The sequence below is a fragment of the Centropristis striata genome, chromosome 8 (assembly GCF_030273125.1).
Source record: "Centropristis striata isolate RG_2023a ecotype Rhode Island chromosome 8, C.striata_1.0, whole genome shotgun sequence".
Taxonomy (NCBI): Eukaryota; Metazoa; Chordata; class Actinopteri; order Perciformes; family Serranidae; genus Centropristis; species Centropristis striata.
Window position 1 is genome coordinate 3,881,034 of NC_081524.1, and position 288,358 is coordinate 4,169,391.

General features: G+C 36.1%; 14 protein-coding genes across 22 annotated transcripts in view; 4 read left to right on the top strand and 10 right to left on the bottom strand.

The window, feature by feature from the left end:
- Positions 1-1,981: 1,981 nt before the first annotated feature.
- vsig10l (V-set and immunoglobulin domain containing 10 like) lies at positions 1,982-16,403 on the bottom strand. Of its 2 annotated transcripts, none has more exons than XM_059338410.1 (12): positions 16,142-16,403; positions 14,724-15,053; positions 12,491-12,763; positions 11,223-11,483; positions 10,394-10,636; positions 9,457-9,714; positions 8,034-8,126; positions 6,291-6,506; positions 4,951-5,070; positions 2,894-2,934; positions 2,620-2,688; positions 1,982-2,287 (listed from the first exon to the last, which is right to left on the bottom strand). In XM_059338410.1, exons 1-12 carry the CDS (start codon positions 16,212-16,214, stop codon positions 2,213-2,215), a joined length of 2,052 nt encoding a protein of 683 aa, XP_059194393.1. In that variant the 5' UTR covers positions 16,215-16,403; the 3' UTR covers positions 1,982-2,212. The 2 variants fall into 2 exon arrangements, with proteins under 2 accessions (XP_059194393.1, XP_059194392.1); XM_059338409.1 differs by having other exon boundaries at positions 9,457-9,710; positions 10,390-10,636; positions 16,142-16,402.
- Positions 16,404-17,474: 1,071 nt separating this feature from the next.
- etfb (electron transfer flavoprotein subunit beta) lies at positions 17,475-26,729 on the bottom strand. The gene is made up of 7 exons (XM_059338272.1): positions 26,574-26,729; positions 23,241-23,399; positions 22,202-22,360; positions 22,035-22,097; positions 20,092-20,250; positions 19,117-19,331; positions 17,475-18,053 (listed from the first exon to the last, which is right to left on the bottom strand). Exons 1-6 carry the CDS (start codon positions 26,625-26,627, stop codon positions 19,161-19,163), a joined length of 765 nt encoding a protein of 254 aa, XP_059194255.1. The 5' UTR covers positions 26,628-26,729; the 3' UTR covers positions 17,475-18,053; positions 19,117-19,160.
- Positions 26,730-29,148: 2,419 nt separating this feature from the next.
- LOC131977013 (free fatty acid receptor 3-like) lies at positions 29,149-36,675 on the bottom strand. Of its 2 annotated transcripts, XM_059340260.1 has the most exons (4): positions 36,576-36,675; positions 33,657-33,770; positions 32,770-32,864; positions 29,149-30,564 (listed from the first exon to the last, which is right to left on the bottom strand). In XM_059340260.1, the coding sequence occupies exons 1-4, from the start codon at positions 36,579-36,581 to the stop codon at positions 29,637-29,639; spliced, it is 1,143 nt and encodes a 380-aa protein (XP_059196243.1). In that variant the 5' UTR covers positions 36,582-36,675; the 3' UTR covers positions 29,149-29,636. The 2 variants fall into 2 exon arrangements, with proteins under 2 accessions (XP_059196243.1, XP_059196244.1); XM_059340261.1 differs by lacking the exon at positions 33,657-33,770 and having other exon boundaries at positions 29,152-30,564; positions 36,576-36,667.
- On the top strand, positions 36,473-43,187 carry mecr (mitochondrial trans-2-enoyl-CoA reductase). Its single transcript, XM_059340262.1, has 10 exons — positions 36,473-36,791; positions 37,866-37,963; positions 38,769-38,900; positions 38,993-39,136; positions 39,280-39,382; positions 40,567-40,669; positions 40,763-40,836; positions 41,863-41,923; positions 42,013-42,085; positions 42,930-43,187. Exons 1-10 carry the CDS (start codon positions 36,625-36,627, stop codon positions 43,091-43,093), a joined length of 1,119 nt encoding a protein of 372 aa, XP_059196245.1. The 5' UTR covers positions 36,473-36,624; the 3' UTR covers positions 43,094-43,187.
- A 2,426-nt stretch (positions 43,188-45,613) lies between these two features.
- smpdl3b (sphingomyelin phosphodiesterase acid like 3B) lies at positions 45,614-54,130 on the bottom strand. The gene is made up of 8 exons (XM_059339769.1): positions 53,722-54,130; positions 53,400-53,613; positions 52,335-52,432; positions 52,091-52,234; positions 50,848-51,017; positions 49,021-49,201; positions 47,402-47,535; positions 45,614-46,142 (listed from the first exon to the last, which is right to left on the bottom strand). The coding sequence occupies exons 1-8, from the start codon at positions 53,780-53,782 to the stop codon at positions 45,780-45,782; spliced, it is 1,365 nt and encodes a 454-aa protein (XP_059195752.1). The 5' UTR covers positions 53,783-54,130; the 3' UTR covers positions 45,614-45,779.
- Positions 54,131-55,203: 1,073 nt separating this feature from the next.
- Positions 55,204-68,907, top strand: rpa2 (replication protein A2). Its single transcript, XM_059339770.1, has 9 exons — positions 55,204-55,351; positions 55,562-55,656; positions 57,842-57,943; positions 60,057-60,170; positions 61,117-61,191; positions 61,372-61,488; positions 65,873-66,001; positions 67,203-67,297; positions 68,436-68,907. The coding sequence occupies exons 1-9, from the start codon at positions 55,339-55,341 to the stop codon at positions 68,521-68,523; spliced, it is 828 nt and encodes a 275-aa protein (XP_059195753.1). The 5' UTR covers positions 55,204-55,338; the 3' UTR covers positions 68,524-68,907.
- Positions 68,908-70,347: 1,440 nt separating this feature from the next.
- themis2 (thymocyte selection associated family member 2) lies at positions 70,348-82,748 on the bottom strand. The gene is made up of 6 exons (XM_059339633.1): positions 82,297-82,748; positions 81,056-81,196; positions 79,095-79,520; positions 74,373-75,583; positions 72,182-72,299; positions 70,348-71,223 (listed from the first exon to the last, which is right to left on the bottom strand). The coding sequence occupies exons 1-6, from the start codon at positions 82,397-82,399 to the stop codon at positions 71,111-71,113; spliced, it is 2,112 nt and encodes a 703-aa protein (XP_059195616.1). The 5' UTR covers positions 82,400-82,748; the 3' UTR covers positions 70,348-71,110.
- A 14,830-nt stretch (positions 82,749-97,578) lies between these two features.
- lin28aa (lin-28 homolog Aa) lies at positions 97,579-117,057 on the bottom strand. Of its 3 annotated transcripts, none has more exons than XM_059338336.1 (4): positions 116,993-117,057; positions 115,898-116,070; positions 104,811-104,995; positions 97,579-98,416 (listed from the first exon to the last, which is right to left on the bottom strand). In XM_059338336.1, exons 1-4 carry the CDS (start codon positions 117,000-117,002, stop codon positions 98,194-98,196), a joined length of 591 nt encoding a protein of 196 aa, XP_059194319.1. In that variant the 5' UTR covers positions 117,003-117,057; the 3' UTR covers positions 97,579-98,193. The 3 variants fall into 3 exon arrangements, with proteins under 3 accessions (XP_059194319.1, XP_059194318.1, XP_059194320.1); XM_059338335.1 differs by lacking the exon at positions 116,993-117,057 and adding an exon at positions 116,603-116,864; XM_059338337.1 differs by lacking the exon at positions 116,993-117,057 and adding an exon at positions 116,415-116,537.
- Positions 117,058-127,248: 10,191 nt separating this feature from the next.
- Positions 127,249-157,050, top strand: LOC131976614 (glycoprotein endo-alpha-1,2-mannosidase-like protein). Its single transcript, XM_059339721.1, has 4 exons — positions 127,249-128,212; positions 133,786-133,895; positions 154,392-154,468; positions 155,956-157,050. Exons 1-4 carry the CDS (start codon positions 127,699-127,701, stop codon positions 156,590-156,592), a joined length of 1,338 nt encoding a protein of 445 aa, XP_059195704.1. The 5' UTR covers positions 127,249-127,698; the 3' UTR covers positions 156,593-157,050.
- Positions 157,051-161,717: 4,667 nt separating this feature from the next.
- Positions 161,718-169,335, bottom strand: yrdc (yrdC N(6)-threonylcarbamoyltransferase domain containing). Of its 4 annotated transcripts, none has more exons than XM_059339724.1 (6): positions 169,044-169,333; positions 167,054-167,249; positions 166,061-166,190; positions 165,856-165,975; positions 164,845-164,975; positions 161,718-162,347 (listed from the first exon to the last, which is right to left on the bottom strand). In XM_059339724.1, exons 1-6 carry the CDS (start codon positions 169,213-169,215, stop codon positions 162,278-162,280), a joined length of 819 nt encoding a protein of 272 aa, XP_059195707.1. In that variant the 5' UTR covers positions 169,216-169,333; the 3' UTR covers positions 161,718-162,277. The 4 variants fall into 4 exon arrangements, with proteins under 4 accessions (XP_059195707.1, XP_059195708.1, XP_059195705.1 ...); XM_059339725.1 differs by having other exon boundaries at positions 161,724-162,347; positions 166,076-166,190; positions 169,044-169,320; XM_059339722.1 differs by lacking the exon at positions 161,718-162,347 and adding an exon at positions 162,553-163,671 and having other exon boundaries at positions 169,044-169,335.
- Positions 169,336-177,296: 7,961 nt separating this feature from the next.
- On the bottom strand, positions 177,297-206,609 carry mtf1 (metal-regulatory transcription factor 1). Its single transcript, XM_059339720.1, has 11 exons — positions 206,576-206,609; positions 202,103-202,641; positions 192,204-192,442; positions 188,562-188,693; positions 187,300-187,373; positions 186,044-186,177; positions 184,165-184,242; positions 183,225-183,327; positions 182,478-183,139; positions 181,014-181,080; positions 177,297-178,528 (listed from the first exon to the last, which is right to left on the bottom strand). Exons 2-11 carry the CDS (start codon positions 202,574-202,576, stop codon positions 178,017-178,019), a joined length of 2,475 nt encoding a protein of 824 aa, XP_059195703.1. The 5' UTR covers positions 202,577-202,641; positions 206,576-206,609; the 3' UTR covers positions 177,297-178,016.
- Positions 206,610-209,048: 2,439 nt separating this feature from the next.
- Positions 209,049-258,726, bottom strand: inpp5b (inositol polyphosphate-5-phosphatase B). Of its 2 annotated transcripts, XM_059339718.1 has the most exons (23): positions 258,465-258,726; positions 256,283-256,361; positions 255,292-255,389; positions 254,210-254,239; positions 253,990-254,100; positions 248,982-249,131; positions 240,311-240,401; positions 235,532-235,696; positions 228,306-228,407; positions 227,134-227,248; positions 224,305-224,421; positions 222,656-222,843; positions 220,868-220,979; positions 220,655-220,764; positions 219,415-219,550; positions 218,429-218,539; positions 217,434-217,599; positions 216,627-216,862; positions 214,885-214,989; positions 213,962-214,046; positions 212,852-212,979; positions 211,866-211,977; positions 209,049-209,484 (listed from the first exon to the last, which is right to left on the bottom strand). In XM_059339718.1, the coding sequence occupies exons 1-23, from the start codon at positions 258,520-258,522 to the stop codon at positions 209,375-209,377; spliced, it is 2,715 nt and encodes a 904-aa protein (XP_059195701.1). In that variant the 5' UTR covers positions 258,523-258,726; the 3' UTR covers positions 209,049-209,374. The 2 variants fall into 2 exon arrangements, with proteins under 2 accessions (XP_059195701.1, XP_059195702.1); XM_059339719.1 differs by lacking the exons at positions 248,982-249,131; positions 253,990-254,100; positions 254,210-254,239; ... (1 more) ...; positions 256,283-256,361; positions 258,465-258,726 and adding an exon at positions 245,767-246,057.
- Positions 258,727-264,558: 5,832 nt separating this feature from the next.
- On the bottom strand, positions 264,559-273,369 carry LOC131976169 (nuclear pore complex protein DDB_G0274915). Its single transcript, XM_059339089.1, has 8 exons — positions 273,168-273,369; positions 270,570-270,851; positions 270,413-270,444; positions 270,208-270,303; positions 269,771-269,927; positions 269,465-269,556; positions 266,680-266,775; positions 264,559-264,804 (listed from the first exon to the last, which is right to left on the bottom strand). The coding sequence occupies exons 1-8, from the start codon at positions 273,367-273,369 to the stop codon at positions 264,559-264,561; spliced, it is 1,203 nt and encodes a 400-aa protein (XP_059195072.1).
- Positions 273,370-284,620: 11,251 nt separating this feature from the next.
- LOC131976662 (duodenase-1-like) overlaps positions 284,621-288,358 on the top strand; it is a 4,227-nt gene continuing 489 nt past the window's right edge. The window contains exons 1-4 of the mRNA XM_059339793.1: positions 284,621-286,154; positions 286,837-286,981; positions 287,137-287,269; positions 288,138-288,358. The exon at positions 288,138-288,358 is cut by the window's right edge and continues 37 nt beyond it. Of these exons, the coding sequence (XP_059195776.1) occupies positions 286,097-286,154; positions 286,837-286,981; positions 287,137-287,269; positions 288,138-288,358 (557 nt within the window). The 5' untranslated portion in view covers positions 284,621-286,096. The remainder of the gene's footprint in view (positions 286,155-286,836; positions 286,982-287,136; positions 287,270-288,137) is intronic.

The window sequence follows — 288,358 nt, forward strand, 5'->3', positions numbered from 1 at the left end:
AGGAGGGATTTTTTGAGTTATTTGAACTTGAATAAAGATATTTTCAGCCTGCCTGAAACACAAATATTACCAAATATATAATCCCAGGGTAGAACAGTTATTCCCATAGTGGATGCAGCAGCAACAAGAAGTATGTTCTTTACATCATTTAGAAACGTTAAACAGCTGCATGTTATTGGGGCGTTTACTCTGCGTTATCTATCTCTGAAGCAGCAGCATTACTTATGTGGTTAATATTTGCACAATCCACCTCCTGTGAACTCTTCCACTTCCTCATTCATATCAGGTTTTTAACCACAGTGTTCTTTGGTATTTTACAGCACTGCCCAGCTCTAATGTGGTGGATGTTGTGAACTGCACTCACACACACAATTCACCTGCTACTGATATAAAAAAAACCTTGATAAAAAAAGAAGTATTTTAAAAAGCAGCTTGTTGAAGCCGAGGTGTGTACATGTAGAGTGTACTGTTTAGTTGTTTATCCTCTTTGTAGTTATTTTTGCCTGTGTGGTTGTTTTTGCTCCATTTTTTTAAGTAACTTCGTGCCTCTTTGTGTTTTTTTTGCCCCTTTTTCATTTCATCGTCTCTTTGTGTCTCTTTTCCACCATCTTGCATCTCTTTGTTGCAGAAAATGTGAATTATTTTCAATATACTATATGCAAAGTAAAAAAAAAAAGTTGAATTATTGCAGCCTGGAACTTGTCAATAATTAGCAGCAACACTGATTTTGTTGCATTATTATTTTTTGTGCAGTGTCAAATACTCACACTGGTACTGATCAGTGTATAAAATGCTCTCTTTGAAAGCAAACTATAAAAACATATACATTATATTCTATTTTTATAGTGCAGATTTTTTCCCCTACATCTGACCTAATAATTGCTATCAAACACTAACTGATTTTTGAATATTTTAACCCTTTATATGCAGGTTTGTGTCATGATGTCACCATTTTTCTAGAGCTGCTGCAGTCACAGCTGTAAATAATCTGTTTTAGTTCTGAGTTTGTCATGTCTCTCTAGATGGATTCATCTTTGATGAATTTTTTGTTTTTATTGTATTCATGCATATTTTATTTTGTGCGGGCAGTACATTTTACATTTTATTTTTATTTATTTTTATCCCATTTTTTATTTATTTTATCTTATTGCATCTTACTGTTCGATTGTTTACTACATCTCTTTGAATTGTGTTATGTATTTATTGTTTGTGCAGCACTTTAGAAACCTTGTTATTGCTAAAATTGTGCTATATAAATAAAGTGGATTGGATTGGATATGATTCTAGATGATCCATGTTCAGATTTATCTGAAGCAGTTCGTGCTTGTGTGTATGGATTGTGTGTATAAATCTCATGTTTTTTCTCTTTATGCTGAATATGGTCAAAATGAGTCAATCTGGTGGAAAGTAGTAAAAATGATCAATTCCAAGGCCAAAGCCCAGATTGACTCCAAGATTTAATAAAATGCATGAATTATTATTATAATGAATTATGCTTTAACATAAGTGAGATCAGAAATGTAATTTTGAATGTGTTTCAATGTGTCAACCTGAAGAGTAACTATTGTTTGTCCTCAGTGTATTTTAGCCTTACTGCAGGAGCTGAGCTGGAAATAACAAGAGACAATAAAAATACACAATCTGGACTAAATGCATGAAAAATGCATGAACACAGACAAAAATATGAACACATGAAAGATGAAAAGCGCGTAAAATGTGCTCAACCTGCCCTGAGGGTTTAAATACAGGAGAAAAAAACTATTTAAATCAGATTTAGATTTTTCTTTCTTACTTGCCTTTAGGGGAAATATTGCATTCTAATCAGTTTTTTAATCAGTTCTGCTGCAGCTCTGAAATACTAGAAACTCAGAACAGAAGATGAATTAATTTGATCCGTATGTTGATCATAAAGCAGAGAAAATGTTTTCTGAACTTGTGAAATCAAAGTTAAAAGGTAGGAGATATTTAATGCATTTACAGGTAAGACTTGAACTTTGATTTATTAAGAATAAATAAAGTTACAAAATTATGGAGTTGAAATTGCAGATTATACAGGAAAGTGGTGCAAATATCACAAATATTCATCTCCACTGAGATAAACTTCAGATAAAACATCAAGACAAATATAGAAAAATCTCACACATTAAAATAGAACATATAAATTAGACGTGCTATACAACATTTATATACAGATCAAAGCAAACGTTGGTGTTTAGACTCTTGTAGCAACTCTGACGGGCGGCGGAGGATGAAACGTCGGGACAGGCATCGACTTTTCAGAGGGAGTCTGAAAGAAAACAAGACAATTAGTTTATAAGTCGATGAAAAAAACAGTGTTACACCTACATAAAAAAATAAAAATATATATAAATAAAAATATAAAAAAATACATTTAAAAATATAAAAAAATACATTTAAAAAAATAATAATTACATGAAAAATAAAAATATAAAAAATACATGAAATATATAAAAAATAATAATAAAAATATATAAAAAATAAAAATAAAAATATGAAAAATACATAAACTAAAATAAAATACAAAAAATATATACATAAAAAATACAAATACATAAAAAATACATAAAAATACATTGAAATAAAATAAAATAAAACTACCTCATGTAAAGTGTAATCAGGGAGAGACCTCAGCCCTCCTGTCAGCAGGTTATTTGGAGTCGTTGTTGCCTGAGAGAGACAAGAACAAAAACTAAAGCAGCGAGACAGAATAACATGCAGAATCCTAAGATGTGCAACATCTTAATAAATGAAAACATGCTGCATCTGAAGCCTGATATGGAGAGAACGACGTGTATGTTTTGTGCTCCACAAGCGACTCATCGACTGTAACCGTTCAGTAACCTGTAGCCTCGTTGGCCTCAGTGATTCTCACCTTCTCAGTGGCTCTGGGGCCTGGATATCTGGTCTGCCGACCTACAAAACACCAAAGTAAAAGTTATGTCAGTTTGTTAAAAAGCTGAGGCAGACAGCTCCTCCTCAGCTCCTCCCTCCAGACCAACATGAGCAAACATCCTGACACTGAGTGTTCTGTAAAGTATGAGGGGTTTTTTTAATTTATTTTTTTAATACGAATTCGGGGGAGGGGGGTAATATTTAGGGAAAAAAGTTGCAAATTTACAAGACTTGAAGTGGCAAATTTGCAAGAAAAAAAGTCAAAGATTTGAGAAAAAAAGTGGCAAATTTTGACGAATACAAAATATTTTTCTGACTTTTTTTCTCATAAATCTGCTGCTGTTGGCAAATTTGCAATTTTTAATCTGGTAAATCTGCGATTTGCCACTTTAAACTAGTAAATTTGCGACTTTTTTCTCGAAATATTACCCCCCTTCCCCGTGTCCGTATTCTTTTTTAAATTTTATTGATACTTGGCCCTAATACGCCGTCGTAGTAAAGCACTCTTAGATGACACGCTGTGACTGGAGGCTCTATCTAGCTACATAACCATGAACTTGAATCAGCTGCAGCCACGAGCCTTCAGCAGAAGGCTCAACTCTGCAGTAGAGGAATCCTGCAAAGCCGGAGATCTGCAGCTTCAGGCCCCTCATTCTTTCACGACAGCCCCACCTACTATACTATAATATAACAGCAATATCAACAATAATATATGGATATAAATATGGATACATTGTGTTAATATATGGTTATATTATAACTACAAGTATTAACAGATGAAATGCAGTGATGTATGGCTTCAGGCTTTCACCTAAATCACAGAAAGAGATGCACTCTGATCTGCATTAGTAGAAGAGCCAATAGGAGCGTCCGGTTATTGGCTAAAAGTCTCCTGTCATTGGCTGGTAACAGCTCAGAGAAGCTGCAGGATTATTGTTTTCTCTCAGACCAAATAAACCACAATATGCTGAAAAAGTTATCATGGAATTTTCACATAAAAAAACCTGCTACTACTCCTCCAGCTTTAACCCATTGAAGCCTGGAAAGCGGATACGTCGTTTTGTAGTATTTGTATAAGCTCTCAAATACTTTTTGAATTTCATTTCTATCTGCTACAGAGGCTGAAAAATCTATTATTTAGTAGAAGCGTTGACACTTCTGTTGAATTTCCAGAAAATCTTCAGGTTTTAGGGGCTTATTTTAAAATCGCCCAGAGGTTTTACAGGCGTTTCAGGCGTCAGTGGGTTAACCCATAAGAACCCATGGTGACACCCTTGTAACAAACACTTTAGATGGTCTAGAATCTAAGATTAAACCCATTTAACAAGTCTAACCCATTAATAGGGTGTCCTGTATTGCATTTAACTTCTTCTGACCATATTTCCTGTCACAATTTTGATCTATGTTATGGAGATGCAAACAAAAAGGCAAATGGTGATTTGTTTTTTATTTATTATTAATTTGTTCCTTAAAAACAAATCTGAAAATTTGTGATAATTAGTTGTTAAACAGCATTATTAATGTCTCAATTTTGATATGTTGTGGAGATGCAAAGAAAAAGTCAAATTTGTGTTTCTGTAAGCAGAAAATGTCTAGTTTATTCATTTTAAAACAAGAAATATTATGAACACAAATACCATAAACGCCCAATGTAACGTTTATGTCACATCACAGATCTTTGACATTTAGGTGTAGTATTTTTTTTAAAACATCATAAATGTGTTCTATGTGGTCCACTTGGTCTGTGGTATATCCCCCATAATTTTCCTTTAAAGATTACTGGGTCTGGGTTCTTATGGGTTAAAGCACATGTGTCAAACTGATCCAGGAAAGGGCCAAGTGGGTGCAAGTTTTCATTCCAACCAAGCAGGAGCACACATGACTCCACCCATCTAATCACCTGGGCTGTCTTCACTCTGTCTTCATTTGTCCTATCAGGTGTGCTCCTGCTTGGTTGGAACAAAAACCTGCAGCCACTTGGCCCTTTCCTGGATCAGTTTGACACATGTGGGTTAAAGTCTTGACTGTGAAACCTACTTCTGTTCTTGTTCCAGGAGAAGCAGAGGTAGACGGATCCAGCCAGCAGGAGCAGAAACAGCAGGCTGCAGGGGATTCCTGCTGCGATGCCAGCGATGGCCGGTCCACTCAGTCCTCCACCTCAAACCACCAGGAGGAACCAGAACACATGGTTATATTACTGCTGCACCATGTGTGAAATTGGAAGGCAAGGCAAGTTTATTTATATAGCACAATTCAGACACAGGGACATTCAAAGTGCTTTACAGGGGCAAGATTAAAATACATAAAACACATTAGAAGACATTTAAAAGCGAATAAAAAAAAAAAAAGAAAAAAAAGTGAATGAATAAAACATTTAAGAGCGAATGAATAAAAATTACAGGTTAAAATGGAAACAGAAAAGTCTTCAGACTTGATTTAAAAGAGCTGAGAGTTGCAGCAGACCTCAAGTTCTCTGGGAGTTTGTTCCAGAGATTTGGTGCATAAAAACTAAACGCTGCTTCTCCTTGTTTAGTCCTAAATTGCACCATAGGATGAACCAGACTTGTGCAAGTCCACAATTGTCTTCCTGATATCTTGGTTGATTTATTTTGACTTTTAGGTTTTTTAGGGTTTTATTTATTTGCACAGTCAGAATTACATAAAATGACAAAGATAACATATAAAGTAAAGTGCAGGGAGAGGCAGAAAACCCACATGGGCTTATTTAAAGCCTCCACCTAAAATTTCATAGTTATTAGAAAGTAATAAACTGATAATAGAAAAAAAGAAATGTATAACATCAACAAGTTATAATGACAATAACAAAACAATTAAAAACAAAAATAAACATGTTATAAAAGTGTATTTGTGTGTGAACTAGAATTTTAAAACAGCAGTTAAATGAGCTTTCAGACATCTTTTGAAGCATGTTATAGAGATGGAGTCCTTTGCCAGATGGGGAAAGGTATTCCATAATTTGGTCCCTAAATTGAAGAATAAATTGATTTTTGAATATTTTAACCCTTTTTATGCAGGTTTGTGTCATGATGATCAATTCCAAGGCCAAAGCCCAGATTGACTCCAAGATTTAATAAAATGCATGAATTATTATTTATTATAATGAATTATGCTTTAACATAAGTCGGATCAGAAATGTCATTTTGAATGTGTTTCAGTGTCTCAACCTGAAGAGTAACTATTGTTTGTCCTCAGTGTATTTTAGCCTTACTGCAGGAGCTGAGCTGGAAATAACAAGAGACAATAAAAATACACAATCTGGACTAAATTCATGACAAATGCATGAACACAGACAAAAATATTAACACATGAAGGATGAAAAGCGTGTAAAATGAGCTCAACCTGCTGATTTTCCATACCTGGACCAGTTCTGTGGACCTCAGATGGATTTCCTTTCTCCTGAAGAGCTTTGGGGATGATCCGAAACAAGTATTTCAACTTCGGATCGAGATATAAGACGTCTGCACTCCTGGCCGAGCCCGGTCTGACCTGGATGGTACGAAAAACGCTTGACCTGCCGATATTTTTGGTGTCTTCACTCAGGAGGTCTGGTCCTTTCAGCTGGATGTCAAACCCTTTGCAAAGAACATGACGTTGATTTTTTATGATGCTAGAATTAAAGCTGATCACTAATAAAAGCCTTTACAGTCATGGAAGAAATAATTAACCACTTTTTTCTTCAATTTCTTGTTCATTTTTATGCCTGGTACAACTAAAGATACATTTGTTTGGACAAATATAATGATAACAACAAAATTAGCTCATAAGAGTCATAACAGAGCTAACCTATAGGTCATTTTATGATAAAAGCACCAAATTTGGTACATATACAGCTTAATATATTTAGAAAAAGACTGGATATTGGGGCCATTGCATATTTGCATACTGATGACAGTTTTTACCGATTTACGGCACTATAATAATAACATTATAATATAATGAGATGACCAATAACTTTGTAAAAGTCTGAAATAGTGTGAGTGAGTATTTTATTTGGTTCTCAAGGTTATAGGATGTAAATTATGTCCATTATTGCATATGGGTCAATAATGGGAAAGGAATGTTTAACCAACTGATGGTAGCCATTTTTTAAAAAGTTGTTGCCACGGCAACCAGGGTCTGAATTTGTGATGGGCCAATAATAACATAATTATCAACACATCTGCCAAATTTGGTGACTTTACCACAAAATAATCAATCGTTATGATATATTGAGCTATGCCGCCCCAATTTCTAGACCAGGGGTCTCAAACTTGCGGCCCACGGGCCAATTGTGGCCCTCGTGATGATATTTTGTGGCCCCCACCTTGATATGAAAGTTTAATGTGAGTTTTTTTACCGTGTTGTGTGTTGAAGGTCCCTTTATTGCTCCAGCTGGAGCTTTGTTTCACTTGTTTCTATGACGACATTAACAAAAAGAAAGGCAGCTGCTACCAGACCGTTTATTATCTGCCGTGTTGTTGTTACCGGAAGAAGTGGAAATGTTATGTCATTCATTTTGTGTCTTTTTTTTCCTCTTGTTTTGATAATTTTGTGTCTTTTTCTAATATATATATATATATTTTTGGTCATTTTGTGTCTTTTTTTTTGTAATTTTGTGTCTTTTTTGGTCATTTGAGATTGAGAACCCTGATCTAGACATTGTCCATGGTTTTCTAGATAATTACCAAAATCATTATCAATAAAACCATGTTAAATGTTTGTCCAAACAAATGTACCTTTAGTTGCACCAGGCATTAAAATTACCAAAAAATTGACTGTATAGTGGTACCACTCAGCAATGTTACAGGCCTGTTGAATTAGGAACATGATGCTGTTATATTATTTACATACAAACCAAGAGACAAAGAGACAGAATAAATACTGGTATATGCTTTTCACAGTACTTTAGCCCTTAATATATTTTTTCCCAAAACACAGCTCCAACTATCACACATGACGCAGTATTTACACCCCTATCTGCTGCGCTGACTTTCTGTTTTTTCAACACTGGAGTTCTGCTGAGGATTCAAAACAAGAGGCTGGCTGTGTGTGATGTTAGAAGAGATTCTGGTGAGAAATAAATAAATTAATGAACTCAGAGGTTTCTGGAGCTGCTTTACCTGTAACTATAGAGGTGGACGGCACCTCCCAGGTCAACGTGATGATGGTGCCGTTGGGATTCTTGAACAAACTGGAATCTGAGATAGACGGACCTGGAAAAAGAGAGAGACTGTTAGATGAAGAGGAGGGGGAGGGTAGACCAAGACTGGGGAGCTTTGTTTAAAGGGAAAGAGTAATCTCAGGTATTACTTAGCTCTCTGTCTGAGAGCTCTTTGTTTCCTGTTTCTCTGGTTAATGTAAGTGATCCAGATCAGAAGCAGCAGGCAACAGAATCCAACCAAGTATCTAAAACTGAGACAATAATCTCTCTACTGTGCTGAGTGGCTGCAACGAAGACACACAGACCGTAATAAATTATTCTGTAGTCATTTCATTTGACTTAATATATTTGATAAAATGTATTAAATATAAATGCGTCCTTGATTTTGAGGCAGTTGTTTAAGTAACTTTAATAACCTAATCGACTTATTTTGATATTGATATTGAATGGGGGTGTCTGTAAACATGCAAAAATAAAGTGAGTACCTATAATAACACATATATAAGTGAGTAATTACTTTAAAAAAAAATCATCTGTACATTTGCTCTAACATCCACCATCTGACAAAAAAAGTTTTTACTGATTTGTGGCAATATTTAATAACATTATAATATAATGAGTTGACCAATTACTTTGTAAAAGTCTGTAAAAGTGTGAAGCAGTATTTGATTTGGTTCTCAGGGTTATAGGATCTACATTATGTCCATTATTGCACGTGGGCCCAATGGGAAAGGAATGTTTAACCAACTGCTCGCAGCCATTTAAAAAAATGGCTGCCACGGCAACCAGGGTCTGAATTTGTGATATCCATTTTTGTTCCCAATATAATTATCAACACATCTGTGAAAAAATAATGATTGTTATGAATGTTATAGAATTTTTTTCCATAAAAGCCCTTATACACTGATCTTAATGATTGCATATTTTAAGAATTATTTTAAAGGAGAATAAGGGTTCTATTTTGTTTTATTCAAGGAATCTTATTTTGACAGTCTTGTTGTAAAATTCTGTGGTCGACACTGTGCTCTTATTTTGAAAGCTGCATGCGTTTAGCGACATGAAGTTATTCAAAACAGTTAGTCACAGTTTAGTGTGACTAAAACAACTTTAATTGTTAGCTAATGTTAGCTTGTGGCTAACAAACACCATAATGCAGAAGTCTGTTTGGATCTCTGACGGCCCGGACAGTTTGATAGTATGCACCATACGGAGAGATGATGTGGGGTCGGGACTGATACAGACAGTAGCTTGAAATGTGACGTTAGTGCAGCACATGAGAGTCTGGTGGGACAGATTAGAGTAAATAATGGGAAACCCTGGACTCTGATGTGGGGCAGCAGCTAAAAACGATTATAAACAAACCAAAAACAGCAACACTTTACCTCTTAGCTGAATCTCCCTCCTCTGGCTGCCCAGGGGGTTTCGACATGTACAACTGTAGTTCTTGAGGAGAAAGTTGGTGACGTTTGAATCCCGAATCTCAAACTGTGGCGTCGTCCCGCTGCTGAGAGCCTCGCTGCCTTCGAACCAGGACACCACGGCCTGAGGGACGGCCTCGCTCACACACTGCATGGTGACCACGATTTTACCCTCAGTGTCGACTGTAGTTCTCACAGTCGGCAGGAACCTCACTGGACTTCCTGGAGGAGACACGAGTCATGTTGGGACTTGTTGCTACAGTCACTAATGCACACACAAAGTTTTGTTTTTGAAACAACAGATTAGGCGCGTTTCCACTGAGTACTTTCTGAGTACTTTTTGGAAAGCAGCTGATTGTTTTGGCTCCGCCCACTAGTTAGTTCCCCTCGGCTCATCTTTTGTAGCGGCTAACCAAGCGACTTTAGAGTCATTGTTGCTATATTTAGCGACTATTCAGACCTCTCTAGTGACTCTGTTTCAAAAAAGCCACTAGCGACAAATCTTGTGACTTTTTCTGGTGTTATTGGAGACTTTTGGACTCGTTCCTACTCTCCTTAACGAGTAGCAGCCGCCGTCCCAAAGCACTCACAAGCGGCCCAGTCCTCCTGCTGCAGTCTCTCCCAGCTGCAGTCAGCAGAGCAGGAGATGTTAACCCCTCAGTGTCCAGTTTGCACCAGTCTGCAAATGAATCACGCATGCACAAATGCAAGAAATTCCCTCTCAGTAGCGTTTCAGAAACTACCGACCCAAGGCAGGTAGTTTCTGATCCACTAACCCGTGAAGTTGGTCTGATCTTGGATGGATCCTTTCTCCCAAGCCACACCCATAACGGCTCACTAGAGGGAAAAGTACCTCAAGGAAACGTTCCTATTGTTGGCTTGATAATCCTTAAAAACTTACTTGCAGTAACGTTGCACCTGTTCTGTTCGATGGGGTGGTCTGCCATGCATATGACAGTTTTCCCGTCCAGGTTGTTTGAGGAGTTGAAGGTCAGGCTGAAGTTCCCGGCTCCACTGCTGCTGTTACTTAATGCTGGGAAGGTGAGCTGGGCCGGTGGGGTTCCCCCCGACCAGCCACAGCTGTACTGCAGGTCAACGTCATTCACAGACTGCACGGAGCACGTCGGGCTGCCTGATGGCCTCTCTGTCCAAAGAGAAAACTGATCAGTGAACTCAACATTTCATTCACATTTGGGTCCATATTTACTGTTTTATTTTTAAGAAAACCATGTTAAATGTCTAGATATCAGCTCTTAAATTAAACTCTTATAAACTATTTTTGTTGTTATCATTATATTTGTCCAAACAAATGTACCTTTAGTTGTACCAGGCATTAAAATGAACAATAAACTGAAGAAAACAAGGGTGGCCTAATAATTTTTTCCATGACGCTATGTCTTTATATTTTGGGCTCAAAGCTATGAAAAAAGCAGACACCGTGCCATAAAATAATTTTTAAAAATATGAGGTGAAATGTCGAATGGACAAAGTTCTTTCCAAAACAAGAGTAAATCTGAGGTTTGTCTTTTTTGTTTGCAAACAGTCAAAGTCCTGCATAGTGTGCCTTGTTAAAGTAACAATGTGTAAAACTGGCTCCTGTCTTTCCAGGTGTAACCAAGCCATAACATTATTTCAGACATATTGAGGAAAATATAAGACAAATTACTTACAAAATGCTTAATTCTATCATTCACACACCAAAAAAGGTCGAACTCACACTTTCCACTTACCGTAAATGTTTAAAGTGATGCTCTTCTGGCGCTGCTCGTTGGTCAGCTGGTTTGTCAGCCTGCAGGTATAAACGCCTCCTTGACTCGTCTGCACACGTGTCAGATTTAAGACGCTGGAATCAGAAACAGTCTGACCATCAAAGAGCCACTCGGCAGCCGGCCGAGGGAATCCGTCCGCCTGGCAGGAGACGTTCAGGGACGCTCCGGATACGTAGAAAGGCCGAGCTGGACTGGCCTCCAGGACGGGTTCGTCTGGTCCGTCTAGTAACAAACAACAAGGAACAGAGAGGAGAAGTTTAAAGAAAGGTGGAGATACAAACAGAGACAGTCGTAGAAATTAGGGCCGGGACTCGATTAAATAATGAATCTAATTAATTAGAGGCTTTGTAATTAATTAATCGAAATTAATCGCATTTTAATCTCATTTAAATATTTGACCTGAGAACAGTGAGAAGTCATTTTTTTCACATGGATTTTTAGTATACCATTGAATAATGACTGAATACATAAGCTTAAGCAACAAAAATATAGTTTATTTTTGTTCAAGTCCAACAGACCAGTGCAATTTTTGCCATTAAGTGTAGCAATAGCATATTTAGAAATATAGTACATTTCATAAATCCAGGTAGCCTATAGGTAGGTAGACCTTCTGTAAACTTGAATACTTTGGTTTTTAAAGTAAAACACAATACTTTCAAGTACATTCAGAACATTGGAAACCCTGACTATTAGAAAACATCTCTCTGTTGCTTCAGAGGCCATAACAGACTTTGTTGATTTACCAACAGCTGGTTTAAAAAAAATCAAATTAATTTCAGCCCAACTTCAGTCCACGCTAGCTAGCACACTAGCCGCTAGCTGCTAGCTGCTATATGTTTAGCATTGAGGTGATACTTGAGGCTGGATGTGCTATGGTGATATGTGAATTCCTTGTTGCCTAGCAACACAACCATGCTCTTATGGCGCTTCCATCCGTTGGTTTTTAATAACTAAATGTCCCATCATCCACGGGGCCAACCAAAGGTCTCATCAGCTTCTTCCTTCATGTTCACTGTGGTTTGTTGTTGTCTGAACTCATCAACGCTAGTTGGTGCTCCAGTATAATCGGTCCGCCTGAAACTCATCCAGTGAGAAACGTTCCGCGGTGCAAAAATAAGTGCGATTAAAATGCGTCAATTTTTTTAACGCGTTCATTTTTGTGTAATTAATTAATCTAAATTAACGCGTTAAAGTCCCGGCCCCAGTAGAAAGACATTTATTGATCTTACACAGCACGTTGACGTCGATGTGAGTGGCGACGCTGCTGATGGGGTTCCTCAGGGTCACCGTGTAGCGTCCCGTGTCGCTGCGGTTCGGCTGGAGGACCACGAGGCGCTCCGTCTGCACAGAGTAGTGAGAGTTGGAGTTTATCTCAACGTCGTTGAAGAACCACGTCTTCTGCTCGACCGTTCCTTGATCCATGCTGTACTGCAGGGTGAACGGGTCAGGTCCCTCTTTGGCGAGATCCGGCTGTAGGGTCAGAACGACGTTCTGGATGTTTTCTGTTAAAAGACAAAAGGTAAAGAGAAGGTGAAACAGGTGGAGGAAGTACTCAGCAAGCAGGTAATGATCCCAGTAGGGTTGTCACGATACTAAAATTTTCAACTCGATACCGATACTCAGGAAAATATTCGATACTCGATACCATTTTCGATACCACAAGGATAAAAACAAAGACCCCAAAATTTAACAGAAATATTTTTATTAAACAAGAAAAATGCAACATGTAAAAATGAACAGAACCACAGGTTACATATTTATAATAAAAAACAGTTGTGCAAAAAGAAACTGCAACTATGATAACAAGCTTCAGATACTCGATACTTTTGAAAATGAGTATTGTATCCGGATACAACGTTTTAGTATCGATACTTTTTTGAGTATCGATCCTTTTGACAACCCTAGTTCCCAGCAGTGTTGCAGTACTCGAGACCGATCTAGAGACCTTTTTTTTTTTTTTTTGTCATTTACTTTTTATTGGTTTTTGATTTTACATGTAAATGAACAAACAGTCAACATGAAGACCTATAGATGAATACAGAAAATATCAAGGGAAAAGTAAAAGCGTAAAAAAGGGGATTGGAATAATAATAATAATAATAAAAATAATAATAACAGCACATTTTTTAAACTCATCTAAAAACCTATTTTTATTCCTTGGCTTTCAACCACACATGAGACTCTGCTCTTGTTTTAGTGTTTTATGGTTTGTTTTAATTTATTGTTTTTTTAATCATTTTTACAGTATGCTTCAGGACATCTGGGGGTTTTTTTCCCAGTGATTTCGTGCATGCGTGATTTATTTGCAGACTGGTGCAAACTGGACACTGAGAGGTTAACATCTCCTGCTCTGACTGCAGCTGGGAGAGACTGCTGCAGGAGGACTGGGCCGCTTGTGAGTGCTTTGGGACGATGCTAATCATTAAGAAGAGTAGGAACGAAAGTCGCTTAATTGGCAATATTCAAACCCCGTTGGTTAGACGCTACAAAAGTACCTGTATGGGAACAGAGGCAGAGTGGGACTAACTAGTGGGTGGAGCCAAAACACTCAGTTGCTTTCTAAAAAGTACTCAGAAAGTAATCAATGGAAACACTCCTTTTTGTTAACACAGACAGCAGGAACTTAGATCAGGAACTTGGGATTGTTTCCCCCAGTTTGCCCAAAACACTAACTTCATCCAGTCTAGAAACACGATTCAGACAAACATTGTTCAAACTCACACTATTATCAGTATTTTCAGGTAACGTTTTCATTCAGCAACATAAACAGAAAGAAAAAAGGAGCTACACAATATGTGTAGAAGGATCAACTGTGACTAAAGTTCAGGTTTATACACTGTAAAAAAAACAACTGTTGTTTTTATGGTAAAAAACTGGCAGCTGTGGTTGCCAGAACTTTACCGTAATAAATATGGTGCAACTTTTTGTAATATTACGGTAAAATGATATTATCACCATTGATTTCCCGTTTAAGATTGCCATTTTATTCCATATTTTATCATAATAAATAAAACGCTGTTCTGCCATATAATTGACAAGAAAATACTTTATAAATGCCGCATGAATTAAAGATTTTACCATTAAATATTACAGTATATTTCTGTTAGAGATATGGTGTTTAGTACATTTAACAGTGAGAAAAAATATTTTTACAAAAATTAAATGCAAAAATGATGGCTTGTAAATATATATTACAGTATATTTTTGCTACAGTCACGGTGCCAGTGTATTTTACAGTGGTAGTAATGTATTAAAAAAAATAAAAATGTAAAAAATACTATTTTGGCTGATAAATACATTTACGGTGTTTCATTGTTACTGAAACTGAATTAACCCATTTATCATTTTACGGTCTTTTACTGTCATGGTTTAGCAGTTTTTCACCATAAAATCCACAGACATTTTTTACAGTGTAGAGTCAAGCTGAACCCAAACTTAGTTAGAAGAAATCAGAGCACTTACCAAATACGTTCAGAGTGAAGGTAGTTGAGGATTTTCCCAGTCCAGATTTGGTCATTTCTACGGTGTATCTACTGGAATAGTTAAGTGGCACATTAACAAAAGTAAGAGATCCACCCGACTCGATCCTCAGAACCTCCCTGGTGTTTTGTGCTACGACTGGGGGAATATCAGAGCCAATAGTCCAGGTGACGACAGGTAAATCTCCCATGGACCAGGTGACTACCGGGTCAGAGGCTCCACTGAAGGTCACGGCCAGAGTCACGTTACTGCCAGAGAAAACGTTCACCAGAGTGGGACCAGCAGGAGAAACCAGCAGCTCACTGGACGCACCTGCAGAGAGGTAAGGAACCAGTTTACAGAGGAAAAAAACTTCTTGTAATTCACTAAATAAATCAGTTTACAGAGGACAAATTCTTATTTTAATTCACTAAAATCAATCAGTTTACAGAGGACAAATTCTTGTTTTAATTCAAATAATAAATCCGTTTACAGAGCAAAAAAATCTTCTTTTAATTCACTAAATAAATCAGTTTACAGAGAAATAAATAACTTATTTTAATTCAAATAATAAATCAGTTTAAAGAGGACAAATTCTTCTTTTAATTCACTAAATAAATCCGTTTACAGAGGACAAATTCTTCTTTTAATTCACTAAATAAATCAGTTTACAGAGGACAAATTCTTCTTTTAATTCACTAAATAAATCAGTTTACAGAGGAAAAAAATATTTTATTTCACTAAATAAATCAGTTTACAGAGGAAAAAATATTTTATTTCACTAAATAAATCAGTTTACAGAGGACAAATTCTTCTTTTAACTCACTAAATCACAGTTTATGCAATGAACCGTAGTAATATTAATTTATATACAGTTATGAAATAAATTATTTGACCATTTTTTTCTTCAATTTCTCATTCTCAACTTTTTTTACAGCCCATTCTCCTAAAAAACAAGAGGTACTTGTACTTTACTGGAGTATTTCCATCTTATGTAACTTTATACTTCTACTCTACTACATTTTTAGACAAATGTTGCATTTTTTACTCCACCACATTTAGCTGACAGAAAATATATGATAAATTTAAAGTAATTGGACTTTTTTTTCATTTAAACGGTATATTAAGTGATTAAAATGACCCTGTCTTTACATTAAATTACAACACTGCTTAAATAAAAGCATCAATACAGATAATGTAATCATATATTTAGAATATATAAAACAATCTGAGTGGGTTCATTCTGCATAACGAGTACTTTTACTTTTGATACTTTAAGTACATTTTGATACTTTTACTTCAGTAAGTTTTGAATGCAGGACTTTTCACAGTAATATTCCATTAGTAAGAGATCTGAATACTTTTTCCACCACTGGCAACAAGCAAAGCAATCAAGAACCAAGAATTTAGTTTTTACTTACCTTGGAATGTAGAACTCAGTGAAACGGCCAGAAAAACTGAAATGAATCTTCCAAATTCATCCGGAGACGTCATTTTATAAATCAGGTCGACAGCCGAGCAGCTCACGGACTCACCCGAACATTTATTATTAAAAAAGAGCTGATTTTAAGTTAAAATCCCAGCACATCAAATAAAGAAGCGAAGAAAAGTCCTTGTGGCTGAAGCCTCTGTCTGTGCGTGCGCGCGCCCGTGTGTGTGTGTGTGTGTGAGCTGTCCGCAGGGCGCGTGAGCGGCTCACCTGTTGCGAGTCAAAGCCTGATGATGCAGGTGAGGCCACGCCCCCTCATCCAATTTCACACAGCGGTGCAGATTTTATTCCAGTTTGTGAGGAAGGCAAATTATTTCAGTTTAAAGTGTTCTCTCCTTTATATGAGGCGCAGGATGATGATGATTAATGTCTATATGGTGCTTTATGATTTAAAAAAATATATATTTAATTACCTATTATCTATGTCAGGGGTGGGCAATTAATTTTAATTAACCACGAAGGTTGCGGGGTCCGGAGCAAAACTTTGAACTAAATTCTGCTCAATATTAATTCAATCGCTTTATAAAATACAGTAATTTATCTGGCTTTGAGCTACTACTTTTCAGAATTCATGTTATGATAAGACTGTTAATGTGGAGTAAATCAAATATAGCACTAAAAAGTAGTAAATACTCACATCACTGTAACACTTTTCCATTTATTTTAAACACAACTGTAAATGACCTTTAGCAAGGTTCCTATTGGTGTTTTCGTATTATATAGCTTTTTTTCATGTTTGCAATTTTTTCTAGGTATTTTACAATGTTGCGATGCTTTTATTTTGAAAAGGCGCCGTCCAGTGTGAAACGGGTGCTTTTATTTTGAAAGGTAGTGACTGGAAATAACAGGTGGAACCGTAAAATGAAGAAAAAAACGGTAAATAATGACGAGTGCGTCGTAATTGATATAAAGTTGATATAAAGTATCAAAAGGCTTCTATAGTGGTGGCTGACAGGAAACAAGGTTTGTTAAAGTGTATTATCTTCTACTTCAACTTGCATTTTTCTTTTTTTTTTTTTAAATGATGCATGTGATTATAACTGTTATTCTGCACAAAATACATGTTTGAGTTTTTCACACTTCTAGCCATGATTGTGCTGATTCCATAGAGCTTCAGGACTTAAATACTACAGTGAAATACAAGGGTGCAGTGGTTAAAAAAACAAAACAAAACAAAAAAAACCCCACCTGAAATGGCTTGTGGTCCAGAAGGTTAATGCCACATTCAAACCAAAGGAAATGCCAAAAGAACAGTCCCAGGTGTGTTTAGATATGAAAAAGACTGGCTTCTTTATTGTCATGGTAATGTTCTGTACAATCAAAGAGAACTGAGGCGCTTACGGTAAAAGTCAGGTTGATCATTTCCTCGTCTCACTGAGAGACACTGTCCCAGCAGCTACAACCACAAACCACACAAACTACACAAACCACACAAACCACCAGCAGACACGCCACTCATCTCCGTATTTACATATAGGATTTACAAAAAAACGGCACCTCTTAACGTAAGATTTAAAGAGCAGAAGTCCAGAAGTGGCTGTTGGTGAGATGCATCGTACCCGTAGTTTGTACAGTAATACAGGAATAATAGTGATAGGAGCCTCTGGGTTTGGATTGTTGCATAAAAGCTGCTTGACTGAAGTCAGATTAGCAGCCTGTGATACAGAACAGGAGTTAAAATGGACATTAAAGGAGGACAGTGTCTCTCAGCTCCTCCTCCTCCTCCTCCTCCTCCTCTTCCTCCTCTCCTGGGAGTCACAGTCTCAACAGAAGGATCAGACCGGGGCATTAACTCGTCCTCTGGGTTGGTTTATCTCTTCAGTCCAGTTATTCATTAGAGAATCCTGCAAGGAGACAAGAGAACAGAGAGAGATGTGTCATTAAAGACAATTAAAGAAATTAAAATCTCCTCTCTAGGTTATTATTATTATTATTATTAGTGGTTATTTGTTGTTTTTTTTGGTCATTTTTTGTCTTTTGTCCCACTATTCAGATTTATTAGCAAGTTTAAAAAAAAAAAAAAAAACAGTAGAGAGTGTCTGTCATTCTTTTTGTGAACAACTTTTTTTTATTGTTTTTAAAGACAGAACAAGTACAGCAGTCTGATAAAATTAAAAGGTACATTACAATCAGATTGAAAATAATAGTGATAATAATAATAATGAAATAAATAGAAGAAAAAAAAGAAAAATAGGAAAAATTTAAATTAAAAATAAAAAGGGACCAGGCGACGACCCCCCACCCCCCCAACTTGGATCTCTATAAAACACTTACAGGACATGAGAGACCATGTTCACGTAATGCAAATAAAAATATTAATTACAGCAATTCCTTGATCTTATCTGCCATTGTTTGCCATGCTAGAATAGTATCAGCTCCAGCACCGTGCATTCTTGCCACTGAAAGCTCCATATTTATTATGTCAATGCATGTGTTAATCCAATGGGGTTTGGTAACTGTATGTGGAGGTTTCCAGCGTAAAGCCAGCATCTTTTTGGCAGCAGTGATGCCCGTCAGGAGAATACGTCTTTTCCAGCATGTCAATTGTAATGAGGTGGTATCATTCAGGAGTAGCACAATATGAGAACATGGTACAGTGACTTCCAGTACATTAGATAAAGTAGAACAAACCTCACCCCAATAAAGCTTCACATCCTTGCATTCCCAGTATATATGTATATATGAGCCTATAAGTCCTAGCTAAATAAATGTATGCTTCCTCCTCTGGAGCCCTGCCATGAATTTAATGGAAGTTTTTACTTTTTGGGGGAAAATTCATGACATGAACTGTGTACAAGTTCTGTATTCAAGGAATGAACCTCAGTTAATATAATCTAGTTTCTAGGCCACACTCTACATTGGTAGATAATAATAATAATAATAATAATGTATTGTAGTGATACTCACCGTTCTGCCAGGTCCTGTGCTCCCTCCTCTTGCTCCTCAAGCCTCTAAACCCTCCCCGCCTCCTTCAGTTTGGCCACCAGGTCCTCCACCGTCTCCACCTTCACCCCCGCCTGTCTCTGTGGGGGCTCGTCCACTCTCAGCACCTCCAGCCGTGACGTCACGTCCACGCCGAGGTCTGCAGGCTTCACGTTGGCGATCTTCTTCTTCTTGGCTTTCTGAGAACAGGAGGAGGACACGTTACAGATTCTGTGAAGCCTTGTAGAACCTGATAATGTAATAAAAATCTGCACTTGAGTCCATTGAAAACGTAATAAAACCTGATAATGTAATAAATTCCCGATAATGCAATAAATTCCCGATAATGTAATTAAAATCTGCACTTGAGTCCATTGAAAACGTAATAAAACCTGATAATGTAATAACTTCCCGATAATGTAATAAAGTGCATTTCCCAATAATGTAATACACTTTTTACCAATAATGTAATAAAGTATAACACCAAGCACCTTTAGATTTCAAGAAGCTGTTGAATGCATTCGGTTGTCATGGATACCTCGATACCTCGTTTGTGAAAAACGGATGAACGGGTCAAAAGTTAATAAACATTCAACTTTGACCTGTTGGTGGCGCTAGAGCTCTTGAGCTAGAGTTGATACACAGTATCACCACTTGAACCCAAGTAATGGGTGGTCTGCTGTTAAATTATTACAATATTGGGGAATTATTACATTATCAGGACTTGGGAAATGAAGGCTAACCTGATAATGTAATAACCTCCATTAATGTTATACTTTATTACATTATTGGTTAAAACTGTATTACATTATTGGGAAATGCACTTTATTATATTATCGGGAAGTTATTACATTATCAGGTTTTATTACATTTTCAATGGACTCAAGTGCAGATTTTTATTACATTATCAGGTTCTCCAAGCCTCTTTAGTGTTTTTTAACTCATTTCTCTGCCTCCTACCATGATGTTGGGCAGCGTGGCGTATCTGGGCGTGTTGAGTCGGAGGTCGGCGGTGATCACAGCCGGCATGTTGATCTTCACCGTCTCCAGGCCGCCGTCGATCTCTCTCACCACTGTAACCTTGTCCTCTTCCAGTGAAACCTCTGAGGCAAAGGTTCCCTGTGAGATGAACACACAGAACGTACACATTCATAAAAAAAATAAAATACACAGACAAAAAGAACTTCTGTCAAAATGGTACATCTGGAAACATTTCTGTACATCTTTACTATTTCTATCCTTGAAATGTAAAGAGGGAATAAAAATGCTGTGAGGTTAGTTGAGTTCATGGCACAGTCAGCTAATGTGCCCCACCTGCTGTTTGGACTTTGTAACTGCACTTATAATAAAAAATAAAAAAAATCACAATAAAATCACAAAAATTAAAGCACTCCTCTAGGGTAATATTTCAAGAAAAAAGTTGCAAATTTACTTGATGGCAAATACAAAACACTATTTTTTTCCTAATAAATCTGCAGATTTTTTTCTTGAAAATTTACCACTTTAAATCTTGTAAATTTGCAACTAGTTTACGTTAAATATTACCCCTTTTATTTTTTTTTCTCCTTGTGTTTTTCATCTCATTGTTTCCCTTTATTTAATTGTATTTCTTTATTTTTTTTTCTCTAATTTTCTCTATTATTTGCCGTCTATTAATGTACTGTTTTTTGATGTTTGTTGTTGTTTTTGGTTATTCTGAGGATTAGTGACAGTGAAGTGTATATCAAGTGCTGTGTTTGTGTATTCATGCTTCTCACCAATAAAAAAAATTGCATTGCAACAACTGCAATGTAGATAAAAACAAGACCACAGTGAGGAAAACTCCACAGAAGAAAAAAAATCCCTGCAACTGCTTGGGGTTAACTTTAACCAGTGCAGGTTAAAAGTGTTTTAAGATTTAACTTTTGACTACCAAAGGTCAGGCAGTCAGTAACAGCTGTAATAAAAAGTGAGACATTATAATCTGTGCCGGAGCTCAGTGTTCATACTGAGCTCTGCAAAAAGTCAACAAAGAGCTCCATCTAGTGGCCAGACAGAGAAACTACAGCTCAACCACCCAGCAGCCTTCAACCTGCTGCTCTGATCTGTTCAGATCACTGCAGCTCCGACCGGCTCAAACATGTTTCCACTGACTCTGATAAGGCAGACTGGACAGCAGGGGTCTCAAACTCGCAGCCCGTGGGCCAATTGTGGCCCTCGTGATGATATTTTGTGGCCCCCACCTTGATATGAAAGTTTAATGTGAGTTTTATATGAATGGCACTTTACCGTGTTGTGTGTGGAAGGTCCCTTTAATTACTTTTTTTGGTAATTTTGTGTCTTTTTTTGGTCATTGTGTGTCTTTTTAAAATAATTTTGTGTCTTTTTAAATAATTGTATGACTTTTTTAAAAATAATTGTGTCTTTTTTGGTCATTTTGTTTCTTCTTTAAGTAATTTAGGTTTTTTTTCTGTAATTTTGTGTCTTTTTTAAAATAATTTGCATCTTTATTTAATAATTGTGTCTTTTTTAAAATAATTTTGTGTCTTTATTTAATAATTTTGTGTGTTTAAATAATTTTGTGTCTTTTTTGGTCATTTTGTTTCTTCTTTAAGTAATTTTGTGTCTTTTTTTGGTCATTTTGTGTCTTTTTTTTTTTTGTAAATTTGAGTCTTTTTTTGTAATTTTGTGTCTTATTTTGTAATTTTGTGTCTTATTTTGGTCATCTAGTGTCTTTTTTAAGTAATTTTGATACTGCCTCCAGCGGCCCCCAGGTAATTGGAGTTTGAGAGCCCTGCTGTACAGGGACGGACGGAATTTACAGTGGTCATTTAAGATTCAGACAACTTTAAAACCACAACAAGCTGTTCTTAACTTGAGCCAGTTTGTCTAGTTGCTGGTAGGAATAAAAGCAGCTGACTGACCTGAGGCCAGTCCAGCAGAGCTGCAGTCATCTGGCCCGTCTGGTTACAGTCGTCATCGATGGCCTGAAGAGAAAAACAATCTTTAAATAAAAGGTAACAGAAGGACCAACGACTTCATCACAGCAGGAGACAGAGAGAGGGAATAAATCAGGATTTTCTTCTTTGACCTGTTTGCCGAGGATGACGAGCTGAGCTTCCTCCTTCTTGGCCAGAGCAGCCATGATCTTAGAGACCTGCAGCGGTCCCAGGGACTCGTAGTCCTTCCCGGTAACTTCCACGTGGATACCGCGGTCTGCTCCCATGGCGAGGGCCGTACGGATCGTCTCCTAGTCAGGGAGAAACACGTGTTAAAGAACATATTTTGAGGCGGGATTGGGTTGCTACTCCCTCATTAATGTGTGCTACAAACCCTAAAAGGATTTAAACCACACTGGGAGGCTGTCATTCATATATCACATGTATCTCCTTATTAACAATAACTACTATTACAATTCCCACTAATAAATCAGTGTATAATACTTCCTTTTTCATGTTGGCTCCCGTCTGAAGATCGCCCTGATTAGTTAAAGTTTGACTAATACTCTGGAGCTGAACTCCTGCTTATTTTCAGAGGGTAAAATACACAAGATTCCACATAACATTTCCAATTCTTGTTTTAGTGTTTTATGGTTTGCTTTTATTTATTGTTTTTTTTTTAATTGTTTTTTATTTGTTTGTATTTTAGTGTGTATTCCTGTTTTATTTATTTTATTGTTTCTTGTTTGCTTGTTTATGTACAGCACTTTGTTGCGGCTGTGGTCGTTTTTAAAGTGCTTTACGAATAAAGTTGAGTCGGCTCGGCCTGCAATCTGGTTTGATGATGTGAAGTGACAATATTTACATTATTTAAACGTTTTTTCTATCTACAACTCAGGGAAACGACCATAAAATAAGCAAAGTGGTTTTAATCCAATTGCACTGCTTCATTATGCAAGATATGATAAGTGATTTTCAAGTATTATCCTTCAATTGTTTATCATTTATTGGTGTTTGTGACATTATATCAATGTGTAATAACAGCATGATTCCAGCCAGAATATTACTGAAGATAAAGCTGAAAGCAGAAACCTATAAACCTGTGAAAGCTCCAGAGAGAAAGTAATCTGCTCCAGCAGCATCTGTCTGCAGGACGCTGGTTAACGAGGTCTCTGGAGCCAGGTAACCCACCTGAGCTTGTTGAGGCCCACAGCTGACAGCCACCACCTCCTTAATCAGCTTCTTCTCCTTCAGCTTGACCGCCTCCTCCACCGCGATCTCACAGAACGGGTTCATGGAGTGCTTCACGCCGTCCGTCACCACGCTGGTCTTATCTGGCTTCACACGGATCTGAGGAGGACAGAAGACAGAATGAGGACAGGGAGCCGGAGACAAACAGTCAGATGGTCTGGAGTCTAGAGAGGACAGAAGACATACAGGCAGGATCACACAACAATGAGCCAGCATGGTGTCTGAAGGTGAAAAGTAGGGTGCACTGATCGATCGGCACAGATTTCCTTAATTTTGCAGGATCCTGCGGGATTGATAGATCTTCTCTTCCTCCACAAAGGTCTGGAAGTGCGTCTGCACATACAGTACAGGCCAAAAGTTTGGACACACCTTCTCATTCAATGCGTTTTTCTTTATTTTCATGACTATTTACATTGTAGATTCTCACTGAAGGCATCAAAACTATGAATGAACACATATGGAATTATGTACTTAACAAAAAAAGTGTGAAATAACTGAAAACATGTCTTGTATTTTAGATTCCTCAAAGTAACCACCCTTTGCTTACTAGAATATAAGACATGTTTTAAGTTATTTCACACTTTTTTTGTTAAGTACATAATTCCACATGTGTTCATTAATAGTTTTGATGAATTTACAATGTCAATAGTCATGAAAATAAAGGAAACGCATTGAATGAGAAGGTGTGTCCAAACTTTTGGCCTGTACTGTACGCGTCCTTCTGCATGACTGTGTTGTATGTATGTTGTACTATAAGGAAACCAAAAACTCTGGACTCTTTATTTATGGTTGCAGTTCTTTTGTTAGTTTGTCCTGTAAATTGTTGCTATTTATTTTAAGTTCAATATTTTATTAACTACCTCAGACATTGTGATTTCCTTTATTTGTTAAAGAAAAATACTGCTGTGTGATTGGTTTTTTTATCGGAATCGGCAGGTAAATTGCAATTGGTGCACCACTAGTGAAAAGGCAATAAAAAAAAACACAGGAACATGTTAAAACAGGAGGCCTGTAGTTGGTCTTCATTTTTGGGCCAGCTCTCATCTCCTGTTTTATTGCTCTGCTCTGCTTCAATAATGGAAAATAACAGAGAAGAACTTTGCCCTGAGGGGAACAAACAAACATGTGATGTGGAAAAAAAAAGGTTGGGTGTTAAGAAGCAAACTCTTCTGTGCTGTTATACACTATATGGATAAAGAAATGTGGACACAAACAAAGAACATCAAAAACATTGATCTGCTGCTTCATCTGGGAATATTTTACACAAGATTTGGGAACCACACAAGAGGGAACTGATCCAGTTCAGCCAGGACCAACAGGATGCTGGTCCCTAATAAACCTGGTTTAACTTTACATGCAATACAAGTTTCCATTTGCAAAATACTTAGTTTAAAACAGTTATTTTTGCAACAATGGAGCCAGATCATGATGTGAGACCTAAAGCTGAGAGCATTAATACTCAATAATTCATAACAGGGAATGACTCAATATCACAAATGATACGCTGGTTTCAGACGACTTGATCTGACTTAACAGCATTTATAAAGCAAAAAAAGTGTATTTCCAAGCAACAGGAAATTTAAAAAATAGCAACTTTTCCTGACTTATTATGTTTATATAAGCTGGCTGATAATGCTGAGAGTTAAAGCACGTCAGAGGAGTTTAATGGTCAGAGAGCAGAGACGCCACAGATCCTGCTGAGAGCAGCTGGAGCAGGACGAGTCCTGCTAATACAGCTGGAGCAGGACGAGTCCTGCTAATGCAGCTGGAGCAGGACGAGTCCTGCTAATACAGCTGGAGCAGGACTAGTCCTGCTAATACAGCTGGAGCAGGACTAGTCCTGCTAATACAGCTGGAGCAGGACTAGTCCTGCTAAAACATGAAACCAGTAGATGGATCCTGCACAGCTGGAGAGCTGCAGGTTCAGGCCCCTCATTCATTATAGACACAACACACCTTTTTGGAGGATAAACAAGAGCATTTCTCCACAAAATATGGCTGAAATTCACACGGTGAGTCAAGGTGAATTGAGGTGTAAATTTGAACGCAAAAAAAATTAATTATAGTGTCTTAGATTGCTCAGTAAACTTAATGTTAGATATGCGAAAGTAGACCATTTTGTTGAAGAATAACCTTCCCTTTCAACTAGGGCTGGGCAATATGGTCCTAAAAAAAATCACAATATTTCAGGGTTATTTTGTGATAACAATATTCTTGATGATATTACAAAATGCTGAAAAATATGTAGAAATTATGATTTTTTTTTAGTGTGTTTTGTATTTGTCATCTAGTTAATTTGCAACTTTTTTCTCGAAATATTACCCCCATCCCCCGGATCCATATTTTTTTATTTTATTTTAGTTGTTCATACTTGGCCCTAGATTATTACTAATTTTTGTGATTTTATTGTGATTTTTTATTTTCTTATTTTTTATTTTAAGTGCAGTTACAAAGACCAAACAGCAGGTGTGGTATATTAGCTGTCTGAGGCATGAACTCAACTAACCTCACACCATTTTTATTCCCTCTTTTTATTTCAGGATACAGTCATGGAAATAAATATTAGACCACCCTTGTTTTCTCCTTGGAGAAGAGTTTAATTCAAGAGCTGATATCTAGACATTTTCCATGGTTTTCTTGATGATAACCAAAATCATTATGAAGAAAACCATGGAAAATGTCTAGATATCAGCTCTTAAATTAAACTCGTATCAGCTATTGTTGTTAGTTTTTTGTTTTATATTATATTTGTCCAAACAAATGTACCTTTAGTTGTACCAGGCATTAAAATGAATGAGAAATGGAAGAAAACAAGGGTGATTTAATATTTTTTTCCCCCAATACTGTACATGAAACAGCTGCAATGGATAGTTTTAAGCTTCTCACTAAAGAACATTGAGACTGACACTGTTATTGGAAAGCCAAAAAAGCTTATTTAAAAAACCTGCCAATTGCTCAGCTGGACATTAGGTTACATAACTAGAAAACATCAGCCTTAAATGACAGCTGTCCAGGTAAATGAACCAGCAGACATACATTGCATAATACTAAAAAAATAATATAAATGATTCAACATGCTCTGTACCCTATAAAGTGACTAATTTAGCTGTAGAGTGACAGGTTAGTGTGTAAAACATGTGCAAAGTTAGTTTCCAGCTCTGGCTCCAGCTGGTGTCAGCAGGCTAATGTTAACTAGCAGAACATAGAAAGTCAAGTGAGTGAACACAGGGAAAAAGGCTTTAAAACGTGGTAATAACAGTTAAATAATATTACCTTAACGGCGTAGTCAATGACACGCTTCACTCCGACGAGGACTCGACCAGACATTGTTGCTGAAAGGTTTAATTGTGCAGCAGCAGACAGCTAAAGAGACACAGTCACCGCGGTGAACCTTCACCCAAGGAGGAGAGGCCGGACTTATTTTAGCGTGACACCAGAAGGCGGGCGCTGAGGGGACCGCCTCCCGTTCCAGCCAATAGGAAGCAAACATGCGTAGACGCTCTTTACACTGATTGGCTGAAACGCGTTTAAAGCCGTTGTTAAATTCAACAGATAATAAAGTCGGCGGTTTCGGTAGCTTTTAGTGAGATAATGACGACTACGACTTATTTAGGAATATTTCGGCAAGTGTTTTGAATTTCTTTAAGTGTACACTCATTTTTTAAATTGCTCAAACTGACAGAATTACGTAAAATCACCTGTGAGCGGTGCTCCGGATATGTGCGCCGTGAAACAAAGCCGAAGAGGAAACGTTCCGCTTTATGTGTGGCAAAGGTCACGGCCAACAGCAGAGTGAGAGTTAATATATATATATATATATATATATATATAAATTATTATTTTAATACTATTGTTATTATTTTCATTTTCTATTTATTTAGTTTTGTATTATTTAGATGTTTCTCAAATATTATTAATGTAATGTTTACCCTGCTACTTCTGTGACTGCACTACTCTACTGCTGTATATGTTCTATAAATGAATGTGAAATAAAAGTTATATATATTTAAAAAAAAGACAAATATGAGCTAACCATTTGGAATACTCAGTGGTGGAGAAAAGTATTCTCAATATAAAAGTATGGCTCAATATTGTCATATGAAAACTTCATGACAAAGCACAGCTTTCCCTTTAAGGAATACAATGCTGTTACTAAAGTCATCCCTTCAGGATTGATCCAGCTAATTAAAAGACATGTATGTTTTCATGAAGTAAATATTTCATATATTCAATCTCTCTCTGAATGGAATTGGATTTCAAGATAAAAGATTTTAATAATAAATATATTGGTCAAGTAAAAACAAACTTATTTCAAGATGAAAGTTTTGTTGGAACTCACATTTGGAAGACATAAATTGAAAATAAAAGGCTTTTACCCATAGACTGTAATGTATATGATATTTTCCTAAAATAATTTATTAAATTTATGATACAAAGTTCTTTCTGTTTCCTGCTGCCTACATCATGAACACCAAAAAGCACATTACTCCACTCCAAAGACAAGACTGTCATCACTTTGATCAAATCTATAACTTCTGTCCAGAAGGTGGCGGTGCATCACAGCTTCAGGCTCAGACTCACACAGAGAGCAGTTAACACAAAAATCTTTCTTAAATTTTATAATAAATACGGTGCAACTTTTTGTAATATTATGGTAAAATTATATTAGCACTGTTAATTTCCCGTTTAACCCTTGTGCACCCCTTCAGAAAATGTTAATGTATTACCATAGGTGCAAAAAATGTTCACCTCTTAAAAAGTGCTATAAAAATATATAATATATATATTTTTTACCAACTTCAGTCCTGTTCGTAACTATAAAATTTACATGTGTTTCTTAAATAATTTTAACCCTTTAATGCCCTTTTAGAAATGTAAATCCACATGTTTTAAATTATAAAAACACAAAATATGAAATATTTTCCATATACTAAGTGCAAACTGGAATTTTTTGGGGGGGATTACTAGACCCTTGGATACATCAACAATTAACAACAACATTGATTTAAATGCATTATTAATTTTTGAGCACTGTGAGTTTATAAAAAAAATACCCCACCTTTTATCCTTGGTGCAAAAAATGTTCACTTCTTAAAAAGAGCTATTAAGATATAATATATATATATATTTTTTTTTCACTTTCAATGGATCAAATCTCTTGACCAACTTCAGTCCTGATTAATATAAAATTTACATGTATTTCTTAAATAATTTAACCCTTTAATGCCCTTTTAGGAATGTTAACCCACATGTTTTAAATGGTAAAAACACAAAATATGAAACAATTTGCGCCTGTGTGTGTCAGTGAGTTCAGTCAGTGGAGCTAGAGCTGCAGATAATTTTCACATGTACTTTACCTGAATACTTGCTGCATTTGGCACTTGGCCTCTTTTGCCAGTAGCGGGCCCTTGAAGAGGCGCAAGCAATGCACATTTTGCACACGACAGCAAAAGGTCTGGACCCAGCAGTCTGGACCCAGTGGTGTGGACCCAGTGGTGTGGACCCAGTGGTCTGGACCCAATGGTCTGGACCCAGCGGTGTGGACCCAGTGGTGTGGACCCAGTGGTCTGGAGCCAGCGGTCCGGACCAGTGGTCTGGACCCAGTGGTGTGGACCCAGTGGTGTGGACTCAGTGGTCTGGACCCAGTGGTGTGGACCCAGTGGTGTGGACCCAGTGGTGTGGACTCAGTGGTCTGGACCCAGTGGTGTGGACCCAGTGGTGTGGACCCAGCGGTCTGGACCCAGTGGTCTGGACCCAGTGGTGTGGATCCAGTGGTGTGGACCCAGTGGTGTGGACCCAGCGGTCTGGACCCAGTGGTCTGAACCCAGTGGTGTGGACCCAGTGGTCTGGACCCAGTGGTCTGGACCAGCGGTCTGGACCCAGTGGTGTAGACCCACATTTATTTACACCAAAGAACTTTTTTTCTTTACTATACAATAGTTTTGTTATTGTGTCATTATCTTATGCTAGACGATTCTGTGCATATCAGAGTTGTCTGCTCACGTTAAAGTAAACAGGAGATAATATTGTCAAGGCTGCAAAGAATATCAATACCCACACAGAAATTAAGAATTTACTGTAAATTTTGCATATGCATCAAACATATCTTGTGGTTTTGTCATGAAAGTATCTACAATTGTTTGGTTTGGAAAGCAGCTCAGTCCCTTTGAGCAGGATATATATAATGATATTTTGTTACCCAGTGGCCTGCAAAACTGAGCCCAACCAAATTAAACTGTCAAGGCAATCTGTACACATTCTGATATAATGTCCATAACATACAGTCGTATAATAACATTGAAGACATAATTGCACATATTGTATTGAAAGCACATGTTACACTCCAGTGTCAGAGCTTGTGGCTGGCCTTTGTAATGCTGAAACAGTGATCACATGCGTCCTGAAAACTGACTTTTTACTAGTGCAGCGGAAAGCAGAGGAGGAAAAGTAGAAGATGATGGGATCAATACAGGTGTTGAAGGTGCTGAGCAGCAAGGTGTAGTACCTCCATTTTGGGCTCTTACCTTGGATATAACCCATCACATGAGAGAAGTTGTATGGAAACACACAAATGAGGAAGACAGCCAGAGTCCCCATGGCCATGCCGATGGCCTTCTGCTTCTGCATGCGGGATATCCTGGGGCGGCTGTACAGGATCAGAATGCAGCGCAAGTAGCAGTAAACACAAATTAGAAGAGGTATGAGGCAAAGCACGATGAAAAACTCCAAACGTAATGGGAGGAGGATCTGCAACTGCTTGTCAGTAAAGTTCTCGTAGCAGACGTTGGAGTCATTGCTGGACAGGGACGGGTGGTGTTGGGTGATGAAAGTAATGCTGCAGTGTGCTGCTGAGATCAGCCATATTACAGCACTGACAATGATCGCGTACACGGGTTTGAGCAGCTGATGGTAGGTGACGGGGTAAGCTACACCAATGTAGCGCACCACACTGACTGCCATCAGCAGCAAGGAGCTGGTGTAGATTGTGGAGAAGAAGGTGAAGGAGGTGATGGAGCACATGAAGCCGGGTAAATGCCATTCCATGCCTGAAGCTGCCTCGTGCATCTTGAGAGGAAGAACGATCAAGAAGAGCAGGTCGGAGACGGTCAGGTTGAGGAGCAGGATGTCTGTTGGAAGTGGCTTGGAGTGGATCTTAACGCTGAAGGCGTAGAGAGACAGCAGGTTGGCTGGCAGGCCGATGAGGAAGGCAATGATGTAAACTGAGAGAATGACCTCGCTCTTCACTGGTGGCTCCATTATGGCCCTAAACCAAAGGAAGTAAACAAACACCAGTCAAAATGTGAAAACTAAGAGAGACGGTTGTCTAAAGGAGGTTGTTAAAATAATAATTTTCAAATTATTATTTAGCATATTATTGATGCTCAGAAAGCCTTTTCCAAAGAGAACTGATGCCATTATCTATGCTCTCTTCAATACCAACAGATTCCTTTAACAAAACCAGTAATTTTACCTTGCAGAACATAGAACTTGCTGATTGACCATTGCCTCAATCGGTTAGTTTGGCTGTGTTCTTGCATAACTTTGATGTTATAAAGAGTTTTAAAGGTCTGGTGACTGTGCTGACGTGGTTTTACTAGACCTCAGTGCAACATTTGACACAGTAGATCATAACATCCTACTTGACCATCTCCAGTTTGGAGTGGGTGTTAGTGCCACTGCCCTAATCTGGATCACATCCTCATGCAGCAATGGATGTTTCTCTGTTAACACGGCCAACCTTTCTCCCCTTAAGCTCAGCTCTCCTGTGGGGTACCACAGAGTTCTATCCTAGGTCCCATTCTGTTCTCCATTGACATGCTTCTCCTTGGTCAAAACATCCAAAGGTACAACATCTCCTTCCACTGCTATGCAGATGATACTCAGCTCTATCTCTCCCAGAAACCTAATGACCAACGCAACCTAAATCATCTTATGGATTGCCTTAAGGACATTAAATGGTGGATGGCACAAAACTTCTTACAGCTGAATGAAAGGAAGTTGTAGGTTCTCTTGTTTTGCCCCCCTAACTCCACTAAATCCATCTCCAACAGCTGAGGAAATACTCTTGTCAAACCCCATGTCAAAGATCTTGGTGTGATTTTCAATTCCTCTTTTACAAATTTGACAGACATGTAAATGCACATGTTGAAGTCTGTGGAATAGTATCTCTCTCTCCATCAGATCTGCCCCCTCTATTGAAACGTTCAAGTCCAGGCTAAAAACTCTTTTATTCATTAGTGTTTCCTGATGTTTCCAAAATGACCAAAAAAAGACACAAAATGACCAAAAAAGACACAGAATTACCAAAAAAGACACAAAATTATTTAAAAAGACACAAAATTATTTTAAAAAGACACAAAATGACACAAAAAAGACACAAAATTACCAAAAAAAGACACAATTATATTAAAAAAAAACACAGAATTACCGAAAAAGACAAAAAAATATTTTAAAAAGACACAAAATCATTAAAAGACACACAATTATTAAAAAAAGACACAAAATTATTTTTAAGAAAGACACACAATTACCAAAAAAGGACACAAAATTACCAAAAAAAAGTAATTAAAGGGACCTTGCACACATAACACGGTAAAGAGCCATTCATATAAGACTCACATTAAACTTTCATATCAAGGTGGGGGCCACAAAATATCGTCACGAGGGCCGCAATTAGCCTGCGGGCCATGAGTTTGAGACCCATGGTGTAGGTGATAGTCACTAGATTTTGACTTAATTATCAAAATTGCTGAGGGTCAGCAATTGTTTAATCTATTGTATTGCTGTTTAAATCAAATCAGCAGCTTCCTCTCAGGTGCCTTGTGGATCCTTTGAAAATGGTGACAATAAGAAGGTCTATTCATAACTCTGATTACAGAATAATTTTAAAACAAACAAACAAATAAACAAACAAACCATTGTCAACCCTAAAGCTCAAATTCCAGACACTGAATGTGGAATTTCAATTACAAAGTTGACCTGCAATGTTTGATTAGATAAATAAGCATATTTACTTACCTTAAAGTAGAACTTTTCAAAATGTTAACGCTTTAAAAAATAATTAAAATGAAAGCTCCGTGCTGTTTACCCTGCCAACCTTTTCAACCTGTGAGTTTCAAGATGAGCTGATATTTAGGTGTTATAAGCAGGAAACAGTGAGTCATATTGATGCGTTCCATGTTCAGGTCCAACCTCTCATTTGCTGCTGGTATAAGAGGACCAAATAACTAAGTTATTTGTAAAAGGGAACTAAAATCTTTGACATTTTTACGAGTTTAAAAATGTACAGCTCAGTTTCTGTTTATTTTTAAACCAGAGTGCAAACCACTAATTCACTGTCAATGAGCAACACATGAACCTTTTTTACGCTCTTCTTCCCAGCCTAGGGGATAAGGTTTTTAATCGTTGTGATAAAGCGACTGAGTTTATTGTATATTGTTTTTTCACAACACAAAGTAAAGCTTCTTACTTTATGATAGCCATACTCATGGTGCCGAGCCTCTGTTTTACGTCGTAGATGCTGATTCCCTGTGGATCCGGGCAGCCTCGTATCAAACTCAGCACCTTGTGACATTAAAAAGGTCGTTTTAAAACAGGCACACAGCATCAAACTGCAAATACAAAACACATCCTTCAATGCTAGAAACTTCTCTTTGTGAGTCCATTACTTGTTTTATTTTATTATTATTATTATTTTTAATGTTACTTGAATTTCTTTTCTTTTCTTTTCTTTTTTTATGTTACTTGTATTTCTTTTTTTAATTTCTTATATTTATTTATTTTCAATGTTACTTGTATTTCTTTTTCAATTAATTATTATTTTTTTTAATGTTACTTGTATTTCTTTTTATTTATTATTATTATTATTATTTTATTTTATTATTTTTTTTTCCATTACTTGTTTTTCTGAGAAAGCCATTGTCATGTCATTCATAGTTATAATAAGGAGTGGCAGAAAGCTTGGGACGGTTAAATATACGTCATCAATACATAATAATGGAGCCAACCGTTCTAAAAGTAGCGTATTATAACATTTATATCATGGGTCTACACACAGTAAGTGTTTAAAGATGTGGGTGCCAACTCATGATCATCTAGATGAACATATTTGGTCATAGTTTTTTGGGGTGTGAATAACCAACAGTGAAGCAGAACTCCTTCAGGTTAATAATACATTAGAGAAGTGAAAGAAGTGATCAGAGAACCTGAGTTGAACAGGGAACCAGTAATGTGACCTTCATGGTATTGGGTTTTTATTTATCATGCATTTCTTTTTACTTCAGAAACATTGATGCTTCTTTTAAAGTGATTGATATTAATGACAACAGCAGAACCCTGTTGACTCCAGTCCCTGACCTCAGTGTCGACCCACTGCTTCACATCCATTGGAGCTCCCGTCATGTCGTCCACCTTGTACTGGATGTTGGTCATGGACTTGTCTGTGCTCCTGATGATTCCCACAATAGTAACCTGGGACACAATATAAACAGTAGGATCATTTTAAAGCACTGCATTCAAAATCCAAGCAGTTTTTAAAACCTTGAATAAGGGCTGTTTCCACTACAGCCCAATACCAGAATGAGGCGGGTCTCACACGCCGAAACGGCCCTAATCTGAATACGAGCCGTCCGGAGCGGACTTTTTTCGTCCCTTTAGAAGAGCAGGGTCTTTTTTCTCCCCTGCTAAAAGCCTGGTTACTGATTGGATAGAACGCTAAGCAGGATGTAACGTAGTACTCTACACGACAACAACACGCGACATTTGTAAAAGCCGGTGAAGCAGTGTTGCCAACTTAGCGACTTTGTTGCTAAATTTAGCGACTTTTCAGACCCCCTTAGTGACTATTTTTCAAGAAAGCGTCTGGAGACAAATCCAGCGTGATTAAACTGGTGATATTTGTGGCTGTTTGTGGAGTTAAATTAGACTTTATTATATTGTTGGGTGCTGCTTTTTGTTCCTGAGTGGATTATTGCACAATATAATGGTACTGGAGGGCTGCACAATTAACCAAATTTTAATCGCGATCACGATTTTGGCCGCCACGATTAGAATACATTTTGTTTGTTGCTATATTTAGTGACTTTTCAGATCCCCTTAGTGACTATTTTTCAAAAAAGTGACTGGCGACAAATCCAGCGACTTTTTCTGGTGTTATTGGAGACTTTTGGAGACTCCTTCTTACTCTTCTTAACGAGCTGCGAGGAACGGGTCAAAAGTGAATAAACATTCAACTTTGACCTGTTGGTGGCGCTAGAGCTCTTGAGCTAGAGTTGATACACAGTATCACCACTTAAACCCAAGTAATGGGTGGTCTGCTGTTAAATTATTACAATATTGGGGAATTATTACATTATCAGGACTTGGGAAATGAAGGCTAACCTGATAATGTAATAACCTCCCATTAATGTTATACTTTATTACATTATTGGTAAAAAGTGTATTACATTATTGGAAAATGCATTTTATTACATTATCGGGAAGTTATTACATTATCAGGTTCTACAAGCCTCTCCATCACACAGTAGAAAGACGAGTCGAAGGGACAGATATAAAAAATATTTCCTGTCACATGCCATCACACTGTACAATAACTAAAAGTCTGGTCAGAACATACAGTCACAATGCACTTATGTGTTTTTTATGCACACTGTTCATTGCACCTTATTTGTTTCATGGCACCTATATTTTTATACTGTGTATTTATATTTAATTCTGCACTACAATCAATACTCCTTCTTTAGACATTTTCATTTTTATTGCATTTTATTGCTTGAATATGCCTAGGTGGTTCTTTTTATTTACTTCTTTTTACTCCTCTTCACCCCTTCCGCCCATTTAACCACAATGGGACTAAGATCTTTTAGCTGCTCTGCCTCTTGACTCTGGAACAAACTCCCTCAGTACATCTGCTCTCTAACACTACCAACCTTCAAGTCACATCTCAAAATGCACCTGTTTACACTGGCTAATATATTCATCATTTTATTAATGTTGCCAATTTTTGTCTGTGCTGTTTTAGTGTTGTTTATTATTACTGTCATTGTTGTTTTTATTATTGTTCTTATTTGTAATTGTTTTATTGCTGTATATTATTACTGCCATTGCTGTTTTTATTATTATTGTTTTATTTTTTATTGTTTATTGTAAGGCGACCTTGAGCGTCCTGAAAAGCGCCTATAAATAAAATGCATTATTATTATTATTTAATTGTGTAGTTATTGGCTCTGTGTGTAATGCTGCTGCTACACTGTAATTTCCCAGCTTCGGATAAATAAAGTCTGTCTGTCTGTCTGTCTGTCTATCTATGTAAATGTTTTGTTGACTCAAAAACAAATAAACAGGATGTGTATGAGAACCTTCTGCCACAGTGTTGCATTACAGGAACTGAAATGTAAAAAGAAAACCATCAATTTCTCTTTTTTCTGCCTGGTAACCCCCTAAAACCCAAAGGTACTTTATACCAGCTATTCTCAACCTTGGGGTCGGGACCCCAATTGGGGTCGCGAGATGATTTCTGGGGGTCGCCAAATCATTTTGGAAGTCAGCTCTGTCTCCACTGTGTTAAAGTGTTCATGTGTTAATGTGTTTTAGACTTTTTGGTCACTTAATGATTTTTTTTGGTAATTTTGTGGGGTTTTTTTTGTCATTTTGTATCTTTTTTTTAATCATTTTGTGTCTTTTTTCTGTCATTTTGTGTTTTTTTTGGTCAATTTGTGGTCAATTTGTGTCTTTTTTGGTCATTTTGTTTCCTTTTTTTTGGTCATTTTGTGTCTTTTTTTGGTATTTTTTTTCTTTTTTGGGTTATTTTGTTTCTTTTTTTGGTCATTTTGTGTCTTTTTTGGTCATTTTGTTTCCTTTTTTTGGTCATTTTGGGACTTTTTTTTGGTATTTTTTTCTTTTTTGGGTTATTTTGTTTCTTTTTTGGTCATTTTGTGTCTTTTTTTGATCATTTTGTGTCTTTTGTGGTCATTTTGTGTCTTTTTTTGGTCATTTTGTTCCCTTTTTCTGGCCATTTTGTTTCTTTTTTGGGTGATCTGAACTGTGCGTGTGAGATTGTGTTCAGTGAGTCGGGGTCGCGGACAACATGCATGTTAAATTGGGGGTCGCGACTCAAAAAGGTTGAGAACTACTGCTTTATCCAGTCTAATGGTGCTATCTGATGTTTGTCCACTAGAGGCGCTGTTCTCTGTTTATATTCCCAATGACAACCTGTCCAACATGGCCTCACAGGGACAGGAGACCTAGCAAAACTCACAGCTCACATGACAGATATACCTGCATAGTGGGGTCATTTTTATAGTTTATAGTGAGCTCCTGGATCGCGATGTGGCCGTTATTTACCACGGTGTGTTTAAGGAGCCGGGCAGGCTGCAGGAGCAGCGTCTCTGCTGCTGGTTTAACATCTCTCTTCAGCCACTCAGCTCCACTTTCTGCTCCAACATGCAGGGCTCTTCTCTACAGGAAACACGGAGACCCCTCCCGCGTCCTCCAGTAAGACCACCTGACTTAATAACCATTAAATACATTATTTAAACAAAATATCTACAGTTGTTGTGGAGCTAAAGAGGGTCTCTAACGGTCGTAACGGCTGGTAGCAACGGCAACACGTGACTGCTCGCTGTTCTAGTAGTTTCTCTTCTAACACGGAAAAAATACTGATTGAAAACACGTGTGATAAAACATAAATCTCTCCTTTCTGTGTCGCTTGTCCAAGTTTTCTACTGTGATGTCTTCTTCGCCTTATTGTGGTGTGAAATGAAGCTGTACCGGGCTCATTACTGCTTCCTGGGGGCAAGAGAGGGCAACAACCATAGCAACCACCATAGCAACAACCATAATTTCTTCTTCTTCTTCTTCTTCTTCTTCTTCTTCTTCTTCTTCTTATTTCTTCTTCTTCTTCTTCTTCTTCTTCTTCTTCTTCTTCTTATTTCTTCTTCTTCTTCTTCTTCTTCTTCTTCTTCTTCTTCTTCTTCTTTTTTTTTTTTTTTTTTTTTCAGTAACAATTAATTATTTTATTTTTTAAAAAGCCACTACTTTGGCTTTGGCAAACAAGTTTTTTATTTTATTTTATTATTATTATTTTTTTTTTATTATAACTTTGTTTCACAAACATCAAAAATATACAATTCATTACAAAAGAATTTCACATGTATAATCTACGCCGGGGGGAAGGGCTTACAATAATATATTTAATAGTTCACAAATATCAACTGTTTTGATAGCTTTTTGGTTATTGGACAATTTAATAGAGGCGATGTACTGCCTGAGCTCATGGTGAAAGGCAACAAAAGATGGTTTTCTTCTAGCAAATTTGCATTTATGAATATGAAATTTCGCCATCAGTATGATCAGGTTTATAATAAATATTTCGATGAGTTTTCTTCTTCTTCTTCTTCTTCTTCTTCTTCTTCTTCTTCTTCTTTGGTGTTTATTGGCAGTTAGCATCATTTCCGTTGCATTTACCGCCATCTGCTGGACTTAACTTATTTCATACTTTCCTTCTATTTTATATCATAACAATCAAAACCATCTGGTGTTAAAAGGTTTTCTGTTTTTGGTTGCCAGGTTGGAGGATGTAGACCTCCCCCCCGTGGGTGCAAAGGATGTCCTGGTTAAGATGCTGGCAGCTCCAATCAACCCATCTGACATCAACATGATTCAAGGTGCTTTTTTGGTGTGTTTTTTTTCTGATACCTCTGATACCCATTGAGTTAAAACTAAAAATGATTGTCTGTTTTATCTTGTGACAAAGTTTTAGATTTCAATTTTGCTTTATTTCAGAGAAATAATGATATAAAAACCACAAAATCCAACTCAAAACCAAGCAGTAATTATAATTATACATAAATAATTGTATAATTACTTGGATATATATATATATATATATATATATATATATACTAATTTAAACATAAAAATAATGGGAATTATAAGTTTATTTGAAAGGTAAATTATTATCTAGATAGTGATGAAGTAAAAAAGTGAGATAAAAGTATATTAAGACTAAAATGTAATATTACTTTATAATATTAAGTCTAAAATATGCAAATCTTTGAATAGAGTTGTTAAACACTTTTAAATACACTGATAACAAAATCAATTTGAAAATGTTTATTCACTGAAAACAAAATATAAAAGCTGAAAGAAGACGACAACACTGTAGTTACTGCACTGCTTTCACATTATTATTAGAACCTTTTACAGCAATGCAGTAACTACGTTTTTGGGGTTAAAGATCAAATAAATCACCATGATTTTTGAGCATAAAAATTACATCATCAATACATGTAGAAATAAGTGTCATATCAGTTATCTACCTATAAAACATTTGGCTGGCCAGTTAAAACACTTTAAAAAACTTTAAAGCAGTTTTTCTCAGATTTACCCTTGCATAGTTACTGCAGTTAGACTTTGTAGGGCAGTATAAAGATCAGTTTATCCGATGGTTTTTCTGTTTTTTTCCATCAGGTACTTATGCTATCTTGCCTGACCTCCCAGCTGTTGGGGGCAATGAGGGCGTAGCGCAGGTGGTAGAGGTGGGTTGCCAGGTGAAATCCCTCAAAACTGGAGACTGGGTCATTCCAAAAGATGCTGGTCTCGGTAAATAACAGCCTGCATTACTAGAAGGACTCCACAGGGTCACATTATATCACTCAACATGTTTTAAAGAGTTCTGTGTCTTGTGTGAGCAGGGACGTGGAGGACGGAGGCGGTGTTAGCGGAGGATGATGTCATCTCGCTGCCCAGTGACCTCCCCCTGCTGTCTGCTGCCACCCTGGGAGTCAACCCCTGCACCGCCTTCAGGATGCTGTCTGACTTTGAAGATCTCAAGCCAGGTAATCACTTCCACACACAGAGCCGTTAGCCGTGTTTCCTTTAGGGGGAAAAGTGTCCACCGGGAAAGTCTCAGGCCACGCCCTCTCTAAAGTCTCAGGCCACGCCCTCATAATGCAACAGTTTTAATCTGCTGTCCTTGCAGGTGATTCTGTGATCCAAAACGCAGCCAACAGTGGAGTCGGGCAGGCCGTAATACAGATTGCTGCTGCAAGGGGAATAAACACCATCAACGTCATCAGAGACAGGTGAACTCAAGTATTTTAAGTCTGTTCAGGAGACTCCATTTTTTAGTCCAAGTCATTCAGTGCGTTTATATGCACAGTTTAATCGAGCTATGCTTAAAAATTGATTTTGGCGTCTAATAGGACTTCTGTCCTTGTCCCAGTTTACATGCAACTGAGAAAACTGAATAACTGACGGGAACGTGTCCTCCTCCTCAACACTGGGTGGTGATATGCGTCGTTTCAGCAGGTTAATATGGCGCCCTTTCTGTTGACCTCAGTTAGACACTTTGTGACGTCGCTACTGACCGGCTAATGTGCGACCGGATAATGCGACCGGCTAATACGACCGGGTAATACGACTGGCTAACGGGACCGGCTAATGTGACCGGCTAATGTAACCCGCTCATGTGCGACTGGCTAACGCGACTGGCTAACGTGACTGGCTAATGTAACCCGCTCATGTGCGACTGGCTAACGCGACTGGCTAATGTGACTGGCTAATGTAACCCGCTCATGTGCGACTGGCTAACGCGACTGGCTAATGTGACCGGCTAGTGCGACCGGCTAATTTGACTGGCTCATGTGTGACCGGCTAACGTGACCGGCTAATGAGACTGGCTAATACGACTGGCTAACACGACCGGCTAACACGACCGGCTAATGTGACCGGCTCATGTGCGACCGGCTAACGTGACCGGCTAATGCGATCGCCTAATGGGACCAGCTAACGTGACCGGCTAACGCGACCAACTAATGTGCGACCGGCTAACGTGACGGCTAACGCGACCAACTAATGTGCGACTGGCTAACGTGACCGGCTAACGCGACCAGCTAATGTGCGACTGGCTAACGTGACCGGCTAACACGACTGGCTAATGTAACCGGCTCTCTTGGATGTTTTTGTTCCGGGGTCATACACCAGCGTGGGGGTGGAGCATGTAGAATGTGCACATGCGTTGTCTTTTCATACATGCCGGCGAAAATCATATTCTAATCACATTATCTGGGCTCCTAATCAGAGTTGGAGAACAGCACTTATAGTCAGATTAAGGCAATAATTCGTTTTTTTCAAGTGTCATGTAAACGTACTGATTGGCTCAGATCAGTCCACCTGACTGTGAGATAGTGGAAAGGTTTTTTTTTTTGTGTGTGGTAAAAAATTTACAACTGTAATGAAGTTTTTCATTGTTTCTTCCTTGTCAAAGGCCAGAGTTCAGCCAGCTCAGTGATAGGCTGAAGGCCATGGGAGCTACTCATGTGATCAAAGAGGAGGCACTGAGGCGGCCGGAGATGAAGGAACTGTTCAAGGTCTGAGGCTCCGCTAAAAAGATAGGATCATGTGTCTTTAGGTGTGGTGAATAAACACACTCTGAATATGTGTTTTCTTTCTCTTTTATAAAGACCTGTCCAAAGGCTAAACTGGCTCTGAATGGAGTCGGAGGCAAGAGTGCAACAGAACTGCTGCGTCATCTACAGTGAGGATGCTGAATCATCTCTGTTAATATAGTCTGATCTATCATTATCATCATACAGCAGGGGTCTCAAACTCAAATTACCTGGGGGCCGCTGGAGGCAGTATCAAAATGACCAAAAAAAGACACAAAATTACTAAAAAAGTCAAAAAATTACCAAAAAAAACTCCTAATTACTTAAAAAAGACACAAAATGACAGGAAAAAAAAACAAATTACTTAAAAAAGACACAAAAAAAGACACAAAATGACTGAAAAATACATTAAATTACTTAAAAAAGACACAAAATGACCAAAAAAGACACAAAAAGACCAAAAAAGACACAAAAAGACCAAAAAGACAGAATTACCAAAAAAGACACCAAAATTACAAAAAAAGACAAAAAAATGACCAAAAAAGACACAAAATTACCAAGGAAGACACAAAATGACAGAAAAAAATAAATTACTTAAAAAAGAAACAAAATGACCAAAAAAGACACAAAAAGACAAAAAAAGACACAAAAAGACCAAAAAGACAGAATTACCAAAAAAGACACCAAAATTACAAAAAAAGACAAAAAAATGACCAAAAAAGACACAAAATTACCAAGGAAGACAGAAAATGACAGAAAAAAATAAATTACTTAAAAAAGAAACAAAATGACCAAAAAAGACACAAAATTATTTTAAAAAGACACAAAATGACCCCAAAAAGAAACAAAATGACCAAAAAAAGGCAGAATTACCAAAAAGACACAAGTATTTAAAAAATAGACACTAATTGACCAAAAAAGACACAAAATTACAAAAAAAAGACACAAAATTATTTTAAAAAAGACAAAATTACCAAAAAAAGTAATTAAAGGGACCTTCCACACACAACACGGTAAAGTGCCATTCATATAAAACTCACATTAAACTTTCATATCAAGGTGGGGGCCACTAAATATCGCCACAAGGGCCGCAATTGGCCCTCTGGCCGCCAGTTTGAGACCCATGTCTTACACTAAAGAGAAAATCTGATGATAATTCCCATCATGTATTCCAGGTTTGGAGGATCTATGGTGACGTATGGAGGGATGGCCAAACAGCCAGTTACCGTCCCTGTGGTGAGATGAAAGCTTCTAGATTTAACATCACATTTACACCTACAGACACCTTTCTCTTTAGGTGCTAAAACTAAACTTGTTCTCTCCAGAGTGCTCTTATTTTTAAGGATGTGAAGGTTCGGGGATTTTGGGTCACACAGTGGAAGAGAGATCACTCCAACGGTGAGTGACGTTGTAATCTCCTCTTCTTTTAAATACAGGTTTCGTACAGGTGCAGGAAATCCTTGAAAACACTTAATGCCATGCAAGGTTATTATAGTTAACTATAACTAACTGAAACTGTATTGTGTTGTTCCAAAACTAACTAAAATTATAGTGAAAATGCCCTTTGTTTTCATCTTTGTCAACTTGTTTCATGTGTTTCCAGTGATTCTATTTCTGCTGTGTATTCCTGTTTTGTGGGCTTCCAGGAGAGGCCCGAGTGAAATTACCGTAATGACACCATGTTGGCTGTAAAGAGCAACTTCTCAGCTTTCAGAAAACATTGGAAATTTTCCGATAGCGTAATCCATTCAGTTATTAGGGCGCAACACTCAGTAAACTTTGGATGTTCAATAAGCCGAAGGGAAAAAAAGGGAAAATGTATTATGACCTCTTTGAATCTCGCACCACATAGCCCATTCCATATAAACTAAAACTAACACTAAAACTAATAAAAACTAAACTAAAACTAAGCATTTTCATAAAATAAAAACGGAACTAAAACTAACAAACTCACTCTAAAAACTAATTAAAACTAACTGAATTTAAAAACAAAAATTCACAACGAAATAAAAACTAAAACTAATGAAAACTCCAAAACTATTATAACCTTGGTGCCATGTTTTGCCAAGAATTGAAAATCACATTACTTCCATAATCTTTGTGTCAGAACAGTTTTACAGGAATGTATATAAACATGTAATTAACCACAACTTTGGTTAAAAAAAAAGGTGCCAAAGGTGCTTAAATGCACCTGTAGAATCATTAAAAAGTGCTTGAATGTGACTTTTACCTTTCCCCTTAGATGAGAAGAGGTTCAGGGCCATGCTGGACGAACTGTGCCGCCTCATCCAGCAGGGACAGCTGACGGCTCCGGCCTGCTCCCAGGTCGGTCTCCATGACTACAGCAGAGCTCTGGAGGCAGCCATGCAGCCTTTCACCTCCGCTAAACAGCTGCTCATCATGTGAACGGACTCAAACCAGCACTACAGTCTCATCCCAGGACATCGTTGTGGATTTGTCAATCAAATGCAATGCTCAATAAATGTTCCTTAACACCAGGCTCAAAGTCTAATAGTTATGACTGTTTGAGGTGCCCTAAGTTTACTGACAGTCATTAAAAAGTCATTTAATCTTGATATAGTGATACGGGATAACAGGAAGTATTATAGATATGCAGCTTTATCTCATGTGTTTAGTTACAGGTTGTATTATTTGCAAGTTATATGGGCATAATTGATGTTAATCATCAGATTTACTGTTGCGATAATGCATTGATTCATGTTGCTGGAAAACCATTCAATTATTAACCCAAAAGCTCCAAATAATCCAGACTTGTTGACTCCATCCAGACTAGAAAACAAAGCAGCGTGGAGCCCTACTGTAAATTTACCTCTAAAGTTCTGGCTGTAAACTCCATGAGGCCAGTTTCAGTTTGATGATGATATACCAAGTAAAACTGGAGACAAGCTCAAATAGATTTAGTATCAAATGATAGAACTGGATGGAACCCTCTTATATGTTAGATTTGACACCTTTGGTCACATTTGCAACATTTACAATTCTTTATTGGGCATGATAGTGTTTTGAAAGTAAAAATAAAGATTCAAAATCACATTTTATGTTGGACTAAAGGACTAAAAAAGACACAAAATGACCAAAAAAAGACACAAAATTACAAAAAAAGACAAAATGACTTAAAAAGACACAAAGACACAAAATTACTAAAAAAAGACACAACATGACTGAAAAGACATAAAATTACAAAAAAAGACACAAAATGATAAAAAAAAAAAAGAAACAAAATGACTAAAAAAGACATAAAATGACTAAAAAAAGACACAAAATGATTAAAAAAAGACACAAAATGACTAAAAAAAAGACATACAATGACTAAAAAGACACAAAATGACCAAAAAAAGACACGAAAAGACATGAAAAGGATTTAAATGGACTAAATAGCCCTATAAGACTCCATAGAGTTAAACAGCTCTTTTAGCCATTCCTGGTTTTATTAAATAGATACAACAGAGTTTGACAGAAAATCTTGAGGGAAAGAAAAAGTCTGGATTGAATCACAGTTGAATGATATGTACTTTAGCCTCATGAGCCACATAATAAATACACCATAGTTTTTTTTCTACTGACTGGAAATGAAGCATTCAACATGCGACAATAAAACAAGGTCAGCAGGCTTCACCACAGATTACTGAAGCCAAAGGTTGTTTTTTTTCCTGCTGAAGTACGTCTAGTACCTGACTCACCTCCATTATTATAGGAGTTAAACATGAAAACACATCCAATGATCAAGGTTATAACGAGACTTTTACCTGGTAAAATAAAGAATATATATAAGAAAAGATAATGGCTAAAATCTAATCAACAGTGCACACATGAATAGTTCTTAACTGGTTTACTGATTGCTCATATTGCCTTTGCTCTGTTGCCTTTTTACGTTCCTTATTGAAAATTGCTTTTACTTCTTTGACTTCTTTTTTCCCATTGTCGCTGTTTTTTTTTCTTATCTTTGTCTGGTCCTTACTTTGTCCATTCTTGTAATTTTAATTGCCCTATCTTTTCAAAAACTGCCTATGGACAAGTGTTTGGACTTGTGCTAAAACACTTAACCCTTTATGGGGTGAAGAACTATATTTGGTAACTTCAGTGGATATAAACTGGGTCCCCATGTCTCTCTGTTTGGTCGTAGAACCACATGGATTTCTTCCAGCTAATCAGCAAAGATCAGGCTACGTCACAGACAGAGACACCATGTCATTTGATTATATTTCGCTAAAAAAGTTGCAAATTTACTAGATTAAAGTAGCAAATCTACAACAAAAAAAGTAGCAGATTTAAGAGATTTAAACTGGCAAATCTGTGCAAAAAAAGTTGCAGATTTACGAGAAAAAAGTGAAAAATAAAACAACTTTTTCCCCGCAGATTCACCACTTTAAATCTCGTAAATCTGCATATTTTTTTTCCTTGTGGATTTGTCACTTTAATCTCGTAAACTTTTTTCTCAAAATATTACCCCCCTCCCCCGGGTCCGTATATGTTTTTTTGTAATACACATTCTAGCAGTATGTAATATCCTCCAATATTCTCTAGGGTTGAAATTTGGAATTTGCAAGTATTTCAACGAGTGCCCTATTAAGGGTTAAAGTGGTGAATCCAGGAGAAAAAAGTTGCTTTTTCCCCCCACTTTTTTCTCATAAATCTGCAACTTTTTCTGCGCAGATTTGCCACCTTAAATCTTTTAAATCTGCAACTTTTTTTCTTGTAGATTTGCCACTTTAATCTAGTAAATTTGCAACAAAAAAGTCGCAGATTTATGAGGAAAAAGTGGGAAAAAAGCAACTTTTTTTTCTGCCAGATTCACCACTTTTTTGTACTTTTTTCATAAATCTGCGCATTTTTTTTCTCGTAGATTTGCCACTTTAATCTCGTAAACTTTTTTCTCAAAATATTATTTTCTTATGCTGTTTTTTTATACACATTCTGGCTGTATGTAATATCCTCCAATATTCTCTCGGGTTGAAATCTGGAATTTGCAAGTATTTCGATGAGTGCCCTATTAAGGGTTAAACAATGCATCTGGTCTGTCCAATGTAATTGCTATGTCCACATCAAATAAACACTAAATAAAATAAAATCATTACCGATTGGCCAACAGCAGACTGGCAGCCACAGACAGAAGCGGTAGCATCCCGCCGTAAACGGCAGCCGCCCCTTCTCTCTCCAGACAGCGTTCATACCTGTCAAAGTCTACCTCTCTGGCTGCACACACGTGGTCGGCACGGCAACCTCTGTCACACTCTGACAGGTCGTAGCTGACCGAGTTGAACTCGTAGTACTTCTGCAGGTAGCAGCGGTCTGTGGCGATGCGCTGCAGGGCCTGGTGCATGGAGGCCGGGGAGGCGTCTGCTACCCTGAAGCTCTCTGTGAGCCGGTACTCTTTCTCCCAGAGTCCCTGGACTGCATTAGCGTACGTCAGGTTCATATAGTAGGTCACCACATCCTGTGAGTGTTCAAACGAGTGGTTAAAGAAACAGAAGCTGGAACAGGTGTTCTTGTGGTGGCTGAGTGCTGCAGCTTAGAGCAGCTCCTAAACATATTTAACCCTCTGGAGTCCCCGAAAGCGCCGGAGCATGACTTCTTCTCTCCATCTCTTTGTATTGTGTTACATCTCTTTGTATTGTGTTATGTATTTATTGTTTGTGCAGCACTTTGGAAACCTTGTGTCTGCTAAAATTGTGCTATATAAATAAAGGGGATTGGATTGGATTGGATTCTTCATGAGGTAAAAATGAAGCAGCATGGAGTCCTGCTGTCAGCTGAACTCTAAAGTTTTGGTTTTTCTACAAGTTTCCATGTCCAATTTAGTGCGTCAAGTCTTTTTCAGCAAAGGTAAAAAACACCTCGACTAAGTGTAGTAACATGATTTTACTTTTTTTGCTGAGATTTTTCTGATTTTGCAGGGTGTGTTTCATCATTTTTAATGCAATCTTTTGTGATTACTGGGGGTTTTTTTGTGTGATTTTGGGCTATTTTTTTTTTTTTTTGGTGTGTTTTCTGTAATTTTTTTATTTTTTTGTGTGTTTCTTGTGGTTTTTATGTGTGTGTTCTGTGGATTTTTTTGTTTAAAAAATTGTGTTTTTGTAGGTTTTTTATTTATGTTTTTTTGTAATTTTATGCGAATTTTTTTTTTTTTTTTACGTGTTTTTTGTAATTTTTTTGTGTGTGTTTTTTGTGTTTCAAAATGTTGATCTTTTTCAGCAAAGGTAAAAAAAAAAGACCTTGACTAGTGTAGTAACATGATTTTACTTTTTTTGCTGAGATTTTTCTGATTTTGCAGGGTGTGTTTCATCATTTTTAATGCAATCTTTTGTGTTTATTGGGGTTTTTTTTGTTTGATTTTGGGCTTTTTTTTTTGGTGTGTTTTCTGTAATTTTTTAAAAAATGTTTGTGTTTCTTGTGGTTTTTATGTGTGTGTTCTGTGGATTTTTTTGTCTAATTTTTTTGTGTGTGTTTTTTGTGTTTCAAAATGTTGATCCAGTAAGTCAAAATGACAAAATAATAATGAGGTTGAGCTGAAAAAGATGATACCAACATGGCATGGTGATCATTATTTAAGTTGCATATACAGGCAGAATGAAAAAGAGTCAAAAACCAACAAAATAGCTCCAAACTCCAAAGGGTTAATGCAAAGGAAGCTGACAATTTCGGACCAAAATCTCTTGGACTTCAGAGGTTTAAAAGAAAATGACACAGACTTACTTTGACCAGGAGTGTTTGAGTGTCGTACTCAAAAAGTCTGATCCCAGGGTTGTTGGCTCCATCCACCACTCCAGGGAGAGTGGTTTTCCACGGTGTGACACCTGGACTCAGGAACATGGTACCAATAGGAGAACCTGTAGAAGAAGAGGGCCGTGACCTCAGATTACTACGATATTATGTGCTGTAGTGGAATTAATTCCTCTCTTGAGTTAGAAAATGAATCAAAGAGCACGTCGAAGTTGCTTTTTGTGTCCTTTATTATCACACTGCAAAAAAGGTGCGTCTAAAAACAAGATAAAAACTAATGAAATAAAATAGGCCAATATTTTTCCTGAAATAAATCTATTTGTATGAGGAAAGAATAACGAACATTACAAAAGAACTAAATATAAAGATTTTTTTTAAAACTATATCGATATATGCGATAGGGTCTAATTCCATATTACATTTAAAAATATATCGACATATCTTTCATATAGATATATCGCCCAGCCCAAGTCGACATTTCTGGTTTAGATACCTCGAAAAGTTCTTAAATTTGACTCTTTAAAAGCTGCACAAAGAGACTCCCTGTGCATCAAGGTCCTAGCCGGGCTAACGCGCCACTAAATCACAAATGAGATCTAGTCTGGAAACCAGCCGTTCATTTTCTCCCTAGAGGAGGTGTGGTTTACGATCCTCCAGAGCCGTTTATTGGGCGCTTAGAATGTCTATCTAAAGCGTCTGTAGGTAGCTCTTAGCCAATCAGATCAGTTATACCAGATGACGGATGTAGAGCGACAGAAATTGATGTTCACATCATAGATATATATAGAAACAACATTTCTTATATACATATATCTATTGTTTACATAGCCAGACTAGCCCATCTCTACTTTGAGACTAAAATACTCAATTCTGCTTCTGCAACGTTTTCTGCAGCATGTTCTGACTCTGGCTGCTCCGTAGTTTCAGCTCACAGTCTACCGGCAGTGTGTGTGTGTGTGTGTGTGCTGCTTGCTGCTTTGCTTCTCCAGTTCTCGCTTTCAGCAAGATTATTTATTTTCAACCTTATTCCCCCTCATGTCATTCAGCCACATACATCCACTGATTTTATGGTCAATAGACGAGCTGCTGTGGGTCTCTGGGTGGCTCACCAGATCACCATGGTTACAGCAGTGAGCAGTAGCGGGGCTAGTTGGTAGATTAGGCTTTGGACAAATCCTGTTGGAAGCATTAAGGCTAAAACATCCTTTTTCGTGGTGAAACAGGAGTGTAAAGTCAAACGTTCTTCTTTTAAAATAAACTTTGGCTCTAAACTATCTAGAACACTGTCTACAGCTAGATCCAAAGAGAGCTTCACGTCTGCTGCAGCCATGTTGGATCCGTAAGAAAACTACAAAACTACAAGCTTCCGTCCGCCGTCCCTCCCCGTTCTGTGATTGGATCCCTAAAACAGGGCTAAGAAACGGCTGTAGTTTCTCCAGACTGTTTGCAGGTTCGAAATGAAATCGAGTGCGCAAGGCAGTCTGGGTATACCCAGGCTATCAAGGTCCACGAATTACAGAGTAAAAAATAAATGCAACACCAAGCAAACATCCCAGTGTAAACAAAGGAGAAAAACTAGTGTTGGACCTCACCCTCTGAGCTGTAGAACATCCTGAAGCTGTCGGTGTGATGATGACCAAAGAACTGTCCCAGTATGACTGAATGATGCTTCTGTATTAAATGTAAGTAGAGACTGTTGAACTCAGGCATGAACCACGGCTTTCCTCGCTTCTTCTCAAAGAAACCAGGAGGAACGTGGCCAATGATGTAAACCTGGAAGAGAAACCAATGTCCAGTTGGCCAAAATCATCTCTGAGTTCTACTATTTTTAATTAATTCATCTTTTTGCAAGACAAAAACTCAGATTAGAAGAATAGTGTCTGCACTGTAAATAATTTACTGTGATTTTTACAGTAATTTATTGGCAGCAATTAACAAGTAAGTTACTGTTATTATTATTATTATTATTATTAACAGTAGAACTACTGTATTTTTATTTACAATACTGTTTTTAATACTGTAAAACAAAAAATAAAAACACTGATTTTAGTTTTTTTTACAGTACTGGTTTCTTTACTGTAAAATGAAACAAACACTGATTTTTTAGTTGTGTTTACAGGACTGATTTGTTTACTGTAAGAATAAAAAAAAACAGTATTTTTAATGATACTGTTTATGGCAATTTGGCACAGTAAACAACGCTGTTAATTTGATTATAATTTCATCATTACTTTTTATAGAAATAACTAGTAATTGCAAGTAATTACTCTATACACTAAAGAAAATTATATTAATACATTTACTGTTTTACAATTGATTCCATACTGTGTTTTGTATTAAAAACTTTAAGTTAATTATTTAAACAGCATTTGTATAGGACTGATTCTGATCAAAATGATGATAAAAATGGAAAAATTCAGTAGTCTACTTTACTTTTCATACTTTCTACTGTGTTTTCTTCGACAGTAATGTTTTCACTACTGTAATTTTGTCACAAGGACCGATTTTTATTGTAAATTATACAGCACTATACTGTAAAACTCAAACACAGTGATGAATAAAACAGTAGATTTCACAGTGATTATTTACAGTGTGGTTGTAAGTTGATCTCTTTTTCATGCATCAATAATCCGTGCAGGGGATGTAAATTAAATGTATTCTTCCTGTTTACTGGTCACCAAACTTAAAAAGAGGAATAAGGTGTTTATTATTATTCACTGAAGCGTTCTTTGAGCTCTAACCTGCACTGCAAAAAAAAGGTGTGTCTAAAAACCAGATAAAAACAGTAAATCTGAGGGAAATGATCTTGCTGCATGGACAGATAATTTACCTTGACAAGATTTCTTAAATTAAGATTATTAAATCTAGAAATAAGCATGTTGAATGCTTAAAATAAGAAATTAACTCTTAAAACAAGATACATTAAAGCTGCCAGCAGCGATGAACTGGCCCGAGCAGAGTGACCTGATGATTATTAGTTTCTTACCAGGATAACAAAAACTTTTTGTGTGTTTTTTTTGTCTTTTTGTGTCTTTTTTGTTTGGTAAATTTTTGTCTTTTTATGTCTTTTTTTGTGATTTTAAGTCTTTTGTGTCTTTTTTTTTGTCATTTTGTGTCTTTTTACATCTTCACAAAATGACCAAGAAAGACAAAAAATGTGCAAAAGAGATAAATTAAAGCGATGAACTGCAAATTATTTGTTTCATGTTTTAAGAGTTAATTTCTCATTTTAAGCGTTCAACATGCTTATTTATAGATTTAATAATCTTAATTTTCTCCTCAAGTTAAATTATCTGTCCATGCAGCAAGATCATTTCCCTCAGATTTACTGTTTTTATCTGGTTTTTAGACCTTTTTTGTAGTGTGTGATTCAACCATTTAACCCCTGTTGTAAGGCACAGAAAGACAAAATAATGTACCTTTTCTTTGTCTATAGCAGCCTGTGTCAGAACCCGATCCATCCAGATGAACTGTCCCGCTGGGTCGATGGTGTTGCGGGTCAGCTTGTTCTGGTCGTAGTAGAGGTTGGTGTTGAGGACCAGCATCCTGAAACCTGCTCGGTTCAGCAGCTTCTCTGTGTAAAATCCACCTATATAAAGAGAAGAGCAGCAGTTATTTACATGATTTATTGATTCTTATGGGAAAGTAATTGTGTTAACCCTTTGATGCACAACATATTGACCCCCTTTTAATGCACAACAACATTCATTTCCTTCATGTTATTTAATGCTGCTGTGTGTTTCTGTGCTCTATCTTTTGATATCAACTTATTTTATGATTGAATATTCCAAGTTTTCTTTAAATATCTTGTTTTTAATAACAACAGCAGCAGATCATTATTTCCATTTTGCCTCTCATACTTTATGAAGAAAAACAGTTTTTGTGTTATTACAAAGCTAACTACTTGGCTAAGTAGCTTGCTAAGTATCAAGCTAAGTAGCTTGCTAAGTATTAAGCTAAGTAGCTTGCTAAGCTAACTACTTAGCCAAGAAGTAAGCTAAGTAGTTAGCTTAGCAAGCTACTTGGCCAAGAAGTTAGCTAAGTATTTAGCTAAGCAAGCTACTTAGCAAGCTACTTAGCCAAGAAGTTAGCTGAGTATTTAGCTAAGCAAGCTACTTAGCAAGCTACTTAGCCAAGAAGTTAGCTAAGTAGTTAGCTTAGCAAGCTACTTAGCTTAATACTTAGCCAAGAAGTAAGCTAAGTAGTTAGCTTAGCAAGCTACTTAGCTTAATACTTAGCCAAGAAGTAAGCTAAGTAGTTAGCTAAGCAAGCTACTTAGCCAAATACTTAGCCAAGAAGTTAGCTAAGTAGTTAGCTTAGCAAGCTACTTAGCTAAATACTTAGCCAAGAAGTTAGCTAAGTAGTTAGCTTAGCAAGCTACTTGGCTAAAAAATTGATATGGTTAATTTTTGACCCATGTTGTGCATTAGAAGAGTAGTGACACAAAAAGGGATTTTATTAAAAATGAATAAAGGAAAACATAAAATTAGGATGTATGAAGGTTAAAAACAAACTAATTGAGGAAAACCTGGAATACTGAATGATGAAAATAAATTATTACAAAGATATAGAACATAAAAACTCTGTCAGGTCACTTTAGACCCATGTTGTGCATCAAAGGGTTAAAGGATCTAAAAAAGTATAACAGGAGGCTCTGTAAACCTTTTTTAAATGTTTTCTGTGATTCTGGATCCAACCAGTCCTGCCACATTTCTGCTGTTCGCTCATAGATGTAGTTTGGGCCTGCAGGCAGCTGGCTCTTAGGGTGATAGTCGTGGTTGCCCAGGGCAGAGTACACTTTAGTGTCTGAGGAGGGTTTAATCAATAATATCAGTCAGACGGTGAATGTAGATATGCAATATGTTTCCCCTTGGATCCATGTGACGTCTCTTTACCTCACACTTACTTGGAAACACCTGGTTAATAATGTGGGTTAGGTTGCTGATGATGTTGACCACTTTTTCTTCTCCCAGATCCTCATTTGGTACATGTGGCGTGTCATCTCTAAAAACACAACAACAACTGCGGTAAATGTGATGATTTTTGTTCCCACAGCTGAAGAAACTTTATTAAAGTAGGCCAAAGGTTACGAATGCATTTTACAATGGAGACCTATGGCAATATTCTGTCAGTGGGTCAATATTTCCAAGATTTTTCCCTCATATTTTGTAAAAAAAAAAGACGTATAAACATGAGGGTTTTTTTCTCTTGACTGAATTGGGACTCAACAGGCCAGCATAAATAAAATATAAAAAAATTAACAATCTACCTGACGTGCACTGCAAAAAAAGGGTCGTCTAAAAACTAGATAAAAGCACTAAATCTGAGGGAATGTAGTGTCTTTTTTGGGTCATTTAGTGTCTTAATAATTGTGCGTCTTTTTTGGTAATTCTGTGAATTTTTTTGGTCATTTTATGTCTTTTTTAAAATAATTTTGTGTCTTGTTTTGGTAATTTTGTGTCTTTTTTAATAATGTGTCTTTTTTTGGTAATTTTGTGTCTTTTTGGGTCATTTTGTGTCTTTTTTAAATAATGTTGTGTCTTTTTTAAATAATTTTGTGTCTTTTTAATAATGTTTCTTTTTTGGTAATTCTGTGTCTTTTGGGTGATTTTGTGTCTTTAAAAAGAATAATTTAATAAGTTATCTTGCTGCGTGGACAGATAATTTAACTTGGCAAGATTTCTTAAATTAAGATTATTAAATCTAGAAATAAGATTAAAATAAGAAATTAACTCTTACACAAGATAAATTAAAGCTGCAAGCAGCGATGAACTGGCCCGAGCAGAGTGACCCGATGATTATTTGTTTCTTACCAAGATATATAAAATAAAAAAAACGTATCTCTTATCTCGTTTTATGAGTTAATTCAAGTGAAATTATCTGTCCATGCAGCAAGATCATTTCCCTCAGATTTAGTGTTTTTATCTGGTTTTTAGACTAAACACCTTTTATGCAGTGTGCGTATACATACCCTGTCCATACGATGAAGTCCGGGTCTGGTAGTATTTCCTTCATGGCATACACAGATGAGTTTATAAGGAGCCATGGTGAGTCACAAGCATAGTCCCCAAACTTCCCCGCATTGGCTGCAGGTCGTCTGCCACTTGATGCGCACACAAGTTCAGGATTATCTGTCAGTTTGTATGAAGGGTCCCAGTGCAAGTCCGTGATGTGCCAGAAGTTCCCTGGATAAAAAAAAACCCGATGCGTAATTACGCATGAACTTGCCTTTAGCACTAGGAGATTTCCAAGATTAATTTAAATGCTGTGTACAATATAAACAGGCTTCTTACCCGACAGCGCGATAACCAGCTTGAAAAGCAGACAAGATAGCAGAAGTCTTACTGTGGACATGTTCAAGTCTTTGAAGAAGGCAAACGTCCGACAAAACTCAAGTGGCGGTGTAAGAGGTAAGTCTATAAAGGGCAAAGCGAGATAAGATAGAGCTGCTCATGACGCGTCTTTGTCCTGAAGGTGGTCCATTACTGATTCAGCTGCATGTTGGCTCTGCATATTCAACTCCCTCTGTTGATATTATTACTATTTTCAATAAAATAATGATTGTCAACCTTCCTCTGAGGCTACACCTGTTGTATAATAAAGACATTCAAACATCAATTGTGCATTTTCTCTTAATTAAAAAGAGTACACTTTAGTAACAACTGATATTATCATATTTTTTGGCAGCAGGCCCAGAACACACCTACTGTAGTATATACACCAGCAGATATGAGGCAAAAACAATTAATTCAGAGTTTGAAACATTGTGGTAACTTTACAATGTCTGTAGACTATGAATTTGTTGTGCCATGCAAGGGCAGCAAATACTCCTATCCGGGTACTTCAATGCTGAATCACTCCTTATAAACTATTTTTAATGTGGGCTAAAGATAAAATCAGCTGCCCTGCTTAGTTCTGCCCTCTGTTGCATGTACATTTAACTTTATTTATTTTTATTAAAAGTAGGCTAGAGACCTTTATATTTGGGTTCACTGCACAAATGTTGTGTTTCTATTTTCTTAAACCTGTGTGCTATTGTTACAATTTTTCGTAACATTGTAAATGTAATATTTATTTCAAAATTTTATTTTGAAGGCAGCAAGTCTTTGAGTTGCGTATGCTGCTTTCAGGTGATGCTCGTATTTTCCGAAGTGCAGGTTGTAATCCATTATGCTGTTAACTGTAGTTTGATTTCCTTGAAATTGTAAAAAGTAAATACCTTTGATATTACAGTTTATTTTCTACAAAAAGATGTTAATCAAGCAGAGGGGGAAAATGGCATATTTGTTAAGCATCTTAGAATTGATATATACATATTTAACGTTTGAACAGACTATGCGAATTAATATAAATATATATATATTTGAAATAGAAAAGTATACTGTTTAGTAGCCTCACTTTGATGGATATTAAGTTGAGGTTCATAGACTGTGCACAGCAGTTGCCACAAATGCAGCGATAAGGCACATAGGACCGCACAAATTTACAAAAGGGCTTGAAGGCAGCACAGACTGGCTTGTTGATTCTTGCTATTATTACCCTAATACTTGTCTTACAGGCATTCCTTTCTCGAAGGCTCAGTACCGTACCAACAAGCAATACGCACACATTTCGTATACATAGCCGCTAAAGATATAGTTACGGTACGAATGGTGACATTGAGCTGTCACGAAAAAAAACGGTATTTGTGCACATCCAGGGCAGAACAAGTGCCTGACAAGCTTAGATCAGGGGTGAAGAAACCATTAACTAGCTGTTAGGTTTCGCGGGACTTCTGCTACACGCATGCGCTGTGTATTGAGTTTTTCGCGGGACGACACAGGGAAGTCTTAAGCACTGCTGTCACTGCGCCACAGTGTTCATAACATTTAATATTTCATTTTAATTATCTTTAATAACAAGGAACCAACATGTGGAACCAGGGTGAGTTTAACGTCCTCACTGTTGTGTTCATGAAGTCACAGTCAGCTGTGTTTGTTGACGTTGTGTGTCTGCAGCTAACGTTAGCAACACTACTAAGTTGCCTCTTTGTTGTTGACGTTAACGTCAGTTGGTATAAACACGTGTTTTTAAACGGGAACAATAAATGGCTCCTTATGTTTAGCTCTCTCTGCCTTTTTGTTGCTTTTTCAGGAGGATACACTGATTCAAGCATGGGTGGAGGTTACACTCAGTCTCCAGGAGGATTTGCATCACCTGCTGCATCTCAGGGAGGAGAAAAGAAAGGAGTTAGTACCCAAGTCTCCATTTATCAGTCTGTATATTACACTGGAAACTCCAAACGGACGTAAAGCAATAATATTGTACTGAACATCAATCAAAATACACTTAAAATGTGTGTAAAAATGCACTTTTTAAAAATGTATTCATATGAAACAGCAATACATTGCACAGTTACAAATAAGAAAAAATTAGTTACAGAAAAATAAACAATGTAAAAAAAAAATAAATAAAAAAAAAAATAGAGTAATTAAATGGAAAAGAATGAAGCAAAAACAAATAAATAAATAATAATAAAATATTGTACTGAACAGCAATCAAAATACACTTAAAATGTGTGTAAAAATGCACTTTTTAAAAATGTATTTATATGAAACAGCAATACAGTGCACAGTTACAAATAAGAAGAAATGAGCTACAGAAAAATAAACAATGTAAAAAAAAAATATAAAAAAATTAAAAGAAAATAGAAGAGTAATTAAATGGAAAAGAATGAAGCAAAAACAAATAAATAAATAATAATAAAATAATATTGTACTGAACATCAATCAAAATACACTTAAAATGTGTGTAAAAATGCACTTTTTAAAAATGTATTTATATGAAACAGCAATACATTGCACAGTTACAAATAAGAAATGAGTTACAGAAAAATAAACAATGTAAAAAAAATATAAATAAATAAAAAAAAATAGAAGAGTAATTAAATGGAAAAGAATGAAGCAAAAACAAATAAATAAATAATAATAAAATAATATTGTACTGAACATCAATCAAAATACACTTAAAATGTGTGTAAAAATGCACTTTTTAAAAATGTATTTATATGAAACAGCAATACATTGCACAGTTACAAATAAGAAGAAATGAGTTGCAGAAAAATAAACAATGTAAACAAATAAATATAAATAAAAAAAAATAATAGAAGAGTAATTAAATGGAAAAGAATGAAGCAAAAACAAATAAATAAATAATAATAAAATAATATTGTACTGAACAGCAATCAAAATACACTTAAAATGTGTGTAAAAATGCACTTTTTAAAAATGTATTTATATGAAATAGCAATACATTGCACAGTTACAAATAGGAAGAAATGAGTTACAGAAAAATAAACAATGTAAACAAAATATAAATAAATTAAAAAAAAAAATAGAAGAGTAATTAAATGGAAAAGAATGAAGCAAAAACAAATAAATAAATAAATAATAAAATAATGTACTGAACATCAATCAAAATACACTTAAAATGTGTGTAAAAATGCACTTTTTAAAAATGTATTTATATGAAACAGCAATACATTGCACAGTTACAAATAGGAAGAAATGAGTTACAGAAAAATTAACAATGTAAAAAAAATATAAATAAAAAAAAATAGAGTAATTAAATGGAAAAGAATGAAATAAAAACAAATAAATAAATAATAATAAAATAATATTGTACTGAACATCAATCAAAATACACTTAAAATGTGTGTAAAAATGCACTTTTTAAAAATGTATTTATATGACACAGCAATACATTGCACAGTTACAAATAAGAAAAAATGAGTTACAGAAAAATAAACAATGTAAAAAAAAAATAAATTAAAAAAAAAAATAGAAGAGTAATTAAATGGAAAAGAATGAAGCAAAAACAAATAAATAAATAATAATAAAATAATATTGTACTGAACAGCAATCAAAATACACTTAAAATGTGTGTAAAAATGCACTTTTTAAAAATGTATTTATATGAAACAACAATACATTGCACAGTTACAAATAATAAGAAATGAGTTACAGAAAAATAAACAATGTAAAAAAATATAAATAAAAAAAAAAAAAATAGAAGAGTAATTAAATGGAAAAGAATGAAGCAAAAACAAATAAATAAATAATAATAAAATAATATTGTACTGAACAGCAATCAAAATACACTTTAAAAATGCACTTCAATATTTTTTTTTAAAACTTAAATTTGATTTCAATTTTTACAGCTTGAACAGACATGAGTTAGTTACTTTGTGTGCTTCTGTACATATTTCCTCCCATCCATCTTGCTCTCACTTTAATATTTTAATCAAGAAATATATCATCATATCATAAACCCTCTTTCCCATTTACACATGTATATGTTCCTGTATTGTCCTGATGGAAACCCTGACTGTCAGTTGGATTGTGAGTCAACCTCTTTATGTTTATGTTTTTACAGAGGACCCGTGCCAACCAGATCATCCCCTGCACAGTGTCCCAGCTGATGTCTGCCTCCCAGGCTGACGAGGCCTTCAGAGTAGGAGATGTGGAAGTGGCCCAGGTAAGAACATGAAAATAACTCTGGGTGTTGTAGTCAGAAATAGTTAAAGGTGCCTTTCACATTTCCCAGTCTAAACCCCAAATATACACTACCGGTCAAAAGTTTTAGAACACACCAACTTTTCCAGAATTTAATTGAAAATTATGCAGTTTAATGTCTCAGTACTCTGAAATTAATGCACATTTGCAACATTTAAAATGATAGCATGATAGTGTTTTAAAAGTAAAAAAAAGATTCAAAATCACATTTTATGTTGGACTAAAGGACTAAAAAAAGACACAAAATGACCAAAAAAAGACACAAAATGACAAAAAAAGACAAAATGACAAAAAAAGACACAAAATGACTAAAAAAAGACACAAAATGTCCAAAAAAAGACACAAAATGACTTACAAAGACATGAAAAGAATTAAAAAATGGACAAAATAGCCCAAGACTCCATGGAGTTAAGTTGTTAACCCATTTCTTGTTCCCTGAAAAAGGCCTACTTGTATAATTCTGAAATGTACATTATTTTTCAGTTTTGGTTAAGCTTACCTTTTTTTATTTACCTCTGGCAGTTCACCACTTACCTTTGTACCCTTTCAAACTGTTCATTTGACTTGAACTGCTTGAATTTCAATAAAAAACTGGAAAAATTGGGGTGTTCGAAAACTTTTGACCAGTAGTGTATATACATGAGGCGAATCACAATTTGAAACCTAAAGCTAGCAAATGTATGCACAATACATCTTTGTTTGGCAAATCCTTTAATAATTAATCCAGTGTTGAAATTGTTGACCATGAGGCTAAACTCATAAATTGATGAATCATTGACTCAAGCAACAGAAAAATAATCTGCAACTGTTCTCAAACTGAATTCCAAACATTCACACGTACTAGTTCCTCAAATGTGATGATTAAGTGATTTGTTTTTGTCAGATAGTAACATAAGATGAGCAATTTCAACGCATTTTGCATTCTGGGAAATATAATGGAAATTATTTTATATTTTGTAACATTTCATAGAGAACAATGGTTAACCAAGAAAATAATCTTCCAAGAAATCCATAATAGAATAATCAAGTTGTCAGGTTAGATCTCTGTTGTCAAAGAATCAACTAGTTTTCAGTACTAAAATGGACTTTATCTGTAAGACCATTTTGTTTATTTTTGTTGTTTTACACAGAATGATCAATGTTTGAGAATTCAGCAGCTGAAAGCAGCATGGCTAATGATGCACAGCATCTCCACTGATCATAAACATAGTGATTGTAAACAAACTGGCATCGCTAACTGTGCACAGTGTCCGGTGCTTGTTGTAAACAAACAGAGATCGCTAAGTGAACACCTCCTGCAGCAGCAGCACATACACACTGTACTACTACAGAGCTAACTGTTAGTCTGTTAGCACATACACACTGTACTGCTACAGAGCTAACTATGAGCCTGTTAGCACATACACACTGTACTGCTACAGAGCTAACTGTTAGTCTGTTAGCACATACACACTGTACTGCTACAGAGCTAACTGTTAGTCTGTTAGCACATACACACTGTACTGCTACAGAGCTAACTATGAGCCTGTTAGCACATACACACTGTACTGCTACAGAGCTAACGTTAGCCTGTTAGCACATACACACTGTACTGCTACAGAGCTAACTGTTAGCCTGTTAACACATACACACTGTACTGCTACAGAGCTAACTGTTAGCCTGTTAGCACATACACACTGTACTGCTACAGAGTTAACTGTTAGCCTGTTAACACATACACACTGTACTGCTACAGAGCTAACTGTTAGCCTGTTAGCACATACACACTGTACTGCTACAGAGCTAACTGTTAGCCTGTTAGCACATACACACTGTACTGCTACAGAGCTAACTGTTAGCCTGTTAGCAATTTGCAGACCAGGCGCTAAGGGGTGAACATCCCCTCCTTAAAAAAAGTCCCGACAAAAGTCCGCTCCAGACGGCTCGTGTTCAGATTAGGGGCGTTTCGGCGAGTGAGACCCTCCTCATTCTGGTATTGGGCTGTAGTGGAAACAGCCCTTATTAAAGGTTTTAAAAACTGCTTGGTTTTTGAATACGTGCTTTAAAATGACTCTACTGTTTATGTTGTGTCCCAGGTTACTATTGTGGGAATCATCAGGAGCACAGACAAGTCCATGACCAACATCCAGTACAAGGTGGACGACATGACGGGAGCTCCAATGGATGTGAAGCAGTGGGTCGACACTGAGGTCAGGGACTGGAGTCAACAGGCTTCTGCTGTTGGCATTAATATTAGTCACTTTTAAAGAAGCATGATAAATAGAAACCCAATACCATGAAGGTCACATTAGTGGTGATGATTCACGAGTGCATTATTTCCTTTACGTTACTTCTGGTGAAAACTTCTTTCACTTCTCTAATGTATTATTAACCTGAAGGAGTTCTGCTTCACTGTTGGTTATTCACACCCCAAAAAACTATGACCAAATATGTTCATCAGGGTCTTGTTTTTTTTCCCCTGCACTACGATATAGATCATGGGTCTTAAACTCACGGCCCGCGGGCCAATTACGGCCCTCGTGGCGATATTTTGTGGCCCCCACCTTGGTCATTTTGTGTCTTTTTTGGTCATTTTTACATCTATTTTGGTCAATTTGTGTCTATTTTGATAATTTTGTTTTTCTTTTTTGGTCATTTTGTGTCTTTTATTGTCATTTTAACATCAATTTTTGGTCATTTTGTGTCATTTTTTGGTCATTTTTACATCTATTTTTGGTCATTTTGTGTCATTTTTTGGTCATTTTTTACATCTATTCTTCTTCTTCTTCAAACATTCTTGATAATAACCAGTGTTATGTGTCTGTCCAACCTGGCTGCAACCACAGAACCAGCTCTGTAGACCAGAACCAGCTCTGTAGACCAGAACCAGCTCTGTAGACCGGAACCAGCTCTTTAGACCAGAACCAGCTCTGTAGACCAGAACCAGCTCTTTAGACCGGAACCAGCTCTGTAGACCAGAACCAGCTCTGTAGACCAGAACCAGCTCTTTAGACCAGTCTGCCTCCCCAGTTCAAAACATGAATATTGTCTTGTCCTTTCTTGTTCAGAAGCTTCAGTAGCATATTTCTGTTTGAAAACGTTAGACAGAAGTCTACAAATGAAGTCCCTCAGCACCACTGTTGTTTGTTTGTGCAGGACCCCGGAGTGGACAGCGCCGTCCTGCCTCCAGGGACGTACGTCAAAGTCTCTGGCAACCTGCGCTCCTTCCAGGTGAGTCCTCCTTCCTCACATCACAGCACACAGAGACTAATGGGAACTAGATCTCTCGTGAGGCCAAATGACTCTTGACATTTAAACACTTGGTAGGTTTGAACACATTTTCTCAGTAATTGTTCTCCGTAGTTCCTCTCTGACTTTTTTGTGTGTGAATTTTTTGTCTTCCTGTCTCAGAACCACAGATCAGTGGTGGCGTTCAGTGTCCGTCCCCTGGAGGACATGAATGAGATCACCTCCCACATGCTGGAGGTGGTCCAGGCTCACATGGCGCTCAGCAAACCCAACACCATGGTGAGAGAGAGACCTCAGACATGTTTGTTTGTTTGTTTGTTTCAGGGTGCTTTCACACCAACAGCAGTTGGTGCGCACTAAACAGTCCATTCGGACCAAAAGCTCTTAGTTCGGTTCGTTTTCGTCGGTGTGAAAGCATCAACCGCACTCGGGTCGCACTAAACCAAGTGGACCGAGAGAGACCTCCAAAAAGAGGAGGTCTCTCTCGGTCCGCTTGATTCCGCACCAAATGCCAACCTCTGGTGTAGGGGCGTGCCATATCGTATCGTTCACGATAATATCGGTATATTTTTTTTATTTTTTTTCCACTTTGGTTTTTATTAATTTTTCATCCAACAACACACAAAAACATAACTTCACAATACACAAACATAACATCCACATAAGAAAACAAAAAAAACAAAAACAAATTAAAGTCCTGTTGGGAATCACATTCCTCCTTGGTCACTCGTTAGTTTTCTGTCTCGTCCTCTGTATCTAATGATCTTTCACCAGTCTTTGTCGCTGTTCCAGGTCCTGAAATATGTCCATTTCAGCCATTTGTCCTCCAACTGCGTTTCCTGCAGTCTTAAGCGATGTGTCAGTTTTTCCATTATATAGATTTCCTCTATTATCTCTATCCATTGTTCCCGATTCGGTATATTTTTTTTTATGGTTAAAAAAATGCATATCATGATATTGGCAACATTCCTTCTTCTTGATGTGGTGGCGTAAGGTTGAGAGTCTGTCATCAGTCAGTCAAACCCCGCCCACCTCTCCGTCCTGCAAACACACTGCTGCATTATGCCGTTCGTTAGCCACGAGCTAACATTGGCTAACACTTAAAGTTGTTTTAATCACAAAAAGCTACTTACTCTCTGTCGCTAAACACATGCAGCTTTCAAAATAAGAGCACAGTGTGTTAACAGAATCCACCACAGAACTTAGAAGAAGACTTTCAAAATAAGATGCCTTAAATAAAACATACAAGAACCTTTATTCTCCTTTACAAAATGTCATTAAAATACGCCCCCGAAACCCCTAAATGGTTATTTTTATCATTTGCTCATACTCAACAGTCAAGAGTAATTTTTTTTTGTATTTGGCAACTGTTGAGATTTGCACTTCACACTACATTTTACATTTTTATTTATTTATACAGACTAAATCTTTATCTTTTTAAGTATTTCGTGATATCGTCAAGAATATCTTTATCGCAAAATAGCCTGAAATATCGTGATATTCTGTTAGGGCCATATCGCCCACCCCTACTCTGGTGCGGTCCCTCTGGTGAGAACGTGAACCAGGACCACCTCAGGTCGAAACAAACTATTCAAAATGCATCAATGCTTAATTTGCGTGCTGCGTGTATATTCCCCTACATTCATTCAGCAGCAGTGCAAATGGTGTGTGACCTACCAACACATGGATAATTTGAGTATTCAAATTAATTATTGAATCTGTAATATACATGTTTCATTCGGTACACACTGATAACAATATCACCCACTGTGTTCAATAACTGCAGAATCTCACCATGTCTCAAACCAAGCTCAAAGTAGAATTTAATTCAATCTTCCTAACGAGCCATAGCCTATTCAGAAATGGGTAATGTTGACGATATATAAAAAGCAAGGACCAGCGAAACGTCTCGCTCCATTGTGAAAGTTGAAATTACCGCTAATTTCCACCGGAAGATGACGAAACGTCATTCAGACCAACGTGGTTCGTTTGCATGTGTGAAGGCGGACCACACACAGTCTGGATGCTACAATGGAACAATTCACTGCCTGGTGCCGACCAAATAATCCAACTAGTGGTGTGAAAAATGAGGAAGTTGTTTAAACTATTTCATTTTATCTTGCATAAAGATGTTAAATAATGCCTCGTTTTAGTTAGTATTGAGGAAATCGGGTAATGTAAAGCTGAAAAGCTGCACCGTCTTTAAACTGTTGTTGGACAACTATTGTCTGAGGAAAGTATACTGCAGTGTTTCCCCTTTATAACATTATATTATAGCGCCAGATCACAACATAGGTCATTTAAGGTAACTTTTCCTATATATCTTTATATATACAGTACAGGCCAAAAGTTTGGAAGCAAGATCAAATTTGTACAAAAAAAATCATCATTGGTATACTTTGCAACAAAATAAACATGATTATTATATAAAGAGTCGCATATATAAAAGACACAAAATGACTGAAAAAACACAAAATTACTTTAAAAAGACACAAAATGACAAAAAAGACAAAAATAATTCACAGAATTACCAAAAAACACACAAAATTATTAAAAAGACACACAATTATTTTTTTAAAAAGAAAATGACACCAAAAATACACAAAATTACTAAAAATTACACTTTTTTTAAAAGACACAAAATTACAAAAGAAGACACAAAATTACTAAAAAAGACACAAAATTACAAAAAAGACACAGAATTAACAAAAAAGACACAAAACTACTAAAAAAGACACAAAATTACAAAAAAATACACAAAATTACTTAAAAAAGACACAAAACTACTAAAAAAGACACAAAATTACAAAAAAAAGACACATTAAAAAAATACACAAAATTACCAAAAAAGTAATTAAAGGGAACTTCCACACACAACACGGTAAAGTGCCATTCATATAAGTCACTTATTAGAACACATTTTACTATAATTATCAGGTCTTTGGGTTTTTATTGCTTAGACTTTGTGTTTCCTTCTTTCCTTAATGTATAAATCTGAACTCTTGTTTCTTTTGTCAGAGATATGAACACAGTTGAGATTTATTGGGATTTTTGTCTCCAAACTCTCAAAAGACAAAGAGCTAAAGTGAATAATGCAAACTGTGATTTGTTTTTTTTAAACTTTTGCATTGAAGTTGTGTCTCTTCCAAATCTTCTCAACCCTAAAACTTCTTTTCTTTTGTTAACATTTCTTCAGCAATGGTCTGCTAACATCAATGTTTACCTAAAGGTTAATTGAGGAAAATGGTTCAATTCAATGAAAGTAAAAAGTCTGATCATGCAGTAAACACATCCAACAATCCAAAGAATCCATACTGGTTCTTAAGAAGGCCATTGTGAACAGAAAAGGGTTAGGGTTAAGAAAATTTAAGTTGCTTCCAAACTTTTGGCCTGAAGTGTATTCCTTTTTTTTTTTTTAAAGCAGGGCTAAGAATCGGCCATGGACACCATGCCGACTTGAAGTTCGAAATGAAATCGAGCGTGCAAGGCAGCATGGGTCTACCCAGGCTAGCACTTTACTTAAAAAAATGTACACAATCCCCTTATTTTATAAGGGTTGTCCTTGACTGAAAAAACTGATTAACTTGATTAACACTCATACAATTTTCAGTTCACAACAGTCTTGGAAATAAGTACCGTATTTTCCGCACTATAAGCCGCACTGGACTATAAGCCGCACTGGACTATAAGCTGCAGGTGTTTTAATGTTTAATTACCATATGTAAGGGTTGGTGCACAGAGGGGATTGTGGGGAAAGAGACGGCTGCTTGAGGAAGCTTCTTTTACAGCCAGATTGACTGTCTTTAACTTAAAAGCTGCATCATATGCATTTCTACGTTTGTTTTCCATAATGACGGTTTGTGCATGAAAACTTCCTTTGCACAAACTATCTCGCTCTCGTAATGTCGGTCTGTCTCTCGTACCACTCTCGGTTTCACTTTTACTTTTGTGCGCTACCTGTTTCACTCTTTTCCGGCGCCCTGCCAGATTGGCTCGGGGTCCTTCGTCTGCCGCTGATTACGGCACGGCGACTCCGACGAACTAAGTAGCTTTCGACACAAATACACACAGACAAGTGAAAAATAGCTTAAAAGTATCTGAAGGACCCCGAGCCGATCTGGTACGTACACCTGCCTCCAGCTTCTCCTGCTGGAGCCCGCCGCTCCTGGCGGACCGCTCATAGAGCCCATAGAGTTAAAGTTGGTGGACTGTAACCTGTAACATCCATAGATTTAGGAGGTAACCTAGTGGCCGTTAGCTGTAAAAATCCATAGATTAGCCGCACCGTTATATAAGCCACAGAATCGAAAAATCGGGAAAAAGCCGCAGCTTATAGTCCGAAAATTGCGGTAACTTGATTAACACTCATACAATTTTGAGTTCACAACAGTTCACAACAGTCTTGGTAATAAGTAATTCAACATGACACAAAAAAGCCTATAAATATTGAATCGAAAGACTCAAGCGACTGATTAAGCATTCACTGCGTTATCATACATCCTGATCAGCTATGAGGCAGCAGCCCTGCATGTTATTATGTAACACTTGTTTTTCTCATACAGGAGTCAGATGAGGTAAATCCCCATTTCTATGTAACTATGTTCCTTTTATCTATCATGAATTACGTCAACACAGTTTGTTTTTCTTCCTGTTTCTCTTTAAGTCTGGTGCTGGAGGAGGAATGAGCAGCAACATCACGTCAATGTCCAAACCAGGTCTGACCAACACAGGAGGGAGCTACGCAGGAGCCATGGACATGGCCAACAATGGGTTGAGTGGAAACCAGAATCAGGTAAAAAAAACTAAATGATGTAGTAATATTTAAATCAGGGGTCTCAAACTCAAAATACCTGAAAAAAATGACTGAAAAAACACAAAATTACATTACAAAGATACAAAATGACCAAAAAAATTCACAGAATTGCCAAAAAAGACACAATTATTAAAAAAAGACACAAAATTATTTTAAAAAGACAAAATGAACCAATAGACACAGAATTACCAAAAAAGACACAACATTATTTAAAGTCACAAAATGATAAAAAAAGACACAAAATTACTAAAAAGAGACCCCTGATTTAAATGTTCTAATACACTACTTTTAGAACGGTTGGCTCCATTATTATGTTAATAATAAATATGAACATTGGACTTTTTAGTTAATTCTATTTGAACCGTCCCAAGTTTTCTGCCGCTCCTTATTATAACTATGAATGACATGACAATGGCTTTCTCAGAAAAACAAGTAATGGAAAAAAATATAAAATAATAATAAAATAAAAAATAATTAAAAAAAAAAAATAATAATAACGAAGAAAAAAAGAAATACAAGTAAAATTAAAAAAAAGAAATTAAAAAAAGAAATATTAAAAAAGGAAATACAAGTAACATCAAAAAATAAATAAAATAAATAAAAAAAGAAATACAAGTAACATTAAAAAAATAAATTAATTAAAAAAAGAAATACAAGTAACATTAAAAAAAATAATAATAAAAAGAAATACAAGTAATATTAAAAAAAATAAAAAAAATAAATACAACTAACATTAAAAAAAGAAATAAATTAAAAAAAGAAATACAAGTAACATTAAAAAAATAATAAAAGAAATTTAAAAAAAGAAATACAAGTAACATTAAAAAAAGAAATGAATTAAAAAAAGAAATACAAGTAACATTAAAAAAATAATAATAAAAAAGAAATACAAGTAACATTAAAAAAGAAATTAAAAAAAGAAATCCAAGTAACATTAAAAAAAATAATAAAAGAAATTTAAAAAAAGAAATACAACTAACATTAAAAAAAGAAATACAAGTAACATTAAAAAAATAATGATAATAAAGAAATACAAGTAACATTAAAAAAATAATAATAAAAAATAAAAAAAAACAAGTAATGGACTCACAAAGAGAAGTTTCTAGCATTGAAGGTTGTATTTTGTATTTGCAGTTTGATGCTGTGTGCCTGTTTTTAAAACAACCTTTTTAATCTCAAGGTGCTGAGTTTGATACGAGGCTGCCCGGATCCACAGGGAATCAGCATCTACGACGTAAAACAGAGGCTCGGCACCATGAGTATGGCTATCATAAAGTAAGAAGCTTTACTTTGTGTTGTGAAAATACAATTTACAGTAAACTCAGTCACTTTATCACAACGATTAAAAACCTTATCCCCTCGGCTGGGAAGAAGAGCGTAAAAAAGGTTCATATGTTGCTCATTGACAGTAAATTAGTGGTTTGCATTCTGGTTTAAAAATAAACTCATAAAATTGTCAAAGATTTTAGTTCCCTTTCACAAATAACTCTTAGTCATGTTCCTTCAAATAAACTAGCGTCACCATGTACATGGTAAGGCTGCACTGGATGGTTTTATCTGTTAAAACATATTGTGTTTGTGATTGTGACAAGTTGTTAAAGGAACTTGGCACCAGACATGTTTTCAGAATCACTTCCCTTCAGATAAAGATCTTGTCGCCCCACTTTTTTTATTCAAATTTAAAAAAGGTGAACTGGCTTTAAAATGATCAGTGAGGCCTGTAGTCAAATGTTTTATTTTTCCTTAAACAACAGTTAATTCCTCGTGAGTATATTATTTTAATTTGACATTGTTTTGTTTATTTTCTTGTCTTTGTATGTGCTTTTATGTACATGAACTGCATGAATGACCAAGATCATGACAGTCCTTTTTTTTTTTTTTTTAAAGTATTCTAAAGTTTATGTGCAGTTATAATAATAAGCCGCCATCCAAAACTACAGCCTCTAAGCACTAAATTCTGTTTTTGTTTCCTCAGGCATTGTCTTGTTTTTCTTGCTTAGTTAAAAACCCTGAAATATTTAATTTATTTTAATGACTCTCCAGTGTCTCCCTGTTTTGACAAAAAAAAAGGAATTTGTCTGCAATTTAATTCACATTGTTGTAGTGTTTCTTACGTTCTCCAATTGTAAAAATATGTATCCTATAGACAAGATCAATTAAAGCTGCAAGCAGCGATAAAACTATCTTGTTTTAAGAGTTTATTTCTCATTTATGCGTTCAACATGCTTATTTCTAGATTGCAGCAAGATCATTTCCCTCAGATTTAGTGTTTTTATCTTGTTTTTAGACACCGTTTTTTGCAGTTAAGACGGTTAAATCAATCATCTTGCACTGTTTAAGTTGAAAACTTTTATTTGCATTGCTCCAAACAAGCTTCAAAACATTTAATTCACATTTCTCTTTGCTCTAACAGGCAGGCTGTGGATTTCCTAAGCAACGAAGGCCACATATTCTCCACCATCGACGAAGATCACTACAAATCAACAGACAGCGATAATTAAGACTCCTCCATCTTTCTGCCACCAGTTATTTGAGTTTCACCTGATAGAAGTTATTATCAGGTTTTATAACTCAAAGTCATCCTGTAAATCCTTCTGTCTTTAATAGACTGTGATGTCTCTGTGGTCGGCGTTGTTTGAAGAACACATGGTTTAAAGCGAAACCTTTTTTGGTTTACTGTATCCCTGAGGTTGCTTCTGCTATTTTGCAACTCCCGAAGGTGTTGCTGTCGAGGTGGCCGTTGTTAAAGCAGTTAAATACTGTTGTTCTATATTTCCCACTTCCATGGCAAAGAATTGTGTAATTTTAAAGTTTGTAATACAAGCACTCAATTTATTTTTTTTGTCTCTGTTGCCACAATTAAAATATTCTACAAAGTACAGTTATTATGTTTCATTGTTTACACATCCATTATTTTTCCACGGTGGATCCTTTCACCTCTTCACATTCTGTATCATTGAACCTTTAATTTAAGACAATATAATGTAGTTAATTACATTTCATTAGAACAAAATAAAAGTCCACACAAATGAATCCACAGTGTGTTTATAATTGAAACAATGTTTTTTTTTTTTACTTTAAAAGAAAGGAGATGGTACAGAAATTAAACTCCTATATTATTTCTTTTAAACTGAGCCGTTTCAGTGAAATACACATGACAATAAAACAGGATTTGATACGGTGAAAGTCAACTCTCAGATCATCAGTTTGTCGTGACAGCTGGCAGAACTTCTGCTATTGCAATGGCATTATGTGACCATGTGAAGCTGCACAGTTGCTGTTTATGGTTAAGACTAACCAGCAAAAACTAGTTTGAGCTCTTTCTGTTTACAGTTTGCATGTATATACATATACATTAAATGCCTGTACAATAAAATATAAACCATTACTACTACTGTGAAGCTTATAAATATACATTTTTGAGACAAGTTATTGATTAAACTGGTGATTTTTGGGGCTGTTTGTGGAGTTATATTAGACTGTAATATATTGTTGGGTGCTGCTGTTTTGTTCCTGAGTGGATTATCTGCAGCAACTGCTTAGTATTGCACAATATAATGGTATTAGAGGGCTGCACAATTAATCGAATTTTAATCGTGATCACGATTTTGTTTGTTGCTATATTTAGCGACTTTTCAGACCCCCTAAGCGACTATTTTTCAAAAAAGCGACTGGCGAGAAATCGAGCGACTTTTTCTGGTGTTATTGGAGACTCATTCTTACTGTTCCTAACGAGCCGTGGAGGCCGGCGGCTCTTCTTAACGAGCCGCGGGGGCCAGCGACTCTTCTTAAGGAGCAACGGGGACCGGCGGCTCTTCTTAAGGAGCGGCGGGGGCCAGCGGCTCTTCTTAACGAGCCGCGGGGGCCAGCGGCTCTTCTTAAGGAGCGGCGGGGACCGGCGGCTCGTTAAGAAGAGAAAGAACTAGTTGAAGCGGCACAGTCCTCCTGCAGCAGTCTCTACCAGCTGCAGAGCCGAAAGGGGATGTTAACCCCTTAGCGTCCAGTCTGCAAATTGCTAACAGTTAGCTCTGTAGCAGTACAGTGTGTATGTGCTAACAGGCTAACAGTTAGCTCTGTAGCAGTACAGTGTGTATGTGCTAACAGGCTAACAGTTAGCTCTGTAGCAGTACAGTGTGTATGTGCTGCTGCTGCAGGAGGTGTTCACTTAGCGATCTCTGTTTGTTTACAACAAGCACCAGACACTAAAAACTAAAAACTGTTCCTATTGTTTGTTTGTTTAAAAGTAGTGCAATAAAAATACAGATGTTTCCCCTAACATGATGAATAATCATGATTAATATTCGTGATTACAATACTGATCAAAATAATCGTGATTATCATTTTGGTCATAATCGTGCAGCCCTATGGTATTGTCTACAAAAAAACTAGCTACAGCCCCAAAACGATCACACAGTCTCAATGGTTTTCATACAAGTTTGAACAACAATCACAAAGGTAGGCTACTGTATCATATCTCAGCAAATACTATAACAATAATAAGTACCACAAGGCTAGTATTATTCAACAGTTTGAGTGTGGTATACCATATGTGACACAGTTACAGACACTTTCAACCTTGAAGAGGGTGAAAGTATAAATTAAGGACTGATAAAATTAAAGTTTGCTGACCACATATGTAGCACGGGTTTTACAGAAATGATATGAGAATAAATAGTTTCTAAATGAAACTGCTGACAACAATGTAAGGTCGGTGGGTTAGTAGGAACAAGGTCAGGATTACTGGAAAGTGACATTTCTGTTGAGTTTTCAAATTATTTTTTAAAAAGCTTTTTGTACCACAAGATGAGTGCCATATAGTCCTATTATTTTTGAGAAAAGGTAGACATCTCCATGCCTGATATCCCCAAAACCAGGCCACTCACATCAAAAACACAGTGTGATAAATAGCACTATGTAAGAAACAAATATTAGATTTTGGGGAGTTCTGTCAGCTGCTAACACAGATCTTTTCAGTATGACAGTATGAGAGGAATAACATGTCTTTTGAACAATAAGGAACCAAAATATGAAACTGAAAATGAGCATAATATCCCCTAAGGTTGTTGCCACTGCCAGTTTGTGATATTTTTAGTAATACATGACATTCTCTTGCGCCAGCTTCACCGCCGATAAGAAACTTTCATCCATCTCTTCATAGTCATGCTCACTGTCCTCATCTGCATCAACTTCAGGCAGCAGCACTGGGGAAGGAGAAGGAAAGCTGCAGTTTATTATCAGTTATATTCTTTATTTGCAAATATTTCATCATTTTCTAACTTCCAGCAAATCGGATGAAAATACTTCTTTTTTTGTGTGATTGAAACGGCTGATATGGGCAAAGTACCGGCGCCACAGAGCTCTAATTTTATGTCCATATTAAGAACCTTTCAATGACTCACAATGTATCACTTCCTCTTTTTTATGAACATATACCCTGAACATGTAGTTTATTCTGAGCCAAAGAGAATCAATCGGCACGTGAAAATGTCTCTAAAAAAATTGGCTGCTTTTTTAGTAACTTTTGTCACAAACTACAGTGTCTCGCTGTTCTAATAAGTAACTTCTTACAAATTTGAACTTTAAAACTATGATAACCAATAACCCTGCCTTTCACTGTAACTGTTTTTAATGTTTTTGCATGTTTTGTCTGTACTCTTTTATGTTTTCTCTGTACTCTGTTTTATGTTTCCTCTGTACTCTGTTTTATGTTTTCTCTGTTTTGTGTTTTCTGTTTTGTGTTTTCTCTGTTTTGTGTTTTCTGTTTTGTGTTTTCTCTGTTTTATGTTTTCTCTGTTTTGTGTTTTCTCTGTACTCTGTTTTGTGTTTTCTCTGTACTCTCGACATCGTTGTTAATGAGGGGTTGCCCTCAATGATTCCTCGAGAAATAAATAAAGGATAAATGAAAATGAAATGAACTACAAACTTGTGACCATATATCCATATATTTGTATATATATGTATTCATGGTTTAAATATTTACATCTTCAGCTTGAACAAATGGGCTTCAGACAGAGAGGGCAGGTTGGAGATAATTGTAGGTTTTAGCATTAGAAATATTATTATTATTATTATTATTATTATTAATAATAATAATAATAATAATAAACACTTCACGTATGATTGAAAACTATGTGAAATAATATGCAGAAAGAGCTTCACCTTTTTTCTTCGGCTCCTCCATTTTCACATAGGTGTTTGGCAGAGCCTTGGCTGCTGTCTTTTCCTCACATGACAGTTTTCGGGGTACGATGGGCGGAGGCTGATCATCTAAGATACCCTGCAAAATAAGAGGAAGTTAGAAACACTCAGCTCGTCATTGCTTCATGCATGGCTTCTTTACCGCAGCGAAAAGTGGAAGCATCATGTCTCTGCACAGTGATGATTGTGACAAGTTTAGGATTTTCTTATGTGAAAGTTCCACTGTGGTGTGTGTTACTTAGTAACTTGAGACGGTTAACAAGAAAGCATGATGTAAATAACAGCTCAACCACTGATTATTTGAAATAGCTCTTGTTCTCTTGAAACACATGCGGCGGCTAGTTAAGAAGAGTAAGAACGAGTCAAATCAGCACAATCCTCCTGCAGCAGTCTTTCCCAGCTGCAGAGCTGGAGGGGATTTTCTTGTGTGAAAGTATCACTGTGGTGTATTTTTACTTAGTAACTTGAGACGGTTAACAAGAAAGCATTATGTAAATAACCACTAATTATTTGAAATAGCTCTTGTTCTCTTGTAACACATGCGGCAGCTCATTAAGAAGAGTAAGAACGAGTCGAAGCGGCACCATCCTCCTGCAGCAGTCTTTCTCAGCTGCAGAGCCGGTGGGGATGTTAACCCCTTAGCGTCCAGTCTGCAAATTGCTAATAGGCTAACAGTTAGCTCTGTAGCAGTACAGTGTGTTCTCTTGTAACACATGTGGCGGCTTGTTAAGAAGAGTAAGAACGAGTCGAAGTGGCACCGTCCTCCTGCAGCAGTCTCTCCCAGCTGCAGAGCCGGAGGGGATGTTAACCCCTTAGCGTCCAGTCTGCAAATTGCAAATAGGCTAACAGTTAGCTCTGTAGCAGTACAGTGTGTTCTCTTGTAACACATGTGGCGGCTCATTAAGAAGAGTAAGAACGAGTCGAAGCGGCACCGTCCTCCTGCAGCAGTCTTTCCCAGCTACAGAGCCGGAGGGGATGTTAACCACTAAATATTTGAAATAGCTCTTGTTCTCTTGGAACACATGCGGCGGCTCATTAAGAAGAGTAAGAACGAGTCGAAGCGGCGCAGTCCTCCTGCAGCAGTCTCTCCCAGCTGCAGGGCCGAAGGGGATGTTAACCCCTTAGTGTCCAGTCTGCAAATTGCAAATAGGCTAACAGTTAGCTCTGTAGCAGTACAGTGTGTTCTCTTGTAACACATGCGGCGGCTCGTTAAGTAGAGTAAGAACGAGTCGAAGCGGCACTGTCCTCCTGCAGCAGTCTTTCCCAGCTACAGAGCCAGAGGGGATTTTCTTGTGCGAAAGTATCACTGTGGTGTGTGTTTCTTAGTAACTTGAGACAGTAACAAGAAAGCATGATGTAAATAACAGCTTAATCCTCTGGGGTCTATGATTTGTTTGATGTTCCGAGGTCGTGTAAAACCAAAGAAATGATCGTTTTAATTTGATAGTATAAAATTATTTATTCAAGTGTAAAAGTAGGATGGGACGAGGCAGGCAGTGCATTTGGCAAAAATGGAAAAAAGGGGTCTAATCATCCAACACTGTTCCTATAAATAAACATGTTTTTATGGTAATTTTTTGTGTATAGTTTTATTATATTTGAATTTTACCTTTATATGTTAATATTTGCAACCTATGTTTTACATTTTTCAGGTCTTAAACAGTTCATTGAGTATATTTGTGGTTTATATTGTCTTAAATAGTATAATTTTATTTCAGATTTCATGATTTTTGTGTATTTTTGGGCTCAATATGTTAATACAGTGGGTTAACCCTCTGGAGTCCACAAAAACGCCGGCGCACAACTTCTTCATGGCGTCAAAAAAAGACACAAAAAAAGACACAAAATGACAAAAAAGACACAAAATGACAAAAAAAAAGACACAACAGACACAAAAATGACCAAAAAAGACACAAAATGACACAAAATGACTAGAAAAAAGACACAACAACAGACACAAAATGACCAAAAAAGACCAAAAATGAAACATTTATGAATTAATATTAATGAAAAGGATTCAAAAATGGACAAAAAAGTGAATACCAAATACCAAACATGGGTATAGTAAATATTATGTGGTATATAAAGAACAAATAGGCTCAGACCCCAGAGGGTTAACAGGCCATACACATGTATGAAAGGCCATACTTACAGGCGGTGGTGGGGGAGCTGGGGGCCTTCTCTTGCTGTTTATCGTCAGATCAGAGAACTCTTTGGTCGGCACGCTTTTGTTCGCTCCGTGTTTGGGTTTGTCTCCCTTGGGCGGTTTCTTCTGTGACTTTTTGGACGGCTTTGAAAACGACATATTTTTCTTCGGCGGTCGAGGTGGAGGAGCTGCGTCCGAGTTCCCCTGTTTGCGAAATTCGTAAAAGAAGGTGTCCGTCACCTCGGCAACCCTTTGGACGCGGCACTTGGGTGGCTGGTGGCGGGGCCACGGCAGGGGGTCTTTGCTTAACGACACGGACATGGGAAGCCACTTGGCCGGGATCTCGAAGCAGTGGTCCGGGCTGTGCAGAAAGCTGGCCTGGATGGTGGGCTCCACCATGGCCCCCTCTATCCTGAGAGACTGGACCCCGAGTAGTGGATCCGTCTCCAGTTCGGGATCTTTGCTAACCGCTTTTACGTCCAGCGGCAAACTAAACTCCTTCCCCAAATCCCTGAGTTTGTACTTTTTGTTGTCACTGATCACCTCCACAAAGTGGCCCTGCATGTACAGAGGCAGTAAAATCTCCTCTTTCACTTCCTCCTGCTTCACTTCCTCATCGTCGTCATCATCATCGTCCCCACTGTCTGGCTCTTGGAGACGTTGACACAAAAGTGCCTCTACAGACTCCTTCCGTCCCGTGCTGCTTTCACAGGGCAGCTCCATTGTTTGGCAGCGAACCACCTCCAGCTGTTCCCCGACGCCGAGGGCCGGCAGCCCCTCCTCCTCAACGTCCTCACAGTTCCTGGTCACGCTGACTTTCAGACCCGGAGCCTGGATGGAGGCGACGTGCAGCTCGTACACCGAGTTAAACTCCCTCGGCCTCCTCCGGAACCGTCCCCCGTATTGCTGAGATACCAGGAAGTACTGCTTCGCTTTTCGGCATTTCAGGCTGGTTAATAAAACCATTGGTAAGGTTTCTCTCTTGTGGAAAATCAGCTGGCGGCCCTGGTTGAGTTGTGGCAGCCAGCTGCACTTGAACAGAGAGTTTTTCCCCGGGCCGTCCAGGACCTCCACTACTGTAGGGAAGCAGTCGTCTGGCTGGGAAAACACCTCCGGCAGGCTGAGCGGGGTGACGAAATTCACTTCCTTAGACGTCTCGGTGACATCGATCACATCCACCTCTAAGCTGGAGGGAAACTTCAACACGTTCGTCCTCACTGTGCAAAAAATTAGATAAACAGTGTTGGAAAATGTAGGTTTTACAGAGACACTTGATGAAACTAAATGAACTGAAACAGAAAAAGTACAGTCATGAGTGATGAGAGACATTTTCAGAATGTGATATATTTTCTGTTACTTTTAATCCAGGATAAGAAAAACTTTTTGTGTGTTTTTTTTGTCTTTTTGTGTCTTTTTTGTGATTTTACGTCTTTTGTGTCTTTTTTTGTCTTTTTTGTCTTTTTGTGTCTTTTTTGGTCATTTTGTGTCTTTTTACATCTTCTTTTGGTCACAAAATGACCCAAAAAGACAAAAAATGTACAAAAGAGATGAATTAAAGCATCAATCACATCCACCTCTAAGCTGGAGGGAAACTTCAACACGCTGCCCTCACTGTGCAGAAAAATGAGATAAACAGTGTTGGAAAATGTAGGTTTTAAAGAGAGACTTGATGAAACTAAATGAACTGAAACAGAAAAAGTACAGTCATGAGTGATGAGAGACATATTCAGAATGTGATATATTTTCTGTTCCTTTTAATCATAAGTCCTCTGCTTTACTAAGAGACCCCAGTATGACCTCCTGATCATGTAACAGCCGGTTTAACCCTCTAGAGTCCATTAAACCACCTGCACATGACTTCTTCATGACGTGAAGACATAAAAATGAAGCAACATTGAGTTTCTCCATCAGCTTCTCTCTAAAGTTCTGGCTCGAAACTCCACGGCAGATTTTTTTTAATGATATTCGGCCAAGTAAAACCAGAGATAATGTCAAATATATTTAGTATAAAATACAGAACAAGATATTATCCTCATTTTACCTCTTATATGTAATAATTGCAACCTGTGTTCATATTTGCAACATTTAACATTCTGTGTTTTGACACATCATTTTCAAGATCAGATTTTATGTTTTCCTTTGTTTCTTTTGGGTTAAAAATTTTGATCAAGTAAGTCAAAGTTAAAAAGTAATTATCAGGACATATAGGAGAGGTTGAGCTGAAAAAACAGATACCAACATGGCATGGTGAAGATTTTTAACAGATTTTTTTAACAGACATAATAGCCCAAGATTTCAGAGGGTTAAACCAGAAATAATGTGTTGTAGGGATCTGGGATTTGTCAGATATTTAAGGCATGTGGGAGTAGAATATAAACAGTATAAGTTTGTATCCTTTTAAGGTTAAAAGTAGACCTAGCAGCGTGCACATGCACAGAAAACATGCCCTATGTGTTGAAAATGTGGGTTGTTACAATTCTGGTTTACAGAATTCATTAAAACTGCCCTGACACAGACAGAAGAAGAGAGAGAAGTCAGGGCTTTATTGAAGACGGACATCTTTTTTCGGCAGCCCTTAAGATTGACAAAATGCTCTCCTCCGCTGTACCTAGACAGCGTAATTTGATGTCTGATAATAAAGGAAACTAAAAGCCAGTTTAAAACTATGATAACCAATAACTCTGCCTTGCACTGTAACTGTTTTTAATGTTTGTGCATGTTTTCTCTGTACTGTTTTGTGTTTTCTCTGTTTTGTGTTTTCTCTGTACTCTGTTTTGTGTTTTCTCTGTACTCTGTTTTGTATTTTCTCTGTTTTGTGTTTTCTCTGTTTTGTGTTTTCTCTGTTTTGTGTTTTCTCTATATTCTGTTTTGTGTTTTCTCTGTTTTGTGTTTTCTCTGTTTTGTGTTTTCTCTGTACTGTGTTTTGTGTTTTCTCTGTACTGTGTTTTCTCTGTACTCTGTTTTGTGTTTTCTCTGTACTCTGTTTTGTGTTTTCTCTGTTTTGTGTTTTCTCTGTACTCTGTTTTGTGTTTTCTCTGTACTCTGTTTTGTATTTTCTCTGTACTCTGTTTTGTGTTTTCTCTGTACTCTGTTTTGTATTTTCTCTGTACTCTGTTTTGTATTTTCTCTGTACTCTGTTTTGTGTTTTCTCTGTACTCTGTTTTGTATTTTCTCTGTTTTGTGTTTTCTCAGTACTCTGTTTTGTGTTTTCTCTGTTTTGTGTTTTCTCTGTACTCTGTTTTGTGTTTTCTCAGTACTCTGTTTTGTGTTTTCTCAGTACTCTGTTTTGTGTTTTCTCTGTTTTGTGTTTTCTCTGTTTTGTGTTTTCTCTGTACTCTGTTTAGTGTTTTCTCTGTTTTGTGTTTTCTCTGTACTCTGTTTAGTGTTTTCTCTGTACTCTGTTTTCTCTATACTCTGTTTTGTGTTTTCTCTGTACTCTGTTTTGCGTTTTCTCTGTTTTGTGTTTTCTCTGTACTCTCGACATCATTGTAAAAGAGGGGTTGCCCTCAATGATTCCTCCAGAAATAAATAAAGGATAAATGGAAAATCGAAATGAAAAAGGAACATCGACACACTCTTTGATTCATTTTCTCACTCAAGACAGGTAGTAATTCCACTACAAGAACCTTTACTAGAAGAAAAAGCACGACTAGTAAAATTATCAATACAATGCAAAGCCTGCATTCACTATCTTACTTAAAGTTGGAGTCTATTCTAACGGGGAACACTTCAGTGAATTTCTCCTCACAGCAGCTGTTTCTGTGTGCACTGAACCCACAGTGACTCTGTAAATAGCTAATCGGACTGAGACACACAACACTATTGGCTTGTAATTTCTGCATTTCCTCCTCCTGTGGTAATACACAGGAGGAGGAAATGCAGAAACAGCCAGAGGGAGATTAAATCTAACAGATGAAAATGTTTGAACAAGCACTGATATGACAGGTAGATTTGTTCTGGTGATGAGTTCAAATATCACGTCAATATCGCTCCCTGTGAGTGTGATGTAATACTTATACTGCAGACGCATTGCTGCTTATTTTATCAACATTTTATTACCTATATTACCTATAACAATGCATCATATTTAATAAGCTTAGGATTGTTTTTAGAGCTGCAACAATTATTCGATTAATCGAAGAATAATCGTACACTTTTGTGTCTTTTTTTGTGTCTTTTTACATCTTCTTTTGGTCACAAAATGACCAAAAAAGACAAAAAATTTACAAAAAAGATAAATTAAAGCAGCAAGCAGCGATGAACTGGCCCGAGGAGAGTGACCTGACAATTATTTGTTTCTTATCAAGATAAATAAAAACCTTTAGATGTAGAAATGTAAGATAATTCATCTTGTTTAAAGAGTTAATTTCTTATTAGGCTTTTCTGTCTTTTTTGGTCATTTTGTGTCTTTTTTAAGTAATTTAGTTTTTTTCTGTCATTTTGTGTCTTTTTTAAGCGTTCAACATGCTTATTTCTAGATTTAACAATCTTAATTTAAGAAATCTTCATCCATTCTCGTCAGCCGGGTCACGGGGGCAGCAGGATAATCTCCCCAGAAATCAAGACAAGAAATCTTGTCAAGTGAAATTATCCGTCCATGCACTAGGATCATTATTTCCCTTGTAATTTTTGCAGTGCAGACAAAAAAATTTGAAAATAATAACAAGCATTATCAATGTAAAACACAAATAAGTCCAGATAAAAATGTAAAAGTGGGTTATATCTCACAGTTCATGATGGCTTTGACCTCGTACACCGGACTGAGGACCAGGGTCCGGTCACTCTTGGTGGTGTTGACGAAGCGAAACTTGCGGGTGCGGAGGCCGGGCGAGGACATGATCTCCTGCAGGGTGAAGCGCTCCTCACTCCCACACTCCCTGAACTGCCCATGGGAGGATATGGGGATGCAGACTTCTGCAGAGGCTTCCTGTTGTCCCTGAACGTGGCAGCGCACCTGGTCCTCTTTACCCTCGTGATGCTCGATGGAGAGCACCGTCAGAGTTTTGCCGGTTCCCAGGGTTAAGTCTCCAATAGTCATCTTGGAGAGGCAGGTGAAGGTGAAGGGGAGGCAGGACTCCAGGCCCACGGGCCTCAGGCTCACCATCTCCTCCATTGAGCTGTAGGGCATCTCCTCTGGGACCACCTGGAACAGACCTGAGCAGCAGCAACAAGAGTCAGGAGGCAGCTATGAAACATGAACGGATGCACTGTAAAAAAGGTCTAAAACCAGATAAAAACACTAAATCTGAGGGAAATGATCTTGCTGCATGGACAGATAATTTACCTTGACAAGATTTCTTAAATTAAGATTATTAAATCTAGAAATAAGCATGTTGAACGCTTAAAATAAGATAAATTATCTAACACTTCTAAATATAAAGTTTTTCTTATCTTGATAAGAAACTAATAATTGCCAGGTCACTCTGCTCGGGCCAGTTCATCGCTGCTTGCTGCTTTAATTTATCTCTTTCGTACATTTTTTGTCTTTTTTGGCAATTTTGTGACCAAAAGAAGATGTAAAAAGACACAAAATGACAAAAAAAAGACAAAAAAAGACACAAAAAGACCAAAAAGGACACAAAAGACGTAAAAAATTTAAAAAAGACACAAAAAGACAAAAAATTACCAAACAAAAAAGACACAAAAATACCAAAAAAGACAAAACACGTAAATTTTAAAAAAGACACAAAAAGAAAAAAAAAAGACACAAAAATTGCAAAAACGGAACAAGAAAGGCACAAAAAAGACACAAAAGACGTAAAATCACAAAAAAGACACAAAAAAGACACAAAAGACAAAAAATTACCAAACAAAAAAGAAACACCAAAAAAAGACACAAAAAGTTTTTTTAATCCTGGTAATAAACTAATAATCATCAGGTCACTCTGCTCGGGCCAGTTCATCGCTGCTGGCAGCTTTAATTCATCTCTTTTGAACCAAAAGAAGATGTGAAAAGACACAAAATTACCAAAAAAAGACACAAAAGACATAAAATCACTAAAAAGACATAAAAAGACAAAAAATTACCAAACAAAAAAGACACAAAAAGACAAGAAAAACCCACCACTGTCATTTTGTGTCTTTTTAAAGTAATTTTGTTGTGTTTTTTTGGTCATTTTGATACTGCCTCCAGTAATTTCAGTTAGAGACCCCTGCTGTAGATTGAACCCAGAGACGCTGTAAACTGCACATTTCTTGACGTATTGTAATAAAATAAAGTTAAACTGAGAACTCAGACGTCTCCTGATCATCATCCCCCATCAAACGATCGGTGCAGAGAAATAGGTGAGTCAGATCATTTAATTTGAAAGGTTTCCTCAATACTATTTCCCAACAGTTCCAATATGAATATTGTCTATAGTTCAGACAAACCTGTGTGGCTGATTGAATTTTGTGTCTTTTTTTTGGTAATTTTGCGTCTTTTTTTTTAGTAATTTTGTCTTTTATTTATTTATTTATTTACAAATTTTGTGTCTTTCTTTAGTAATTTTGTGTATTTCTCTGGTCATTTTGTGTCTTTTTAAAGTAATTTCATTTTTTTCTGTCATTTTGTGTCTATTTTTCCCCGCATCAAACAATCGGTGCAGAGAAATAGGTGAGTCAGATCATTTAATTTGAACGGTTTCCTCAATACTATTTCCCATCAGTTTGCATATAAATCTTCTATAAGTCTACAGTTAAAGACAAACCTGTGTGGCTGATCGGCAGCTCAAACGCCTCATTGTTGCTGATGTCTTCACAGCAAACTGACAGGAGATCAAGGCCAGTCACCTTTATTAGATCCCCGGTAGAAAAGCACACTTCACTGCCAGAGATCTCATATATAGAGCCTGAAATAAAGAGTGAGACATTTAGCACAAAATAAGGAACTAAATAACAACAAAACAACAATGCTGACTGAACTAGAAAACAAAGCAGCGTGGAGCCCTACTGTAAATTTACCTCTAAAGTTCTGGCTGTAAACTCCATGAGGCCAGTTTCAGTTTGATGATGATATACCAAGTAAAACTGGAGACAAGCTCAAATAGATTTAGTATCAAATGATAGAACTGGATGGAACCCTCTTATATGTTAGATTTGACACCTTTGTTCACATTTGCAACATTTAAAATTCTTTATTGAGCATGATAGTGTTTTGAAAGTTAAAAAAAGGATTCAAAATCACATTTCATGTTGGAGTAAAGGACTAAAAAAGACACAAAATGACCAAAAAGAGACACAAAATGACTAAAAAAGACACAAAAAGACCAAAAAAAGACACAAAATGACTTAAAAAAGAAATAAAAAGACACAAAATTACCAAAAAAAGACACAAAATGACAAAATAACTAAAAAAGACACAAAATGACAGAAAAAACTAAATTGCTTAAAAAAGACACAAAAAGACCAAAGAAATACACACAATTACTAAAAACAGACACAAAATTATTAGAAAAAGAGACAAAATTACCAAAAACAAATACACAAAATGACTAAAAAAAGACACAATTTGACCAAAAAAGACACAAAATGAGACAACAAAATGACCAAAAAACCCCACAGAAGACACAAAATGACCAAAAAAGACACAAAATGACGAAAAAAAGACACCAAAAAGACACAAATGACTTACAAAGACACAAAAAGACATGAAAAGGATTCAAAAATGGACACAATCGCCCTATAAGACTCCATAGAGTTAATATGAAATATTTCTCATTGCCAATCCTGAACAATAAAAACCTTTGCTCACCATCTAATCATATCTGATTTGGGGTTGGGAAAAGAAGGAAACATGTTTTATATGTTGATATAAATGCAAAAGACACAACAAAAGGTTCCAATATGTCGTGATCTAATCTCTTCAGATAACCTCTATAATCTCTTCATCATTGTCTCAGTCTGCCCTCAGAGTTTCACTTCATGATGAATAAAACAACACGTTGCCTACCTTGGAAATAAACTCCAGAGCAAACTTGTAGAATTCTTGGCAACGAAGAGTTGTCCAACGAAGCAATTAATTGTTGAAGTGGCAAAGCAGTCATGCCTGCCATCACTGCTGCTGCCTCAGTGTGCTGCGATCAAAAGTGAAGGCAGACGGCAAATGACTAGCAAAGCATAAAAGGAAGCTGCTTTCTCAGTCTGAAAAACCACAAAATGAATGAGGAAGTTACAGGCGTTGTTTGCACAATGCCTGCATTCGAAGACGATTATTAGATGTGACTCCTGCCATGTTCCACTGTAAAGTTGTGAAAAGAGATACGATTCTGTAATTTAGTTAATCGCTATCAATAGACAAATATATCACAACACTCTAGGGTGTATACAGTACTTTTATGAGGAAATGTGTCAAAATGTAGATGTGTGTGTGTGTGTGTGTGTGTGTGTTTGTGTGTTTGTGTGCGTGCGTGGGAACTGCAGTTATTGCAATGTGCACATCCAATCCAATCCACTTTATTTTTATTGCAAAATTTTAGCAAACACAAGGTTTCCAAAGTGCTGCACAAACAATAAATAGATAACACAGTACAAAGAGATGTAGAAAACAATAGAACAGTAAAATGCAATAAGATAAAATAGATTAAAAATAGGATAGAAATAAATAAAAGAAAAGAAAAATAGGATAAAAATAAATAAAATAAATTAAAAATAGGATAAAAATAAATAAAATAAAATGTAAAATGTACTGCCTGCACAAAATAAAATATGCATGTATACAAATAAAAACAAAAAAATCATAAAATCGTAAAAAAAAATGGCACTTTACTTTATTAAAAAAAGACACAAAATTATTAATCCAATCCAATCCAATCCAATCCACTTTATTTATATAGCAAAATTTTAGCAAACACAAGGTTTCCAAAGTGCTGCAGAAACAATAAATAGATAACACAATACAAAGAGATGTGGTAAACAATAGATCAGTAAAATGCAATAAGATAAAATAGATTAAAAATAGGATGAAAATAAATAAAATTAATTAAAAATAGGATAAAAATAAATTAAATAAATTAAAAATAGGATAAAAATAAATAAAATCAAATGTAAAATGTACTGCCTGCACAAAAGAAAATATGCATGTATACAAATAAAAACAAAAAAATCATAAAATCGTAAAAAAAAATGGCACTTTACTTTATTAAAAAAAGACACAAAATTATTAATCCAATCCAATCCAATCCACTTTATTTATATAGCAATATTTTAGCAAACACAAGGTTTCCAAAGTGCTGCACAAACAATAAATAGATAACACAATACAAAGAGATGTAGTAAACAATAGAACAGTAAAATGCAATGACATAAAATAGATTAAAAATAGGATAAAAATAAATAAAATAAATTAAAAATAGGATAAAAATAAATAAAATAAAATGTAAAATGTACTGCCTGCACAAAAGAAAATATGCATGTATACAAATAAAAACAAAAAAAATCTTAAGATCATAAAAAAATGGCACTTTATTTTATTAAAAAAGACACACAATTATTAAAAAAAAAAGACATACAATTATTAATCCAATCCACTTAATTTATATAGCATAATTTTAGCAAACACAAGGTTTCCAAAGTGCTGCACAAACAATAAATAGATAACACAAGACAAAGAGATGTAGAAAACAATAGAACAGTAAAATGCAATGAGATAAAATAAATAAAAATAGGATAAAAATAAATAAAATGTAAAATGTACTGACTGCACAAAATAAAATATGCATGTATACAAATAAAAACAAAAAATCATAAAATCGTAAAATCAACACTCTACTAATAGTCCATGGGCCAAAGGCCAAAATTTGACTTTTTGGTACCACTCAAGGTGGCAAAATCTAGTAATGTTTTTTGAATATGTACATATGTATATATAGATGATATTTTGGTATGATAGCCCATCCAAAGTGGTAGCTTTATGACAGTTATCAGCACATAAAGTTATACACCCCCTGCAATAAATAGGCCTCTAAACGCAGGGGGCATGTCCTGTTTTGTGCTCATTTTAAGATCTTTACTCATATGTTATGAGGGCATGTTTGGTATCATTGTAAAGTGTACAATGCTAGCTTTCATTTAGACCTAGTTTTGGGCCTATCTAAAAAAATATAAAGGTCACAGGTCAAAGGTCAAACTGTGAAGAGCTGTATCTACGTTAAAGTTGATCCCCAAAACTAAAAGTATTTCATTTAAATGAGGAAACCTTTCCTCCCTCTCTCTCTCTCTCTCTCCCCAGAGCTGCTGAAGCCTTTGGACCACAGCTTGTCATCTCTTATCTTGTTTCGATCTTATGTGGAAACAAAGGGATCATATTTGTTTATGTAAATATACCTGTTATTTCCCCAACATGCTCTCATGCCACCTTGAGTGGTACCAAAAAGTCAAATTTTGGCTTTTGGCCCATGGCCCATGTGGAAACAAAGGGATCATATTTGTTTATGTAAATATACCTGTTTTTTCCCCGAACATGCTCTCATGCCACCTTGAGTGGTACCAAAAGTCAAATTTTGGCCTTTGGCCCATGGACTAATTAATCTTTATGTGTCATATTATCAGCAAGTATACCCAAAATAAAAAAAGAGCTGTATCTACGTTAAAATTGATCCCCAAAACTAAAAGTATTTCATTTAAATGAGGAAACCTTTCCTCCCTCCCTCTCTCTCTCTCTCTCTCTCTCTCTCTCTCTCTCCCCAGAGCTGTGAAGCCTTTGGACCACAGCTTGTCATCTCTTATCTTGTTTTGATCTTATGTGGAAACAAAGGGATCATATTTGTTTATGTAAATATACCTGTTTTTTCCCCAACATGCCCTCATGCCACCTTGAGTGGTACCAAAAAGTCATAACATATGAGTAAAGATCTTAAAATGAGCACAAAACAGGACATGCCCCCTGCGTTTAGAGGCCTATTTATTGCAGGGGGTGTATAACTTTATGTGCTGATAACTGTCATAAAGCTACCGCTTTGGATGGGCTATCATACCAAAATATCATCTATGGACATGTACCTTTTCAAAAAACATTACTAGATTTTGCCACCTTGAGTGGTACCAAAATCTGGTCTGGCCCATGGACTATAAGTGTTAAAAGCCAACGAGAAGAGGTGGGTTCATAATTCCTAAGTGATCATGTACTCCACTCTCAAATGGCCAAAATTAATTATCTATGAAGATTATTTCATGCAGATTGTTGGTCTGGCCTAACATAAAGTTTTCTTACGTTGTAACAACTGTGTAAATAGATTAAACTGGGTCTGAAAAGAACAAAACTGATGCTAAAGCACTATAACAATAATAGCTGGTAGTTAACAGGAAGGAAGGACATGTTTAAGTCTACTGATGCATTAAAAGGTTCCCTAATCATATCACATACTTCATGCAGGGTTATGACCCGTGTTAACTCAACTATGGCAGACACATACACTGCAAAAAAGCCAAGTTGTATTTTTTGGCCTAAAACAGTGATTTAATTTGGTAAAACTTGGAAATATAAATTACTGACATTTAGGGCAATAATGTAAGTTAGCACAACAAAGGAAGCCAGTTGTCTGCTCAAAAACAAGTTGGTGAGTTGTTGTTACTTATATCTTTAAGTTGGGGTTCAAAACAAGGGACAATAGTTCTGATAACTCTTATTTCTTTGTTGGGAAATTCGGTCATTAGCGAAAGCTAGCGGCTAACTGATGCTAGCGGCTAACTGATGCTAGCGGCGCTGCTTGTTACAGCTACAAGAGTAGCCATTAGCGTATCAATGCTAACTCAAAATTGTGGTCGCAACATTAGCTGACATTTCATAGCGGCGTTACAATCGTGCCAGAGAAATTCAGAGTTGAGCAAACTCAAAAACAAAACTTAAAATATTTAGTTTAATTCTCCAACTTAAAATTTTATCGAAGTTTGTTGCCTTGAAATTTTGAGTCCACCCAACTTTTCTTTTGTTGCAGTGTGGTAGACAACATGCAGCCTTGCTTCCTTTTGCTATTCTGTAGAAGAAAGCAAGCATCCTCCCACCTACGTGAGCTGACGAGGCAGCCCCTCACAGGATCTGACTAAACCACAGCACTTTCCTAATCTAACTCTCTCAAACATCAGTCTGGTCCGTTTGTTCAGGGGTTTTCCCCCCTTTTCCATGGTCCACTAACAGACTATAAATCTGTTGCTTTCTTAAAATGATCTATTAGGAAAAGGGATTTGAGAAGTGACTTAAATTCCACTAAAAAAGGGGGAAATAAGGGTTGAGAACCTAAGAATCTTTGCTTGTGGATAAAGAATTTCCCCAGTAAAATAAAAAATAAAAAATCAACCACATGAATTAGAGACTTATCCTTACTATTGTCATAGTAACATATTACATCCTTAAGAGAAATATTATGTGAGACCATGGGGGAATGGAAAATGTAACAATTTAAATCAGACCGACATTTATTTGTAGATTCACATTGAAATAAAAGATGGATAAATGTTTCATCAGTGAAGGAGCAGGAGCTATTAACACCCATGTATCTGGATATTATAGAGTTTACTGGATAGATTGTATGTAACATTTTATAATGAATTTATTTTACCTTTTTAGAAATACAAAATTAATGACGTAAAAGCTATTTTTTTTTCCCAATTTATGTCTTCTAAATGTGAGTTCCAATAAAACTTTCCACTTGGAATAATTTTTGTTTTTACTTTGCAAAATTTGACAATTATATATTCATTTTTACATTTTTTTAAATCATGAAATTCATTTTATTTGAGATAATGTCAGTGGAATATAACTAAGTACATTTACTCAAGTACTGAACTTAAGTACAATTTTGAGGTACTTGCACTTTTCTTGAGTATTTTCATTTTATGTCACTTTATACTTCTACTCCACTATATTTTGAGGCAAATATTGAACTTTTTACTCCAATACATTTAGCTGACAACTTGAGTTACTTTTCGGGTCAAGATTTAACATGAAAAACATGATAAAAATTGAATATGATTAGACATTTGTTTTTGTTAATGATACCTCATAACAGTATGTTAGGTAGTTAAAATGAGACCTGTCTTTACAAAATGAAAATGCTGCTTACATAAATACATCAATACAAAAATGTAATAATATATTATATAAAACTATTTGGGGAGATGCATTCTGCACAACAAGTACTTTTATTTTTGATATTTGAAGTCATGGGCGAGGCGAGCCCATGTTTAGGGGTGCTTCAGAACCCATAAAAAAGTCCTCAAGCACCCCTAAAACTTGGGGTAAGAAATTTTATTATTCTAAAAATGTTGTTCGTCTTTGAAAAGCTTAAATAACGTCAAAAACAAATTCCGTAGCTTGTGGTTTAAATGTATATGTTGAGGATGAAAATGAAAACACCCCCGCTCAGCAAATGGTATCTTCCTCTCCTCTGCGCCTGGCTGCCCCACAGATATACGTTTACATGCTGCATCTAGCTACACACACACACACACACACACACACACACACACACACACAGTTAATTCCGTTAGCCCGGTTAGCTTCGTTAGCGCCATTAGCTATTAGCTCCGTTTGTTAAACAAAAGGAGGAGTGCGACAAATTTAACTGTTTAGCTGTGAAGTGCGACGGTACTTGTGTCTCTGTTGTTAAAGTTTATCGTTACTTTAGAAGCTCGTTTTAACTGTCACGTAGGAGTCACGTAAAGTTGACGTCACGCGCGTCTTTTTCTGGTCCGTCGTCATGGAAACATGACTCCCTGTACACTAAACCAGCAGTTCTCAACCTTTTTGAGTCGCGACCCCCAATTTAACGTGCATGTTGTCCGCGACCCCCACTCACTGAACACAATCTCACACGCACAGTTCAGATCACCCAAAAAAGAAACCAAAATGACCAAAAAAAGGAAACAAAATGACCAAAAAAGACACAAATTGACCACAAAATGATCAAAAAAGACATAAATTGACCAAAAAAGACACAAAATGACCCAAAAAAGAAACAAAATGACCAAAAAAAGACACAAAATGACCCAAAAAAGACACAAAATGACCCAAAAAAGAAACAAAATGACAAAAAAGACACAAAATGACCAAAAAAGAAATAAAATGACCAAAAAAGTCACAAATTGACCACAAAATGATAAAAAAAGACACAAATTGACCACAAAATGATCAAAAAAGACACAAAATGACCAAAAAGGACACAAAATGACCCAAAAAAGAAACAAAATGACAAAAAAAAGACACAAAATGACCCAAAAAAGAAACAAAATGACCAAAAAGACACAAAATGACAAAAAAAGACACAAAATGACAAAAAAAGAAATAAAATTACCAAAAAAGTCACAAATTGACCACAAAATGATCAAAAAAGACAGAAATTGACCACAAAATGACCCAAAAAAGAAACAAAATGACCAAAAAAAGACACAAAATGACAAAAAAAGACACAAAATGACAAAAAAAGAAATAAAATGACCCAAAAAGTCACAAATTGACCACAAAATTATATTTTTAAAAAAGACACAAAAAAAGACATTAAGTGACCAAAAAGACTACAACACATTAACACATGAACACTTTAACACAGTGGAGACAGAGCTGACTTCCAAAATGATTTGGTGACCCCCAGAAATCATCTCAAGACCCTAATTGGGTTGAGAATAGCTGCACTAAACCAGTGGGGGGCTACGTGAAGGCACTCCAGGGGGTAGGTGAGATTTTAAAATATACATTTTAAAAGTAGCATCCATGCAAAAATCCTTTAAAAACAATTATGTAATAAATATTTTAGGAAAATATAAGTATATGTTCATAAAATTAATTTTATATTCAGTAGGCTATTCAATTTCACTGTCCTAAAAACCCAGAGTGTCCCCCATACCAGGATGGTTCGACCCAACCTGGCATCACCTGTCAATCACCTGAAAACTCAAAGATGGAGTCCTGGTTGAAGCGTATCAGCTACAGTTTTAAATGGTTATACACTACCGGTCAAAAGTTTTAGAACACCCCAATTTTTCCAGTTTTTTATTGAAATTCAAGAAGTTTCATTGAAGTTCAAGTCAAATGAACAGCTTGAAAGGGTACAAAGGTAAGTGGTGAACTGCCAGAGGTAAATAAAAAAAGGTAAGCTTAACCAAAACTGAAAAATAATGTACATTTCAGAATTATACAAGTAGGCCTTTTTCAGGGAACAAGAAATGGGTTGACAACTTAACTCTATGGAGTCTTGGGCTATTTTGTCCATTTTTGAATTCTTTTCATGTCTTTGTAAGTCATTTTGTGTCTTTTTTGGTAATTTTGTGTCTTTTTTTTTGTCATTTTGTGTCTTTTGGTGTCTTTTTTTGGTCATTTTGTGTCTTTTTTTAGTCTTTTAGTCCAACATAAAATGTGATTTTCAATCTTTTTTTTACTTTCAAAACACTATCATGTTCAATAAAGAATTGTAAATGTTGCAAATGTGCATTCATTTCAGAGTACACTGAGACATTAAACTGCATCATTTTCAATTAAATTCTGGAAAAGTTGGTGTGTTCTAAAACTTTTGACCAGTAGTGTATGTTTACTGTTTTTAATACATTAGTTTGAATCACTATATTTTAGTGATGAGAAATATTTGCAATAAATTTAGTCATGAATTATTAACATGTAGGCAATGGTCTGCTTAAAACAAAAATACATTATAGATAAATCATGAAACCACAAATATTGGAAAATATTTTGAGTACAGAAAATCCATTTGGCTGTTATAACCTTTTTATGGATGAGTATGTTTACTTTTGCTACTATGGATCACATTCACTCACTTCAGTAAGATTTTGAATGTAACATTTCAAGTTGTAGTGTTACTTGTTTACCATTTTTGCAAGAAGGAAGCAGGAAAAGAGGAGGCAAAAAGACACATGAATATTGACATATTTACTAGGAAATGGAGCAGATCTTTACATATAGAAACATAATCACAGTAATACTTTGAAAAGCCTACATGCTGCTCATCACTGACAAACTAGCCATTAAATCGAGATAAGATGGATCAAGATAAATGTAGTTTCATGGCAGTACACATTGATACATTCATCAGTAATAAATGCACATTTTTTGAGGGAAATAGCTCGAGCCATTTAGATACAACACCACAAGTTAAATGGCTGATGGTCACAAACAAAATGCACCATGAAAAGCACACATAATGTAAACTGGTACAGATTTGGTTCGGTTTGCTTCAAATGTTGCCCTGAGCACAAATCGTCTTACAAGTCCTTCGATTTTCAAGGTACACTACAGGCCAGAAGTTTGGAAACAAGATCAAATTTGTCCAAAAAAGATCATAGTCTCATCGCTTAACTTTGCAACAAAATAAACGTGATTATGATATAAAGACTCACTTATTAGAACACATTTTTATTGCTTTATGTATCCTTCTTTCCTTAATGTATAAATCTGAACTCTTGTTTCTTTACTCAGCTGCTTCATTCTAGCAATTTCTGTGGTAGTTTGTATGAATACAGTTGAGATTTATTGGGATTTTTGTATCCAAACTCTTAAAAGCCAAAGAGCTAAAGTGAATAATGCAAACTGTGATTTGTTTTTAACTTTTGCACTGAAGTTGTGACTCTTCCAAATCGTCTCAACCCTAAAACTAAGCCCTTCTTTTCTTTTCTTAGCATTTATTCAGCAGGAAAATGGTTCAATTTAATAAAGATAAAGTCTGATTATGTAGTAAACACATCCAGAAACCCAAAGAATCCGTACTGGTTTTTAAGAAAGACATTGTGAACAGAAAATTTAAGTTGCTTCCAAACTTTTGCCTGTAGTGTAAATATCTGACCCAACAATCAAATCACAGTAAGACACCACTGAGGGGTCAAACAAGGTTTGTTGCAATCAGAATGTCTTTCATGGACGTTTCGTTTCCAAATGATCCTTTGAAAACATCACCAGGTACATCAGAAAATTGCAAACATTACAATACATCACTTTCATTCAACCTTTTATCTAAATAGTGGGTGTAAGAATCCAATTAACCCTTTATCAAGCAAAGAACTATATTTGGTAACTTCTGGTAATATTTCGAGAAAAAAGTTGCAAATTTACTAGATTAAAGTGGCAAACCTACAAGAAAAAAAGTCGCAAATTTAAGAGATTTAAAGTGGCAAATCTGCGCGGAAAAAGTTGCAGATTTACGAGAAAAAAGTGAGGAAAAAAGCAACTTTTTTCTACCAGATTCACCACTTTAAATCCCATAAATCTGCGCATTTTTTCTCGTGGATTTGCCACTTTAATCTCGTAAATTTTTTTCTCAAAATATTATTTTCGTATGTTTTTTTTTTTTTACACATTCTGGCAGTATGTAATATCCTCCAATATTCTCTGGGGTTGAAATTTGGAATTCGCAAGTATTTCAATGAGTGCCCTATTAAGGGTTAAAGTGGTGAATCTGGGAGAAAAAAGTTGTTTTTTTCCCACTTTTTTCTCGTAAATCTGCAACTTTTTTGCCGCTTTTTGTGGCCGATTTGCCACTTTAATCTAGTAAAGTTGCAACTTTTTTCTCAAAATTTTACCAGAAGTTACCAAATATAGTTCTTTGCCTGATAAAGAATTAAGAGTTTGACAGATGAATTATGAAGTCGATTTGTAACAAAAAGTGTCCCTTTTTTAAACGTAGATAATAACAGAAAGTGTTCAAGTTTTAGAGGAGTTATACTGGCACTGCAATCATAAGTGGTAAATAAAAAATACACAGAAAATTAAAAAAACCCGTCCGTTTAATTAATCAGAGCACTTAACTGTAACAATCTTTCTGTCCTTTACATATCCTGAGTGGAATTATCAACACATTTTGTTATTTTTTTGTCACTTTAAACACCATAAAACAGTAGAGTATGAGACAATATTTGACACATTCTTTTTGTCTGAAGCATTGATAGTCTGAAACATCAAGAATAAGAATCGGCCATGTGTTGAGATGAGACAACCCCGGATGGATTATATACTACTAGCCCCGATCCCTTTTACAATATTCTACTACATCCCCATCTACAACGATTATAGAGGAAAAAAATACAATAATAGTGGAACATTCTCTTCATATCATATCACATATCATGGCAAGTTATGTCAAAAAAGGGGAGGAAATAACATCATCACACTGAGTGAATGGAAAAGTTGACAAAGCATCAAAAATCTCAATCATTTCTATTTCACATCATTTGGAATCTTTTGCTTTTTTTTGTCCATAATCTTTTTTGGTAACACTTTATATTAAGGTACACATATTCAACATTAATTAGCTGCTTATTAGCATGTAAATAAGTAACATATTGGCTCTTAATTAGTTATTATTAATTAGTTATTAATGCCTTATTCTGCATGGCCTTATTATACAACCAGTAAGACATTAACTAAGAGTTTTCCCTCAATAAAAGGTTATTATAGTTAACGAAAACTAACAAAATAATAAAAACTAGAATTGAAAAACACATTTTTGCTAACTGGAATAAAAATAAAAACGGTAACTAACTGAAACTGTATTATGTTGTTATAAAACTAACTAAAATTTTCTTTGAGTTTTCCCTCAATAACCTCAGAATTATTGCTTATTACAAATTTTTATTTTAGTGAACGAAAATGTTTTTTCAATTCAAGTTTTCGTTGTTTTGTTAGTTTTCGTTAACTATAATAACCTTACTGAGGTTAGTTAATGTCTTACTGGTTGTATAATAAGGCCATGCAGAATAAGGCATTAATAACTACTTAATAATGACTCATTAAGAGACAATATGTTACTTATTTGCATGCTAATAAGCAGCTAATACATGTTGAATATGTGCTCCTTAATATAAAGCGTTACCTCTTTTTCTTCTTCTTTATTTCCCCTTAAAAGTACAAATAAATCTTTTGCTCCAAGACATTCCTGAACCCTTTTTACTTTGACATCTTTGTCCTACGCTTCACATCATGTGGATGAACATTCAGTCTAAAACTCCTCGACTCCTTCTGATCAATCTGAACTATTCCCTGAGTTTTCAGATTGCCATTTCCTGAGATGAGTCTAAGAGTGGAGTTGTTTGCTTCTTTTTTTTTTTTTTCCTCCCTTCCCACCAACCAACTAGCGACCGACTGTATGTGGCGTATGAAAAATCTAAAAAATATAATATAAAATATTGAACATATATTCAAAAAAAGAGATTAAACTGAATATAAAAAGGTAATTAATGCATCTTACACATGATTAGTGCAGAGTAACATTGCATTGGTTTTGGCATAGATAGATAGGAATAACAATGAAAACTCATTGCGCACAAAAATAAACAAAAAGGCAAAAAAAAACAACAATAAAAAAACAAACTCACAGTTTGCGTCAGTCCTCATAATACTATGGAACTGTACAGTAAACTACAGGCCAAAAGATTGGAAGAAAGATCAAATTTGTACAAAAAAAGATCATAGTTTCATTGCTATACTTTGCAAAAAAATAAACATGATTATTATATAAAGAGTCGCTTATTAGAACACATTTTTACTATAATTATCAGGTTGTTTTTATTGCTTATACATTGTGTATCCTTCTTTCCTTTAACCATTTGATGCACAACATGGTCTAAAGTGACCCGACTAAGTTTTTATATTCTATATCTTTGCAATAAATTAATTCCATCATTCAGTATTGCAGGTTTTCCTCAATCAACTTGTTCTTTATCATCATACGTCCTAATGTTTTGTTTTCATTTCTTACTTTTTGAATAAAAACCCTTTTTGCATCTCTACACTTGTAATGCACAAAGTCTTTTTTGACCCAAACTTGTAATAATCCAAAAACTATTTTTCTTCATAAAGTATGAAAGGAAAAACGGATATAATGATCTGTTGTAATAAATAAAAAAGGATATTTAAACACACAGCCAGCATGAAATAACATGGGAAATGAGTCATTTTTGACCCATGTTGTGCATTAGAAGGTGTTTATATGTTGTGCATCAAAGGGTTAATGTATAAATCTTGTTTCTTTACGGTTTAATTTTAGCCATTTCTGTGGTAGTTTGTTAGAGATATGAATACAGTTGAGATTTATTCGGATTTTTGTATCCAAACTCTCAAAAACCAAAGAGCTAAAGTGAATAATGCAAACTGTGATTAGTTTTTTAAGTTGTGACTTAACCCTAAAACTAAGCCCTTCTTTTCTTTTGCTAATATTTATTCAGCAGGAAAATGGTTCAATTCAATAAAAGATAAAGTCTCATTATGTAAACACATCCAAAAATCCAAAGAATCCATTCTGGTTTTTAAAAAAAGCCAGAAAATGTAAGTTGCTTCCAAACTTTTGGCCTGTAGTTTAACTGTACATTATGTATATTGTTACGCATGTGTTGCAATATATTACTGTTCATACTGCATTGAGTTATTATTGATAAGGACATTGACAGTGATTTATCAAGCACATATGTACAAAGTAATACGAGTACCTGGATGTTAAAAAAAAAAGTGTGTTAACCAAATATATTCTCAAGTCATATATAGCTCTGAATGACATTTGGTAGTTTTTTTTTGAGGAGAACATTCATTGCTGAGAGGCTTCAACAGGAGCAGAGGGAGAAGTGGCAGCACTCTTGGATGAAAATAAATAAAGTAGTATGATTTTTTTTCTTTCTTTAAAAAGGCTTTAGAATAATCTTTCATATATATTAATTGGGTGTTAAAGTCGTGTCAGCTTCTCCTGTAAAACGGGAGTAAATTGCTGATAAGCTAGCTAGATCTACATGCTCCTCCTCCTGGTGTTCATAGGGAGGTTATGTCTTAAATAAACTACCTAGAAATGGATCACACTGGATATAAACAAAAACCAGCCTTCCCACTGGCAACATCATGTCTGATTCTGCCTCTTTTTTTATTCAAGTATCAAGAGGAGAGCTAGCTGGACCCCTCAGTAACTTACAGTCCAGGTTACGTATCTTATTAGAAGTGATGGTTTATTTGGTTATTAAGTATCATGTCGGTTGGGATTCTATCAAATCCAAGTTGAGGTTTTTATGAAGCAGTAGTCATTTTACACAGCAGTACCAATAAACTGGTGGTGGAAAGTCACAAAGGCTAAAGAGTAACTTAACTTAACACCAGGCTAAAAAAACCCCATGGTTTTTGTGTTTAACCTGCTGCCCTCGCGACCCGGCCCCGGATAAGCGGACGAGAATGGATGAATGGATGGATCTCTGATTGAGATTTGAGCTGCACTCAGTCTAATAATCTGGCTTTTTCTTGCTGCATGGACAGATCATTTCACTTGACAAGATTTCTTAAATGAAAGAGTATTAAATCTAGAAATAACCATGTTGTACACTTAAAATAAGAAATTAAACTCTCGTCTTTTTATGTCTTTTTTGTGATTTTACGTCTTTTTTTGCGTCTTTTTTGCGTCTTTTTTGCGTCTTTTTTGCGTCTTTTTGTGTCTTTTTACATCTTCTTTTGGTCACAGAATGACCCAAAAAGACAAAAAAAAAAAAGTACAAAATAGACAAATTAAAGCTGTAAGCAGCAATGAACTGGCCAGAGCAAACTATTTGTTTCTTACCAAGAAGTGTTAGATAATTTACCTTCTTTTAAGAGTCAATTTCTTATTTTAAGTGTTCAATATGCTTATTTCTAGATTCAACAATCTTAATTTAAGAAATCTTGTCAAGGTAAATTATCTGTCCATGCAGCAAGATCATTTCCCTCAGATTTAGTTTTTATCTGGTTTTTAGACTAAACACCTTTTTTGCAGTGCAAGCTTTTAAAAAAAACACCCTCTGCCACACATTTCCAGTGTTGGAATTAAAGGGAATGCATCAGAGCGTTAAGTTACTCTTTATGTTACAACTAATTGCAATGCTGTGAAAACACCGTAGTGCAAAAAGGATTTGATTTAATCCCAATTCAAATCTCCAAAACTGTATTCTGAGAATATTCTGTTTACCATCAGCAGTTAGAACGGCAGTTTTGGTAGCGAAAACCCAAAAACGTGCACTAAAATGAGGTAGACCGTCCACTTATTATTAGAAAAAAACAGCAAAACGCTGGATGGAAAATAATGAAATGGCAAAGAAAAGAACGATGGTAACCACTTGTGGTCTGACATTCATTTGGCCCCAGGAAAACTGGATGGTCAATTGCAATATTGGCAGCTGCCAATACGTTGCCTATAGCGATACCCTTATATAACCCTATGTCCCATGTGTTTCCACCAAACCCTCCCGTTCCCCATGCGATATGCAAACTAACATTCATTACAGAGGTACCGACTGTCACGTCTCTGCCTTGTCGGATAAAAGAGGCATTAACGGTCAGGAAAAAAAAAAAAAAAGACTAAATGTAAGGCAGCAAAAGTGTAACTCTCCACTAAAGACACTAAGTGAGTATTACGCAAAAACAAAAAGAGGTAAACTACAGGCCAAAAGTTTGGAAGCAAGATCAAATTGGTCCAAAAAAAGATCATAGTTTCATTGCTTTACTTTGCAACAAAATAAACATGATTATTAGATAAAGAGTCACTGATTAGAACACATTTTTTTTACTATAATTATCAGGTCTTTGGTGTTTTTATTGCTTAGACTTTGTGTATCCTTCTTTCCTTAACCCTTCATCAGGCAAAGAGCTATATTTGGTAACTTCTGGTAATATTTTGAGAAAAAAGTGGCAAATTTACTAGATTAAAGTGGCAAATCTACAAGAAAAAAAAGTTGCAGATTTAAGAGATTTAAAGTGGCAAATCTGCGCGAAAAAGTCGCAGATTTACGAGAAAAAAGTGGGAAAAAAACAACTTTTTTCTCCCAGATTCACCACTTTAAATCTCATAAATCTGCGAATTTTTTTCTCGTAGACTTGCGTCTTTAATCTCGTAAACTTTTTTCTCAGAATATTATTTTCGGATGTTTATTTTTTTTACACATTCTGGCAGTATGTAATGGGTTAAAGTGGTGAATCTGGGAGAAAAAAGTAGCTTTTCCCCACTTTTTTCTCGTAAATCTGCGACTTTTTTCGCACAGATCTGCCACTTTAAATCTCTTAAATCTGCAACTTTTTTTTCTTGTAGGTTTGCCACTTTAATCTAATAAATTTGCAACTTTTTTCTCGAAATATTACCTGAAGTTATCAAATATAGTTCTTTGCCTGATAAAGGGTTAATGTTTAAATCTGAACTCTTGTTTCTTTTGTCAGAGATATGAACACAGTTGAGATTTATTGGGATTTTTGTATCCAAACTCTCAAAAGCCAAAGAGCTAAAGTGAATAATGCAAACTGGGATTTGTTTTTTTTCCACTTTTGCATTGAAGTTGTGACTCTTCCAAATCTTCTCAACCCTAAAACTAAGCCCTTCTTTTCTTTTCTTAACATTTATTCAACAGGAAAATGGTTAAATTCAATAAAAGATAAAGTCTGAATATGCAGTAAACACATCCAAAAATCCAAAGAATCCATAACTGAAAATTTTAGCTGCTTCCAAACTTTTGGCCTGTAGTGTGTATTTTCCCACAGGAAGGGGAGGGGCACCGTTTCACATTAAAAAAAACAAAAAAAAACACAGATTCTACAAAAAGTCGTCGAGATAATCGGTCATATGGCATCGCTGACTACAATCTCAAACCCCTCAAACAACAGCAGTTATTCCAACATTTTTAAAAAGCGTCCTGAGTGCAATAATACAGCAGTATTCCTGAGTGTTACACCAACTGAAAACAAACAAACAAAATCAACTTCAGCAACATTCTTCATCAGCAATATCTTTTTTCTTTTCTTTCATATAACCTGAGGTAGTTCCAAAAGCAGCGTGGACAGGTGGAGGGTTCCGTGTGTCCCGTCTCTCCGGCGGAGCACTTTGATTGGCCTCTGTGCTGTTTTGCCCGTTTTCTCGCCTTAATCTTACTCGGAGGCGTCGGGAGGAGGAGGTGCCGGGCGGCTGTGCTCCTCCTCGTCTCCTTTCGAGGGCGACGGTTTTCCCTGAGAACCCGGCGAGGACTGTTGTGCTTTGATTGGGCAGTTGGCCACCATGTGGTCGATGCTCTGGCAGAAATGGCACTTCTTGGGCTGGGGGGGCAGTTTGCACTCTTTGGCGTGGTGGTCCAGGCCTCCGCAGTTATAACACCTGCAAGACCAGACCAGAGGGTTTAGTCACCTGTAGTATGTTTAACTCTAAGGAGTCTTTACGGGCTGTTTGGTCCATTTTAAATCCTTTTCATCCTGCCTGTATACACTACTTAAAACATGTTTAAATGCATCAACATTTTGAACCAAAAAGAAACAGAAAAAACAATATGAATGTGATCTTGTGATTGTGTGTGATCCTGTCAACTGTGGTTTTTAGTTTTTAGTCATTCTGTGTCTTTTTTTAAGTTAATTTGTGTCTTTTTAGTCATTTTGTGTGTTTTTTAGTCATGTGTCTTTTTTTTGGGTCATTTTCTGTCTTTTTGTGTCTTTTTTGTCATTTTCTGTCTTTTTTTCGTTTTTTTTTGTAATTTTCTGTCTTTTTATAGTATTTTTTTGGTCATTTTCTGTCTTTTTGTGTCTTTTTTGTAATTTTCTGTCTTTTTATAGTATTTTTTTGTAATTTTCTGTCTTTTTGTGTCTTTTTTGGTCATTTTCTGTCTTTTTGTGTCTTTTGTCATTTTCTGTCTTTTTGTGTCTTTTTTGTCATTTTCTGTTTTTGTGTCTTTTTTGGTCATTTTCTGTCATTTTGTGTCTTTTTTTGGTCATTGAGTATTTTTTTTGTCATTTTGTGTGTTTTCTGGTCATTTTGTGTCTTTTTTGGTCATTTTGTGTCTTATTTGTGTCATCGTGCAATCAAACTGGCATTTAAAGGGTTAAAATCCTCAATATTTTTGAATGTTTGGTAGTGTTGAGCAGGGCAGAAGTTGTTTAAGAGGTTTATGCAGAAAAAAAGTAGAAAAAAAGAAATTAATCTGTCAAGTTTTTATAGCGCTTTTTTGGAAGTGAACATTTTCAGCCCAAAGGGTCTGAAAGGGCAGTAAATATATATTAGACACTTTGCTACTTGAGCAGATAAATGTTATAACAGTCATTTAGTGCAAAACTCTGCACATCACAGTGAAGGTAAAACATGAAATGAAGGAACAATAACTGAAGCACATTGTGAGTGGAGGGGGACTTGAAGTTGCACCAGTTTCCCACTAGGTGGCAACATCTCACCTGGAATGACCCGACTCTGCATTTTGTCATAAATCTTGTAAGGGCATTCCAGGTCAGGAGGCCGGCCAAGCAGGAGTTACTGGAATGTTTCACTAGTGAGGTGAGAAGCTTCTAATGGCAAAAACTATGTTGACCAGAGGCCAGATTCATTAAAAATGGTGTAGTTTCATGAGTAATGCTGGCTTACACCAAAAGAGTTCTACAGTCCCAGACTAAAAACTGGAAGTCTTTAGTAAATCTAGGAGTTTTACTGGAGTCACGGCGCTCCGTCAGCTCCATGGTTAAGTTTAAGGTAGTAATCTGCTCTGGTTCATATCAGTCTGTTCCTAGTCTTGGTTTGGATCATATCAAACGTGTTTGATATTATCTCAAGTCTCAGTGACGTAACACAATCACCAACCAATAGATGAGCGGGGGAAAGGTCCCCGGTTCAGACTGGTTCCAGACTGGTTCCTGACCGGCCAGTAAGACCACTTCCACAGGAAAAAGGAACATCACAATAATTATTGTGTATATATGTATATTTTGGACAAAAGCGTCAGCTAAATGACATGTAATATAAATGTAAAGAAAATGACCAAAAAAAGACACAAAATGACTAAAATAAAAGACACAAAATGACCAAAAAGACACAAAATTACTAAAAAAGACAGAAAATGACCAAAAAAAGACAAAATTACTGAAAAAAAAGACACAAAATGACTAAAAAAAGACACAAAATGACCAAAAAAAGACACAATGACTAAAAAAGACACAAAATGACCAAAAAAAGACAAAATTACTGAAAAAAAGACACAAAATGAGAAGACAGAATGACCAAAAAAAATATCCCACAGAAGACACATAATGCCTTACAAAGACACGAAAAGGATTCAAAAATGGAGAAAATAGCCCGAGACTCCTGCCTAAAACATCTGTCTTCAGGTTTATAGTTGCATTGACTCCTATGAGCTCCAGATATCACCAGCAGCTCGTCCTGTCTGTCACTTTGTCTCTGCCAGCAGCTTCCTGTCGGACTCTATTGTATCAAAGTAAAACACCCGTTTCATCGCCATTGAACTTTAGAAATGAAACAACCGCGGAGGTCAGCGGGCGCCATCACGGGCGCCATCGGCCACCTCTGTTCAAACACCACCTCCAGAATGGCCACGCGTGCAGGGGCGTTGGACAGATGGGTGGTGGGCGTGGGGCGCCATGCCGACCCCCGGCCGCCATTGTAGCGGCAGATGAGGTTTGAACGGGGCGGCTGGCGAGGGGTCAGCGCGGCGGTTGGGGCGGTGTCAAGGTCTATACCGTCACCACGGAGCAGCTCGCTCCATCAGCATCCATCAGGACGAAGGGAAGTGGTCCCTTTGTCTGGAAAAGCTGCAGCAATGACCTTTGAACCCTAACCCTCCCTGCCCTCTCCTCACTCCTCTAACCCCCGCTCCCACCCCCCCCCCCCCGGCCCTCTTTGCATTTACTCATACACTGTTGCCATGACAACGGCGACCTTTCACCCCCAATGCCCGGGCTCTTACATCTGTTATCAATTAAATGGACAGGAGCTCTTTTTTTTTTTTCCCCACCCTCAAACACACACTCACAAAAGGTGGTCACTGCAAAAACCAACTGACAAAAAATAAGAAATAATTCACTAGAATTAAACAAATACATGCTAGAAACAAGTTAAATTATCTGCCAGTGCAGGAAGAATATTTGTCTGTGTAAGAATTCTTTAAATAAGTAAAAATATCTAGAAACTGGGACAAACAACGATGGCTTGAAATACATCCTAATGTATTTATTTTGAGCAATTGTGGCTTGAAAAGCCGAACTGTAGTAAAAAACATTAGCCAGAAATACTTGAAACTAGCACGTTTTGGTGGTAGAAAATGCTTTTGAAATATCATTAAAACTACATGCAACTAGAACTCTCAATTTGAGCCAAAATTTCAGGTAAAAAAATCACCATATTCAACAGTTGAATAGCTTGAAAAGCATGAAAAAGAACACAATGTCAATCCTAAAAAGAAGTCTTTACACAATAATAATAAACTCTATGAAGTCTTGGGCTATTTTGTCCATTTTGAATCCTTTTCATGTCTTTGTAAGTCATTTTGTGGCTTTTTTGGTTATTTGTATCTTTTTGTGTCTTTTTTTAGTCATTTTGTGTCTTTTATTGGTTATTTTGTGTCTTTTTAAAATAATTGTGTCTTTTTTTGTCATTTTGTGTCTTTTTTTGTCAGTTTGTGTCTTTTTGTCATTTTGTGTCTTCTGTGGGGTTTTTTGGTCATTCTGTCTTCTCATTTTGTGTCTTTTTTGGTCATTTTATGTCTTTTTTTAGTCATTTTGTGTCAAGAAGTCATGCTTTGGAGCTTTTGGAAACTCCAGAAGGTTAAATAAGCACATACTAATAATACTAATAATTAAATGAACACATAAATCTATGGTCAGCAGGTAAATTATACTCAAAACAATATAATTAAGACACTATTGCTCGATATAAGAAGAAAACACTTGGTAAGCTTTGCAGTGTAGTAAAAAAACAAAAAAAACGCTGCTCACTTTGGTGGCAAAACATGAACCGAAAAGAACTGAAAAGTCCTCTCTACTCCTGTATGAGTAATATCTGATCAATCAATCAATCAATCAATCATACGTGAACCAATGAAACACCTTCCAGCTGCATAATGAAACACGCTGCAGGGCAGCGATATCTTCTGGTGGATCAGTGGCTCTACAGAGAGTTATTGAGCTGCAGCGGGCCTCCCAGGACTCTTTGAGGCCGTAATGATCTCTGCTCTCACCGACTACTCTCTGGCTCTAATCACAGCTGACAGCCAGGTGAAGCTGATACACCTCTAACCCCCAACGCATTGATATTCAAGGAGGGACTCAAAAATCACTCCAATACACAGATGTGTTTTATGACCAAAAATGTGTCCGTCGTTTGATCGAGTTTTGGCTCTTTTTGATAAACTGACAGAGGACCTAGACTCATTGAAGTACTTTTTTCGGGGTTTATGTAAATCAGGGGTCTCAAACTCAAATTACCTGGGGGCCACTGGAGGCAGTATCAAAATGACCAAAAAAAAGACACAAAATGACTAAAAAAAAGACACAAAATGACTAAAAAAAGACACAAAATGACAGAAAAAAACTAAATTACTAAAAAAAGAATCAAAATGACCAAAAAAAGACACAAAATGACTAAAAAAAAGACACAAAATGACAGAAAAAAACTAAATTACTAAAAAAAGAATCAAAATGACCAAAAAAAGAAACAAAATGACTAAAAAAAAGACACAAAATGACTAAAAAAAAGACACAAAATGACAGAAAAAAAACTAAATTACTAAAAAAAAGAATCAAAATGACAAAAAAAAGACACAAAATGACTAAAACAAAAAAAAAAATGATAGAAAAAAACTATATTACTAAAAAAAGAATCAAAATGACCAAAAAAAATTACTAAAAAGACATTATTTTCAAAAGACACAAAAATATAAAAAAAAAGACAAAAAATGAGAAAAAACTAAATTACAAAAAAAAGACACAAAATTATTTAAAAACAGACACAAAAATATTTTAAAAAGAAACAAAATGACCAAAAAATGACACAGAATTACCAAAAAAAAGACAATTAAAGGGACCTTCCACACATAACACGGTAAAGTGCCATTCATATAAAACTCACTTTAAACTTTCATATCAAGGTGAGGGCCACAAAATATCGCCACGAGGGCCGCAATTGGCCCACGGGCCGCAAGTTTTTCCTCATTGAATGGTATTTTGCCTTTAACATGATGCACCGCCTGTGATTTTAATATTTTACTGTCCTCATTGCAACTTGGATACATTTCTGATTAATTGTGCAGCCGTAGTTCAGATCAAATATTGATAAAGTGAGAGAATAACCAAACTTTAGATTCATTTTAAGATATTTTTTTTTTTTGATTTGCAAATCACATTGGTGGTTTAGGAAGAGAAAGAGAGAGAGTCAGTGGGTGTGAATTCACCAGGGAACAGCAGATTTAAACAGTTATTGATCCAGGTCACACGTCAAGCCTGCTGCTGTGACCCCTGCTAGGGCTGGGGTGGGGGGTGGGGATGAGGAAGAGGAAGAGGAAGGAAAATGGGGAGAAACTAAAACACCAGAGTATATCCGATCCAACCTGGACACCACAATGACTGCTGGTGGCCTGTAAGGGGCTCTAATGTAAAACTGAATTATCTGTTGCTGTCTAAAGGGGGAAAAAAAACATGGATTGTGGAATTTTGTGACTTATTTTGAGTGTTTTACAGGTTTTTAGAACAATTATTCAATGAATCGAACAATAATCAATTATTAAATTAATCGCCAACTATTTTGATAATCTCATAATTGGTTTGAGCAAATTTTTTTTTTAAAGACAATAAGTCCAAATTCTCTTCAATGTGAATTTTTCTGGTTTCTTTGTTCCTTTATGACAATAAACTGAATATCTCTTTGGTTTGTGGACAAAACAAGAGATTTGAGGACGTCTAAGTAGCTTGTTAAGCTAACTACTTAGCTTACTTCTTGGCTGAGTAACTTGCTAACTACTTAGCTAACTTCTTGGCTAAGTAGCTTGCTAAGCTAACTACTGTACTAACTTCTTGGCTGAGTAGTTAGCTTAGTAGCTTGCTAAGGTAACTACTTAGCTAACTTCTTGGCTAAGTAGTTAGCTTAGCAAGCTACTTAGCCAAGTAGTTAGCTACGTAGTAATACAAAAACGTTTTTTCTTCATAAAGTATGAGAGGCAAAATGGAAATAATGATCAGTTCTCATCAAAAACAAGATATTTAAAGAATACTTGGAATATTCAATCATAAAATAAGTTGATATCAAAAGATAGAGCACAGAAACACACAGCCAGCATGAATAACATGAAGGAAATGAATGCGGGTAATTTTTGACCCATGTTGTGCATCAAAGGGTTAAACTTGCTGCAATTTTTGTTCAACGTGGCTCAAAATATTTTAACATTTTCCCTGACTTATCTGCTTTCTGCCTGTGATCCTGATCCTGTTATCATCCTCTTTACTCTTAAAAGTGGAAGCTTGAACATAACTTTGTTGCATTAATTCATTAGTTTCAGATTAATTCAAATGCTCATTGTTGTGATGGTTTTATAAAAAGCTTATTGCATTTTTTTTTTAAGGTGTGGGCTAAAAAAGTTTTGGAACCGCTGGTTTAAATATTTGGATTAAAGATTAATGGATAATGAAAATAATCATTAGTTGCAGCCGTGCGGGTTTTGAAGATTACACAATGAACAACATTAATTTACTGTCTTTTTTTCTGCTCTTTCCAGGTGTTCTCTGCTCACCTGTCTCCCTTTGAGCGTCTCTTCTGGACCTTCTTTCCTTTGGGTCTCCTCTCGCTGCCCACACAGTGGACGCCTCCTGGTCCGGTTACTCTCTGAGACTCCAGGCCTTTTGACGACTTCTTGAAGGAAAACTCCACCGCCTCGCCTTCCTTCAGGCTGCGGAAACCCTCCATGTGCAACTTGCTCTGTAAGGCGACATAAGGAAAAAAGGGATTCAGCATCAAAAATCATGAAAACTAGTTTATGGTGTCTTAAATGCTTCCCCTCCTCACAGAAATACTGCTGGTCATTTTTTATGGGATATACAGTGGAAAAATGATTAGAGCACCTTTGTTTTCTTCAATTTCTTGTTCATTTTAATGCCTGGTACAACTAAAGGTACATTTGTCCAAACAAATATAAAGATAACAACAAAAATAGCTGATAAGAGTTTAATTAAAGAGCTGATAGACATTTTCCATGGTTTTCTTGATAATAACCAAAATCATCATCAAGAAAACCATGTTAAATGTCTAGATATCAGCTCCTAAATTAAACTCTTATCAGCTATTTTTGTTGTTGTCATTATCATTAGAAGCTTGACCAACATCAATTTCTAACAGCATAACATCAACTTAATACAATAAATATGAAATTCAATGGAAAATCTCAACTTTTTTTGTGAAATGGGGAAGTCTCAAAGGCAGCTTATGGTGATATCGACTCAATTACTCTATATAACAGCATCAAATACACAGCATATAATATATTAACAACACAGAACAGAAACCAGGAGCCTGAGCTACACTGCAAATTAGAGTTAATTTCTTATTTTAAGCGTGCAACATGCTTATTTCTACTTCCATAATAAATCACTACCCGACTGAATACTTCATATAAAGAATCTTTGTGTCAGAACAATTTTACAGCAATGTATTTAAATATGTAATTTACCACAGCTTTGGTTAAAGAAAGGGTGCCAAAAAAAGCTTAAATACACCTGTAAAATCATTAAAAAGTGCTTGAATGTGACTTCTAACTTTCTCCTTAGATGAGAATACATTCAGAGCCATGCTGGATGAACTGTGCTACCTCAACCAGCATGCTTACGCTCAACCTGTTTATTTCTAGATTTAGATTTGTGTTTTTTGGTCTTTTTTTGGTCATTTTGTGTCTTTTTACATCTTCTTTTGGTCACAAAATGACCAAAAAAGACAAAAAATGTACAAAAGAGATAAATTAAAGCTGCAAGCAGCGATGAACTGGTCCGAGCAGAGTGACCTAATGATTATTTGTTTCTTACCAAGATAAAAAAAAATTTTTAGATTTAGATTAATTTATCTTGTTTTAAGAGTTATTTTAAGTGTTCAACATGCTTATTTCTAGATTTAACAATCTTAATTCAAGAAATCTTGTCAAGGTAAATTATCTGCCCATGCAGCAACATCATTTCCCTCAGATTTACTGTTTTATCTGGTTTTTAGACACCTTTCTTTCTTTTTTCGCAGTGATACTTTGGCCCTTGAGAACAATCTTCACCTCATCTTCTCTGTGTGAAACCATCACAAGCTGATAGGACTTATCAGGTATTTTGAAGTGATCATTATGATAAACAAACATCAGTAACAAAGCTTTCTGTTCCCACTCCACTCATCACTCTGTGCACAAACTAAAAGGCCCCATTGTCTTAATGCTGCTTTGTCTTTGAGTGGTAAACCTGATGAGGATAACCTTCAACCATCCCCCTCTGGAGGAGCAGCATTCCTCACTGCCCCCCCCCCCCACTAACACACTGACCACTACTACTAACCCTAACTGCAGGATGCAGGGTTAGAGCTGGGTGGGGGTGGGGTGAGAAGGCAGCAGGAGGTTGGGGGTCAGGGTGACATTCCTCGGATGGTTGTTTGGCAGAAAGACGTGCAAGATAAAAGTGGAGGAGAAAGCACTAATGATTGATATCTAGCTTTGATATCACTGCTTCAATACGTGACATCTTTTATTTTGTCAAAAGAAACATTTCATTTTGTAGCATGTAGGATGAAGAGCAACATAAGAAAAGCGTGTTAACTATCAACAAAAGAAGAAACAATGGAAATGTTTGAATATGCTCAGAGTAAACGTTGACCTAGCCTTCTGGTTAGCAACATATTCGCTGGAACTACCCTGTTAAAAAAGGTGTTTAGTCTAAAAACCAGATAAAAACACTAAATCTGAGGGAAATGATCTTGCTGCATGGACAGATAATTTCACTTGACAAGATTTCTTAAATTAAGATTGTTAAATCTAGAAATAAGCATGTTGAATTAAGCTTAAAATAAGAAATTAACTCTTAAAACGAGATAAATTATCTAACACTAACACAGTTTTTTTTATCCTGGTAAGAAACAAATAATTGTCAGGTCACTCTGCTCGGGCCAGTTCATCGCTGCTGGCAGATGTTATTAGGGCCACGGGGCAATCGCACCATGCACTTTTATTATACTGTGGATTTTTTCTTCTTCCTCTTCCGGACGCAATTTCGTCCCGCTACTAGTCCTACAACTTGAAGAGTTGCAGGACAAATTATATATCAAAACATGCAGATTGATCGGGATCGGTGTGCTATTACTTTCCTCTACAGAATAACATTTTTTTGCCACGTAAGTTGTGAAAAACTGCCCAAAATTTTGCATTGAAATGAATGGGACGGCCGAAAGTAGACACTAGTCTTGTGTATCGGTGTATTGATCCACGTTTCGATAGGTCATATAGTTTTTTACCAATCCCTGTTCAATGAACATGATCATTTTTGGAGAAATTCTGAGATTATAATGGGTGTGTATTGCACGGAATGTTCGTGTCACAGTGTGTGACATCATCGCCAGAGTGTAGAGGGAGAGAAGAAATTGTCAAAAAATACATTTGAAAACTGCGCTCCAGGCCGCAAATTCCACTCTACAGAAATAATTTATACATAGAAACATAGGAAAATTAGTCTTCTCCCTCACAATCCTCTGGTAAAGCTGTCAGAGTTATAGTTTGGGCGTAGGACGCAGAGATGATCCACCAACACCGCCAACAGCCTCATTGGCTCCCATATTAAAAATGCAGGAAGATTTCTGAAAAAGGGAGATGTAACAGTTTTTTTAGATCGCTCTAACAAAGCTATTTATAAAATTTTCTTAAAAAAACAAACATATGTAGACGTTCAGGAAGAACTCAGGACGCTCAAAGTGAAGTCGGATCAATGATAGGTATTATGGTTTTGCCAAAAATGCTTTCTGTTCGAGGCCAGAAATTCCAGTCTGTCCACCTCTGGCTGCTGTCACTGTTCCGGAACATTCGGCTGTTGGTGGCAGTTAAATCTGTTGATTGCTTTGCTCTGATTGGTCCTTTGGTCTTTGATGTGATTACAGTTAAAGATACACGCACACACACATGCGCGTAAGCACGCACACTCCTCACACATCCATACACATGCTTCAAACACACACACACGTAACTTTATGCGATTTTCGCTACACACATACACAAATGCGTGCGTAAGCACGCACACTCCTCCAGATACAAATGTTTCACACACACACATATTTTGAGGTTAAAGGGCGTAGTTTGAAATCTCTGAAGAATCTCATCATAGTGTACACACACCGGCAGTAGCCCCCGTGGCCCTTTCAGAATTTCCCCAGAGGAAATTTTCTAGTTTATCTCTTTTGTACATTTTTTGTCTTTTTTGGTCATTTTTTGACCAAAAGAAGATGTAAAAAGACACAAAATTACAAAAAAAAGACACAAAAAGACCAAAATAGACACAAAAAACACCCCAAAAAGTTTTTCTTATCCTGGTAAGAAACTAATAATTGTCAGGTCACTCTGCTCGGGCCAGTTCATCGCTGCTTGCAGCTTTAATTTATCTTTAATTTAATTTATCTGGGTTTTTCCAACACCTTTTTTACAGTGTTTGTTCACCTGGTGCGACCTTTAAGAAGGTTCATGTTTTTCTCCTTCCAGACATTTGCGATTCCAAAGAAAACAGTGATGAAGTGAAGGTGTGGTGTGGATTTTAGGATTGATACGATATGGGAAACCCCTTTTTAAAACTCCCTGGTGAGACAGAGATTAACCTGTCACAACAATAGCAGGATGTGGACAAAAAAGAAGAGCGTTGCATGGTGAAGGAGGCTTGTTTTGATAGACATTAATCCCATTTTCTTTATCTAATTTCTGAGTTAAGTCACTTCCATTTATCAGTTCTGATAAACACCGTCTGCAGTGAGCGTTCGCCAAAACCTGCAGGGATCAAACTGATCTTCTCAAAGCACTCGTTTATTCTGAAGGAAGTCTGAGGTCCGCTTCAAACCAGATCAACAGAGAATCCTTCAGCACAGATCATCAATTAAAAGATAATTGTTCTGTAGCAGAGGTCTCAAACTCACGGCCTGCGGGCCAATTGTGGCCCTCGTGACGATATTTTGTGGCCCCCACCTTGATGTGAAAGTTTAATGTGAGTTTTATATGAATGGCACATTACCGTGTTGTGTGTGGAAGGTCCCTTTAATTACTTTTTTGGTAATTTTGTGTCTTTTTTTAATAATGTGTCTTTTTTTAATATAATTTTGTGTCTTTTTTTTAGTAATTCTGTGTATTTTTTTTTTTATTTTGTGTATTTTTTGGGTCATTTTGTGTCTTTTTTTAGTAATTGTGTGTCTTTTTTTAGTAATTGTGTGTCTTTATTTAGTCATTTTGTGTCTTTTTTGGATCGTTTTGTGTCTTTTTTTTTGTCATTTTGCATCTTTTTTTAGTCATTGTGCCTTTTTTTTTGTAATTCGGTATCTTTTTTAGTAATTTTGTGTCTTTTTTGGTCATTCTGATCCTGCCTCCAGGTAATTTGAGGTAGTTTGAGACCTTTATGTACTATCGTGACGCTCTCTGTGATGAGAAAAACAACAACAACAAACAAAAGCTCCGTCTCTAATCCTGCGACTCACAGTTGGGCATCTGCTACATGGACGTCACCGCGGCAACACAACTGGTGAGCCATGACATTTGAGTGGCAACATGGACGTCCAGAGCCCCGGAGCCCCCCACTCCCACCAGAGCCCCCACTCCACTGGTGACCGTTAACCCACTTCCTCTCCCACGTGTCACCTCCCCACCCCCACAACGGACTCACACCGGCCACATGCCCACCACAGGTTATCAAGAAAGGGTTAAATCATTGGTGTCTTTTTTGGTAATTCTGTGTCTTTTTAAAATAATTTAGTGTCTTTTTTTGTCATTGTCTTTTATTTTTATTTTGTGTATATTTTTGCTCATTTTGTGTCTTTTTAAAATAATTTTGTGTCTTTTTTGTTAATTGTGTGTCTTTTGGGGTAATTCTGTGTCTCTTTTTGGTCATTTTGTGTGTCTTTTTTTTTTTAGTAATTTTGTGTATTTTTTGTAATTTTGTGTCTTAAATAATTTAGTCTCTTTTATTGTTAATTCTGTGTCTCTTTGGGTAATTCTGAGTCTCTTTTTGGTAATTTTGTGTCTTTTTTTAGTCATTGTGTCTTTTTTTAGTCATTTTGTGTAATTTTTGTAATTTTGTGTCTTTTTAAATAAATGTGTCTTTTTTGTTAATTCTGTGTCTTTTTGGGTAATTCTGAGTCTCTTTTTGGTAATTTTGTGTCTTTTTTTAGTCATTGTGTCTTTTTTTTTAGTTATTTTGTGTCTTTTTGGTCATTCTGTGTCTTTTTTTGTAATTTTGTGTCTTTTTTTGTAATTTTTTGTCTTTTTTAGTCATTTTATGTCTGTTTTAAAATAATTTTGTGTCTTTTTTTGTTAATTCTGTCTCTTTTTGGTAATTCTGTGTCTGTTTTTAATAGGTTATCTCGACACACACACACACACACACGTACACAGGTAGAGCTCCGGATCGGGGCTTTAACTTTGTGGATGTGATGTTGAATCAGTATTATTGGGCTGTACTGTAAACTGTAAACTGTAAACTGTAAACTGTAAACTGTAAACTCAGAATGTGTGGCAGCGGAGCGAGGCAGAGAAAGACATCAGAGCAGCAGGACAATAGCTGAGACAAAGTGGGGCTCGGTCACGGCCGGCGGCTGCTTCATTCGGATGCGTGGCTCTATTGTCCACCTGCACAAAGGCCACCGGACCCTCAGAGTTCATTTTCCTTGACACGCGGCCACTAATTTTAGGGCTGAGGCCCTTTACGTTGCCATAACCCCCAAACATCCATCATGGACACGCGTGGCTACATTTACTAGTGACAGACTGGGAAGTTAGACATTGGTTACGCTTTCCTTCTGGAGAAACTGATTCAGTTTAAAAGCATTATGACTTTTAAAGTATCGAGAGCAATAAGAGAATTGTTTGTTGACATGCAGATGCAAGCTTCTGGGCCTGGGTTGTACTGTTGCATGCTTATTTCTAGATTTCAGATAATTTCACTTGACAAGATTTCTTAAATTAAGATTGTTAAATCTAGAAATAAGCATGTTGAATGCTTAAAATAAGAAATTAACTCTTAAAACAAGATAAATTAAAGCTGCCAGCAGCGATGAACTGGCCCGAGCAGAGTGACCTGATGATTATTTGTTTCTTACCAGGATAAGAAAAAAAAACTGTCTTTTTTTGGTGGGGTTTTTTTGTGTCTGTTTTGTTTGGTAATTTTTTTTTTTTTTTTTTGTGAATTTATGTCTTTTGTGTCTTTTTTTGGTGGGGTTTTTTGGTCATTTTGTATCTTTTTACATCTTCTTTTGGTCACAAAATGGCCAAAAAAGGCAAAAAATGTACAAAAGAGATAAATTAAAGCTGCAAGCAGCGATGAACTGGCCCGAGCAGAGTGACCTGATGATTATTTGTTTCTTACTAAGATAAAAAAAAACAACTTTAGATTTAGATTAATTTATCTTGTTTTAAGAGTTAATTTCTTATTTTAAGTGTTCAACATGCTTATTTCTAGATTTAATAATCTTAATTTAATAAATCTTGTCAAGGTAAATTATCTGTCCATGCAGCAAGATCATTTCCCTCAGATTTACTGTTTTTATCTGGTTTTTAGACACACCTTTCCTGCAGTGTATCTTTTAACCTGCATTCAATGGCATTATGCATTATACTTACAGTAAAAAAAAACAAAAAAAAACAAATTCCCTCCTGTTTTCTTTCTAATCTCTGTAACTACTGGAGCACCAAACTGAGTTTCTATCCCCAGATCAACTCATGTCTTGTTTGCATTATGATTAATCTGGCACCAACTTCCTGTGTACAGTCAAACAATACTTCAGTTACAACGGCTTCACGGAATAATGAGCATCTCTCGATATGCATCATCATCAACAGAGAGGAAGAACACTGAGAAACAGATACGAGTCAGAGCTGAGAGTCTCAAACCTGATCTATCAAACACTAGTTTTAAATGATAGACCAACTTCATGTGAATGCATATATACCAGGGGGCTCAAACTTGCGGCCCGCGGGCCAATTGTGGCCCTCGTGACGATATTTTGTGGCCCCCACCTTGATATGAAAGTTTAATGTGAGTTTTATATGAATGGCACTTTACCGTGTTGTGTGTGGAAGGTCCCTTTAATTACTTTTTTGGTAATTCTGTGTATTTTTTCTGTCATTTTCTTTCTTTTTTTTAAGTAATTTCGTTTTTTTTTCTGTCATTTTGTGTCTTTTGAAATAATTTTGTGTCTTTTTTTGGTAATTCTGTGTATTTTTTGGGTCATTTAGTGGCTTTTTAAAATAATTTAGTGTTTTTTTAGTAATTTTGTGTCTTTTTTTGGTCATTTTGTTTCTTTTTTAAGTAATTTAGTTTTTTTTCTGTCATTTTTTGTATCTTTTGGTAATTTTGTGTCTTTTTTAAATAATTGTGTGTCTTTCTTGGTAATTCTGTGTATTTTTTGTGTCATTTTGTGTCTTTTTTAAATAATTTTGTGTCTTTTTTGGTAATTCTGTGTATCTTTTGTGTCTTTTTTGTGTCATTTTGTGTCCTTTTTAAATAATTCTGTTTGTTTTTTGCTAATTCTGTGTATTTTTTTTGGTCATTTTGTGTCTTTTTAAAATAATTGTGTGTCTTTTTTGCTAATCCTGTGCATTTTTTTGGTCATTTTGTGTCTTTTTTAAATAATTTTGTGTCTTTTTTGCTAATCCTGTGTATTTTTTGTGTCATTTTGTGTCTTTTTTAAATAATTCTGTTTGTTTTTTGCTAATTCTGTGTCTTTTTCTGTCATTTTGTGTCTTTTTTTTGTGTCATTTTGATACTGCCTCCAGCGGCCCCCAGGTAATTTGACTTTGAGACCCCTGCTCTAAACCAAATGAAGTTAAACTTCTTGTCTGGATGAAGGAGGAAATGCAGCTAAAATAAAGGGTGAGAGCTCCTCTCCTCTTTAGAGTGGGAGCCACACACACTCACAGGGGGCTGAGCAGACAGCAGAGAGCCTTTAATCACTTTATGACAGGAACCTGGAGGTGAATGAGCAGCTATGGGACTCCTCATTCACATGCTAAGCCTTTATCTTATCACACTCCCCCGCCTCTTCACCTCCCACCTCTCCACCACTCGTATGTATGAAGGTGGATGGAGCTTTAAACCTGCATGAATAAAGGAGTTCCCTCCAGAAACACCAGAAACAACTGATAGTCCAACTCATTATCAGTCAAGATATTCAGCTTAATATGGAACAAAACTGAGAGGCGTTGTTTCTTGCACTTTTTAAATAATCTTGTTTCTTTTTTGATAAGAAACATGGTTTTTTTCTGTCATTTTGTGTATTTTTTGGTCATTTTGTGTCTTTTTACAGTAATTTTGTATCTTTTTTTACAGTAATTTAGTGTTTTTTCAGTCATTTTGTGCCTTTTTTGGTCATTTTGTGTCTTTTTTGGGTCATTTTGTGTCTTTTTACAGTAATTTAGTGTTGTTGTTTTTTACAGTAATTTAGTGTTTTTTCAGTCATTTTGTGCCTTTTTTGGTCATTTTGTGTCTTTTTACAGTAATTTAGTGTTTTTTCAGACATTTTGTGTCTTTTTTGGGTAATTTTGTGTCTTTTTACAGTAATTTTGTATTTTTTTTTTACAGTAATTTAGTGTTTTTTCAGTCATTTTGTGCCTTTTTTGGTCATTTTGTGTCTTTTTTTTGGCCATTTTGTGTCTTTTTTGGTCATCATGAATTAAATGACTTTAACGATGAGTTATCCAAACAGTTTACAGATTAATTTAGTGCTGAATCAATGTAACTCTAAAAGGAATACCAACAATTACTTCCTAGGCTGCGCACACATGCACAAAATGAAGCTAATTTTTTTTTTTTTTAACTTGCATCTAAGCCGAAAGAAAGACCAGACAAATTCTGCTGAAGCAACAGAGATTCTTTAAGCAGGACTGAAATGTATTTCTTTCCCATAAACCAATTCTAGCATAGTTTAAGCTCAGTTATATGGTATTTTATGCTGCTTAATTTGTAAATTTGCTTTATAGAACTAAAATTAACTGAAAATGAGTCAGACTAAACCAAATAACCCTGGCTCATTTGATAAATTAGCTTTATACAACAGCCCCAGAACTGTAAAATTGACATTTATCCAAGTTTATCACAATGTTATGATCCCAGATACAAATATAATCAATTCAGTCCTACATGAATATAAGTAAAGTGCTTATCTTAAGAAGGTGAAACCATATATTGTGTCTTTTAAAAGTAATTTTGTGTTTTTTCAGTCATTTTGTGTCTTTTTTTTGGTAATTTTGTGTCTTTTTTTGGTCGTTTTGTCTTAAAAAGTTTTAAGCTTTTAAAAAAACTGCCTAAACCAATTATTCGATTCTCAAAATAGTTGACGATTAATTTAATAATCGATTATTGTTCCCCCACACAAACATAAGCAACCCAGTCCTACATAAATATATGTAAAGTGCTTATATGGGCTATCGTAAAAAGGCGAAACCATATATTGCCTCTGTGAGTGTGTGTTAAAAGCATATTTTAACCTTAAAAAGAAGTGATCAATAAGCTCTTTACTGTCTGGATGAGGTCAAACCATGAGACTCACTCATTTAAAAAGCATCCAAACAGATTGCAGCAAAGCTAAAATGGCTAAATGTGGCACCCACTCCTCCGTTTTTAAACAAAAACTAACAAATATCGACTGTTCAAACTGCCTCACAAGAGGATCAATTCTGTGCTTTCTCCTCTTTAAAACACCAGTTATAATGCAGCTCACACATGATCCATATCCACCTTATAAGCATCGATGACAGCCTGTTTAAGTGTGTTAGCTCCAAATACACTTTGTTTTGTTTTTCATCACATTATATCACATCAGTCCCTCTTAGGAAAAAAAAAAAAAAGCCACGAGGGAGGCAGCAACACGTGTTCCCCTGAGGGAGAAACACCCACCACACTAGAAACCCCCCACCCATGTAAAACATTCATTCATTATTTAACTTTTAACTCAAATATACAAACTCAATGCAACATGTGTTAGTTTGGTTGTTTTAATGCACTTTAAATCGATTTATCCGGACTTTTTTTTATTTTTTTACTAAGACTAATGAGTCGTTTCTGGTCCTGCAAAGTTAAAACAAACCAAAAAAACCCACTCATGTAAAAAACACCTCACATTATTTAACTTTTAGCTCAAATATCCAATGCAACAGGAGCAGTTTGGTTCTTTTAATGCACTTTATATCGATTTATCCGACTTTTTTTTTATTTTTACTAACACTAATGAGTCATTGCTGACTAGTTTCAGGTTCTGCAAAGTTAAAAAAAAAAACACTCATGTAAAACACATCTCACATTATTTAACTTTTAACTCAAATATCCAAACTCACTGCAACAGGAGTAGTTTTGTCCTTTTAATGCACTTTACATCGATTTATCCGGGCTTTTTAAAATGTTTTACTAACACTAATGAGTCATTGCTGACTAGTTTCAGGTTTGCAAAATTGGAAAAAAAATGGTCAATTTAATTAAGCTGAATTGGAAACAGGTGGGGTGATCTCACTCCTGCTGGCAATGCATTTAACTTGATATATAAAAGGAGATTTCAGCACTCTGTTGATACTTTCTGCAGTGTTTTAGGGTGCACAAGTGGTTCTGGTAGGTTCTTGATAAATCTTCCTACCTGGTGGACAAACACGTCGACCGGCTCGTCCAGTGGCACTCCCTCTTTGTTGGTCATGGACAGGAACCCGAAACCCATGCGGACGTTGAACCATTTACACAAGCCGACCCCGTTGTAAGACTGTGAATCCTCCTCGGTGATGGGTCCTTCATCCTCCTCGGTCTTACACACTCCTGCAGCGAAACATGCATGATTAAACACTAAAAAACGACATATAAACTGTTAGAGATGCGATGCATATCCGGAAAAAGGCGACATTTCTGCAAAACTTTCCTTTCTCACTCCTGCAGCGAAACATGCACATGATTACGCACTAAAACAACTATATATAAACTGTTAGAAATGCAATGCATATCCGGAAAAAAATGGCTATTTCTGCAAGGTTTAAAACTTTTCTTCCTCTGTGCGTCACCAATCAATAGGAATCAATGCAACGCGTAACGAGCTGAGGCTGAATTTCCACTTAAATGATCGCAAATTACGCAAAAAAGCAGCTGCGCATGAATGAAAACCGCACCAGTTTGTGCAGATTAAGTGCTCCAGGAGGTTTGCATGATGTCAGATTGCCTGAAAACCGCTTAATGCATTCATTGTTAGACTTCACATCACGTTAAAATGTTCCACCACAATCAGACAGACAGGAAACACCACAGCTTCATTAACTCTTTTTCTTTCTTTTCTTTTTTTTAAATGCAGTTACTCAACCTGGGAATTCCTGGTTAGAAACGGAGCCCATGTCTTCACTTCTGCCTTGAGTCAGAATTAGCACCCAAGCTACAGTATCCTTTTTTTTTTGTTTTTTTTTGTTTTTTTGGTTGCAGCCCTCAAACTGGGTAATCCTCACAGATTGCCACTTTCATGCAAAATGCTGTGAAAAGCAGAAACTGCGCAGCGAGAGGGAAAGCGGGAGAGGGAGGTAAACAAAAGGGGGCTGGCAACCTTTTCCCCCTAAACAATGAGGGTGGAGGGGGGGGGGGGGGGTCACAGGGTAGGATCCTTACTGAAGAATCCCCCCCTCAAAAAAAAACCCTTCTAAAACAATACAAGAAGAGCCGAGCCCTTCAGAAACAGAGATAACTTCCCCCAACTACTTACCTTCTGCCATGTTCCAGGGCCACTTTACTCCAGGGTCTCTCTCTCTTTATTTCTCTCTCTTTCTCTCTTTCTTTCTCTCTCTCTTCTCTTCCTCCTCTCCTTGCAGTGGTTGATCAGCTCTGTTGGTCAATACAAAATGACCATTTCTCATCCAACAAACCCCCCACACACTCTCGGTCACGTCCACGTGATTCACAATTAGAGTCCCCAAGGACAGATTGCATAATGTGAGATAGCAAAAAGGTCCAAATGTGGAGAAGGGACCAGTCACTGTAATAAAAAAATACTTATGAAATTCTTATATTTCTACACAGACTTTTTTTTTCTTCTTGTGCAATATTTTATTGAACTGCTAACTTAATGCAATCCTTTGTGCTTAATGTTTTTTGTGTGATTTTTGTGTGTTTTTGCGTGTTTTGTGTATTTTTTGTGCTTTAATGTTTTTTTCTGTATGTTTTTTGTTATTTTTTCTGTGTTTTTGCCATTTTTGTGTAGTTTTTGTGTTTTTCTGTTTTTTGGTCATGTTTTTGTGTGTTTTTTAAGTATGTTTTTTGTAATTTTTTTGTAATGTGTTTTATGTTTTTGTGTGTCTTCTTTTTGTTGTGCAATATTTTATTGAACTGCTGATTTAATGCAATCCTTTGTGCTTAATGTTTTTTGTGGGATTTTTGTTTGTTTTTATGTGTTTTTGCGTGTTTTGTGTATTTTTTGTGCTTTTATGTTTTTTCTGTATGTTTTTTTGTTATTTTTTTCTGTGTTTTTGCCATTTTTGTGTAGTTTTTGTGTTTTTTTGTCATGTTTTTGTGTGTTTTTTATGTATGTTTTTTGTAATTTTGTGTAATGTGTTTTATGTTTTTGTGTGTCTTTTTTTTCTTGTGCAATATTTTATTTAACTGCTAATTTAATGCAATCCTTTGTGCTTAATGTTTTTGTGTGATTTTTGTGTGTTTTTGCGTGTTTTGTGTATTTTTTTTGTGTTTTTCAGTTTTTATTTTAATCTTTTTTTGTTTATTTTTTTGTGCTTTTATGTTTTTTGTCATTTTTTCTGTGTTTTTTTCTGTGTTTTGCCATTTTTATGTATTTTTTTGTGTTTGATATGATACCAATATTTTTTAAGTGGTTTATACAGGCAGAATGAAAAATAGTCAAAGCCCATCAAAATAACCCCAAACTCCAAAGGGTTAATAAAGAGGGTTAACTCTATGGAGTCTTTATGGGATATTTTGACCATTTTTGAATCCTTTTCATTCTGCATGTATATTTATGTTTTAGTAATTTTGTGTCTTTTTGTGTCTTTTTTTAGTCATTTTGTCTCTTTTTTTGGGTCATTTTGTGTCTTTTTTTAGTCATTTTGTCTCTTTTATTGGGTCATTTTGTGTCTTTTTTGGGTCATTTTGTGTCTTTTTTGGTCATTTTGTGTCTTTTTTTTAGTCATTTTGTGTCTTTTTTGGTCATTTTGTGTCTTTTTTTTAGTCATTTTGTGTCTTTTTTGGTCATTTTGTGTCTTTTTTTTAGTCATTTTGTGTCTTTTTTGGGTCATTTTGTGTCTTTTTTGGTCATTTTGTGTCTTTTTTTTAGTCATTTTGTGTCTTTTTTGGTCATTTTGTGTCTTTTTTTTAGTCATTTTGTGTCTTTTTTGGTCATTTTGTGTCTTTTTTAACATTGTGTGTCTTTTGTTGTCTTTTTTTTAAGTTATTTTGTGTCTTTTTTTAGTCATTTTGTGTCTTTTTTAGTCCTTTAGTCCAACATAAAATGTGATTTTAAATCTTTTCTTTACTTTCAAAACACTATCATGCTCAATAAAGAATTTTAAATTAAATATGTTTATTTATCAATATCCATTCTCCATGCATTTATTTGTCTGATCTTTTTTCACTTATTTACTTTAATAGTGTATTATTTTGTTTAATTTGCTACTGGAACTTAAATTTCCTCCCAAAGGGATCAATAAAGTCTATTTCTAAGTCTAAGAGTTCAACAAAACTTACTGTAAGTTAGTTCAGATTTAAATAATTTACAATTAAAAAAAGGTGATTTTATTTGCAGGACTGGACATGTAAAACACGCTTTTATTTAAATATTTCTAAAAATAAAAAATAAAAAAGACCACTGCCTAATCAAAAAAAAGGGTTAGAAATTAATTTTGTTTTACTTTATCTGAAATGTATCATAACATACAGTCGTTATGCACTTTATGTGTTTTTTAAGCTCACTGTTCACTGCACCTTATGTGTTTTTATACTGTATATTTATATTTTATTCTGCACTACAACCAATACTCCTTCCTTAGGTATTTTTATTGCATTTTATTGCTTGAATATGCATAGGTTGTTCTTCTTTTTATTTAATTTAATTATTTATGTTTTATTTTTATCTATCTATCTATCTATCTATCTATCTATCTATCTATCTATCTATCTATCTATCTATCTATCTATCTATCTATCTATCTATCTATCTATCTATCTATCTATCTATCTATCTATATTTAAATCTTTCTAAAAATAAAAAGAGACTACTGCCTAATCAAAAAAAAGGGTTTGAATTTAATTTTAATTTACTTTATCTGAAATGTGATCTGAATTATTAAAAACCTATTTATTCTACTTGGCGTTCAGTCCGAGCTAGGAAAGAATCCTTGGCTTTTTTTTAACTTTTTTTATTTTCTTTTTTAACTCTAACTCTGTTTTTAGATTGAGTTTTTATTACTATTTTATTGTTTTACTGTTTTTAGTAATTATTGTTTTCATTGTTTTTATGTATAACTACATTTGTGCCTGATTTTTATTGTATTTTAATAAATGTACAGCACTTTGATCAACTGAGGTTGTTTTTAAATGTGCTCTATAAATAAACTTTGACTTGATTGACGCATATTTTTTAATGATTTGATATCAATGCCCATTTAAAATAACATTTAGCTATAAACTCTTGCAGGTTGTGCAGCTGACAGTGTGTCTCTGCAGGCTTATTGTCCCTTTACAAATAAACGAATAAATGAAATTAAAATATTAAAATAGATAAATGAATGAATGTGAGGTCACAGGAAGAAGAAAACAAACCCGGTGGAGCCTGTAGAACCTTAAAACATGACACTTTTTAGTGAGATTTGCTTTAATAGAGGTTTATTTTAGGAATCAAGTGCGCATTTTAACAGGATTTACACTTCTACAGTGTGAATAATTGGTTTCTTTGCGGTCTCAGCTGCTTCCTCAAGGTTTGTGATGGTGATCCGGATCAAACATGGAGGGGGAAGTGTTGTTTTCTCCGCGCGGAGCAGAGAAACAGCTCAAATGACTCAAACAACCAGAGGAGAGTTTAAAGCTAAAGGAGAAAAAACGAAAGCGGACTTGAAATAAACAAAAAGGACGAAGGACAGATTTTTGTTGTTGTTGTTGTTGTTGTTTTAAAAGCGCACAATACAATACTTGGCAGCAGGAAAACAAGCCAAACGGATTCATGGATCGATAGTGATTGATCACGTCATGTTAAGATGTTGACTCGCGTCCTTGTGGAGTGATGGATGAATCAAAGACAGAGGAACGTCATCTTTTAACGAAATAATCAAAATATATACAAATTAATTATTTTATCTTAATTATTCTGAGCGAAAAAACATTGATTTACCACAACTGGCATAAAATAACTGCAATTAAAAACGCATTAATGAATATAATACAAATATATAGGATATATATATATATAAAAGAATTCGTTCTGATAATATTAACAAACATCACACCGTAAAAAAAACAAAAAACTGTTGTTTTTACGGTAAAAGAAACCCAGCAGCTGTGGTTGCCAGAAGTTTACCGTAATAAACACGGTGCAACTTTTTTCTAATATTACGGTAAAATTAGGCTATATTAGCACTGTTGATTTCCTGTTTAAGATTGCCATTGTAGTCCATATTTTACCGTAAAAAAATGAATAAAAAGTTTTTTCCACCAAAAGAAACTCTGTTCCGCCATATAATTGAAAAGAAAATACTTTATAAATGAAAATGCATAAATTAAAGACTTTACCATAACATATAACAGTAGCCTATATTTTAGTTAGAGATATGGTGTTTAGTACATTTAACAGTGATAAAAAAAGTATTTTTTTACAAAAAATAAATGCAAAAACGATGGCTTGTATAGAAATATTACAGTATATTTTTGCTACAAACACCAGCCAGTGTATTTTACAGTGAAGTAATGTGTTTAAAAAATGTAAAAAAAAAAAAAAAGTTAAAAAAAAATTACCGTTTTGGCTGATCTAAACATTTACAGTGTTTCATTGTTATTGAAACTGAATTAACCCATTTATCATTTTACGGTCTTTTTTACCGTAAAATCTAAATACTTTTTTTTTTTTTACAGTGCAGATAAACGCGATTTATGTTAATTATTTATTTATTTAATTGGTTTTATATAGAAAAAAGATGAAAAATGTGATATAATTATCGACGTGTGTGTTTTTACCTGTGGAAATGAACTTTATCAGCATTATGAACTATTCAGTTTAATTGATTTAATGTATTTATTGTTGAGAAAGCTCCACATGTGTTTCAGGCCGACCTGTCGGTTCATCACAACTACCACAACGACCCCTTGTGGATTTATGGCCCTCACATTATATAATCAGCAGCATTAAATATGCCTTTCTATACGTTATATGGCACAAATCTGAGAAAACTTTATTATTTCTGCGTGTTTGTATTTAGCCTAATTTAGGCTTTATGTAGGCCTAAAAAATATTTGTATAAAATAAGTTTGTAGGGAAATAAAACCAACAAAATCGGGGTCATGCTGTATTATATTTCATTTATTCCTATGTTAATTTATTATTCGTAGTATTTGATTTTATATTCATTTTACATGACTTTATTTCCTCTTTTATTGAGGTTAAAAGATTTCTGAAAACGCAACACACATTCACTTTTTTATTTTAGCTGGATCACAATCTGGGGAGAAACTTTTTTTGTTTTAGTTTTTAATAAAATGTTTTCATAATTTTTCATCCAAGCTTTCAGAGATTCAGGCTCTAATGTGTTTTATTTAATTGATAAATCAGATTTTTACTCTGAACCTCTGATCTGTCAATCAACCCTGAGCTGCTTGTTTCAGGAGGAATTAACTGTTTTATTTAACTGATTAAACTTTCTAAAACTTTTTCTTTTATGGAGTCTTTTCGGGCTATTTAGTCCATTTTTAATCCTTTTCTTCCTGCCTGTATAAACCACTTAAAATGTTAATTAGAAAGTTTGGAAAGTTGGAAAATTAGACCATATTATTGGCTATATAAGCTATGTTAAAATGCAAAATAGGAGGTGTTTCTTTGGGGCTTTTTTTCTGCAAAGTAATCATTTTTATCTAGTTTCTGAATCCGTTAATATATATCTGCATTCATATTTTATATTTTATGATACTTAAAAGTTTCCTTCAGGTTAAACTGACTCATAAAAACACTTAGAAACACACGGAGCAGATCTAACAATCACATAACCTGCTGAATTATTACCGACCGAGTGTTTGGAAGTAATCAGATTACTTTATTTTCTCTCCAACGAGCCGTTTCTATAAAATATCTATAATCTCTATAAATCCTGCAGCTCTGTGGAATCAGCTCAATCAGAACAGCTCAAACAGTCTTTGTGCACAATAACACAGTTAGAGTGACAGAAATCAGGGGAAAAAATTGCATTTCTCTAAATAATTATATTAAATTGGTATTTATATATATATAAACATTTTTCCAAGTGCCCACAAGTGGACGTCACAAGACGTGACATCACCAAAAAAAGACGCAAAATTGCCCCAAAAAAGACAAAATGACAAAAAAATAGACAAAATTTCCCACAAAAACCCCCTGACATAAATGGAAAAAAACGTTTTCTCCACATATTGTACATATTGAAGTAAAATGACCAATAAAAGCTACCAAAAAATTGCATAAAGTGACCAAAAAAGAAAGAAAATTACCAAAAAAGACGTAAAATGACCAATAAATAGAGAAATATACCAAAAAACTGTGTAATATGACATAAAATGACAAAAAAAAAACAACAACATAAAATGACCAAACCAGTTTTCTCCACATATTGAATATATACTCAGTATTACCTAACCTGAAATATTACGTTTTAGTGATTTAAAAGTAAGTCTGACAAAATAAAGTAGGACAGAAATGTCCAGGTCTGTTTGTTGTTGGTGTATTTGGAGATGGATGATAAATAATGATGCTTCAACAGCTTTATTTTAGTAATTTCTGTGTTTTTATCTGTGTTCTTTGTAATTTATTTTTATTTTTTGTGTGTTTTATATGTGTTTTATATATATATATATATATACATATATACATATACATATACATATATATATGTGTGTATATATATATATATATATATATATATATATATATATATATATATATAAACACATAAAAACACACCAAAAAACACACATAAAACACACAAAGAAATGACTAAAAAACACTATATATATATATATATATATATATATATATAGTGTTTTTTAGTCATTTCTGTGTTTTTATCTGTGTTTTTTTTTAATGTGTGTTTTTTGTGTGTTTTTTGTGTTCAAAATGTTGATCCAGTAAGTCAAAATGAAAAAAATTATAGTCAGGTCATATAGGTGAGGTTGTGCTGGAAACAATGATACCAACACGACATGGTAAAGATTTTAAATATACAGGCAGAAAGAAAAGGAGTCCAAAACCCCAATAGTCCCAAACTCTAAAGGGTTAACTGAGTCAGATCTCCAGCTGGATCAGTGGATCATGCTTAAATAAACCGCTCAGTGGACAAGCAAAACAATCTAATGAAGTCCCAGTAAGTCAGATGGTTTCCAGCAGAGGAGTCACTCCTCCCAGTGGCTCCTCAGAGGATGTTGGCCGGGAGCCAAGAAGTGCTCCCTGTGGGACTCCTGCTGGACTCCTGCCAAGCTGCAGCGAGCTAATGGAGCCAGAGACGCTTCACTTAAACACTTTACTACTGTTAGAACCAGCATGTTCCCCTTCATCTCAAACAAACATCCTTCTTTTTATTCAAAGTAGTAAATAAAAATAAGTGATGTTTTGCTTTCAATCAAATAAATAAATAAATACAAATCAGAAACTCAAATTTCCAGCACGGAAAGGCACCTGGAGGCCCCAGGCACCCTCACTTGAAGTGGCCCTCAGTACAACTACATGAATTTGAGCATGAAATCTTAAAAGTTCAGTGTAAAAATGCACAAAATTACTTCTTGCAATTAATGTTGGTCTGCTGTTCTTGGACTGATAAAAAAATCACAGTAAGTGGTTATTTTTTATTTGCTTCAAACCTTTTGTATTCTTATTTATACTGTTTACATGAGCATGAGCATGAAATATGTTAAGTTACTGCACTGTAAACAAATAGACAAAAAATAAACAAATGGGCACAAAATGACCAAAAAAGACACAAAATGACCGAAAAAAAGACACAAAATTAACAAAAAAGACACAAAATTAACAAAAAAAGACACAAAAAGACAAAAACACGGCAAAAAAATCCCCCCCACTGTTACACTATGGAGAGGCTAGAGTGACAACATCATCAAAAAAAGACACAAAATGACCAAAAACATGAAATCTTAAAAGTGCAGTGTAAAAATGCACAAAATTACTTCTTGCTATTAATGTTGGGGGGAAAAAGGAAATCACAGTAAGTGGTAATTTTTTATTTGCTTCAAACCTTTTGTATTCCTATTTATACTGTTAAACATGCATTTGAGCATGAAATATGTTAATTACTGCACTGTAAACATATTTAAAATTGCAGTTTCATCATATCTGGTTAAGTGTACGCTCCTATATGTGGCCCTGTGGTAGTGAACATGAAACATTGTGGCCCCCTGCAGCATTTAAGTTGCCCATCCCTGAGCTAGGATGATATCAGGTAAAATGGGCCATTTAAGGTTTGGGGGTCCCAGCCAACACACACACATGTGCATGACATTTGTTTCAACCAAAACATGTATGTTGATTGTCATGTGAAATTAGCGCAACTCAAAACAGGACAGCTTCCTATGTAGTGAACTACTTTTGTTGTGTTTGTGTGACTTAGCTTGTTACATATGACTGGATGGTAGCTTCTGTGTAGTGAAGCTTTATCTTGTTTAAATCTATTTCAGGAGTTAATTTCTAATTTTAAGCGTTCAACATGCTTATTTCTAGATTTATGAATCTTAATTGAAGAAATCTTGTCAAGGTAAATTATCTGTCCATGCAGCAAGATCATTTCCCTCAGATTTACTGTTTTTATCTGGTTTTTAGACTAAACACCTTTTTGCAGTGCACAACATCTACACTGTCATAATTCCCCCCGGTACCTGAAGGCAGCATGGTGCCCCTGTGTTCTATAAAATGACCACTAGGTGTCACTATAACTCTGAACTCTACGTGCAGTCAATCAAACGCTGAAGCTGCGTCCTAAATTACGTATTTTTTCTTGAAAAAGTATGTACTATATGGTGTATGTGTGCAGAGGATTGTGGGTAAAAATATCCAGGAAAGCATCCTGCAAACTCGACTAGATGCTGTCAGACATTCTGCTCCTTTCTTTGACACACTGCAGCTGATGTTCTGTGTATTGGGACTATTGAGACTTTTTCTTGCATCCTGAATAGTTTTGTAGTTTGACTATACGCAGAGTGAACTTTAAAAACATTGATCAACAATTCTGTGTCTTTTGGTAAAGGCTCTGAAGCCTAATTTGATCTTTGTTGCTGATCTGCAGACAATTTCTTAACCCTTTGATGCAATGACCTGCATTCATTCCCCATGTTATTTCATGCTGCTGTGTGTTTGAATACCTTTTTTTTTATTACAACAGATCATTATATCCATTTTTCCTTTCATACTTTATGAAGAAAAGTATTTTTTGTATTATTACATCAAGTTTACACACATGGGTCAAAAATGACCTTGTGCATTAGAAGTGTATTGATACAAAAAGTGATTCACTGAATGAACAATTTGAGTATATGTGTAACTATGTTTGTCTTATTTTGAAGGTTTAACTTTAAAAGAGTTGTTAGAACCACCAGATTACATTGGAAAATCTAAAAAAAAATTCCCATTTCCGAAGCCCATTTCCACCAGAAAAAAAGTAAAAAAGATAAAACTTAGCCTTGATAATAAAAATATCCTCAAAGTAAGTAGAAATAATGACATAAAAAGTCATAACTTCAACCTTTTACCTCATAATAATGACTTTTTATCTCATAATAATGACTTTTATCTCATAATAATGACTTTGTCTCATAATTATGACTTTTTGTCTCATAATTTTGACTTTTTATCATCTCTCTCATTATTTCGACTTACTTTGATTATGGATATTTTTATTATCAAGGCTAAGTTTTTTCTTTTTTTTCTTTTTTATCTCATTATTTCGACTTTTAATCTCATTATTATGACTTTTTATCTCATAATAATGACCCATGTTGTGCATCAAAGGGTTAAACGATATATATATTTGTGTCTGCAGCCTCTGCAGCCATGCACACATGAGAAAAAAAACAGAGATCAAAAGCCTCTTTGAAATCCAAAACCGACAGAGTAAAAGAGAAACCGACCAACCACCGAGGACGGAAAACCCTGTCTGTCTGTCTGTCTGTCTGTCTGTGTGTGTGTGTGTGTGTGTGTGTGTCCTTTTCATTCTGTCTGTATAAACCACTTCAAAAATGTTTAAGTGCCATGTTGGTATATTTTTTTTCACCTATATGACCTGATAATAATAATAATAGATTTTTTATTCTGATTTACTGGATTAAAACATTTAGAACCAAAAAGAAACAAAGAAAAACCAACATAAATGTGATCTTGTGATTGTGTGTGATCTTGTCATCAACTCTGGTTTTTATTCTAGTGGGACTATTTTATTTGTGTCTTTTTTAAGTTACTTTGTGTCTTTTTTTAGTCATTTTGTGTCTTTTGTTGTGTCTTTTTTTTAGTTGTTTTGTGTCATTTTGTGTATTTTTTTAAGTCATTTTGTGTCTTTTTTAGTCCTTTAGTTTATTAAAGAGAAACCGACCAACCACCGAGGAAGGAAAACCCACCGAGGAGCATCACGCTGCAGCCCGTCTGTCTGTCTGTCTGTCTGTGTGTGTGTGTGTGTGCGTGCGTGCGTGTGTGTGTGTGTGTGTGTGTGTTTGTGTGTGTGTGTGTGTGTGTGTGTGTGTGTGTGTGTGCGCGTGTGTGTGTGTGTGTGTGTGTCCGGTGTCAGGGTGACGGATCAGCCTGTGGGCGGGACTCTGCAGCCAGCTGGAGGAGTGACAGCAGGAGATCAGTGCGTCGGGAACATCCGCCCGGTTACACCGTTAAAACCGACACTCAGACGGTTCAGATACTCGCTGGTTCACATGATTGTGGAGCGGAAGAAGCTGCGGACAGTCAGCTCAGGCTGCAGGATGTCTCACACCAAGCTGCAGAATAAAGTTCAGACTCTAACGGCCAACTGCGTCAAATAGGTTCCGCTCGGACGGGACTGCAACCATGTAGCCACTTTTTGAGTCATGCATTCATCAGAATATGTCATGTGCAGTTACCATGCATGCAGGACTCTGTGAAGAGCCGCTCCCACGAGCCTTCTGAGGGGAACTCTCGGTGCAGAAGAGGATTATTTGCGCTCCCGGTCCCGTCCGCGCCGCCTGCAGCTCCTGCAGCTCCAGCTGATCATGGCCAGGCTCCGGAGGAAGGCGTGCATCGCCCTGCTCCTCTTCACCATCTTCATCTTCGGGACTATGATGGGGCTGAGGACCCTGAAGCCCAGCGACGGGTTCTCGGATCTGTCTCCGGGTCTGGAGCTTCTGCTGCCGGTGGTAGCGGGGAAGGTGGACCGGCGCTCCGTGTCCCGTGACGCCACCGCGTCCCCGGGTCAAGCCCGCCCGGCTGGCGGCAACACAAAGCCAGTCCTGTCCAACTCCGGCCCCGAGGGGACCATCTTTTACGATGTTCATATTTTTTACTACACCTGGTACGGGACCCCGCACATGGACGGCAAATACATCCACTGGGACCACATCCTGGTTCCACACTGGGACCCCAAAATCGCCTCCAGCTACCCGAGAGGGAGGCACATGCCGCCCGAGGACATCGGCTCCAGTTTCTACCCGGAGCTCGGTCCCTACAGCTCCAGGGACCCGGACGTGCTGGAGTCCCACATGGAGCAGATCGGGGCATCTGCAGCAGGTATACAGCGTTTCTTGGAGAGAGATTTTTTTTTTTTTAAAAAGAGCTGAGTGTCGTTTTTTTTGTGCTCAGGAATCTGTGAAGCTGCTGTAGGGACATTTTAATCATGAGATAAAAAGTCATAATAACGAGATAAAAAGTCATTCTGAGATTTTAGAAAGTCATCATTGTGAGATAAAAAGTAATTATTATGATATAAAAAGTCATAATATCGAGATAAAAAGCCATGAGATTTTTAAAAATCATTATTGTGAGATAAAAAGTAATTATTATGATATAAAAAGTCATAATAACGAGATAAAAAGTCATTATGAGATTAAAAAGTCATTATTATGATATTAAAAAGTCATAATAATGAGTTAAAAAATCGAAATTATGATATAAAAAGTCATAATTATTAGATTAAAAGTCATTATTATGAGATAAAAAGTCAAAATCACGAGATAAAAAGTCATTGTTGTGAGATAAAAAGTCATTATGGGATTTAAAAAGTCATAACCATGAGGTACAAAGTCATTATTATGAGATTAAAAAGTCATAATCATGAGACAAAGTCATTACTATGAGATAAAAGGTCTAAATTATGAGATTAAAAAGTCATAATTATGAGATAAAAAGTCACAATGAGATAAAAAGTCGAAATTATGAGATGAAAGTCATAATTATTAGATTAAAAAGTCATAATTATGAGATAAAAAGTCATTATTATTATGAGAAAAAGTCATTATTATGAGAAAAAGTCATTATTATTATTAGAAAAAAGTAATTATTATGAGATAAAAAGTCATAATTATGGGATAGAAGTCATAATAATGATATAAAAAGCCATAAGTATGAGATAAAAAGTCAAAACTATTTTTTCTACCCGGAGCTCAGTCCCTACAGCTCCAGGGACCTGGACGTGCTGGAGTCCCACATGGAGCAGATCGGGGCATCTGCAGCGTTTCTTGGAGAGATAAAAAGAGCTGAGTGTGTTTTTTTTGTGCTCAGAAGCTGCAGAAGAGTCTGTGAAGCTGCTTCAGAGGCAGAAAACAGTTTCAGCACCAAACCTCCACTGGACAGCTCCACAGCTGCTTCTACAGCACGGAGCAACTTCATCACTTTAAAGCTCCAAGAGAGAAACTTCATTAGATCTGCATTATGATGACAACTGATTTTTGACTGTCACAACTTTGGGCTCTATAGTTTTAAATCAATATCAGGATATTTTTTAAGATATTCAAATGGCAAATGTAGGCTATGGAAGCCCATTTCTGCCAGAAAAAAAGATAAAAGATTAGCCTTGATAATAAAAATATCCTCAAAGTTAGTCGAAATAATGAGATAAAAAGTCATTATTATTTGATAAAAAGTTGAAATCATGAGATAAAAAGTGATAATAATGAGATAAAAAGTTGAAATCATGAGATAAAAAGTGACAATAATGAGATAAAAAGTTGAAATCATGAGATAAAAAATCAATAATGAGATAAAAAGTTGAAATTATGAGATAAAAAGTCAATAATGAGATAAAAGACATTATTACGAGATAAAAAGTCAAAAGTATGAGATAAAAAGTCGAAATTATGACTTTTTATCTCATTATTTCGACTTACTTTGAGGATATTTTCATTATCAAGGCTAAGTTTTATCTTAAGTTTTAGTTAATATTAATAATTATTTTTTGTAACTTTATTTAATCAAGATCTTTTCATGAGAGATGACCCATAATTCAATTATGTGACTTTAAAATAGGGCTGCAACTAACGATTATTTTCATTATCGATTAATCTGTCGATTATTTAAACGATTCATCGATTAGTTGTTTGGTCAATAAAATGTATAAAAATATCAATCAGTGTTTCCCAAACCACAAGATGACAAATCTCTTGTTTTGTCCACAAACTAAAGAGATATTCAGTTTATTGTCATAAAGGAACAAAGAAACCAGAAATATTCACATTGAAGAAGCTGAAATCAGAGAATTTGGACTTATTGTCTTTAAAAAAAACTGCTCAAACCAATTATTAGATTATCAAAATAGTTGACGATTAATTTAATAAATCGATTATTGTGCGATTAATTGAATAATTGTTGCAGCTCTACTTTAAATGTATGTATTTATCTAGGTTTATTTACTGTAGTTACAAGATTTGTAGAAGAGAAGAGTAGCTTTTATGTCTTTGATCTTTATTCTCAGAACTTTGGGCTTAGATCTGTTTTTTGGACGTCTCTTGAAATATTAATAGGTTGTTGGTCTTTTCAGAAACTTGTATGTCTTCTCTAAAAGACATCAAAGTCCTGTTGCCTGGTGTCGAGTATCAGCCACATGATCCTCTGATGCTTCTGTCCTGCTGCTCCGTTAGGTTATTGTATACCAGGGGTCTCAAACTGGCGGCCCGCGGGCCAATTGCGGCCATCGTGACGATATTTTGTGGCCCTCACCTTGATATGAAAGTTTAATGTGAGTTTTATATGAATGGCACTTTACCGTGTTGTGTGTGGAAGGTCCCTTTGACTTTTTTTGGTAATTTTGTGTCTCTTTTTTTAGTAATTTTGTGTCTTTTTTTGGTAATTTTGTGTGTTTTTATAATATTTTTGTGCTTTTTTGGTAATTCTGTCTTTTTTTGGTAATTTTGTGTCTTTTTTGTAATTTTGTGTCTTTTTTTGTAATTTTGTGTCTTTTTTTTAATTCTGTGTCTTTTTAAAATGATTTTGTGTCTTTTTTAGTAATTCTGTCTTTTTTGGGTCATTTTGTGTCTTTTTTAAAAATAATTCTGTATCTTTTTGGGTAATTTTGTGTCTTTTTGGGGTCATTTTTTGTCATTTTTAATAATTTTTTGTCTTTTTTAAATCATTTTGAGTCTTTTTTGGTAATTTTATGTATTTTTTGGGTCATTTTGTGTCTTTTTTGGGACATTTTGTGTCTTTTTTGGGACATTTTGTGTCTTTTTTGTAATTTTGTGTCTATTTTAATAATTTTGTGTCCTTTTTTTTGTAATTTTGTGTCTTTTTTGGTCATTTTGTGTCTTTTTTTGTAGTTTTGTGTCTTTTTTAATAATTTGTGTCTTTTAAAAAAAAAAAATGTTTTTTTTGGTTATTCTGTGAATTTTTGGGGTCATTTAGTGTTTTTTCAGTCATTTTGTGTCTCTTTTGGTCATTTTGTGTCTTTTTTTTAGTTATTTTTTTGTCTTTTTTTGGTCATTTTGACACTGCCTCCAGAGGCCCCCAGGTAATTTGAGTGTGAGACCCCTGTTGTACACCATCTGGATGACGACTAGGACGTCGGTCCCTTTAAACCTCGCCGCTCTAACAGATGGATCATAGCAGTGCTGGCTCACAATGGTTCGTTAAAATAATCCATTTAATTAGACACCACAGCCAGCCAGACTCTCAGTAGTTCCGTTTGGCTTGATGACTGATTCCAGACCACTTCACAGAGGCCCATAAATAAAAGGAGTAGCAGCGGCCATATTCTTAATACACACAGACGTAGTTGGGTATTGTAATCTAATAGTCCCCACAGCTCCACAGCAGCAGACAGGAGTTTAATGAATTAGCTCTTAGAGCGTCTCCGATATGTGCCAGGTCCTCTCTGCTGCCAGGCGCCGCTGGGGCTCGTATCAAGCTTTCCCAGCCAGCATCAGAGCATGAGGAAGCATTTCTCTACTGGAAGTTATGAGCTGTCAAACACTCTGGGAGCTGTGCTGGAGGAAGGACTGCCACTAAAATGAGACATTAATAAATAGTCCAAAAGGTGACGCATGCATATTCATCAATCAGGTGAAGGATACGGGTGATGGGCAGGTATGCATCCAGAATATCTATTTATAAAGCAAGAAGCGTCTGTACACTGCAGAAAAGGTGTTTAGTCTAAAAACCAGATGAAAACACTAAATCTGAGGGAAATGATCTTTTGCTGCATGGACAGATAATTTACCTTGACAAGATTTCTTAAATTAAAATTGTTAAATCTAGATATAAGCATGTTGAACGCTTAAAATAGGAAATAACTCTTAAAACAGTATCAAAGCAGTATCAAAATGTCTTGTCAGTATCTCAATGTACATCCATGTATTACCCAATATACACTTTGTATATTAACACTACACATTAAGAGTATTACAGCTCATTGTACATCCCACTTTCACACACAACCTCATTTGGCCAGAATTGAAAAATCTACTTAATCTCCCACTATAAAGATACATACTTCTTACGGGCACTGCACTAGTAAGATTTAAATTCACAGCAATGGATGCAACAGGCCCAGGGGCCCTTCAACCCTTCAGGGGCCCGCTGTGCAGCAGCCTCTGTTTGAAGTAACTGACACTGCACTTCCTTGGTTCCTCAGCAACACACCCACCAAGTGTGAAGTCAATCGGATGATTGCTTGTCAAGAAAACCAAAGGACAGACAGACAGACAGACGGAGACTCCTTCTGTCCCCTTTACATGCACATTTAAAGCTACTCGGAAGCTTTCTGCATGAATCTGGAATGACATAAGAGAGACAGGCTTGTAAGAGTTTTCTTATGTCAAAGCAGGTGCCATTAATAATGCAGCAACAGCATTTGCACAACACAAATGTGCATGTCTTGTGTGTCTAAAAACCAGATAAAAACAGTAAATCTGAGGGAAATGATCTTGCTGCATGGACAGATAATTTAGCTTGACAAGATTTCTTAAATTAAGATTGTTAAATCTAGAAATAAGCATGTTGAACGCTTAAAATGAGAAATTAACTCTTAAAGCAGGGGTCTCAAACTCAAATTACCTGGGAGCCTCTGGAGGCAGTATCAAAATGACCAAAAAAAGACACAAAATGACTGAAAAACACTAAATTACTAAAAGAAAGACACAAAATGACTAAAAAAGACACAAAATGACCAAAAAGACACAAAATTACTAAAAAAGACACAAAATTATTTTAAAAAGACACAAAATTACCAAAAAGACACAAAATTACTACTTTTTTTGGTAATTCTGTGTCTTTTTCATTTTGTATCTTTTTTTAGTCACTTTGTTTCTTTTTGTGTCTTTTTTTAGTAATTTTGTTTCCTTTTGTCCTTTTTGGTCATTTTGTGTCTTTTTTAGTCCTTTAGTCCAACATAAAATGTGATTTTGAATCTTTTTTTTTTTACTTTCAAAACACTATCATGCTCAATAAAGAATTTTAAATGTTGCAAATGTGAACAAAGGTGTCAAATCTAACATATAAGAGGGTTCCATCCAGTTCTATCATTTGATACTAAATCTATTTGAGCTTGTCTCCAGTTTTACTTGGTATATCATCATCAAACTGAAACTGGCCTCATGGAGTTTACAGCCAGAACTTTAGAGGTAAATTTACAGTAGGGCTCCACGCTGCTTTGTTTTCTAGTCTGATGGAGGCAACAAGTCTGGATTATTTGGAGCTTTTGGACACTCCACAGGGTTAATAATCAAGCATGAAATCCATTCAATGCCTAACAACACTTTCAGAGGTTCATAAGCATTTTTAACATTGTTCCCAGCAGTAGATGCTCTCTGATGTATCACTGGTGTCTTTGGTTCAGGATGTTTGATCAGACTGGTGTGTTTTTGTGTCTCCAGGGGTTCTGGTCCTGTCCTGGTATCCTCCCGGTTTGGCTGACGACAACGGGGAACCCTCTGAGGATTTGGTCCCGTCTGTACTGGATACTGCATATAGACACAACCTGAAGGTAAACGGCACCAGCACAGTCTGAGTGTACCTGTGTAAAGTGAGTCCAAAGCTGGAAAAAAAAGAGAAATTAATCAAATCCATTGTGAGTCCTGATATTCAGCTCAGTTTTTATGCAGCTGCAAGGCACCTGCCTACAATTTAATGTGCCCATGTCCTTAATTATGCATCACTTTAAGCCTTAATATGAATTAAATGGGTGGTTTATGTAAAATTCAGTTCAGTTGTTGTTAATAGGAAAATTAGCAAAAAAGGTGTGTCTAAAAACCAGATAAAACACTAAATCTGAGGGAAATGATCTTGCTGCATGGACAGATAATTTACCTTGACAAGATTTATTAAATTGAAATTATTAAATCTAGAAATAAGCATGTTGAACGCTTAAAATAAGAAGTTAACTCTTATAACAAGATAAATTATAGCTGCAAGCAGCGATGAACTGGCCCGAGCAGAGTGACCTGATGATTATTAGTTTCAAAGATTAAAAAAAAACCTTTAGATTTAGAAGTGTTAGATAATTAACTTGTTTTAAGAGTGAGAGTTTAAGTGTTCAACATGCTTATTTCTAGATTTAACAATCTTAACTTAAGAAATCTTGTCAAGGTAAATTATCTGTCCATGCAGCAAGATCATTTCCCTCAGATTTACTGTTTTTATCTGGTTTTAGACCTTTTTTGCAGTGAGGCTACTAATATGATGAACAACTCGTAGAGGGTATTCAAAAAAAGCGAATAAAAGATAAAAGTAGAAACTTTTCCACTTTTCACATTCAAACGTGCATGTATCGCAGCAATGGTGACTCATTTGCTTCCAGTACTTCCCCAGATTCATGCATTAATTCCATGTGCTTTACCTCCTAAATTATGTAAAGAGAAAATAAAAGTGGGCCGAGCACAGACCCTTGAGGCACTCCATTAAATACAGTAAGCCAGGCAGAGCTGTGCCCACTGACTCTCAAACACTACAAACTTAACTAAACTACAGAAAAGGCTACAGTGACCTCAGATAATGTGCTGTATAGCAGTATTTAAGGAGGCTAATTGTGTAAAAACTTCCAGCTTGTTGAACTCGTATGTCACTGCCGGGTAGAGATAGCCATTATTCCCCTCGCCAGAATGTGAATGAGGCTAAGGTTCGATGTGTAAATATGATTATCTGTCCATTATCTCTCATTCATTCATCTCACAGTGACACAGGAGCTAGAAAAAGATTAATGATGCTCCAGAGAGGTGAGCAGAGAGATTAACACTGCTAGGATAGTAATCTAGAGCAGCCGTTGTTCTGTGGTGAGTTATATACACAGTAGACCAGCTATTCTCAACCTTGGGGTCCCGGCCCCAATTGGGGTCGCAAGATGATTTCTGGGGGTCGGCAAATCATTTTGGAAGTCAGCTCTGTCTCCACTGTGTTAAAGTGTTCATGTGTTTTAGTCTTTTTGGTCATTCAATGTCTTTTTTGGTCGATTTGTGTCTTTTTGTGATCATTTTTTGTTATTTTGTGGTCAATTTGAGTCCTTTTTTTGGTCATTTTGTGTCTTTATTGTTCATTTTGTTTCCTTTATTGGTCATTTTGTGTCTTTTTTGGTCATTTTGTGTCTTTTTTTGGTCATTTTGTGTCTTTTATGGTCATCTTGTGTCTTTTTTTTAGTCATTTTGTGGCTTTTTTGATCATTTTGTTTCTTTTTTGGACCATTTTGTGTCATTTTGTGTCTTTTTTTGATCATTTTGCGGTCAATTTGATTCTTTTTTGGGTAATTTTGTGTCTTTTCTGACAAATCCCAAAGTATCAAGTTGTTACTTTCCAAGGAGTCTCTGTCTTGAAGCTGACTGTTACACACTCAGGAGGTCAGAATGGACCTTTAAACTGATAGCAAAGCACTTAGATTAAAAGTAACAATAAAATATAAAAATATATATAAATGCACAGACAGAGAGATGTTTTAGTTGTTGTCTGCTTCATTATTCGTCCAAAAATTCGTCATATCAACTGACTTTGTCTGATCTGAACTGTGAGATTCTGTCGCCACTTAAAAAGGTTGAGAACTCCTGCAGCAGACGAAGGTTCAGAGCTGTTGACTTTGTTCTGCTGCCTCCCATAAAGCTGTCTTTGCTACTCAGGGATTTGACTCTGAATGTTTGCAGCTGCAGTGACATCTCCAGTATTATAGAGAAGAAAAAACAGGTCAAATAGCTGCTGCTGCTGTTGGATGAGTTGTTCAGTGGGGATTGAATAACCTCAGCATCACATCAGCATGGTGTAGAGGTGGGGGAGGAGGCGAAAACCACATGACCAATTTGCCAATTAGGTTGGAAAATGGCATGTTAAAGGAAAAAAACAACTGCCCTCTATGTTGTCTCTCTGTTTCCTGTCACTGTATTGAACGGTTATTAAACTTTTACAGGGAAAGCTTGCTTGTAATGCAGTAAAATTCATTTCAGATGCTCTGCAGATACTGACAGAGAGGAGGGGGAAAGAAAAATAATAAGACAATATGACACACTGTAAAAAAAAAATGTCTGGAGATTTTACAGTGAAAAACTGCTAAATCATGACAGTAAAATACCGTAAAATGATCAATGGGTTAATTCAGTTTCAGTAACAATGAAACACTGTGGATGTATATATCAGCCAAAACAGTATATTTTTTACAGTTTTTAAAAAAAATGAAAAAAAAGAAAATGACTGAAAAAACACTAAATTACTTTAAAAAAGACACAAAATTACAAAAACCCCCACAAAATTACTGAAAAAAACATTAAATTACTTAAAAAGACACCAAATGACCAAAAAAGACACAGAATTACTAAAAAAAGACACAAAGTGACCAAAAAAGACACAAAATGACCCAAAAAAAGGACACAAAATTATTTAAAAAAGACACAAAATTATTTAAAAAAGACACAAAATTACCAAGAAAGGACTAAATTACTTTAAAAAAAGACACAAAATGACAGTTGGAGAAAGATGTCATGTCTTCATGTGCATATTAAAACTAGTTCAGAAGCGTTCTCAATAAATTTGAAATGACATGTAAGAGAGACGCCCTAGTAAGAGTTTTTCTATGTCAAAGCAGGTTCCATTAATAATGCAACAACAGCTTTTGCACTTAATGTTTAAGTAAAGAAAAAAAAATTAGCCATCTGACCTGATAAGCGCATCAACATTTAATCAAACTTAGATGTTTTGTTTGAGTTTCTATCATTTCCAGAGCTGAAACAATAAATTAATCAAAAAGAATAATAATCTGTAAGTAACATTGTTCCTCAAATAAGAGTATTTTAGGATCATTGTAAACTTAATTTCTTTCTGTTTTGAGACATTTCAGGATGCACAATGGGCTTTTTTTGACTGTAACAATTAATAAAAAATGAATAATTACCAGCTGATCGATAATAAAAATAATTGTTACTCACATCTCCAATGATGCTTATAGGAAATAAAATGCTTAACAGGCACCACAGCATTGAGCTTTTTTGTCTCCCTCATAAACTGTTATTTTAGCAGACCTGACTCAGTTTAAGGAACCACTCAGACGTTTAAGAGATGGTACTTAATTTCTCAAACTGTTGGGGAAAAACACCACTATTATTACTGAATAACCTTGATTTTTCTTTGCCGAAGTCAGCTGGTTCCACATGTAATTGTACATTGCTGTTTGTATGAGGCAGTATGGTTCAGGAGGTAGAGCGGTCTTCTAGTCATCTAAAGGTTCCAGGTTCAGTCCCAAAACACTGATGAGTATAGGGCTGTTTCCACTACCGCCCAATACCAGAATGAGGCGGGTCTCACTCGCCGAAACGCCCCTAATTTGAATAAGAGCCGTCCGGAGCGGACTTTTGTCAGGACTTCTTTCATCCCTGTAGAAGAGCAGGGTCTTTTTTCTCACCTAAAAAAAACCTGGTTACTGATTGGATAGATCGCTAAGCGGGATGTGACGTAGTACTTGACGCCACAATAAAGCCGGCGAAGCAGTGTTGCCAACTTAGCAGCTTTGTTGCTATATTTAGCGACTTTTCAGCCCCCTTAGGGACTATTTTTCAAGAAAACGACAGGCGTGTCTCTAGGATTTTGACACATCCGGGGCTCAGCCCAGAATGGTAAATGGACCTGCACTTATATAGCGCTTTTCTAGTCACTTTGCGACCACTCAAAGCGCTTTACACTACAGACTGACTCATTCACCCTTTCACACACACATTCATACTGGTGGCAGAGGCTACCCTAAACGGTGCCACCTGCCACCATTGGGAATTCATTCACACACACCGATGAACACAGCACATCGGGAGCAATTTGGGGTTCAGTATCTTGCTCAAGGATACTTCGACATGTAGGCTGCCGTGGTCAGGGATCGAACCACCAACCCTTTGGTTGGGGGCCAACCAACCCTCCCAACTGAGCCACAGCCGGCCCTGAATTAAGCAGATCGTGCGCAGATGCGCCCGCGCTGAGATTTTTTAGCCATAGAGACATTCTCCACATACCCTAAGAACACACAATTCACACTACAGTTGCATTCTTGGGGGCGGCTGTGGGTCAGTTGGTAGAGCGGGTTGCCCACCGATCAGAGGGTTGGCGGTTCAATCCCCGACCATGGCAGCCTACATGTCGAAGTGTCCTTGAGCAAGATACTGAACCCCAAATTGCTCCCGATGCTGCGTTCATCGGATTTTGAATGAATTCCCAATGGTGGCAGGTGGCACCGTTTAGGGTCGCCTCTGCCACCAGTATGAATGTTTGAACGGGTGAATGAGCGCAGTCTGTAGAGAGGGTGTGGCCTGAGACTTTCCCGTTGGCCGCGCTTCCCCATAAAGGAAACACGGCTTATGTTGGCAACTTGCACTGCAGAAAATGACTGAAAAAACACAAAATTTCTTTAAAAAAGACACAAAATTACAAAAAGACCCACAAAATTGCTGAAAAAAACATTAAATTACTTAAAAAGACACAAAATTATTTTAAAAAGACACAAAATGACCAAAAAAGACACAGAATTACTAATAAAGACACAAAGTGACCAAAAAAGACACAAAATGACCAAAAAAAGATACACAATTATTTTAAAAAGACACAAAATTACCAAAAAAAGACACAAAATTACCAAAAAAATACACAAAATAACTGAAAAAACACTAAATTACTTAAGAAAAAAGACACAAGAGCAAGATACTGAACCCCAAATTGCTCCCGATGCTGCGTTCATGGATGTGTGAATGAATTCCCAATGGTGGCAGGTGGCACCGTTTAGGTTAGCCTCTGCCACCAGTATGAATGTTTGAACGGGTGAATGAGTCAGTCTGTAGAGAGGGCGTGGCCTGAGACGTTCCCGTTGGCCACTCTTCCCCATAAAGGAAACACGGCTTATGTTGGCACCTTGCTCTGCAGCCTCATCAGTGTATGACTGTGTGTGTTTATTGGCATGAGTTGTAAAGTCAGTAGACTAGGAAAGTGCTTCTATATAAAAGCAGTCCATTTATCATTTCTATTTGAACGTATAGGACCTAAAATAAGCAGTCAGAGACCTAAACCGAAACAAGCTGGCTTTACAACTCCCCAAAGTTATCACCAAGGTTAATGACAAGGCAAAGTCATCAGAAGGATCATTATAATGCAATTCATTATGATGCCAGTGTCCTGATGGGAAGATAAAGATAATTTATTTTCCAGCAGCGATGTGACACATATTGGCCTCATCCTGCGTGTAAACAACTCTGACGAGAGGCAGGAGGTTCGTCAGGCCGGTCTGTCAGATTTGATATCACATTTGTTTAGTGTGCTGTTTGGCTGCAGGCAAAGAAATAATATAGATCTGCGAGGGCGAGACAAGAACGGCGGGATTAGACATGCAACACTGGGCTGATGAGGTTCTACACAACATGCTGTCAGGAGAGAAGCTAATAGACTGAACCTAATGCCGTGCTTTTATTGTGGCGAGTGACCGAGCAGGCACGGCATATGAAAATATGAAAAAACAGAGCGTGACAGAGCATTTCAGAACGTCACTGAAATAAGAAGTAAGTGCTGTGTTATGAAAGCACATTTAAAAAAAGATCACAATCAGACAGCGGAACAGAGAAAGCCTTGGAATATTTTCTGTCTGTATATAGCAGCGTGTTGAGTGCAGCATTTTTTTATTTTTTTTTCCAAGCATCCTCTTCCAGTTCTCCTTGTTGTGATGAACTCCTCCTACTCCCTCTGCACAGAAGGACATTTATCTTTGGAGTGCTTCTTCTTGCATAATTTCAGTAAAAAATGCTGACAAGGTAAAGAACTTTGGCTCTGATCGTTTGGAACTCTAATGCAATTTCTTTTCTTTTTTTTTCAACCTTAAATAATTTCTTTGCTCTCTGCTACTGAAAAGCAAAGCTAAAAGGGAGGGAAGGGAAGCCCGAGTGAGCAGGACAGATGGTCCCTCAGGAGCAGCAGCTACAGCCAAAAATGTTTCAGATTAGGATTCAGGAAACACACATATCTGCAATCTGCTTTTAGTAGCAAAGTGGCTACCAGCCAATAAGAAAAAAGGCTTGTGAGAATGCATGAGCGGCTTTGTTTTTGGAATCATCAGGCCCTTGGAGAGTCTGTATGATTACACAAAAATAGCATTATATGACTGAAAGACACAGACATAGACATAAAACACACAGAAGAATGCCTTTTCAGGAATCTAAAACTCCATATGCACTTTGTTTTCTACACAGCAAATTGAGAATAGTTGAATTCTTGGTGTTAAACTAGACATACACTAGTAGAGTTAATGATACTCTGGATAGAGTTAATCCATTATAATTAACTCTCAGTCCATAAATAGTTGTTGTCAAAACCGAGTGTGAAAAGGAAGTGTCACTAAATCAAACCTGTAAGTGTAAATGTTTAAATATTAACTCTGAACTTCTTACTCTAAACTCTGATCCTGTATTTCACACCTCAAGTGTTAACGTTGCTCCTAGAGCTACAACTCAACTTTTAACGGTTATAATTTAATTAATTGCTTAATGAGCTAGCGGTTAGCATGCATGCTAGTCTCACTGTAACATAAAAAGTGAGTAACGGCAGTAAACGGTAAGTTTGGCTTGACGTTTTGGCTGTGTGAGACGAGTAATGCACTTTGTAACCATAGATATAAAAATATATAAAATAAAAAATATATAAAAATAAGATGATGCTATGGTTCGGAGTTGCTAGCTAGCGTGCTAAAGTGGTGCTAACGCTAGCAAGCCCTTCGTCCAAAGTCATTTCTACATTGTTTTTGTTGTTGCGAAAATCACACAGCTCTTGGTGAAGTAAATTTGACTCTTTTTGGAGTTCAAATTTAACACCCAAAAGCAACATGGTCTCACAGGAATCTGTGAAATAGCCACGGATTTGCTTAACTCAAAATCCGTGAAATAGCCACGGAATCACTCAAATTTCCGTGAAACTGACACGGATTTCGCTACAATGCAAGTTAATGACAGTCATATCCCGTGGCTATTCCAACATACAAAGTGATTATGTACATTCACTGAGTGAAGATTTAGAAAATAAAACATATATTTCTCACTAGAAATGTGATCAAAATCCATTTTTATGCAGAAACTAAGTCAAAATATTGATTTTTCCCTAAAAATGAGAGAACTGCCAGCCATGTTTTTTGTTCTGCTGGGACCTTAAAAGTCACGTGACTTGGAACAAACCAATAGGAAAAAATATTAACTTGCATTGTAGCGAAATCCGTGTCAGTTTCACGGAAATTTGAGTTAAGCGAATCTGTGGCTATTTCACGGATTCCTGTGAGACCAGGTTCCCAAAAAGAGTCAAATTTACACTAACTCAGTGTAAAGGTAGCAACACTCGAGAAAGTGTTAAATTAACACTCTGAGGTTTGGGCCCATATAGACACTTTAAAAGTGTTAAGATCAACTCCTACAGTGTTTATTTGTGTACACTGATTTTGCTGTGTATCGTTGTCCTTCTCTGTCCTGTGCTGTCTTTATTCATCTCAGCAGCACTCTTCTCCTAACTGATGATGAGGGTTACACTGACCTTGGCCGTCTTCCCAACTAACCGCTTGACGGAGCAATCTCAGACAGCATGTGAATGAGTATTTACTGTGGTTTAATGTGGCTCACTGGGGCACGAATATGGCATTAGCCGTTCTGAGATTCATGGCCGGATTAACCTTTTAGAGAGCCGCGGGACAAATGTATCCAGCAACATGCACCGTCAGAATAAGAGCACAATAAAAACCTAGATGTATATTAATGAGCAGGTTCATGTGATATCTCACGAAATTGACGGACCTATTTAATGTTGTCGAATGGATTAAAGCATGGGTCACAAACTCGCGGCCCGCGGGCCAATTGTGGCCCTCGTGACGATATTTTGTGGCCCCCACCTTGATATGAAAGTTTAATGTGAGTTTTATATGAATGGCACTTTACCGTGTTGTGTACCGGAAGGTCCCTTTAATTACTTTTTTGGGATAATTTTGTGTCTTTTTTAAATAATTTTGTGTCTTTTTTGGTAATTCTGTGTCTGTTTTTGGTATTTTGTGTGTCTTTTTTTAGTAATTTTGTGTCTTTTTTTGGTCATTTTGTGTCGTTTTTTTTTAAATGTTCTGTGTTTTTTGGTCATTTTTTGTCTTTTTGGTAATTCTGTGTATTTTTTTGGTCATTTTGTGTCGTTTTTTTTTTAATTTTCTGTGTTTTTTGGTCATTTTTTGTCTTTTTGGTAATTCTGTGTATTTTTTTGGTCATTTTGTGTCGTTTTTTTTTTAAATTTTCTGTGTTTTTTGGTCATTTTTGTTCTTTTGGTAATTCTGTGTATTTTTTTGGTCATTTTGTGTCTTTTTTTGTAATTTTGTGTTGTTTTCTAATAATTTTGTGTCTTTTTTAGTAATTTGTGTATTTTTTTTTTATTTTTTGTCTTTTTTTGGTCATTTTGTGTCTTTCTTTAGTAATTTTGTGTCTTTTTTTTGGTCATTTTGATACTGCCTCCAGCGGCCCCCAGTTAATTTGAGTTTGAGACCCCTGGTTTAAACTATTCGCGGCTGCTATTCTTAACATGAAGTTAACGTCCTTGGTTAGATTTATACATCAAAACTACTTGGTTAACCCTTCAGGCAAAAAAGGCGACTCACACTAAAACTGCTATTAAATCACCATACATTCATATTTTTTTCCGATGTTTCCACCATAAATCCCTGAAACAACTTCAGACTTGTTCAAAACTACCAAACATTGAATCGTTTTCAGAATTTTAACCCTTTATATGCCAGTTTATATATTTGAAGTTTTCCATAATTTCTTAAAAAAAAAAAACAGTAAATGCACCAATTGAGAATAAAAGATGACATGTAAGGGTTAATGACAACATATTTCAAAAATTTTACTAATAAGAAAAGTTCCTGCAAAAATTCATGCCTCAAGCTGTGACACAGCCAAAATGATCAACAAATAAGAAAAAAAAGAGAAAAACGTACAAAAATTGGGTTAAAACAACTATTTTTGTACATATAACTACTAGTCGCAGTTATGTGAAGGGCGGAGGAGGTAACGTAGAATGTGAAATCCAGCTGAGATAGGAGTAAATACATATAAAAATGGAATAGCTGTCTATACTTTGTACACTCTATAGACCTTTCATGAGTAATTGCACAGAACAATTGCATCTGAAACTGTAATACACACTGGGTGAGCAGCATTGTACTAGCAAAACAAAAGATACAATGGCATAATTGCACAGGATAATTGCATCCATAATTGTAATACACATATGGAGTGTAGCATTGTGCAACAAAACAAAAAAAAGATGTGGGATGAATATAACTGCAAACGATACAAGCAGAAGATTGCACAGGTTGCTGTAATGAGAACTGGAGGTATATCAAGCTGAGGACACAAGACACGGAGTATTCACTACATGATGGTTTCAGTAGATTTTGTATGACGACTGAAAGACTGAGGATCACACACTTACACTGTAAAAAAAAGATAAATAGCTAGTCAATAAAAATGAGGCAACAGATTGCATGCAATATTATTTATTAAATCTAACTACGTTACAAGTTGAGTTAATAACAACTTAACAGGAAGTGTTACGTGTCAATTAGATTCTATCTCAAACATTTTTATATTAAAGTTACTTAAACAACTGCCTCAAAATCAAGGACGCATTTATATTTAATAAATTTTATCAAATATATAAAGTAAAAAGAAATGACTACAGAATAATTTATTAAAGTGTATGCTACCTAAACATCAGAAGACTTGGAAAAGATTTGGAAAAGACTCCTGGAAAACTGTCAGCTCACATCTAAAGACAAGTGTTTAGAGTTTCTAGTCTCACAGACTGTTACAAGACTACAACTAGATTCTTTTAGCATTTTTTTTTAACTACCATGCAATTTTTTCCTGACTTAAAAAATGAACCCAGGAAGCATAAGATAGCCCTAATAAACAAAAACAAAAATGGCTGTCAAGGATGTTCTAAATAATAAAGAGCTAGGTTTAATAATGACCCAGGGCAAAGAACCAACACACTAGAAACCACGAGGAATAATTACTAAATGCAGGAACTGGAAGAGGAGACGCTCTCACTGCCTCTGAAGGTGAGACGATGAGTCACAACTGGAGCCCAGCTACATATAGAGGCCTCCTCCAGCTGGTCAGGATCAAGACAATCAGAGACACACACCTGACATTGAGATGGTACCTGATCCACACTCAACGAGTGGCAAGCGTGAGTTCCCCTCACAGACCAAGACAGTGATAGTAGTCCGGCGGCTTAGGACCAGATTTGGGAAGAAAGGGGACACGTCGGACATAAGCACCACATTTTTTCCACATGCTCTCTATCACTATAGGTTTCAATTTTGGTAGGAGCCACTTCATCAAGATTGCAGATCGGAGATGGCACCCATATAAAGTCTATGAGAACCAGTATATCTTCTAAGCCACTAAGAAGGTCAATCTTTGTGTCAAAATATACATTTTCTGGGTCAAAGAATAATTTAAAGCTACTGAGAATATCACTAGATGATCAAATAGATATGTTCATTTTGGCCATGTATTTACATCATTATTAGATTCCAAACATTTTCAGCTCAGGATTCTCTGCTGCAGCACTTGAAGCAAGTTGCCTACCAGTCTGGGTGAAAATGAACATTTCTATTTGATCAAATAATCATCTAGTGATATTCGCAATAGCTATAAATGATTCCTGGACCCAGAAAATGTAGATTTTGACACCAAGATTGACCTTCTGTGTGGCTTTGAAGATGTATTGGTTCTCATAGACTTTATATGGGTGCCATCTCGGATCGGCCATCTTGATGAAGTGGCTCCTACCGAAAATTGAAACCTATGGTGATAGAGAGCATGTGGAAAAAATTTGGTGCTTTTGTCCAGCATGTCCCCTTTATTTAGCTAAGCCGCCTGACTATAATGTTAGGCTACATTTACATGATGACGGTCTGAACAGAAGACGCAAAAGTGGCGTTGCGTCTTTACTTTTTATTCCGCATTTTAGCGTTTTCAGGAGGAAATCTGCGTGCATACGGTGACGCAAAAGTGTGTGGAATTTGATTGGGTATGCATGCCAGGTGAGCTTCTCTCCCTCAGGCACAGTACATGGCAACCAGAGGTACTTTGGACCAAGGTAGTCAGTTATGGCCTTGCAAGTTTGTCTGATGATAACTGACACAGTTGATCGGCAGTTTTCCTTAGCCGCCCCTCGTCGCTTAAATAATATAACGTGCAAGCTTCCTTCTTCAAGACTCCGACAGGTGCCCTCATGTTGGTGGTTTCACCCTCGATGTAGGTTTGAAGTTCTTCACTTAAAGCCATAAGAGCATCTTTGGGCATGCAGAAGTTTTCACGCCACACATTTTCATCAGCTACTCCTTCCACAAAGTTCTCCACCATCACTAGATCTCCCAGGTCTCGTTCACAGCCGTCTGGCTCGCCTCCGACCAATCGCTGCATCCAGAATGTGATGGAGGTAATTCCAGATCCTTCTCTGTTCACTAATACTATCTGTACATATCCTGGACATTTGGTGGAAAGACTCCTGTAAGTTTATTAGAGCTGCCAGAGCAGCTTGAAGGTCCCACCATGGAAATAATCCCACGTTTCTTTATTTCCTGTACTGGAGCATGTATGTGACGTAAACACATACGTGACGTGAGCAGATCAGATCAGAGTTTTGTGTCTTGTCAGTGTAGACGACACGCTACGGAGGAGAGGATTCAACTTTTCCACTTTGGAGGGTGGTTTCAGATTTTTGCGTCTTTAAGCCCCCAAAACGCCGTCACCGTCTAAACGGAAGGCACTTCACATAAAATATTTTGTTGTTTTTACCCGCGAGCGTCCTCGTGTGAACGGGGCCTTAGTGTGCATGGACGTTCTTTTGGCCACGAGGGTCACCAGAGGGTGGTAAATTTGAGGAGAGCATAAGGGTTAAACTAGATTTTGACATTATAGACCACTGCAATTATTGTAGCGGGGCTCACTTTGTAATGCAGCCTTCCCAAGATTGTGGAAGCTTCATGCACTCGTAGTAAGAACTTGCACTAATGTACATTCTTAATAACTGGATGCTCACAAGTTGAAATCAAGATGAATGAGAACTGGAGCAGAACTATCTCACCGAAAAACAAATCCAGCTTCCCTCATATTGTCAATCCCACACTCGGCAGCTAAAAACACACTGAGCCCTCTTCTTTTGGGTAACGCTGCACAAGGAAGCGATGTACTTCTTTATTATATAAGTTAAAGAGTGTTTCAGCAGCAGCAGCAGCAGCAGCCCACACAGCTCTAGAGCCTGGATGTTGGAGAGCAGATCACATGGAGCTCCACCTCAGCTCTGAGAGGAGCTGAAATAGTCCTGCTGCTGCCCAGGGGAGGGTGGGGGCGGTTGGGTGGGGACAGGGTGGGGGGGTGGGGGGCTGATTGGAAGCTGGGTGCAGGAGAGAAATGTGCACCATGGGTCCCATGACTCAGTTTGCCTCTGTGAACAATCTGCACCCTGAGGGGCAGTAAAAGTCCTCTCCAGTAACTAGGCCATGGAGCTCCATGGACACTGGGGATTAACGCCCATGGGTGCCCTCTCATGGCATTAGACACACTCTCCAGATGCTCAGAGGAGCTTCTTTCAGTCTTACGTGACCCAACAATGGTTGTTGTGTTCAACCTGACACTCTCTCATAAAGAGAGAGCTCAGCTTTGTTCACTGCAAAAAAAAAAGGTGTTTAGTCTAAAAACCAGATAAAAACACTAAATCTGAGGGAAATGATCTTGCTGCATGAACAGATAATTTCACTTGACAAGATTTCTTGAATTAAAATTATTTAATCTAGAAATAATAATAATACATTATATTTTTATAGCGCTTTTAAAAGGTACTCAAAGACGCTTAACCCTTAATAGGACACTCATTGAAATACTTGCAAATTCCACATTTCAACCCTAGAGAATATTGGAGGATATTACATACAGCCAGAAAGTGTGTTTTAAAAAAACAACAACATACAGACCCGGGGGAGGGGGGTCATGTTTTGAGAATAAAGTTCACGAGATTAAAGTGGCAAATCTACAAGGAAAAAATGTGCAGATTTATAAGATTTAAAGTGGTGAATCTGCGACAAAAAAAGTTGTTGTTTTTTCCACTTTTTTCTTGTAAATCTGCGACTTTTTTCACACAGATTTGCCGCTTTAAATCTCTTAAATCTGCGACTTTTTTTCTTGTAGATTTGCCACTTTAATCTAGTAAATTTGCTAGTAAAGGGCTTTTATAGGTGATGAGCAGGATCTTGAAGTGTATTCTGTGCTGGATAGAGAGCCAGTGAAGGAGCTGAAGGATGGGTGTGATGTGTTCTCTGGAGCGGGAGTGGGTGAGCAACCGGGCAGCTGAGTTTTGGACATATTGTAGTTTTTGAAAGTGGGTGGAGGGAAGGCCATAGAGAATGCTGTTGCAATAGTATAGCATGTTGAACGCTTAAAATAAGAAATTAACTCTTAAAACAAGATAAATTAAAGCTGCAAGCAGCGATGAAGAGTGCACTGTAAATTATTTGTTTCTTACCAGGATAAGAAAAACTTTTTGTGTCTTTTTTGTTTGGTGTTTTTTTTTTTTTGGTCATTTTGTGTCTTTTTACATCTTCTTTTGGTCACAAAATGACCAAAAAAGACAATAAATGTACAAAAGAGATAAATTAAAGCTGCAAGCAGCGATGAACTGGCCCGAGCAGAGTGACCTGATGATTATTTGTTTCTTACCAGGATAAAAAAAAAGAGTTAATTTCTTATTATAAGGACCCATGTCCTAAAACAAGATACATTTCGAACACTTCTAAATCTAAAGTTGTTTTTTTTTATCTTGGTAAGAAACAAATAATTTGCAGTGCACTCTGCTCGGGCCAGAAAAAGAAACAAAAAGACCAAAAAAGACAAAGAAGACGTAAATTCACAAAAAAGACACAAAAAGTTTTTCTTATCTTGGTAAGAAACTAATAATTTGCAGTGCACTCTGCTCAGGCCAGTTCATCGCTGTTTTAGGAGCTAATTTTTGGCAATTCTGTGTCTTTTTTTGGTCATTTTGTGTCTTCCATTAAGTAATTTAGTGTTTTTTCAGTCATTTTGTGTCTTTTTTTGTAATTTTGTGTCTTTTTTTGGTCATTTTGTGTCTTTTTTTGGTCATTTTGATACTGCTTTGATACTGTTTTAAGAGTTATTTCCTATTTTAAGCGTTCAACATGCTTATTTCTAGATTTAATAATCTTAATTTAAGAAATCTTGTCAAGGTAAATTATCTGTCCATGCAGCAAGATCATTTCCCTCAGATTTAGTGTTTTCATCTTGTTTTTAGACTAAACACCTTTTTTTGCAGTGTGACACTCTCTCATGAAGAGATGCGCTCAGCTTTGTTGGGATTGATCTCATTGTAATAAGGTCTGGACCTTTTATATCTTTGTGTTGGCTCACGTCCCTCCTTTAGTGCTTTCTGCATGACGTGACACTAAATTCCTCTGTGCTCAGCATGAATCATGCTGTCAATGTTTATGAGCTATTAGAAAGCGTCGACTGTCTCATTTACCTCTAAATGACCACAGAGTAATGGGCCAGTGTGTTGGGAAGATGAGCTTTCTGCTGCAGTGAACATGAGACCGTAACAGCTTCCCATGGATGATAATTATATGGCTTCATATACGCTAATACCGCACAGTTTTTCAAAATAAGTTTGTACTTAACCCTCCTGTTATGTTGCGGGTCAAATTGACCCATTTCAAAGTTTAAAAATCCCCACCAAAAATCCTTAAAAGTAGTTTTTTTTAATAAAAAAAAAAAAAATAATAAATTTAAAATAACATAAAAAAAAAAGAAAGTCATGTTAACTATTGTATTTTATGTGTAGATCTTTCCAATGTACATAAAAAAGTTTTAACATGCATTTATGAAAAACGAGTGAATTATCCTCATTGAACCATGATCTTTTCATATCCATTCATAAATATTGATGGAAATGGTTAGTAATAGAGTTATTAATGAAATATAAACAATGTTTATTGGGATTTTTTTTAGTTTGACAGTTCTGGATAATATAATACAAAATATTTAAAAAATAATAAATAATAAATATTTTAAAATAACATGCCCTGGGTCAAACTGACCCACGAACATTATTGCGGTTCCTGAGAAAACGAACATAACAGGAGGGTTAATCTCACTTTACTGGGCTATTACTTTACAGGAAGTCCAGAGAGTTATGGCTCCACAAACACTGTTTGCACGTTATGATTTATTCAGGTCTGCCTTTCCTCTATTTTACTATAAAAATGGATATTTTGCCAGCTAAGTGCATCTTAAGCCATCAAAAAGTATGTTTTGCAGCACATGAAGCACTTAGTGTCTCCATTAGTGGCACAAGTGGTTCTGTTTTTTCTTCCCTCCAGTTGACAGTTTATCTATATACATTTGCAGTTTGAAACAATTTGCAAGGCTTTAACCGATTCCAAACGTCACTTTAATGCATTAGTACACTCATGCTCAGTGTCATAGTGACACAGGCGGAGCAGCAAAACAGACAAATGTTAGTGCCCTGTGCACAATGTGCCTGCAATACAGCTTCTTTATACACTGCAAAAACCAACTGACAAAAATAAGAAATAAATAACTAGAATCAAGCAAATACATGCTGGAAACAAGTAAAATTATCGGTAACGCTTTAAAATAAGGTCCTTAATAACCATTAATGATATCTAAGTAAGATTACATATCTTAGATTAAGAGGATACATGCTTATTTTTTGTCTGATGAGATAGTTCTTCGTAGTCAGCGTTTTGCTCCTTAATTATCTAAATAATAATAATATTACAGCTTGTTTACTGGGATTTTATTACCTATACTGAGTAAATACATGCTTGAAACTAGAATATCAAAAGTTACAAAGCTGTTTCATCAACACTTACAAGTATAAAACTGCTATTTACAAGTAATCATTTCTTATTTCAAGCATAACTAAGAAATCATAACTTTGACATAATTTGACCTCTTCACATACTGAAAACAAGCAGCCAGATGGAAATCTTTGTAGCTGTATCAAGAAAAGTTCACTAGTTTTTAGTCTGACTTTGCTGGTTTCTAGAAATATAATGCCTATGTATCATTATGTCTCTAGCATTTACTGATTATTAATTCAAGAATATTTTTCAACATATTGAGAAAGTAGGTCACGTGTATTTCATTAGAATCAAGAAAAATGCACTTGTGATTAGTAAGAATACACTAATTATAAGCTATTTTTGGGTTAATTGAGATAAGATATTTTTACTTGTTTTGGAAAGTCTTGACAAGACAAATTTTCTTCTTCGATTGGCAGATAATTTAGCTATTTTCAGGCAAAATACACCTATTTTTTTTACTTTTTCTTCTTGTTTTTGAGAGGTGGCTTTTTGCAGTGCAGCAGACACTCAAACACATTTAATCTTTTTTTGATGCATTTTTGTGATACGTGCGTTTTAATCCTGCAGATTTTCCCTCCATGTTGGTGCTTTTTAGCTAACAGGGTGGCTCTGTGGAGGGGACAGTCAGCCTCTCTGGCAGCAACTCCAGACTGAAATATTTCAACAACCATAAGATGGATTACCATGACATTTTGCAAAGACATTCATGGTGGGATTCAAGCTGTGGGTGCTTAATGACTTTGTTGATCCCCTGACTTTTACTCTAGCGCCACCAGGAGACACTCCAGGTTCTGGGTGAAATGTCTCTGCAAATGTTGAACGGATTACCATGAAATTTGCTACATATATTCATGTTTCCCTCAGGATAAATCTTAATAACTCTAATGATCACTTAACATTTCCTCTAGGCCATCCATCACTTTAGAAATAACATTTGTCTGAGCTTTCTTAGTCTAATTCAAGCAAAAATACTGGTATAAATGCAGAATTAAATCAGGGTTTTATAAGGATTAAAGAGAGGAATCAGACAAATGAGGCCAAAATAATAAAATAAATATTGATCCCACACTGGGGAAATTCACCTGTTAGAGCAGCTCAACAGTCAAGAAAAGATTAAAACGTGACAAAAATACAAATGAAGCAAGAAACTTAAAATAAACTAGAACATTTCTAAAGACATTTTGAGCATGCTTGACTCCGGCCCGTGACTCTCAGCCATACATTATTAGATTATTTGAACTTTTTTTAAAAATGGAAAAGAGTAGTAAGTCCCGTAAGATAATAAATCAGGTGTTTGTCTGTCTGTCTGTTTGTCTTTCTGGGGGGTTAGGATTTGGTAGCCAAGCAACCAGGGCCAGGTGGCGTCCACCAATCAGAGCACAGCAATCAACTGAAATCAACTGCAGCTGTGGAATTTGACGGCACTGAGATAGACAGGAAAACAGCTAAAAATACCCCTCAAACAGAAAGCATTTTTGGCAAAACCGTAGCTCCAATCATTGAACCGACTTCACTTTGAGCATCCTGAGTTCTTCCTGAATGTCTACATATGTGTTTTGTGAAGAAAAATGAAGAAATTTGTTGTTTAGAGCGATCAGAAGAAAATGGTTCCTTTGCTTCCCTTCAGAAATTTTCCCGCCTTTTTTACCATGGCGGTCTATGAGGCGGTGGGTGGTGTTGGTGGATCATCTGTGCGTCCTACGCCCAAACTATAACTCTGACAGCTTTACCAGAGGATTGTGACTGAGAAGACTAATTTTCCTATGTTTCTATGTATAAATTATTTCTGTAGAGTGGCATTTTCGGCCTCGAGCACAGTTTCCAAATGTATTTTTTGACAAATTTTTCTCTCCCTCTGCACTCTAGCGATGATGTCATCCACTCTAACCTCTCCATAGGGTAACATTGGGGGTTTTTTTTAGGCTCAAATAGCTGTATACAACATATACACCTTTCACTTGTACAGAAATGTCCTTGATGAGTAATTGCATAGGTTAATTGCACCTGAAATTGTAATACACACTGGGTGAGCAGCATTGTATGACAAAAACAAAAGATATAATAACATAATTGCAAAGGATAATTGTACCATAATTGTAATTCACATGGTGTGCAGCATTGTACAAGAGAAAAGAAAAAAGCATGTGGGATGAATATAACTGTGAAGGATACAAGCAGGTTGTTGTGTGGTGGGTGACAGAGACAGTAACCGTGTTAGATTATTTCATGCTTTTGTTTTCGTACATTCATTTAGTTGCTGTTGGCCTCCAACATCTTAAAAAGCCCTTTTTCTTCACATTGTTCCCCTTGGGTGTCCGCTGCTGGAGAAGAAAAGTGTTTCGCCTTGATCATGCATTATTCAAAGTCTCTGAATTCTCTGGACATTCCTTAAAATATTCAACTAAAGCACTTTTTGTGTACATGTCACTTCAGGTCCCCTTGTTCCTACTGCTGCTTTTGTTCATCAAATGCAAATACACGTTTCTAACTGGGCCATTAACAGAGCGTTACAAAGGTCCCTGGAGGGGCACCACTTCACCACCACTGTGACAGGATTTGTCTTTAAAAACGAAACAGTGAAAACATGTTACTTTACAGTCCCATTCTCTACAGAAGGATCGGCTTGGACCAACTGCAGCATGCTGTAATGTTGGCGTCAGTCTGTGTTTCACTCTTTTATTTATAGGTTTTAGAAAACCTGTAAACAAGTACAGTCGTCTCTAACATCTAGGGATGAGGAACCAGATGCCTGATATTGTACTATGATGCAGGGCAGGGGTTCTTAACGTTTTGATGACCGAGCCAGCATATGATTGAAGACGGCAAGGGGAATGTGTACATTAAACACACTTTTATGGTATACTGTACTGTAGGGCTGTTCCCACTACCGCCCAATACCCAGAATAAGGCAGGTCTTACTCGCCGAAAAAGCCCCTAATTTGAATATGAGCTGTCCGGAGCGGACTTTTTTAATCCCTGTAGAAGAGCAGGGTCTTTTTTCTCCCCTGTAAAAAGCCTGGTTACTGATTGGATAGATCGCTAAGCAGGATGTGACGTAGTACTCAACGCCACAACAACACGCGCCATTTGTAAAAGCCAGCGAAGCAGTGTTGCCAACTTATCAACTTTGTTGCTGTAATTAGCAATTTTACAGCTCTTCTTAACGAGCTGCGGGGGCCGGCGGCTCGTCAAGAAGAGTAAGAACGAGTCGAAGAGGCACATTCCTCCTGCAGCAGTCTCTCCCAGCTGCAGAGCCAGAGGGGATGTTAACCCCTTAGCGTCCAGTCTGCAAATTTCTAACAGGCTAACAGTTAGCTCTGTAGCAGTACAGTGTGTATGTGCTGCTGCTGCAGGAGGTGTTCACTCGGACACTCTGTGCACAGTTAGCGATGCCGGTTAATTCACCATCACTATGTTTATGATCAGCAGAGAAGCTGTGCATAATTAGCCATGCTGCTTTGTTTATGATCAGCTGCTGACTTTGTGCACAGTTAGCGGCGGCGGTCGCAGTGTCTCCCGTGTTTAATCCGTCGCAACGATCGAAAACCATACGTCACCTCCAGAGTCTCTAAATCCCTCTGGGGCCTTTTTGTGATGGAGACATTTAAGAGGGCGTGGCCTGAGACTTTCCCAGTGGCCACTCTTCCCCCTAAAGGAAACACGGCTAATTAGCACCATTTTGGACATTTTTCAACATAGGCCTACTGTAGTATGCAAATTTTTATTTTTCATTTTTGGACATAATATTATATGGTGTTTTCTTTATAATTGTTCATTGATCATGCTAAAAGAAATTGTATGTCCAAAAAACATAAAGCGTTTTTAGGCATATCTGGCCAAGCTACACAATGACTTTTCAATGTTTGACATTTTTTGACATACACTAGTATGCCTTTATTTTGGGGACTATAAAATGTTTTTTTTTTTTTAAATGTACATATATATATTTGGACATACGATACTATAACCTTGATCAATGAACTATTCTAAAGTGTTTGTAATGACAGTAATAGAATAATGGAAACTAACACGGTGTATATCTTTCTGCATGTTTCCCAGGTTGCATTTCACCTCCAACCATACAGAGGACGAAACGACCAGAGTGTACATGACAACATCAAGTATATCATCGACAGGTGAGCTCTGCTTCTCCATCCCCGACTCTACTTACTAAGAATTCAACGAACATTAGTTACAAATACTGAAATACTTTAAGGAAGCTTTTGATATTATGTAAGACTAGTTTCATGACTAATTGATGACTGTTGGGGGTAAAAGCTTTTTCTCTAACCTTTGAATATCAAGGTTGCTCTGAAAATGAGCAGCTGTCATGTACAACACAAACCCTCCAAACATTTAAACAAGAAATAGAAAGCAAATTATATATTTTGCCTCAATAGTGATGGTGATGATTGGTGTGTCTCCCTGCGGGGGCCGGCAGCTCATTAAGAAGAGTAAGAACGAGTCGAAGCGGCCCAGTCCTCCTGCAGCAGTCTCTCCCAGCTGCAGAGCCGGAGGGGATGTTAACCCCTTAGCGTCCAGTCTGCAAATTGCTAACAGGCTAACAGTTAGCTCTGTAGCAGTACAGTGTGTATGTGCTGCTGCTGCAGGAGGTGTTCAAGTAGTGCAATAAAAATACAGATGCGGGGCGTTTCCGGTGGCACACCTGGTAGAGCGCGTACCACAGAGGCCCAGTCCTCGTGAGCGGGCGGCCCGGGTTCGAATCCGGCTCGGAGTCCTTTCCCTCATGTCTTCCAATCTGTCTCCCCCTTTCACTCTCAATCTCTCCTGTCAATAAAGCTAAAAAATATCTTAAAAAAATACAGATGTTTTCCCTACAATGATGAATAATCGTGATTACAATATTGATCAAAATAATTGTGATTATAATTTTGGCCATAATCATGCAGCCCTTCTCTGTTGGTCTCAGGAGAAAGTTTACATTTTTGGCCACACTACTTGCATCATCATCATCATCAAAGTTCTTGACTTAACCAGCTAATCATTAATCCACTTACCGTTTCAGCAACAAGGTTATAATAGTTTTGGATTTTTCATTAGTTTTAGTTTTAATTTCGTTGTCAATTTTTGCCTTCCAATTCAGTTAGTTTTAGTTCGTTTTTAGAGTGAGTTTGCTAGTTTTGATTAGTTTGATTTTTTGGAAAACGCTTAGTTTTAGTTTAGTTTTTATTAGTTTTAGTGTTAGTTTTAGTTTTTAGTAATGGGGTATTTGTTGGGTGCCAGATTCAATAAGGTCACAATAAATGTTTCCTTCATTTCCTTTGTCTGATCCATCTCAGCCCCAATAAGTTTATTAAGTCATTTAACCAGATAGATGAAATAGATTTCATATCAACCAAAAAGGTTTACGTATGAAAAAAGTTGACAAAGACGAAAACGAAGGACATTTTCACTATAATTTTAGTTAGTTTTGTGACCACAAAATACAGTTTCAGTTAGTTATCGTTTTTTAAAAACTCGTTTTTATTCCTTATTTCAGTTAACGAAAATGTGTTTTCAATTCTAGTTTTCATTATTTCGTTAGCTAGCTTTCGTTAACTATAATAACCTTGTTCACCACTAACTCACGTGTTATTCTGTGACTATACTGTTGTCTTTAAAGGTACGGTGACCACGGAGCCTTCTACAAGTTCACCTCCAGAACGGGGAAGAGCCTCCCTCTGTTCTACATCTACGACTCCTACCTGACTCCTCCAGAGTCCTGGTCCGAGTTCCTGACCCCCACCGGCTCCCACAGCGTGCGCGGCTCGGCCTACGACTCCGTCTTCATCGCCCTGATCGTGGAGGAACGCCACAAGCACGACATCCTGGCGGGCGGCTTCGACGGCATGTACACTTACTTCGCCTCCAACGGTTTCTCCTTCGGCTCCTCCCACCAGAACTGGAAGGCCATCAAAGCCTTCTGCGACGGCAATAACCTCCTGTTCATCCCCAGCGTGGGACCCGGGTACATCGACACCAGCATCCGCCCGTGGAACAACCACAACATGCGCAACCGGGTCAACGGGCGCTACTACGAGACGGCCCTGCAGGCGGCGCTCAACGTGAGGCCGGAGGTGGTCACCATCACGTCTTTTAACGAATGGCACGAGGGCACGCAGATAGAGAGGGCGGTGCCTAAAAAGACGGTGACCCGGGTGTACCTGGACTACCAGCCACATGGACCCGACTACTACCTGGAGCTGACCCGCCGCTGGGCGGAGCAGTTCAACAAAGAGAAGGAACAGTGGCTCATGTGAGCTTCCATCAAACGGACTTCAAACAGCATGCTGCAGAGAGAAGAGTGTTCACATGAAAGACTAGAGAACAAAAGAGAGAGAGAGAGGGGTGAATGTACGTCTATGTGGACATGCTTTTACCTTCACGGCTAAAAAAGGGGTTCTGAAAACAAGATAAAAACAGTAAATCTGAGGGAAATGATCTTGCTGCATGGACAGATAATTTACCTTGACAAGATTTCTTAAATTAAGATTATTAAATCTAGAAATAAGCATGTTGAACGCTTAAAATAAGAAATTAACTCTTAAAACAAGATAAATTAAAGCTGCAAGCAGCGATGAACTGGCCCGAGCAGAGTGACCTGATGATTATTAGTTTCTCACCAGGATAAGAAAAACTTTTTGTGTTTTTTTTGTGAATTTACGTCTTCTTTGTCTTTTTTGGTCTTTTTGTTTCTTTTTCTGGCCTGAGCAGAGTGCACTGCACTCAGTACTTTTTATGTCTTTTTGTGATTTTATGTCTTTTGTGTCTTTTTTTGGTCATTTTGTGTCTTTTTACATCTTCTTTTGGTCTCAAAATGACCAAAAAAGACAAAAAAAGTACAAAAGAGATCAATTAAAGCTGCCAGCAGCGATGAACTGGCCCGAGCAGAGTGACCTGATGATTATTTGTTTCTTACAAAGATAAAAAAAACTTTAGATTTAGAAGTGTTAGATAATTTATCTTGTTTTAAGAGTTAATTTCTTATTTTAAGTGTTCAACATGCTTATTTCTAGATTTAATCATCTTAATTTAAGAAATCTTGTCAAGGTAAATTATCTGTCTTATGCAGCAAGATCATTTCCCTCAGATTTACTGTTTTTATCTGGTTTTTAGACACCTTTTTTTTTTTTTTTACAGTGTGTTCACATGAAAGACAGGAGAACAAAAGAGAAGGGGTGAATGTACAGACTGATCTATAGATGTGAGTGTATGTGGACATGTTTTTACCTTTAACTCGACTGGATGTGAGTGTGTGTGTATTTTTGTGCACATGTGCTGATCTGCAAAAAATAGGACAGTGCGTTGGTGGTGTGGTTGTTGTGGTGAGTTTCTGGGTAAAGAAGGTTATTGTGGGGGTCTGAAGGGTCTGTAGGCCTCCTCTGGTCTTTGAGACTCTTTTTCATTAAGTGAACAAACAACAGTGAGAAAACCGTCCCCACGTTAAGGACCTCGGTTCTCCTTCTGCAGTTTAATAATAGAATTAATTACAATATACACACATTTTCTTATGTGTGAACATTCAGAGCAACAAGTACACTCTTACTTGGCTGATTCTGATTTATGGTTTTTTTGCTTTTATCCACAACTTGTTGCCAAAATGAATGAGACACTGATGTTGGTTTTGCTGAAATGGTGATGACTTGTGGTTTAATATGGTTTAATATGGTTTAATATGGTTTGAAATGGTTTGAAATGGTTTGAAAGGACTGGTGAAGCAGCATGGAAGGGTCAGGACAGTTTAGCATTTTGGGAAATACATTAATTAGCCTTTTTTTGCCAGACAGTTAGATGAGAAGATTGATCCCAATGTTATATAATGGGCTAAAATATGTTCCACCAGAAACTGAATTTGAATTATTTATATTTGAATTGCTTAACTTGATTAATTGCATTAAAAAAAACTGAAATTGAATCACATCATTTGAATTTGAACTGTTCAATTTGAATCATTGCATTAAAAAACTGAATCTGAATTGTTTTTTGAAATTGAATTAATTCGTTTGGAACTGAATATTCAGTTTCACAATTCAAATTCAGTTTGCAAAATTCAATTTTAATTTTCTGCGACGAACATCCGGGTAGTTGAGGCAGAGCAATCGAGCTCAGATACACAGAGAGCCTCTTCGGCCAATCAGCAGCTCCAATTTATTTTGTAACATTTGTTGCTACCTGGTTGCCATAGCGCCTCTTTGGCAAATCAGCAGCTCCGTTTTCTTTTGTAACATTTGTTGCTACCTGGTTGCCATAGCGACTCTTCAGCCAATCAGCACCTCCATTTTCTTTTGTAACATTTGTTGCTACCCGGTTGCCACTCGCCATGAAATTGAGGAAGAAGTTTGACTGGCTTGACCATTGATTGGCCGATGAGGCGCTATGGCAACCGGGTAGCAACAAATGTTACAAAAGAAAACGGAGGTGCTGATTGGCCGAAGAGGCGCTCTGTGTATCTGAGCTCGATTGCTCTGCCTCAACTACCCGGATGTTCGTCGCAGAAAATTTAAATTGAATTGTGAGAACTGAATGTTCAGTTACAAACTAATAAATTCAATTTCAAATTACAATTCATATTCAGTTTTTTAATGCAGTAATTCAAATTATACCATTCACATTCAAATCATGTGATTCAAATTCAGTTTTTTAATGCAATTATTCAAGTTAAGCAATTCAAATTCAAATATAAATAATTCAAATTCAGTTTCTGGTGGCACATATTTCAGCCCATACAGTTAGCGTAACGGGGGAGCAGCTAGCATGGTTCTCATCAATGGTAACAAAATTAATCTATTATCACCTCTAAATAAGGGCTGGGTGATATGGCCAAAATCTTATTATGATAGTGGTCATTTCATAGTGATGACAACAAATATCTCAATACAGAATTACCGTTTTGTGGTAATTCAGTAAATAAATAGTCTATATGAAAACCCGCACAGTAATGCCAATATTTGTTTACTCCTGTGTGAATTAAATACTTGACACATGAAAAGTATTAAAATAATATTTTCTCAACTAATTGATCAAAAAGTGCAGTATGCAATTATGGAGGAAGAAGTGCAAAGCGTCAGCATTTGACGACCTGGGAATTTTTCAAATAATTTCATGCTGCACCTTTAAGAATTTTCGTGAAGAATGAACATAAGTCTTATGTGAAATTAGAGAGAAAATTATTTAAAATATTTTTGAGTTAGTATGTGCATGTTTTCAATTTGAGTACATAATTATTCAGAATCAGACCTTTAAATTAGCATATTGAACTATCGCCCAGCCCTACTCTAAAGCTAATTCAACACATTATACCTCAGTTATTACTCCTTACAGAAACCAAAGTGTAAAAATGATAATTTGTGGTTTTATTTCTCTATTTCTCGGCCAGGTTATGTTAATTTCTGGAGTCTCTGCCGTCAAAGTGAAGTTATGTTAAACTCGGCCTTACGGTTGTAAAAACAGTCAGAATTTTGCTTTTTTCTCCTTAATATTCACAGACCTGCCTGATAATCGCTCTGAGTTTTGATGTAATAGCCTTTATGGAAAGAAGCCATGTTCATTCACACATTCCCTTCTGTCACTCAAGTACAAACAGCAGAATCAGAGGTTAAGTGTTACGGCCGAGGCGATATGAATAAAAATGCACCACTTACTGGAGCACTCTGCCATGTGGATTTGTGTTATTTAGATTTAATGAAATCCTGCTGTCTATTAAAGTAAAAGGTGCTTTCAGACGGGCGGTTTGGAGAATAAAAAGGAAGCTCTTGGGTTGTGAAGGGCGCTTCTGAGTGGTCTCCGTTTCTTTTTCATATTTATAAAACACTTAACCTCCAGACACCTAAAAATAAAGGCAGACAAATATTTTCTTATGATGAATAAGACTCTTATACTGAAAAAAAAAACTTTTATTGTGGCGGTGCCAAGGTTGTACAATCAAAACAAGTTTACATCAATTGATGAATTGAAAATAAAAGCTCCAGTTTTTAAAAGAAAAGCAGATGAAGAATTTCACATCTTTTCTCCATTTGCACTGCAAAAAAAACCCAGATAAAAACAGTAAATCTGAGGGAAATGATCTTGCTGCATGGACAGATAATTTACCTTGACAAGATGTCTTGAATTGAGATTGTTGATTCTAGAAATAAGCATGTTGAACACTTAAAATAAGAAATTAACTCTTAAAACAAGATAAATTAAAGCTGCCAGCAGCGATGAACTGGCCCGAGCAGAGTGACCTGATGATTATTAGTTTCTTACCAGGATAAGAAAAAGCTTTTGTGTCTATTTTTGGTGTTTATTTGTCTTTATTGTTTGATAATTTTTTGTCTTTATATGTCTTTTTTTGTGATTTTACGTCTTTTGTGTCTTTTTTGTTCTTTTTGTGTCTTTTTACATCTTCTTTTGGTCACAAAATGTTTGTAATGTAAAAGTTTTTGTGTCTTTTTTGGGATTTTACGTCTTTTGTGTCTTTTTTTTTTGTCATTTTGTGTCTTTTTACATCTTCTGACCCAAAAAGACAAAAAAATGTACAAAAGAGATAAATTAAAGCTTCAAGCAGTGATGAACTGCGAATTATTTGTTTCTTACCAAGATAAAAAAAACTTTAGATTTAGAAGTGTTAGATAATTTATCTTGTTTTAAGAATAATTTCTTATTTTAAGCGTTCAACATTATTATTAGATGTAATAATCTTAATTTAAGAAATCTTGTCAAGGTAAATTATCTGTCCATGCAGCAAGATCATTTCCCTCAGATTTAGTGTTTTTATCTGGTTTTGTGGTCAATCTGAAATATTACAGTATTTTCAAACTTGTTAATGTTATTTAGTTTAAGTTACAATATAAAACAATTATTGTAACTGGAGCGACTGGCGACTGATTGTAGTTTAAGTCTTGAAATTGACATGTGAATACAATAAATAAAGGGGATTCATAAGTTAATAAAAAAATAGTTCTGGACTCAAAAAGTTTGATGTAAAGTCGACACATCCAACCGTTTAAGAATATGTGGGCATTTTCAGCCATATTTGTCAATTTTCACTTTTGTTTTGGCAATAATTTTGGCTCTGATACTGCAAATTACATGATTTTTGGAAGAAGGATTTCTTTCTTGATATATCTTGAAATTCAAATTTAATTTTTTCCAATGGCTCTATAATAATAATAATACACTGTGTACACATTTACTACCCTTTCAGACCCTTCGGGCTGAAAATGTCCACCTCTCAAATGCTATAAAAACTTTACAGTTTAATATTTTTTTCTACTTTTTTTCTGCATAAACCTCTTAAACAACTTCCGCCCTGCTCAAAACTATTAAACCTTCAAAGATTTTGATGATTTTAACCCTTTAAATGCCAGTTTGATTACATGATGTCACTGTTTTTCAAAGAAAAAAAACACAAAATTAGTAGTCAAACTGGCATTTTAAGGGTTAAAATCCTGATGATTATTCAATATTTGATAGTTTTGATCAGGACTGAAGTTGATCAAAAGATTTAACCCAAAAAAAATTGAATAAAACATATATCAGGAATAGTTTTATAGTGTTTTTGGAAGTGGACAAGTGGACTGAAAGGACTGAAAAAATAAAATTGTATTGTCTTTCTGCCACCAAACTGTGAAAAAACAAATAGATATTATTTAAATTTTTATGCAAAAAATCCCCGTACTATATAGCTGACCTTGTTTCTGTATAAATGATACTTTAAAATCCCACATAATAGATCAGTAGATACATATTAAGGCAGAAGATATGGTCATCAAAGAATAAGTCCCGACCTTAAAGCAGCCGTCAGAACAACAATAGCGGCCCTCGAGTCGTTCCTGAGTTCTAGTCCTCGAGTCCTTGTGAACATGAAACATGAAAGAGGACTCGTCTTGTCTGAAGAAGCCCCGCGGGGGTCAAAGCTGGTTGTGCGTCTCAGCGTGTGTTGTGGAGTGTGGAGAGGTCAAAGGTCATTCTGTCCCCGAGTCCTCTGACAGCCCGTATTTATGCTCCAGCACGTCAACCGTAGAAGAGAAGGCGCTGAAAACACAAAGTACAGTCATTCCTGCTTTAATGTGGGAGAGAACACAATCCAATAAACGTTCCCCTTTCTATATATATATATATATATATATATATATATATATATATATATAAGTTATGCAGAAAAAACAAAGTGATTATGTGAGTATTTACATATTCAGACTGCACATGCCAGCCTACACTTTGTTCAGCAGGTGATTTATGGTGCAGCAGGTGCAGCAGGTGCAGCAGGAGGCTGCTCCTCCCAGCAGGAGAACATGATGATGACACTGTTGCTTCACCACAAAGCTCAGCAGTAAATCAACAACACTGGCAGGTGCTTGATGCATGCAGCAGAGAATCTTTACAGGAAATACGCCTTTAAAGCATGTGTAATAATGCCCACAAACATAATAAAAATCTGCAGCTTTTAATGCAATAATCCCACAAACATAATACATTTCCCTTTTTTCCTCAGTTGTGTAAAAACTGAAGGAATGATCACATATATTTGCTTTGTCTCCAATTCACTTCATTCTAAGCCTGTAAAAATATAAAAATATGTTTCCTATTTTTTGACCTCCCAAAGAAAGTGTCCCAGATCCAAACTTTCAATTTGGCTTTATTTCTCTGAAATGATGATATAATAATTGCAGTAACTACAAAATCCAACTCAAAACCAAAGCAGAACGCAGTAATTGCACTTACCATGGTCTTCTTTGAATGAATTTAAACATAAAACCAAAGCAGACTTCACTTTGACTGTGATACAGTGTAGTCTTGTATTTCTTCATTATGTTTAATAGTGAAGACAAGAATAATAGAAGTTATGATTTTATTTGATAGGGAAATTATCATGTAGATAGTGATTAACTAAAAAAGTAGATAAAATTACACGCAGTAACTACAGTTTTGGGGTCAAGAGCCAAATAAATTGTCTTGATTTTTTAGCATAAAAATGACATCATCAATACATGTAGAAATAAGTGTCATATCACTTATCACACAACCTATAACACATTTGGCTGGCCAGTTAAAAATGTTACAAAAAAAAATAACTGTCAAGCATTTTTACCCTGTGCGTAGTTACTGCAGTTAGACTCTGTAGGGCAGAATACTGATTACTGATATACAGCAAGTATACAAAAATATCAAATTACTTTGACATTTCAACAGAAAGTGATACAAAATGTGGCGTTATCTTTAAAACTGCAGCTTCAGGAAGCTTCCACCAGTAATGACACTTCACAGAGACATCAAAATGTTCTGAGTTTCTGGTTGATATCCAAGATTTTCTGAAGCCGTTTCACCACCACCCACAGTTTGTTTCAGTGTTCTCCACCTGTAAACATCCTCCATATCAACTCACACTCTGACTGGATTTAGTTTACATGCTGTGTACTAGGTTTTTTCACTTTTCTACTGAACCTGCAAAGAATTCAGTGTGTAGGATGGATTTGGGAGATGGCAAATGTGTTTAAAAATGCACAAGACAATGATGTAGTTTTTAGGTTTGGGGGGGGGGAATACATAAAAATGTACTCTATAAAGATTATGATTCGATGCAGAGAGTCAATTACAGATGTTCAGATACCATTTTTTCCCTCCCGATACCGAGTAACGATCCGATACCAGTATGTTATAAAAAATATACTACACCTGCATGACTGTGATATGATTATCATTGTGGTAAGGCCTGGCTCAGGTTAATAAATACAGCAGATTCAAGCCATTTATTTTTACATTTATTTTTAAATAAAACAAAACACAATCCATCTTAATTATTGCATATTTTAGAGAATTATTGTAAAGGAGAATAAGGGTTCTTCTATGTTTTATTTAAGGCATCTTATTTTGAAAGTCTTCTTGTAAATTCTGTGGTGGACTCTGCTAACACATCCATGTGCTCTAATTTTGAAAGCTACACGTGTTTGCTTTTATTTTGAAGGTGGGTCTAACACGTTCTTACCGTAACGCCGTATGGTGTGTTTAATTTACACTCAAAGTCGGAACTTGAAAGTCGGAACTTGGAGCTCGGAATAACGTCGAAAATCATTTTTTGTGTATTTTTGGAGGAAATTTTGGAAAAATTCAAATATATAAACTGGCATATAAAGGGTTAAAATTCTGAAAATGATTTAATGTTTGGTAGTTTTGAACAAGTCTGAAGTTGTTTAAGAGAGTTATGAAAAAACATTTTTGGCCACGAGGGTGGCGAGGGGGTAGTAAATGCACCAATGGATTATAATAGACATGTAAGGATTAATGACAATGGATTTCAAAAATGTTACTAAAAAGAAAAGTTCCTGCAAAAATTCATGCCTCAAGCTGTAACACAGCCACAAGGATCAACAAATGAAAAAAAAAAAGGAAGAGAAAAATGTACAAAAAATTCCGAGGAGGGTACAAAGGGTAAAGTGCTTCTGGATATGATTTTTTGTGGATATTATTAGTATTCATGACTTCATTTGGAGAGAGAAAAGTGAAAAGCTAAGCATTGAGAGCATGGACTCACCAGCCGGGTCTGATGATTCGGTATTTGCCGAGAACTGAGAGGTCGACCACGGTGGAGCCGAGGCGGCTGTCGTCTCTGATCGGTCCTCCGTCCACCACCACTGATAGTTTGGGCCACAGCTCCTGGAACTCCTTCAGGGGAAACACACACATATCCGTCAGATTTAACCCATTTAAGGCGGGAAAGCATTACCGCATTTCTACCATTAAAACCTGTTGGGGCGCTCGTGTTATTCTACCATTAAAGGCGGGAAAGCGGATACGTCGTTTTGTAGTATTTGTAGTTTTTTCCAACTGTTTTCGGTCTCTTGGCCAATGAAATGCATCAGAATACATGTGGGAGTGTCGCAATGCATCATGGGACTTTTCCACAACTTTGAAATTATCACCAAAAAAAGACACATAATGACCAAAAAAAGACACAAAATGACCAAAAAAATACTTATTTTTTTAAATAATTTTGTAATATTCAATTTGAGATAAAAAAATGTGGAAAAATTAGATTAAAAGTAAATTATGAGATTAAAAGTCATAATTACGAGATAAAAGGTGAAATTATGAGATATAAGGTCATCATTTTGAAATAAAGTCGTTATAAGAGGCTAACATTTCCAAAATAAACACACTTTTTAAAATTGATCTCGTGATTTTGGTTATTACCAATAATAACAAAAATGTTAAATGTCTAGATATCAGCTCTTAAATTAAACTCTTATGAGCTATTTTTGTTGTCATCATTATATTTGTCCAAACAAATGTACCTTTAGTTGTACCAGGCATTAAAATGAACAAGAAACTGAAGAAAACAAGGGTCCAATATTTTTTTCCATGACTGTACATGCCCATGTTATGGTAAAACCATGCGGTAAAGGGCAAAAAAAGCAATATTTCTGGAATGCTAAGGGATTAAAAACTATTTTATAAACTTAAATGAACAGAGACACCCTTTCAACCTGAATTAAGATGCTCAGAAACATACTTTTATTATTATAAATGCATGTTTCCCACTTACATGTACGGCCACCGTGCTGCTCTGTGAGCTGATGTTGGCGCTGGTCAGGGCCAGCGGTTCAGCACACATCTGGCAGAGACGTCTCATAAAGGCGTGGTCGGGGATCCGCACGCCGACCAGCTGAGGAGACACGGACACGTCAGCAACAGACGGATAACCTTCATAAGAAATGTTTAAAGTTTTATTTTCTGTGCTATGCACTTACAGGAAGTTGACTTACTGATGTAAAGGGGTTGAGATCTGGGTTCAGTAGTTCAGATCTTTCAAACACCAGAGTGACGGGACCAGGCAGCAGGTCGCCTAGCAACGCCTCCTTCACCTTCACCTTACAGTACCTGCACAGGGACACAAACTTTAAGTTTAATGGAGCTATGCTTAAAAATCAATATTGGCGTTTTATAGGACTTCTGGCCTTGTTCCAGTTTACATGAAACTGAGAAAACTGAATAAGTGACGGGAACGTGTTCTCCTCCTCAACACTTTTTAAAATAATTTTGTGTCTCTTTTTAAACAAATGTGTGTCTTTTTTGGTAATTCTGTCTTTTTTGTAATTTTGTGTCTTTTTCTAGTTATTTTGTGTCTTTTTTTGTAATTTTGTGTCTTTTTCTAGTTATTTTGTGTCTTTTTTGGGTAATTTTGTGTCTTTTTAAAATAATTTAGTGTCTTTTTTTTAATAATTTGGTGTCTTTTTTGATAATTCTGTGTAATGTTTGGTCATTTTGTCTCTTTTTAAAAGTAATTTAGTGTCTTTTTTGGTCACTTTGTCTCTTTTTTTAGTCATTTTGTGTCTTTTTTTGGTCATTTTGTGTCTTTTTTGGTCATTTTGATACTGCCTCCAGCGGCCCCCAGGTAATTTGAGTTTGAGACCCCTGATCTAAGCCTTTGTTGTTACCTAGAGCAAATGAATTAAAGATTACTGTGCTTTTTCTGTGACAGCAGGTGCGTCTGTCACACGAAATGTAAAATGTGTCTCTGCCTCGTCTCCATCTGACTCATCTGTGATGTGATGACTAATATATTTGTGCAATATGGCAGATCTATGAGAAACCTTCACACATCTGAGGACTGACACCGAAACTCATCACTGATCGACAATAAATCTACATTCAGACTGCAGCTCCGTTAGAAACACCGGCTAATATTACCTCGGCTGTCCACCATCCATCACACAACAACACCCACTCTGTAATAAACTCACTTATAGATATCCTGGATCTCTCCGACACAGATTGCCAGCGGTTTATGCTCATTTCGTCCCTTGATGTCGTAGGTTTTTCTGACGGCGTCAGAGTTCTGGGCCAGACACGCCAGGCCGTAGATGGTGTCTGTGGGCACGCCGACCACGTGGCCCTCCTTCAGAGCCTTCAGCGTGCAGCTCAGGACTTCAGCTCCATCTGCAGTTCAAAAGCAAGGAGGGTCAATGAGGCGTCATCCGAACACACATGATGGAAAACACTGAGGAAAATAATGTAAATCAGCTATATTTACATTGCAAATATATAATAATAATAAGAAAATTTCCTCTGAGGAAATTGTGAAAGGGCCACGGGGGCTACTGCCGGTGTGTGTACACTATGATGAGATTCTTCAGAGATTTCAAACAATTAATACTAGTAATGTTATGATACTATATTATATACAAGGAGCACACCTACAACAAGCATTCCTTTACAAGTATTTATTTATACAGCAACCTATGACCTTTAACCTCAAAATGTGTGTGTGTGTGAAACATGTGTATCTGGAGGAGTGTGCGCGCTTACACGCGTATTTTTGTGTAACTAATATCACATAAAGTTACCTGTGTGTGTGTGTGTGTGTGTGTGTGTGTGTGTGTGTGTGCCTGTAACTGTAATCACATCAAAGGATCAAAGGCAATCAGAGCAGAGCAATCAACAGAAATAACTGCAGCTGTTGAATGTTCCGGAACCGTGACAGCAGCCAGAGGTGGACAGACTGGAATTTCTGGCCTCGAACAAAAAGCATTTTTTGACAAAACCATAATACCTATCATTGATCCGACTTCACTTTGAGCGTCCTGAGTTCTTCCTGAACAGCTACATATGTTTTTTGTGAAGAAAAATGAAGAAATAGCTTCGAAGGAGTGATATGAAAAACTGTTAAATATGTTTTTCTACAGAAATCTTCCTGGATTTTTAATGTGGGAGCCAATGAGGCTGTTGGTGCATGATGGTGGCGTATCTGTGTGTCCTACGCCCAAACTATAACTCTGACAGCTTTACCAGAGGATTGTGAGGGAGAAGACTAATTTTCCTACGTTTCTATGTATAAATTATTTCTGTAGAGTGGAATTTGCGGCCTGGAGCTCAGTTTTCAAATTTATTTTTTGACAATTTATTCTCTCCCTCTACACTCTGGCGATGATGTCACACACTGTGACACGAACATTCCGTGCAATACACACCCATTATAATCTCAGAATTTCTCCAAAAATGATCATGGTCATTGAACAGGGATTGATAAAAAAACTATATGACCTATCGAAACGTGGATTAATACACCGATACACAAGACTTGTGTCTACTGTTTAAAGTTTAAATGGAGTCTCTAGGTGAAATTATGCCGGAGAAGTAGACGTTTAAAAATCTCCAATTATTGTTCTTTTTCGCTATTTTTTTTTTTCTTCGGCCGTCCCATTCGCTTCAATGCAAAATTTGGGGCAGTTTTTCGCAAATTATGTGGCGAAAAATTCGTATTCTGTAATTTTATGTCTTTTTTTGGTCATTTTAATACTGCCTCCAGCGGCCCCCAGGTAACTAGAGTTTGAGACCCCTGATCTAAAATCTCAGTGTGAGACTAAAAACACTAAACACTTGTCTTTAGATGTGAGCTGATAGTTTTCCAGAAGTCTTTTCCAAATCTTTTCACAGTCTTCTGATGTACAGGTAGCATTAAGCATGATAACTTTACTGTTCAAAGAGATGTTACTACACCACAGTGTGTGTGTGTGTGTGTGTGTGTGTGTGTGTGTGTGTGTGTGTGTGTGTGCTGATCCTTTTTAATTAAAGTGGGCAGGTCCTTGTGAAGCATGACAGGAAATTCAGGAATCTGATGCAACATGCTGTCATGTTTACGTTACCTTCTACCAGAAACATGATGTAAACATTCATTCAGCAGCTAAACTCTAACCAGGTCCTAATGACACAGTTTATAGGGACCCAGCTGACCTGAGGGTCCCTCCTGGGGGGCGGACGGGCCGTTGGAGGTCGGCGGCAGCAGCTGCAGCACTTTGGTCTCCAGCTCCTTCAACATGTCCGCTGAGAGGCGCAGAGCGGCGGCGGGACCGTGAACTCCTCTCGGTCTGATTAATTCAACCAAGATGTGACGGACAGACTTCATAAAACGGAGGTTACAGCAGCAGGTGTGTCGGTTCTCTGCCGGGGAGCAGAGAGCATGTTGTCTCCTCGTTAATGAGCAGCAGGAACAGGGAACTTCCGGGTTACGCCCCCAAACAATGACGTCGTGTTTCTTAAAGGGCCAGCAGCTCCAACGCGGCTTTTTTTTGATAATTTAATTTCTCTTTTGGTCGTTTTCTGTCTTTTTCTTTGTCATTTTGTGTCTTTTTAGATAGTTTTGTGTCTCTTTTGGTCATTTTGTGTCTTTTTTGATGGTTTTGTGTCTCTTTTGGTCATTTCTTGTCTCTTTTTTTGGTCGTTTTGTGACTCTTTTGGTCATTTTAGGTCCTTTGGTCTGCTATTATTTTTAGGGTAGTTATGTCCTTGTGACGTTATGGTATTTCTCCATTCATTTTAAATGAAAAATCTAATATTTTTTACAGCAAAACTGTGTTTTCTAAAGTTTATGACAGAAAAAAGTAAAAGTTTTATACTATTCTTTGATTTACGGTAATTAAAAGTGTCTACTACGGTGATATTACATTTTTAATTTCACGCCCTATTTCTGATATAATTTGACAGTGTTTTACTGTAATTTCTACAAACATTTTTTACAGTGCATATATGCTCTTTTTTTTGTAGAGTGGTCTCCAAAAGATTTCAAAGAAAGATTTCTTCTGATAAATATTTCTGCGCATATTTTTAATGTCTAACGGTCAAAACAAAAATATTGAATTTATATTTTTTATCATCCAATCCAATCCACATTATTTGTATAGCACATTTAAACAACAAAAACGTCTCCAAAGTGCTGTACATAGAATCATAAAAACTATAAAACAAACATTTCCATATAACAATAAGCAATAAATAATCCAATAAGTGCATAAATCTAAAATTATGTTATAAATAAAACAATAAAATCAAACAGATAAACATAGTAAAATAAATAAAAGACGTAGTTAAATGTAGTAAAATAAATAAAAGACACAGAGGACCACAAAAAAGTTAAAAAGTCAGGGAATAAAAATGGGTATTAAGACGAGACTTAAAACACTTCACCGTCATCTTAGGAAAGGAAAGGAAGAAAAATTAAATAATTGTGCACTACTACATTATCTATATAGTCGAAAAAACAAACAATTAAAGTGCAATTACATCTAATATTGTATAACCACTTACCTCTACCAACCTTATTGGAAAACTAAATAATATCAGAAGAATTTCCCTGCATTGAAGCTTTAATGAATGATATAATGAAACATTTGCAGTTAGAAAAAATAAAATTCACCCTGAGAGGTAAGATAAATACCTTTTACACAATATGGCAGCCATTTATGGACTATTATACCAAATATAATCCCATGAAAAATTAACAACTGTACATTTTAGAACACTTGACATCCTCCAAGTTGTATGATTACTATTTAAATCTCCTTATTTTTATTTGAAAACTTTATTATTATTGTTTTGGTATTTGATTTGACTCCACCTAGGTTTTTATTTGTTTGTTGTTTTTTTATTTATTTATTGCTTTTATTTCTCTACCATCATTCGGTTCTTTCTTGTTGATTTGAAGCATGAATTAACATGTATCTTCTTTATTTTTGTATGTGAACGAAAGGAAAAAACCCCAATAAAGAGAAGTTGGAAAAAAAGAAAATAAACATTGCGCGCATGCGCTCTGCATCACTCCTTAATTAGATAAATTGCAATCAGCCGTGAGCACCTGCTCAATAATAAAGGAGGCACAATGGGGGAATGCAGCGTTTACAGAGCAAACGATACATTTGTCATCATGGCTTCAGACACAGGTAAACAATACATGCAACTCTCAGTGTAATTGTCTCATTATTAATATTTACCTGGTTGTAAAACAGTTGCAGATTGTGCAGAAAACGAAATGATTGCACCGAGTGAAGAGGAGGCTCCACTGGTCAAACTGGTCAGCTCCAAAAGTTTTAAAGCTTTAACGTTTGATGATTTATTTGTCTAAAAACAATATGTAATAATAATGTATTTTTCCTTGACAGAGCCGGGAGGATGTGGAGGACAGACTGGAACAAACCTCTGATCTCATCACGCGGTGTGGAAACGTCCTGAAGGACCTGTGGGATCTAGTTGATGTTGTCAGGGTGAGATCTCTCTTCTCTCCTTCAACCTTTCATGATGCGTTCAATTGCACTCGGAAAATTCTGACTTCCGAGGTAAAATGCTTTTCATTGCTCAACCTCGGAAAAAATGGCCGGCCACAGCAAACTGATGTTTGTTTGGATGTCTTTCAATCATTTAAAAATGATTCTAGGGAAATACATCAACTACCTGGTACAACATCCAGTTAAATGGTTGTTTCCTCTCTGGGTGGAAATGTGGTCTGCAAATACTTAAAAAGACAAAAATATAATTAAATCTTATCAGTTTCCTGGGTATGATAAAAAGAAGTGCAGTATTACACCTTATAGACTAATTTAGTTTAAATATGGGAAAAACTATAATAAGCACCACATTTTTAATTGAAATTATGGAAAAATCAAAATATATAAAGGGTTAAAATTCTGAAAATGATTTAATATTTGGTAGTATTGAACAAGTCTGAAGTTTAAGAGATTTATGAAAAAAAATATTGATGTTTTAGATTAGATTAGACTTTATTAATCCCACAGCGGATTCTTTGTTACAGCCGACCATGAGCCGATAAAAATAAACTAATAGAAAGACATTTGACTATATACAACCTAGTGCAAATTATATGCAAAATGTGCAGGGAAAAAAAATCTGTTTTAGTGTTATGACATAAAGGGTTAATAATACTTGTTTTTTCAGTCATCCTCTTATTTCCCACAGAGAAAAAACCTCCAGGACGTGTCCTTACCACGGGACAAGTGACCAGAAGTGGACCAGTCTTTATATCTTTTTATTTTTGTATCTGATTAAATAAAGTCAATTAAGACAAACTGTCTCGGAAGAATTAATTGAGCAGAAGAAGCCAATATTTCAGTGACAAGGATAAGGTTTATTAGTATATTGCTCTCAATTCAGAAATGTATTTATCATATTACTTTATACGAAACAAGCATAAGCAAACATTTTCACATTATACATTCTTTTCAAAAAATACAATTCCTTAACAATTCCTCTCTTTGGGTGTCGAGACATTCATTTGGAAGCAGGTCTATTTTTTTTAGAAATATAACTCTGGATCAGGTTTATGACTTTTAATAGGGCTGCAACTAATGATTATTTTCATTATCGATTAATCTGTCAATTATTTAAATGATTAATTGATTGGTTGACGTCCTCAAATCTCGTTTTGTCCACAAACCAAAGAGATATTCAGTTTATTGTCATAAACTAACAAAGAAACCAGAAATATTCACATCGAAGAAGCTGAAATCAGAAAATTTTTGGACTTGGTCTTTAAAAAAAAACCTGCTCAAACCAATTATTCATCAAATTGTTGCAGCTCTAGATTTTCAACATTTCATCAAACAAATCTGCTTCCAAATGAACGTCTGTCTCAGTGATTTGCGGATGTTTTTTCCATTTCTGGTAAACTTCAAAACCTGGGACACGTCTCAAACCATTATTCCTCTGCTCGGCCAATAAAACAAAAACCTCGGCAGCTAGTTTAAGTTTTGACTTTTCCAACCAATTAACCCACATGTTAAATGTTTTAATATGTGAAAGGCTGAGTGGAGTGAGCCAAATGGAACATGATACACAAAGTAAAAAAAAAAGGAAAAAGCTGCATACATTTGACCAAAACAATTCTTAAAACAGAATCATTCACTAAGTACTCTGTCAAACAAATCCAGTTGGTTTGAACCCTTTGATGCACAACATGGGTCTCATTCATTCCCCATGTTATTTAATGCTGCTGAGTGTTTCTGTGCTCTATCTTTTGATATCAACCTATTCTATGATTGAATATTCCAAGTATTCTTTAAATATCTTGTTTTTGATAACAACATATCATTATTTCCATTTTGCGTCTCATACTTTATGAAGAAAAAACGTTTTTGTATTACATAGCTAAATACTTAGCCAAGAAGTTAGCTTAGCAAGCATCTTAGCTAAAAATGGATATGGGTCATTTTATTTATACTGTCTGTTTTTGACCCATGTTGTGCATTAGAGTGACAGAAAAATGGATTTTATTCAAAAATTAATAAAGGAAAACATACAATTAGGATGTATGATGATCAAAAACAAACTAATTGAGGAAAACCTGGAATACTGAATGATGAAAATAATTTGTTGCAAAGATAGAGAACATAAAATCTCTTATCACTTTAGACCCATGTTGTTGTGCATCAAAGGGTTAAAGCGCCGTGGTGAACATTCATGGGAACAGTACTTGGACAGACCAAAGTCCAGATTCACACCACCCTAAATAATAAAATAAAAAAAAGAAGAAATATACTCAAGTTAAAAGATGCTTTAACATGGTATGCATTGGAAAGGCAACCGAAGCCTCTGGAGTTCTGCATGTTTGTGTTTCAGTAGAATTTAACGGCGGGAGGAATAAATCTTGAAGTCTTGGAGTCCGTGTTTAAACTTGTGAATGCCACGTGTAAAATTGCATAGTTGTGTTCAGTGACTGTATGCATGTAGGAGAATATAGATTCATGATATGAGATCGACTCCTGGCAGTAATTTCACCCAGTGCCACCACAGGGAAATGGTGAGTAAATTATCTGGTAACACTTTATATCAGGGAACACATGTTCAACATTAATTAGCTGCTTGTTAGCATGTAAATAAGTAACATACTGACTCTTAATTAATCATTAAGTAGTTATTAATGCTTTATTCTGCATGGCCTTATTATAAAACCAGTAAGACATTAACTAAGAGTTTTCCCTCACTAAGGTTATTATAGTTAACGAAAACTAACAACTGGAATAAAAACAAGTTAAAAAAAAAAAACTGTTATAAAACTAAAACTAACTAAAATTTTCTTAAAGTTTTCCCTCAACCTCAGAATTATTGGTTATTAGTAGCAAGTAAGGAAGTTGTTGTATATGAGTAAATAACTACTTAATAATGACTAATTAAGAGCCAATATGTTACTTATTTGCATGCTAATAAGCAACTAATTGTTAAATATGTGTTCCTTAATATAAAGTGTTACCAATTTTTTTTTTGTTTTAACACAAGTAGAGACACTCCGGCTGTCAAATACTGCATACATGGAATGGTTTTAGAGCACAAAATGTGTGATGGAGCCCTTCACAACACGTCTAACGGCCCTGTTGGCATCAAGGGAACGCTCCACTTCTAACTTTTGGCAGAAAAAGAAAAAAAAACACAAAACAACTGTTAAGTGACATGCATGAAGGTTTGGTTTGATCCTACAACCTGGATTTAAAACAAGTAGAATCGTATCTTTTGTATCAGTTTATGCTGAAAATCCATATTAACCCTCCTGTGGTCCTCCCGTCGACTATACAGGAAAAAATTATTACCAACTTTTTTTTTTTTCACCCTTTAAGGCAACTCATGACCAACACATTGATATATAATTTCATATATTTTTTTTTCATTATTGGTCAATTTTGGTCAAATATCCAAAATTAGGCCTCATTTCAAGAGAGAAAAATGTAATAAAGCCTGAATATTTTTTTCAATAATTATATTAAAATATTACAAAACTTATGTTTTGAAAGCATTGTTGATTTTTGCATGTCACAATGTTTTCAAAACACAAGTTTCACTAAAAGTTGACATAACCTACTCTGTGCATTCCCATCAAGAATTTTTTTCCCACTATTTAAGAAAAAATCAGGTTTTATTACTTTTTTTCCACTATAACTATTGAAAAATATTCAGTTTTTAATCTTGAAATGAGGCCTAATTTTGTATATTTGACTTAAATTGACCAATAATAATGAAAAAAATATGAAAATTATATATCAATGTGTTGCTCATGAGTTGCCTTAAAAGGTGGGGGAAAAAAAGTTGGTAATTTTTTTCTACATGTCCTTAAACCAGTCTGAGGACCATGGGTGCTATAAAAAAAACAAAACAGGTAAAAATGAATGAAGAAAATTGAAATTGATATTATCTATAAAGGATACAAAGGGGCACATATGCTCCATTCATATTTCAAAGAATTTCAAGCAATTCTGTGAAAGTTAATCTATATAAATGGTATGTTAAAAATGATTTGGGGTAAAAAAAAAAAAAAAAAAAAAAAAAGGACCACAGGAGGGTTAATGACTTCCCAAACAGCCGGATACAAATTCTCTGGAAATCTTAAGTTTTTCTGTCTGCCTTTTTTTTTGATCTGCTGCTGGAAGTAATCGCCTGAGACTCCGTGAAAATGAGTGTGTTGGCATGTTAAATGGCAAATCTGGCAAGGCAACCGTTAATGTTGTAAGGCCAAGTAGCTCTACACTCTAGTTTACAGGCCGCAACGCCTTCACTCTGTCTGGATCATTGCATTGTGTCCCGTGTGAAACAATACTGTTAAATTATACTCTGAGCACGAGGCTATGTGTTACATATACTTTAGTTACTATATGGGAACTGCACAAAAGCCCAGCCGCTTCAACTATCCAACTAAAAAACACAGCAAAAACTCTTCTTCTGCATAAACGTTACAGTGGGAGGGGGGAGAATGCAAGGATCGAGGGTTTATACATTACATTAGCTCCAAATTCTGAGAGTTAGTAATTCAAAAGTCTATACAAAAATACAAATTCTAGAATAATCTACAAGTTTCTCAAATATGTTTACACTAAAATGTATTTACACTGTCGCCAGGACACCGTCTTTTGCTACTATTATACAGCAGTTGTGTACAAAAAAAGTCTGTAGTGGTGCTGCACCTCAGCTAGCGAGCTAGCTAGCTAGCTAGCTAACTAAAGAGCCGTCGGATTACTCACTTTACAAGTTAGTTAGTTAGTTAGTGTGCAATAAACAGGGAAGAGTGCAGCAAAAACGCAGGGCTACTGCAAGTGTGGGGGAGAAATAAACATATGTATGTCTGAGTAACAAATTAAGGGATCAGTTATGACTTGATGCATCCCTGAGAGGGTCACAACCCTTTAAAACGTGGGATGTCGACAGTAAAGTTCCTTTTACTGTTTCACTGTGGACTATTTTTGCAAAACAGGCAGAAGTTTCACTGTGCAGTCTGCTCTAGGTGCCTCTTTTCTCATGCTTGCTTTTAGCAAATACCCATTACATTGTTAAAAATAAAAAAAATCAGTAACATAACAGCACAACTTAAAAAAAAAACACAACAATCGATTGGAATAAATTAATAGATTTTTCTGCTATCTTGATAATAGTATTATTATCAGTATAATGAAAAGAATCAAGCATTTAAATAAATTAACATGTACATTTTTTTAAATTAGTTTTTAAGTTATAGGCAACTTATTGATGTGTTGATTTCACTTAAAAAGACAGGCAGATTGGATCACAGGTTCTTTTTTTGTCAATTAGTAAATAACTGTCAAAAGAAGTAAAAAAAAAAGAAAAAAGAAAACGAGAGAATAATCACATTATCACTAGTCTTCCTAGAAAACAAAAATACTTCATATTGACGTGGCCAACCCATTTAACTTCCTACTGGGAGCGGTGCTTGTTGAAACTAAATAGCTCTAATAAAACAGTGCATTCTGGTCAGTTGCATACCAGCGTTAAGCGTTTGTTAGGACCTGTAGTACAGTACAAGGATATACAGACACGGCTTGTTTTCCCGCCCTCGGAGCCAGGAAAGTGGAACTCTTTAAGTTATCAGTGCTTGGACAACACTCGTTTGTTTCATTCAATCAGAGTGGATAATATCGCAATATCGGTATTATTTACAGTTTGATTATGTTCATAACAAAAAGGATCTACCGCCCTTTTACCTGCATTCATTAGCATTTACTGTTGCTAAATCTCAAAAAGCAAACTAAGCCTGTTGTTAAAAACTCAACTACTGCAATGAGACTCAACAGAAAGTATTCATAGTTCGTGTGTACGTATATACATATATATATATATATATATATATATATATATATACATACATACATACATACATACATACATATACACATATATATGTATGTATATATGTACATGTATGTATATATGTACATATATATGGGTCAATGACGTGATCTAACCCAGTGTCAGTTGGTGTAACCAGTAATTTTCTTCCCATAAAAATCAGATTATTTACAGGAAAATAAATGTGAACTAAAATGAGAAAAAAAAAAATACAATCCACGTTTACATTGCAACATTATAGTATATAACAAATTTTACGTAATTTGTCAACACTTAAAAAAAAAAAAAAAATTGGTTGCTTAACCTGCTGCCCCCGCGACCCGGCCCCGGATAAGCGGACAAAAATGTATGGATGTATTTAGAATATGTTCTGCTCAATATTGAAGAAAATGTGTAAATGTAGAAATGTTAAAAAAAAAAAAAAAAAAAGATGTTTTTTTAAAATTAAGTAATTATATGTATAAGCCCACTAATTTATAAAAATATTAAATACAATGTAGGTGGATTAAGTATTTAATATTTATCATTTTTTGTGGTTACACCATTTGACACCTTGCCTTATTTGTCACTGACCCGTATATATGTATATATATATTTTATATATATACATATATATATATATAAATGTATAAATGTTGCAGGATGGCGTAGAGAACAGAATGCGCTGCAGGTCCAGGGGTTGATACACATCATGCTATATAAGGAGACGGAAGAGGCGTCGCTGTGCAGAATGACTGGAGGTGTGGGTGGGTGGGTGGGTGAGTGGGAGCAACAGACTCAAAAGACGGCAACTCTCTAAGGGTTGCCGTCCGTTGCCATGTTGAAGTCGTCGGCAACCAGCAGCAGAGCCTCGATGTTGGCGGCCGTCTCGGGGCTCTGCAGCGACAGGAAGTCAGAGACGTCCATGTTGGCTAACCCGTCAGACGAGGGGGGGTTGGCGGGGGAGGAGAAAGTCTGAGCTGAAGAGGAGGAAGAGGAGGAGGAGGAGGAAGAGGAGGGGGGGGCCTCCAGCCTCACCTCACCCACCTTAGAGGAAGACTCGGGGAGGCAGCACTGAGAAGACGAGGAGGCGGGGTGAAGTGGAGGATCGAGGGGTTGTGATGGAGGCGGGGGAGGAGGAGGAAGAGGAGGAGGAGGAGGAGGAGGGTCTGGTGGTTGTGCCGGGGTGGAGACGCTGGAGGAGGAGGTGCTCTTTGAGCTGTTGGTGTCTTTAGGAGCGTCCCTGCAGGAGCAGTGGCACTGGCAGGACTCCTCCTGTTTGATGATGATGACGGGCAGGCTGAGGCCGATCTGTTGCACCGAGTTGCCTGAAAACAGCAACGAGCAACGCAATTTAAAGTTCAATAACAACAAGGACAAGTAGTAAAAAAAACAAAAAACACATTTTGCTTTCCAAATGCCCTGCAAAGCACATAAAGAGGAAAATTATAAAATGAAAGACTTAAGATAAAGTTACAGGCTGTGAGAAATAACTACACTACCGGTCAAACGTTTTAGAACACCCCAATTTTTCCAGTTTTTTATTGAAATTCAAGCAGTTCAAGTCAAATGAACAGCTTGAAAGGGTACAAAGGTAAGTGGTGAACTGCCAGAGGTAAATAAAAAAAGGTAAGCTTAACCAAAACTGGAAAATAATGTACATTTCAGAATTATACAAGTAGGCCTTTTTCAGGGAACAAGAAATGGGTTAACAACTTAACTCTATGGAGTCTTGGGCTATTTTGTCCATTTTTGAATTATTTTCGTGTCTTTGTAAGTCATTTTGTGTCTTTTTTTGGTCATTTTGTGTCTTTTTTAGTCTTTTGGTGTCTTTTTTTGTCATTTTGTGTCTTTTTTTGGTCATTTTGTGTCTTTTTTTAGTCATTTTGTGTCTTTTTTTGGTCATGTTGTGTCTTTTTTTGGTCATTTTGTTTCTTTTTTTTAGTCATTTTGTGTCTTTTTTTTTGTCATTTTGTGTCTTTTTTTGGTCATTTTGTGTCTTTTTTTAGTCCTTTAGTCCAACATAAAATGTGATTTTGAATCTTTTTTTTAACTTTCAAAACACTATCATGCTCAATAAAGAATTTTAAATGTTGCAAATGTGCATTAATTTCAGAGTACACTGAGACATTAAACTGCATAATTTTCAATTCAATTCTGGAAAAGTTGGTGTGTTCTAAAACTTTTGACCAGTAGTGTAGCTGCTTAGTTAGCTAACCATCAGAAGACTTTACATTTACATTTAGCAGACGCTTTTATCCAAAGCAACTTACAGGAAGAAAAAAGCAAACAATCAAGGTATAATACAATAAGAGCTATTAGTGCATCAATAAGTGCTAGTGAGAATTCTTTAAGGAGGAGGATTATGGTGTGGTGCTAGGAGAGAAGATGCTCTCTGAAGGTCTTCAGGAGGTTTTTAAAAATTAAAAAAAAAACTTTGAAAATATTTGGAAAAGTCTCCTGGAAAACTATCGTATAACACCTGCTCACATCTAAAGACAAGTGTTGAGAGTTTTTAGTCTCACACTGAGATTTTAGACTGACTGTCAATCTAACAGGGAAACTATTTACAAGACTACAACTAGATTCTTTTAGCAGTTTTTCCCATCATGCTCTTAGTAAAAACTTACAAATGGAGGAGAAGCAGCTTTTGGCTCCAGCTGCTCTAGTGTGTGACTCAGTGGTTTGTGTTGAAAACAACAAAAAGAAGAGAAGACGCCACAAAATGCCCCTCACAAAGCTGAAAAAGGGCTTCTGTTTGTCTTAAAAGTTGACTATTTTACAGTAAAAATAGGTATAAGGAAGAGAAAGTTATGTCAACTTTTAGTGAAACTGAGTTTTGAAGGCATTGTTCATTTTTGGATGACAGCAAAAATAAAAAAAGAATCACACCCGTGGTCCTCAGGGGTCAAAAAGGACCCCATGACATTACTTTTTTTTGCTGTCATCTAAAAGTGTACAATGTTTTCAAAACGTTTCAAAAAGTTTCACTAAAAGTTGACTTAACCTACTCTGTGCATTCCCATCAAGAATTTATTATTTCACTATAACTATAACTAAAATATTCAGGTTTTATTACTTTTTTTTCTCTTGAAATGAGGCCTAATTTTGTATATTTGACTAAAATTGACCAATAATAATGAAAAAAAATATGAAAATTATATATCAATGTGTTGGTCTTGAGTTGCCTTAAAAGGTGAAAAAAAAGTTGGCAATAATTGTTCTACATGTCCTAAAACCAGTCTGATGTCATGGGGTCCTTTTTGACTCCCGAGGACCATGGATGCTATAAAAATGCATAAAACACGTAAAAAAAAAAAAAATGTATGAAGGAAGTTGAAATTGATATTATCTATAAAGGATGCAGAGCGGCACATATGCTTCATTCATATTTCAAGCAATTTTATGAAAGTTAACCCATATTAATGGTATGTTAAAAATGATTTGGGGTCAAAAAGGACCACAGGAGGGTTAAATCCTAAAAAAATATGGATAATATACAAACTGAGACAAGGCCAATAAATCTGTTGAATGTTTTGAATGTTATTGCTTCTGTGCCTTCACTTGTCAAGTTTATTATGACATTTTGTAATGAGACCCTGTTTTAACTGCTCCAACACTCACATTATGGAGCTGCATTTGTATAAAAAACAGAAACACTGACAGTTTGTTATGGTAGCTCTCCAGACACCAATCGACTGTTTAATGAAGCCTGTTAAAGCTAACTACTGCACTGAATGTCACAACTCATTCATGATGTTATTACAGACTTTTGGCTAATGTCCAACACATGAAAACTGCTCATTGACTCACCAGGGTTTCCTCCCACTGGTATGGCTGTGGTGAAGAAAACCTTTTCCACTTTTGGAGCTCCTTGTGGCTGTGAACAAACATTAAACACCTCGGATCAGTAGGGCAGAAAGCAGGAGGCATGTCGGAGCGTTATGCTGTTGGTTTGAAGGGTTTTGTGTTATATTAAAAGTAATAATAATAAAGATAACACATATTCCTTTGCTATGCTTACTGTCAAGCTATCCCCACTGGTTTACTTTACATATTCTTGATGACTATTATTATGTTTTTGCAAGTACATGGCATGTTGTTGGAAAATTCTCTCCTAAGAAGACAAAGTAGAAGAAATCCCTAATTTCATGCATGAAGGAATTTGTTTTTAAACTCAAGAACACAACACAAATTCAAGACGAGTATAAATCAAGTCACCGTGTCGCTGTGTGTTAGGGCTGCACGATTATGGCCAAAATGATAATCACGATTATTCATCATGATTATTCATCATGTTAAGGAAAACATCTGTATTTTTATTGCACTACTTTTAAACAAACAATAGCAACAGTTTTTAGTGTCCGTTTTTAGTGTTTAGCCTGTTAGCACATACACACTGTACTGCTACAGAGCTAACTGTTAGCAATTTGCAGACTGGACGCTAAGGGGTTAACATCCCCTCCGGCTATGCAGCTGGGAGAGACTGCTGCAGGAGGACTGTTCCACTTTGACTCGTTCTTACTCTTCTTAACGAGCTGCGAGGGCCGGCAGCTCCTTAAGAAAAGTAAGAACGAGTACTAAAAGTCTCCAATAACACCAGAAAAAGTCACTGGATTTGTCGCCAGTCCCTTTTTTGAAAAATAGTCACTAAGGGGGTGTGTAAAGACGCTAAATATATCAAGGCTTTTAGAAAATGGCGCGTGTTGTTGTTGCCTCGAGTACTACGTCACATCCTGCTTAGCGTTCTATCCAATCAGCAACCAGGCTTTTATCAGGGGAGAAAAACGGCCCTGCCCCCTGGTGGTTGGAGGACTACTGGTGTAGAAAGTGTTGATTAGATCTACAGGAGAGACGGATTTTAAAATGGAAATATCGCAGACGATCAGGTTAATTTAATCATGTCCGCTAAAATCATGATCACGATTAAAATTCAATTCAAAAAGACACAAAATTACGAAAAAAAGACAAAATGACCCAAAAGACACAAGATGACCAAAAAAGACACAAAATGACTGAAAAACACTAACTTACTTAAGACACAAAATGACAAAAAAACCAACACTGAATTACCAAAAAAGACAAAATTATAAAAAAAAAAGACAAAATGACCAAAAAAAGACACAAAATTATTCCAAAAAAGACAAAAAATGACCAAAAAAGACACAAAATTACTAAAAAAGACTCAAAATTACTAAAAAAGACAAAATTATTAAAAAAAAGTAATTAAAATCTGATTAACTGTGCAGCCCTACTGTGTATGTATGCATTACTCACCGTTTGTTCTGGGTTCTGCTGGCTGTTTGCAGCGCTGCTGAGGATCCACTGCAGGTTCTGGTCGGACATGACCAGGCCGGGCTGCAGCAGGTTGGACGTGGGCGCTATGGTGATGGTGGCGGGGGGCGGAGCCAGGCCGGGGCCGGGGTTGGGGGCGGGGTTAGTGGCCAAAGGCACGGGTTGAACTTCTGCTGCAGCGGCTGCAACAACAGAGACGGGGGCGGGGCCTGGAGCTGTGGCGGTCAGTGCTGCAGCTCCTGGAGGAGCAGCGGAGACGGCTGGCGGTAGAGGAGCGGTCTGGGCGGCGGCGGCGGCGTCCGGCTGCAGGAATGATGGCGGCAGAGCCACGAAGTGCTGCGGGGCCACGTGGTTGGCTGCTTGGACAGCGACAGCAGCTTGGGCAGGCACGTCTGAGATCTGCTGGGGCCCCGGGACCTGCAGGAACGGGGGAGGAGGCTGTGTGGAGGTGACAGTAGCTGTGATGGAGGCGGGGGCGGTGGAGGAGGAGGCCTGAGAGGAGGAGCTCTGGGCAGGAGGAGGAGGAGCCTCCATGACGGCAGCTGTGTGGGAACAGGCAGCTGAGCAGGTGTGATGGAGGGAGAAGGAGATGAGAGAGGAGCCGTCAGCCACCGTCTCCAGGCTCAACGCTTCACCAAGACTCTCTGAGGAGGACAAATAAATAAACTACCATCAGTAAACAACAACAGTCAGTTAAATCCAAGCTGACAGGCTCTGAGGAGGACTCACCGTTGGGACGGGCTTCGTCCTGGCTCACACTGTTTTCAGGACTCTGGAACATGAGCTCAAAGATTTTCACAGGAGTCACACTGCTGAGGTCCAGATTCTGAGCCTGTGAACAAATTAAAACTTATCACTAAGTAAAGTCATTGAATGCATTTATTATTAAGACTGCACACCCAATAACTCTTGTTTTAATCAATCAATATCAATCAAACTTTTATATAGTGCTTTTCATACATATAAATGCAACACAAAGTGCTTTACAAAAAATAAGAATAAAATCAGACAATAAAAATGACAGAACCCACCCCTCCCATCCCCACATACACATCTGTATGCACACATACACAGACATGCACACACACGCACATATTGACTCTCACACACCACATATTGATTAACAATGTAGAGACATGGCAACATGTTTTTTAAGTTTAACTGCCTGTTAACTGTCACACTGCAAAAAAAAGGTGTGTCTAAAACAAAGATAAAAACAGTAAATCTGAGGGAAATGATCTTGCTGCATGGACAGATAATTTACCTTGACAAGATTTCTTAAATTAAGATTATTAAATCTAGAAATAAGCATGTTGAACGCTTAAAATAAGAAATTAACTCTTAAAACAAGATAAATGATCTAACACTTCTAAATCTAAAGGTTTTCTTATCTTGGTAGGAAACAAATAATCATCAGGTCACTCTGCTCGGGCCAGTTCATCACTGCTGGCAGCTTTAATTTATCTTGTTTTAAGAGTTAATTTCTTATTTTAAGCGTTCAACATGCTTATTTCTAGATTTAATAATCTTAATTTAAGAAATCTTGTCAAGGTAAATTATCTGTCCATGCAGCAAGATCATTTCCCTCAGATTTACTGTTTTTATCTTGTTTTTAGACTAAACACCTTTTTTGCAGTAAAGGTTAGTGCTGAAGCCAGGCCAGACTTACGTTATGGAGGTTCTCTCGTAGCTCCGAGTCTGTTGAGATGAGGCTCAAGTCACTGAGGCACAGGGAGTGATTTGCATCCTGGAATTAAGAGATGAATTGATTAACTTCCTACTGGGATCAAGCACCGTGATAGTGGAGCGAAACTGGAAAATAATGCAACACAGACTGTATGTTAATGTAAAAAAATAATTTTACTTGAAAGGAACTGGGGTGTAAATCGAAAGTTTGATCAAGATGCAACATACTGATTATTTGTGTGATTATATATATATATATATATATAAAATATATATATATAAAAAAATATATATAAATATATATATATATATATATATATATATATATATATATATATATTACTGATATATGTCTGCTACCATACGATTTCCATTTGATTCAATTCAGAGGCCTGTGATCAGTATGAGACAATATTATATGGCCTTTTAACACAATCAGTTAAGATTTTATCAACTCAAACTATTTTTCATTCATATATCTTTTTACATAGATTTCTTTAATACAAAATGTAGTGTTTTGATTACCTGTTTGCTGTTTTATGTCAAATTAAGTGCACTGCAGATCTACTTTGGTAGAGGCAATGCAGACAATAACTGAGTTAGATAAATGTGCTTTAAGGTCAGATATTCAACTGATATTATAATTAAACTGTGCAAAAACAACATCAGCATGAAAGCGCCATTATATACAGTCAGAGAAAAAAATGATTAGACCACCCTTTTAATCAAATTCTTGTTAGTTTTAACACCTGGTACAACTAAAGGTACATTTGTTTGGACTAATATAATGATAACAACAAATATAGCTGATAAGAGTTTAATTTAAGAGCTGATATCTAGACATTTAACATGGTTTTCTTGATAATAACCAAAATCATTATGAAGAAAATGTCTAGATTTCAGCTCCTCAATTGATTCTTTTGAGGTATTTTTGTTGTTATCATTATATTTGTCCAAATAAATGTACCTTTAGTTGAACCAGAAATTAAAATGAACAATTAATTGGCAAAAACAAGAGTGGTCTAATCATTTTTTCCATGACTGTAGATCAGCCATCGGCCGCCTTGATCTCCAAATATTAGCATAAGCCAGGGGTCTCAAACTCAAATTACCTGGGGGCCACAGGAGGCAGTACCAAAATGACCCAAAAAAGACACAAAATTACTATAAAAAAAAGACACTAAATGACTGAAAAAACACTAAATTACTTAAAAGACACAAAATGACCAAAAAAAGACATAAAAATTACAAAAAGACACAAAATGACAGAAAAAAGACACAAAATGACAGAAAAAATAAACAAAATGACCAAAAAAGAGACACAAAATGACCAAAAAAGAGACACAAAATTACAAAAAAGACACAAAATTACAGAAAAAAAATGAAATTACTTAAAAAGAAACATAATGACCAAAAAAGACACAATTAGCAAAAAAGACATAAAATTATTTTAAAAAGACACAAAATTACCAAAAAAAGACACATAGTTATTTAAAAAAGACACAAAATAGTAAAAAAAGACACAAAATTACCAAAAAAAGACACATAATTATTTAAAAAAGACACAAAATAGTAAAAAAAGACACAAAATTACCAAAAAAAGACACATAATTATTTAAAAAAGACACGAAATAGTAAAAAAAGACACAAAATTACCAAAAAAAGTAATTAAAGGGACCTTCCACACACAACCCGGTAAAGTGCCATTCATATAAAACTCACATTAAACTTTCATATCAAGGTGGGGGCCACAAAATATCGTCACGAGGGCCACAATTGGCCCGCGGGCCGCGAGTTTGAGACCCCTGTCATAAGCCGTTGAAAAGCTAATGTTGTTGGAGCATTTGTGTGCTGTGACTCACTTCAGAGATGGGGTGGGTGAGGGTGACGGTGAAGGGCTGGCCCTTGTCGTGGCCCCGGATGTGACTCTTCAGACTGTACTGGCTGCTAAAAGTCTTCTCACAGCCGTCGCTGGGGCAGTTGAATGGTTTCTCCCCTACGGGACGAGTAGACAGAGAGGAGAGAATCAGTGCTACATCGTTTGGTTTCACCCGACGTAGTAGTTACCACTTCATTATTAGCTTTTAATAGCAAAGCACAGAATCTAATGTTTCACATTTGTTTTCATCCAACAGGAGATTTTATGGGATACACTGAACTAAGAAAACAATACATTAAGCAAGTCAGCAAGTGGGGAAATAAGTACTGGAGCAGCTTTAAAAAAATATACACTACCGGTCAAAAGTTTTAGAACACACCAACTTTTCCAGAATTTAATTGAAAATGATGCAGTTTAATGTCTCAGTGTACTCTGAAATGAATGCACATTTGCAACATTTAAAATTCTTTATTGAGCATGATAGTGTTTTGAAAGTAAAAAAAAGATTCAAAATCACATTTTATGTTGGACTAAAGGACTAAAAAAAGACACAAAATGACCAAAAAAAGACACCAAAAGACACAAAATGACCAAAAAAAGACACAAAATGACTTACAAGGACATGGAAAGAATTCAAAAATGGACAAAATAGCCCAAGACTCCATAGAGTTAAGTTGTTAACCCATTTCTTGTTCCCTGAAATAGGCCTACTTGTATAATTCTGAAATGTACATTATTTTCCAGTTTTGGTTAACCTTACCTTTTTTTATTTACCTCTGGCAGTTCACCACTTACCTTTGTACCCTTTCAAGCTGTTCATTTGACTTGAACTGCTTGAATTTCAATAAAAAACTGGAAAAATTGGGGTGTTCTAAAACTTTTGACCGGTAGTGTACATTAAACTTGTCTTTAAAGCCATCAGGCACAAGAAGACAGCCGTCAATAATCAGGGGAGTTATGTGACCAATCAATACAAGTATGCATGGATATAGCCTTTTAATTACTGCTCTTTTAACTACATTTCTACTCAGACTTTTCAAAGAGAGACATAAAACAAAACCACATAAAAATGTTTTTGACTGCAGGAGTAATAATTGGGCTATTCAAATAACTGTGTGTGGGAGGAACTGGTAACGATGTAAATGCAAATCAGGCAGAGCTGGAAAACAAACACGTCCTTGTTCAAGCCTTAAAATAAAATAAATAAAAATCAGGGTTACATAAAGCAGCCATATGTACCTGTGTGTGTCCGTACGTGTGTTTTTAGGTGATGACTTGCAGCAAAGGCTTTGCCACAGCCATCGTGGTCACACCTGATGGCAAAGACACAAAAAAACATCAGAAAAGATTAAGATCAGATGCAAATGGACAGTGTTTTGTCTATTTATCTACATTAAAGGCATGCTAGAACAGTCAGCATTACTCATCATATACATAGAAGATTGGAAACTAATGTACGGAATGTTTTGGGCCTCTGCTTGACCAAAACACAGCTAATATATATATATATATAATAATAATAATAATAATAGAGTTAACGGGGTACAAGATTAACTGGGGCAAAAGCGAGCTAGATCAAGATTGGCTCAAACTGTTTCCTCTCAGAATAGCATCAGACAGTTTCATTTATTTGGGGATAGTAATTACCAGGAAGTATAATGATCTTTACAAGGCCAGTTTCCCCACCCTGTTAAATAAGTTAGCAAACAATATACACTTTTGGAAAACACTCCTTATATCTCTGGGCAGAGTGAGTGCTATTAAGATAATTTTTCTCCCTCAGCTACTTTATCTTTTTCAAAACCTACCTATTTACCTTGCCAAATCGTTTTTCACTAAATTGGACTCAATCATTCTTCCCTTTGTATGGAATTACTTTGTATTACTACTTGATTAAGTCTCATAGAATGAAGAAGGACAATCGTTGTAAACACAAAACTAACAGGGGGCTGGCACTGCCTAGTTTTATTTTAAATTACACAAAATGACTGAAAAAGACACTGAATTACCAAGAAAAAAGATACGAAATTATTAAAAAGACACAAAATGACCCCCCAAAAAAAGACACAAAATTATTTAAAAAAAACACAAAATTACAACAAAAAAAGACACAAAATTACCAAAAAAGACACAAAACACACTAAAAAAGGTAAAGTGCCATTCATATAAAACTCACATTAAACTTTCATATCGAGGTGGGGGCCACAAAATATTGTCACAAGGGCCACAATTGTCCCGCGAGTTTGAGACCCCTGCTCTATGGTATATTGGTTAGATGCCCTATGATGGGCTAGAGATGCAACAGGAAGACTGTCTAGATGGGCAACATCTAGAAAACATTGTGGCCCCCTGCAGCATTTAAGTTGCCCATCCCTGATTTAGACAAACAATCACTACAACAGACCACAAGAGCTGCCTGTGAGTATGTATTAATATCACATATCCTTAACCTTCTAATACAGGTTGATTAAAGTTGATAATGTGATAATGGAAATGCTCACCGGAACGGTTTCTCCCCCGTGTGAGTGCGAATGTGCTTCCTCAAGTCGCTGAGCGTGGTAAAGTACTTTGTGCATCCCTCTGATTCACAGTTGAACGTCTTGCCTGTGTGAAGTCTCTGGTGTGCTTTTAGTCTGCAGAGACAATCAAATGGGTTTTATTATTAAAACACAATGAGATTAACACGCATGGAGAAACAAACAAACAAACAAACAAACACACTGGCAGTAAATGTGTTCATTCCTGTTGCTGTTATTTTAAGCATATGAGAGAACAGACAGGTAATAACTGGTGAATTTCCTCAAATAATGAAATTAGCTAAAGTTGTGCCTATCTACAAGACAGCTGTCGAAAATATTAGAAAAAATATTCGGTAACGCTTTATAATAAGGTCCTTTATAACCATTAATTAACAAGTAATAAGACATTGTTCTCGCTTTAGATCCGGTAGTTGCAAAAAGCATAGTTAACTTATAGTTAACTTATAATAGATGAGACAATAAAGTATATTTTAATATCAATAAGCAAACAAAATAAGATTAATAAAGGCATGGCAAAGACATAATGGGTGGGTCATGGGTGTTTGTAATGCCATTATTAACACTTATATAAGCTTATAAACACACAATAATGTTAATAAGCACCTTGTAAGACTTACAAGGGCCTTATTACTTGTTAATTAATGGTCATTACAAAGACCTTAATATAAAGCGTTACCAAATATTCATTAAAAGATTAGAGGATTTTATAACAAAACAGAACATACCGTAGGAACAGCAATATGGATTCAGAACCAACAGGACAACTACACATGCATTATACAAGATAACATCAGCAATAGAAAAGAAAGAATATGCAATAGGTGTGTTTATTGATCTGAAGAAAGCATTTGATACCGTAGAGCATAAATTGTTGATGAGAAATTGATAAGATATGGAATCAGAGGAACAGCATGATTGGATATTGAGCTATTTACAGGACAGAAAAGCAATATGTAGAACTACGAGGAACAAGATCTAAAATACAGAATATTACTTGTGGGGTTCCCCAGGGGTCTGTGTTGGGCCCTTTTCTGTTTGTTTTGTACATAAATAATATAGGTGAAGTATGTGATAATTTGAAGCTCATTATATTTGCAGATGATACAAATTAATTTTGTTGTGGGGAAAACTTGCAGCAACTCCCGGATACGGTGGAAAGAGAACTTTCAATGTTAAAGACGTGGTTTGACGAGAACAAATTGACATTGAATCTAAGTAAGACAAAAATTATTATTTTTGGTAATCGGCAAATCAACACAAATAAGAAACTGAGGATAAATAACACAGAAATTGAACAAGTAACTACTATTACATTTCTAGGAGTTATAATTGATTAAAATTCAATTAATCAAATTATATGTTTATATGTGTATGTACATCTGTTTATTGGTGTCTATGTAAGTATGTGTATGTATACGGATATGCATCTAGCCTACGCTGTTGTAGTTTTTTTTTCTTTTCGGTTTGAAAAGAAGAATTAATAAAAAAAAATAAAAAAAAAACAGTTTGTTGCACATTCATGACAACAGAATCTAGTGAGACACTGAAAACAACTGGACAAAATAAACAATCTCTCACGGGTGGTCACATGAGAGAGTCTGCATGGCAATGGAAGACGAGAGGAGAAGAAAGTAATGTTATTGAGAAGAGAATCCACCCCTGTGTGTCATTGGTTGGCTGGCCTGACAAGAGAGTTAATGGCAGTGGCACAGATCCACCAAATCCCTGACATGTTGCCATAGCAACCGCACAAATACAGACCACAGGTCTCGGATGTGGACAGCGTGAGATCACAGCAAAACACATCAACATCTGAACAGTGAAAATGCTACAAACAGAGAACAAGCCTGGCAGCTGTCAAACTAGACTGAAACTCAGGGTTCGTACACTTCAGCAGTGGTCAAATTCAAGAATTTTTAAGCACTTTCCAGTTTTTCAAGCTTTTCCAGTATCTTGTGAGACACTGAAAACAACTGAACAAAGTAAACACCTCTCTCACGGATTCATACACTTTTTCAGTGGTCACATTTAAACACTTTAAGGACTTTTAAGGTCCATTTTCAAGCTTTTCCAGGACATAACGGTTGTAAGTTGCATGTTTTAGACGAGTACTTACATACTAAAAGGGGGAGATTTCACTGAACCATACCAACAGCGATGGTGTTACAATTTTTAACAACTAAAATCTGATAACAAACACTAAATAAACATACAAAAATATGTTTATTTTTGTATGTTTACAAAAATATAATTGTTAAAACAGGTTTTTCCACCAAACCCCATTGGAATAATCAGCTATTTTACATTTTGTGTATATACCTGCGTCTACTTTTCTTGCTTTTTCGTTGTTTTAAAGTGTCTGGAGAGCAAAAATAAGCACAGTAATATCCACACAGTGATATTCAAACACACAGCCAGCATGAAATAACATGGGAAATGAATGCAGGTCATGTTGTGCATTAGAAGGTGTTTATATGTTGTGCATCAAAGGGTTAATTACAGACTGAATCACCATGACATTGCAATATGAGCTGCAGACTTGTTTATTTCTGTTGTCATTTTCAGCCCTAGCTGTAACAAACACAGCTGTAAATTATACATCAATTGTGCATACATTACAAAAACATAAATAGTATGTAGGCAGGGGCTTTAACTGGAAGTTACTGTAAACAAACATTGTTATTGGTTCTACTACAGCAGGGATGGGCAACTTAAATGCTGCACAGTTTTTCATGGACACTACCACAGGGCCACATATAGGAGCGTGCAGTAACTTAACATATTTCATGCTCAAATGCATGTATAACAGTATAAATAGCAATACAAAAGGTTTGAAGCAAATAAAAAATAACCACTTACTGTGATTTATTTATTTTTTCAGTGCAAGAACAGCAGACCAACATTAATTGCAAGAAGTAATTTTGTGCATTTTTACACTGCACTTTTAAGATTTCATGTTTTCAAGTAGCAAGTCGTTTTCATTTTGTGTCTTTTTTGGTCATTTTGTGTCTTTTTTTGATGATGTCATCACTCCTGCCTCTCCATAGGATAACATTGGGGGTTTTTTTTTGGCGTGTTTTTGTCTTTTTGTGTCTTTTCTGGTCATTTTTGTCTATTTGTTCATTTGGAGGTATTTTTTGTTAATTTTGAGTCTTTTTTGTCATTCTGTGTCTTTTTTTTTGGGTCATTTTGTGTCTTTTTTGGTCATTTTGTGTCTATTTGTTTATTTTGTGTCTATTTGTTTACAGTGCAATAACGTAACATATTTCATGCTCAAATGCATGTATAACAGAATAAATAGGAATACAAAAGGTTTGAAGCAAATAAAAAATAACCACTTACTGTGATTTCTTTTTTTTCAGTGCAAGAACAGCAGACCAACATTAATTGCAAGAAGTAATTTTGTGCATTTTTAAGCAAGATTTCATGCTCAAATGCATGTAATTGTACTGAGGGCCACTTCAAGTGAGGGTGCGGGCCGTATGCGGCCCCCGGGCCTCCAGTTGCCCATCCCTGTACTACATTTTCTAGACACTGCCAGCAGAAGCTACAGTGGTGATAATCGTCTCAACAGTAGAAACACCACAACATGTAAAGACGTACCTGTATAACGTATTAAAGGCCTTCTCGCAGCCTTGCACATCACACTCGAAGGGTTTCTCCTTGGTGTGAACACGTACATGGATCTTGAGGCTGTAGGAGGTGAGGAAGGCCTTCCCACAGCCCGACTGGTTGCACACGAACGTGTACTCGCCCCGGTGCGTCTTCTGGTGTGTTCGCAAGTTTCCCGCCGTGCTGTATGTCCTGGTGCAGCCTTCAAACATGCACTGGTAGCGCTTCACCTGGTAAAGGAAAGAAAAGAAGAGGGGGATATCAGACCCTGGACATTCTGTGTTCAGAAAAGATTCTTTTTACTGGTTTATAAATCTCTTAATGGTCTTAGTCCAGCCTATTGATCTGATTTACTTTGATCCTATGAACCCTGGAGGACCCTCAGGTCTTCTGGCCTTTTAATAAAACCAAATGTTAGAACAATAACGTTTGTGGAACAGCCTCCTGAAGACCTGAGGGCATCAGAAATGCTTTTTTTTAAAAAGATTTTTTCAGAGCAAACTTAAGACTTATCTTTTTAATTTGGCTTTTACTTGAACCATATTAGAGACTTTTCTGCTCATGCATCTTAGTGTTTTATTTATTCAGTTATTTGCTACTATTTATTAGTAAAAAATAAAAAATAGCTATATAAATACATACATATATATATATATATATATATATATATATATATATATATATATATATAGAGAGAGAGAGAGAGAGAGAGAGAGAGAGAGAGAGAGAGAGAGAGAGAGAGACTTTTCTGCTCATGCATCTTAGTTTTATAACATCTTCTCTTTTATTTATTTATTTTCTACTATGTATTAGTATATATATATATATATATATATACATATACATACACATATTATCATGCTCTACTTCTTAATTATTTATATATTGTTTTTTTATCTTTTTTATCTAGCTTTTTAAAAAAACTTTTCATTGCTATTATTTACTTTTATTTTATCTTACCTTTCTTTATTTCTTATTTATTTTATCTAATGAATTTCTAAGCTGCCTCCAGTGTTTCCTCACTGTTCCACGTTGAGATGGAGCTTCCTCAGTTTGTGCTTTGTTTATAATTAGATGGGTGGATGGAGGGTGTTTGCTAGTTTCTATGTTTTGTTATGATTATTATAACTTTCTCCTTTTTTATGTAAAACACTTTGTGTTGCATCTCTCTTGTATGAAAAGTGCTATACAAATAAAGTCTGACTGATTGATTAATTGATACAAAATCACCCTGAAACCGAGGAAAAACATAATATTATCCCTCTTAAAAATCCATGAAACAGTGTTGAAGCCAGTGAAAAGGTAATTTGCTAAGTCATCTCAGTAATAAGCAGCGTGGCCGTTCAATGAAGTGGCCGTCTGACTTGGTTTGACCTTTCAGACAGGAGCTGAACTGCATGACTCAGCTTCCTGTCAGCACATGAAGAGCACAAAAGGACAGCTATGATGACTAACCCCCCCTGCAACACATCCCATCCAATTCTGTTCCACAGCACCAATCTCCTCTGCAGTGTGGCAGTCTCCTGCTCTCTGCTCACACTAAAGCCCCGGGGCAACGGGAATAAAAGCACTTCATTCTCTTCTTCACAAAAATACTAGCCTGTGTCGAACATAAAGTCAAAAAGAAAGAAAGCTTGTGGTAGGCCATCCCGTTCTCAGCAAAATATTATTCTTGTAATTCACTGCCTTGATTATTAGAGATAAAAAAGTCCTATGATAACATTTGCAAAAAGGGAGTGTCTAAAAACCAGATAAAAACAGTAAATCTGAGGGAAATGATCTTGCTGCATGGACAGATAATTTCACTTGACAATATTTCTTAAATTAAGATTATTAAATCTAGAAATAAGCATGTTGAACGCTTAAAATAAGAAATTAATTCTTAAAACCAGATAAATTAAAGCTGCAAGCAGCGATGAACTGGCCCGAGCAGAGTGACCTGATGATTATTTGTTTAATTCCAAGATAAGAAAAACTTTTTTGGGTGTTTTTTTTTTTGTCTTTTGTGTCTTTTTTGTTTGGTAATTTTTTTTGTCTTTTTATGTCTTTTTTGTGATTTTACCTCTTTTGTGTCTTTTTGTGTGACTTTTTTGGTCTTCTTGTGTCTTTTTTTGGTAATCTTGAGTCTTTTTTTGGTCATTTTGTGTCTGTTTACATCTTCTTTTTTATTGTAATGTATTTTTTGGGGGAAAAAAAGTAATAAGGTCTGTTTCTGAAAACTTAGATATTGGTTTCGTAAGAGTTTTGGTAAATTGCGGCAGAGTTTCCAACATCTGAAATTATTTTTTTTATGACAGACCTGATGTCGTATTCAAATAAGGTTTTGAACTGCATTAAAAAACTCCTTACAGTGAATTATACTCAGTATGTATTCATCCTTACAGTCTTGATGCTTAACTTCAGAACGCATTCTCCATCACACCTATTCATACCATGAAAAGGATAAAACCTGCTTTTTTAGCTGTTTTACAAACAGTGAAAGTGATATAACGCTGATTAAATTTCATTTCAGTCCAACAAAGACTAATGTGAGTGATGGGTAATCTAAGTCTATTCATTCTGAGTTTAACAACAATGTGGGAGAGATCATTTGTCAAGCAAACATCCATGTAAAGCACCGTAGGAGGCCTGATAGATCTTGTAGCTGAGTGCTGGATTCATCTCCCACACCGTCGTGACTCTTCTCCACAGTCGCTTCAATCATTGTCAGAGAGCGTTGGGTGTTTTTGTCTCCCACATGCATAGTGGAAAAAGTCCACTCCATCACAAACTATACAGTTATGCGAGTGTATTTTAGCAACATGGTCTCACAGAAATCCGTGAAATAGCCACGGATATTGCTTAACTCAAAATCCGTGGAATAGCCACGGATTCGCTCAAATTTCCGTGAAACTGACACGGATTTCGCTACAATGCAAGTTAATGACAGTCATATCCCGTGGCTATTGGTTTGTTCCAAGTCACGTGACTTTCAAGGTCCCAGCGGTCAGAACAAAAAACATGGCGGACAGTTCTCTCATTTTTAGTGAAAAATCAATATTTTGACTTAGTTTCTGCATAAAAATGGATTTTGATCACATTTCTAGCGAGAAATATGTTTTATTTTCTAAATATTCACTCAGTGAATGTACATAATCACTTTGTATGTTGGAATAGCCACGGGATATGACTGTCATTAACTTGCATTGTAGCGAAATCCGTGTCAGTTTCACGGAAATTTGAGCGAATCCGTGGCTATTCCACGGATTTTGAGTTAAGCGAAATCCGTGGCTATTTCACGGATTTCTGTGAGATCATGTTGATTTTAGAGTTGTTCCGATTCAGATACCAGTATCGGAAATTATACTTTTACTGCTTGTATTGCTATTATACCGATACTGCCCAAAATGCTGCATCGGTATCGTTGAGTACTGGAGTCCAGGCACCGATCAGATACCACGTCATTTATTAAATTAGTCATCGATTTACTGGTTCGCTCCGTTAAGCTCTGGCACATTATGATGACTTTGATGCCCAACATATAAACACCTTCTGATGGACAACATGGGTCAAAAAAGACCTGCATTCATTCCCCATGTTATTTCATGCTGGCTGTGTGTTTGAGTATCTTTTTTTTTTTATTACAACAGATCATTATATCAATTTTTCCTTTCATACTTTATGAAGAAAAATAGTTTTTGTATCATTACATCAAGTTTACACACATGGGTCAAAAATGACCTAGTGCATTAGAAGCGTAGTGATACAAAAAGTGATTCACTAAATTAACAATTTGAGTATATGTGTAACTATGTTTGTCTTATTTTGAAGGTTTAACTGTAAAAGAGTTGTTAGAACCACCAGATTACATCGGAAAAACACATATTTTAACATTTGAGACTTATTAGAGCCACCAAATAATAATTTCCATTGGAAAAAACACCAATTTAACAAAATAGGATAGTTAATATTTGTGTCTTCTTTGGCAGGTTTTACATTGGTGATATGCTAACCTTGTTAATTAGAAGCGTAGTGATAAAAAAAAAATTATTCAAAAAGTAAGAAATGAAAAAAAAAATTAGGATGTATGATGATCAAAGACAAGCTATTTGAGGAAAACCTGCAATACTGAATGATGAAATTAATTTATTGCAAAGATACAGAACAACACTTTAGACCATGGGTCTCAAACTCGCGGCCCAATTGTGTCCCTTGTGACGATATTTTGTGGCCCCCACCTTGATATGAAAGTTTAATGTGAGTTTTATATGAATGGGACTTTAACGTGTTGTGTGTGTAAGGTTCCTTTAATTACTTTTTTTGGTCATTCTGTGTCTTTTTAAATAATTTTGTGTCTTTTTTAATAATTTTGTGTCTTTTTTTAATAATTTTGTGTCTTTTTAAAATAATTTTGTGTCTTTTTTAGTAATTCTGTCTTTTTTGGGTCATTTTGTGTCTTTTTTTAATTAATTTTGTATCTTTTTTGGGTCATTTTGTGTCTTTTTTTAAATAATTCTGTGTCTTTTTTGGTAATTTTGTGTCTTTTTGGGGTCATTTTTTGTCATTTTTAATACTTTTGTGTCTTTTTTAAATAATTTTGAGTCTTTTTTGGTAATTTTGTGTATTTTTGGGGTCATTTTGGGTCTTTTTTGGGTCATTTTGGGTCTTTTTTGTAATTTTGTGTCTATTTTAATAATTTTGTGTCCTTTTTTTTAGTAATTTTGTGTGTATTTTGGTCATTTTGTGTCTTTTTTTTTAGTTTTGTGTCTTTTTTTGGTCATTTTGATACTGCCTCCAGCGGCCCCCAGGTTATTTGAGTTTGAGACCCCTGCTTTAGACCCATGTTGTGCATGAAAGGGTTAAAATAGTGGCGCTGTGCTGCAACCAAGCTTTTCCAGGACCTTTCAACGGTTGTAAATGGCATGTTTTAGATGAGTACTTCCATACTAAAAGGGGCAATTTCACTTAACCATACCACCAGCAATGGTATCACACTTTTAACAAGTAAAAGTAGTTTTCTAATCTCATTAAACATACTGGTATGGGAATCTAGGGGCTAGGAGCAAAAGGAAGCTCACAAAAATCATCAACCATCAACCACAAATACTTCAGGAGCCCTCACATCCACTAGGAATTAGAAAAACTCCCTCCAGTAAGAAGATACAGGGTAGAGCAACAAGAAACATCTCAGAAACAAGAAGACGCAGGCGGAGCGCTCTTCATTTCAGATTATAGGCTATAGCATGGGTCTCAAATTCGCGGCCCGCGGGCCAATTGCGACAAATTTTCTACAAAACAAAAGGGAAAAAGAAGGACGAGCCGCAGCAGCAAACTCTGGAAGCCTTCCAGCGACGAGAAAAATTCCCCAGAGTAGGGCTGCACAATTATGGCAAAAATGATAATCATGATTATTTTGATCAATACTGTTATCACGATTATTAATCAGTATTATTCATCATGTTAGGGAAAACATCTGTATTTTTATTGCACTACTTTTAAACAAACAACAGGAACAGTTTTTAGTGTGTGCACTCACAGATTTAAATAGTGCATTCTCAAATGGTACTTGAAAGATATTTCACATTTTTAAAGATATTTTTACATATATTCAGTACATTATGACCTATCAGTATTATGGGTAGGTTTATTTAGACTTGGTAGGCTGTTTCATCTTCATAGTAAGGCTCAAAATATGGTTTGCGGCTCCATTTTGATATTTTTTTCTCATTTTTTTTTGCCAACAATGGCTCTTTAGTTAGTGAAGGTTGCCGACCCCTGACCTAAATCAAAATAATCTTTGACAAAGAAGCAAGGTGGAGCTTAATTTAGTGGCGTACGTGCACTTGAGTTTATGGATAATGAAGTATCATCAGTATCATGAATGACTAAGTTTATTGTCCTCTTGGAACTTCATTATGTGCCTGTGGTAACCATCATAACCATTACATAATAACAAAGACAACAATAGAGATAAAAAACAACCAACAATGCAAGTACAATGATAGTGATCAAGACAATCCATTACATACAGATGAAACAAACACACAGCAGCAACACCCACAAATACTGGTCAACCTCCACACACACACAGATAGTGTCGTATTTCAGAGTGTGTTTGTTTACTGGTGTCATGCTGCTGGGTAATAAAAGCCTTACAGGCATGTCCCTTCACAAAGACATCACCCTGTGCCCTGGACCTCATGACAACAAATAATTGTCACATCAAAAGAGGATGTGAAACATCTCCAAGAACTGTTTGGCACTTTCTTGTGACTCAGAGTCATTATCAGAACAGTGTTGCAACATTTTGCTGTTGCAGGAAATGTTCATTCTCTGTGCAGTTGCTTTTTACTTGAAGACAAGAAAAAGTCTCAACTCCCAACTAACTCTCAAAATAAAAAATAAAATAAAAAAACCACTATATTTCTATTAGTGTCCATAGAAATGTGTATTCATCCACAACTTCAATGGCCTTCTCCTTTTGATGGCAGTGTGGTCTACAATTGAAATAAAAAAAATATTGTTTTCTCAGTGCACACAACTGAGTCGACACAAACAAACAAAAGTCTGGTTTCCACTATGGGGAAAAGTGGCCACCGTGAAAGTCTCAGGCCACACCCGACCCCCACGGCTCCTTAAGAACAGTAAGGAGTCTCCAATAATACCAGAAAAAAGTCTCCAATAACACAGGAAAAAGTCTCCAATAACACCGGGAAAAGTCTCGTATAACACCAGAAAAAGTCTCCAACAACATCAGAAAAAGTCTCCAATAACACTAGAAAAAGTCTCCAATAACACAGGAAAAAGTCTCCAATAACACCGGGAAAAGTCTCGTATAACATCAGAAAAAGTCTCCAATAACACCGGGAAAAGTCTCGTATAACATCAGAAAAAGTCTCAAACAACATCAGAAAAAGTCTCCAACAACACTAGAAAAAGTCTCCAATAATATCAGAAAAATCTCCAACAACATCGGAAAAAGTCTCCAATAACATCGGGGAAAGTCTCGTATAACACCAGAAAAAGTCTCCAACAACATCAGAAAAGTCTCCAACAACATCAGAAAAAGTCTCCAACAACATCAGAAAAGTCTCCAACAACATCAGAAAAAGTCTCCAACAACATCAGAAAAGTCTCCAATAATATCAGAAAAGTCTCCAACAACACCATCAGAAAAAGTCTCCTATAATACCAGAAAAAGTCTCCAACATCGGAAAAAGTCTCCAATAACATCGGGGAAAGTCTCCAACATCGGAAAAAGTCTCCAATAACATCAGGGAAAGTCTCCAACAATACCAGAAAAAGTCTCCAATGACACCAGGAAAAGTCACTAGATTTGTCTCCAGTCGCTTTCTTGAAAAATATTTACAAATGGCGCATGTTGTTGTCACTTTTTGAATTTCATTTCTATCTGCTACGAGGCTGAAAAATCTATTATTTAGTAGGAAGCGTTGACACTTCTGTTGAATTTCCAGAAAAACTTCAGGTTTTAGGGGCATTTTCACATTTTACAAGCATTTTTTACAGGCGTTTTAGGCCTAAATGGGTTAAAACAGCCACAGCTGATACAAAGTGCTGTACATGGCCAACAACAGGACAGACCAACAATAAAAACAGAGAACAAATAAAAACAACTAAAACAGTGCGAGTCTCATGCTGGGTAAAAAACGGTAAAAATTAATTTTAACTTTTAAAAACCACAATGAACAGAATGAGGCTCATGTTGAGTTAAAAGCCAGTGAATAAAAATGGGTTTTAAGATGACTTTTAAAAGCGGACAGTGAGGAGGCCTGCCTGAGGTGCAAGGGTAAATTGTTCCAAAGGAAATGAAATAAATGCATGAAATAATAAAGCTTGCTATACTTTTTTTTTCATAATGCACCTTGCAGTTTGTAAAGGCCACTAGACATGCTAGGCTAATCTTTAAACCATCTGCAGCTGTCTTGAGAAATGTGCTGGAATGATTGGTAGAGCCTCCACAAACCAAACCGAGCTATTTCTTCAGCATTAATCAAACAAAACCAAGCCTTATTTCAGCAACAATAGCTGACCACATTCTACCCTCAACTGTGTTGTAACTAGTGTGATAATGAATATGTGAAAAGAAGCACGAAACCTTGATGCAAGAAGAATCTTATTATTATTTAAATCAGTTTGCGCCTGTGTTTGGACTAAACGTTCACTGCAAAAAAGGTCTAAAAACAAGATAAAAACACTAAATCCGAGGGAAACGTACGGGGAAACTAAGAACTCTTCACTATAGAGAACTAATGATTGGTTTTAAAGGACTGTTTTGTCCAGCCGGCAATAACCAAACAACATATAAAACATTAAAACTACATGTTTACACTGCAAAAAAGGTGTGTCTAAAAACAAGATAAAAACACTAAATCTGAGGGAAATGATCTTGCTGCATGGACAGATAATTTCACTTGACACGATTTCTTAAATTAATATTATCACATTTAGAAATAAGCATGTTGAATGCTTAACATAAGAAATTAACTCTTAAAACAAGATAAATTATCTAACACTTCTAAATCATTTTTTTTGTCTTTTTTGGTCATTTTGTGGCCAAAAGAACACAAAAAATGACCAAAAAAAGACACAAAAAAGACAAAAAAAGACAAAAAGTTTTTCTTATCCTGGTAAAAAACAAATAATTGTCAGTGCACTCTGCTCGGTCCAAGACTTAATGAATTAAGATTGTTAATGCTTATTTCTAGATTTAATCATTTTAAGAAATCTTGTCAAGGTAAATTATCTGTCCATGCAGCAAGATTCATTTCCCTCAGATTTAGTGTTTTCACCTGGTTTTTAGACACACATTTTTTGCAGTGCATGTAATTTCCTCTTCCTTTAAATACAGGTTTCGTACAGGTGCTGGAAATCCTTAAAAAACACTTGATGCCATGTTTTGCCAAGAATTGAAAAGTGCTTGGAATTGTAATGACATTACTTCCATAATAAATCACTATCCGACTGAATACTTCATATGAAGAATCTTTGTGTCAGAACAGTTTTACAGGAATGAAATAATTTACCACAGCTTTTGCTAAAAAAAAAAAAAAGGTGCCAGAAAAGCTTAAATGCACCTGTAAAATCTTAATTTAAGAAATCTTGTCAAGGTAAATTATCTGTCCATGCAGCGAGATCATTTCCCTCAGATAGGGGTGTGCCATATCGTATCGTTCACGATAATATCGGTATTTTTTTTTATGGTTAAAAAAAAAAAATGCATATCATGATATTGGCAACATTCTTACTTCTTGATGTAGTGGTTAAAGTTGTTTTAATCCCAAAAAGCTACTTACTCCCTGTCGCTTAACACATGCAGCTTTCAAAATAAGAGCACATGGATGTGTTTGCAGAATCCACCACAGAATTTACAAGAAGAATGTCAAAATAAGATGCCTTAAATAAAACATAAAAGAACCTTTATTCTCCTTTACAAAGTGTCATTAAAATATGCCCCCAGAACCCCTAAATGGTTATTTTTATTATTTGCTCATACTCAAGAGTCAAGAGTAATTTTTTTTTGTATTTGGCAACTGTTGAGATTTGCACTTAAAACTACATTTTAGATTTTTATTTATTTATACAGTCAAAAAAAAAAAATATTTTCTATGTCTTTTTAAGTATTTCCCTAATATCATCAAGAATATCGTTATTGCAAAAATAGCCTGAAATATCGTGATATTCTTTTAGGGCCATATCGCCCAGCCCTACCCTCAGATTTAGTGTTTTTATCTGGTTTTTAGACTAAACACCTTTGTGCAGTGTTCAGAGTATCTTTTTGGCTATCTGACAAAAGAGAAGCCTTTCGTAACCCACAACAAGCACATTCACATTTAGTTTGCAGCAGCTATAAATCCTTTACATTTGCAGGAAGTGCATTTATTTCATCTTACCTCTCTCTGCTTGGTCTCGGGGCACTCAGAGTGCAGGGTGAGCGTGGCCCCTTCGATGTTGCGTGGCATCGGGGTGGATCCAGGGTTGATGGTGAACTGGATCTGGTCTGGAGAAATGGTGTGGTGCACGTAGCCCTGAGACATGCCGTCAGGGTCGCTCATGAAGGCCAGAGAGCCGTCCTCCTCGTCTCCATCGCCCTCCACCGTGAGGAAGGTGACGCCGTCTTCGTCCCCTCCACAGTGGCCCTCCTCCTCGCCCTCCTCGTCCAGCCGGATGGGGTCCCGCTCGATGAGCACCGTGGTGCGGTCGTACACCCGGCCGGAGGACGACGACGGCTCGGCGATCAGGTCCTCGTCGTCTTTGTCGAAGTGGATCTTGTCTTCTTCTTCTTCGTCGTCGTCGTCCCGCGCCAGGGGGTCCACCTCCACCTCGAAGAACATGGACGCCTCTGTGTGAGGGCCATTCTCACTCATGGTCCCTGGGGGCCTCTCCTTCCTCTGCCAGGAGGACTGCACACTCACACTGGAAACGTTACAGCCTGGAATAGACATTTAAAACAGTATTATTATATAGAAACTAGGCAGTTCTTTAGAGCAGGGGGCTCAAACTTGTGGCCCTCGTGACGATATTTTGTGGCCCCCACCTTGATATGAAAGTTTAATGTGAGTTTTATATGAATGGCACTTTACCGTGTTGTGTGTGGAAGGTCCCTTTATTTACTTTTTTTGGTAATTTTGTGTGTTTCTTTGGTCATTTTGTATCTTTTTTGGTCATTCTGTGTCTTTTGTCATTTTGTGTCTTTTTAAGGTAATTTAGTGTTTTTTCAGTCATTTTGTGTCTTTCTTGGGTCATTTTGTGTCTTTTTTTAAAAATAATTGTGTGTCTTTTTTGGTCATTTTGTGTTTTTTCAGTCATTTGGTGTCTTTTTTGTCATTTTGTTTCTTTTTTGGTCATTTTGTGTCTTTTTTAAAATAATTTGTGTCTTTTTTGGTCATTTTGTGTCTTTTTTTTTTGTTATTTTGTGTCTTTTTTAAGTAATTTACTTTTTTTCTGTCATTTTGTGTCTTTTTTTGGTCATTGTGATACTGCCTCCAGCGGCCCCCAGGTAATTTGAGTTTGAGACGCCTGCCATAGAGCTTTACATAAGACATGAAAAGGCTTTTCTACAAGATATAAGAGACAGTGTTTTATGTTTTAGATGCTGGCCTCTGATTGTATTTTCTCTTTCTGTTCTCATTGAGCTGTGTGTAGGATGTTTCTGGGCCTCACCCTTTTGGCAAACAGCTATACAAAAAAACAACAACAGGTGGACAGAGCTCATTCCAAAACGAGAACAATTCTTGGTTTCACTTTTGCTTTACAATTGACAGGTTTGGGAACTTAGCACCGTCATTAGCCACCAGCTAAATGTAAGTAAAATATTCAAGTGGCAGCTAGATTTGCTTTAGACAATGGTAATCTAATGAGTGGGAGGTAGATTTTGGGACCCACCAGCAACAGTGGCAGGTGGATGTGGACACCCTTACCAAAGAGGAGGAGCCAGGTCTGGATGTTGTGTTTACAAAGAGTAAGCAACAATTCATGCATAGTAATATAGACATAAAGTAAAATGTGATGAAACACAAACAGGATAATAAAAAATCACAATGCAATTAGACTGAAGTGCAGGATATCAATAAACAGTCTCAAGTTGACTTTTATAAAAGGGCATTGCCCGACAGGAATGTCTTCATTGGAAATAACAGAGGTGGAGTTGCAGATATGTGATAGAAAGAAACTGAACGTCTTCATGAACAGGAAGCACTTCAGACCCGAATGATCAGAGAGGTTTACACAGTCCCTTACATAGCAGATCTAACCTAGCAGCAGATCTAAGGGGAGCGTGTCCCCTCTTTGTATGAGACTGGGGAACATAGGACCCTTTTTCCCCCGCTTTTCCCAAAAAGGGTCCTATGTTCCCTGGTCTGTTACTTTTTCCACCATCACTGCCAAATTCCATGGTACATAGGCCTAGGGGAGGAAAGATTAGGTCAGGGAGGGCAAACTAACCCTAACCCATGTGACGGTAGGCCTGCTGGACATGCTGAGAGTCTACCGTAAAGATTGATAGATTGCGGGGAACATAGGACCCTTTTCCCAAAAAGGGTCCTATGTTCCCCTGTAGCAATACATACTGGGGAACATAGGAAAAACGGGGAACATAGGACCCTTTTTTGGGAAAAACGGGGAACATAGGACCCTTTTTTCTAAAAAAAGGGTCCTATGTTAGGACCAGGGGAGCACAGGACCAGGGGAACACGGGACCAGGGGAACATAGCACCAGGGGAACATGGGACCAGGGGAACACGGGACCAGGGGAACATAGCACCAGGGGAACATAGCACCAGGGGAACATGGGACCAGGGGAACATAGCACCAGGGGAACATGGGACCAGGGGAACACGGGACCAGGGGAACACGGGACCAGGGGAACACGGGACCAGGGGAACATAGCACCAGGGGAACATGGGACCAGGGGAACATAGCACCAGGGGAACATGGGACCAGGGGAACACGGGACCAGGGGAACACGGGACCTGGGGAACACGGGACCTGGGGAACACGGGACCAGGGGAACACGGGACCTGGGGAACACGGGACCAGGGGAACACAGAACCAGGGGAACACAGGACCCGGGGAACACAGGACCCGGGGAACACAGGACCCGGGGAACACAGGACCCGGGGAACACAGGACCAGGGGAACATAGGACCCGGGGAACACAGGACCAGGGGAACACAGGACCCGGGGAACACAGGACCCGGGGAACACGGGACCAGGGGAACACGGGACCCGGGGAACACGGGACCAGGGGAACACGGGACCAGGGGAACACGGGACCAGGGGAACACGGGACCAGGGGAACACGGGACCAGGGGAACACGGGACCAGGGGAACACGGGACCAGGGGAACACGGGACCAGGGGAACATAGGACCCGGGGAACACAGGACCCGGGGAACACAGGACCAGGGGAACACAGGACCCGGGGAACACGGGACCAGGGGAACACGGGACCAGGGGAACACGGGACCAGGGGAACACGGGACCAGGGGAACATGGGACCAGGGGAACACGGGACCAGGGGAACATAGACACGCTTCCAGCCGATCTAAGCATAGCAGTGGATCAGATGAGTTACAGTCAATTCAAAATAAAGACAGCCATGACACAAAGGCTTAGCTTGGACATGAGATACATGTTGAGGTCTAGGAGAACACCTAGTATGTGCTAGACAGCTCTGCATCTGTCAGGCCTGTTCCACAGTAAGGAACAACAACAACCAGCGAGGCAGACACACTCCAACATGTTTACCATGTGTAGGCTGATGCTCGGCTCATACCCAACACTAACATAAACACCTCCATGTGTCAATCAAAGTAAAGTTAACAGCACGCAGAGCTGAAGGATCTCTGGTGAGACACAATAGCTCCGTTTAGGGGAACCTAACGTTACCCAGACCGACTAGATCTAGAACTTTCCCATTTCAATGACAGAAGTCACGTGGCAGCAGCAGCAGCAGCAGCTAAACTCCGCCAATTTAACACACATTATCGATCATTTGACATGGATTTTAACCCTCTCAGGCTACATTTTATATATGAGAAACATATGAAATGTGTCTCACTCTCATGCACCACAATGCCACTTCACTTTTTTTTAAAGCTCGACAAACATGTCTATAGATAGAAGGTTTACAAACACTAGTGGCCTGATAAACACGCTCCCACTGCCACAGTTAACGTGACAATAACCCTCATAATGTCACGTTAATAACGTTAGCAGGCTGTGCAACAACGTTAGTACATCTGGAGATGTCGCTTAGCTTCAATGCTACAAATAGATAACCATAAGCCATACCTGTAACGTTATATTAACACATACGTCTATTGTTATTGACACTTGAATGCAGCGTAAACACAACAGTAGCCGTTTTTTTTGTATTTAGCTTAAATAGCTAAATGAACATTAGGGAGCTAGCAATGCGCTAGCCAAGTCAACTAACGTTATCACTTATTTCCCTGCACATGAATAGCTCTGCTAGCTCCCAGCTAAGCTATCTATGGAGCTAGCAGCTAGCTCCATAGATAGCTTAGCTGGGAGCTAGCAGCTAAGCTATCTATGGAGCTAGCAGCTAGCTCCCAGCTAGCTTAGCTGCTAGCTCCCAGCTAAGCTATCTATGGAGCTAGCAGCTAAGCTATCTATGGAGCTAGCTGCTAGCTCCCAGCTAAGCTAGCTGCTAGCTCCCAGCTAAGCTATCTCTGGAGCTAGCTGCTAGCTTTAGCTTTAACTGACATTACCGAGTTATCTTCATCCCTGTGAGGATAACACGCTTCCTGTCACAGTCACCTACCAGACTAACAACCAGTAGAGCCATAAAGCGTCAATAAGTTTATCTACTAGACAATAAAAATAGCATTTTAATATATTTACCTGTTAGATGTGAGCCTTGTCCCTGTGCTGTGGATGTTTAGCCCTCTATCCCTCCCTGGGTTACCAAACAACGTCACCGACTCTCAGCCATTCGTGATGAATTATGGGAAATTTAATAGAATTCCTAATGCTAAATTAAAATGCTAAATTGTATTATTTCCACAATATTGGACTTTTTTGAAATTTTTATCATTAACCCTTTGATGCAGAACATGGTCTAAAGTGACCCGACTAAGTTTTTATATTCTATATCTTTGCAATAAATTAATTTTATCATTCAGTATTGCAGGTTTTCCTCAAATAACTTGTTTTTGATCATCATATACATCCTCATTTTTTTTCATTTCTTACTTTTTGAATAAAACCCCTTTTTTTATCTCTACTCTTCTAATGCACAAGGTGATTTTTGACCCATGTTGTGCATTAGAAGGTGTTTATATGTTGTCACCACTTTAAAACCTGACAAAGAAGACACAAATATTAACTATCCTATTTTGTTAAATTAGTTTTTTTCCAATGCAAATTATTATTTGGTGGCTCTAATAAGTCTCAAATGTTAAAATATGTGATTTTCCAATGTAATCTGGTGGTTCTAACAACTCTTTTACAGTTAAACCTTCAAAATAAGACAAACACAGTTACACATATAATCACATTGTTAATTCAGTGAATCACTTTTTTAATCACTACGCTTCTAATGCACAAGGTCATTTTTGACCCATGTGTGTAAACTTGATGTAATAATACAAAAACTATTTTTCTTCATAAAGTATGAAAGGAAAAATGGATATAATGATCTGTTGTTAAAAAAAAAGGTATTCAAACACACAGCAGCATTAAATAACATGGGAATGAATGTGGGTTATTTTTTACCCATGTTGTGCATTAGAAGGTGTTTTTATGTGGAGCATCAAAGGGTTAAGCTGAATGTGAGGAAGGGTTTTCCCACAGCAACAACACACTGAGAAAACTTAACATTCATATTAGAGGAACACCAAAACATCGGCCTGCCGATATTTTAGTAATTTTGTGTTTACTAAAATAACATACCAAGAAATATGTAAAAATGACAGAAAAATACATTAAATGTCCATAAATGTGTAAAAATGGCAGAAAAAAAGACACAAACTGGTAAAAAAAGAGACTAAATAACAAAAAAAGGACAGAAAAAGACACAAAAATGATCAAAAAAAAGACACAAAATGACTAAAAAAAACACACAAAACTACCAAGAAATAAGTAAAATGACAGAAAAATACATTAAATGTCCAAAAACGTGTAAAAATGGCAGAAAAGACACAAAAAGGATACAAAAAGAGACTAAATAACAAAAAGACAGAAAAAGACACAAAAATGATCAAAAAAAGACACAAGATGTCTAAAAAAAAACACAAAACTACCAAGAAATATGTTAAAATGACAGATAAAAAAATACAAAATACATAAAATGGCCAGAAAACATGTAAAAATGGCAGAAAGAGACACAAAATGACAAAAAAAACACACACAAAATGACCAAGAAATATGTTAAAATAGCACAAAAATAACTTAAAATAGCCAAAAAACACGTTAGCCCATTTCACTGAGCCAACAGCAGGCAAGGCTTGGTGCAACATCTGCCATAATAATAATAATAATAATAATATATAATAACTGGTGAGCTGCTGCTGATACCGGAAAACAGAAAAACACATCAAATATGTGGATCATCTGCGGGGCCACCACCTCCAGGCCGAGAACAACATAGAAAAAGGAAAAAAGATCGAGCAGAAGAATGTTTGTTTTGTTAATAAATGTTTCTTTTTTTGTTTAAATTGAGACTTGTGTAACATTTGTTATCATTGTGTCATTTTTATCATGTAAATGGAGGGAGAAAAGGCAATATCGGCTTCAAGAATCGGCAAAAAAAACAAAAAAATCAGCAGCACATAACAGGATCAGTTAAGACTGATCAAAATAATCTGTATCGGCCTTAACCCTTAATAGGGCACTCATTGAAATACTTGCAAATTCCAAATTTCAACCTTAGAGAATATTACATACAGCCAAAATGTGTAAAAAAAAAAACCATACGGACCCAGGAGAGGGGGATAATATTTTGAGAAATAAATTTATAAGATTAAAGTGGAAAATCTACAAGATAAATGTGCAGATTTATGAGATATAAAGTGGTGAATCTGCGGGAAAAAATTAACTTTTTTCCCCATTTTTTTCTCATAAATCTGTGACTTTTTTCACAGATTTGCCACTTTAAATCTCTTAAATCTGAGACTTTTTTTCTTGTAGATTTGCCACTTTAATCTGGTAAATTTGCAACTTTTTCTCGAAATATTTTTATTTTCTATTTTGGATATCCGCTGAAATAACCAAATACAAAAAAGCCCGTATCGGTCGACCACTAATTCATATACTGTTGATTTCTTTGCTTCTTCTTGATTGATTGATTGGCTAAAAATCACCAGGGACACACACCTTGTTTCAAACCATTTTATATATAAAAACATGATGGTGCTTAGATCAGAAACATTAAAATACAAATTTATTTTTTTTAAATAAAATATACATACATTAAAAATTGTTAAGTCTACAGATGCTCAACGATATACAATAAACTGTGCATGATCTGTGTGTGAAACAGACTAATATCACTTACAGTAGTTATTTATACCATATATATCTATACAAAGAGCCATCTAAGAATATAAGAAATCATGATAGTTTATTGATCCAAATACTGGACTGTACAGTTGTTTTTTAGTGTTCAACTTCAGCATGAAGAACAAAGATGGCGTCCTCCGTCTAGGAGGAGCTCTGGGACAGGAAGTGCTGAAAGAACTCCTGAGTCTTCCTCTTTTCTGCCAGATCCTGCTTCGACGGAGACCTCAGCAGCAACGAGGCAAAAATGGTGGCTACGCAGAGAGAAAACAAATAATTCATGTCTTTAATTTTTTGGCATGATTCAACAAATGAATGCATTATGTTACTACAATCCTTTATAATGAAGTTATTAACTAACTTATTAATTATGGGCTCAAATTTGTCTCATTAATACCTGTTAATGCACAGAGGGTGATCTAGAAATAGTCTTTGATCTGCACACGTGTTTTGCTATCCACAAATACTAATTTCTAATTTGTAACTTGTACTTTGTTTTTTGTTTTTTTACAAATAAGTGTGTATTTGTAAATACATTTTTCCATTTGTAAAAACAAAAAAGCCATTTGTGAAAATGAAAATTCTGTCTGTGAAGTGTGGAACACCATGCCCCCCTCATGTTTAAATCATTTTGTGTCTTTTTTTGGTAATTCTGTGTCTTTTTTGTCATTTTGTGTCTTTTTTTTTGGTAATTCTGTGTCTTTTTTTGGTAATTTTGTGTCTTTTTTTAAATAATAGTGTGTCTTTTTTGGTAATTCTGTGTCTTTTTTTGGTAATTCTGTGTCTTTTTTTGGTAATTTTGTGTCTTATTTCAGTCATTTTGTGTCCTTTTTTAAATAATAGTGTGTCTTTTTTGGTAATTCTGTGTCTTTTTTGAGTCATTTTGTGTCTTTTTTGGTAATTCTGTGTCTTTTTTTGTCTCATTTTGATTCTTTTTTAAGTAATTTAGTTTTGGACAGGTGCAATATTGGTTAGATTATCTCGACTCCATATTTTATTTTATTTATATAACTAATTCATACAGCTACAGATTTTATATTTCACTGTGTTGTATTGTATTGTGTTTTTTTTTTAACTTGTATGTTTGGCTTGACCGGGCCTCAGTACTGAATTTCGTGCCTCATCATGTGCATGCATGTGTTGTTGGTATGACAAGACACACACACACACACACACACACACACAGACAGGCATCTCTTTCCTCAAAGACGCGTTTTTGAGACGTTCTTGACAAGAAACACACAGATTCACAAACAAACAGCTGGTGATTCACAAATGGCCCGCCATAGGATTTGTAACTTGTGTGTTGGTTTTTACAAATAAATGTGTATCTGTAAAAAAAAAAAAAAAAAAGAAAAGAAAAAAAAGGCATTTGTAAAACTGGAAATTCTGCCCCCTACTGTTGAGGAAGGCGGCCATTTGTGTATCACAAGCTATTTGTGGATTCTCTCGACAAGAATGTCTCAAAAATACGTCTTTGAGGAAAGAGATGTGTGTGTGATTGGTGATCCACAAGCAGAATTTTCAGTTTTACAAATGTCTTTTTTGTTTTTTCACAAATGGAAAATTGTGTATTTACAAATACACAATATATTTACAAATACACACTTATTTGTAAAAACCAAAATACAAGTTACAAATTAGAAATTTGTATTTGTGGATAGCTAAAACACTTATTAATGAGACAAATTTAAGCCCATAATGAACTAGTATTTATACATAGTTAGGATATTTGTATGTGAGCACACATTCTAAAATCTATGCACTAAATCAATGCACGACACTTTGCTATGTTATTAATATTATTATTATTATTATTATTATTATATATACTGTTGCTGCCATTACTATTATTACTATATACTGTAATATACTACTATTATTATACCGGCCTTACCGGCCTTATTTATTATTATTATTACTATTATTATTATTATATATTATATTATTTTACTTGTAATTACTTTATTTATATTTTTCATTTTATTTTTATATTGTTTTTTATCTATTATTGCATATTATATTATATATATTATATACTGTACTATTATTATTATTATTATATACCTTCTAGTTACTATAGCATTGTTGCCATCATATCACCAGTTTAATTATTACCATCATCTTGCCAACCATCCTACCAACTGATGATGTTCTTTTCTTAACTTCTTAAGTGCCCTTGTTCTATTCTGTGTTTTTTTCTATTGTTGTTTTTATTTATGCTACCTCAGTATTTTATTCTATTGTATTTTATTGTACTTGAATACCGGACTGCTGTGACAACCGAATTTCCCTTCGGGGATCAATCAATCAATCAATCAATCAATCAATCAATCTATCTATCTATCTATCTATCTATCAATCTATCAATCAATCAATCTATCTATCTATCTATCTATCTATCTATTCTTTTCCAGAATCTGCCTGTTTTACACCAAGGACTGAAAAGTGCAAACAGTCTTTGAGTCATCAGCAGAATATTTAACAGGATATTCATTCATTTTCACTTTCTGTCGCTTCATACATGAGTTTCTCTTCACTGACTCAACATGCTGACTGGAACAAACACAGCAGCTAATAGAAACACAGTGATGAGTGAGAGAGACTGGAGTGAAGCCTGTTTCCTGTTTCTCACCCAGGATGTTGACATCTAATCGATTGCTAGCAGAGTTCTTCAGCAGCTCCCGGAGGAAGGCCGCTAAATAGTTGAACACGTTTTTATGGCACTGAGGTAGCATGGAAATAACCTGCAGACAGAGAGATTAACATCTTATTGAACAAGGCAAATGTTCACTTTTAGAATTTAATACATGCTGGAATAGATTAACCCTTTGATGCACAACATGGGTCTAAAGCATGGGGCTCAAACTCGTGGCCTGCGGGCCAGTTGTGGCCCCCACCTTGATATAAAAGTTTAATGTGAGTTTTATATGAATGGAACTTTACCGTGTTGTGTGTGGAAGGTCCCTTTAAATTATTTTTTTTTTGGTAATTTAGTGTCTTTTTTTGGTAATTTTGTGTCTTTTTTTTGGGGTAATTTTGTGTACATATAGACACAAAATTACCAAAAAAAGACACAAAATGACTGAAAAAAACCCCACTAAATTACTTTAAAAAAAGACACAAAATGACCAACAAAAGACACAAAATTACAAAAAAGACACAAAATGACCAACAAAAGACACAAAAGTACCAAAAAATACACAAAATAACTAAAAGCACAAAAAATTATTAAAAAAGACACAATATGACCAAAAAAATACATAAAATTAACAAAAAGACTAAAAATTACCAAAAAAACCCCACAAAATTATTTAAAAAGACACAAAATCATTTAAAACAAGACACAAAATTACCAAAAAAAGTAATTAAAAGGGACCTTCCGCTTGATGTAATAATACAAAAACTATTTTTCTTCATAAAGTATGAAAGGAAAAATGGATATAATGATCTGTTGTTATAAAAAAAATATATATATATTCAAACACACAGCAGCATGAAATAACATGGGGAATGAATGCGGGTCATTTTTGACCCATGTTGAGCATTAGAAGGTGTTTATATGTGGAGCATCAAAGGGTTAACGGTGATGAAGGTGTTAACTTGAGGTTCCTGACTCACTTTCTCACACTGAGGAGCGTTGGAGCAGCTCTCCAGGCTCTGCTGGTAGAAGGAGAAGGGGACCACGGGCTCTGGGAGAGCGTCCAGGAAGAGCAGCAAGGCCTCGGCCACCGAGTGGTTACTGCCCGCTGCAGCAGCACCAAGTTAAAGACTAAACCATGAGAAGAATCTGCAGGCTTGAAATGTAGCAGCGGGCAAAATAATCATAAGAATGCACTGTTGAATGCAAGGATTCATTCAAAGGGAGCAGGTTAACCAGTAGACAGACAAAACACAAATGTATGTTGCATGACCTCATTATTTCAGCAGATTGTATCTGAAATGAAACAATGACTTAGCAAAGTGCTGAAACTGCTGTACACATTTGACACCTGTACCACCTGATTTTACCTGCTACATTAAAAAAATAAGGGGGTGGCTTAAAAAAGGCTCTTGTACTTGGTTATTATAGTTAACGAAAACTAACGAAATAACGAAAACTAGAATTGAAAAATCATTTTCGTTAACTGAAATAAAAATAAAAGACGAGAGTTTTTAAAAAAAACATAATTAACTGAAACTGTATTTTGTGGTAACAAAACTAACTAAAACTAACTAAAATTATAGTTAAAATGTCCTTCGTTTTTGTCTTTGTCAACTTTTTTCATACATAAACCTTTTTGGTTGATATGAAATCTATTTCATCTATCTGGTTTTATGACTTAATAAACTTATTGGGGCTGAGATGGATCAGACAAAGGAAATAAAGGAAACATTTATTGTGACCTTATTGAATCTGGCACCCAACAAATACCCCATTACAAAAAACACTAAAACTAATAAAAACTAAACTAAAACTAAGCATTTCCCAAAAAATAAAAACTAATTAAAACTACCAAACTCACTCTAAAAACTAATTAAAACTAACTGAATTTGAAAACAAAAAATCACAACAAAATTAAAACTAATACTGATGAAAAATCCAAAACTATTTATTTTCAGAATATGCAATGAATATGAACAATTGTTTTTTCATTATTATTATTATTATTATTATTATTATTATGATTATGATTATTATTATTATTATTATTAGTAGTAGTAGTAGTGGAGTTTAATGTTGAAGGATACGTAGAGAATCTTGAATGCCAGTGTCGAGGCAATCTCTTATTTCTGCAAATTCACTGCGGAGCCCAGGCTGCTGAAATATGTCTTCCTGCAAACAGAAAACAGAAAATATTAAATATTTGTTTCATTAAAAAGCCAACGAGCTAAACTACAAGCAGGTTGACGAGCTGAGGAAAAAATGCTCATTTTGGTTTGAAGCATAGTGGAACTGCAGTAGACTTAATTAAAATTAGAAACATGTTTAAATAATTCAAAATATAGATTAATTCCTTTCACCAAATCAATGCAGAGACTCTACAAAGCTACCTGGCTGCTGGCACAATAACAAAAGTCAGACCAAAGATCTATATTTCAGTTTGTTTTCAATGATTTAGATTTTTCTTCTTTACTTGTGGAATGGAGCCATTTTTATTAATTTCTCCTCATAGAGAAGACAGGAAGAAGGCCGATAGTTACATTATGTAAAGATATGAAACAAGGAAACTGTCCATCCAAAAAAGAAACAAAATCAGACTTCTTGATTTTTAAAATAACACAAAATTACTAAAAAAAGACACAAAATGACCAAAAAAGACACAAAATGACCAAAAAAGACACAGAATTAGCAAAAAAGACACAAAATTACTAAAAAAAAGACACAAAATGACCAAAAAATACACCGATTTACCAAAAAAGGCACAACATTATTTTTAAAAAGATATAAAATGACCCAAAAAAGACACAAGATGACAGAAAAATACACAGAATTACCAAAAAAGACACAAAATGACCCAAAAAATTACAAAAAAAGACTTAAAATTACAAAAAAAGACAGAAATACCAAAAAAGACAAACAAGGAAACTGCCCATCCAAAAAAGAAACAAAATCAGACTTCTTGATTTTAAAATAGCACCATAATAGAACCTTCAGCAGAACACGTTCTGACCTGTTTGAGTGCGTTGCGGAACAAGTGGTCCACCATCATCCAGAGTTCTTTAGGGATATCTAGAGGCTTCTCACTGTTTGAAGCATTCTCATTTCCAGACTCCGCCTGATGATGACAACAAACAGACCAAAAAGATACAGTTCAGTCAAGACCGACTCAAATGTGTTGATCTTCAAGTTAGGGCTGCACAATTATTCGAATTTTAATCGTGATCACGTTTTTGGCCACCACGATTAAATTAACCTGATCGTCGGCGATATTTCCATTTAAAAATGCGGCTCTCCTGCATATCTAACGACCATTTTTCAAAAAAGCGACTGGCGACAAATCCAGCGACTTTTTGTGGTGTTATTGGAGACTTTTGGAGTCGTTCTTACTCTTCTTAATGAGCCACGGGGCCGGCGGCTCGTTAAGAAGAGTAAGAACAAAACTGTGGTCCAAGTGGGTTAATGATGTTAATCTGGAACAGACAGAAGTACTGTATGGATGACCCTGTCATGCTGTTTTGTACTTTATTATTTAATGTTTTATTGGGTCTAATGATTATTTTGTATTACTTATATTTCATTTCGAAACTCCCTGGTCTTTTTTTTTTTTCTATTCTATTTGCTCTTTTACATATGCCTACCTTTCCCAGTTTGTTCAAAATTCTCAAATGTGATACACTTAACTTTCTGTATCTTGTTTCTTGTTTTGTAAACAAAAAAAACTTGATTGTGAGTGGCAGAAATACTATTGTATACTGTCTGAAGGTAAGCACTGTATTATAATGCTCTCACAAAATAAAATAAAAAAATGTTAAAAAAAAGAAGAGTAAGAATGAGTCGAAGCGGCACAGTCCTCCTGCAGCAGTCTCTCCCAGCTGCAGAGCCAGAGGGGATGTTAACCCCTTAGCATCCAGTCTGCAAATTGCTAATAGGCTAACAGTTAGCTCTGTAGCAGTACAGTGTGTATGTGCTAACAGGCTAACAGTTAGCTCTGTAGCAGTACAGTGTGTATGTGCTAACAGGCTAACAGTTAGCTCTGTAGCAGTACAGTGTGTATGTGCTAACAGGCTAACAGTTAGCTCTGTAGCAGTACAGTGTGTATGTGCTAACAGGCTAACAGTTAGCTCTGTAGCAGTACAGTGTGTATATGCTAACAGGCTAACAGTTAGCTCTGTATCAGTACAGTGTGTATGTGCTAACAGGCTAACAGTTAGCTCTGTAGCAGAACAGTGTGTATGTGCTAACAGGCTAACAGTTAGCTCTGTAGCAGTACATTGTGTATGTGCTAACAGGCTAACAGTTAGCTCTGTAGTAGTACAGTGTGTATGTGCTAACAGGCTAACAGTTAGCTCTGTAGCAGTACAGTGCGTATGTGCTAACAGGCTAACAGCTAGCTCTGTAGCAGTACAGTGTGTATGTGCTAACAGGCTAACAGTTAGCTCTGTAGCAGTACAGTGTGTATGTGCTGCTGCTGCAGGAGGTGTTCACTTAGCGATCTCTGTTTGTTTACAACAAGCACCGGACACTAAAAACTGTTGCTATTGTTTGTTTAAAGGTAGTGCAATAAAAATACAGATGTTTTCCCTCACTCGATGAATAATCGTGATTAATACAATATTGATCAAAATAATCGTGATTATCATTTTGGCCATAATCGTGCAGCCCTATCTTAAAGTGTGAAACTATTCAAAAAAATTGTGCTGTGGCCTGTGAGACCGCCCTAAACGGAGAAGAGATATTTAAAGGGCAGCTAACCACTTGGCGGAGCGTCTCCTGCGGCATGTCCTGGATGGGCTCCCTCAGCTGACACAGTGAGCTGATGGAGGAGCCGTAGCAGCTGGGCAGGTAGTTTCCTGTCACGGAGATGAAGTAGTCCTTGCCACGCTCCAGGTGGAGCACCAGGATGTCTTCAATCTGCTCCTTGCCAGAGTTCAGTTCAGGGGCAGTGCAGCGGTTCACAAAAACCTCCAGATCAATATCCACAGAACCACCTGGACGCTCAGAGAGACACGCATGGAGAGTAAGAACGGTCATAGTTAAAGAAGTGAAGCTACAGTGGGTTGGTTTGTTGTTCTCAGGACATTACAAGCACTTACAGCTGCATCTCAATACATCAGAATATGATGGAAAAGTTCAAGTCAAACAGCCCCAACCAAGTATTGAGTCATATAGATGGACATACTGTTTTTATGAGATACAAGGTCACAATTTTGAGGTAAAAAAGTTGAAAAAATGAGATAAAAAGTCACAATTATGAGATAAAAAGTCAAAATTGTGAGATAAAAAGTCAAAATTATGAGATACAAGGTCATAATTTTAAGATTAAAAAGTTGAAAAAATTAGACAAAAAGTCATAATTTTGACGTAAAAAAGTTTGAAAAAATGAGAAAAAGTCATAATTATGAGATAAAAAATTGAAATTATGAGATACAGAGATATAGGTTGAACTTCCCTGTTGTGGGTCTAATAAGGGAATCTTAATCTCTAAAATCTAAAGCAGGACGTTGATACTTCATCAAAATGAAATATGTGCCTGTGAGTGAAGCTGACTGTGCTCCTCACCCTGAGCGATGAAGCCTTTGGGGGGGTTGGCGGTGAGCCAGGGCTTGCAGTACGTGAGCTCGTTGGGTTTCTGGATGAACTCAAACTGACAGGGGACCTGCCCGTCGTTGAACAGGCTCAGAGTCTCCGCCTGGTGCTGCATGTACTTCACATCCTGAAAGTGGAACTGGAGGGACAGGAAAGGCTTTTATGAGGCAATATGGTGGAAAAAACATCAACTCCATTTCATGTAAATGTATCCTTTAAATACCTGCATCAGGCTCAAAACCCTACAGTAGGGCTCTCAAACTCTAATTACCTGGGGAGGCAGTATCAAATGACCAAAAAAAGACACTAAATGACTAAAAAAAGACAAAAAATGACCAAAAAGACACAAAATTACAAAAAAAAGACAAAAAATGTCCTCAAAGACACAAAATTACTAAAAAAAAGACACAAAATGACAGAAAAAAACCCTAAATTACTTAAAAAAGACACAAAATTACAAAAAAGACACAAAATGACAGAAAAAAAAACTAAATTACTTAAAAAAGACACAAAATTACAAAAAAGACACAAAATGACCAAAAAAAGAAACAAAATGACCAAAAAATACACAAAATTATTTAAAAGACACAAAATGACCCAAAAAAAGACACAAAATGACGGACAAATACACAGAATGACCAAAAAAGACACAAAATTACTTTTAAAAAAGACACAAAATGACCCCAAAAAGACTCAAAATTACAAAAAAATACACACAATTTTTAAAAATTAGCCACAAAATTATTAAAATTAAATCATTAAAATTTCATATGAAGGTGAGGGCCACAAAATATCATCACGAGGGCCGCGAGTTTGAGACCCATGTTCTAGATCAATACACAGCTTTATTAGTGCATTAGTGGGTTTTCTTACTGGATTCACCAAAGGAACATGATGAGAGGGAAACTGATTGTACAAAGTGTATCAGAGACTCTCTCACTGTATTTATAGTGAAAGTGAAAGTTTACCTCTCTCTTGGACAGGGTGACTGACGGAATACACTCATTCTCCATTTTGTCTATATTTCGGACGATCTCTTCAAAGGTCTTCTTATACGCTTCAGGATTTACTTTCTTGATCTGAAGGAACAAGACGAGAGAGATATAAAAAATATATAATATAAAATAATACAACAGTAGATATATTGTATGTCAAATATAAGAGCCTAATGACAGAAAGTGAGCAGGTAAAGTTTTATCTTAATGCATTTTTCTAGTGACGCATCATTCTCTCCTCTCCTCTGAAGGAAGGACCACTGCATCTATTTCAAAGCTCTCTCCTCCTCTCTTTCTTCTCCTTCTCCTCCTCTCTCCTTCCTCCTATTCTCTCTCTCCTTTTCCTCCTCCTCCTCTTCTTTCGTTCCCCTCATCTCCTCCTCCTCCTCTCCTCTTCCTCCCCCTCCTCTTCTCTTTCCTCTCTCTCTTCCTGCTCTTCTCCTCCTATCTCCTCCTTCTCCCCTCCTCTTCCTCCTTCTCCTCCTCCTCCTCATCTCTCTCCTCCTACTCCTCTTCCTCCTCTCTCTCCTCCTGCTCTTCTCCTCCTATCTCCTCCTTCTCCTCCTCTCTCCTTCCTCCTATTCTCTCTCCTCTTCCTCCCCCTCCTCTTCTCTTTCCTCTCTCTCCTCCTTCTCTCCTCCTCTTCCTCCTTCTCCTCCTCATCTCTCTCCTCCTACTCCTCTTCCTCCTCTCTCTCCTCTCCTCCTCCTCCTCCTCCTCTCTCTCCTCTTCTTCTCCTCTCCTCTTCTCCTCCTACTTGTAGTCTTGTAAATAGTTTCCCTGATAGATTGACCGTCTGTCTAAAATCTCTCAACTCTTGTCTTTAGATGTGAGCAGGTGTGGCACCATAGTTTTCCACAAGTCTGTTCCAAATCTTTTCCAAGTTTTCTGATGTATCAGTAGCATAAATGAAATAAACTGAAGAGTAAACCATCTGGACAGCTGAATGAACCATTTACCCCGACGACCAGCAGGGAGCTGACTGGTTTGTGGTCGCTGGTCTTCAGAGCCATGTGACTCTGGTAATGCTGCTGCGTGATGTTCTTCCCTCGCCACAGAATACGGTCGCACCAGGCAGGAACACGGCATTTTTCACTTCATGCACAAGAAGAAAGAAAAGGTGTTCTATAAATACATACACCAAACATTTGTATTACAGTGTATCTGTAACACTTCTCCTGCACCGCTCAGGTGATTTATAAAGTTTGCTGTAGTTTTCTGATGAAATGCATGTCGTATGTTCACAAAGTGAAACGTGTAAGGCAAGTTGTTTAACACTGCTACAGAGCAGAGTCTCATAAATGAATGACAACTTCCTCTTTGCAATATTTGCATGTCATTACAATGTTTTCACCAATACTCAAATGAAGTATAGTAGAGTATTCCAAAGTGTGGAGTACATGTTTCACTTTGTGAAGTAGAGTATATATATATAGAACATACACTACCGGTCAAAAGTTTTAGAACAACCCAATTTTTCCAGTTTTTTATTGAAAATCAAGCAGTTCAAGTCAAATGAACAGCTTGAAAGGGTACAAAGGTAAGTGGTGAACTGCCAGAGGTAAATAAAAAAAGGTAAAATATAACGTACATTTCAGAATTATACAAGTAGGCCTTTTTCAGGGAACAGGAAGTGGGTTAACAACTTAACTCTATGGAGTCTTGGGCTATTCTGTCCATTTTTGAATTCTTTTCATGCCTTTGTAAGTCATTTTGTGTCTTTTTTTGGTCATTTTGTGTCTTTTTTTAGTCATTTTGTGTCTTTTTTTGGTCATTTTGTGTCTTTTTTTAGTCATTTTGTGTCTTTTGGTGTCTTTTTTTGTCATTTTGTGTCTTTCTTTGGTCATTTTGTGTCTTTTTTTAGTCCTTTAGTCCAACATAAAATGTGATTTTGAATCTTTTTTTTTTACTTTCAAAACACTATCATGCTCAATAAAGAATTTTAAATGTTGCTAATGTGCATTAATTTCAGAGTACACTGAGACATTAAACTGCATCATTTTCAATTAAATTCTGGAAAAGTTGGTGTGTTCTAAAACTTTTGACCAGTAGTGTATATTGTTTGCAAGCTAAAAAACTTCCACACAAATTGGTCAGTTATTGAAGTACTTCACACTTGAACTCTCCTTACTTTAACTAAGAACATTACAGTAGCATTAAAGCTTCAGCTAAAGCAGCCAGGAGTTCATATGAGATTACCTCGTATCCCATTTGTCAGATCCAGTGTCGTATTTATAGGTGGGCTGGAACTCAATCTCTCCCTCCTCAAAGCCAACAAACACGGCCTCCTCATCGATCTGCCTCTTGAGCTGAGAACCGAACGCAGCTGGTAAGTTATCACCACTCACAAACATGAAGGATGAGTAAAGACTATTGAAACAGAATAAAAGACAAGACTGTGGTTGATATAACCTGATCGAAACTGTGAAGCGTCTCAAAGTCCTTCTTGCCGATTAGCTCCTTCACGTTAGAGACGTCCAGCTCACTGATCCTGTAGTTGAGGTCCCCGATCCATAAAATCACACTAGAGAGACAGAGGAAGAGACATGAAGAGAACTTGAATTAGAGCTGCACGATTAGGCCAAAATGATAATCACGATTATTTTGATCAATACTGTAATCATGATTATTCATCATGTTAGGGAAAACATCTGTATTTTTATTGCACTACTTATAAACAAACAATAGGAACAGTTTTTAGTTTTTAGTGTCTGGTGCTTGTTGTAAACAACCAGAGATCGCTAAGTGAACACCTCCTGCAGCAGCAGCACATACACACTGTACTGCTACAGAGCTAACTGTTAGCCTGTTAGCACATACACACTGTACTGCTACAGAGCTAACTGTTAGCCTGTTAGCACATACACACTGTACTGCTACAGAGCTAACTGTTAGCCTGTTAGCACATACACACTGTACTGCTACAGAGCTAACTGTTAGCCTGTTAGCACATACACACTGTACTGCTACAGAGCTAACTGTTAGCCTGTTAGCACATACACACTGTACTGCTACAGAGCTAACTGTTAGCCTGTTAGCACATACACACTGTACTGCTACAGAGCTAACTGTTAGCCTGTTAGCACATACACACTGTACTGCTACAGAGCTAACTGTTAGCCTGTTAGCACATACACACTGTACTGCTACAGAGCTAACTGTTAGCCTTTAGCAATTTGCAGACTGGACGCTAAGGGGTTAACATCCCCTCCGGCTCTGCATCTGGGAGAGACTGCTGCAGGAGGACTGTGCTGCTTCGACTCGTTCTTACTCTTCGTAACGAGCCGCTGGGGCGGAGGCTCGTTACGAAGAGTAAGAACGAGTCTCCACTGCTTCGCAGGCTTTAACAAATGACGCGTGTTGTTGTTGCCTCGAGTACTACGTCACATTCTGCTTAGCGTTCTATCCAATCAGCAACCAGGCTTTTTTCAGGGGAGGAAAACGGCCCCGCCCCCTGGTGGTTGGTGGACTACTGGTGTAGAAAGTGCTTGATTAGATCTGCAGGAGAGACGCATTTTAAAATGGAAATATCACTGACAATCAGGTTAATTTAATCGTGGCGGCCAAAATCATGATCACGATTAAAATTTGATGAATTGTGCAGCCCTACCTTGAATATCGAGCAAATATTGTCACAGTTGGATATCGATATAAAAGTATCAAAATAATACAGAGTAATTTCTGATCATACAATATCACATAATTAAAAGTAACAGCAGGTTTTCTTCCACACAAATAATAATTAAGACCAAATTAATTAAAATAAAATATCAATATCGATCAAACCTACTAAAATGTTCTGTTTTTTGGAGTTACTTTTTGTATGATTATTTTAACAATGGAAACAAGCTACATGGCTGCATGCTGTAAGGGTAGTGATCTCATGAAATGTTAAGTTAGAATAAACAGAATAAATTGGGGGTATTTCATTGTAATGAAATGACATAATGTGAATAAATGTAACTTGAATGAAACATTAACACATTAACTCTGCACAAGTCATATAGGCCTTCATTGATGACAACAACTCCCATGATGCCATGTTTCTGCACAATGCTATCAAAGTCTGGCAGCTTTTGTTATTGTTTTGATTGAGAGAGCCCTCGTGGCAGAAATGACACATGTTTAAATGTTTCTAAAGACACCAATTAATACATATAATAATAACTGTAACTCTATGAAAATGAACTGGTCTCCTACTCGTGCTTCATGATGGTGAGTGGAGGCTGGGTAGGATCGAGCTGGCGGAAATGGAGGCGACTGCATATGTCCTTGTAGTCTTGATTACGTCTCTCGTATTCCTCAATGTGGGCGGCGAGGTGAGAGTTGACCACGCAGATATCAGAGTTGTGGAAGCGAAAACGGATTGCCACGGCACCCTTATTTCCCTGTGAATCAATAAATGATGGAGAGAGAGAGAGAAAAAAAACTCAGTGAGAATAATGTAACAACACAACTAGAAGCCCCTGCAGAAAGATTTAGTGACAACACAAAGTTTCAGACAGGATGCAGTTATATATGCTGCTTTGCTTGACAGTAATCTGACATTATTCATGGACACTTGGCATGTTTCAGATGGTTCTTGGTGCAGATCATTAAACAGACTCCCATTACTGCAGCAACGGATGGAGCCCCCCCCTCAGCCAGCCATCTGCTCCACGCTGCAGGGACTGCTAAGTAAGCACCGGCACGTACAAGACAAGAATAATCTATTCTGCTACAGTGCACGAGGAGTTAAGTTGGAGCGATTGGTTGGAGCACTTAAAGGCACGGGGCTCAAACTCAAATTACCTGCTGGAGGCAGTATTGAAATGACCAAGAAAGACACAAAATTACTAAAAAAAAGACACAAAATTACTAAAAAAAAGACACAAAATTACTAAAAAAAAGACACAAAATTATTTTAAAAAGACAAAATTTAAGAAATACACAAAAACACTACTTTAAAAAAGAAACAAACTTACCAAAAAAGACACAAAATTATTAAAAAAGACAATTATTTAAAAAAGGACACAATATTATTTTAAAAAAGACACAAAATTACCAACAAAAAAGGACAGAAAATTACTAAAAGACAAAATTATTTAAAAAGACACAAAATTACCAAAAAAGACACAAAATTATTAAAAAAAGACAAAATTTAAAAAATACACAAAAACACTACTTTAAAAAAGAAACAAACTTACCAAAAAAGACACAAAATTATTAAAAAAGACACAAAATGACCAACAAAAAAGGACAGAAAATTACTAAAAGACAAAATTATTTAAAAAAAAAGACACAAACTTACCAAAAAAAGACAAAATTATTTTTAAAAAAGACACAAAATTATTAATAAAAAAGACACAAAATTACCAAAAAAGTAATTAAAGGGACCTTCCACACACAACACAGTAAAGTGCCATTCATATAAAACTCACATTAAACTTTCATATCAAGGTGGGAGCCACAAAATATTGTCACAACAAGATAAATTATCTAACACTTCTAAATCAAAATTTTTTTTTTATCTTGGTAAGAAACAAATAATCATCAGGTCACTCTGCTCGGGCCAGTTCATCACTGCTGGCAGCTTTAATTTATCTTGCTTCAAGAGTTAATTTCTTATTTTAAGCGTTCAATATTTAAGAAATCTTGTCAAGGTAAATTATCTGTCCATGCAGCAAGATCATTTCCCTCAGATTTACTGTTTTTATCTTCTTTTTAGACTAAACACCTTTTTTGCAGTGTATACAAAAGGCAGCCTGCTTATTAAAGCATGCCCTCAGCAGCTCAGAACTGGTTATAATGTAATATCTTACACAAAACAGCAGAAAACCTAGAGGAGGAGCAGTTAAAACAGTGCTCACCATCCTCCCCATGATGCCGGTGCCCACAGTCTCAGCCTCCACTTCAGAAATAAACTCTGCATGTTCCTTCTTCACGTAGAAGATCAGCATGATGCCCACCAGACGCACCAGCTTCACCTGCAGCACAACATAAGCACATTTACAAAAGGGAAAATATGCACAATAATTCAGGGAATATACCATGCACATATGCTGGATATTTTTATTTAATGAGATTTTATGATCTGTAGCCCTTTGTAGCAGGCTCAAAAGTGTTAATTCACTGTTGAAGACATTATGGGTGATGTGCTGTCTGGAGAAAAAGAGAAGTAAAAATGACCCAAAAAAAAGACAAAAAATTACAAAAAAAAGACACAAAATGACAGAAAAAACACTTAATTACTTTAAAAAGACACAAAATGACCAAAAAAAACACAGAATTACCAAAAAAGGCACAAAATGACAGAAAAAAACTAAATTACTTAAAAAAGAAACAAAATTACCAAAAAAAACACAAAAAAGACACAGAATTACCAAAAAAAAGACACAGAATTACCAAAAAAGACACAATATTATTTTTAAAAAGACACAAAATGACAAAAAAAAACTAAATTACTTAAAAAAGACAAAAAAATGACCAAAAAATACACAGAATTACCAAAAAAAGAGACAAAATGACAGAAAAAAAGCTAAATTACTTAAAAAAAGAAACAAAATGACCAAAAAAGACACAGCATTACCAAAAAAAAAGACACAGAATTACCAAAAAATACACAAAATTATTTTTTTAAAAGACACAAAATGGCCCAAAAAAGACACCAAATGACAAAAAAAAAAATACTTAAAAAAGACACATAATGACCAAAAAATACATAGAATTACCAAAAAAAAGAGACAAAATGACAGAAAAAAAATGAAATTACTTAAAAAAGAAACAAAATGACCAAAAAAAGACACAGAATGACAGAAAAAACAACTAAATGACTTGTGCTCTGTAGCCATTTGTAGCAGGCTCAAAAGTGTTAATTCACAGTTGAAGACATTATGGGTGATCTGCTGTCTGGAGAAAAAGAGAAGTAAAAATGACAAAAAATTACACACAAAAAAAGACACAAAATGACAGAAAAAAACTAAATTACTTAAAAAAGAAACAAAATGACCAAAAAAAGACACAGAATTACTAAAAAGACAAAATTATTTTAAAAAGACACAATATGACCCAAAAAAGACAAAATTACCAAAAATACAAAGAATTACCAAAAAAGACACAAAATGACCAAAAAAAGACACAAAATGACCCAAAAAGAGACAAAATGACAGAAAAAACTAAGTTACTTAAAGACACAAAATGACAAAAAAAAGACACAGAATGACAGAAACATAACTAAATGACTTGTGCTCTGTAGCCATTTGTAGCAGGCTCAAAAGTGTTAATTCACAGTTGGAGACATTATTATGATGTGCTGTCTGGAGAAAAAGAGAAGTAAAAAAAAAAAAAGTATGTCCCAGAATACGTAGTAGTTGTGCATTGGAGGGCAGAAATAGTTTGATAATAACCATAACCCTGTCAACATGGAGACGTGAAGGTGAAAACATTTATTTTTCAGCCTGCTGAGCTGTTCAGAGCCAGCTACAGTCAGCCAAGTGTCTCTAGTCAGAGCTCCGGCAGTTAACGGAGGAATGACACGTCATTATGGTGCAGACGTCCAGTTAGCTGTGAAATGACTCGAAGAAAACAGTACAACCAAGAAAGAGGAAGCTAATACGCTGCAGTCAGCACTCTGAGAAAAGGGAAGCAGAGGAAATACAATAAGGGGAATAAAAATTAAATAAAAAGAAAGACAAAACAGTAACCAAGGCCTGGCTAAGCTAATGAAATAAACGGGGATATTGTGAATATCCTGCATGATATGATGGCAGTCTCCTGTAGACGGTTACTATGGTTACCACAGGCAGAAACTGCATCAGCTTTCTGACAGTTTGCTTTAAGGTGTGTGCAGTGCTGTGTAACCAAGCCAGACTTTTTTATTATCAGCAACTTGCACACACTGCTTGTACAGGGCGAGGACGAGTTGATCTTCTGTCCGTTTGTTTCTAATAATAATCTGTACAGCCTTTTGTATCGCTTCAATACTTTCCATTATACTGAATGCATCATTAAAGGATATATCGTTTTAAAGACGTGGTGTTGAAAAATAAGTTAAGTATTAATAGATTAGATCAGTAGTTCTCAACCTTTTTGAGTCGCGACCCCCAATTTAACACACATGTTGTCCGCGACCCAGTTCAGATCACCCAAAAAAGAAACAAAATTATCACAAAAAGACACAAAATTACCAAAAAAGGAAACAAAATTACCAAAAAAGACACAAAATGACCAAAAAAGACACAAAATGACCCAAAAAAAATACACAAAATTACCAAAAAAAAGACACAAAATGACAAAAAAAAGACACAAAATGACCAAAAAATACACAAAATGACCAAAAAATACACAAAATGATCAAAAAAAATACACAAAATTACCAAAAAAAAAGACACAAAATGACAAAAAAAGACACAAAATGACTAAGAAAGGACACAAAATGACCAAAAAAGGAAACAAAATGACCAAAAAAGACACAAAATTACCAAAAAAGACACATAATGACCAAAAAAAAATACACAAAATGACCAAAAAAGACACAAAATGACCAAAAAAAAAGACACAAAATGACCAAAAAAGGAAACAAAATGACCCAAAAAGACACACATTCATTCATTCTCGTTAACTGCTTATCCGCACTCGGGTGGCAGGAATAACTATAGTAATCCAGGAAAACCAAGATAAAGAATAAAAGAGTTCCTTACTAAGGCATACTTGGCGTCTGGATGCAAGGCGTCGGACACGGCCTTGGTCCACTCCAGCTCTTTGGGCGTGTCGTTGAAGAAGAACGCCTCCTTACTGAGGTCCAGCTCCTGGAAACTATCAGAGGGAAACATGATCAAGCTTTCCTCACTACGTTCACGGTATTCTCAAAACTTTTTCACTCCAACACCAAAGTAGTAAAGTGAAACGTAGGCAGGATTAACCCTCTGGAGTCTTATAGGGCTGTTTGTCCATTTTTTTTTATCCTTTTTGTGTCTTTGTAAGTCATTTAGTGTATTTTTTAGCCATTTTGTGTCTTTTTGTGGGTTTTTTTTTAGTCATTCTGTGTCTTTTTTGGTCATTTGTGTCATTTTGTGTCTTTTTTTGGTCATTTTGTGTCTTTTATTAGTGATACTGTGTCTTTTTTTAGTCATTTAGTGTCTTTTTTAGCCATTTTGTGTCTTTTTGTGGGGTTTTTTTAGTCATTCTGTGTCTTTTTTGGTCATTTGTGTCATTTTGTGTCTCATTTGGTCATTTTGTGTCTTCTGTGTTATCTTTTGGTCATTCTGTCTTCTCATTTTGTGTCTTTTTTGTTCATTTAATGTCTTTTTTGGTCATTTTGTGTCTTTTTTAAGTCATTTGTGTCTTTTTGTGGTCATTTTGTCTTTTTTGGTCATTTTATGTCTTTTTTGGTCATTTTGTGTCTTTTTGTGTATTTTTTAGTCATTTTGTGTCTTTTTTGTCATTTTGTGTCTTTTTTTGTCATTTTGTGTCTTCTGTGTTTTCCTTTGGTAATTCTGTCTTCTCATTTTGTGTCTTTTTTGGTCATTTTATGTCTTTTTGTGGTAATTTTGAGTATTTATGTGTCTTTTTTTAAAATTAATTTTGTGTCTTTTTTAGCCCTTTAGTCCAACATAAAATGTGATTTTGAATTTTTTTTTTTAACTTTCAAAACACTATCATGCTCAATAAAGAAGTTCTATCATTTTATACTAAATATATTTGAGCTTTTGACTCCAGAGGGTTAATAACTGAATGCGTGGGTGGGCATGTTCTCTACTTAAATCAGGCTGACTGGTTGCATACATCTGTCAGAGACTGGGCCAGTTCATGTCTGTGTGTCTGTGTAATGGGATTAAGTGGAGAACTGAGAGGCAGAGTGGATGTGACTTACCCCACACAGTACATGTCAGGAGGGTTCAGAGTGCAGCTCAGCCAGGGTTGGAGGCTTTCCTTTGGTGTCTGTCCGTTCACATTGTACGTGCCCAGAAAGAACCTGAAACAGCAGAAAGATAGGTAGAAAAAAAAATGAAACACAAAATGACAGAAAAAAAAACTAAATTACTTAAAAAAGACTAAATGAAAAAAAAACCCACAGAATTACCAAAAAAGACACAAAAACTATTTTTAAAAAGACACAAAATGACAAAAAAAGACACAAAATGACAAAAAAAACTAAATTACTTAAAAAAGAAACAAAATGACCAAAAAAACCCACAAAAAAGACACAGAATTACCAAAAAAGACACAAAATTATTTTTTAAAAAGACACAAAATGGCCCAAAAAGACACAAAATGACAAAAAAAACTAAATTACTTAAAAAAAGAGACAAAATGACAAAAAATACACAGAATTACCCAAAAAAAGAGACAAAATGACAGAAAAAAAACTAAATTACTTAAAAGACACAAAATGACCAAAAAATACACAGAATTACCAAAAAAGACACAAAATTATTTTTAAAAAGACACAAAATGGCCCAAAAAAAGGCACAGAATGACAGAAAAAATAACTAAATGACTTGTGCTCTGTATCCATTTGTAGCAGGCTCAAAAGTGTTAATTCACAGTTGAAGACATTATGGGTGATGTGCTGTCTGGAGATAGATGAGAAGCTGGAACAAAAGGTGAAGAAGAGAACAGAGAGCCGTACGGTTTGTTTGCCAACAGTCTGTCTGCAGACTGTGAGGGCTTGTAGCAAAACCTGTCTTTCCTAAAAACCTTCCAGTTCACATCAGGAGAGTTTAAAATAGTGAAACAATGACCTGGATCTATATTAAGATGATGCCTCGCTGCTTTACTGCAGCGGTAACTAGCTCATGCCTTCACGTTTTATTTTATGTAGGTTGAATGAGAAGAACTGCCGTTTTTCAGCTTTGTTTCTGTTTATTTTAAGGAGCCAGTATCCCATAATGATGTATTTGACCTTTGACCCCAAAAACGTAGTTACTGCATTGATATAAAAGGTTCTAATAGTAATGCAAAAACAGAGTGGAGTTACAACAATGTTGTCGTCTTCTTTCAGCTTTTATATTTAGTTTTCAGTGAATAAACATTTTCAAATTGATTTTGTTATCAGTGTGTTTAAAAGTGTTTAACAACTTTATTCAAAGATTTGTGTAATTTAGACTTAATATAAAGAAATGGAATGCCCTGCTTAGCCTACTGCCCCCGCGACCCGGCCCCGGATAAGCGGAGGAAAATGGATGGATAAAGAAATGTTATATTTTAGTCTTAATATAATTTTATCTCACTTTTTTAATTCATCACTATCTAGATAATAATTTCCCTTTCAAACAAACTTATCATTTCTATTACTTTTATGATTAAATTAGTATATATATCCAAAGTGGCCTAGAGGTTAGGAATCGGGCTTGTAACTGGAGAGTCGCCGGTCCGAATCCCGGTACTGACAGGTCTAGGACTGAAGTACCCTTGAGCAAGGCACCTAACTTACACTTGTGTGTAAAAGGGATGGGATAAATGCAGAGGTTGAATTTCCCCATTGTGGGATTAATAAAGTAATCAAAAAAAAAAAATAAGCAGACTGTGGTAAGTGCAATTACTGCTTGGTTTTTGGATTTTGTGGTTTTTATATCATTATTTCTCTGAAATAAAGCAAAATTGAAATCTAAAACCTTGTCACAAGATAAAACAGACATCAAGGAGTAGGGATGGGTACCGTTCACATTTGAACCGATACGGTACCGATACTCGGTACCTGGGAATCGGTACCGGTACTCAACGGTACCAATTTTCGGTACTTTTGCGTTTGAAAATATAAACTTTAAAAAATATATCAAAACAATATAAAATCCAGGATGAGCAGTGCTTTATTGTTGAGTGAACGTGCATTTTGTAACATGAAGGTTGGAGTGTTATCAAAGAATGCAGAGGAGCGCTCTCAGGTGGCAAAGCATGGAGGAGAAAAAAAAAAAAAAAAGGTTGCAAGTGCACGTGTGATTTGTTGTGATGACGTCGTAGCTGTGCGGCGCAGCACCGGTCAGACAGTATTGTGGGCATGGTTGGAATAAACAAAGTTGAGTCGGGCTGCTCTGTGCACATATCGAGGATGACGCAGGAGTCCGAGGGATTTAATTTCAGCGAGACAGTTTGGAATAAAGTGGCAGGTAATATTCCTGAGTTGAAGAGCGGAGTTTTAGCGGAGGACCAGAGATGCAGCAGCTAGTTGCTAGCTGTTAATGACCAGTCTACAGAAGAATGGAGAGAGCAAACGGAGTAAGGCCAAGCCCGGGTAGAGACATTGGAGAGATAGCAGCTGGCGGCGAGCAGGCCGAGAGCCGGCTGTTAGTCTCTGTGCCGGGTTGGAAGAGGGCAGCAGCTAGTGGCCGCGGTGAGCAGACAGGACCAGAGGAGAAGGTAAATAAAAAAATAGTGCGATCGTCAGCACGCTTGTTAATCAAGACGTCAAATGAAAACAGGTTGAAATCAATGATCAGTTTAAAGGTAACGCCGTTTAGGTACCGAAACATGGTACCGTTTGATTTTGCTTGAATCAGTACTCGGTAGTACCGACGGAATTCGGTCGGTACCTATAAAAGTACCGAATTCGGTACCCATCCCTATCAAGGAGTTCATTTTTAGTTACTGCAGTTATAGGCTTTGTAGAGCAGAATATATATAGAGCAGCCCTTACAGTCAAACACAGTAACGCTTATTATCCGTCTACTGTGCAGGAGATAAAGAGAATAAAAACAGTCTCATCTCTTGACTTGTGAACCGTCCCACTGGAACTTAAGTGCCTTGCTGAAGGGCAACTAAATTGTTAAAACGGTAAAAAGGAGCCAGCCTCGTCATTTAGCTCCCCACTGAGGTTTATTCTCAGTGTCTGTTCCAAACAGAGAAACAGCTTCTGATCCCATTCAGCAGCTTCCTCTCTGACCTTCAGGCTGCAGCACGGAGCTGCAGTTTGTGATTTTGTGCTGACGGAAATCTCACTACACAACACACTTTCTGCCCTAATGTCCTATTCTGAGTGAACTAAAAAGATGCTGAAGCCGTCTCAAAACAATAGTATTGCATTGCTACTTTGCTGAGATTTTTTCCCACTAATCTGCACATCAGCATATATATTCAGTGCATTCTCTGTACGTACTGAAATATGAGATAAAAGCAGGCATGAACATGGTGCAGCTCACAGTAAAAAATCCAAGAGCATTGAATACATATTTTCTTTGACCATTTATAACATAAACAATTTAAAGTCACTGTTTAATAATTTATATATAGAATTATATAGAATTTATAATCTATTTAATTGTTTGCTATTTAAATTTCTGTTTTTTGTTTTTTTTAGAGACACTGTGAGACATTTTTAAATAAAGAAAACAATGAAAGGTTTTTTTTTTCCGTTTTTTTTTCTTTGGCAAGCACTTAAATATGCTCAAGGGTAGCTGGTATCACCAACATGTATTTTATTAAAATGTACACATATTTTAATGCAAACTATTCTATCATTACCGTAACATTTAACCATTTTTTTCATCAATTTTCATTCAGATTTTGTTCTTTATACATTGTTAAAAAACATTATGTTTGATTATATTCTGTTAAATAATACATTTTTAAACAAATGTATATTTATTTTTATAAAGTTTATTAAATATTTATTGTATATAAGTGTGGGGAAACCATGACATTTTTATCTGCATGCATTAAGGCAGGGGTCTCAAACCCAAATTACCTGGGGGCCGCTGGAGGCAGTATCAAAATGACAACAAAAAAAAGACACAAAATGACAAAAAAAAATACACAAAATGACCAAAAAAAGACACAAAATTACAAAAGAAGACACAAAATTTAAAAAAGACACAAAATGACACAAAATGACCAAAAAAGAAACAAAATGACCAAAAAAAGAAACAAAATGACCAACAAAGACACAAAATTACTAAAAAAAAACAACATAAAATTACAAAAAAGAGACACTAAATTACTTAAAAAAAGACACAAAATGACCAAAAAAGACAAAATTATTTTTTTAAAAAAGACAAAATTATGTTTAAAAATATAGAAAAATATAATTTTAACACAAAACAATGAATTGTGCCTCATTATGGCTATAGTGTTCATTCTTAGAGAACAGAACTTAGACTGGCTTCATGAGAATCACCCACATGTCCAAACACAATTCAACCATTTCTGTCTCTGCTATTTCTGGAAAACTACTGAAGATGATTTATTAATATCCAGGTTCATGCAGGGACAGGTGCGTTCCCAGCAGGCTTCAAGCAAAAGATAAAGGTAAACACCTCGGAGAGGCTCTGAGTCACCAACACAAACACATCCAGACCATTTAAAGTTCCCAATTAACCTGATCTGCATGACCCCGGGGAACCTGCACCAACAGGACAATTACACCCGGAAAGAACCGTTTATGGCACTACAAGTTCTGTCTGTGAAGATTATAAGGACAAACTTTACTAAACTAAATATATTTCACTTTTATATGAATGAACAATATAGACATAATGAGCCACAATTCATTGTTTTGTGTTAAAATAACATTTTCTATATTTTTAAACATGTTTTTGATTCACAAATTCATTACTGTAATGCGTCCAGATAAAAATGTCATGGTTTCCCCACACTTATATACAATAAATATTTAATAAACTTTATGAAAAAAATAAATATGCTTTTGTTTAAAAATGTAGATTTTGTGAAAATTTTGTGTCTTTTTCAGTAATTTTGTGTCTTTTTTTTTGTAATTTTATGTCTTTTTTCAGTAATTTTGTGTCTTTTTGGTCATTTTGTGTCTTTTTTGGTCATTTTGTGTCTTTTTTCGGTCATTTTGTGTCTTTTTAAAAAATAATTTTCTCTTTTTTTTGTAATTTTATGTCTTTTTTCAGTAATTTTGTGTCTTTTTGGTCATTTTGTGTCTTTTTTGGTCATTTTGTGTCTTTTTTCGGTCATTTTGTGTCTTTTTAAAAAATAATTTTCTCTTTTTTTTGTAATTTTGTGTCTTTTTTTTTTTTTTTTTAGCAATTTTGTGTCTTTTTTGGTCATTGTGTGTCTTTTTTTGGTCATTATATAATCAAAATATATAATATTATATATATTATATCAAACAAATTAGATCTGAGAATTGCTATTACTCTTTACGCTAAGAAAACAAACGAACAAACAAATAACAACAAAACACTGAAGGCAGTTACAAGAACGTCCTCATCCAGTTTGCAGCCTATATTCTATATCCTTTGTAAGGGTGTAAATAAATATTAAGGCATCCATCAACCAGCAGGAGGCACTGTAGGCATCGTAGCTAAACCATGGTGCAAAAACAGCCCTTCAATACAGACATCCAGGCCTCTGCAGGGACGTTTATTTCTACAATGAATAAGAGATTAGAAGCAGAGCTACAGTCTAATGCACCACGTTGATGCATTTCTCGACAGTCTGAGACAGTGGAGCTAAATTTAGCAAAGCGCTAAGTACACAGAAATACAAACCCACAGATGTTGACTCATTCTTTTTACATAACACTTCCAGGATCCAAACTGTGATCACAGTTTCACACTGTTTCTGCACAAACTGTCTTTCATAGAAAAGTTCAAGAAACTCTTTTGGGTTCTTAAGCACAACTGCACAGCTGTCTCAGCACATTTACTGATACCAAGGAAGTGAAAACGTGTTTCCTGTGATGATAGCGACGTGCTTATCTGTGGTATCATGATTACTTCGTTCTACCACCACAAGCCTCAATCTGCAAAGCATGCTCGTCTTTACAACAGATTCTACACTGGCACCAAAAAGCAACTATAAGTAAATAGGGTTGTCAAAAGTATCGATACTAAAACGTTGTATCCGGATACAATACTCATTTTAAAAAGTATCGTTAATTGACACAGTGTCAGAATACATAAGCATTAAGAGTTAATAAGTTTACATAAATGTTGGTGACTGAAAAGTCTTATTTTCCCAGAATGAAGCAGAGAAAAGTCGACCAAACAGCAACACACACAGCTGAAAATATTGTTCTAATTGTTATTGTTTATTGTAATTATTTATTTTTTGCACTACCTCAGACCTGAAGCTTGTTATCATAGTTGCAGTTTCTTTTTGCACAACTGTTTTTTATTATAAATATTTAACCTGAGGTTCTGTTCATTTTTTTAAATTTTTTAAATTTACATTTTTTATTTTTTTTTGATTATTAATTTAAACAAAACACAACATAAGTCACCAATGGACAAACACAGTAAAAAAGAAAAAAAAAGAAAGAAAAAGAACGACAACAACAAAATCACAAAACCAACCTAAATAAATAAATAAAACAACAATAATAAATAAGAACTTTAACACATTAAATAATATTAAAACTAGACACAAACAGACATCAAACATAATTACCACATAAAACATACAGTATACATAAACTTAATAACCTAAGATAAAATATTCTGTTCTGTTCATTTTTACATGTTGCATTTTTCTTGTTAATAAAAATGTTTGTTAAATTTTGGGGTCTTTGTTTTTATCCTGGTGGTATCGAAAATGCTATCGAGTATCAAATATTTTCCTGAGTATCGTATCGAGTTGAACATTTTAGTATCGTGAAAAACCCTAGTTCAAACGTAATTTTCCAAAAATAAAATCCCATTGACTTGCATTGAACTAGGGTGGAAGTAGACATCTCGATGGCTGTATTTCAAAACAAAAGCATGTGAAACCAATATGGCTTGATGGTGCTACGGCTAAATAAGAAATTGCTTTTTTGTACACTGTAAAAAATGTTTGTAGAAATTACAGTAAAACAGCATACAACCTCAAAATACTGTTCTAATTATTATTGTTTATTGGATTCATTTATTTTCTGCACTACCTCAGACCTGAAGCTTGTTGTCATAGTTGTAGTTTCTTTTTGCACAACTGTTTTTTATTATAAATATTTAACCTGTGGTTCTGTTCATTTTCACATGTTGCATTTTTCTTGTTAATAAAAATATTTCTGTAAAATTTTGGGGTCTTTGTTTTTATCCTTGTGGTATCGAAAATGGTATCGAGTATTGAATATTTTCCTGAGTATCGGTATCCAGTTGAACATTTTAGTATGGTGACAACCCTAACTGACACAAGAAACAGTTATAAGTGGAGTACCTGAAGTCCTCCGGGTAGGTGTAGAGGTCCTCGTTCTTCAGCAGCTCACACCTGATGAGGTTGTCGCGCAGCCTGAACTGCGGCATGGCGAGGATCTGAGCCTTGTTGGAGGTGGTGTGGCTGGAGGAGCGCACCAGGTCATCCCGCTCCTCTCGGCTGCCCTGACTGAACACCAGGAGGGAGAGGAGAAGGAGGAGCGGGGGAGGAGGAGGAGGAGGGGAGGGAGACAGACCAAGATAGAAACGGGGTCATTTTATCATGCTGCTGTGATTTCACAAGGAACACTTTATCATAAACGGAGCGTTTGGCTGCATGCACAGCAGCAAGTTATTATAGTTAACCAAAACTAACGACATAACGAAAAAATGAGAATTGACAAAACATTTTCGTTAACTGAAATAAAAATAAAAATAAAAACAAGTTTTTAAAAAAATCGATAACTAACTGAAACTTTATTTTGTGGTTACAAAACTAACTAAAACTCACTAAAATTAGAGTTAAAATGTCCTTCGTTTTTTTGTCTTTGTCAACTTTTTTCATCCGTAAACCTTTTTGGTTGATATGAAATCTATTTAATCTATCTGGTTTTATGACTTAATGAACTTATTGGGGCTGAGATGGATCAGACAAAAGAAATAAAGGAAACATTTATTGTGACTTTTTTGAATCTGGCACCCAACAAATACCCCATTACAAAACAACTACAACTAACACTAAAACTAATAAAAACTAAACTAAAACTAAGCATTTTCCATAAAATAAAAACGTATTAAAACTAACTGAATTTAAAAACAAAAAATCACAACGAAATCAAAACTAAAACTAATGAAAAATCCAAAACTATTATAACCTTGATGCACAGTTGCCAGTTCACATTCAGGCTCCGTTCACACGAAGGGAAAACGCAGATATTTCCATGCGGTTTGACCTCTCGTTTACACGAAAACCACCATTTTTATCACAGAAAACGATAATTTCTAAAAACTCCTCGATATAGTTTACTGATCAAAAACATAGTGATCGTGAATTAATTAGTCCGGTGCTTGTTGTAAACAAACAGAGATCACTAAGTGAAAACCTCCTGCAGCAGCAGCACATACACACTGTACTGCTACAGAGCTACCTGTTAGCCTGTTAGCAATTTGCAAACTGGATGCTAAGGGGTTAACCATCCCCTCCGGCTCTGCAGCTGGGAGAGACTGCTGCAGGAGGAATGTGCCGCTTCGACTCGTTCTTACTCTTCTTAACGAGCCACCGGCCCCGCAGCTCGTTAAGAAGAGCCGAAAAGTTGCTAATTATAGCAACTAAGTCGCTAAGTAGGCTACATTGCTTCGCTGGCTTTTACAAATGGCACATGTTGTTGTGGCGCCGAGTACTACGTCACATCCTGTTTAGTGATCTATCCAATCAGTAACCAGGCTTTTTTCAGGGGAGAAAAAAGCCTGGTTAAAAGAAAAAAGTCACTCTAGTCTTGTCGTGTCAACTGGGAGAAACGGGGTTTTAGGTTCTCACGCTATTCCTATGCGCCAGAATGCTTCACGTCATGTGAGCGGCCTTTGTTTTGGTTTGTTTTTTATTTTTAAGTTTGTGCAAACGCTTTTGGTCTGTTTGAAATTGAAAAAACAACTGCTATACTATATCGAGGAGCAGAGGCGAAGGAGTGCACAGAGGTTAGCATTTTCACTGCTACAGCTTTCCCATCCAAGTCGTATGGACATTGACGGCGTATTTATGCGGGTTGATGTAAATGACAACTTTTTTTAAAAACGATATTGGGTGCACGATGTTATTTTTGAAAACGGAGGGGGGGAAATATTTGTTTCTCTAAATACCCTGCTATATATAAACGTGGCCTCAGGATACTGGAGCCTAACTGCGTCGAGCAAAACAACTCCTAAAAGATGGAAATAAAATGATAACCTTCCGCTCTGCACTAAGAGCCTAATGTACAGTAGATCACTGCAGTGACAACAGGAACCCAGGCTATGCAGCGAAGCTCTATTTCCATGCCGTCAATATGGAATGAGGCTGAGGGGAGAGGAGGAAATGTAATACGCCTGGAGCCTGTAATCTTCCAGGAATATGCTGTAACTAAACTCCATCTTTGGGTATCATTCCAAAAGTGGCAGTAATGGCTTCCAAGTTAAACACCTGAACTGAACAAATTTGCATTTTAGACTTTAACCATTTTTAACCCTTTGATGCACAACAAGTTTTTATATTCTATATCTTTGCAATAACTTAATTTCCTCGATTCACTTGTTTTTGATCATCATATGTACTCATTTCTTGTTTTCTTTTGTATTTTTTTTAATAAAAACCCTTTTTTTTATCACTACGCTTCTAATGCACAAGGTCATTTTTGACCCATGTTGTGCATTAGAAGGTGTTTATATGTTGTCACCAATTTAAAACCTGACAAAGAAGACACAAATATTAACTATCCTATTTTGTTAAATTAGTGTTTTTCCAATGGAAATTATTATTTGGTGGCTCTAATAAGTCTCAAATGTTAAAATATGTGATTTTCCAATGTAACCTGGTGGTTCTAACAACTCTTTTAAAGTTAAACCTTCAAAATAAGACAAACAAAGTTACACATAAATATACTCAAATTGTTAGTTTAGTGAATCACTTTTTGTATCACTACGCTTCTAATGCACAAGGTCATTTTTGACCCATTTGTGTAAACTTGATGTAATAATACAAAAACTATTTTTCTTCATAAAGTATGAAAGGAAAAATGGATATAAAGATCCGTTGTAATAAAAACAGAAAAGATATTCAAACACACAGCCAGCATGAAATAACATGGGGAATGAATGCGGGTCATTTTGACCCATGTTGTGCATTAGAAGGTGTTTATATGTTGTGCATCAAAGGGTTAATAATAAATTAAACTCTCACGTACACAGTATCTGAAGTAAAAGTGGGGGAGGAAAGTCCTTTTATCAGCATAATTCTCCTTTTTGCAATCATACGTCTCGTAAGAAATGTACTGCTGTAGACAGCGAAACGGATTTAAGCCACCTTAAAAAAAAAAGGTTCACCGAGCAAGATGTTTTCTTATATCAATTTCAGTTCATGCTTTATTTAGAATATTTCAGATGCTTTTGATTCAGACAGAACATTTCGTTAGGGAACTGAAGCCGATACCTGTGCTCTCTTCAAAGCCACCAAACTCTTCTGACATAAACAGTCATTTTACTTTGCAGAACACAGTGCAGTTGCTGGTCTACCGCTGCCTCAATAGTGAGTTGGTGTCACACAATAAAACTAACAAACGAGCTGATTAAGGTAGTTGTATGTTACCTCATGTCCTGTGAAGCAAAATGATGAAGATTGACATAATGGCTTCAGTTTCCTGCTATTAAGGACCATCTAAAGACAAGGTAAAGTGGTGAAAATATCCCAAATATAGTGCAGACTTAGACCAATATTGATTTTCTTAGGTTGCAAAATCATGTTTTGTTGCAGCACCTGGAAAAAAAAGTGGCCTTTCGCCCAAATGGGCACGGTTTTGCACGACATAGCAGCACATGCTTTAGCAAGTGCCCATAGCGAGCTCTAGGACTGTCTCTGCCTGTGCTCAGGTATTATAACCTGCAGGCAACTTGCACAGAAATTGTACATTATATTAGTGACTACACTAGTTATTAGATAGTTAGTTTATTAGTTGCTAAACTTATCCTAAAAGTGACGAGACCACCTGACAGAGTAAACACGGGAGATGCAACTGTGGCCGCCGTGTGCACAAAGTCAGCAGCTGATCATAAACAAAGCAGCATGGCTAATTATGCACAGCTTCTCTGCTGATCATAAACATAGTGATTGTGAATTAACCGGCATCGCTAACTGTGCACAACTGTGTCCGGTGCTTGTTGTGAACAAACAGAGATCGCTAAGTGAACACCTCTTGTAGCAGCAGCACATACACACTGTACTGCTACAGAGCTAACTGTTAGCCTGTTAGCAATTTGCAGACTGGACACTAAGGGGTTATCATCCCCTCCGGCTCTGTGACTGCAGCTGGGAGAGACTGCTGCAGGAGGACTGTGCTGCTTTGACTCGTTCTTACTCTTCTTAACCAGCCTCCGGCCCCGCAGCTCGTTAAGAAGAGCCGAAAAGTTGCTAATTATAGCAACAAAGTCACATCCTGCTTAGCGTTCTATCCAATCAGCAATCAGGCTTTTTTAGGGGATAGAAAAGACCCTGCTCTTCTACAGGGATGAAAAAAGTCCAGACAAAAGCCGGCTCCGGACTGTTCGTATTCAGATTAGGAGCGTTTCGGCGAGTGAGACCCGCCTCATCCCGGGTATTGGGCGTTAGTGGAAACAGCCCTAATGCTCATCAGACAGACAACACTCCAGTGTGATGCAGGATGTAAGGCCCTGCCCCCGCAGGTGAGATACCTAGATTTAGGGGAATCCCCCCCGTCCACAGCAGTACATTTTTCAGCTTCTGTGTCTGTACTCTGACCTGCTTTTCCAAACTGGCGTGGGCGTGCCGACTGTAGGTAATATACACTGACTGTTATAAGCACCTCACACAACCTCACTTTATAAAAATCTTTATAAAAAACTATATCGAAATTCTCAAGGATACAAACAACACACTGCATGAAAACCAAAACTGTGTGGACAAGAAAACTCCTAAGGGAACCTTTAAGTCCTTCCACTTTGGTATTCTAAGATCCTTTCTACCATTGTAAAAGACATGATTGTGTAGAGTTTTGTTTTCTTAAAAAGGCCCCATTTGTGAATATTACAAAGGACTTACCTCTCTGTGCTGGAATATGCTTTGGCCTTCTGTATTCCACTGTTAGATCCTTTCTCCCTTTCTACATTTCCCTTTTTGTCTGATGATTTCTCTGTTTGGGAAGAGCAGGAGAGAAAAGGAATATTTAATGTTTTCAATAAATGTGAGGGCAGACAAATATATTATTTGCAGGTTGCCAGTTGGAACAACGTGATAATTTGTCCCGCCAGCTGCTCGGAGACCTTCCCAGCAACATTATCTTAAACTCTGCCCCAGGTATTAACAACTTGGTACGACTCCCTCTAATAAGAAAGAACCCAACCCTGAGCAAACCCATATTTCAACCCATTAAACAACTGATATGGAGAATAAATTAAAGCTAATTATCGACAAGGATTAAAAACAAACCCGTACAGTAAAACACCAGTAACTCATAAGTGGCCTGGTCGGCGCTCAGTTGTTGTGGCTGATTTACTGAGGCTGCCTTTTGCAGTTGGTTGCAGTTAATGCATCCTAAGTAGCTGGATTTAATGGGCGAGTGTGAAGTATGAGACAGCATGGCCCCTGTCTCCTGCAGCTTGGCAGGCAACACAGCTGGCTGCTCTGAAAAGGAAAGCCCAGTTCTTTGAGCAGGAAATTAAACTCTACAAAGTCATAACAGGCTATATTTATTAAGAGTGCACCTGACCAACGGTGCTGCACTGGATTATGACCCAAAAGATGCGACACATAATAGGCTTTGGTATTTGTGATTGTTGCATTGCACGACTTCTGTTCGGCAAACTGAAAGCCAGTTTTTCTCTCAAGATGGGAGGATCTCAATCCATGACGCATTGGATTTCTGATGTTTACACTGACATCAACTGACCCGACATGAATCAAAAACAAGGTTTATGACGTAAGGTAATTCATTTATTACCTTACATCATAAACCTTGTTTATAAAGAAGGGTTTGTACATTTATTTTTAAGTTTATAAATTCTGTATTTATACAGAAGTTATAAACCTTTGGTTAAGGTATATGGGAAAAAAAACCTTTACAAAGCCTATTCAAACAATAGAAGCTATCGTTAAGATAACTCTGAACTAACCCACTTTATTGGCACATATGTTTTGGACTTGTCCAAGCATCGCCACCTATTGGGTTAAGATATTTCAAAGTTTATCTGAGATTTTCCAGAAATGTATTAAACCAGACCCAGTTCTTGGGTTAGCTGTTATGGAGCTCTCTCTCTTTATCAAACAACCAGAAGAATGTGATTTGTTTTCGTGACACAGTTAGCGAAAAGAATAATTCTGCTGAACTGGAAACAGAAATTCACCCTGAGAGGTAAGATAAATACCTTTTACACAGTATGGCAGCCATTTATGGACTATTATACCAAACATAATCCCATGAAAAATTAACAACTGTAAATTTTAGAACACTTGACATCCTCCAAGTTGTATTATTACTATTTAAATTGCTTTCTTTTATTTGTAAACCTTATTATTATTGTTTTGGTATCTGATTTGCCTCCACCTAGGCCCTGCTTAGCCTGCTGCCCCCGCGACCCGGCCCCGGATACGCAGACGAAAATGGATGGATGGATGGGTTTTTGTTGGTTTGTTGTTGGTTTATTTATTGCTTTTATTTTTCTACCATCATTCTGTTCTTTCGTGCTGATTTGAGGCATAAATTAACATGTATCTTCTTTATTTTTGTATGTGAACAAAAGGAAAAAACCCCAATAAAGAGAAGTTTAAAAAAAAAAGAGAGAATTCTGAAGTAAACTGACAATGTTCTGATGTCCAATGTCCAATTTCTGTTACAAAGGTATAAGTTTTCTCACAGCTTTGTTGAAAGCAGCACTAAAGCCTGACTCAAACAAGTCCGCTGCTTTTATCACCATCACCACAACTGGCAATGCAGTGTTACTTTTTGCAGCATCTTTCTTTTACAAAGGAAATGTTCTCACCACTCGAACTCTACCAAGAAAACGAGCTGTTACATTTGTGGCCAAAAGGTCAACACAGCACAAATGCTTATGCTGTTTGTTTCATTTTCTAAGAGAAAGGTTCAGCTAAAGGCTCCATAAAGTCAACTATAAGCTCCATAAAATAAAATAAAAACCCTAGAGGGCTCGATTGACATTTTCATTCAAAACTAGTGACTTTGTTGCTTGCGAGAACAGGAAAAGGAAAAGAAGATGGCTATTAGTTTGACCGAGAAAACCACCAGCAAACTGTGAAATTCTTTTGAAAGGGTGTTATGTGCTTAGAAATGCTACATTTAGGAGTAAATGTGAAAATCTCCTTGTACACACACACACACTCACACACACACACACACACACACACACAAAAAAACTGCTTCAACCCTAAGCCTTAGATTGCAAGGACACATGCTGTTCGATTACCCAATTAGGGTAACAAGGATGTGTTAATCATATTCTGCAGTTTGCATCAATATCCTTTCGGTACAGTAACTTTAAAGTGTTTGTTCTAAATTATTTGAATACCAGAAGGATCAAAACATAATGCTACTTCCAAGATTTATACATTTTTCCTGTGTTCCTTGCTGTAAAAACAATTAGAACTTGCAAAACAAGAAACGTAGCAAAACGGTAGTTATCATCAGAAAATGTTGACGCACACATAAACTGAGTAGATATACTCGGATATTAACAAAAAACTTTTGGTGTCCCTAAATACATCCACTCCTGTTTGCCCTCTGTTTTAGACAGTAACACTCTGCTCTCTGTTTAAGAAAATACATATATTGTCAGTCTACAATATTAATATACTTCAATCATGCATATTAATTCATAAGTATATTCATCTTTCCCACTTGCTGCCCAAATCTTTTCATGATTTTTTTACAGTTAACTCTCAGGTCCATTCTTACAACACAAGACACATAATAATATAATAAATGATAAACTTCATCTACGACACATACTCAGTTTCCTTTTGCTTACAGAGGCTCCATACAGCAGGAATTATCATATTCATGTAGTTAAACTATCTTCATCCCTCAATAATTTTAAGTTAAGACTGAAAACTGTTAAATCATGACTCCTAATAGTTTCTTTTCCAGTCTAGTCGTCATTGGATCATTATCTCGTATACGTGCTCATACACTCAAATACTATTGTTTATGTTTATACACACCCATGTTTTTATTTCTGACTTTTTTGTGTGTGTGCTATAAAATGGCACTTGTATTGCTTTCTCTCATTGTTGAATTTTTGTATATTTCTTGGGGAGGTGCTTTTTTATAAGCCCATACAGGGTTTTTTAACCCCTCCTGCACTTACTATTCATGCTTCATTTCTGTCTTCTTGTAACTGTCTTTTCTCATGGTGCACATAAATAAATACAAAATACCACAATGTGTGTCTTGAGTGAGTTAAAGCACACTCAGTAGTGAATGAGGCCTATAGGCCCCATGAGGGGTTCGTATGTTTGAGTAGCTCGGTTGTTTCATGGCATATTTTACATTCCTGCTCATGCTTTAGTATTGTTAACCAGCTAATGAGCTTAACTTAACTTTCAACCACCGAGAAGTAAAAAAAGATGCCTGACAATTGTTAGAATAAGCTGTCATTCTGTCTCTGTTGGACGTGGGTTACTATCCGTGGAAGTACGTCACTAACCTACATTTTTTATTAAACTTCTGTCAGGTTATAAAAAAGGGTTCAAGGGAAAGTAGACTGCATTCAGACTTTATGATCTGACCAGCCTTTGTGTTGTCAGGGACGTGTAGATTGAACCCAGAGACTCTGTAACTGCACATTTTTTCATGTATTGTAGTAAAGTGAAGTTAAAATGAGAACTGGGACGTCTCCTGCTCATCCTTTACCCATCAAACGATCGGCGCAGAGAGATAGGTGAGAGGATTTTGTGTTGGAGTCAGATCATTTAATTTTAAAGGTTTCCTCGATGCATTTATCAACATAATCTGCAAGTGCACACGGCTCTCTATTAGGGTTGTCAAAAGTATCGATACTCGAAAAATTTTTTATACTAAAACGTTGTTTCCGGATACGATAATCATTTTCAAAAGTATCGATAAATAATAATAATAATAAATAAATAAATCAGGCACGTAGTATGCCCATATTACGTTAATTGACACAGTGTCAGAGTTAATAAGTTTACATAAAGTGTTATTTTCTCTCTTGAATTCCCAGAATGAAGCAGAGAAAAGTCCACCTGCAACCAAACAGCAACACACACAGCCGAAATATTGTTCTAATTGTTATTGTTTATTGTATTTATTTATTTTTTGCACTACCTCAGACCTGAAGCTTGTTATCATAGTTGCAGTTTCTTTTTGCACAACTGTTTTTTATTATAAATATTCAACCTGTGGTGTTCTTGCAGTTTTCTTGTTAATAAAAATATTTCTGTTAAATTTTGGGGTCTTTCTTTTTATCCTTGTGGTATCGAAAATGGTATCGAGTATCGAATATTTTCCTGAGTTTCGGTATTGAGTTGAACATTTTAGTATGGTGACAACCCTAGTGCAGAGAAATAGGTGAGAGGATTTTGTGTTTTGTGTCAGATAATTTAATTTTAAAAGTTTCCTCGATGCATTTATCAACACAATCTGCAAGTGCACACGCCTCTCTATGCCTCTCTATCTGCGGTTGATCACAAGTCAGCATAAATGTCAAGTTCTAGCACAGCTCTTGAGTATTAAAACAGCCACGGCTCTGCAACTACAGCTGCACAAAGTTCACAATTGCACAACTTCCCCTCACGATCTAAAACTATAGGTAATAAACTACACAGGAACCAATTGAGTTTTTTGCCAAATTAAAAAAACACACCAACCAAACTGTTCCTGTTCCCTGTTCCTCTCTAAAACAAACATAGGATCATTTAGGTCCTGTGTGATAAACAAAACAGAGGTTTGATAGGGAGGAGAAGGCAACAACAGACTGTAATTAATATCTCCTTTATCTCACTCAGAAAGTTTACAGATTGAAGCTAACATGCTAAGCTAGCTTGGAGGAAGAGACACAAGTGAAAGTGTGTAACAGCAGAAAACAACAGTACACTACAATTACACTGTCTGAGTGGATAAAAACACGTTATTACACCACCAGCCACAACAGGTGTGTCATTTTCTATCATATAGCAGCACCATCATTAGCATGTAGCCACGGCTAGCCATTACTACTGTATCCCCCTTGTGCTTTGGCTAAAAAAACATCCAATATAGCGACAAACTGAGGCAGCAACAATAACATAAAAACACCTACCATGTTTTTAAACTACCCCAAGCATCGAATACTGGCATTTTAGCTCATTTAGATGAAGTTAGCCCGTCTGAAATAAGCTCCAACTAGCACAGTTACTATTTATTAGCATTAGCATGGAGGCTAGCCCTGTTAGCATTGGAGCTGACCGCTGCAGAGATGTGATGACGTTTTATTTCACCGCGTCACAAACAGTAAAAATCAACGAAGAAGAAATGTTTCTCCTACCAGAATCTCTCATGTCTCTAGACATCTCCATGCACCGCTCCCCGGAGCAATGTCCAGCTAGAGGGAGACCTGCCCATGTTAATGCTGGAGGAGGAGGAGGAGGAGGAGGAGGAGTTTACCTTCTGCTGCTGCTCCTGCTGCAGGCACCATAGAGCAGCTGTTCTCAACCTGGGGGTCGGGACCCCAATTGGGGTCGCGAGATGATTTCTGGGGGTCGCCAAATCATTTTGGAAGTCAGCTCTGTCTCCACTGTGTTAAAGTGTACATGTGTTAATGTGTTTTAGTCTTTTTGGTCACTTAATTTCTTTTTTTTTGGTCATTTTGTACGTGTTTTTTTGTCATTTTGTGTTTTTTTTTGTCATTTTGAGTCTTTTTTGTGTCTTTTTTTATCATTCTGTGGTCAATTTGTGTCTTTTTTGGTAATTTTGTGTCTTTTTTTGGTAATTTTGTGTCTTTTTTGTAATTTTGTGTCTTTTTTTGGTAATTTTGTGTCTTTTTTGTAATTTTGTGTCCTTTTTTGGTCATTTTGCGTCTTTTTGGGTCATTTTGTGTCTTTTTTTGGTCATTTTGTTTCTTTTTTGGGTCATTTTGTGTCTCTTTTGGTCATTTTGTGGCTTTTTTATCTTTTTGTAGTCAATTTGTATCTTTTTTGGTCATTTTGTTTCTTTTTTGGGTGATCTGAACTGTGCATGTGAGATTGTGTTCAGTGAGTGGGGGTCGCGGACAACATGCATGTTAAATTGGGGGTCGCGACTCAAAAAGGTTGAGAACTACTGCCATAGAGAACCCATAGAGGTCTATGGCTGCAGAGACACACAGGGGGCCGGACAACAAACATGCATGCACAAATATACCACCGGAGAAATGCTCATGCGCGGAAAGAAAAGAAAAAAGTATGTAAAAAGCCGAAAACAAATGCAGATTTTGCAATATGGAACCAGAAACCTTAACTCATTTATTCTACCACTCAGTGGCAGACTGTTTAAAGGGCAGGGGCGGAAAAATAAAAAGGGCACCTTCTGCACAACAAGGGGCCCAAAAAGCTATGATGCATCATGAAATAATCCTCATCCTTGATTACGATTAGCATTAAGTTAAAAGGAGATCCAGATAAAAAGATCTGGGGCCCTTTTATTGTTACATTAGAAAAGATAGACCTCAAACTGGGACCTGAATGCACTGCTCTTTTTCATTTATTTATTTATTATTATAAAACATTTTTTTGCTGTTTTTCTTGATATGTATCCATGTTATGAGACTTTGCTGCTCCCCTCTGGCTCGGGCCTCCTGGACTCAATCTCTGGCCCTTTTCATATGAGGGGACATTCGGGGGCATTTTGTTGGACCGACATGTTTTTGTGTACACTTTCTTTTTACGTTAAGTGGCTGGCTGGCTGTTGTTTCTGTTCTGTTTTGTTTACTTTTCTTTTCTTTTTGTCCGTTAGGTTTTTTCTATCTTTCTTGTATTGTACGTGTCTTTATATATATGATCCAGATCAAAGTAATTAATGATATGGTACTGACAATTACAACCATCAAACTGAACCATGTAGGGGGGTCCGGGGGTCCAGGGGCAAACCAATTATTCGATTATCAAAATAGTTGACGATTAATTTAATAATCGATTATTGTTCGATTAATCGATTAACTGTTGCAGCTCTAAAATATAGCAACGGAAAAATGCTCATGCGCGAAAAGAAAAGAACAACAAATTATGCAAAAAGCCTGTAGTTAACATAACAATGGAGCTTATGGAGTAAATATGTCTAATAGCCTACTAAAGGACTCAGTAAGGGACGTTTTTAATGAACGATTTTACATGAACATTAGATTTTTGTTTGTTTTCTACATTTAAATATATTTACATGACGTGCTTTGCATATAACAAGCATTTCATAAAGTAGCATGGCTCTAATCTAGTATGCAAAATAATAATGGTGCATGGAATCTGTGTGAAATGGGCCGTCAACATGTCAGACAAATTACACACACTTACACACACGCATACAAATTGTACATTTCACAGCATGGCTCAGAGAGAGAGAGAGATCTCATATGGAATCCTGCTGCAGATTTTTTTTTTTTTTATATGTGGTTGGCTTATCCTTGTTTATTGTTAAATGTCTTTATAGGTAGAATGTATTTTACTCTTAAACCCCTCCATTGTTTGGCCTGCAAGTTATTAAATGTTGTTTAGAGTCTTATAAGTATCCTTTTGCTGTCTAAGGTCCAGCAGTGTGGAAGAAACTTTCCCTCATGATCAGTTCCAATGAAAAATGAATCTAATTAATAAGGGGCTTTGTAATTAATTAATCGCATTTTAATCGCATATAAATATTTGACCTGAGAACAGTGAGAAGTAATTTTTTTCACATGGATTTTTAGTATACCATTGAATAATGACTGAATACATAAGCTTAAGCAACAAAAATATTGATTCTTTTTGTTCAAGTCCAACACACCAGTGCAATTTTTGCCATTAAGTGTAGCAATAGCATATTTATAAATATAGTACATTTCATAAATCCAGGTAGCCTATAGGTAGGTAGACCTTCTGTAAACTAGAATACTTTGGTTTTTTAAGTAAAACACAATCCACGCTAGCTACCACATTTTTTTAACGTGTTAATTTTTGTGTGATTAATTAATCTTAATTAACGCGTTAAAGTCCCGGCCTTAATGATGTCATGTTATTTGGCTTTAATCCTGCATGTTTGACCCTCCCTAAAATGGTTTTACAGCATTGTATTTAAAGGGTCTACAGAAATAAAGTGTACTTATTTACTTACTACTTTACTTTCCATGTATTTTCCTCATATCATAGCAGCAAAAAGTACTATTTAAAAGAATGACTGCACCACATTTAGTCATGGTGCACGTGCTGACTCACTGTCATTACACTTAGATGGAATGGAGTTACCATGGTTACTGTCAGTTACAGTTACACATGTGTCCTTCTATTGTCTGACTGCTCCACATGGCTTTCTGCCAGTTATGAGTAAATTAGTTACAACTCAGGTTGAGCAAACTGAATTTAAAGGAAGTGATTGTTGCAAAACGGCCCGGTTTGATCATGCAACGCTTTGATGTCGACCTTTTTTTTTTTTTTATCTGTGTGAAGCTAAAAGAGCAAACACTACAGAGATAAAGACGAGCTGCTGCAGAGCACTGGAGATGTGAAATTCTGCAAACAGAGCGAAGAAAAGAAGAGGAACCTGTTTTGCGGTGCTGGTTGAGTTTGGTGAGCGTTGTGCCGAGGGGAGCCAGGGCCTGTTTGACGACTCCCTGGCCTCTGCTGGCCGTCGCTTTGTGGTACTTGCTGATCCACTCGAACTTGGGAGCCTCTGTGGTCGACTTGCAAACATCTGAAGACGGACGGGGAGAGCATGAGAATTATAAAAAAGTTTTCATAATCGCAGCGTGTGTCAGTGGAGAACACAACAAGAGTAGGAGTTCAACTTGTGCTTTTCTGATTGTATTTTAGGCAAAACGTGGAGAAAAGCAACAAGATTAATGGCATAAAAAGCAAGCGCTTATTCTATTCTATATCTTTATTATCTATATTATTCTATTCTATATCTATATTATTCTATTCTATATCTATATTATCTATATTATTCTATTCTATATCTATATTATTCTATTCTATATCTATATTATCTATATTATTCTATTCTATATCTATATTATCTATATTATTCTATTCTATATCTATATTATTCTATTCTATATCTATATTATCTATATTATTCTATTCTATATCTATATTATCTATATTATTCTATTCTATATCTATATTATCTACTAGCACTTTAAAACATTATTAAAAACCTATTTTTAACCTTTTTTACTTTTTACTCTTTTATTTTCTTTTTTTTCAACTGTAACTCTGTTTTTAGATTGAGTTTTTATTACTATTTTATTGTTTTTTTGTTTTTAATATTTTATTGTTTTCATTAATCACTATATTTGTGTATGATTTTTATTATTAAACGTGTATTTTAGGCAAAACGGGGAGAAAAGCAACACCGATGGTAAGATTAATGGCATAATAAACAAGTGCTTATTCTATTCTATATCTTTATTATCTATATTATTCTATTCTATATCTATATTATCTATATTATTCTATTCTATGTCTATATTATCTACTAGCACTTTAAAACATTATTAAAAACCTATTTTTAACCTTTTTTACTTTTTACTCTTTTATTTTCTTTTTTTTTCAACTGTAACTCTGTTTTTAGATTGAGTTTTTATTACTATTTTATTGTTTTTTTGTTTTTAATATTTTATTGTTTTCATTAATCACTATTTTTGTGTATGATTTTTATTATTAAACGTGTATTTTAGGCAAAACGGGGAGAAAAGCAACACCGATGGTAAGATTAATGGCATAATAAACAAGTGCTTATTCTATTCTATATCTATATTATTCTATTCTATATCTATATTATCTACTAGCACTTTAAAACATTATTAAAAACCTATTTATTCTCCTTGTAGTTCAGTAGAATCCTTGGCTTTTTTACTTTTTACTCTGTTATTTTCTTTTTTTTTAACTCTAACTCTGTTTTTAGATTGAGTTTTTATTACTATTTTATTGGGTTTTTAAAAAATATTTTATTGTTTTCATTGTTTTTATTTATTACTATATTTGTGTATGATTTTTATTATTAAACGTGTATTTTAGGCAAAACGGGGAGAAAAGCAACACCGATGGTAAGATTAATGGCATAATAAACAAGCGCTTATTCTATTCTATATCTTTATTATCTATATTATTCTATTCTATATCTATATTATCTACTAGCACTTTAAAACATTATTAAAAACCTATTTTTTCTCCTTGTACTTCAGTAGAATCCTTGGCTTTTTTACTTTTTACTCTTTTATTTTATTTTTTTTAAACTCTAACTCTGTTTTTAGATTGAGTTTTTATTACTATTCTATTGTTTATTTTTTAAATATTTTATTGTTTTCATTGTTTTTATTTATTACTATATTTGTGTATGATTTTTATTATTAAATGTGTATTTTAGGCAAAACGGGGAGAAAAGCAACAAGATTAATGGCATAAAAAACAAGTGCTTATTCTATTCTATATCTATATTATATATATTATTCTATTCTATATTTATATTATCTACTAGCACTTTAAAACATTATTAAAAACATATTTATTCTCCTTGGCGTTCAGTCCCAGCTAGGCAAGAATCCTTGGCTTTTTTACTTTTTACTCTTTTATTTTTAGTTTTTTAACAAAGTAAAAGTCAAATTTATTTCTATAGAGCATTTACAGATGGCTGAGCTGCACCAAAGTGCTTCACATAAAAGTGCAAAAAGTGCAATAAAATAAAGAATTGACAAAGGTAAAAAAAATGAAATAAATAAATAAATAAAAATGAAATTCAAAATAAATTAGAAGAAGGGATAATTTTAAAAGCACTGTGAGATTACTAGGAGACACTATTGTCACTCTTTTATTACTATTTTATTATTTTATTGTTTTTACTATTTTATTGTTCTTATTTATTACTATATTTGTGTATGATTTTTATTGTATTTTAATAGCTGTACAGCACTTTGGTCAACTGAGGTTGTTTTTAAATGTGTATTTTAGGCAAAACGTGGAGAAAAGCAACAGAAAAGGTAAGATTAATGGCATAAAAACCTATTTATTCTCCTTGGTATTCAGTAGAATCCTTGGCTTTTTTACTTTTTACTCTTTTATTTTCTTTTTTTTTTAACTGTAACTCATTGTTACACTGTTCAACTGTTTTTATTGTCTTTATTTATTACTATATTTGTGTATGATTTTTATTGTATTTTAATAACTGTACAGTACTTGGGTCAACTGAGGTTAATACACTTTGACTTTGACTACTATCTACTGTGCTAAAGAAAAAGAAGAATGGTCATTTTCAAAGCATTTTAAGCATTAACAGCTCTTCTATTTACTTACTACATCACACTTTGTACTCTACTGCTTTAAAGACGTGTCACTATCTGATCTACTTACCTTGACTCTTTTTCAAACTCTTTCTTGTAACAACAACAGGTGCCTGCTCATTTAATCTTTCCATCACTTGTATCCCTCACCTTAGGGAGGGTTAAAAAAAAAGGCCTTTGTGGCTCATCTTGGAGTAAAAAAAAAAAAAAAAGTAACGCAAAGAACATGTCAGTCTTCCCCGCCTTGCTCTCGTGCAGCGTCCACCGTGAAAAGTAGCGAGCCGGTGGCCAAAATAACACATCCCTAACAAAGAAAACTGTCTGTTAACAGCTCAATGGCCCAGTCCATTCTGATGAACAGGAAGCAGAAAGTACAAAAGTAGTTGACGGAAAGCACTGAAGAGGAAGACACACGTCCTTTTTAAACTGTTTTCATCTTGTCCTTCTATAAACGCCCACTGAAGAAAAGACAAACGTCTGAGTATACACCATCTAAGCTCCGCCCCATCATTCTTTGTCAGCCACGTGTTATGTACACTTACAAACCGACGGCTGAAGTGACGCCACAGGTTTGTAGCTCTAAAAATGCCCTAAGGTGTTATCCACAGCCACTGACAGATGTATTTGTGTGGGTGTTATTTTTTCAGTTGTCAACTATTGTCACATTTTATAAATAAAGGTGTTTTATAGTTTGACACATAAATGTCACCTCAAGGTGATTGAGGACTGGCTGAGCAGGTTTCCTCCAAACAGATGGTGAGAGCTGATTATATGTAAATCTTCACACATGGGCGGCTCCCACGCTGTTCAGAAAATAAATATAAAGATATGCCTGTAAAAAAAACCCTGTTGTTTTTACGGTAAAAAAACGGCAGCTGAAATTCTGAAAGGGCCACGGGGGGTACACCTACAACAAGCATTCAGTTTCAAGTATTTATTTATACAGCAACCTATGACCTTTAACCTCAAAATGTGTGTGTGTGAAACGTGTATCTGGAGGAGTGTGCATGCTTTACGCGCATGTGTGTGTGTGTGTGTGTGTATGTGAAGCATATGTATCTGGAGGAGTGTGCGCGGTACCGCGCACATGTGTTTGCATGCGTGGGTGTATCTGTAACTGTGATCACATCAAAGGATGAAAGGCATTATGGTCGACCAATCAGAGCAGAGCAATCAACAGAATTAACTGCAGCTGTCAAATGTACCGGAACAGTGACAGCAGCCAGAGGTGGACAGACTGGAATTTCTGGCCTCGAACAGAAAGCATTTTTGGCAAAACCATAATACCTATCATTGATCTGACTTCACTTTGAGCGTCCTGAGTTCTTCCTGAATGTCTACATATGTTTTTTGTGAAGAAAAATGAAGAAATAGCTTTGTTAGAGCGATCTAAAAAAACGGTTCCATCTCCCTTTTTCAGAAATCTTCCTGCGTTTTTAATATGGGAGCCAATGAGGCTGTTGGTGGTGTTGGTGGATCATCTGTGCGTCCTACGCCCAAACTATAACTCTGACAGCTTTACCAGAGGATTGTGAGGGAGAAGACACATTTTCCTACGTTTCTATGTATAAATTATTTCTGTAGAGTGGAATTTGCGGCCTTGAGCGCAGTTTTCAAATGTATTTTTTGACAATTTTTTCTCTCCCTCTACACTCTGGCGATGATGTCACACACTGTGACACGAACATTCCGTGCAATACACACCCATTATAATCTCAGAATTTCTCCAAAAATGATCATGGTCATTGAACAGGGATTGATAAAAAACTATATGACCTATCGAAACGTGGATTAATACACCGGTACACAAGACTTGTGTCTACTGTTTAAAGTTTAAATGGAGTCTCTAGGTGAAATTATGCCGGAGAAGTAGACGTTTAAAAATCTCCAATTATTGTTCTTTTTCGCTCATTTTTTTTTCCGGCCGTCCCATTCACTTCTATGCAAAATTTTGGGCATTCCGTAGAGAAAAGTAATAGCACACAGATCCCGATCAAACCGCACGTTTTGATATATAATTTTTCCTGCAACTGTTATTTTAAGTGTTCAACATGCTTATTTCTAGATTTAACAATCTTAATTTAAGAAATCTTGTAATTATCTGTCCATGCAGCAAGATCATTTCCCTCAGATTTACTGTTTTTATCTGGTTTTTAGACACACCTTTTTTGCATTCTGGGGCTTTCTTTTAAGGTGGTGATGATCCTGCATTCAAGCAGTTACAGCTAGATGTTATGTAAGAGCATGAGACGTGTCTGAGGGCTGACCTACCGCTCCACGCCCTGTTGACCTCACTGAGGAAAAGCCGCGAGTGGGACCCAAAAGGAAGTCTGAGCTCTAACTCCTCATCCTGGTAGCTTAGCCTCACTTTAGTATCAGCACCTAGAATTGGATGGAGAATACAGAGAAAAATGTTCAGTTTCATACAGTGGATGAGATACTATAAGTAGCACATTATAATTGAGCTGTAATGGAAATGAGGGCAACTTACCCACAACCGCAAGTTCCTCTGGTGAAGAAACTAGAAAAGAATTGCAGCATGAGAAACGTGTGAGAGCACTTCAAAGAAATGACTGTCATGCCACTATTTCACAAGAAACACATGTTATCTAAAGCAGTACAACAACTAAAACATCTCTCTGTCTGTGCAGAGCGTGTAACAGTCAGCTTCAAGCCAGAGACTCCTTGGAAAGTTATAACTTGATACTTTGGGATTTGTCAGAAAAGACACAAAATTACCCAAAAAAGAATCAAATTGACCACAGAATGACACAAAATGATCAAAAAGACACAAAATGACCAAAGAATTACATAAAATTAAGCAAAAACAGACTTAAAATGACCACAAAAAAACAGAAAATGACCAAAAAAGACAGGAAATTACCAAAAAGAAGACAGAAAATGACTAAAAAATGACACAAAATGACCAAAATAGGCACAAAATGACAAAAAAATACATAAAATTAAGCATAAAAGGACTCAAATTGACCACAAAATTACAAAAAATGACCACAAAAAGACACAAATTGACCAAAAAATGACCAAAAAAGACACAAAATGACCAAATAATTACATAAAATTAAGCAAAAACAGACTTAAAATGACCACAAAAAGACAGAAAATGACCAAAAAAGACAGGAAATGACCAAAAAGAAGACAGAAAATGACAAAAAAATGACACAAAATGACCAAAATAGGCACAAAATGACAAAAAAAATACAGAAAATTAAGCATAAAAGGACTCAAATTGACCACAAAATTACAAAAAATGACCACAAAAAGACACATATTGACCAAAAATGACCAAAAATGACTAAAAAAAGACACAAAATGACCAAGAAAAGACACAAAATGACTTTAAAAAGACCAAAAATACTAAAACACATTAACACATGAACACTTTAACACAGTGGAGACAGAGCTGACTTCCAAAATGATTTGGTGACCCCCAGAAATCATCTCGGGACCCCAATTGGGGTCGGGACCCCAAGGTTGAGAATAGCTGCTCTAAAGGACAGCAACTTTATCTAGTCGTCTGTTTGAAACGAGGAAGAAAAAGAAAAAGTGTCTCACCTTCCACAACAGCAAAGTCGAGGGAGATGGGCACCATGTCCTCCAGTGACACATCATCAGCAGTAATGGCCATCCTTCGATGGGTATAAATAAAGATTCTGCAAAATATTACAGAGGGATTGAGTTAGCAGCCTGTCATGGAGTGGGAACACTGCAAAAAAGGTGTCTAAAAACAAAATAAAAACACTAAATCTGAGGGAAATGATCTTGCTGCATGGACAGATAATTTACCTTGACAAGATTTCTTAAATTAAGATTATTCAATCTAGAAATAAGCATGTATAACACTTTGAACACAAATAAGAAATTAACTCTGAAGACACAATAAAAGACATCTGTATTAAAATACAATGCACGTCAAGGCAGTAACCTTGCAGCTCTGCAGTAAATACAACCAGAATTACAATTACTAATTTTGTGTCTCTTTTAGTAATTCTGTGTCTTTTTTTAGTAATTTTGTGTCTTTTTTTGGTAATTTTGTGTCTTTTTTTTAGTATTTTTGTGTCTTTTTTAAATAATTTTGTGTCTTTTTAGTAATTTTGTGTATTTATTTTGTTCATTTTGTATCTTTTAAAAGTAATTTAGTGTTTTTTCAGTCATTTTGTGTCTTTTTTGTAATTCTGTGCCTTTTTTGTGTTTTCTTTTGGTGATTCTGTCTTCTCATTTTGTGTCTTTTTTGGGTCATTTTGTGTCTTTAATTTAACTTAAAATAAGAAATTAACTCTGAAAACACAATAAAAGACATCTGTATTAAAATACAATGAATGTCAAGACAGTAACCTTGCAGCTCTGCAGTAAATACTACCATTTCCATATAATATATCATTTTGGTTATGGTGTCAGACAGGTTGATGCAGCCCTGTGGTCATTTTAGGGCCTTTTTGTGGCGTTGCCCTGGATTACATTGTGCTGCCACTCCCTCTCCTTATAAAATGGCAAGCATACTTTTCAATAAAACAAAGCTACTTTGTACGATCTTATTAAAACTCACGCATGCTCGTCTGTGGACTCCACCAGCCCCAGCAGTCTGCTCTCTGTGTTGTCATCAGAGAAGACGTCACACTGGACAGCATGTTAACAGGCTAGTTAAGGAGGCAGCAGATACAAACTACAACATTCTCTCCTCAATCTAAAATCAGTTCTCAATTCAGACAAAACCAAATACATGATATTCTAGAGCCAGACATGTTGCAGAAGATGGTCTACATATCACCACTTTAACAGGTCATTGAAATGGTTTCACAATACAAATATCTGGGTGTCTGGTTAGATCAAAAACTCACATTCAAATGTCATATTGACATACTAAAGTAAGTTTAAAAAAAACAAAGGATACTTATACAGAAACAAAACAAACTTCCCTCTGCTCAAGTCGTTTGTTTTTGATCATCATACATCCTAATTTTATGTTTCCTTTATTAAGTTTTGAATAAAATCCGTTTTTGCGTCACAACTCTTCTAATGCACAACATGGGTCAAAAAGGACCCTGATCCATTTTCTATGTTATTTCATGTATGGCTGCATGTTTCTATGATATATCTTTGAAATAAATATATAAGTTTTTGCACTTCTACTTCAAATTTACACACAATTATCCATTTCCTATATATATATATACATATATATATATATATATATATATATACACACACATATATATATATACACACATATACGCACATATATATATATATATACACACATATATATATATACACACATATACACACATGTATATATATATATATACACATATATATACATATATACATATACATATATACATATATATATATACACACACACACACACACACACACACACACACACATATATATATATATATATATATATATACATATATATATAAAGATATGATACGATATATTGTACCAGCATTATATATGCATATACTTTTGATACTTTAAGTGCATTATTTCCAGATAGTAGTTTGATTTAGGTAGCATAACATTATAAAAGCACGACTTTTACTCGCAATTGAGTATTTTAGTTGAACTTAAGTGAAGGATGTTTACTTCTTCCACTCTCTCCATAGATACACTGCAAAAAAAATGTCCCGTTGTTTTTACAGAAAAAAACTGGCAGCTGTGTTTACCAGAATAATTCCGTATAAAATACAAATATATGTCAACATCTTTACAGAACAACTTGTAGATTTTACATCCTAAAACTGTAGTAATTTAAAAAAAAAAACATTTTTAAGTTGTAGATTATACCGTCCTTTACTGCTAATTTAACAGAATGACGCTGCTTTTATACTAATTATTTATGCAAAATTTACATGCAGATTTTGCTTATTGTGCATTGAATACCAGTAAATTAACATTTAACAATTGAAAACTTGCAATACCATTAACTTATTCAAAAAATTACTTAAAAATAGGATGATTAATTTATATAAGTTAGAGTAATGAGTAATAAGCTTCTTTCTTTTCTCTCTTTTGTGACTGCTTATTTCTTTTGTTGATAAATAACAGATTGTACATTTCTAAATTTTAAATTTACTTGAGTTGTAACAGGGTAGGCGTAATAAGCTATGCTTCAGCCTTTTCGGTCCAAATGTCTATTATCAATTTTCTCTCTCTGTTTACATGTTGTTTACTTTGATCAATGTTTTGTTTTTGTTTTTTTCTGGTTTGTTTTGATGACATGTATTGACCGAAATAAACAGATACGAAACGAAACATTCAGTTATTATTTATTTTACACTGAATACCAGTAAAATGCACAAGTTGTTTCTGTAAAGTTGTTTAAATTTGTACTGTATTTTTTGCAGAATTATTCTGGTAACCACAGCTGACAGTTTTTTTCTATAAAAGCAACATAATGTATTTACAGTGTATCTGTGTCTCCATCTAGTGGCCGACAGGTCTCACTACATGTTGGCTCAAATCCCTGACAAGTCACACCCGTTTACACTATGAAGTGTTATAAACTACGACAACTATAAACACTCTCCCTGGATTAAAGCCACCGCCTCACTCAGTTCCTACCATATCTTTAATTAGATGCAGAACACGTATCGGAGCATTAATTTGACATGTTTCTCTCAGATCTCCTTCAGATCTCTGTTAGTTCTCTTTGAAGCAGCTAATCCTCCCATTAAAGTGTCGGTAATCCACAAACGGCAGCATAAAGGCGCCAAAGGATACTATGAGGCAGTTTTCTTCCCTTTCCAGAGTTTCTTGAATCGCGACGGACTGATCCATGGTGGAGACTGGAGAGGCGACTTGTTTCTCCGAGACCAGAAACCAGCAGCAGGAGTTTCTAGTTCCTCCGGTTCTTTCTCTTCTCCTCTAAAGGAGCAGAGAACAACAGCACAGACTCGTGTAATAATCCCACATTATGATTATTTCCTCTCTGATCCAGATGTTTCCTTGTTCCTCTGCTGCTGCTGGCTCGGCCCAGTGTGCCACGCACTGATTCGGGATCACTGCCGTGTGTGTGTGTGTGTGTGTGTGTGTGTGACGTCACATCTGGGCTGTCATCAGCCCAGTTTGCACTGGATTAGGCCTCAGGCGTTTGATCCAGAAGAGGATTAGGTCCTACAATAGAGACAACTTCTCCAGAGTTGAATTGAAGCTCTGCAGCAGGTTTGATGAGCCGCTGGGTCAATTAGCTTCAAGTGGGCTTTTTGTTGCTTTTGTTGGAAAAGAATCCAGCCGGTGATACATTAATTCAGTGGCCTATTCATGCATGTTTGGTCAGTTTTTGTTGTTCAGTAAGTGAACTTTGCAGTGGCGGTTCTAGAAGCCTTTGTGGCCCCTGTGTCAAATTAATAACAGAATGATCAATTTATAACGATGAACAATGGAACAACTCTAAGCTTTTTTTGTTCAAACAATATTTCATTGTACACAAAAGGAACCCAGAATGTGTACATTGTATAATAGTTTAATTGCGCAATAAAATATTGTGTATATAAAGATCATTCTGACTGTACTGCACTTTCAAAATAAAAAAAAGTGATAAAAGTGAAAGTGAGAAATGAGAAATGCCATTGTCATGCAAAAAAAACTTATTGTTGGTGAGTCTCATTTGTATCTTCCAAATATACTTAAATGTGATGTTTAAATAAGCTAAAATAAAGATTTTGAATGCTTAAATATCACCTTTGCCATTTTGTAATGTGCTAATGTGGCCCTCTGATTAAACACTGGCCCCTCCTTGGCCCCCACAGTAAAACTGGTCTAGAACCGCCACTGGAACTTTGTCTTTTTGTAACCGACCGGAAATTGAGGAGCTGATATTTTATTGAAATATTTCAGCCTAAATCTAGTTTTGACATAGTTTTGGAATTAACCCTTCGATGCACAACATGAGTCTAAGGGAGGGTTTTAAACTCAAATTACCTGGGGGCCACTGGAGGCCAAAAAGACCCAAAATTACTAAAAATAGACCCAAAATTACCAAAAAAGTAATTAAAAGAACCTTCCACACACAAAACTGAGAAGTCTTTTTCTTTTTTCAATTGTTCTAATGTTACCCTAACAAAATATGTAATAATACATTTTTTTCTTCATAAAGTATGAGAGGCAAAAAGGAAATAATGATTAGTTGTTATCAAAAACAGGATATTTAAAAAAATACTTGGAATATTCAATCATAAAATAAGTTGATATCAAAAGATAGAGAACACAAACACACAGCAGCATTAAATAACATGGGGAATGAATGAGGGTCAATATGTTGTGCATCAAAGGGTTAACATGGTTAGATGACTGAACAAACTGAGACCGAAGGGTCCAAAGTGTCAGGAAAACTGCAAAATGTGACTCAAAGAGACACGTAGCTTTGTGGAGATGAGCCAGAGACAACAGGACATTTATTTTATGTTTGCCCATTGTCATCTATATTTTGGAGGGATATGGAAAAATTAATTCTCTATAAGACTGGACAGCCCATCATCTTTGAACCTAAAGATATTATCTCAAAATTTGAATCTAATAACAAAACAGTATGCTTTATAACAAATCTTATGCTTCTGTTGGCAAGTTTATACACTACTGGTCAAAAGTTTTAGAACACACCAACTTTTCCAGAATTTAATTGAAAATGATGCAGTTTAATGTCTCAGTGTACTCTGAAATTAATGCACATTTGCAACATTTAAAATTCTTTATTGAGCATGATAGTGTTTTGAAAGTAAAAAAAGATTCAAAATCACATTTTATGTTGGACTAAAGGACTAAAAAAAGACACAAAATGACCAAAAAAAGACACAAAATGACTTACAAAGACATCAAAATAATTCAAAAATGGACAAAATAGCCCAAGACTCCATAGAGTTAAGTTGTTAACCCATTTCTTGTTCCCTGAAAAAGGCCTACTTGTATAATTCTGAAATGTACATTATTTTCCAGTTTTGGTTAAGCTTACCTTTTTTTATTTACCTCTGGCAGTTCACCACTTACCTTTGGACCCTTTCAAGCTGTTCATTTGACTTGAACTGCTTGAATTTCAATAAAAAACTGGAAAAATTGGGGTGTTCTAAAACTTTTGACTGGTAGTGTATATATATAACTGAAATGTTTCTTTGTATGTCTTGTTTATATCCTGAGTGCCTGTATTTCTCTCATTGTTAAAAGAAAAGAAAAGAGAGACACATAGGAACCAGGAGGAGGTTTGATAGAATGTTTGCAGTCTTTTGCAACCTGCATTATTCAATCAAATACAGAACAAAGACGTTTCAGACAGCGCCCCGATTTCTGTGGAGTCAAGGTTGTACAAAGAGACCAAAATAACTATTAAGAGATGCAAAAGCAGCTGCAAAAAGACACAAAAAAGATAAATACCTTTTTCACAATATGGCAGCCATTTATGGACTATTATACCAAATATATTCCCATGAAAAATTAACAACTGTACATTTTAGAACACTTGACATCCTCCAAGTTGTATGATTACTATTTAAATCTTTCTTTTATTTGTAAACATTATTATTATTGTTTTGGTATTTGATTTGACTCCACCTAGGTTTTTGTTGGTTTATTGTTTTTTTATTGCTTTTCTTTTTCTACCATCATTCTGTTCTTTCGTGTCAATTTGAAGCATAAATTAACAAGTATCTTCTTCATTTTTGTATGTGAATGAAAGGAAAAAAACCCAATAAAGAGAAGTTGACAAAAAAGACTCACAGCAACTATGAAAAGATACAAAATGACCACAAAGAAACTGACAAAAAACACAGATGAAAGTTTTAATTTCAACAAAACCTTCATAATTCCCAAATGACACATATATGAAGAGACACAAAACAACTACAAAAATAACCTAAAGATGTAAAATCATATTATTAAAAGTAATCAGTAAGTATAGCTATCAAATAAATACAGCAAAATAGTGAAAATAGTGAAGTAGAGGTAAAACAAAGTGAAGATACTCGAGTAAAGTAACTAAAAATTTTTATTTCAGTCCAGTATTTCAGTACTTAGTTACTTTCCACCACTTAAAGCCACTTTAAGCGTCTAGAAATGTCATCACCAGTTTATTAAATTCATTTCATTTTAATGCACATAATCATTATATTTAACACAGTACACAAAACTAGAATAAACTGTGATAATTCTGATCTCATTAAACATTTACATGTCACCATTATACCTTAAAATATACTTTGTACACGACACAATATAAACATGCAACTCACAATCCACAGAAATATTACACAAAAAGTAACCAAAAGTACTAAATTGCACTTTTCATAATGATTTCACCTGCAGAAAACCTTCACAACACCTCGTAACAGCTCAATATTAGTGTTTCATAAAGTGCATATAGAGTCGTGGCTGTGTTATCTGGGGGTTTAAATATAAAATGTTTTAGTGTTTATAGGCTCACTCACCCATCCAAAAATCCAAATGTGTCTTATTTTATATGGAAGACACAAATAAAACCAGTTTTTTGGACTTTCTTAAAGCAAACAGCATCTGAATTCAATTAGAGTTATGGGTAAGGTCATTGCTTAAACAAATGATCCTTTTCTACACTGTAAATAATCGCTGTGAAATCTACAGTTGTTTATTGTTTTACTGTATAATTTACTATAAAAAACAGCCCACGTGACAAAATTACAGTAGTTAAAGCATTACTGTAGGAAAAAAACACAGTAGACAGTATGAAAAGTAAAGTAGACGACTATATTTTTCCATTTTTATCATAATTTTGATTAGAATCAGTCCTATACAAATGCTTAAATGTTTAAATAATTAACTTAAAGTCAAGTTTTTCATTCAAAACACAGTAACAGTAAATTTACAGCATTGTTTTCTGTCTTTTTTAAAGTAATTTAGTGTTTTTTGGGGTCATTTTGTGTCTTTTTTTGTCACTTTGTGTCTTTTTTAAAGTAATTTAGTGTTTTTTCAGTCATTTTGTGTCTTTTTTGGTCATTTTGTGTACTGTAGTACTATGAAAAGTAAAGTAGACCACTGTATTTTTCCATTTTTATCATAGTTTTGTATCAGATCTTATCTCATATCAGAATCAGTCCTATACAAATGCTTAAATGTTTAAATAATTAACTTAAAGTAAATGTGTTAATATAATTTTCTTTAGTTCATAGAGTAATTACTTGCAATTACTAGTTATTTCTATAAAAAGTAATAATGAAATTATAATAAAATTAACAGCATTGTATTGCCATACAGTACCATTAAAAATCACAATGTTTAACTGTTTTTTTTATTCTTACAGTAAACAAATCAGTCCTGTTAATACAACTAAAAAATCAGTGTTTAATTGTTTTATATTTTACAGTATAAAACAGTACTGTAAATAAAAATACAGTAGTTCTACTGTAAATAATAATTATAATAATATAATAATAAAGTAATTGCTGCCAATAAGTTACTGTAAAAATCACAGTAAATTCTTTACAGTGCAGAGTTTTACTGAGAAGAAAGTGTATTTTAATATGTGTATGTATATATAATTTCTTGATTCCTGAAGTTATATATGTAGTTTTTCATTTAGAAATACTGTTCAAAGCCTTTTTTCCGTTGGTCTTGAACCAGATATAATATGTATTTGGGAAATTTTAATAAAACTAGAATCAAAAGTCAACGTTGCAACTGAGGCTTTACATAATTCAATACATATATACATTACAATCACATATGAATATCAGCGTAAATGCACTGCAAAAAAGGTGTTTAGTCTAAAAACCAGATAAGCTACAGGCAACAGCTTGTTATCTTAGATTAAAGATTGGAAAATGCAACTACCAGCATTTCTAAAGCTCTGATTAATAACATGTTGTACCTTGTTTTTTTAGTGTAAAAATGAAGAAGTTCTCCAGGAAGTTAAATTAAGATTGTTAAATCTAGAAATAAGCATGTTGAACGCGTAAAATAAGAAATTAACTCTTAAAACAAGATAAATTATCTAACACTTCTAAATCTAAAGTGTTTTTTTTTTTATCCTGGTAAGAAACAAGATAATTGTCAGGGCTAGTTCATCACTGCTTGCAGCTTTTAATTTATCTCTTTTGTACATTTTTTTGTCTTCTTTGGTCATTTTGTGACCAAAAGTAGATGTAAAAAGTAAAAACACAAAATGACCAAAAAAAAAGACACAAAAAAGACACAAAAGATGTAAAATCATAAAAAAAAGACATAAAAAGACAAAAAAACACCAAACAAAATAGACACAAAAAGTTTTACTTATCCTGGTAAGAAACAAATAATTTGCAGTTCATCGCTGCTTGCAGCTTTAATTTATCTCTTTTGCACATTTTTTGTCTTTTTTGGTCATTTTGTGACCAAAAGAAGATGTAAAAAGACACAAAATGACCAAAAAAAAGACACAAAAAGACCAAAAAAGACACAAAACACGTAAAATCACAAAAAGACCAAAAAATACCAAACAAAAAAGACACAAAAAGACAAAAAAACCCACCAAAATAGAAATAAGGAACAAATAATCATCAGGTCACTCTGCTCGGGCCAGTTCATCGCTGCTTGCAGCTTTAATTTATCTTGTTTTATGAGTTAATTTCTCATTTTAAGTGTTCAACATGCTTATTTCTAGATTTAATAATCTTAATTTAAGAAATCTTGTCAAAGTAAATTATCTGTCCATGCAGCAAGATAATTTCCCTCAGATTTACTGTTTTTATCTGGTTTTTAGACTAAACACCTTTTTTTTTACAGTGTGAACCGCTGAACTGCTAAGCTTGTTTTTTCTCTGAGAGTCCCTCAAAGCTCTGATGACCTAAAGACCCTCAGCAGCAGCTTTCACTGAGTGACTCACAGCAGCAGAGCCATGGTGAGCAGGCAGAGTAAGGACGCTATCATGTGGAGGTGAGGACCTCCGGTGGCCACATTGGGGACGTTCAGAGTCCCGTTGAGCATCAGGCAGGAGGTCATGGTGGCGTTGCAGCACTCCAGGTGACACGGAGGTGAGGTGTTTTCCTTGCATGGGGTTTCTTCAGAACAGTTGGTGAAACAACCTGCCGTCCACAACAAACCGGAATCTTTGGTCTCCTTTTTCAACTGCAAATGCAAAAGTGAGTGAGAAAAAAACAGTCTAAATACGAGATATTTAAGTTTTTCTTGTTAAAAAAAAAAACGCTTTATAATAAGGTCCTTAATAACCATTAATTAACAAGTAATAAGGCATTGTTCCCGCTTTAGATCCGGTAGTTGCAAAAAGCATAGTTAACTTATAGTTAACTTATAATAGATGAGCAATAAAGTATATTTTAATATAAATAAGCAAACAAAATAAGATTAATAAAGGCATGGCAAAGACATAATGGGTGGGTCATGGGTGTTTGTAATGCTATTATTAACACTTATATAAGCTTATAAACACACAATAATGTTAATAAGCATCTTGGAAGGACTTACAAGGGCCTTATTACTTGTTAATTAATGGTTATTACAAGGACCTTAATATAAAGCGTTACAAAAAAATGAACAGGATTTAGATTTTTTTAATGTATCAAATACACTGTAAAAAATGTCTGGGTAACACTTTACAATAACCAACAACGTGATGTTTATAGATGGTTTATAGACCAATTATTAACAATTTACAAATTGCTATACATATTTAATCTTTAAATGTTTTAAATCAATGTTTTAAAGCTGTATGAATCATTTCAAAATCATTAACATACTTAATATGGTGCTAAAAATGTTATAATGACTGCAACTAAAACTATTAATTCAAATTTAATTGTTTCTTAATGGTAAAGTGACTATAAACTTGCATTAATATACCATCTATTTGTCATTTATAAATGATTTAGTTAGTTAAACATTAATAAATTATGTATTTTCCATTCTAAATGGCCTATATACGATTTATAAATGATGATTAAATATTAATAAACTATCTGTTTACCATTTATAAATGATGGTTATTGTAAAGTGTTACCAATGTCTGTAGATTTTACGGTGAAAAACTGCTAAACCATGACAGTAAAAGACCGTAAAATGATAAATGAGTTAATGCAGTTTCATTAACAATGAAACACTGTAAATGTATATATCAGCCAAAACAGTACTTTTTACATCTTTAATTGTTATTTTTTAAATGCATTACTCCACTTTAAAACACACTGGCACCGTGTTCGTAGCAAAAAATAAACTGTAATATATATACAAGCCATCATTTTTGCATTTATTTTTTGTAAAAATACTTTTTCTCACTGTTAATTGTACTAAACACCATATCTTCAACAGAAATATACTGTCATATTTAATGGTGAAATCTTTAATTCATGCAGCTTTTATAAAGTATTTTCTTGTCAATTATATGGCAAAACACCGTTTCTTTTGATGGAAAAACTTTTTATTTTTTACGGCAAAATATGGAATAAAATGGCCATCTTAAACGGGGAATCAACAGTGATAATATAATTTTACCGTAATATTACAAAAAGTTGCACTATATTTATTATGGTAAAGTTCTGGCAACCACAGCTACACGGTATCTCATATCATAAAATATTTTTTAAAGAATATTATTTTTTTTTATATTTTAAGGATTAACAGGCGGTACATAGACTTTAAATTAAAAAAATGCACAAAAAATAAGGCTAAAATGTTAATAGACTACTTTTTCCGTTCATTTTGTGCAGTATTTGTGTGTATACATAGTGAAAGTTGTACATTTTCAACCACAATAGTTTAAGTTACTATCACTAAAGATGTGTGCATTTTTCTTGTATTTTTGCTGTAAAAAGTTATTCTTATCAATGAATTTGTGCTTAAGAAGGGATGTATGAGGGGTAGGACAATTTAAAGGCTGCTAAATAAATACAAAAATTAATGCATAGAAAGCTAATAAATAATAACTGAAATGAAGCTGGAATCTTATATTTAGAAATCTTATATTTATTGATGTTTAGCAGTTCTCACCTGACAGTGTGGTTCTGAGGAGGAGCATGATTGGACAGTTGAAAAAGATTTGTAGCAATCTGCACCAATGCATTCACCAGAGTTGCATTTATTTCTCTGAAAAACCAACAGAGAGGAAAAGATTAATACTAATGATGACAATAATCTTACATCAGACTCAATGTATACAGTTCTATACTCCATTAAAACAGTACATTACAGGCAGGAAGGTGTTATGACTACTAGGAATGGGTAAGAAGTCAACACATTTTTTGACCATATTAACCCATTTCAGCTGCTTTATATGGCCCCTTTCTGGTTCCTCAGATCGACACTTTGTGCCGTCGCTAGGCAACTGACCGGTGACCGGCTATGCGACCGGCAAATGCGAGCGGCTAATGAACGAACGGCTAATGCGAGCGGCTAATGCGACCGGCTAGTGAACGACTGGCTAATGCGATCGGCTAATGCGACCGGCTAATGTAAGCGGCTAATGTGCGAGCGGCTAATGAACGACAGGCTAATGCGATCGGCTAATGCGACCGGCTAATGGACGACAGGCCAATGTAAGCGGCTAATGTGCGAGCGGCTAATGAACGACTGGCTAATGCGATCGGCTAATGTGACCGGCTAATGGACGACAGGCTAATGCGAGCGGCTAATGAACGACTGGCTAATGCGATCGGCTAATAAACGACCGGCAAATGAATAACCGGCTAATGTGACCGGCTAATGGACGACAGGCTAATGCGAGCGGCTAATGAACGACCGGCTAATGCGAGCGGCTAATAAACGACCGGCAAATGAATAACCGGCTAATGCGAGCGGCTAATGTGCGAGCGGCTAGTGAACGACTGGCTAATTCGATCGGCTAATGCGACCGGCTAATGGACGACAGGCTAATGTAAGCGGCTAATGTGCGAGCGGCTAATGAACGACTGGCTAATGTGAGCGGCTAATGCCTGCTAATGCGACCGGCTAATGAACGACCGGCTAATGCGACCGGCTAATGCGACCGGCAAATGAACGACTGGCTAATACGACCGACTAACACGTTGTCTTGTCATACATGCCGGCGAAAATCCAATTCCAATGGCATTATCTGGGTGTCTTAATCGGAGTTGGAGGAATCTAACATCAGTCGGACTAACATGTTTACACGCACTCCATAGTATCATAGTATAGTCAGATTAATGCTGCGTTCGATTGCACTCGGAACTCTGAAAGATCCGACCTCCGAGTCGGAAAAGTGCAATAGAACGGCCCTTGAACTCGGGACTCCGAGTCGGGAATTCGGGTAGGATCGAAGCAGCCCGAGTAGGTCGGAAATACGTGGAAAACGTCAAAGCAAAATGGCGCCACACACCATGAGAGGTAAACAGTCACTTTATCTTCAACATTTAGTGTCGTTTAATTTAGCATTTTTGTTACTGAAAGTGTAGGATTACTTTGTAGTGGTATTTGCACTCCCACTCTGTTAATTAAAGAGTTTGTATGAGCGTAGTTGGGACGAAAAAGCACAGTAAAAGTGTAAAAAATATTATAGTTTTTCCCATATTTAAACTACATTAGTCTATAAGGTGTAATACTGCACTTCTTTTTATTATATCCAGCAAACTGATAAGATTTAATTATATTTTTGTCTCTTAAGTATTTGCAGACCACAATTCCACCCTATATTTGGACCCAGAGAGGAAACAACCATTTCTCTTTCTCTCTTAGGTAGCTGATGTACTACCTCAGAATAATTTTTAAATGCTCGAAAGACATCCAAACAAACATCAATTTGCTATGGTCGGCCATGTTTTCCAAGGTTGAGCAATGAAACGCATTTACCTTGGAACTCAGAATTTCCAACTTGGATCTTTCCAAGTTCCGAGTGCAATTGAACGCAGCATAATGCAATAATTAGTTTTTTTAAGTGTCATGTAAACATACTGAATCAGTAGTTTCAGTCTTCTTTAATACAGCATGATGTTCATTTTGTAAGTTATGGTCGCATTTAGAGTAAAATAGAGAATGCTTTGGAGGTCGCCACCATGCTGTTGTCCGTGCTTTCGTCTTAGAACTTTGACGCTTTTACAGTGTGTTTTCAGTTCATGGAAGTTAATTTTAACAGTTTGGTCCCCTAGAAATGTCTTGTTTAGCATTCAGTTGTGCGAAAAGACACTATAAGGAGTAAGCTGTTTTTGAATGGGTTGAAATATTTGCCACCAGAAACTGAATTTGAATTATTTATATTTGAATTTGAATTGCTTAATTTGAATAATTGCATTAAAAAACGGAATTTGAATCACATAATTTGAATTTGTATTGTTCAATTTGAATCATTGCATTGAAAAAACTGAATCTGAATTGTAATGTGAAATTTATTAGTTAAAATTATTAGTTTAGAACTGAACATTCAGTTCTCACAATTCAAATTCTGTTCGCAAAATTCAATTTCAGTTTTCTGTGACATACATCCAAGTAGTTGAGACAGAACAAACGAGTGCAGATACATAGAGCGCCTCTTCGGCCAATCAGCACCTCCGTTTTCCCTTTTTACAAATTCAAATTATGTGATTCAAATTCAGTTTCTGGTGGCACATATTTCAGTGCAAAAACACCTTTCCTAACCTTGATGCTATGGCCAAAATGCCAAATTTGAGGCTTTAATAAGGCGTCCATACACCAATGGATGATGTCACGGTGGCTACATCCACTTCTTATACAGTTTATAAGTGATACACACAACTCCCTAGCATTCTGCTCGTACATATGCATCCATTCACATGCATTCATCCATGCAGCCTTTTGTCCTTACCTTGTCTTCTGTGGTTTGTGGACTGGTGGTTGTCGTAGAGGCTGGTTCGCTTTTGCCACCCATTGTCATTGCTGTTGTTGTGGTTGGAATCACTGAAATTATGTAAAGAAAATAATTAAATTCTAAAGAAATTGCAAACTTAGGACTAAAAATGCACACATGCAAACATGCAGTCATGACCTACGAATAAAATCAAATCATTTGTAAGGATAGTGTAAGCATGATAACAAAAAAACTTTTTTTTTTAACATTAACACTTGTTAGAGTCATAAAATGGGGAACGATGATAAGGATAACTCTGTTTACTTGCGGATGTGATCATCATGGATGCAAAAGTGTCATTGAGGCAGCCAGTAGAGTTGCAGCAGGCGATAGAGCAGTTGGTCTGAGAGGCGTTGACGCAACTTTCAGCACAGGCGACGCTGCAGCTCGCAATGTAGCACATGTCCGTCTGTCTAATCAGCTGACACATTGCAGAATGACACATTAGAAGACATGTTTTAATTGTCTTTGCCTTTTACGTTCCTATAAATGTTATTGACCCTTACTGAGCATATTAAAAAAGGACTGTTAGCTTTAACATTAAGTCGTTACTTTACTAACTTTGGTTCACCGATACAGTGCATTTGCTGTATATTTTGCTGTCTGTACATGCATAGGTTGTTATATATTTTAGGGCATCTGATTATAATACTTTTGTTAGATGTTTCAAGAGGTTTCGGCAGTGTCATTTGCCTCCCTACCTCACAATAGACACCAGCATCACAGGTAGTGGCATTCTGACTGTTGTACATTCTATAGCAGTCGGTGTAGTTACAGGTGAATGAGGGGCAGTATATCTGTTTAAGAGACAATACAGATATGATGAAGAGGTGAAAGGGAAACACCAAAGAATAACGTTACACATCTCTCTTATAATGTTGTCATGCTCATTGAAGTAGGTCTTACCATGTTGGTGCCATTCATACTAGACCAGCCACCTGCAGCAAAAGATGGATGTCACAAACAAAGAGAAAAGGGAAAGGCAGATTAAAAAAAAAAAAAGATATATATTTTTATGTGAAAAAATTGTTATAATAATAATATTTGATGAAATAAAACATACCAGTGGAGTTTGATGACATACTGGTGGTCATCATTGAGTTCATAGAACCAGAGCCTGAAGTCATGATGGGGGGTGATCTGGTCACACCTGTATTCTGCATTTGTCCACCTGTGGCCGGCATGGTTCTACCTTTAGTCGGCATATTTCCACCGGTGGCCAGCATGGTTCCACCTTTAGTCGGCATATTTCCACTGGTGGCCAGCATGGTTCCACCTGCAGTCGCCATTTTCCCACTTGTGGTCGGCATGGCCGGGTTGGACGTGGTCATGCCTGTTAAACCTACTGGAGAGGAGGCAGAGTTGGTTCCTGAATTAGTAGCACTGTTTGAATTAGAAGAAGTGATTGCAGAATTGGCAGTGGTTGTTGTGCTGGTGCCAGACTGTGTCGTAGCTCCAGATGTGGAAGTTGTGACGGACTGTGAGTTAGTGGTGGCAGCTATGTCTGCAACCGATGTGGTTGCTGTACCTCCAGAGGTGGAAGGAGTTGTGACGGACTGTGAGGTAGTGGTGGCAGCTGTGCCTCCAACTGTGGTAGTTGCCATACCCCCAGAGGTGGAAGGAGTTGTGACGGACTGTGAGGTAGTGGTGGCAGCAGTGCCTCCAACTGTGGTGGTTGCCATACCTCCAGAGGTGGGTGAGGTTGTGGCGGACTGTGAGATAGTGGTGGCAGCTGTGCCTCCAACTGTGGTGGTTGCCATACCTCCAGAGGGGGGTGAGGTTGTGACAGACTGTGAGGTAGTGGTGGCAGCTGTGCCTCCAACTGTGGTGGTTGCCATACCTCCAGAGGGGGGTGAGGTTGTGACAGACTGCGAGGTAGTGGTGGCAGCTGTGCCTCCAACTGTGGTGGTTGCCATACCTCCAGAGGGGGGTGAGGTTGTGACAGACTGTAAGGTAGTGGTGGCAGCTGTGCCTCCAACTGTGGTGGTTGCCATACCTCCAGAGGGGGGTGAGGTTGTGACAGACTGTGAGGTAGTGGTGGCAGCTGTGCCTCCAACTGTGGTGGTTGCCATACCTCCAGAGGGGGGTGAGGTTGTGACAGACTGTGAGGTAGTGGTGGCAGCTGTGCCTCCAACTGTGGTGGTTGCCATACCTCCAGAGGGGGGTGAGGTTGTGACAGACTGTGAACTAGTGGTGGCAGCTGTGCCTCCAACTGTGGTGGTTGCCATACCTCCAGAGGGGGGTGAGGTTGTGACAGACTGTGAAGTAGTGGTGGCAGCTGTGCCTCCAACTGTGGTGGTTGCCATACCTCCAGAGGGGGGTGAGGTTGTGACAGACTGTGAGGTAGTGGTGGCAGCTGAGCCTCCAACTGTGGTGGTTGCCATACCCACAGAGGGGGGTGAGGTTGTGACAGACTGTGAGGTAGTGGTGGCAGCTGTGCCTCCAACTGTGGTGGTTGCCATACCTCCAGAGGGGGGTGAGGTTGTGACAGACTGTGAACTAGTGGTGGCAGCTGTGCCTCCAACTGTGGTGGTTGCCATACCTCCAGTGGGGGGTGAGGTTGTGACAGACTGTGAACTAGTGGTGGCAGCTGTGCCTCCAACTGTGGTGGTTGCCATACCTCCAGAGGGGGGTGAGGTTGTGACAGACTGTGAACTAGTGGTGGCAGCTGTGCCTCCAACTGTGGTGGTTGCCATACCTCCAGAGGGGGGTGAGGTTGTGACAGACTGTGAACTAGTGGTGGCAGCTGTGCCTCCAACTGTGGTGGTTGCCATACCTCCAGAGGGGGGTGAGGTTGTGACGGACTGTGAAGTAGTGGTTGCAGCTATGCCTCCAACTGTGGTGGTTGCCATACCTCCAGAAGTGGGAGGGGTTGTGACTGTCTGTGAACTAGTGGTGGCACTTATGCCTCCAACTGTGGTAGTTGCCATACCTCCAGAGGTGGGTGGGGTTGTGATGGACTGTGAGGTAGTGGTGGCAGCTGTGCCTCCAACTGTGGTGGTTGCCATACCTCCAGAAGTGGGAGGGGTTGTGACTGTCTGTGAACTAGTGGTGGCACTTATGCCTCCAACTGTGGTAGTTGCCATATCTCCAGAAGTGGGAGGGGTTGTGACTGTCTGTGAACTAGTGGTGGCAGCTGTGCCTCCAACTGTGGTAGTTGCCATACCTCCAGAGGTGGGTGGGGTTGTGACGGGCTGTGAGGTAGTGATAGCAGCTATACCTCCAGCTGTGGTAGTTGCTGTACTTCCAGAGGTGGGTGGGGTTGTGGCGGACTGTGTGGTACTGATGGAAGCTATGCCTCCAACCGTAGTGGTTACTGTACCTCCAGAGGTGGGTGGGGTTGTGGTGGACTGTGTCGTACTGGTGGCACTTATGCTTCCAATGGTGGTGGTTGCTGTACCTACAGAGGTGGGTGGGGTTGTGGCGGACTGTGTTGTACTGGTGGCACCTATGCTTCCAACCGTGGTGGTTGCTGTACCTACAGAGGTGGGTGTGGTTGTGATGGATTGTGTAGTAATGGTGGATGCGGAGCCTCCAGTGGAGGAGGTCATTGCTGTACCTCCAGAGGTAAGAGTGGATGATTGTGTGATAGTGGTGGTTGCTGTGCCTCCGGAGGTTACTGTGGTTGTGAGAGACTGGGTGCCAGTGGTAAGTGTTGTACCTCCAATGGTGGTTGAGGTGGTGAATTGGGTGGTGGGGCTTGCTGTGCTGCTGGGGGTTGTCGAAGGGGACTGGTTGGTTGTTGGGGTTGCTGTGGATCCAGAGGTGGTGGAAGACTGGGAGAAAGTGGAGGATGCCGAGGCTCCAGAAGTCATGGTGGTGGGGGATGCTGAAGCAGGAGAGGAGGGACTGGAGGACATCATGGTAGTAGAAGCAGTGGTTTGGCCTGACACTAATACCGATGGCAGAAGTAGTCCCAACAGAAGGAGATGCAGGAAGCCTGTGAAGCCTGGTGTTTTGGGAAAGATGGCAGGAATGTATTTTAGTGTATAAACAAGATTAAATTTTGTCTTGCATTGGTTATCCTAAAAAACTTTGTTGTGCTATAACTGTAATAATATTAGCACACATCTCTGAGTCTAACACCTTCATCCAGATATTAATATCTCAACAACTACTGGATGAATAGTCATGGCATTTTGCACATCCATGGTTTCCAGATAATGCATTGTGTTAAGTTAACTTTTTATGTGTCAGTATGCAGTATGAAGTAGGGCAGCACAATTAATCAAATTTTAATTGTGATTACGATTTTGGCCGCCACGATTAAATTAACCTGATCATCGTCGATATTCTCATTTTAAAATACGGGCTCTCCTGCATATCTAATCAAGCACTTTCTACACCAGTAGTCCACCAACCACCAGGGGGCAGGGCCGTTTTTCTCCCCTAAAAAAAGCCTGGTTGCCGATTTGAGAGAACGCTAAGCAGGATGTGACGTAGTACTCGACGCAACAACAACACGCGCCATTTGTAAAAGACGGCGAAGCAGTGTTGCCAACTTAGCTACTTTGTTGCTATAATTAGCGACTTTTCAGAACCTTCTTAGTGACTACTTTTCAAAAAGGCGACTGGCAACAAATCCAGCGACTTTTTCTGGTGTTATTGGAGACTCCTTCTTACTCTTCTTAATGAGCCGCAGGGGCAGGCGGCTCTTCTTAACGAGCTGTGGGGGCCGGCGGCTCTTCTTAACGAGCCGCGGGGGCAGGCGGCTTTTCTTAACGAGCTGCAGTCTGCAAATTGTTAATAGGCTAACAGTTAGCTCTGTAGCAGTACAGTGTGTATGTGCTGCTGCTGCTGCAGGAGGTGTTCACTTAGCGATCTCTGTTTGTTTACAACAAGCACCGGACACTAAAAATTGTTCCTATTGTTTGTTTGAAAGTAACACAGAAAACATGCAGATGTTCTCCCTAACATGATGAATAATCGTGATTAATAATCGTGATTACAATATTGATCAAAATAATCGTGATTATAATTTTGGCCATAATCGTGCAGCCCTAGTATGAAGTATTTATGGTTTCAGTAAAATGCAGTGACAGATATTGGATGGGTTTCATCAATTATATAACATAGTTTTTATTTTTTATTTTTTTTATTTTTAAGATTATTTTTTGGGCATTTTTTTGCTTTATTGATAGTGTTAGACAGAAAGGGGGAGACAGAGGGGAAGACATGTGGCAAAGGGAGCTCAGGCCGGATTCGAACCCGGCTCCGCCGCAGCAAGGACTCAGCCTTAATGGTAAGCGCTCTACCAGTGTGAGCCACCGGGACGCCCCATAATATAGTTATTTTAACCCAAACCATGATCTTTTCCTAAAACTAACCAAGAAGTTTTGGCATTAACCTTAACCAAACTGTGACCACTTTGCAACATTAACCGTTATGTTTTGGTATAAGGAAGTGTCTCCTGCCACCTGTAGAGGAGCTAATTGAGTAAACAATTGCTGGCCAGTAACCATGACAACATGCATGTGTCATCTTCTCATGAGAGACAGCTGTTATGAGTATTACATCTTTGTGTCTGGGACGGTGGAGTCCCAGAGTTTCAAATGGTTTCACCTGCATTTATTTCTTAACAAACTTTGCTTCAGAAGACAGTTAAATCCCACTATTATTATGCCATGACAGATGATTTAACTGTTGTATTTTTTTTTCTACTCTACTACTCTATGACGAGACCAGAAACAATGAGTTAAAGTTTCCACTTCAGTTTTACACTTGAGACAGAGTGTGGTTTGAGAAATGTCTGTGGTGAGGGGATATTTGTAATCTGTACAAAATCACAAGTTGTGTTGCTCTTGTCCCAGTAGTGATTTTTAACCCTTTATCGGGCAAAGAACCATATTTGGTAACTTAAGTGGATATCTAAATGGGGTCCCCATGTCTCTCTGTTTGGTCGAAGAATCACATGGATTTCTTCCAGCTAATCAGCAAAGATCAGGCTACGTTACTGGATTAAAGTGGCAAATCTACAAGAAAATAAGTAGCAGATTTAAGAGATTTATAGTGGCAAATCTGCGCGAAAAAAAGTGGGGAAAAAAAACTTTTCTTGCAGATTCACCACTTTAAATCTCATAAATCTGCACATTTTTTTCTCATACATTTGCCACTTTAATCTCGTCAACTTTTTTTACCATTAATTTTAGATTTTTTTCTCACAAATGTGTAACTTTTTTTTTACCGTTAATTTGAGATTTTTTCTCATAAATTTGTAACTTTTTCGTCAAAATATCACCCACCTCCCCCAGGTCCATATGTTTTTGTTTTTTTTACACATTCTGGCAGTATGTAATATCCTCCAATATTCCATGATTTGAAATTAGGAATTTGCAAGTATTTCAATGAGTGCAATATTAAGGGTTAATAATCAAACACACACACACACACACACACACACACACACACACACACATACCTGTGTCTTTTCCGAGAGTAGCGGAGGCCATTATCACATTGGTAGAAAGGGAAAGAGCTCTTTGTCCAGGCTTCAGTGATAACCTGGATAAGTGAAGGTAAAACATACAAGTAGCATGAATGTAACAGCTGACGGATGTTGAACTATGGATGTTTACACGAACAGACTATGACAAATCTCTGCCTGCACCATAAACTAAGCAATAACAAACATAATGACAAAAGCTCTTTATGATGGAAGGTAATGTGGGCACAATTCAACCTGTTTACCAGTGTTAAAAGCTTTCTGAATCACAGCCATGCTCATTCATTGTAATCCACTTGGGCAGTTCTTTTGATCTGAGGGCTAATTCATCTGAGGTCTCCTCTGTTTACAGTCCTCTAATTGTTCTGGCGAAACTGATCTCATAATTGTGTGAGATTTAAAGCAGCACTTTGACTTTTTTCACATTTTTACACTGCAGAAAAGGTGTGTCTAAAAACACTAAATCTGAGGGAAATGATCTTGCTGCATGGACAGATAATTTCACTTGACAAGATTTCTTAAATTAAGATTATTAAATCTAGAAATAAGCATGTTGAACACCTAAAATAAGAAATTAACTCTTAAAACAAGACAAATTAAAGCTGCCAGCAGCGATGAACTGGCCCGAGCAGAGTGACCTGATGATTATTTGTTTCTTACCAGGATAAGAAAAACCTTTTGTGTCTGTTTTGTTTGGTAATTTTTTTTGTCTTTTTACGTCTTTTTTTTTGTGATTTTACGTCTTTTGTTTCCTTTTTCGTGTCTTTTTTTGGTCATTTCGTGTCTTTTTACATCTTCTTTTGGTCACAAAATGACCAAAAAAGGCAAAAAATGTACAAAAGAGATAAAAATTAAAGCTGCAAGCAGCGATGAACTGGCCAGAGCAGAGTGACCTGCTAACTATTTGTTTCTTACTGAGATAAAAAAAAAACCTTTTTGTGTCTTTTTTTGGTGTGTTTTTTTTGTCTTTTTGTGTCTTTTTTGTTTGGTAATTTTTTGTCTTTTTATGTCTTTATTGTGATTTTACGTGTTTTGTGTCTTCTTTGGTCTTTTTATGTCTTTTTTTTGGGTCTTTTTTTGGTCATTTTGTGTCTTTTTACATCTTCTTTTGGTCACAAAATGACCAAAATATACATAAAATGACAAAAAAATACCAAACAAAAAAGACACAAAAAAAGACACAAAAAGTTTTCTTATCCTGGTAAGAAACAAATAATCATCAGGTCACTCTGCTCTGGCCAGTTCATCGCTGCTTGCAGCTTTAATTTGTCTTGTTTTAAGAGTTAATTTCTTATTTTAAGCATTCAACATGCTTATTTCTAGATTTAATAATCTTAATTTAAGAAATCTTGTCAAGGTAAATTGTCTGTCCATGCAGCAAGATCATTTCCCTCAGATTTAGTGTTTTTATCTGGTTTTTAGACCTTTTTTGCAGTGTGCACACATTTCTTCACATGAGTGACCCCTAGAATAAAAGTCAAAACATTTCCAAGCATGATACACGTTTTTTTTATCAGTGGTGACCCCTTCATGAGATCATTTTTGCTATGATAACATCTTTGCAGTGACACGCAAGTATATCCTAAGTGTCTCTGTTTGCAATGGTTTATCAGTGAACACAATTAAAAAGTGTTTTTCCTCAATCAGTCCCCCTGGGAGAACTGCTTAGCAGCACGACTTGTTTTTTCCCCTCTCCCTTGGAACCCGGCACGGCCTCCTATGGGCTCTACACCCTGGAAACTGAGTCAACAGTGGCCATTTTGGCTTTCAGGTGAAAATGTAGAGTTTAATTGGAAAAAGTGACGATTAGATTTCTTGGAGGGGTATTCAATTTGATGCACAGAGCGCCAAGGGGGGTGTTCAGGTGCGAAATTCCAAATTCATGTTGTTGTAATCATCAATAATGTCGTCATCTTGTTACAAAAATCTCAAAATATACATTTTCATCATGTTTTACTGGTGAAATCAGTGCAAGATTTATTATTATACGACCCTAAACAGTATCCCCCTTATACCTTATTGTTGTTTTCCTTTTTCTGTAAGTCTCTTTGGATAAAAGCGTCTTGCTAAATGACTAAATGTAAATAATAAATGTGGATTTTGTTAAGTGACGCTGCAAACAGAAAAACCTGACACTTTTTTTGTCAATAATTTGGCCGAACGAGACAAAAATGTGCTTGTTTTTTAAAGATATGACCAAATTAATTGATTTTTTAAGGCTGGAAAAAAAAAGCCATCTGACAAAAAAATGACATAAATTCTGTTTGAAATAAACAGAAATAGTCTTTTTTTTTAATTGACTCAAATCGACTGACGTATTTTTTTAAAAAAAATGCACAAATTCCCCAATAATTATGGCAATAAATCAGCGATTTTACTCATTCATGATGTAACATATCCACGATGCATATGTAAAAATAACTTTTGTAACAGAAACAGCAATGCCTTGCTGTATCATTCACTGGAAACTACAATGACACCACTGTTGTTAACCTGTGACTCCCTGTGCACGAACATCAACGATCTCTTTAGCTGAATTCAGATCATTCTCACAAAATTAATCATTTAAAAATCGTACATTTCTCTATTAAAGTCCACTCACCTGCAGAGCACTTTGGATGTTATTTTTGTCAGCTGTGGTTGAAGTGAATGATCTCTCTCTCTCTCTCTCTCTCTCTCTCTCTCTCTCTTTCTCTCTGTTGCTCTCGGTCTCCTCCCCCCTTCGCTTCCTGCCGACAGCACTGAAGTGGCAACCTAATAACTGGAAACTCTCACCTGCACATCTAGACCAGAGTGAGAGGAGGCGACTGACGGTCTGTGGTTGCTGGGAGGGTCTAAAGTAAAGATGCCCCTGAATTCTTGTGCACTGCAAAAAAAGGTGTTTAGTCTAAAAACCAGATAAAAACAGTAAATCTGAGGGAAATGATCTTGCTGCATGGACAGATAATTTACCTTGACAAGATTTCTTAAATTAAGATTATTAAATCTAGAAATAAGCATGTTGAACGCTTAAAATGAGAAAATAACTTTTTTTTATTAACTTTTTTTGTCATTTTGTGTCTTTTTTTGTCATTTTGTGTCTTTTTATAGTCATTTTGTGTCTTTTTTCGGTAATTTAGTGTTTTTTTCAGTCATTTTGTGTCTTTTTTTTAGTAATTTTGTGTCTTTTTTTTGTCATTTTGTGTCTTTTTAAAGTTATTTAGTTTATTTCCTGCCATTTTGTGTCTTTTTTGGTCATTTTGATACTGCCCCCAGTGGCCCCCAGGTAATTTGAGTTTGAGACCCCTGGTTTAAACCAAATATCACAAGCAATGGAACACTGCAAAAAAGGTGTTTAGTCTAAAACCAGATAAAAACACTAAATCTGAGGGAAATGATCTTGCTGCATGGACAGATAAATGGAAAGACTTCTTAAATTAAGATGATTAAATCTAGAAATAAGCAGGTTGAACACTTAAAATAAGAAATTAACTCTTAAAACAAGATAAATTAAAGCTGCAAGCAGCGATGAACTGGCCCGAGCAGAGTGACCTGATGATTATTTGGTTTTTACCAAGATAAAAAAAACTTTTTGTGTCTTTTTTGTGTCTTTTTTTGGTCTTTTTGTGTCTTTTTACATCTTCTTTTGGTCACAAAATGACCAAAAAAGACAAAAAATGTACAAAAGAGATAAATTAAAGCTGCAAGCAGCGATGAACTGCAAATTATTTGGTTCTTACCAAGATAAAAAAAACCCTTTAGATTTAGAAGTGTTAGATAATTTATCTTGTTTTAAGAGTTAATTTCTTATTTTAAGTGTTCAACATGCTTATTTCTAGATTTAATAATCTTAATTTAAGTAATCTTGTCAAGGTAAATTATCTGTCCATGCAGCAAGATCATTTCACTCAGATTTAGTGTTTTATCTGGTTTTTAAGACACACCTTTTTTACAGTGTGGCAGTGAATTAAAAAAAAAAGTTAATTTGTGTATTTTCACAGTGGGCAGGTTAAATTGCAGCATTCTGTGTCAAAACTGAATCTGGTCAACTTTGCAAGATGAAAATAAATTAAAATACTTTAATTCAATGAAATACACTGCATTGTGCTAAATACATACAAAAGGTCAATAAACGCTTTTTAATTACTGTTTCTACCTTTAGCTTTTAAAAAAAAAAAACACTTTACAATGCACCAAAATAATAGAAAAGAAGATATAATGTTACAACAAATCACATTGTTTGTGTGCTTTGACGAAGGTGATTTCAAACTGTGCACCCGTTATTTAAAGATTTACCAAAATAACTGAGTGGATTAGACCTTTGTGAGTCTATACGAGTGCAGGTGAGCTTTCAGTGCCCTGTGGGCTGATTGTATAGGGAACCTCCTGGTTTCTGTTCAACACAATGTGAAATCAGACCCCCTCTCTCTGCCAGCCATAAAGCCCCCACACACTACAATTACCTCTTTGTGGCCTAAAGAACGTAGAATTCTTGGGCACGACACAAAAGGCACTTGCACAATTCAGGTGACAGAAGTCCTCCCTCTTTTTTCATCCGAGTTTCATGAAGAACACATGAAATGTTGTCTGCTGTCTGTGTTCGGTTATGTTATTCAAGGTGTTGTTGGGAAAGATGTGCAAGAGTTTGAGAGAAGAATCTGTAGTAGTTAAATCTAGTCTGGATTTGAATTTGTATTTATAATATTTACACTACAGGCCAAGAGTTTGGAAGCAACTTTTTTTTGGTAATTCTGTGTCTTTTTTATTTGTAATTTTGTGTCTTTTTTAAGAATTTTGTGTCTTTTTTTGTAATTTTGTGTCTTATTTTGGTCATTTTGTGTCTTTTTTTAAGTAATTTTGTGTCTTTTTTTGGTCATTTTGTGTCTTTTTTAAGTAATTTTTTTTCTGTCATTTTGTGTCTTTTTAATTTTTTGTAATTTTGTGTCTATTTTAATAATTTTGTGTCTTTTTTTTTAGTAATTTTGGGTCTTTTATTCATAATTTTATGTCTTTTTTTGTAATTTTGTTTCTTTTTTATGATTTTGTGTCTTTTTTGGTAATTTTGGGTCTTTTTTTAGTAATTTTGTGTCTTTTTTTAGTAATTTTGTGTCTTTTTTTGTAATTTTGTGTCTTTTTTTGTAATTTTCTGTCTTTTTTTGGTCATTTTGTGTCTTTTTTAAGTATTTTTTTTCTGTCATTTTGTGTCTTTTTAATTTTGGGGGATTTTGTGTCTTTTTTAATAGTTTTGTGTCTTTTTTTTTGTAATTTTGGGTCTTTTTTTAATAATTTTATGTCTTTTTTTGGTCATTTTGTGTCTTTTTTTGGTCATTTTGTGTCTTTTTTAAGTATTTTTTTTCTGTCATTTTGTGTCTTTTTAATTTTTGGGGATTTTGTGTCTTTTTTAATAATTTTGTGTCTTTTTTTTTTTGTAATTTTGGGTCTTTTTTTGGTAATTTTGTTATTTTTTAAGTCATTTTTTTTCTGTCACTTTGTGTCTTTTTTTATTATTAATTTTTTAGTAATTTTGTGTCTTTTTTTGGTCATTTTGATACTGCCTCTAGCGGCCCCCAGGTAATTTCAGTTTGAGACCCCTGCTGTAGAGGACGACAAAATAACTGGAATTTAATGTGAGCATGTCATAATGTCGAGCAAGGCTCAAAAATCCTTGAGAAGACCTGAATACAGTGTATGTTTGAATATAAATATTTTTTTTCCTGTTGCACTATTCAAATATCTTTATAATTTGCATTAAAAAAACTCAACAAAACAAACATAGTCATAGTCAAATAAGTGATGGGAAGTATCTGAGATATCATTGTATTGTGTCTGAACATGTTAGAGTCACTGTTTGGTTGGTTGTTTGCATGTATTAGTATAATATTGTTGATAATATGATGTGAGATAAGAGTGTTTTTCTGTCTCTCTGGACAACAATACAAACATCACACCTGAACAGAAATGGAGGGGTCTGGCTGCAGACCTGCACTGTCAGGTCAGGAAGGTCATTTGAAGCCTTTCAAAATAAAAGCAAGTCTAGTGGAAGCACGTGTTTTTCGTTGCCCGTGTGAAGTGTGGAGGTGAGTTAAAGTCAAGTGACAACAACTTTTCATCATACGAAGAACCAGAAACAGTCTTAATCACTAGACCAGGGGTCTCAAACTCAAATTACCTGGGGGCCGCTGGAGGCAGTATCAAAATGACCAAAAAAAGACACATTACCAAAAAAAGACACAAAATGACCAAAAAAAGACACAAAATGACCAAAAAAAGACACAAAATGACCAAAAAATGACACAAAATTACCAAAAAAAGACACAAAATGACAGAAAAAACTAAATTACTTAAAAAAGACACAAAATGACAGAAAAAGAAACTAAATTACTCAAAAAAGACACAAAATGATAGAAAAAAACTAAATTGCTTAAAAAAGACACAAAATGACCAAAAAAAGACACAAAATTACAAAAAAGACACAAAATTACCCAAAAAAGACACAAAATGACTAAAAAAGACACAAAGTTATTAAAAAAGACACAAAATGATTAAAAAAGACACAAAATGACACAAAATGACAGAAAAAAAACTAAATTACTTTAAAAAAAAAGAAAATGACCAAAAAAGACACAAAATTATTTAAAAAAAATACACAAAATTACCAATAAAAGTAATTAAAGGGACCTTCCACACACAACACGGTGTCTTCGCCTGATAAAATGTTAACAGCTGTGAGAGCATGGATGAAGCTCTGTAGCTTCTGTGGTTCATTTAGATTGTTGCAGATTTCAAAGACATGATGTCGTGTGTTGTGCCAAGTATTTCTGCACCAAATCAACCACACATCACTGCAAAAAGCTGCTTCTTATCAAATATCTTATCCTCTTTGCACGAATGCCAACTTTAAGATGATAAGATGCTATTGAATTTTAAAAAAAAACCCACACACATTAAGTTTCTCATGCATTAGAATGTTTTATTTTGACCTGTTGTGTTTGTATATTTAGGCATACTGCGGCCCCTAAACAGACTTGGAATTGCATACATTGCATTTAAAAACATATGAAAATTAATTAAGACTCTTGTGGATTCAATGATGCTAATCTTATTCATGTGTGAAGCATTTTAACAATGTTTTAGCTAATGGTCCCTCAACAAGAGCAGGTCTAAAGAGCAGATAGTCATGCTGCTGTCTGAAGGCTTTAGTTCTGTGTAGATCAGTAGTTCTCAACCTTTTTGAGTCTCGACCCCCAATTTAACATCATGTTGTCTCACTGAACAGAATCTCACAGTTCAGATCAGACAAACTCAGTTGATACAACGAATTTTGGACAAATAATGAAGCCGATAACAACTAAAACATCTCTCTGTCTGTCATTTATATATTTTATTGTTACTTTTAATCTAAGTCCTTTGCTATCAGTTTAAAGGTCCATTCTGACCTCGTGAGTGTGTAACAGTCAGCTTCAAGACAGAGACTCCTTGGAAAGTAACAACTTGATACTTTGGGATTTGTCAGAAAAGACACAAAATTACCCAAAAAAGAATAAAATTGACCACAAAATGACACAAAATGATCAAAAAAAGACATAAAATGACCAAAAAAGTACATAAAATGAAGCAAAAAAGGACTCAAATTGACCACAAAATGACAAAAAAATAACCACAAAAAGACACAAAATGACCCCAGAAATGACATAAAATTAAGCAAAAAAGGACTCAAATTGACCACAAAATGACAAAAAAATGACCAGAAAAAGACACATATTGACCAAAAAAAGACACAAAATGACCAAAAAAAGACACAAAATGACAAAAAAAAAGAAACAAAATGACAAAAAAGACTCAAAATGACCAAAAAAAGACATTAAATGACCAAAAAGACTAAAACACATTAACACATGAACACTTTAACACAGTGGAGAAATCATCTTGAGGCCCCCCAAGGTTGAGAATAGCTGGTGTAGAGGATGAACCAACAACTTGTAATGCAAATAAGCCTTTGGGCCCCCTGAGGGTTGAGGGGCCGCAGGGCAGGTACAGGTTGCAATTCATCTTTGGAGAAAATTATTGTTGTTTTTTTTTCTTTCTTTTTTACAAAAATCACATTAACTAACTTGAATCTTAGAAACAAATGACCAATGTGGTGGTATGGTATGGAATGAGAAAAAGATGTTTAACCCTTTAAGGGGTGAAGAACTATATTTGGTAACTTCAGTGGATATAAACTGGGTCCCCATGTCTCTCTGTTTGGTCGTAGAACCACATGGATTTATTCCAGATGATCAGCAAAGATCAGACACCATGACATCTGACCAATCACTATGATAATGATAATACTAGAAAAGTTCCTCTGGGGAAATTCTGAAAGGGCCACGGGGGCTACTGCCGGTGTGTGTACACTATGATGAGATTCTTCAGAGATTTCAAACTATGCCCTTTAACCTCAAAATGTGTGTGTGTGTGTGTGTGTGTGTGTGTGTGTGTGTGAGAAACATGTATCTGGAGGAGTGTGCACGCTTACGCGCGCATTTGTGTGTGTGTGTGTGTGTGTGTGTGTGTGTGTAGCGAAAATCGCATAAAGTTACCTGTGTGTGTGTGTGTGTGTGTAATTAAAATCACATAAAGTTACCTGTGTGTGCGTGTATGAAGCATGTGTATGCATGTGTGAGGAGTGTGCACACTTTAGTGCATGTGTGTGTGTATCTGTAACTGTAATCACATCAAAGATCAAAGCAATCAACAGAATTAACTGCCACCTGTTAATGTTCCGAAAGAGTGACAGCAGCCAGAGGTGGACAGACTGGAATTTCTGGCCTCGAACAGAAAGCATTTTTGGCAAAACCATAATACCTATCATTGATCCGACTTCACTTTGAGCGTCCTGAGTTCTTCCTGAATGTCTACATATGTTTTTTTTAAGAAAAATGAAAAAATAGCTTTGTTAGAGCGATCAAAAAAAACTGTTAAATTTCCCTTTTTCCGAAATCTTGCTGCGTTTTTAATATGGGAGCCAATGAGGCTGTTGGTGCATGTTGGTGGCGCATCTGTGTGTCCTACGCCCAAACTATAACTCTGACAGCTTTACCAGAGGATTGTGAGTGAGAAGACTAATTTTCCTACGTTTCCTACAAAATATTACCCCCCTCCCCCGGGTCCGTATGTTTTTTTTAACACATTCTGGCAGTATGTAATATCCTCCAATATTCTAGGGTTGAAATTTGCAAGGATTTCGATGAGTGCCCTATTAAGGGTTGAATAAATCATCAAGGAGGTTAAAATAAGAGGATCAAGATTTGATTTATAACTGAACCAAAAATAACCAAATGGCCAGAGTGACTAATTTGACCTCCACACTGAAGTGAAAAGTCACTTAATGTAGCTCACTCATATTCATAAACAACGAGGAACGGAGGTCCAACATCATCTAGAATAAACTAAATGAAGACACTGAAGTGAATACAAACACAAACATTAATGAATGATATAAAAAGTAAGAAGGAGAGATGAATGACAGACTGTGTTATATTCATTGCATAATAATATTTATGTTACGACCCGGCTCCATTTTGAGAGCTGTAACATGTAAAAGGGAATAGAAATGAGGTGGAACGAACACTGGGCAGTTCTGGTTAAAATCAGGTGTTTATTTTTAACCAGTAAGAGAATGCTCTTATACAACAAAATATAACAAAATGAGGCTATATGGGGGCTGATAATTAAGCAATACACTATACAAAGTTGAATAATTTAATTACCAAGCTCTTGGCTTAAAAATAAAAACCTCTAAAGGACAAAAAGAGGTCAGCACCCATAAGCTTTCAGAAAACAACAGACAAAACAAACTAAAATTTAAACAAAGGGTGTCCAACTCTTGGTTCTCTTTATCTAATGGATTTACAAACTAACAGAACTTACAAAGATTCCCAAAAACACTGTCTGAACCGCTCAGACAGGCAAGCAATACTGCTGCAACAATATGTAATGATATCAAATAATACTTAGGCTGCTGAAACAACAGATAAAAAGATAACACAAACTGCAAAAGGAACTGCGGTCAGACAAAAAAGAAAAGAAAAAAAAGATGATAGTTGCAGCTGCCCACGCAGCAAACTGCTTTATAAAAGAGTCTAGCTGAGTCCCCCAAGAAGACGAGTCGGTTGTCTTCTGGCATCATGGACGCTCTGCACAGATCTCTGCTGCTTCACCTGCTGACATGTCTCGGACAACACGGTTAGAAACTGATTATTATCCTCAAAACGCTTAATTGCACTTAATAATAATAATATCATTGTTAGTATTATTGTTACTCATGCATGCTCTTTTTTATGATATATATATATATATATATATATATATATACTTTTTTTTATTAATTTATTTTTTATTTTATTTTTTTTATTTAAAAAAAATTATATTCTGTATTATTGTTACTCATGCATGCTCTTTTTTATTTTATATATATATATATATATATATAATTTTTTTATAAATTTTTTTTTTTTAATTTAAAAAAAAAGTATATTCTGTTTTATTGTTACTCATGCATGCTCTTCTTCATTATATATATTTATATTTTTTAATTAATTTTTAAATTTTTTTTTAATTAAAAAAAAAAAGTATTTAAAAAAAAAATGTATATTCTCTTTACATTTTAGTAGTACCGCTTTCTCTGCCTAATAATGATACATAATATTTATTATGATATATTAATACTAAACTGCAAGATCTATAACTGAAACACACACACGCACACACACACACACACACACACAGACAGGGGTACCATTATTGTTCTTGTTTAATATTCATGTCACTGTATTGTATTATTTTAAAAATTAAAAAAATTAAAAATAAAAACACTTCTTTACCATATTTTATTCACCCATATTTTAATCACTACTTATCTTTGCAGCATATGCGGTCATAAATGGAGAAAAGGCTGCGGAGGGGTCGTTGCCGTTTATGGTCTCAGTGCAGACCAGACATAATCAACATGTTTGTGGAGGATTCCTGATCCGTCAAGACTTTGTTGTTACTGCTGCACAGTGTGACAGGCCGTGAGTTACTTTTCCTCTTGACAATGTTTAATTCATGTAATTATAATATGTCAATGTAAAAATATATTAAGATTTTATATAATAAGATAATAGATGTAATATAATGCTGTATACAGTATAATATACTGACAAAGTCTCAATGATCTCTCATTCAGGGATATTACACATGTTGTTGTCGGCACCAACGATCTCAAGAAGGCTGATGGAAAAAAAATATCTATTAAAGAGAAATGCAAGGACCGATCTTACACGGATGTGGAAGAAGGTTATGACATCATGCTCCTCAAAGTAAGTACTAATTCTCATCATTATTGGAGGTCACATTATTTATTTTTTTCATGTTTCATATTTTACCAGCTCCGTATTCCAGTGATTAATAAATTAAATAAAATGTCATATATAAAAGTTAAAATTAGACATTGTAATTCTTGATTTATTATTTTGTGTGTTTTATTTGTCATATTCCAGTGATTAACCCTTTGGAGTTTGGGGCTATTTTGTTGTTTTTTGACTCTTTTTCATTCTGCCTGTATATAAACCACTTAAAAAGTGTTCACCACGCCATGTTGGTGTTGTTTTCAGCACAACCTCACTTATATGACCTGATAATTATTTTTTTCATTTTGACTTACTGGACCAACATTTTCAACACAAAAAAACATACACACAAAATTACAAAAACACACATAAAAAATAAAAAAACACACATAAAAATACACTTTAAACACACAAAGACACACCGAAAACACACACTTTTTTTTTCTTCAAAAAACACACAGAAAAACCACAGAAAAAAAAACATACAAAAATTGAAAAAAATCACACAAAAAACATTAAAGATAAAATATTGCATTAAAAATGCTGAATGCAAACTGCGAAATTTGAGAAACCTGCAAAAACTTACACTTGGTCGAGGTGTTTTTTTTTTTAAACTTTTGATGAAAAATGCTTGATGCACTAAATTGGACGTGGAAACTTCTAAAAAATCTGACAGCAGGGCTCGATGCTGCTTCATTTTTATGTTGGAACATCATGAAGAAGTCTTGCTCTGATGCTTTCGTGGACTCCAGAGGGTTAATAACTTAAATAAAAATGTCATATATAAAAGTTAAAATTAGACATTGTAATTCTTGATTTGTTATTTTGTGTGTTTTAGTTGTCAAGGAAGGCTACACTGGACAACAGCATAACAACAATTCAGCTTCCAAGCCCTACAGAAAACATAAAAGATAAGACACCGTGCCGTGTAGCTGGGTGGGGTAGCACACGTACTGGTGGTGCAGTTGTTGATGAGCTGAGAGTGGTGGACGTGTCTATCATTAAAGAACGAGTCTGTGAGAAGGAGTGGGGCGGTCATCTTCCTTACCATGTCATCTG

Coding starts and splice junctions, on each gene's coding strand:
- vsig10l (XM_059338410.1), bottom strand. CDS start 16,214: ATGACGTCTCCGGATGAATTTGGAAGATTCATTTCAGTTTTTCTGGCC. Junction 11,484..12,490: donor CATCGACGTCAACGTGCTGT/GTAAGATCAATA, acceptor GTTTGTTACTAG/ACGGACCAGACGAACCCGTC. Junction 10,637..11,222: donor CATCACTTTAAACATTTACG/GTAAGTGGAAAG, acceptor CTCTTTGGACAG/AGAGGCCATCAGGCAGCCCG.
- etfb (XM_059338272.1), bottom strand. CDS start 26,627: ATGTCTGGTCGAGTCCTCGTCGGAGTGAAGCGTGTCATTGACTACGCC. Junction 22,361..23,240: donor GTGGGCCTCAACAAGCTCAG/GTGGGTTACCTG, acceptor CTCCCTGACTAG/GAGACGATCCGTACGGCCCT. Junction 19,332..20,091: donor CCACGCTGCCCAACATCATG/GTAGGAGGCAGA, acceptor TCCTGTTCTCAG/AAAGCCAAGAAGAAGAAGAT.
- LOC131977013 (XM_059340260.1), bottom strand. Junction 32,865..33,656: donor AGCAGTGGGTCGACACTGAG/GTCAGGGACTGG, acceptor TAATGTCACAAG/GTGCTGAGTTTGATACGAGG. Junction 30,565..32,769: donor ATGAGTATGGCTATCATAAA/GTAAGAAGCTTT, acceptor CCTTTGGTTTAG/GGCCATAATGGAGCCACCAG.
- mecr (XM_059340262.1), top strand. CDS start 36,625: ATGTGGCCGTTATTTACCACGGTGTGTTTAAGGAGCCGGGCAGGCTGC. Junction 36,792..37,865: donor GACCCCTCCCGCGTCCTCCA/GTAAGACCACCT, acceptor TTTGGTTGCCAG/GTTGGAGGATGTAGACCTCC. Junction 37,964..38,768: donor TGACATCAACATGATTCAAG/GTGCTTTTTTGG, acceptor TTTTTCCATCAG/GTACTTATGCTATCTTGCCT.
- smpdl3b (XM_059339769.1), bottom strand. CDS start 53,782: ATGTCCACAGTAAGACTTCTGCTATCTTGTCTGCTTTTCAAGCTGGTT. Junction 53,614..53,721: donor GCTGGTTATCGCGCTGTCGG/GTAAGAAGCCTG, acceptor TTTTTTATCCAG/GGAACTTCTGGCACATCACG. Junction 46,143..47,401: donor CTCAAACACTCCTGGTCAAA/GTAAGTCTGTGT, acceptor GAACACTCACAG/GATGTGGTGACCTACTATAT.
- rpa2 (XM_059339770.1), top strand. Junction 55,657..57,841: donor AGGGAGGAGAAAAGAAAGGA/GTTAGTACCCAA, acceptor ATGTTTTTACAG/AGGACCCGTGCCAACCAGAT. Junction 60,171..61,116: donor AGCAGTGGGTCGACACTGAG/GTCAGGGACTGG, acceptor TTGTTTGTGCAG/GACCCCGGAGTGGACAGCGC.
- themis2 (XM_059339633.1), bottom strand. CDS start 82,399: ATGGCAGGCATGACTGCTTTGCCACTTCAACAATTAATTGCTTCGTTG. Junction 79,521..81,055: donor GCTGCCGATCAGCCACACAG/GTTTGTCTTTAA, acceptor GCTGCTGCTCAG/GTCTGTTCCAGGTGGTCCCA. Junction 71,224..72,181: donor GGAGGAGCCGAAGAAAAAAG/GTGAAGCTCTTT, acceptor CTCCTTCCCCAG/TGCTGCTGCCTGAAGTTGAT.
- lin28aa (XM_059338335.1), bottom strand. CDS start 116,633: ATGGGCTCCGTTTCTAACCAGGAATTCCCAG. Junction 116,071..116,602: donor TTCTAACCAGGAATTCCCAG/GTTGAGTAACTG, acceptor GTTTCGCTGCAG/GAGTGTGTAAGACCGAGGAG. Junction 104,996..115,897: donor TCGACGTGTTTGTCCACCAG/GTAGGAAGATTT, acceptor GTCGCCTTACAG/AGCAAGTTGCACATGGAGGG.
- LOC131976614 (XM_059339721.1), top strand. CDS start 127,699: ATGGCCAGGCTCCGGAGGAAGGCGTGCATCGCCCTGCTCCTCTTCACC. Junction 128,213..133,785: donor GATCGGGGCATCTGCAGCAG/GTATACAGCGTT, acceptor TTGTGTCTCCAG/GGGTTCTGGTCCTGTCCTGG. Junction 154,469..155,955: donor ATCAAGTATATCATCGACAG/GTGAGCTCTGCT, acceptor TTGTCTTTAAAG/GTACGGTGACCACGGAGCCT.
- yrdc (XM_059339722.1), bottom strand. CDS start 169,215: ATGAAGTCTGTCCGTCACATCTTGGTTGAATTAATCAGACCGAGAGGA. Junction 165,976..166,060: donor CATCAGTAAGTCAACTTCCT/GTAAGTGCATAG, acceptor GTGTCTCCTCAG/CTGGTCGGCGTGCGGATCCC. Junction 163,672..164,844: donor CGAATCATCAGACCCGGCTG/GTGAGTCCATGC, acceptor GGATGTTTACAG/GTGGAGAACACTGAAACAAA.
- mtf1 (XM_059339720.1), bottom strand. CDS start 202,576: ATGAGTGAGAATGGCCCTCACACAGAGGCGTCCATGTTCTTCGAGGTG. Junction 186,178..187,299: donor ACACGTACGGACACACACAG/GTACATATGGCT, acceptor CTCGTCCCGTAG/GGGAGAAACCATTCAACTGC. Junction 178,529..181,013: donor ACCAGTGGGAGGAAACCCTG/GTGAGTCAATGA, acceptor TGCTGTTTTCAG/GCAACTCGGTGCAACAGATC.
- inpp5b (XM_059339718.1), bottom strand. CDS start 258,522: ATGGATCAGTCCGTCGCGATTCAAGAAACTCTGGAAAGGGAAGAAAAC. Junction 255,390..256,282: donor GAGTCCACAGACGAGCATGC/GTGAGTTTTAAT, acceptor AATATTTTGCAG/AATCTTTATTTATACCCATC. Junction 214,047..214,884: donor TCCGCAACGCACTCAAACAG/GTCAGAACGTGT, acceptor TTCTGTTTGCAG/GAAGACATATTTCAGCAGCC.
- LOC131976169 (XM_059339089.1), bottom strand. CDS start 273,369: ATGATGTCCTCCAGTCCCTCCTCTCCTGCTTCAGCATCCCCCACCACC. Junction 269,557..269,770: donor CATGATGATCACATCCGCAA/GTAAACAGAGTT, acceptor ACATAATTTCAG/TGATTCCAACCACAACAACA. Junction 266,776..269,464: donor CACAAACCACAGAAGACAAG/GTAAGGACAAAA, acceptor TTGGTTTTTCAG/AGAAATAAATGCAACTCTGG.